The sequence below is a fragment of the Parambassis ranga genome, chromosome 5 (genome assembly GCF_900634625.1).
Source record: "Parambassis ranga chromosome 5, fParRan2.1, whole genome shotgun sequence".
Taxonomy (NCBI): domain Eukaryota; kingdom Metazoa; phylum Chordata; class Actinopteri; family Ambassidae; genus Parambassis; species Parambassis ranga.
The window spans coordinates 27,968,490-28,256,847 of NC_041026.1; the positions used below are offsets into that span (position 1 = coordinate 27,968,490).

Sequence of the window (288,358 nt, forward strand, 5' to 3'; positions counted from 1 at the left end):
CTCATTTACCAACCCCCTGAACCAATTCTGTTAAACTTCTGCGTATAAAAACAATATTCTCAAATATTTTACAACACACAACAATGTGCTGTCAGTGTAACACTGAACCAAAAAAACAAGTCATTGGAAAACACTCCATTCATCATAGTGTTTTACACTGAGCACATCAGTGTTCAGCTGGTTCTTATAAATGTCTATTCATATGATGGTTTGTGTTAGTCATTTGAAAACATAAACCCATTTTGAGAAGAAATACCATTGTTTAGAATGTAATGTTTCATTTTGCAGGGGTTTTGCCCATTGTGTGGATTTGTGTGTAGAGTTCTGAGAATTTGAGGCATGCTTTCAGAAAATGTGTGTAAACAATTGAGAAAAACTGTAATCACCTTGCACAAATAATCATTTAACCTTATTTACTACAGGTTAGCAAGCAGATTAAAGTATATTACACTCTGATTATATAGCAGTGTACTTTGATGCCATTGTAACATTGTGACACCCTGAGTCACCCCTTGTCAGCAGCTACACAAGCTGTGAAGCAGTCAGAACCATCATTACCTTTATCAGCAGTTTAAGCTGCAGTAGCTCAAATTGTCATTAATTTGGCCAAACAGGCCAAGCTTCACTCCCCACATGCATCATTGAGCTTTGGCCACCCATGACCCATGATGAAGATGATTTACACTGGACTCTCATTCAGCATACCTACCTAGCTTTGATCTGCTGTATTGTGAATGCTTTCAGTCTCTATCGTGTTACAGCTAAGTGTAAATACTACTTGGTTAGGTTTAAAAAAAATCATCTTTTTTTTTTCAATCATATTTTTAGTCTTGGCTAGTACAGTAATGACCGATGCCCCATCTACAATATAATTTGCTGTCTGTGAAGGAGTAGCTGCCATTACTCAGCATCTATCTTTAAAGTTCAGCTTCACAATGCCTCAGACCTGCATCTTGTGTACAATGGGTATATCGAAGCTTTTTCACCTAAGATGCTTCAGTAATCCGCAGAGCAAGATCAGTGGGCAGTATTTCCCTATATGGGCTTGTTATGTACAAACCCTTTCACACTTAATAATTTCACTTGGCAATTTAACCAGTAGCTGTTACAAAAAATATTATTTAGTGAAACTTTAAACCTTTGCTCAGATTACATTTTTACCTGTAAATGCCATCTCGTCTCTCATTTTCTGTAGTTGAATATATTTAGACTAACTTGCATATGCTTGTTTAGTAACATGTTTAGTTATACGAATGACATGGTTTTATTTAATTCATAAATTCTGCTCTTCAGCAAAGACAAACAGACTAACAACTCTGGGGCTGTTTTCATAAATCCTCCTACTACAAAGAGTGATGAAATCCTTAGAAATTTCTCAGAATTATGACATCTTATAAGAATTTTCTACTTACGGGTAATACTAGATCATAATAAAGATAAAAATATCTCAAAGAGATTTTAAGGTGAAAACTTGTCAGCAGCAGCAGCGAGGAGGATGTTTAAGAAGCTTAAGAGTTTATGAGGCGGAGGAGAAAATGCTGGAAACACAATATTCCTAAACACTGAATGACAGTGAGTTAATGAAACACTACAGATTAGATCGCACTGGGATAATGTATGGTCAATCTCATTACGGATGCACTCACATCTCCCACTCAGTACAGATGAAAGTGATTACAACACTAAGATGCTCTGCAGCTGGCTTATAAAAGAGCATTTGTGGACACTGTTGTTGGTTCTCATTTTCATTTCGTTAGAGTCTAGTATGAAAACATTTTTATTATAAATATAGTTTACAATAAACACAAATGTATATTGTTTTACTTTATATTGCAATAGCACAACTAACAACTCAATTAATTTGGTCTAATTTATAATCGCAGCAGTTTTCTGGGAATATTAATCACAATGTTCTAGGGAGGTTTATATTTTATAACTCTGCTGACGTCACTTAGCAGAAACTACATATCTTTCATAGTACAGCAGCAGTCAGACGGTGGAAGGATATCCACGGGCTTGACATTGCAGAGGAAATGAAAGAACACTGAGGCATTTCCTATGATCCCTTCTCATGTCCTGACGTCAGGATGAAGAGGCTATATTATTCAATCCCGGACCCACGCTCTTTGACGTCTGGTCACAGATGTGTAGCCTTGTCCAATGTAGCTGGTGTAATCTCTGGTGTTGCTTTAATCCCGCAGGTTCCCACGCCGCACCACAGGCCGGCTGCCTTGGCCCATCTGAACTACGGTGAACTTATAAGTCCAGGCCGCTGCTCTAGATTTAGGCACTTGCTGTCAGGGAGGGGATTATGGCAGCACCTACAGTCACAGTTACGTAATACTGTATCGCTGTAGTTATAATGCCAGGGCTAGCTCGGAAATTATATTTGCTGTGCGTTATATTTCACTTTGTGTTTATGCACAGTATGTGTGTGACGCAGAAAAGCACACCAGATGTTAGTCAGTATTGGTCCTATCAAGACTAAATAACAATACATATATTTAAATAAAGACTATTAAATAAATATATTTTATTTAAAAATATAAAATAAAGAAATATTTTTTCTTATTAGTGTTTACTTTCTATGAGGAATTACTAGTAATCATGTCTTGTCCTGCTCTTCTGTTTACTCTTCTGTTCAAACCTCCTCACTTCCTCCTGATTTTTTTTACATATACACACATCCACACACTAGCTTGTTATTATCAAGTATTCTATTATTTTGGCCTTTTTTCAGTGCACAGTTAACACACAGGGCCTCTGATCACTGTACATTTCCGTCTTTTATTAGTACACTAACCTGTTAATTTTAGCAGGGTAGTTGGTTGTTTGAACATAATGACATCCCACGACAACATTTAGCTGGCTAATCTGCATAGCGTATAGTGTATTATTTCTAATACACTATGCATTAGAAATAATGTAGGCTTCAAGTGAATGCTAATGTTTCTTAACCTTTGTGATTTTTGCTAAAATATCCACTTAATAGTAATGTTTTTGTTTACTGACTGTTTTACTGTCCCAGTGGGCAAATGGAAAAAAAAAAACCTTAAGTCAAATTCAAACCAATAGTCTACAGTATGCAACTCAGAGGAGCTGATGCAACTCAAAATGACAGTTCTCTGGCATTTGGGGCTTGACTGACAGGAGTGTGGTAGAGGCAAATCTTCAGCCAACTGTTCAAATATTGAAACAATACACATAGTCAAGCTGTCATGACTTCTGTCTTGGGATGTTTTTAAAGTTGCTGTAGTGAGAAAGGAGAGCAGATCTTTATGAGATTTATTCTATGGCTCTACCTGTGTCTGCTCCACCTTTCAGTAGCTGGTTTAAAATAGCAGTTTATGGTTTATGGTCTGTTTATGCCCACACATGTAACATAAAGTTAATAAATACACAGTATGATGTAGGATTAAAGCTACCACATCTTGAAATAATGTTATTTTCTCACATTGGGTTTACCTCATTGTATTCTGACCTCACTTTGTTCCTTAATTGCGACAGTGGGACACCTGTATTTATACACTGACCTTTACCTGCTTTTATCTCCTCTGATTGGACACAGTGTGGTTGCAATACTCCAATCTGCTAGGGCGGCCACAAGCTGAATAAAAGCGCTGCACGGGTAATGATCTCTGGACCCTGCTCTGAGGCCACTGTGCCTTTCCTCTCTGCTCCACTCTCTTTGCCGCAGGCCCTGTGTATACATCAGTGATAGAGAAATGTGTGTGTGTGTGTGTGTGTGTGTACATCAGTGATAGAGAAATGTGTGTGTGTGTGTGGCACATATACACAGAACCAGCTGCCCCCTGCCTGTGATTGATAATGTGCCTCATTATTTGTGCCATTTCATCTGAGGCTTCCAGGGAATGCTTCAAGCTGGGACTGTCTGTCTGGTTGGAATACCTGCTAATGATGTCCTCCCCCAAACCTTCTTATACCCTCCTAAAGCTGGGCAGCCGTACACCGGTCAGAGTGCGAGCAAGTGTAACCTTGGCTCGGAGACGTGGCGCATAAACACACACGTTCATTTGGACAGATCACTCACAGATCCAAAATGAGCACATTCACTAGGATCCCTTTAAAAAAACAGCAGTTTTCTCTGTATTATTCCACTTCTATTCCTCTGACTGTTCATATTTCTTCTAACTCTCACTCTTACAGAGGAATTATATCTGGCAAGCAGATTGAAATTTATGAATTGTCAATGTTTCACTATGGAAGAAGGGTACATGCACGTGTTTTTTAAAAATAGGTGCTGCACTAGCGATGATAATTCATATGATTTTAAAATCTCAACTTGCTGATCTCTACAGAATAATCCAGCGCTTATGTGTGCATGCAGAAAAAGACAACTCTGCAGTTTCTGCAGACTCCTCTGCAGGCAGAGTGTTGAAAAATGTCTCCATTTTAATCAATAGCTGTTTATTCATCATCCCAATTAAATCCGATGAAGTCTGCAAGCTTAGCATTCGGCCCTTCTCAAGTAAAATTAATGGGCTACTGTAACAAGCTAAATGTCTAAACTGATGTCTCATGAATGTCATAACACTTTGTTCTGTCCCTGCAGACCTAGATTTATGTAGGTTTTTTTTTTTTATTTTATAAAGTAATCTAATTACTGCTTGCAATCACCCAGAGACCATTTAAGGAAGACTTACAGAGAGTAGTATGTTCATACCTGGCTCATTACCTGTAGTTGTATATAGGTAGTATAAATACTGCATCTCATATATGTCTACCTAATACTTTAAAGTATTCAGTTACAGAATACAGGTTACATGTTCTAAAATGTCATTTGTAATGTATTCTGTTACATTACTCAATCTGAGTAACATATTCTGAATACTTGGATTACATTGAATTGCATTTGAAGTGATTGAATGCGGTGATCACCTCCTGCTTACTACAAATAACATGAAAAACCCATTCTCAATAGGAAAACGGTACATGAGGTCAATATTTCAGTCCTGAACTATTTCCAAAAACATGTGAATGTATTTCTCCAACCTTTACCTAACTCCTTACCCTGTTTTTAATGCCTAACCTTAACCAGTTGTTTTATGGCAAATTCAGCCATTCAGCTTTAATATCAGCCTTACTGATGTTATTTTTGGTGACTGATACAATTATAACTGCATTGTGCCTGCTTTAAAAGGAGGTTTTTACTGATATTAGAAAATGTCATCAGAAATAAATGTAATTAGACCGTTAATGTTTACACAGACTTTAACGTGGGTGTAGTCGGCCATCAGCATCACAATATTTGCAGCCTTTACTCACACATATTGTGTAAAGTTATCTATCGAGTTTACAGAAACAAACCCCTTGTTTAATGTGAGTCTGTGAGACAGTCTGTCTCACTCATTGACATAGCCTGTAAATAAAAGAGCACTTTTTTGCCACTAACATTTCAACTTGTCCACACACAGACACAACTTCAAAAGAAGGGGAAAAAAATACAATAAAACACATGAGCAGAGCCAAGTCAAGTTTCTGCACAGTGATGGAGTAGAGGTGCATCAGCATTCAAGCGTAGAGTCAGCAGGGTTCTGGCAGAAGGCAGGAAATAGGTGGAGGAAGTGAGGTCAGAGCTGCATCGTGGCTCTGGAAGGGGGTCTGAATGGCAGGAACAGAGGGGGAGATGGAGATAAAGGAACAGGAAGACGTTGCTTTGAAAATCCTGCCTGGACTTCTACTTGTGTCACCCACATGAACAGGCATGGGAGAGGGGGGTGAGGGTCTCAGAATGACATCAGACCCCTCATACATTATTAAACAGTCCTCTGGTTTCCAATAACAACACTATATTTACTGGAGGTCTTTCACAGCACTATAGGCCTCTAGGACACATAACCAAACACAGAAGGCAAATCCTGTGTGGTGGAACATTTTCAATGTTTGAATATGAGTACATGTATATCAATATCTAAGGAACTGTGTAGAAGATGTAGCCGTTTTAACACAGAATTGCACAGATTCAAAAGTAATAGGACACTTGGGAATGATAATAATGGCATAATTCTCTTGGCTGGCTTTTGTCTTCTTTAGAAAGGGTGCGCTTGGGTTTCACTACCAGGTCAAGCGGCTCAGCAGAATTATACAGTAGTTTCAGCATTGATCAGCGGTAATTTCAACATGACACCCTGGTGGTCACACAGATTTTTTTTTTTTTATTTTGGTTCATCTCTTTTTGCAAACTTTAACCTTTTGCCACAGATTTTATCCATCTGTTGTAGCAGTGCACACGTTTATTAACACTGAGTCTTGAAAGACTGATAATAAACTATATAAACTACTATAAACTATAAATGTTGCCTATATCCCTGTTAACACAAATATGGACAGAATAGTAGAGGTAGAGTAAGCTGAGGTAGATAGGTGTCCAACAGACTTCAAGCAGCACTAATCATGTAACACTTTAAGACATAATGGTTGGATTATATAAAAGTTTAGCTGTTGAAAATGTATATTAGGTTGTAAACATGTTATTGACTGACTCACTTTTGGAGACACCTTCAAGTGGCCACTAGAGGAACTGCAGTTTCTGCACTTCCACGTAAGCATCATGTGTCATTTTCAGAGATGCTCAGTGACACCTACATATTTTTAGTATTCAACAAATGTCACAAAAATGTCACATCATTGGTGTCTGCTCTGCAAGACGCCAAGAGTTACACTCTTCTGCGTGTAGGCAAACATGTTTCTGTGTCAGTGATAAAGAAGAGAGTTGATGAGCAGACTCCTCTGAGGATTTAACATGAGATGTAAACTGCTGGTAAGACTTCAGAAACAGGGAGCTGCCTATACCTTTGGACTGATGAAACAAAAATCAAGGTCTCATAGCAAGATGACAGGATGAAGAAAGTGTGAAAGGAAAAAAAAGACTCAACTGTCAAACATGGTGCTGCTGTTGATTTGGAAATATATGCTGTGTCTTATCAACCTTCTAACCAATCAAAAATGTGGGCAGTGTGTAGAAATAGCTGGATTGAAAAGCAGATAAAGCTTGAAGGGGTGGAGGCATCACTCCTCCTTGGATCAGTTGTAGTCCTACTTTCCTCTCTCATGTCCATAATTACACTCCTCTGAACAGCAATAAACAGGAAGCTGCTGATCATTTCTGCTGATCATCTAAGTGCTGTCAGATATCAAAGTTTCTTTGTTGTTATATTAGCTCCCAAATGTCCCAAGCTTATAGAGCTGTGGTTTAGACTTTGCTTTTGATAGGCGGTGGCAGAGGAAATGGAAGTGAGACCTTCATGACTGCAGTGACTGCCAACAAACATCTCAGGAGGGTTTGCTCTGCTGTTGTTGCCAAGTGGACCAATGATTGATCATGGTAGTAATTAGGAAACATTAACTCTACATCTTTTGAGTTTTGGTGTAGGAACATCTGTCTGTTTTTATTGTGCTGCAGCTTACATTCTCATAATGTAACCTATTCATGGCTCAGTCATCAGCTAATATGGACAATACACACAACTGTGTGATTGTAAGGTAAAGAACAAATTTATTTAGGAGACCTACTGTTGTCTAGTCAACTACAATACATAATCCAGTATACTGTTTTAATATTATATCAGTTAAATGCTTCATCTAATTTGTGTTGTGTGACGTGAAGGACAAATAAATCTCTTGAATCTTGATTCTGAATCTTATGTAAGAAGCAATTAATTGCCTGAAGAAAAGTTAAAAATGTGTTTTCTCTCTTCCACTAATGTACCGCTGTACCCACATAGTTGAAATAATGTTCATAAAAGTTGTTACTTAACTTTCATTTAACAACAGAAGGTGATAAAGAACTGTGTGTTACTACAAGGTGCTGGTGTGTCACATTAAGCATTTCGTGTGATTATACATCTATGAGGTATGAGCTATCATATCATCAGTCTGTCACAACAATGTGTATGCTATTGTTGAGTGGAGGGTATATCGACCGATCAGTCAACAAATAGATTTACTGAGGTTAATGTTACACATATAGAGCATTAAAAAGATGATAGCTAAGCTATTTCTGCTTGAAATGCCCATCCTGAACCTATGGAGCCTTACTTTGACAGGGATCCCCATTATAGTGAGTGTCAGCCTCTAAAGCTGACTTCATATTTGCTACTGAATTTACACAATATTTTCAAATTACAAGCTGGTAGCTTTATTAGCTTAGACCAGTACTTCTCAAATAGTGGGGCATCAGAGGCAGGGGGATCTACAGTATTAATGTCTTTATTCATGCTTGAACGATAAACAAGCCTTCAGTCACTAGGTAGCAGCAGTGCTCAAACTACTCAACAGGCTGCTTGTGCAAACCAATAGACTAGAAGAAGTACAAAGTTGCCCCTGTGTATATAGAGCATTATTAGAGCAAATAATTGAGAACCACTGGCTTAGACTGTCCATTTGTTTTGGATATTGCCCTGCAATCCCTTAAATGGCCACTTGAGGCTGTCTCCAAAATTGAGTCGATGAGCTGTGACTCAAGTTTATTGTGTACTTTCATGTATCTCAGAATACTGTCATCTGGCCCTTGAAGCGTATACTGCTGGCCCTGATTTTTACATTTGACATGCAGTCACATACTGATGGGCCAAAACATCATGGCCACCCCTGTCCGCTGTTGGTCCCATGCTGCCATAACATATCAAACCCACTGTGGCGTTGATTCTACAAGACCTCTGATACTGTGCTGTAGTATCAGAGACCAAGTTCCAGCACATTCCGTAGTGCCCTCCTGCCAGTTCATGTCATTGTGGACAAGTGCTCACCACAATTGATACCAGTCGACCTCCCCTCTTTCCATTCTGATTTGATTCTGAAAAAATATATCAGCATGCACTACACTGGTCTGTATATGTTAATTCTCAGTGTATGTATTGGACCACAGGTGGAATGGAAAGTATTGTCATGTGGCCCTAGCTAGCTGTGTGCACCGATGCAAGGGAGTATAATCCCTAGCTTTGAAAGCATCTATGCAAAATGCTGTTTAAGTGTTTACTTCAAGCAGCTAGCAAAGCTAACATCGGAGCTTGCTTATGGATCCTATCATACCCTAGAATAAAACCAGTTTTTGCTTGAAACCCTGTTGGTCCCTTTCACACAGGAGATTTTACCTCTCCAATCAAAGCTTTTTCTTTCTGGCTTCACTAAGGAGGATAAACATGTTGGAAGTCACATTTCAATTTGCCTTTCACTCTTCCCGCCATCTGCCTCTGGCTGAAAAGTCTGTCAGCTTTCTTTCCATCTGCACTGGCACACCAGCAGATCCTCTTTTTTTTCTAGCCAAATCTGATGTGGTGGCACACAAAAGTGAAAAAAGCAAAGCACAGATACTGCCAGACCCTCTTTCAGTGGTGGTCTCATTTGTTTCTGCTAATTATAATCATTTCTCCAAATGACTTATTGATGTGAGAATACTCCACTTCACCTCCTTCAAATAGTTTGTCTGAACTATTGTTCTTTCTAAATAGATTGAATTGATTACATAGTGGTGTTTCACTGATGGATTGAATTGGAATTTTCGTTGTAGCACAAGCATATGACATATGTCCAAACATTAGACAAATGCAGTATCCTTCTAACGGATGGTCCATTTACTTAATGGAATATTCCCACATGTATATGGATTGTGTATTGACTTCACCTCTGCTGAAGCGAATGCAGTAGCAAACCTGCTGCTGTGTGTTGACTTAAGTAAAGTGATCTTAGGAATGCACTCTGACACGTGTATAATGCCCGCTGAATATTCTCTCAGACGCTTCTCCTCTCAGATGAACATCTCTGTTGTGGATAATTGCCGCTGACACATGCAGTGGGAGGGAGACGTGAGCAACGTGATGCGCGGCAAACAAAATGTCAACAGCAGAATTGAGCGGCTGCAAAACATCACCACTTTCTGGTAACGTCACTGGCCTGCCTTTTTGTTTTTTTTCTTAAAAATAGACCCAGAAGATAATTGATGTCTCGTGCACATTCCTCACTGTGAAGCTGCTGCTGCCGCTACACTGACAGGCTGGTGTGTGGCTACGTCTGATGCTGTCATCTGTGGGCTGCAACGATGATAGATTTAGATCAGCCATCATCTCTTATAATCCATGTTCTTTAATGTAGCAGCCGTTAGCGGCGCGCGTCTTCTTTCTTTCATGTGGTTATGACTTCCCCGTGGTCACAGATGTAATGAGGAATAATATCTGTGCAGTATGCTGGCACATATTAAATACTCTCCTGAGGGCTTGAAGGCATTAGTGTTCACACCTCACAATATGCTGTGAAAAATCTGCCACCGGCTCTTATTATACCACAGAAAATTAAAATGCTATAGCCATTAATATCAGGCTTTTAATTGACTTATCACCTCTCAGTATGCAGTATTATAGCTTGTCCCTTAGTGTAGCTGGAGTGTACAGTATATTTATTATAAGGTGACAGATTTAGCTATTAAAAAGCAATTTTAATGTGCATTTAGGATTGTTGTATTGCCTGTGAAATGCTAATGCAGCAAAACAACATTTATATTCTTCTTTTTCCTCCATCAGATCAATTAGAGAATCAGGATCGTCATCATTGTTGCCAGTACTCAGTACAGTGTTGGCACCCAGTACCCTCCAGGCTCCGTTTCATGCTGCCATCATGCCCAACAAATCACAGACCAAACAAGAGAAGCCTTCCCTTCTTTTACAAATGCAGCTGATGGAACATCTGAACATCAGGCGTTTTTTGAATTTGCATGCCTTTAGCTAACACAGGCAGACAACTCCAAAATCACATAACAGTTTATTTATTATTATTTAAGAGGCCACCTGACATACAATTGTACATGTATTACAAATATAAATGTGCGTAAAAATATAACATCACCGTGATACAGATGGGTTCTTGAACACATCAGATTAACTTAATTACCATGAGCTGACATTTGCGCCATAATGGCAACAGTTAGCTAGTGGCAATACACACACCCATAGAAAACGCTGCTAGCTTAGTTATGGGCTGTCTTGTGTCACTGAACTGGAAAGATGAAAAGAAACAAGTAAGCCCATTACATACAAATGTATCACGCTATTCAATGACTGATATCAGTTACCAGTAGGACTCCTGTTGGATATATATATATATATATATATATATTCTATATGTTCTCCTGTCTGAACGAACAGTCAGTCACAGATGAGAGAACTACATGCTGCTTTCATGTTGCTGTGAACCTGTTTAAATGACCTTGTTATAAGCTTGGGAAAGTGTCAGATAAAAGTTGCAATTGACACTGTAAAGTTTGCACAGTCCTCATCAGCATGTGGTCCTTTGATTATAGAAGAAGAGAGGAAATTGTGAAGGTTAAAAATGAAAGACCTGAAATCACTGATTTGGTAGTCTGAGATCCCAGACTGTTCTCTCTCTCTCTCACACAGACTGCCTCAAACACAGATTCTATCAACACACAGACTCTTTTGAATGCCCGCTGATAGCCAGTCGACTGGCAATGGTGGCAAACACCTCACAGAACTGATTGACCACCTATAAGGAATCGTAATGGTGGTCAAAGGTGTTCATGGTCAGGAATCTGGCTTTAATTCAGGTTAATGGTACAAAATACCAGATACTACTGCTGCCTCAGAGCAAGAAGTGTCCCCGGTTCCTGGTTTAGGTCTGGCTCAGGCTATTCTGTGTGGAATTTGAACATTTTCCCATTTCCTTTGTTACCTTTTTTTTAAACTGCAATGTTATTGTCAGGCTCACCTGTGACGTGTGATGTAGTGCATTTTTCCATGATTTACCTACTGTTTGTGAAACAGTGAAGAAAAATGGCATGTCTATACATACATACATATACAAAGAAGTTGGCTGTGGGTGTTGTCATGGATACTCATTCAGAGCTAGTAGGTGAGCTGCAGGTGATGAATAGTATAAGTGGCTTTGTTCTCTTTACCTAATGACAATTACCTTCATGACAACTATACGTGGTGAAATATATATATTAACTTTTATAATGGCATTTACTTTGCTTGTGTTTGGATTTAAGCAAGAGCTAAGTCAAGATATGGACGTTGGATTTTACATCCTCATGCCACAGACAGCTACAGTCCTCTTTTACCACTTTGCTGCTGGGTTGAAGGAGCATCTTAAGCACTAGGGAGAGCAGTTATCCCCTCAGCACTCAGCCTTAAGGGAGAATAACTGATGACAGTCACTGTATTGTTTTACTCCAATAAACTGCTGTGCAGCTGGGGACTGCTGTTAGTCCAAGCGTCCCACCATGCAAAGCCTCAATGAATATCCCTCCAGAGGAAACATCAAGCACAGTGTGTACACTTACTATCGAGCGATAAGACACTTTCAAAAACTAACATATGAATTTGTGCTTCCAGGGAGTCATGGAGTGGTCACTGAGTGAGAGGCAAGGTTGCTAGTTCAGTACATAGATGTGCAGTGATGGTAACTTTTCTTCTTCTTTGTGCTGTGTATGTTTCAACCTTCAAACTTCAAAGTTGTCCTTGAAGTGGTTCTGCTGACCTTATATGTAGGGATGTCCCGATCTGATCGGTACCCGATTACGTGACGTTACCTCCCGATCAGGACTCAGATATATCTTTATTATTAGGGCTGTCAAAGTTAACGCCTTCTGTGCACGGTGGCTTTGTGTCTTGTAGTGTAGGGGTATGACAGTTGCCTTTGGTGTGAGAGGTCCTGGGTTCGAGACCTCAATGAGCCACTGCGTGTGTGAAATGTCCTAGCTTATGAAGGCTGAAGCGTTTAAAGTTGGCGGCAATGCGTTGTGGGCAGTTTGGCAAAGAAGCGCACATGTGGAAATCCACAGTTGATGCAACAGCGATGAACAGTCAGCGCGAAGCTCTCTGGACACACACACATTTTGCTTGCAATAAGAGGCAATATCATTTATATGGCGCAAAGGTGCAGGATTGCACAAATGACTGCAACGAGTGACTTGCTATTTGCCTTTAGGGTTTTTAGAACCCTAAAAGTATTGGATCAGGACTCGGTATCGGCAGATACTCAAAATCAAATGATTTGGGCAAAAAAACCTGACTCATAGAACCCGATCCTTCATTTTGAATGTTTGACAGATGTCAGGCTTACTCTGCCTCCAGGAAACATCCATATGCAAGTGCTAACTGTCTTGACATCGTCCACCTACACTTAAAATTGGTTGTCAAAATTCACTCTATGGCTGTGTGCCAATGTTAATTTTAACAAGAATTTTGCAGGATGTCTAGCTCTGATGTGTAGTCCAGGCAGCTCTTTATGAATGTGTGTGAGTGAGTGTGCGCACGGCGGCGGTGTGCCGCTGTGAGCCCGCTGGAGCGGTGTGTGTGTGTACGTACGGTGACAGTGAATGAACGTCACAGCCACCGGAGCAGACAGAGAACATTAATGTGTGTTTAGTTACAGTGCAGTTAAAAAATAAAGGCCCATTCTCTTCAGTAATAACGGCCCGTTATTAATGTACCGCCACCTTAATACCCGTGGAGTTAGGATCTCCGCTGTGTTTCCCGACCACGGTTAGGAAGCAAACAGGAGTGGTTAACAACAGGGTGGGGGCCTTCAGATGTCTGAGTGTTTCGTTCGGCTGGAAGGTAACAGGACTGTGTCCATAAATCCTCTCTCCACTTGTCAACATAACATACATAACTGGATGAGCTCTGCCACCAGACGGGAGGTCATCCAATCAGAAGGACATACTGAGAGTTTACATCTTAGTTAAGATGAGTAATTGGTTAAAGAGCAAAGCAATCACGGCAGAGAGGATGGTTGTAACCCAGATATTCCGGTCGGTGAGTGTCGTCTTTTTCATCATGTTTTTACTCGTCCGTTCACAATGAGCAGAGATTTCATTTTAATTTGTGTTGTCAGTGCTTCATAAATTTACATTCTCGTCACAAATTAGTCACAGAATAAAAGATAGTGAACGAAAAGTTTTCATTAAAGTTGTCGACAATATTAACACTGCTGTGTGCAAAGCTTTGGCTCATCTTGCTTAGGTAGTGCGCCCAGGGCTAACTGGACTTCTTATAACCTGTGTACTCCACTTTTCCACACTCACTTACCAAGCTGCAGTCTGTACACTGTAAACATACCAATGGAACCAAACTAATGGAACTAACAGCAGCTTCAGAGTGCGTTTACGTCACTTTAGTCTCAGCATTTGCTAGTTTATGATCACTATCCCTGCAGTTTGACTGATATGAGTTTAACTGAAATATTCCTTGCTTTGATAATGCCTCAATTACTTTAATATTTGTGGACTATAATGATTTCATATGTCCCTTTTTGTGATGTACAACACCCAGAAAACCCCAAAATGCCTGACAAATGTATGGGTCCAGATCCAGAGTAGCGAGTTACCCTCTAGGTCTGCGTCTAAAATAAGGTATCATTTAAAAAACTCTTGCCACTCTGACTTGAGCGTGTGCCTTACTTAAATTCAAATTCAATTTGCTCTTTCAGCCCTTGCTCAGGTAATATGCCAGAGAATCAATAGATATCCACTTGACAATAAATGTGTCCTCTTGTGTCCCCTTATGGAAGCTGCTGTCAAATCATTGACAATCTTTTTTGTGCACATTCCAACCCCTTCAAACTTTTATGCTAATTTGATGCTAATGTTTTTCCTATTCCACCTCTGTCTGTACTTCACATAGGGTAGCTGCTGCCAGGTTATTTGTGCTACAGCGATACTTACACAGAAATTTGGACTAAGAGGGGTCTATCAGGCGTGCAGGAGAGCACCTCAGGAGGACCGGGGCAGCGCAAGCTGTCCACTCTGTGAACATATTTGTCTGGCCCAGCTCGACCTACAGAGTTCAACCTGAGTGCAATCCCTCTCCATACACCTCGCCCTTACTTGCTACCTGACTTCGACACACACACACACACACACACCTGCTGGCAGGCTGCCCATATTACTGTTTGGTACTCTGCTCACAGGGGAAATGATACTATCTTCCAATAAGACTGTGGGTTCATTTTTATTCCATCATGTAGATAGCAAATTGAGGCCAGTGAGGGGCTAATATTGTGCATTACCTGTCATCAAATGCTCTATTTACATCTCCACAATATCAATCTTCTAACACTGGCAGTCATTGTCTTTCACAAGTAATTTAATTTCATGCTAATTTTATGAGTTAAATTAAAAAAACACAAAAGAACTAATCAGTTTTTGTGTAGTTAAGGATCTAGTGTGCCAGAATAAATATTGTGGAGTGTCAGTGAAGGATTCACATTATTGTTTTAGATGGCCTGTGACTATTGTTATTTTCTATTAATATTTTATGAAAGAAAGAAAAAAACTCTATATTGAGCATATGCGTGTTTGTGTATGGACTGCACTGTATGTGAGGTCTCTCTGGAAAGGAGATAAAAGAAATATGAAAAAAAATAAAAGCACGTGTTGTTTGCTTTGTGTGCTGTTTGTGCTCCCAACACATCATAGCATGAAAGTTACATTGCAGTGTGTGCTTCATAGAAACATGAAGGGACGTGCGCACTCAAACATTTTTCAAGATGGCTCGTAGTCTGATGTGTCAGATTGTTTTCAGTCATTAGTCATACAGACCATATAGCTAAAACCCTGTTTGTAGGCTCCTTCACCTTGGCCAAGTGCACCATCAAGAGCAATTAGTATAGCTGTTTATGAGTGGGAAGCCAGTGCGGGATTATGTCCTTTTAGATATACTATAAGCAGTTGAATAATGGCTGCTTTTAGGGTGCAGCAGCACATTTTGCTTTTTCTCTCACTTGAAGTGAAAACAAAGTCACTAAGTGGACAAAGTGCTTATCCAAGAAGTCGTGTGATACACAGAACTCACTTAAAGGGAAAGTCAAACAAATATGAAATAGTCAATGTAACCTGCAAACTCAGATTTAATCCATTTACCAATAGCACGACAGCATGAAAATGTTGACCTCTGACATAGGGGAGGCTAGCTTAGCTTTCGTTAGAACAATCCAGTTTGATTTAGATTCACAATAGTTTTAGATTTTAGCCCTTGTAGCCCAGATGTTCTGCAGTTTTCATGCACCATAAGGTAAAAATTGATTGAATATAAAGTATTTTAAATATTTGTGTCCCAATAGCAATCAGGCTAAGCTAGCTTTGTGAAATTGGTGCACAGTGTTGACAAAAAAAATGGCAAAGTAAGGACTAAATAGAAGAAAACTCAGAAAGGTTTTGCAACTGACTAGGTTTCTGGCCTTAGCCCTGCAAGTAGTTTAGCCATTAAGGTCTTAGCACTGCTTAGGTTATCATGTAAGATAAAGTAAGGCAGTGGTTCTTAATTATTTGCTGTCATGCCCACCCTCAGAGGACAAACAGCCTCTGACGCCCTTTTGGCACAGGGGGGCACCTTACTGAAGTAAGGTAAAAGGAGATAGTCCTTTGTTAGTCCCACAGTGGGGAAATCCACAGTGTAACAGCAGCAGGAAAGTGGAAGACCGTATTAAAAATAATACAGTAAGAAATCTAGTAGCAAAAACAGTACATAATATAAAAACTCGGGCTCACTGGGGTTAAAGTGACATTATTGCACATTGGGGACGGGCACTTTAACAACTTAACTCTGAGGAGTTAAACACTGTAATTGCTCAAAAAGACCAGCACTAGATATCCAAAGTGCATAAAACCTAGTAGAGCTGACAAGTCTAGTACCAGCAACCTCTGATAGCATCTAGCTGTCACACAAAGTAACTTTAAGCTGCAATACAACACAAAAAATGGATGAGTTATGCAAAATGTCACCTTTATAGTTGCTGCTTGGCCTCACATTTTCCAAATTGACAGTGTAAAGTAGCTAATTAGAGTACAGTTTTAACAGAAACGGGGTTGCAAGGGAGCAATAATGCCACAGCAAGACTTAACAAAAGGGGAATAATAGCCACGCTTTATCATTGCCATGTCTGGCACAGAACAAGTCCTCTAAGCTTTCTTTTGTAAAACTGGCTGCAATTAATGGCAGTATAAGTTTGTTTTAAAATGCCAAGAGAAGGCATTTGTTCCAAACATTCAGTACCCTGCCAAGTATTTTGAGTCACTGCTGTTGATTGTCACACACGTTTTATAAAACATTAATTGTTGAATTCATATAGCTTAGATTAGATGCTGCATTTCACAAGCCTGCATTGCATCTCAGTCTGAAACTGTCGCTTTGAATATTTCACATGGATATTATCCTATGTGTGTAGTTTCTGTAAAAGCACTGTGTATCTGTAGGCTGGCTTCAGTGTCATCACATTCCTGCTACTTAGATGCTGCCCTCACCACCCTGCTTGTCCTCTTTTGGCTGTGATGTATTGCTCAGAGTATAAAAGGTTAATTTCATTATACCCTGTTTGCTTATACACCAACAGATATAAGTGACACAATAACACACAGCAGAAAATGAAAACTTGGCTCAAAGTCTGCCTATTATACCAAGCCCAAAAAAGCCCCCCCCCCCCCGCCCCAAAGGGACCTACACAGGAAAAGGGCAAAAAGCACTTTAACCGAAATGAAATATGAGAGAAATCACATTTATCGGCTTTTCACACACTCTTTGAAGCTAAACTGCAGGAGCAAGAGACACACACTGAAAGGTATGTCCCACAATCACATGCTACATTTATAAAACATTCCTCATACACAAAAGCAATGATAGGAACACAAAAAACACACACACACATAATAAGAATGCAGTGAAAAGCTTTGAAATTGCAAGTTTTAAGAATTGTACAGGCATGAGTGTCCCTCTCAACCAGTGCATTGTGAGATGATTAAATTTAGTTGCAGTGGTTTTACTTGAGGTCATGTAATGAAAACCACTTATTGCCAGACTCATATCATTTAATTGGCTTGGCGGCAACCCCCCCCCCTCCCTTGCCGGTTCATTGCTGCATGCCTTGATTGTCTTACGCTGCTATCAGAGATTCTGCCCAGATTCTACATCTCTAACTTTTTTTTTTTTAAGTCTGAAATCAACAGAGAATAGTTTGTAGATAATATTTACCCAGATGTGTTTCTTGATGGAAGGTTAAGGCAGCATGGAGAAGAGCTTGAACAAGTGTGATGCATAATTTCCCCACAGCACTGTTCATCTGTGACTATTAAAACTTTATACTTGATTAGAAAACTCTGTGGGTCTAGAAAATGTTAATTATCCTAATCCCGGCTATGATTGGACTGACAGCTGCTGGAGCACAGTTGATTGTCAGGGAGGAACAGTTTCTATTATATACTGGTACTGCAGCGTTTTTACATTTGTGAGCTGGATGTACTGATTTGTGTTTTAGTTCAAAGCAGAAATAAATTCAACAAAGACCTCAGTGATAGTTTTGTCATTGTCCTAGAGTCTCTTTACTAATTTAAATGTTTTAATTGTGGCTATTGTTGGCAGTTAATTGTACTGCCAATACTAAATATCCATTCCTTTTTTAGCAAGCATTTTCTTCCTCATCTTTCTGGCTTTCTGGTAGTAGTAGCCCAGCAGCGCAGACCACGCTAGCCACAATTTTGTGTTGTCAGGCACTTACCAAGTGGCTAGATAGCAGTGGAGTGAATAGTAAGCATTTGTCAGATGGTTGCTAATGAATGACATTGTGACTCTCTGTGAGCTTTTCACATAAACTGAAGCAGCCTCTTAACCTGATGCATCATATGGTTTGTTCCATGTGGGAGGAAGCTGTGCTTTCAAAGTATTTGCAAGGAACCAGGCATTAGACTGATCACAAGCTGCCTCTAACCAATCAGATCAGATCAGATCAAAAAATTAAAGTCTTCTCAGATCTCTGAAAGCTAATAACTAAGACATCTACTTAAAAAATGCTGGAGGAAATGGAAAATGGAACATACAGATCTATGGTTAAGTGTCCTCCGATCGTGGGATCATATGGCTGTCAACGTCTAGGTTGGGAGATGGTGGTGGTGCAAGCAGCACTACGGAGCTTCTCTTCATGTTTGTGTCCTTCTAACATCACCACTCAACACTACAGAGTGTTTTTTTGTTGTTTCACCTACTCTTAGGTTTGGGATACACATTAATGGTTGATGTTAGCTGTTACAGATCATGGATTGTCTTAAAACCCCTCCCTTCTGCTGTCACCATTTTAGCTACCATGGCAACATTCCCTTCCTGTTGTTGTCCCTATAGACCATTGTTATACCCAAAACAGCCACAATGGCATTCTCACAAAATACTGATTGGTTTACACCAAACCATGGTTTGGCTTGCAAGCTCTTAATTTGTATCCTGGTATGATGAATTTGTGTGAGAAAAACATAAACCTAAGTAGCTTCTGGCCATAATGATAAAATGTCAGGCTTGTGTTTACATCTTTTTTTTTGCAGCCCCCAAATGACTAAAACAAATCACCTTATGCAGCTTTAAGATTAATGTATGTGTTGACCTTTAACTTGTCATGAGCTAATCTTTAGCATTAACATTCTGTTGCAGCACGAGCCGCATTATATGATTCAAAACACAGCAGACCTAAGCTGACAGTTGATTGATTAGGAGCTAACTTACTTTCACCATATTAAACCAGCTCTTTAATTTGCTTTCATGAAGAAGCATCACACTACAGCAACATGATTCTTTTTTTCAGTTCCAGTCTAGTGGGTGTTGTTAGTCACATCCTGTGCCTTCACGCCGTCTTACAGCAGGCCTTTTTCACGCTCTGTGTCTCTGGTTGAACAAAGAAAAGGGGCATGCAATGACCAGCAATCCATCATCACAGGATGATACAGCAGGAGAGCTGCTGTTTGTGACACAATTGTGATTACTTCACTGTTGGAGGCTGTCCCTATAACCAGGAAAATTGTTGTGACCAGTTGAGAATTTGCCAAGAATTGACTTCAAAAATAATCTTTTAAGTTTTTTTTCTAACATCTTTAAGAGGATTGGTTTAGATTATATTTGTCTTAGACACCACACTATGAAATGTCTGCCTCCAGCCTATTACAGTGCAGGTGGGTGAATGTATTTCCAGGTGATTGCAGCATTGAAAGTTGAAAATAAATCAGCCTTTGATGTTCAGTTCCTTTTAACTCAAGAAGTGAACACTCGCTATAATCAAGCATTTTGCTGGATGAAATCTCACAATGCTGATTGAGTCTCAGCTGCTTTTAAATTTCTCTGTATTTAAACAAGTGGAGTTTAAAAGGCTGGTGTCTGTAGTGGAGATCAGTATAGTGACGCTATAGACAGTTAATTAAATACATACAGTTAACAAAAGTATGGCTGACACCTTCTATATTCGGCCCACTCCTCAAACATCTCTCTGACCTGTGCTACAGTAACTTTTATTAGTTCCAGCTCCAACACGATCCACTCAGATTCAGTTTCCACTGTTTGAAAATAAAGAAGTAAATAAACACAAAAGTCCACACAGTGGCACAGAAACACTGTGGATGTGACACTTGCAGCTTATGGTGCCACAGTGCCACAGTGAATAAACCACATCACTGATCTTGCTTTAGTGATAGCCATGCTGATTATATTGAACGTTAGCAAGTATGCTAATATGTTTATTGTTTTAAGAAAAGTTACTAAGGCCCCATTCACACTGAAAAAAGGCAATCCAGCTAGAGTGGGATTGAATCTGGATACGCTCAGACCTATTTTCAAATCTGGCTATGACACACGTGTCCGCTCTCAATCCATCTTAACCTGGCTTCTTTTTTGTCCTCCAAACCGCTTGGTGGCACCACGTAAAATGACATACCCTTAAGTATGATGTCGCATTTGCGTTCAGACCTGAGCCAGATCCAGCTAAATCCACCTCCGAGAGGTGGAATGAAATCAATGCGGATATATCCGGATTCACGTTGTTCAGACTCAGAAAAAAACAAGATATATCTGGATACGGCCTGAATACTGCTAACAAAAACCCCTTATAAATACTGCAGCTTGAACTATGGACAGGTGGTGTCCACCTGCAGAAGTCCCATAAAAATGTGTAAAAACTTTTGCTGTCCAAAGGGGGAGACAAAGATTCTGCAGTGTAGCTTTAAGTTTGTGATAACTGCACAAGAGTCGAACTTAATGCTATTGTCAAACAGAACAAGTCAGTTTTGCAGTTTTAAGATCAGAACTGCACATGAGATGGAAAATGAAGTCCAGGTCTCCACATTAAAAGTTGCACACTTATCCACTTGCCCAGGGGCCAGTAACTTCGAAGGCTATTCGAGGCTATTTGAATGAATTTTAACATTCTGCATGTGCTTTTAGAATAATGGCTGTGGTCATTTTATACACTACTGTTGCCCAGATGCCCTGTGTACAGTGTGCCCACAGGCTTTATATGAATCACTCTTGGCTGGTTCCTTCTTCTCTGTGTACATACACATGTAAACATCAAAATGTATAGAATGACCTTTTGCTCTTGCAATATTATAAAATGTTGATCCCGTGTCACGAGACAAATAGGGTAAAAAAAAAAGCTATTAAACAACAGTGGCCTTTCCTGAAATAATGTATGGAAGGGTGGTCAGTTACTATGAGAAATCTGGATCAGGTCTGATTTGTGGTTGCAGAATGTTTTGTACATGCTTTTACTGCATATGCTGAATAACACGTTCACTGGTTTGTAATGTGTCAGCAGTGTTTTGTCTTTTTGTGTTTGCAGTCTGTTGCTCTTGTCACTCCTAACCTCAACAATTAAGGCTGGTTAAAAAGAGAGATGTGAGCTACGTAGCGCATATACCGACTCACGGCTTAATATTGTTGCTGCTGTCAGTGGCCGGCACTGATAACCTCACTTTAGCACATCACTTCTAATGTGGCTTGTTTGGTAACTGGAGGCCAAAATTCTAGAGTCTATCTTGCATCATTAACCGTGTTTTTATCAGGTGAGCCATCCCTGCAACTCTGCAGCAGACTATCTCATCTTCTCCGCTTGTCAGTTAGTTTAAAGGGAACGCTCATGTTTCCTCCATCCCTCTTGCCACCTCCACCACAACACTATGACCAGAGACTTCTACTCAGAGCTCTCCCTCTCTCTCTCCCTCCCTCCGCTGCAGCTTCCTTGTTTACGATCCACCATTGATTTTTCTTTTGACAAAGGACAGGTTAATCTTTTTGTTGGTCTCACACTGACAGCTTATGATTTCCTTTGGGCATGTCATCTTGTTTTCAATCAGTACTTGCTTACTTTGCTCCTTCGGATCCCTCCTCTCATTCGTCCCTGTGCTCACCGTGCCCGCTCTACATGTCATCTTGAAAACAGTAGTGATGAGCAGGAGAGCATCTGAAGTTCAGAAGTGCCTCATCAAATCAGCTTTGTACAGGCGGGGGTACCATTATGCCATTAGTTAAGGATTTGCTACGCCTCAGTGGCTCTGTCTGGGTGAAAAAAGAAAAAAAAAACAGCATGGATGAAGGTGTCAAAGCGATATCACCTCTGAAAGCGTGTGTTTCGCTCACCTCTGTGGAGTGGAATTCAATACAGCTGATAGATCACTCTCATTAGTTGGGTATTGAGCAGCCAGCAGCCAAAAAAGCTGACACTTTTTCTACCGAATGGAGAGTGAGGAAAGACAAGAGCCCTATTAGCGGGATGCTGTGGTTGATGAGAGACAACCTGGATATAATGAAGGAGTCTGTCAAACCAATTAAGGTTGACTGGGTACACTCTTCCGACTGGTCCAACACCAGCCAAATTGAAGTCCCTATCGTTTTTGTGGGTGAAGTTGATGGATGTCGCTCCTTGTGCGTTTTAGCGGTGCATTTTGAAGGGTGGGAGTTCTTGCCTTCCTTTTTCCTGTGAATTTAAAAGCTGAAAGTCTAGGACTTTCTTTGGGAGCTGCGTTGACCCACAGCCAGGCTAGCATCTGTCATTACACACATCAGCCAAAGTTATGGTACATATTGTGACGTTCATCTTGTAATTTCCTGTGTGTTTTAAGCTTCGGTTTACACAAGGATATACGGCTAAATCTCCTGCAATGAGACAAAAAAATGCTCTTTCATTTTATATCAAAAAAATCTTCTGAGCAAGATTAGGATTAGAGGAAACAGTGAAGCTGAGGGAAACGCGTTCCCCTGCACTGTTTTGGTTTGATGTAGACTAAAACAGCTATGAGGTATCAGAGGAATGTTTTGACAGTGGTGAGGAACACCTCACAGACAGTGTAGGCTGACTGTAAATGAGTGTTAGAAAATAAGACTCCACGTAAGAACGTATGCTGGATTTACCATGGTCGGCTCTCCCGCCTTGCCTGGCCGCTGGGATTTAGCTGTCCTAGACCTGCTGATCTGGAAAAGCAAAGGAGGCAGTTTCACTGCTTTAATTGGCATCTTAGCTTTGCACTGAAGTACCTACAGATATGTATGAGACAGTTATTTAGCCAGATGGAGTGCTGTGTTTTTCTTTTTTCGGCCTGCTCAGAAGTGCAGCATCATGCTTTTTAGTTCCAGATGTTGGCTTCTATCTTAAGGGGCAGAGTTGGCAGGCTTCAAAACAAATGGAAGCTATTTTTAAGGGTGTCTGTAAGAACTAGTTGAGTGTAGGAGGATGCACAAACAGAGACAGGAATTATGTTATTTTAACAGGTTATTTTACAATGCTTTCTAGACAAAACAGCTGAACGTGTTTGTGTGATTGTAATACGATGCGTTACAATCTATACATGCAAAAGCAATGAGAAATCCAAAAATTGGTTAAAAAAATGGATTCTTTTGTTCCAAGCGACACATCTTCGTAACATTATGACACCAAAAAATGTATTTTTCAAGCAAACAAATCAGGAGGAGATCGTCTGTCAGAGCAACACACTTTTGTGAATTAATGTTGGCAATATCTTTGCTAATTACTTTTTATGTGGCGCTAAAGCCGGGCATACACTGTGCATTTTTTGGTCCGATGTTTTTAGTCGTACAATTTTTTTTGGATCAGGCCGAATTTCAGCTTTGTCGTGCATCTTTAATCGCACAGTGTACTGGGGCTCACAGGAGGTAATTAACGCTGCACGAACAGCGATCGGATGATCAGTTGAATTTCTGACATTTGATATTTTTGTCGCCCCTTGTGAGAGTATCTCACAGTTTAAGCAGAAATTCGGCCCGAAGTCTGCGTTTTTTCCCCCACTGCCCATTCGTTTGCCGAACATGCTCAACATCACTGCGCCTACATGAAATTGTTTCAGATAATAACAAACATGGTGGCGCCCACAAGTCGTTGGACAGAAATGATGGAGGCTATGTTTGATGAGCTAAGGCAGCAACATGCAGCACAAATTGTGACTGACTTCAATTTTTTCTTTGAAACAGCAACAGCCCTGGGTTATACGTGTTTAATTTCCAGTTCAATGTGATCACCTGAGCACCTGAAGTCATGTGTAGTGTGAGAAGTGACATCGTGAGCTTTGACCTGACATTGCATGCATTTTATTGTTACTGTGTGAGTTGGTGTTAAACACAGACTTCCCCAAAATCACACAGTGTTGGAGGCTTAAAGCTACTAACTTTGTAAAGATACAAGGTGCAAATAAAACTTTGGATGCAGTTGAAAAATCCAAGATGGCACACCCAAAAACATGCATTCTTTAGAATGTGAATGATGACATGGATGAAATAGTGTTTAGTCTATGTTTGTTCAGTAGTGCTAACTCACTCTGATGGTTAAGGCTGCACAAAGTAATAGTATGCAAATAGCATCACACATCCTGGCACTGTGACAGGCTCAGTTTTCCTCACCTCTCCTCATTAGATATCTTTTACAGATCTGAGCACGAAAGTCCAAGAGGTGTCAGGTATGTGCTGCCCAAATCTCTCAACTATAATCAGCTGCTAAACATAATCTTTTCCTTCCTTTCCTTCCTTTTTGCACTGCCCTCAGTCACATGTCACCAAACTTTTCAGCTTTCTTCGGGCTATTTCTAACATTGTTTTCCTGCAGAGAGCAGTGAGATCTTTTCTGTGCTTCCTGCAGTGTCTTCTCTCTGATTCTCACTGAATTTCTGGTGCTGCCTGCCAGAAAGCCATTTCTTGTTTTGTGGTCACAATCTACTGATTTTGCACAGTTATGGGAATAACTTTTCCTTATACTTTCTAAAAGTTCATAACGGAATATACTGTCTCAGGCACACCTCTTTCTCCTGAAACTTTCCTGCATTGTAAGGCACGCTCAGACTCCCTCAGGGTCAGAGCATCCAGCACACACAGCCCACGCTGAAACTCATGGCAGCAGAATGATTCAGTTTCTGTTGGCATCAGTGAGCATTTTGAGCACCACCAGTTGTTGTTAGCAGCTCAGGTTCTGGATTCCTACCCACTGTGACCTCCAGTAAACCAGAGATTCATTGAGTTTAATCCTGCATTGTGTATTAACAATCAGGGTTTCCTGCAGAAACTCTGTTAGTCAAGGTGGTGGCGGGAGGGAGGGGTGGTTGCTGGTGTGTAACCAGGAGGTCCTATTTTCCTAAAGAACCAATACCTTGGTATATGTTAATATACAGTGGGTACAGAAAGTGTTCAGACCCTCTTATTTTCTCACTCTTTGTTATATTGCAGCCATTTGCTAAAATCATTTAAGTTCATATTTTTCCTCATTAATGTACACACAGCACCCCATATTGACAGAAAAACACAGAATGGTTGACATTTTTGCAGATGTATTAAAAAGAAAAAGTGAAATATGACATAGAGAGACAATATGAATTTGTTGTCAAGGTGGGGCCAACCTAACTTTAAAGCGCTACCCTGTTACAATGTTGCTAATGCTCTGTGTGTTTGTGTCTGCTGGCTTTGGTTGTTTTGGGGATCATGAAGTTTGCATCCAGTATTCCTTTGTCCATGTGTGGCTCAAAGCTTTCCTGTAAAATGACCTTCATCTACAATGAAACTGGCCGCTGCAGACAGTGACTGTACTAGCCGTCCCTTCCTGGTCCCAGGCAGCTCTTCATCAACTCTTCTCACTTTTAGTTTCCTCCTTCCACATGTGCCAAATTTCTCTACACTGTCTCATATGCATAAACTTGGTTCTGAACATCTGACATTAAGTCCTGGAATCCACAACACATGTTCTGAGCAGCAGCTCCAGGGTCCTCCAGCTAGGTAAATAAACGGGGAGCTATGGGAGCAAGGTTGGATGTAGGGAAAGGGCCATGTCTTTACACATACTAGCATTTTTCAGATGATACCAAGCTTCTACAAAATCTGCAACCTTTCCCTTTAAGTGTGCCACTAATAAACATTGAATTCCAGCTTCACATTAGCATGCTAAAAAGCCAATTGTATGGCAATATATTAATAAGTTTAGCATTATATTTTTTCCTAGGCTACTGTCTTTTCTTCTGATTTTTCACCTTCTAGTTGAATCGACCCGCAGAGCTTCATTTCTGCTTATTTTGCATTTATATCTACATTAGAAATGCATACATTTATGTAAATGTAGTGAATTGTACGTCAGGTACATTTACACCTGGATTTGATGGTGGTTTTGCTGTCTATGAATTAAACAGACAGATGTTACTGTCAGGAAACATGTCTAGCATAAATGTGGAAACAGAAGACTTAAAAATCCAGCTTAATCTGCAGAATGATCAGATTTTTAGAGTCTGTCAGACAAACCACACCGTAGCCTGTGGTGTAGGTGAAACCTCAAGTTGTAAGGGTGCTGCAGTGTTTGGAGACAAAAGGAAATGTCACAGAGGAGATGAATTGGAGCTTTCTCTGTGAGATACAAGAGTTAGACACTTTGAACTCTTTGTTCTTTCTAAGTCAATCACAGGCAACACAACAGTTTAATCAGTGATGGATGCCGTGTGAACAGTGGTAGTTATACACTGAATTACTCCCCAGGTGAGACCCCCCCACAAACCGTGTGTTTTTATAACAATATAAGTGAAAGAGAAAATTATATTTCACAATTCTATACACAGTGATATGATATAAAAAAAACACATTAAAACACATGCTAGATCCCAATGAATGAAATATTCCAGTGGAAAATCTAAATTCATTACATTGTGTTGTTAAAGTGTTTAATTTTTGCGTGCTCGTGCCACCCCCATGTGTCATGAAAAAATGTTGCCTTGAACAGCTGCCGGTTTCGCCAACAACCTCTACTGTGTGTGAAGCTTGCAGCTCTGATAGTAGATAGAAAAGGAAAAACCCAAAACAGGAAATATACCAGTTTGTCAACACAGTGTGCAGTATTACCACTGATTAGATGTTTGATTTATTATATACATATATATTTTTAAATACAATTATCTTGCACATTTTTTGTAGTTTTACTTTAAACTAGTATATTTTCAGTTAATGTTATATCTACAAAATGTCACAATACAAATACAAACTTCCATTGAACTTGTTTTGATCTGGCAACAGAGATGTACACATCTTCTAAGAATATTTGGTATTTATAAATGAGATATTTTAATATGGATGTCTCAACTGTGATTAACTTTATATTGATTGATTAATCAATATTCAATATTAAAATTAATAAATATTTGTCCTTCTAAATCCACTTTAATTAAACTTAAACCCCTCAGGAAAAAGTACAGCAACTGATGAATATTTTAATAAATAAAAAAATTTCACTTAATCAGAACTAAGAAAATCTTTGTTTGGTACTTTAACTAGACCTTAAAAGCAAATGCCTTTCTGTATTACTTGATGCGAATGTCCAGAACCATACAGAACACGCGGCCCAAACCGAAACACATGTACCGAACGGTTCGGATTTTTTTCCTGAACACACCACCCCTACTTTGCAGTGATTGGTTCAGAACCAGCTTTGTGATTGGCTGTAAGTGTATTCATGTGTCTATATTGCACACAGCCCTTTGGCATGTTACGATTCACTTCTTTCATTCAGACATCCTCTAAACGCATTCTCAAATTTGTTATTGCCTAGCTTCAATGATGCTTGCAGTGAGAACAGAGACACATTTTTAAAAAGTGCAAACACTAGTGGTGGTCATTCAAGCATCTTTGTGATTTTATACACAGCCAACAGAGACAGGAGCCGTCTGCTGAGAGGGCAAGTAAGCAGGTACAGAGAAACTCGAGTGAAAGAAGATTTGATCAGCCTATATAATAAAATGGGAAAGAATTACAGGCTGAATTGTTGACAGAGTAAAGTCTCTCTCTTTATCAGGTCAAGCATAAGCTCTCATGAGCTTATGTATGGGTGGGATATTGAAGCTTTGTAACAGCCTTCGGAGCAATAACAGAGGAGAAACAAATTACCTCAGCTCTAAATAGCAGCCCTGCTTTAGAGAAAAGATGGTGTGGGATAGTGAGGGAGGGGGGATGATGTGTGTGTGTGGTGGCTTATGGTAATCACCAGCAGCTCCTGGAATATGACTGTTACCTGCACTGTTCCACTTCACATCATACCAGACTGAAGTGTAGGTTTATATTCACTCTGCTGGCATTCACATAGCACTTCATCAGTTGGTCATAAAATGTACCTGCTCCACTGATGAGGTTTTAAATATACAGTAAGCTGGCACAGTGGTGGCTGTGCAGCTAGATGTGAATAAAATGTGTAATAAATGTGAATAAATTGTTTACAGATTTGATGGTATAAAGGATCTTCCTCTCTTCTAATCCTCTCTATAAGATTTGACAGTTTGAAAAATAGAGTAAAAAAAAATGAGAAGATGGATTCATTTTAAAAGCTTAGCACACACTCAGACAGGGTTGTGGTGTCAATATAAACATCAAGTCATCCCCATGGAGTCACGTTGATACAAGAGGCACTGTGCTCGAGCAGCTGCTGTGCCTAATAAAATACAGTATACAGGGACTTGATCAAAGCCACAATTTACCTAAGCCACTACCAAATTAAATGTAAATGTAGCCCTACGTGATTGGGCCAACTGACTGAACGTATTATTTTAATGAATCCACAGATGAGCCTGTCCTCACCAGCAGGATGGAAATATGTCCCATCAGAGCACCCAGTGTTTACATATGAGGTCAGGAAGATATTCATTGTAAAAGACAGGAATGAAATCTATAATTTTTTTCTCTCTTAATTTACATACTGATACACATCTGAACAAATTTCAGAATCAGAATCAGAATTCCTTTATTTATCCCCAAGGGGAAATTCTTTTTTTTGTTACAGACAAGAATAAAAATCAAAGGTGAAATTGAAATATAATATAAATATCTAAATACCTAGATAGCATTTAAATCCCTGAGTTGTATCTAAAGAAGAAGAAACACATTTACTATTGTATAAAAACCTTTACATAGTAAAGAGCATGGCAGAATGTACCAGTATGAATGTACAGTGTCTGAGTGACTGTTACATATCAGAGTTCAATAGTTTGATTGAGACAGGCAGAATGACTTCCTGTGTCTCTCAGTGGTGCATTGTGGGAGTCGGAGTCTGTTTTGTGAGCGAGCTCCTGTAGCTGGTCAGCACAGTGTGGAGCAGGTGAGAGGAACAGTCCAGTATGGTCTTTATTTTGGACAACATCCTCCCCTGACACACCTCTGTCAGAGAGTCCAGGTCCTCTCCCACAACATGGCCGGCCTTCCTGATGATTCTGTTGAGTCTGTTGATGTCCCTCACCCTCAGACTGCTTTCACAAGTGTTCCCTTTATTATGATGCCAAAATTATTCAGACATACCTTCTCGTAGTCATGATCCTGAGTTCTTTTTGTCATTGTTTTTTCCAGTTACTATCCTGTGTTAGTTTCCAGATGACTTTTGTGCTGTATTGTATTTTACTTTGGTGGTTTAAAACTTGTTTTCATGGATTGTTGGGTTATTTTTTGTTTTATTATGAAGGTCTCTGTTCCCTTGTATACCCGTGCGTGTTTTACTTCCTCCTGTGTTTCCCTCCTTGTCGATTGCCTGCCCCGCCCTAATGTGTCTCATTATCTCTCCTGCCCTTGTGCTATTGGTTTTTGTGTTTCCCTGCACTCCCTGCACTCCCTGCCAGATTGTCTTGTTACCTTGTGTGTTCATCTGTGTTCGTTCGTTGTCTCCAGTCATTATTTTCAGTTGAGAATTTTCATGGTTATCGCACCCCTGCCTGTGTTTGGATTTGTCTGCTGTTTTACCGTGCCCTGTTGGGCTGTCTCTCAGGTCTGGACTCCATTTAAAATAAATTTTAACTGTGAACAGTGCTTCTGTGCCTGCTGAATCCTCCTCACTTACATGCCTGACAGTTGTTGCAGAGGTATTCTCTATTTATTTTAAGTGTGTCATTTTCAAGCTGAGGCCTAAAAAAAGAGGCTGGGGCTTAAGGGATTCGTGTGTGTAAAAACAAGTGATATTTCTGATGGGTTATGTAGTACTTAAATAAAAGACAACAAGGGTCTCATTGGACATATGAACCCCAGTGTCCTGGAGCAGAGTTATACATGTAACTCTGTAAGATGCTGCATCTAAACACACTCAGTGCTGCGATTTCACACATAATGTCTCCACCTCCATTTCTTTCTGATACACTTCGCTTTGTGTTTTCATAGTCAGTTATGCTTTGTTTATGTACACTTTCAAACATTAGCACACACACACACACACACACACACACACACACACAAGTTTAGCTGCTATTGTTAACAGACATGACTGGTACTATTTTCACCCTGTGAGTCAGCCCATCTGTTTGTGTTTTGCCAAAGCATTACTGAGTTTTTTTGTATACATTTCATGTCATTCTATAGCACGACTGTGGTTGACAACAGTCTGAATTAATGTTTCCCTTTCTTAGTAATGGTCAGGCTGCAATGGGATACATTTTATAATGTACACCTAAAATGAGCTTCCCCTGTTTGAAAGACCAGCAGCTGCCACTGCACTGTACACACAGTCTCACAACCTTGCAGGTGGGATCAAATTGAAGGTCAGGTTTGACACAGCTAGAGTGATCCTGTGACAGGATGGTCTCTTATTCATTTCTTTTTTCATTCCCGTGCACTTCTTTCTTCTTCCAGTGATATCATGTTGGACTCAAATGATGACAAGTTGTGATTGGTCTGGGACTCACAGACTGACAGCAGTGACCAATGACTAAAAAACAAATGACTATGGGTTTGTACTCTGTAGCCTGCAGTGCCCACTGTTTCAGTATTTTCACTAGGCACACACTGGTATCCCCAGCACCTTATTGTTCTGCCATTACTCAGGAAGACTAATAGTTTCACATAGCATCATTTCTGTAATGCACTGTATGGAAATGAGGCTGCCTCTTATTCTTTCATTTTGCAGTTGACACCAAAGTCCCTTTCTCATTGCTTTCATGCAATGCTCTCCAAAACTCCTGCTGCCTCTTCATTGCAATTTAATGAGAGCCCGGAGTAACAAACTCTAATTTTGTTTGTTGCCTTTGTTGGGAAGGTAAAATGGCAGCACTCACTAATAATGCAGTGAGTATGACCTGCAGTCAAAACGCTTTAGTATTCTGAAAGTTTCAGTTTTTTTTTTGTTTTTACATGCTGAGGTTTACAAATGGATTTATATTATCTCGGACATTTCTGTAACAATAATATACAGTTCTATAACAATAATATACAGTAGGGCAACTTCACCACACTTTCTTTTGTTTGCAATAGACAGTAACATCCATGAAATTAAAGCTAACCAGATACTGTGATGGAACTTATTTCATGTGCCTTTTAGCCTTTTTGTCCTCTATCCTGATTACAATGACTTATCAGAGAGATGCAGACTGTGTTGTTTTTTTCAGCATGAATATATGTATTCAAACACAGTTGGAATACAGAAATCAGCTGGTTATTTAGTTTATCAGATCCTAGAGCAAGTTACAACAGCTGGTAAAGGTCAAAAAGGTCAGATATATATTCAGGTTTTATCGTTCTCTAGAAGGAGCTTGCTATCATGTATACACTCAGCCTTAGAGCGAGTCACCAGGGCATTTTATCATAGTGCATGACTCGTTTCCATGTTAGTGTACACACAATACCCTGATCTTTACTAAATGCAGGTAACATGACCTTTGCGCTCTTCATTAAAATAAACACTCGATATCAAAATAAGGAATCAATGAATGTGTCTTCTTTTCAACATTTTTATCCAAGAACATTATTTTTACCACTCACATTTATATTTTTTAATCACATTTCACATATGTGGAACGTAATAATGTGAATTTACAATAACAAAAAGTTATTCACTTACTTTTTTTTTAAATGAGCAGATCCTTTTTGCTTAGCTCATTATTTAAACATTTTGTTTTGACCTATTAAATTACTTAGTATGCTTTAACTCAGTAATATTTATATATACTATATTGCCAAAAGTGTTCACTCATCAATCCCAATAATTAATTTCAGGTGTTCCAATCACTTTCAGGGCCACAGGTGTATAAAATTAAGTATCTAGGCATGCAGACTGCTCATTCCACAGTCAACTGTCAGTTTTATTATTGCGTAATAAAGTGGAAGTGAATGGGAGTGACAGAAAATCAGTCATAAAGTGGTACGCCAGGTTAAATGACAGAGCATGGTCAGCAGATGTTGAGGCACATAGTGTGCAGAGATCGCCAACTTTCTGCAGAGTCAATCGCCACAGACCTCCAAACTTCATGTGACCTTCGGATTATCTCAAAATCAGTGCGTAGAGAGCTTCATTGAATAAGTTTCCATGGCCGAGGAGCTGCATCCAAGCCATATATAACCAAGTGAAATGCAAAGTGTCAGATGCAGTGGTGTAAAGCATGCCCCCACTGAACTCCACGGTAGTGGAGACGCGTTCTCTGGAGTGACGAATCATGCTTCTCCACCTGGCAATCTGATGGACGAGTCTGGGTTTGGCGGTTGCCAGGGGAACGGTACTAGTCTGACTGCATTGTGCCAAGTGTGAACTTTGGTGGAGGGGAGATTATTGTGTGGGGTTGTTTTTCAGGAACCGGGCTTGGCCCCTAGTTCTAGTGAAAGGAAGTCTGAATTCAGCATACCAAGAGATTTTGGACAATTCCAGGCTTCTAACTTTGTGGGAACAGTTTGGGGATGGAAAGCCTTCCCAGAAGAGTTGAAGCTGTTAGAGCTGCCGACGTCATAATAAACCCCATGGATTAAGAATGGGACTTTTGGCTATTAGTACTGTTAGGTTATAAAGTACTAATACTCTATACCAACATCATAGCATCCAACACTAACCTGATCGTATGGCCTTTTACTTGCAATTGCCTGGAAGAGCACTATAGTGAATAGAGCATCCTCAAAGAAAAATACATTGTCTCCCATGTCTCATCATCCGTGTGAGAAGCCAGCATGTTTGTGACAACACATCACTGGAGAAGTTTTATGTCCACACTACATTTTTTTGACCACAAAGGCTTTGTTTTACATTTAGCAGTTTTTTGCTCAGTCTTTTTGTGGTGATCATCACATCTATTTGTAGTCTTGTCCATCATCTGTCATGGCAGCTGGGTCTCCTGACAGATCTTTCTGTAATCTCCTCATCACACATCCTGTGTAGATGTGCAGGTGATTGTGCAGCCACAGGCCTTGTAAGGGTCTTCATCCACACTGTTGTATTCCTCAACTGAGTCCCACAGGATCCAGCTGCGTCATTTAGCAGGTGAGCCGGGCTGTCAGCAGGAGCTTTACCCTTAACCTCCCCTACCTCTTCTGGCCTCCTGCCATCTCCACCCCCCTCCTTGTCCCCCGGTGGGACAAGGATATGGGGTGGAGGTGAGAGCTGAACGAGGTGGTGTTGGCGGTGTGAAAACATCGGCCCACGCTGCTTTTGATGTGTTGCATCCAGTTTGAAACCGTTCCAGCTGTAATGTTGCTCCGCTGGGAGAAGTCCAGTGTTTTGTATGCTGACACTGCAGGAGTGTGCCAAGGTTAACTGGGCTTCAGGGGCCACTGGCTGTGTGGCTTCACGTGGTATGCACCAGCACACCCGAGAGAGGAAATCTCCCGGGGCTGCCAGGAATTATTACCGAGTTCAGCTCTGGATTGTTTCTGTTCTAATCAGGAACAACACACATTAGAGACTCATCATGTATACACTCTCACCATGAAGGAGAGATCCTCAGACTCCTGAACTGAAGACATTTGCATAATAATAAAGATTTTTTTAAGCTATAGCTCCAAAAGCTTTTTTTTTAAACATGCATGAAGTATGTAAACAAACAATTGTTTCCTTACCCAATAGAACAATTGTCAGGATGTATGTTAACAAGGGTAATTATGGGAAAATATTTATAAGCCTTATTCAAACCTTTTAAGATTCAAGAGTGATAGAAATGAACATAATTAACATAACAAGCAACATTTATATTTAATATCATGTGCACTGCTAATGCAAAATACCCATACCTAATGTATTGCAGATTTTTTTGCAAAATGTCTGCTGGGCATATTAACATTGTAAAGCATTTGTCTAAGATTAGGGAAGGTGTCCCTGCTTAAATATTCAAGTCTTGTGGAGCAGGAGACATTTTGGTTGTTTGCATGCACATCCTTCAATGCATTTTTTATTTCCAATGTTGATTCTTTTAATTATGTGTTTACATCCTTATTCTTTCCTCGGCACTTTGCTGCATTACTCTGTGGACCACTCTCTTTTTCCCTTTTTCTCATTTTCCTTTTTTTTTCTCTTGATTATAATTATTATTTGGTATTTTGATGCATTTTATGTGCAAACATTGTTCACCACCATGGTGAACTGTTTTGTTTCTTGCATAATATAATTTGTTGATCTTATTAGTCAGGTTTGCGTGTTAGAGAATGAGTGACTTTTCATCCCATTACCAAATTAAAATGTCTTTTCATTACAATCAATTTCCTAAGTCCATGCAGAGTATTCAAAACATTGCAGTGCCCCCAGTGGCCTCTGGGGGAAGTGAGTCAATCCCGTAGACCCCCCTGTTAAGAGAGCCAACCTGACTGCAGAAATAAATATGTTTACAGCCTGGTACACTCCTGTCAGGTGAGTGTACCAAAAAAAAATTTGCTTATTTATAGGCCTGACTAGTTTGAGTGACAGCTGGGTGCCCACTTGCAGTGCAAGCTTCTGGCTTCCTTGAAATGCATACCAGCATTCAGCTCCACTGGCACTCTACTTTGCCTTTTAGAGAACTGTGATGCTGTCAACATGGCGACAGTCAGAGCCTCCAGCATGGACTCAAAATGGCTCTTCAGAAATATATAGGCATTGTCACTGATGTGTCAGTGTATGGTATTACACCATCTAGCATGTTAAGATATCACCAAACACAAGTGTACCACAGTATGATAAATGGGATAAATACACACTGCACAAAGCTTTTTGGACATGGACAGTTTGCACACATCAATAAGAAATTTTTTTTGGTGATACTTCTCTGACTGAAATGAGTGTCATTTCAGTAGCCTCATGTGCCACATGCACTCCACTGAAGAGCCCAGCTGCTCCAGCACAAGCAGCATGGCAGTGGTGCAAAAAGCAGGAACACAGCTCCTGCCCAGCTCTCAGGGTTCTCTGATCTGCTTCTGTATTACATCCACTGACTTGGACTCCATCAGGTATGGGGGTGTCGAATTAGTGTGTGCTCATGCCTGTGATAGTATCCATTAACACTGTGCATTTAAAATGCTCATTTTTTGCTGGTAATTTCACACTAGCTGTAAGTTGACTAACTACAACTGTAAAATATTAAACTACACTATAAATTCCTAGATCACAAAATGTATCACTGATTGTAAATTACTCTTAGAGCTCTTTTTGTGCTTCAGCTGGAGTATTATTGACACAAACTCTCACATTCATGGATAGGGACAGAAAGGTACACCTCTGGTAATGTGCTTAAAAAGGAGCACTGTTAATGGCTTAGGATATGCCACATGCTGCTTTGTTCAGCCTTCGCCTTGCAGTATGTTAACCTATCCTTAAGGAATTACCAAGGCAGGCGGGCCCACATCCCTGATTATGCTTATGTGTTACAAGGCCTGTGTTTGTTTTTCCTTTCCTTGATCTCCTCCCAGCGGATAAGGAGATATAGGCCACTGTTGAAGTGGTTCGTTGAGCCTGTGGTGGTAACGATGGCAATGCACGGCGCAGCGGAGTGGCCCAGTTGAACACAAAGCCTTCCCAGATTCCTGCACACTCAATGCCATCATAGACTGCAGGGATTAATTGTGAGATTTCCTCCTTTTTTTTGCATGTGGGACCTGGCCAGTGAGCACTATGAATAATTAAGCGGTTGTATTTACTACTGGAGTTTATAAAGGTCTCTCCCAGTAGACTTCAGTGATGTGATGCTGATGAGAGAATGATAGAGGGGGGAGGGAGGGCTGAAGGGGTGGGGGTGCACCTCGGCAGAGCTCGAACTAAAGCAGCAAAGATTAATTGGATTCTGTCAACATGGTATTGTTGGCTTGTGTTTTCTTCACTCACATCAGCACTCACACTATTCTTTTTTTTAGAGAAAATAATGGTTCGAGCTTATCATATTAAGTGTATGACAGCTCTATAAAACTATCAGGCCGGATTTCCCTCTAAGACTGTTGTGCAAGAATAAAGGCTTGTTTATTTATACTTATGTATTTATTTATTTTTACCTGGCAGAAAAATCTCACAGTATAGACGGATATGTAAAATGATAGCTTGGCATATCCAATATCAGAGAGCTGTGCCCCTCTTTAGTTGAGTAATACCATAAGCAATGCTTAAAGCCTATCTAGCAAAAAAAAGGGAAAGATTTGGATTTCCGAATTACATAAAGCAAAACCGCTTAAACCTGATTTTTTTGAGTGGCACGGCACACAGCAGACTCTGCGTTACATAACCTGATGGAAGTGCACGCTATACTCATCCATCACGGGGAAATGAAGAGAAGGCCATGTGGGGTGTTTTTGTCCCTGAGATTTATGTCAACACACACACAAAAGTTCTCAAGCTCTGCAGATTAGCGCCGTGTGTTGCAGCCAGGCTCAGGCACCTCGGCTGATCCCTGAGGGGGAGATGGAGTGGCCTTGTGGTAGCCAGTAGAACTGTTTCCTCATCAGCTGACCTTGTTGTGCTATATGTTGATTAAGAAAGGGGAGCAGACAGTATTGTCTTCCTCACCAACGTCATTACCCCCCCTGAAAATGGACCATTACATGCCCTTTAGATGCTGTTCCTTGCATCATAGGAAACCTAAAATATCATAAATAAATAAATATTTTTAAGCACACAAAAGTTTGATCATACAATTGATCATAAGTAATTCCTCAGATTGTGACTTGGAAATTGTCGGTTTTAAAGCCAGGAAAAAATAGTAGCTGATGCAGTGCATCCTGACTGCACCGCATCTGCTGTTGATCGCTGCTGCACAAGTCAATGCATGTGGTCCCATTATACATTATACATACACCTGAGTATTAGTATACAAAAATCAGTGTCACAGTCTAAGCTAAGTTAGCTAACTTTAGCGCTTCTCACTTTTGTAAACAATCATCAGGTTTAGACACACAAGTTGCACCATTGTGGCAAAGTGCAATTGTGAATTGGCCGACACAGTAAGGCAACTTACTTGATGGCATGCATCACATCCATTGGATTTTAACAGAAAACTATTTCCATGTCCTTTACATCGAAGTCAGCATTTAGGAAAATAATTGGTACCCATTCACATTTACAATAAAGAGAGAAACGTCTTACGAATGCATAAACTTAAGCTCAAACATTAAGGACATGTTGTGTATTGGCTGCATATCTGAAAGCACAAGGAATGTTTCTATAATGCGTGTGTGTGGTGTTTCCAGCATATGCTCCCATTATTAACTCAATTAGTCCTTGAAACCTCTTTGGCTGCCTTCTGACGGTTTACAAGTTTTGTGAGTGTGTTTAGAGATTGGCATTATGTAAGCACAGAACCTGCACTCCAGTGATAACAGGAAGCTTATATAGCAGGCAGTGGGAAATCTCCATCCAGGACTTAACCTCCATGGATGAGAGAATATTACTGGCAGCTCCAGGTCACAGAAGAGCACAACCCACTTGTCCTGTAGGGCATGCTTATTCACATGGCTCTCTGCTATTAGATTTACATTTATGTTTTCCCATTACAAGCTGGATCATACTGCACTCACAATGCGTGTAACAGTTATATATATACACATATATATATATAATCTGGCAGTTGAGTTCATGCAAATGTAGTTTTATGCCTCTGTTATTGCTTATTTATTATGCTAAAACTGCATACAGTCTCTTCTTGTTTTGTTACAGCATTTGTCACCCTGTGTGCCTTTTGATTTGTTCCTGATTACTGCAGTGGTGTGAAAGTGGCTGTAATTTGGATGAGGAGTTAATTAAGATTTAGCTCTTTTGGTTCACACCATCCCAAGATGGCAATTTCTGATGTTTTTCATGCCATTTCAAAACAGGCTCATTCCTTTAAACTTTACAAGAATGATTATAAGAACTAAAACTGAAGAAATTAATTGATTAACAACTCATTTAGAATCCTTTAAAACAGGACATACAGCGCATGAAGTCAATGACAGGCAGTGTTTTGTTGGCGGAGAAGTAAATATATGGAATGAGATTTCAGATTTATTGTTTGTGAAAAGCATATGTCTTTTATCACTTACAGAGTGAGAGACCAAAACCACATTATACTATATAGACTGCTTGAAATGCTACATGTTAGTGAGAAATATGATAAAAGAGAAAAAGGGTTAGAGCACTGGTACAGTTGGAAATATTCATAAACCTACTGGAACAAAGGTTCTTAGAAGTGAATTAACACAGTTGTTATTAATCTACAACCTAATTTTTAGCAAAACAAACCATCCTTTGAGCTGGACAATTATCTGCACTCTGTTTTTCATTCTATAGTGCACCTCATCAATGCTAGCTTGCCCACTAAAAAGCAAAGTACTGTCTGAGTGTATAACAGTATTCATTATATGTGGTTTGATCTTGCAAATCCATTAGCTGACACGATCTGATCAGTTTGTGGTGCTGCTATGTTTGCTAGCAGGCAAAGCTTACCTGTTTGCTCATTAACATTATCACTATCAATATACAGAGTGGATATGATATTTACTTCACAAGTCAATGTGATCCACATAGATGGGAAGAGGTGATAATGGTCAAAAGCCAATGGCAGCCTCACAAGTACATAGTAAATTGTGATACATCCCTCAACAACAGAAGATTAAAGAAAGGCAAAATACTAGGATATGTGTTCACAGTGAGATGCCACTTATCATTACATTTATCTACAAGAATACAATAGGGTTTCAACATAACACAACAGAAGTACCTTGCATTGTAACAGGTATTTTAAAAGAAAACACAACATGATAGTACAGACAAGTAGTATCCTGCTATCTCCCTGTAAATCACAAAAAGAAGTAGAACCTCTCAGGGAGGTTTGCTAGAGTGTCAGTGCCTGTTGGAGATTCCTCTCCAAAATCATAATTTCCTCTGGGTTAAATCATCACTGCTATTCCTCAGACGTGGTCTGGTTCTTATCTCGAGCTAATCGCAACAATCTCTATAGTGCACATTTTTATGTCAGGCTTCACCATGCACCTCTTGAAGTTAATGCTCCCACAGCTGGAAGGTTTATGAGTTCATCAAGTCTAACTTCAACGTCCTTTAATTCAGCAGCTACCAGTGGCCAGTTCCCATTTGGGTCTCGGCTTTGCACCGACGCTGCTGCTTGCAGAGCTCTCCTGATAATAGCAGAACATGTTCTGTCTCCTGTGTGTGTGATTGTTAATGCTTGTGTGCCTTTCAGACACTGGGGGTGTTGTTGTTAAAGAGAGAAATAAATAGAAATAATATCAACTCACAGAGAATGACTTTGCAAGGACTCTATTTTCCCCAGGAAAGAACATGACACATTCCACTGTGAGAACTTGGGAAAGTTTATAAAAAGCACCTTGTAAGGTAACCATCCCTGGCATCATGTACATGCTGCATTTGGAGGTTATGATTGTACGGTACAGTAGGACCAGCCTCAGCCCAGTCAGCAAACCATGCCGGCATCAGTCCTGACTCGGGCGGTGTTTCAATGACAAGTGACTGCTTCTACCATTACTCAGCCAGCTGCAGTAATTAGACACAAAGAGGAGATGTATAGGTGGTGTATTTATGGACAGTCCTCCACTCTGACGGCCATGTCCTGCTCTACCTGCCCCTCTGCTCTGCATCCTTTTTGTCCAGTTAAGCATTGGTGGGTCTTCTCAAGGGATGCTGTGAGGTTTTGTGCAGCAGCACTCCAAACAAAGTGGACCATAACCTGAACATACACAAACTCAGCATATGATGTGGAGAATAGAGGATGAATTATTCACTGATGTCAGTGAATGTATCTTAGGCTTTGGGAAAATTTGTCTGTCCTTCATATGAAAGGTATCCTTGTTCTCAGTAGTACCTTAACACAATCTTGGTAGTAGTGAGGATATGGCTAAAATGCTAATTCTTAGCATATTAAACCCAAAGGACCCATTAATGGGGGCTTTTTCATGCACCCAAAAAATAAAAGCCATATAACACTGTACTAACCATGTAAAAAAGTAATCAAATTAAACAGGAGAAACTTTACTACAAGCACATATAAGCCATATTTACACACATCAAACATAACTTCAACACCATGCAAATCAATTATCACTCATCAAAATAAAACTCAGATCAAAGCGACCCACTTGCCACATGGTTATAACATAACCATGTGTAACAAAAAATTCTGTCTTTCTTCTGTAAATTTGCAATAATCAGTCATATTTGAAGGCAATAAATTCTTGGTTCAGATAGACCAACATGTCTGTGTTTATTCAAGACTAACAATATTATGACATTATTGACATTATTAGACATTTATTATGTTTGTGGAGGACTTTTTTTGGAGAATGTGGCAATGGTCGTTTAGCATAAAATGCATTTTCTTCCATGTGGCTGGTCATTGGTGAGTCTAGCACTAATATTACTACTACCTGTCAAATCTATTGGTTCTGACCTTTTGATAGAGGTGTCAATCACCCTAATCAACCCATCCATTGCGAAGTTATGAGCCTGCATATTTGTCGAGGTATTAGCTTAGCATTAGGTGGGCGTGGCCCACTGCTTTATACATCTGTTATAACCTATAGATGTGTAGTAATGTATGTATACAAGTAAAAACTGATGTAAATAGAAGTGATGAACACCAATAGTGACTTAAAAGTGAAATATATAGTTTGGTTTATTAAATTTTAAGACCTATTGTCTACATAGGTTGGACTAAACCCTCTGTAATTTTGTTTCCTTAATTAGAATAAAATAAAAAATTGGCAGAGATAATGTCCACAAGCTTAGCTACAGATTGAGATAACTAGATTGCAAAACACAAACACAAAAGTGTAAATTTTCAACGGACAAGGACATTTTTTATAATTTCTGCTTTGTGCCATCTTAATTTAAAAAGAGCCAGAGGCATACAAATTAATACTTACACAACTGTCAGGAGGTTGTGAGATGGAGGACACAAATGCAGACTTAGCCGGAGGTGAAAGCAAACTCAGTGTTTTATTACAGGCTAGGTTCGGTACACAGAAGTTCAGTCCGCGAGGCAGAGGTATCCAAAAGGGCACAGGCAAAAACCAGTGGTCAAAGTCCAAAGCAATGATCGGTACACAGGAGTTCAGTCCGCGAGGCAGAGGTAACACAAAGGGCAAGGCAAAAACAGTAGTCCGATCAAAACAGGTGATACACAGGAAAATCCAAAACTCACTTGAAAACTCACTGGGGAAATCACAAGAGTGGAAAGGCTACTTGGACGGCTGTGTCGCATGGAAGACTCACAAAACGAACTGGCAACAAGGGGCAGGAAACACACAGGCTTTATACACAGGAGGGCGGGAAGACAATTGAACACAGGTGAAGCACATTAGGGCGGAGCAGGTAATCACAGGAGGGGGAAGGGAGCACACATGAGGAAGGGGAAGTAAACAGAACTGAAACACAAGGGGAAGATCAAGTTTCAAAATAAAACAGGAAGTGACTAGTAAAACTAAAACTAATACAAACAGAAAATGAACTACAAAATAAAAGACCTGGCTGAAACCATGACAACAACTGTGCAAATCTCCTAGGTGTCCCCTTTATTATGACACCAAAAGTATCCAAATACACCTAGTGGTTGCTGAGATACACTCAATTCATTTTGGGCATGCCATTTTCAAGCTGATGCCTTAAAAATGGGCTTGGGGTGGAAGGGGTTTGTAAGTATTTTTGGCAGGGTGTGGAAATGATGAGTTTAATATCCACAGCAATTATTTACCATCCTTTTACCTAACAACCTAACATTTTTTGTTTATAACAATAGTTGAATAAACATCTCTTTAAATGGAGTTTTAGTCTTCGCTTTGTAAGGTGGAACTAAACAGTGTTAGGTTGAAATAAACACTGCTGCACTTTGGACAGCTTTGTATCTATTATGTGTAATTTGTCTGTTAAAATTTGCTATTTGCAATTGTGACACTTCAGATTTGATCTGCGAAGGTCATTGATGCTAACAACTTAGATAACGGAAAGTAATTTGAATCTGCTTCCTCTCGCCCGGTGCTTCCTTCCTGTCTGTATCGGTTCTCCGCAGCTTCTGCTGTCATCTCACATTACACTCCAGCCTGGTACATTCTGATCATGTCTCATCTCCCTCCTCCCCCTCCTTCTTCTTACCCTCCTCCTTCTCTTCTTCTTTCATTTCTCTACCTGGCACTGAGTTCTATGTGCTGATTCAGCCTGTTGTGATAATGCATATATGAGAGTTCACCGGCCCTGATTTGAAGGCATTAAAATGCTGCAGGCAGTGGACTGAAGTAATCTTTCTTACTGCCGAGCAGCGGTGTTCAGCTCAGTGGTAGTGAGCGTGCTGCCCTTTTCTGTACACAGAGCACCACGTTTCATGCTGCAACATGTCATTGCCTGTGCGATCACTTCATTCTGAATGAGAAGACAAAGCCTACATGAAACTGTATACATTGTGGACCACTTCAATGTGCCTCTCTCTTCTTATGTTTCAGGCGATACACATCATTGCCCATAGAAGTCTCTGAGATCCCTCTAAACCTTATTGCCCCTCCATGTAGGAGAAGTTACCCCTGTCGCAAATGGAAGTCTGCATCTTTTGGGTAAATTGAAGGTTTTTTTTTTGTTTTCAACCAATTCATCGGACCATTAGCCCATTTCCTGACAGTCTATCTCGTCATCATTCTTTTTATCAGACAAGAAAAACATCTAATGTTTGATCGTGCCATTTCCCATGATGCTGTTGAGTGTCTCTTTGTGTGTCAGTCTTTTCTTTATGCTCATGAAGACTGCTGCCGCTTACTGCGCACAGACTGGTAGGAGGCCTCCTCAGCCTCCCAAATCCACTCAGATAGAAAATGAACAACACCCTTTACCATTAAAGCTGTGAAGTTGAGGCTCAGTAGGGAAACAGACTACTTTTTGTGATAGAGAAGGCAAACATATCCCCCTTGTGGTCCCTCTTCCCTTTTGCAGCGGATATATCCAAAATAAGTGACAGGCCTCGCTGCTCTGCTGCAACTTTGTAGATTATCGCGAATGTTTGCATTAAGAGTCCTGCGGCGCCTACGGTAGCAGTATTGCCTCGCTGTCCGTTGAGGTCCTTCTTCTTCTTCTCTCTATTTTTACCCTGGAGTTCATTACAGCTGCTCTGCAAGGCCCTGAGAGCATCTCTGCAAATGAGGAGAGATGGGAAGAGATGAAAACCCTGAGTGTGTGGAGCACTGGGACATGGGCTTCAAAAGCTTCATGCCAATTTCAAAGGGTTTTTTTCATTCTAGACGGCGTGCTTCGCTGTATCTATTGAGCATCCAGCACTGAGCTAAAGAGTGATTGCAAAGGCAGGTCAGTGGGGTGGGGTGGGGGGGGTTGGTAGTAGGGGTGGGATTATAGACACCTCACCCTATGGTCTTGTAGATGGAAATACCGAAAGCTCTAATGAGTCATGTTTGCTCTCCATGTTTATTGATTCTAATTAGCTATGACGACGAAGAGAGTACAAAGAATGAGTGCTAAACACTTGTGATTACAGTGAGGTCTTGAGCTGTCCTGCTCCATTAGCAACTATTTGCCAAAGAACATGAAGAACAAGTGCACATCAATTACAATTGCCCAGGGAGCTGTACTCTAAATGAAGTTTGGGTCAAACTGGAACTTACAATAGGAGGTAGGTGTGTGGATTGGATAATGAATGCAATTATGTTAAACCCCTGAGAGGCCTGGAGGAAGTGACACATTGCTGCAAGTAAAATCACACTGTGAAGCAATATGCCGCCGTTCAGAAGCAGCCTTAGAAACAGATTATTGGGCGTGTATATATGTATACAAAATAACAGCATGAGATGTTTGGACGCTGATCTTGTGCAACATTATATTGCTTTTTACGACCTCTTTAAATGATATATTTTTTTTGTAATTTAAACTGAGATCACACAAAAGAACTGCTTTCATTTTGTCACATACATTTGAAAGTACGTTACTACCTCCTCTTCTATAATTGTCATATCAATGCCACCTGTTTATTGTATTGGTTTAGGAGTCTATGATAATGTTGTTACTGTGTGTGCAGATGGCATTTTTCTTTGTGACTGTTGAATCAAATATGTAAATATACATTTTAGGGCTGCTGTACTTTATTGATGGGATTTTCAGCTCTTTTAAGAGAAGAGGTTCTCATAGATCGGCTCACTCAAAAGAGCCGACTCTTTCGGCTCCGATGTGACACCTCAGATTTTTTTGTTGTTTAAATTAATGTATTATCAGAAATAATGTCAAATTACTTGTGAACTAAATTAGTAGTGTACAAAAAAATACATTTTAAAGTACAAAAACAACACTTCAATTGTCAATTTGACAGAAGAGACTATGTCTGAGTGTACGTAGCCTATATTACCTACCATACCATAAACATGCACAGTGCGTGGTGATGTATGGCATGGTTGTTCACCAGAAAAAGCAGCATGTTTACTTTTTCCGGCTTTACCAGGGCACGTTGTGGACTGTGGTGCTGAGCACCCGCACTGATGCTGAGCTTTTGGCACAGGGCCACTCACAACACAACATCTGGGGGAAAACACATGGCAGCACATTTCCACCAGAGAAGTGGGTCCTCGTCTCTTTGAATAACGGGCTCCGAACAGTGGACTGGTATCTCAGCTATGGCTCCGTCCTCTAAACTGTAGAAGTCGTCTTCTTAAGGACCAGGTCACTTGGTGTGCGAATATAGCCATCTTTATCTCTCTCTCTCTCTCTCTATCTATCTATCTTCTCTGCGCTGTCATGTAAGAACGTCACGTTCATAAACTTTATCGAGCGTCTCCAAAAGTAACTCATACACACTGTGTTCATACTAAGAAACTCTTGCAGTAGTTAACCGTAGCCCTGATGTCTCTTATCTTTATCTAAACTGTCTTCATTCAGCTAGATGTGAATGTAAGTGAGTGTTAAGTGCTGGTTAGAACCACATTTATCTGTGGATGAACTGTTTACAGGTGTACAGGTGTGCCCCTCCTCACTAAGTGGTCTCTCACACAAGCCAGGCTGTGTCTTAGCATATTGCCGAGCTTCTAAATCAGGACAAATCCTCACAGACTAACATGTTACAAGATGTTCATTTTTCACAGTGGTCTGCTGCTTCTTTTGATCTGCTGTTCTTTTTGGATGTTTTCCTTTTTCTTTTTTTAATGAAAGCTCAGTGAGGATAACTGCAGGCTTTCAAAGCCTGATGTACCTCTCAGTTGTCTTTGGCCTTTTGTGTTTGTCTAGTCGGTTTCTTCCCCGTGGTGTGAGGTCCAGATTACTTCCAGTTTGCGCTCCATCGGATAGTGTGAATCAGAGAGCAGCTAGTGATCTGTGTAAATGGCTTTTCAATAAACCTTAAATCCAGTTCATCTCCTTCCTTTCTACTGACTGCACTCTCCAGAAGTGAGAGAGTGTGATGTTGAAACTGATGCCACTTTGTCCCTCTTTAGGATTTGATCCAGCTGTTTTACAATGGAGCACGGTGGCAAACGTATGTGTTCATACTCTGCTGTCAAGTCTTTAAAAACATGGTACTTGTGGATTTATGTATAAAGTGGAGTGGAGTGCTTATATACACTCAACAAAAATATAAACGCAACACTTTTGTTTTTGCTCCCATGTTTCATGAGATGGACTTGAAGATCTAAACTTCATTCCAGATACACAATATTACCATTCCTCTCAAACATTGTTCACAAATCTGTCTAAATGTGTGATAGTGAGCACTTCTGCTTTGCTGAGATAATCCATCCCACCTCACAGGTGTGCCACATCAAGATGCTGATCTGACATCATGATTAGTGCACAGGTGTACCTCAAACTGCCCACAATAAAAGGCCACCCTGAAATGTGCAGTTTTGTCTCACAGCAAAATGGCACAGATGCCACAAGCATTGAGGGAGCGTGCAATTGGCATGCTGACAGCAGGAATGTCAACCAGATCTGTTGCTCGTGCATTGAATGTTCATTTCTCCACCATAAGCCGTCTCCAAAGGCGTTTCAGAGAATATGGCAGTACATCCAACCGGCCTCACAACCGCAGACCACGAGTAACCACACCAGCCCAGGACCTCCACATCCAGCAGGTTCACCTCCGAGATCGTCTGAGACCAGCCACTCAGACAGCTGCTGAAACAATTGGTTTGCATAACCAAACAGTTTCTGCACAAACTGTCAGAAACCGTCTCAGGGAAGCTCAACTGCATGCTCGTCGTCCTCATCGGGGTCTTAACCTGACTCCAGATCGTCGCCGTAACAGACTTGACACATTCGATGGCGTCTAGCACGTTGGAGAGGTGTTCTCTTCACGGATGAATCTCGGTTTACATTGTTCAGGGCAGATGGCAGACAGCGTGTGTGGCGTCGTGTGGGTGAGCGCTTTGCTGATGTCAATGTTGTGGATCGAGTGGCCCATGGTGGTGGTGGGGTCATGGTATGGGCAGGCATCTGTTATGGACGAAGAACACAGGTGCATTTTATTGATGGCATTTTGAATGCACAGAGATACCGTGATGAGATCCTGAGGCCCATTGTTGTGCCATACATCCATGAACATCACCTCATGTTTCAGCAAGATAATGCACGGCCCCATGTTGCAAGGATCTGTACACAATTCTTGGAAGCTGAAAATGTCCCAGTTCTTGCATGGCCAGCATACTCACCGGACATGTCACCCATTGAACATGTTTGGGATGTGCTTGACCGGCGTATACGACAGCGTGCACCAGTTCCCACTAATATCCAGCAACTTCGCACAGCCATTGAAGAGGAGTGGACCAACATTCCACAGGCCACAATAGACAATCTGATAAACTCTATGCGAAGAAGATGTGTTGCACTGCATGAGGCAAATGGTGGTCACACCAGATACTGACTGGTTCTGAGTCCCCAGACCGCCAATAAAGCAGAAACAAAATGCACATTTCAGGGTGGCCTTTTATTGTGGGCAGTTTAAGGTACACCTGTGCACTAATCATGATGTCGGATCAGCATCTTGATGTGGCACACCTGTGAGGTGGGATGGATTATCTCAGCAAAGCAGAAGTGCTCACTATCACACATTTAGACAGATTTGTGAACAATGTTTGAGAGGAATGGTAATATTGTGTATCTGGAATGAAGTTTAGATCTTCAAGTCCATCTCATGAAACATGGGAGCAAAAACAAAAGTGTTGCGTTTATATTTTTGTTGAGTGTAACTTGCAATCAAGTGCTTTATGTGGTTTGGTTTGCTTGTTTATTATTCATGGAGTTCTTGAAGTAGAGTCCCTAAGTAGCTGACAGTTGAATCATTGTCGTTTGCCCTTGGAGTGATTTAAGTTCCTAGGTTCAGGTCTTCCTTCTGTAGGCTACATTGTGGAGTTCCTCAGGGTTCTATGCTTGACTTGGTTGTGTTCACTTTTTTCTTGCTGCTATTGGGATAGCTTGCAAAATTAGTCATTACATAATGTCCTGAAATACATCAGCTGTGATCTCATTAACTTCAAACAGCATGTGACGAGGCGCCTGCCAGCTATAGTGGACAGCATGCCCTGCCCTTAAAGCCACAGTCACTCCTGGTTTATTATTTGTACAAGCTGCTTCTTCTAGTTCTGATATTAAATTTAAAATTCGACTCTTTGATTTCTGAACTTTGAATTTTTTTAAAGTATCTACTAGGGGTGGACGATATGGCAAAAATATCATATCACAACTTTTTAATGGTAAAAGCACGATCACGATTTTTTCATGATTTACATTGAGACTAATTTTGTTATGTGGACAAAAAACTCAGGATCCAATTGCTGGTCTCGAAGGGGCTCGGGTTTATTTGCAGAACAAAAAACAACCACTAGGGCGAAAGTATTTGAGGAAAACAAAAGTCTATGCTGGTGGAATCCTTGAAGGCGCTCTGGGGACTGCAGCGGGAGATTGGACGGGACCAAGGCTGAGGCTCGACATGAGCTGAAGAACTGACAAGGAAGTCAGGTAAGCGAGGTCCTTAAATAGGCGGGGAACTTAATGTCGATGAGAAACAGGTGAGACCAATCAGCCCAGTACTCCACCCAGAGGAAGCTGCAGCCCGGACAGAGCGCCTGAAAGAAAAAGCAAAGGGAAAACAAAGAAAAACCAGGAGGCCAAAAGAGGGTGCTCATGCGTCTCACCACAGTACCCCCCCCTTCAACGGACGCCTCCTGGCGGACCCCCGGGCTTGTCAGGGTGGAGACGGTGGAACTCCTGCACCAATGCAGGGCCATAGATGGCGGACCTGGGAACCCATGAGCGTTCTTCAGGTCCGTAACCCTCCCAATCCACCAGGTACTGTAAGCCCCTGCCCCGGCGGCGCACATCCAACAGTCTCCGGACCGTGTAGGTGGGAACACCATCGATGATGCGAGGAGGTGGAGGAGGGGGAACAGGCGGCTGCAGGGGGCTATGGTTGGTAGGTTTAATGTGAGAGACGTGGAACACAGGATGGATTCTCATGGATGAGGGAAGTGACAGTTTGACCGTAACAGGGTTAATGATCTTCAGGATCTTGAACGGGCCAATGAACCGGGGGGAAAGTTTACGAGACTCAGTTCGTAAAGGGATGTTCTTGGTGGACAGGAGGATGGACTGACCCTCCCGGTAGGAGGGAGTCGGCGCACGGTGTCAGCTGACCTCCGGTTCTGGTCGGTGGAACGAAGCAGAGCACTCCTGACCTGCTTCCAGATCCGGCGACAGCGCTGCAGGTGATGTTGCACCGAGGGGACGGCCAACTCCACCTCCTGGGCTGGGAAGAGGGGGGGCAGATAACCCAGTGAGGCCTCAAAGGGAGACAGCCCGGTAGCCGCACAGGACTGGGAATTGTGGGCGTATTCCACCCAGGGTAGGTGGGAACTCCAGGTCCCTTGGTTGGCGGCCACAACACAGCGCAGGGTCGATTCCAGGTGCTGGTTGGCCCGCTCCGTCTGACCGTTCGTCTGGGGATGGAAGCCCGACGACAGGCTGACGGAGGCCCCCAGTGCCTGGCAGAATGCCTTCCACACCCCAGAGGTGAACTGAGGACCTCTGTCCGAGACGATATCCGTGGGGATGCCATGGAGCCGGAAGACGTGAGTGACCAGAAGTTGAGCTGTCTCGAAGGCAGATGGAAGCTTGGGAAGTGGGACAAAATGTACGGATTTAGAAAAACGGTCTACAATGGTGAGGATGACTGTGTTACCATCGGACGGTGGGAGACCCGTAATGAAGTCCAGAGCAACGTGGGACCAGGGGCGACCGGGCACTGGGAGAGGATGGAGCTGGCCAGCCGGAGGGCGATGAGAGGACTTGCCATGGGAACAGGCAGAGCAGGCAGAAACGAATTCCTTCGTGTCCCGTTCCAAGGACGGCCACCAGAAATGGCGTCGAAGCAGGTTAACCGTGCGGCGGACTCCAGGGTGACAGGACCAGCGAGAAGAATGGGCCCATAGCAGGACTTGGGACCGCACTGCGGTGGGGACAAAGAGACAGTTAGGTGGGCCGTCACCTGGGTCTGGTTCCTGGTGCTGGGCCTCCCTGACGGTGGATTCAATCTCCCAGGTAAGAGAGCCAATAACCCTGGAGGCAGGTAGGATGGATTCCGTCCCAGGCGACACACCTGGTTCTTCATACAGACGGGAGAGAGCATCAGGTTTAACATTTCGACTACCAGGTCTGTAGGTGAGGGTAAAATCAAACCTGGTGAAGAACAACTGCCAACGAGCCTGGCGGGAGTTCAGTCTCTTGGCTCCCCTTATGAATTCGAGATTTTTGTGGTCAGTCCAGACCACAAAGGGTTGCTCGGCACCCTCCAGCCAATGTCTCCACTCCTCAAGGGCCAGCTTTACTGCAAGCAGCTCCCGGTTGCCCACGTCGTAATTGTGCTCTGCAGTGGTAAGGCGGCGAGAGAAAAAGGCACAGGGGTGAAGTTTGTCATCCACTGCAGAGCGCTGTGACAGGACTGCCCCCACCCCCGAATCGGACGCGTCTACTTCCACAATAAACTGTCTAGTGGGATCAGGCTGGATCAGGATAGGAGCTGAGGTAAAACGGGCCTTTAACTCACAAAAGGCCTCCTCTGCTGGAGGGGACCATACAAACGGTCTAAGAGTAGAGGTGAGCTGAGTCAAGGGGAGAGCTACACGACTATAATTGCGGATAAACCTTCTATAAAAGTTGGCAAATCCCAAAAACTGTTGAAGCTTACGGCGGGTAGTTGGTCTAGGCCACTCGACTACTGCCCTGATCTTTTCAGGATCTGCCTCAACCTGCCCCTCATGGATGATGAAGCCCAGGTAGCTAACAGATGGAGAATGGAACTCACATTTCTCCGCCTTAACGAAGAGTTTATTCTCTAACAGGCGCTGGAGAACTACTCTGACGTGTGCCACATGTTCCTGCAGAGAAGAAGAAAAGATCAAAATGTCGTCTAGATATACAAAGACGAATTGGTTAAGGAAATCCCGCAGGATGTCATTAACCAATGTTTGGAAGATGGCAGGGGCGTTGGTTAAACCGAAAGGCATAACAAGGTACTCGAAATGACCCAAAGGAGTGTTGAACGCTGTTTTCCACTCATCCCCCTCGCGGATCCGAACTAGATGGTAAGCATTACGAAGATCCAGCTTAGAGAACACCCGCGCCCCCTGAAGGAGTTCAAAAGCAGAGTTGATCAGGGGGAGAGGATATTTATTCCGCACCGTGATCTTATTTAAGCCACGGTAATCAATGCATGGCCGAAGGGAGCCGTCTTTCTTACCGACGAAGAAAAACCCGGCGGCAACGGGAGAGGAGGAAGGGCGAATAATGCCTGTGGCTAACGAGTCGTTAATGTATTGCTCCATTGATTTTCTCTCGGGGATGGACAGGTTATATAAACGGCTCGAAGGGAGTGGAGCTCCCGGGAGGAGATCAATGGAGCAATCATAAGGACGGTGAGGTGGCAAAGCTAAAGCTTTGGATTTGCTAAAAACCTCGCCTAGACCATGATATTCAGTGGGAACAGAGTCAAGATGAGGAGGTTCTGGGGTAGTTACCGTTTTAGTTGGGGCCGGTGCGTTAGCAGCGCGGAGACAGTTAGCGTGACAGAACGGACTCCAACTAAGGAGCTTGTGGTTGCGCCAATCAATGTGAGGGCTATGTAGCTCGAGCCAGGGATAGCCAAAAACTAGCTGCGCACTCGGAGAATCAATAACAAAGAAAGAAATCACTTCCCGGTGGTTACCGGAAGTGATAACCTCTAGTGGAAGGGTTTCGTGAGTTACCGTGGTGATGAGACGGCCATCCAGAGCGGTAGCGCGGACTGGCTCCCCTAGTGGCACGGAGGGGAGTTCGTGCTGCCGCAGGAGACTGGCATCAATAAAATTGCCGTCCGCCCCTGAGTCGATCAGCGAAACTACGGAGATAGAGAGAGAGTGAGGACACAGCACAACAGGAAGAGACATTCTAGGGTTAGAAGTATGCGTAACTTGGCCCACCCGTAGCCCTAGTCCTACTGATGGGCCCTGTCTTTTGGCCGAACCTGACGGGAAGACAAAGACTGATGGTCATCCCCACAATCTAAGCACCCTCCCTCCCTACGTCTATGGTCTTTTTCCGCAGGGGTAAGGCGAGTCCTGTCCAGCTGCATAGGCTCTGGTTGGTGTGTGTTCACAGCAGTAGGGGGCGCTGGTAGTGCACGTCCGATGTCAGCTGGAGGGCTGGAGGGACTACGGGGCTGAGGCCTGTACCTGGTTCTGGAAGAGGTCACAGGACCGATTTCTCTCATATGATTGTCCACTTGAATGGCCAGGGAAATGAGGGACCCGAGGGAAGATGGCTCCCCGCGGCGGGCAACCTCACGCCTGATGGTGTCTTTCAGGGATTTCAGAAAAACCCCTTTCAAGGCCGGCTCGTTCCAACCAGCCTCCAGCGCGAGGGTCCGGAAACGAACCGAGTATTCAGCCACAGAATCGGAACCTTGAGAGATAGAAAGCAGGCGCTGGGAGGCTTCCCCAGCCCGATTAGGGATATCGAAAACCTCCTTAAATCGGCAAAGAAAATCGTCTAAGGTACGACCTGTCCAAGATGCCGTTGCGTCCTCCGCTTGGGCCCATTCCAGAGCCCGGTCCCGGAGTAGACCCACCACGTAGAGGACCTTGGAGCGATCCGAGTCAAATGAAATGGGTTTGAGAGCGAAGACATTCCGGCACTGGAGGAGGAATCCCCGACACTTGTCCAGCGTTCCGTCGAAAGGCTCGGGGTCGACCACGTGATGTTCACGGGGAGTGCCGGGAAAGGAATGTGTCGACGCAGCTGTGGCAGGAGGGAGAAACTGTGCGGCAAATGCCTGGAATTGATTTCGGAGCTCATTTACTTGGCGGGACAAAACTTCTGTAGGCGATGAGGAAGATGAGGCCGCTGGATCCATAACTGGTCAGTTCTTCTGTTATGTGGACAAAAAACTCAGGATCCAATTGCTGGTCTCGAAGGGGCTCGGGTTTATTTGCAGAACAAAAAACAACCACTAGGGCGAAAGTATTTGAGGAAAACAAAAGTCTATGCTGGTGGAATCCTTGAAGGCGCTCTGGGGACTGCAGCGGGAGATTGGACGGGACCAAGGCTGAGGCTCGACATGAGCTGAAGAACTGACAAGGAAGTCAGGTAAGCGAGGTCCTTAAATAGGCGGGGAACTTAATGTCGATGAGAAACAGGTGAGACCAATCAGCCCAGTACTCCACCCAGAGGAAGCTGCAGCCCGGACAGAGCGCCTGAAAGAAAAAGCAAAGGGAAAACAAAGAAAAACCAGGAGGCCAAAAGAGGGTGCTCATGCGTCTCACCACAAATTTGAGAGTTTCTGATCAATGCAACCAAACTATTCCCAGTTTGTGCCATTTTGCCAGCACATGCCAAGTGCAATAGACATTTGACAAAAAGCCTACTCTCTTCTCAAAAAAATATTAATATAAAAGGCAAACACTCTGATAAACACTCTGATAAAGGGCTCCCTTGTTAGTTTATTCACTTCATTTGTTTGTTAAGGCAGCACTCTATTAGGTTTCAATTAACATAATAATTAAAATAACAATTACGGAGCAAAACATCAATGAAGAAAAACCCAGTTTCAAACAACTCCAAGTTTTTATTTCTGTTTTTCTTATATTTGTAAAGAATTATTCAACAGTCTTTTAAACAGAACTGAAGTTTGCCTCCTAAGGTAAAACACTAAATACATTATTGAAAAGGGTCAAATCAAAACGCAGACTTAACTGTTAAAGTGCAATGTGATTTAGAACACAAATGATCAAACTTTAATGGAATCATCATTTTTAAGGAAAAAGTGGACCTGCTGCTGTAATCTCTTTCACCATTTGCTAGTGTTCTCATATGGTGTATCTGTATTAAACGCCTGCGTTATAATTGCTTGTTTTGAGTGAATGTCATTAGCTGTTGCTAATGACCCCTTGTCATTTAGAGAAAAACCTAAAGCTTGTTACATACTTCACGAGAGCAGAGGAATCTGTTTGTGTTCCTGAGGTTGCAAGAACAAAGTTCGTTCTGCCTTGACAATTCATACTTATACATATACATACATATGGCTCTACGTCTCTCACACACACACAGAGGATTTGAAGACGCTTCACTAAACAACAGCAGGAAGAGCAGGACCAATACACTACCTCTACACTAACTTTCCCAACGTCACTGGAAAATCTACCTTGACATTCATAAACAAAATAAAATTATTTTAGATCAGAAAGATACAGAAACAAGTTTTAATTCAACTAACCAGTGATCGGGTCGCCGAGGCCCCCCACCTTCGACTGCCACCCGATCCTTTTTGCAGCGGCCCACCGGCTTCTCCGTAAGGGGCCCGTAAGAGGCCCGTAAGAGGCCCCACATCGCTCCTTCGGGCTGAGCCTGGCCGGTCACATTCAAGCCCCAACCCTGGTCCTGGCTACCATGTGCGGTTGTGCCATGCCGGGCAACATAATGAACCTTGTTGTTATTCTCATCATAAGGGGTTTTTGAACCGCCCTTGGTCTGACCCATCACCTAGAACCTTTTTGCCTTGAGAGACCTTGCTAGTTTCCCCTGGAAGAGCTAGAAGAAGTAAGAGGAAAGTCTGGGCATCTCTGCTTAGACTGCTGCCCCCACAATCCGGCCCCAGATAAGTGGTTAAAGATGAATGGGAAACTAACCCACATCTAATACCCAGGGTAATAAAACTAGACCTGCCCTCAATTGGTTAATACATAAAATGTGGTACTATTAATTCCTAACACCAGGATGTTACATCTATCATGTTAGAAACCAGATTTGGCACAGAGCACAGGTATTAGTGGAGTTGTGGGTGAGAATGTACAGGGGACGGTCTGATGCAGGAACGTGTGTAAAACTCTTCACACGGCTCTCAGCGCACATCGCACACACACAAACAGGTTTTGGAGACTTTTGGAGACGCTGAACAGCAGCAGAAGCAGCGGTTAAAAGAGGTTAACCATCATGTTTGACAGGAGCAGGACGATGTTTGGTATACTGTTTGGTATTTCATGGCTTTGCCTGTTTCCCCAAATATCTCCGCTTCATACATGTTCACCTGAACTGCTGCTTCTGCCGATGATTAGCAGCGAAACAGCATCAAAGCCTGTATGTGCGTGTGGCGCTGTGTGCGCTCCGTATGAGCAGTTCTGCACACTCGTTTCTCATGAAGTATGAAAAGTCCGGTCCAAACGGATCTTGTTCTTATTTCTGCCACCTCAGGAACACAAACAGATTTCTCTGTCCTCGTGGAGTATTTAACAAGCTTCTGTTACGTCACTCCGCCTCCTTCATCTAGTCTGCGTTCACTCGAAGCCACGCGTGAAGCTGAGTATAATTTAACTACCCCCCCCCCCCCCCCCAAATTATTTATAATTATTTTTAAAACGAAAAAAATGAGTGTTCTTTAATCGTAATTGTGGAAAGACCCTCAAGTAATCACGATACTACTGGATATTAAGTAATAACCCACAGCCCTGTAATGCTAATGTGTTTTTTTTTTACAATTCTCATGACCTGGAACAGGGCAATGCAGTTAACACATCATGCATGAGAAGAGAAAATACTGTCAAATACCGGAAACCGTTATAATAATATAAAAATACCGTGATCTAGAATTTTGGTCATACCACCCAGCTCTAATCCCCACGGATTTTTTGTGCATAACAACGTTTCCTCATGTGTTTATTGCACATTACTGGATACAGACCAACAAATGTAAACTGAAGAGATGCAACTGGGTCATTAAATTTAACACACGTGTATTTTTTTTTCCTTTTTCATTTTTTTTCATTCTGTGGCCCTCAGTCCAGTGTCGGGTTCATAAATTGGCCCTCAGATATCAACATTTGAGAACCCCTGGTGCAGAGGATGACTGGCATCGTCCACAATGGCCAGAAGTTAGAATTAGTGTTCTCCTCTCTGCCACTGTCACCGGGGAGTCAGCTTCATTCCAACTACAGAGCCGGCCCGCCTGATAAGTTTGTCCAGCCTGTTAGTACACCTTTTGTTCATATTACCCCCCAACAGACAACAGTATAAAAAAGTGCACTGGCCACTACAGACTGGAAGAACATCCACAGGAGTTTCCTGCAGATGTTGAAGGCTCCCAGTCTTCGCAGGAAGTACAGACGGCTCTGGCCCTTCTTGTACAGGTGATCTGTACAGCATGTCCAGTCCAGCTTCTGTACAGCATGTCCAGTCTAGCCACAAGCCGAGGTACTTGTAGTTGCCTACAATCTCCACCTCGTCGTCCCTGATGGTCACTGGGTGTGGTTGTGGGCTGGACTTCCTGAAGTCGATGACCAGCTCTTTAGTCTTTGAGGTGTTAAGCTGGAGATGGTTCATCTGACTCCAGGTGACAAAGTCGCTGACTACATTCCTGTACTCATCCTCTCCATCATCCCTGATACACCCCACGATGGTGTCATCTGCAAACTTCTGGATGTGACACAGTTCTGCGTAGCAGAAGTCTGAGGTGTAAAGGGTGAAGAGAAGGGGGGAACTCCAGTGCTGCTGATTACATTGTCTGATGTGGCGTCCTTTAGCCTGACGTACTGCGGTCTCTCCGTGAGGTAGTCAGCAATCCAGGACACCAAGTAGTGGTCCACTAACATCTCCCTCAGTTTGTCCAGTAGCAGCAGGGACTGGATGGTGTTGAAGGCATTTGAGAAATCCAAGAATAGGATTCTCTCTCTGCCCCTCCCATTGTCCAGATGTGCTTGAACATGGTGTAGGAGGTAGAGAATGGCGTCCTTCACACCCACACCTGCCCGATAGGCAAACTGTAGGGGGTCCTGAGCCTGATGCACTTGGGGCTTGTGGAGGTTGAGGATGAGATGCTCCATTGTCTTCATCAGCTGTGATGTGAGTGCCACCGGTCTGTCGTCGTTCAGCTCACGAGGGCAGTTTCTCTTTGGAACTGGAACAACACAGGATGTTTTCCACAGGGTAGGCACTCTCCCCAGCTGTAGACTGAGGTTGAAGACATGCTGGAGTGGTTCCCCCAGTTCAGCAGCACAGGTCCTCAGCAGCCGAGAGGGCACCCTGTGCCACCCTTGGGTGGAGCCTCCTCAGTTCTCTCCTCACCTGGTCTGCTGTGATGGATGGACGTTGAGATGGGGGGAGGGGTGATAGTTAGGGGGAGGGCTGCACAGGGGATGGAGTCAGGGGGGTCATACACTGCAGTGAGGAGGGGGTACATTGGGCTGGTCAAAGCGGTTGAAGAAGTTGTTCAGCCTGTTTGCTTCCTTGGAGAGATAACTGGGAGTAAATATTGCTGTGATATAAGCATTGTAAAAAAAGTGTTGCTGGCAGTTAGAGTCCCAGATGAATGTACAGTAATTCAGATGCTGTTGGTGTTAGAGCAGAGTTTGCAGGAGCCTTTGGATGATGCTGAAATCGAACGGAGGAGGGCCTCATGATATTTAATTCAGATTAAGTAATTTTGACATCATAGCAAAAAAGAAGTGACAAGGAAAACCCTTTTCTGAGTAAATGTCTACTGAGGACCTTTGTCCAGATGATCCTATTTCTACCACAGTCTCTACTCCTGCTCCTCTACTTCTGTGAGCTCATAGTCACATAACCAACTTTGAATGTAGTTGAACATATTTTACAATTAGCAACAGTCAAAATTTGACTGATAACTGGATTTGTGTTTGCTGTGAGACATTGCTTTTGACCTGCAATAAACTAACTGAGAACACGGGCTCCTACAGCAAGCCTAAAGACAGAGCTAGAGGCTAATGGACTGGCTGTAAACCCAACATCATGCACCAGGAGGACAGATAAATAAAAGGCATACCCATACACCCATATTCACTGTATCCTACCTGGCAGCTAGACAACAGCCAGTCAAAGTAACAGAGGTTGTATTTTTACCATGACATAAAATAAATAACCATTTGTAAGTCAATCAAAAGACTTACAATTAATAGTCTTGAAAGTCAATTAGAAAATAAGATATAATCAGCAGTTTTTATTCTGTTATTATCTTATTCCAGACAAAAACAAAACCTCTGTCAATGCTTAAGTCTAATTCAGTGCACGGACCGCCTGATGCAAGAAAATATTAATTTGCCTCTGGCTTATGCTGGTGTTATTTTCTGCATAGTTAGCGGCTGGTTTACGCAAACCACGATACCCTTGACAAATGGCTGCGCTGCCTTGCTTCTGAAGTGGAGTGGGAGTGACAGATGCGTGCATGCATGTGTGTGTGATCAGCATGCAGGCTGTGCCGCGGTAAAGTTAGCCTCACACTACACAGTCGACAGTGCCTTCATTTCATCTAGGCGCGCTTTGATGTCAGCTGGTTTACTGATGTATCCGTCCCCTCCCAAATCACAGCCCGACATCATTAAACTTGTCGCCGGCTTATGTTTCCATTCTGTATACTTTCTCTATCTCTGCTGCACCACTGGTGTTCGTCCATGCACAAAAAAAAAAACAAAAAAAAAAAACAACTTGTCATTACTGACTGACTGTACGGAAGTCATTCACAGTAACACTTGGGGATTTAGTTTCTACAGCCACAGATTGTGAATCTCTCACTGTCTCCACTCTGTCTCGGAAGCAGCTATTGTTTTGTTTGTAATTAAAATCATGTTCAATTTTCTGCATGGTGCCGTGGGTGAGGGGGGTGGTGATGGGGTTGCACATTGCTGTTTGCATCTGCGTGATTGTTTGGGATTGTGACGCAGCATTCGGTACTTTCACTTGGATAGGATTTATATAAATAATCACAATGCCCGTCGTTGGTGCTGGAGGAATATTTATAGATTTCCCTGAATACTCTGCCTCACATTCATTTTAATGCAAGCTGTTGGCAGAAATACATTCTTTTGGCCTTTACTGAACACAATCCTGCTAAATGCCAGTTACCTCATGTGTCTTTCCCACTGTTATTCTCCTGTTAGTGCCTACTCTGCTCCTAGACTTTGAGTCAGAACACTTTTCCTAGCTGGAGTGATGTAAGAATGAAAACTTTGAAGAAGCATTCCAGTCATATACCCTCACTAGCTCCAGAGAAAAAAAGAAGTTGGATCTTTAGATCACAACGACCAACTATTTTGTCTCCAGATCAAATGATTTAGAAAAAAAATAAATATTTCTAAAGTTCTATCCACCTATTTTCTGCTGCAGTATTGAGATTTAATAGAATTTTGTAAAAAAAAAATTGTCAGTTGGAATAGCATGGTTCCTACCTTCAGCCACAATGGGCCCGACCTCTAAGGCATACAGTAAGTCTTTGGCAGTTGAGTGCAGGATGAGAATCAGCAGCTCCAAATCTAAGGCCATGGTTCTTAGCTGGAAAAGGGTGGAATGCCCTTTTCTGGGTTGGGGTCAAGTTGTTTCCACCAGTGAAGGGGTATATGTATCTCAGGGTCTTCTTCAGAATTGAAGGAATAATAGAGCAGGAGATTGATATACGGATTGGCTCAGCATCCACTTTGGCCATTGTAGTAAATAAAGAGCTGAGCCAATTTTCTCTTAGAGACAGGGTGCGGAGCTTGGAGTAGAGCCACTGCTTCAGGGCAGCCAGTTGAAGTGGTTTGAGCACCTGGGGGAAACCCATAGGCACCTCCCAGGTGATGTGTTCTGGGCATGCCTGAATCGGAGGAGGCCCTAGAGGACGAACATGCTGAAGGGATTATATGTCTCAGCTGGCCTGGGAACACCTCCGTGTCCTCCTGGATGGGCTGGTGGAGGTGGCTGGGACTAGACCTCTGTGTTTCCCTACTGAGGCTGCTGCTCCCATGACCCAACCAAAGATAAGCTATAAGAAATTGAATGGATGTATGGGCAATGAAAGATATATGAAAAAGTTACTGCCATAAAATGGACACGACGCACCATGAAAAATGAGAATACTTATCTGTTTATCTGCTGTCACATTTTTTCCCCTTCTGGAATCAGATGAAGTAGTGAAATGTATTGTCTTATGGAGGTGAAAATGCAGCACAGGCTGGTGTTTGTTTTAGCCAAGCTTGGAACACCAGCTTTTAAGCAGGTTTCATTTTCCTGATATACTTCCCTGACACGAGACACAGCAGAGGAGCTAATCTACTAGGATTCCTGCTTGCTAAAGGGAACAGGGATCTATTCCACATTTCCAGCTTTTTAAACCAATCTTGCAAATGTACTTTGAAGGTGTAGCTGTCAAACAAAAAATGGTAGTAGGGCTGTCATGATTTAATAAGTGCATTCTTGAGTTATTTTTTCCCATGCCACCTTTCATTTCAGGTGATTGACAAGTTGATGATAAGACTGTTGGACTGTTGCTGTAAAAAAACAATGCACACAGAAAAAAATAACAGTTTAGTTTAAAAAAATAAGAGTTTTAAATAGGAATAATGGTTGACAGAAAAGGTATTAGCAGCAATAAAATATGTAATGTGACCCTGATAACACTCCTACTAGTATTGAATTATGGGAATTGTATTTATTATGTGCATGAGCTCATACAGTTGCAGTTTGCTGAAATATTCACCATTCTTCCACAGCCAGCACAAATGCTAAAATGTGCATCTTTAACTTGGATATAGTCACAGTATGTTACATCTGGCTAAGAATCAAATACCCCCCAATCCCTCATTCTCAATGTGCTTCTTCCTATAGCGTGAACTAATTTAAAATTCGGTGCCCACTAATGAAAGAATTCTTCTGACTCTGGCAGGGGAGATAATAAGTGTGAGATGTTCCAGGCATTAGGCATTCGTTGCATTGTATTCTTCTACCTCCTCCTTCCTACAGTAGAAAGTCCGAAAGTCAGAGAAACTAACAAACATCTTGATTTAATGGGGTTGTTTATATTTCTTCAGTTAATGATAGCCTGTCTGCTTATTTCTTCCTCAAATTATAGTCCTCCTCCTGCATGTGAGGAAGGTAGCAAACTATAGTGCTCTTTTCCCCTTGGGCTAAAGTCGCCAATGATGGGAGTGCAGGCAGCTAGGGAAGGAGCACTAATTCATCACTGTTAAAGGGTGGGTAATGGTACCGCGTCAGTGGCTGGGCTAGCACAGGCATGCTGCCTCAAAAAAAGGCAGTTAATTAACTTTCCATCAGCTGTGAGAGGATGCATGGGAGTGTGCAAGCTCTGCTTGGATGCAGCCTGCGGAGTGTGGATATGTGAGGTCCAATCCTCAAGCCTGCTGGGAGGTCCGACTCACCGGCAAGAACCACAGCTGGAGTTTCTGGAGGGACATATTTCCACTCTACCAGCTTAAGAGCTGGATCCTCACAGATAAATGCCTCACATTATTTACATAATGCTCCCTTCAGCTCCCCTCTGTGACCCACTCTCAGGCTCTAAAATATTTAATTTTGCAGAGAATGAAAGTGCTGTGTTTCCTTTTGTCTCATAACCAAACACCACAGGACTCTGCTTTACACATTCGGCTCTCAGCTTCGCTATTGTTATTGCACCATAATATATTTGACTGCAAGGATTGGCTTTTGTAGTATTTGTCTTCATGTGCAAGGCTGTAGATCTTAAATCACACGATCGTTGTATTTTCATTGTGGATAATTAGATTCTTCTGAAAAGGCAATGTCTTGTCTTTTTAATGAGAAATTATGAAACCATGTTTTTTGTAAGAGCTTTTATTTTATACCATAAACAGGCCTTTTATTCCTAATTTCCACTCAAGCCTTCGCACAACAAATTATTCCACCCACGTCATGACAGCTTTTATGTGTTTATGCTATTAATTGGCCATTGTCTGAGCTTTTATTTTGTGAGGTTACAGTGGTTTAAACCTTAAAAAAAATCCTACAACATCTTTTTAACAATATTCGTTACATAAACAAACATAAAAATGGTTCTTCCGTGTTGTGTGGTTCATTCTCTACAATATTGCGGGTTTCTGTTGATCACATTTAAAGCAGCAATTTGCCATTGAGTTGTGGTCCCTCTCTCTAGAATGTGGTTGCTATGGTTTCTGTTCAAACGCTGTGATATAGTAAGATCCCTTGCATTATAATTGAATGATTAATTTCATGATGTTTTACAAAATGGAAACTTTACCTGCAAATTTGATCTAATATCCCCTGAGGAATAACTAGAAACTGGCCCTGAGCTGATGTAACAACACCTGCCATCGCTTATGTGCTTTTTTTTCCTGTGGCACAAAATGAGTCTGAATTGTCCAAAATAATGAAAAATATGCATGAATTGCTGAACTAAATTTATTCCAGTGAGATTTGTTTTTAGCTTTTTGATGGCCTCTGCTTCCTCACACTTTTTTCTTGTCAGCCACCAGCATCAGAAAAGGCAGAAGAATCAAAGCCTGCTGGCAGCAAGCTGGCTTTATTAGTGTAGTTGGTGCTCATCTATGGCACAGTGGTGCAGCGCCACCTCACAGCAGGAAGGCTCTGGACGAATGTTCCTGGTTAGAATCTGGCATTATTCTTCCTGTGGCGTGCGTACCGTGTGTTTTCTCCCTTCCACTATTACTAAAACCCCTTTCAGACTGTTGAAAGTCAATCCAGTGGCATCAAATTCAGATTGCTTTTAAAGGTAGGGTAGGAGATTTCATTCTGATGCACTTTTTGTTAAATTAGTGTAACTTCTCTTTACAATCCGATAGCAACCAATTAGTTTGGCAGTTTCACTTTAAAACGAAGAATATTAATCATAGGAAGCTATAAAACGCTAAAAACATCAGCCAATCCTACAAGGCACACACTAAACAGCTTTAGGCGATCAGGCATAAACACTTATTTCTTCACATTCTGTTGATAATTTCAGTTGAATTGTTAAGTCCTCTGAACATTTTTTATCTCACAACAAACTACAAATTGCTACTATAAGATAATTGTGAAAGGTGAGATTTTTGTTCAGACAGCATAACCCACTCCAGTATGGACCATAATTGAATCGCAGACAAACAGTATCCTTTTAACTACTAAAATACATTAACCCTCACACATAAAACAACATTTCAGTAGCATTAACTTATGATACAATTATAACTATATAACAGTTATAAATCCAGTAAAAGTGGAATACTGCACATTGTACCACAGTACATGTAACAGCTGCTCTTAAGTCCCAAAACATCCTCAGCTCATCATTTGATGACATTTACATGCAGCATGTGATAGCAATGAAATCACTGGACATTATTGAGACACCATTTATAATACATTATCGAATGCTCAGCTGCCTTTCAAAGATATGTTTAGACTACTGTAAATTCAAATTTGCAAGGCCAGATGAACTTTAAATACCTTCCCCATTTTAGCCATTGTACTGTAGAACCTCCTGAAGAGAGGCGGCTTTTTATTGTTTATGTAAACTTGGTGTAGGCAACAAGTGGTTAGGTGCATAAGTGCGTAATTTGTTGATAACAGAGCTCTGCAAAATGTGTCAGTTTATGTCATTCTTCTTAGTAGGTAGTCTCAGGCTCCATCAGCTTCCATCTTCCAGTCCCATCACTTATGTCTATTTAACCAGACCACTCACAGGCAGCCTGGAGCTACTCCAGCATTGTCTTCTTCTTGTCATTGTTTTGCTGAAAGGTGAACTGTCACAACTGCCTCATGTCACTTCATTCTTTTCACAGACGTCTACAGGGGTTTGCTTAGAATTTTGTCCTGGCATGCAATATGCATACTGTGTATCTAAGATTAAAGATAATGTAAGCAGATACAAGATGTTTTTGCCACAATTTAGAGTGCCAAAGTAAAGGCACTGATATAGATTGGTCTCGGAATTTTACGTAAATGAAGAGACTACCAGGTTCCAGTTGAAACACATGTTGGATTTGAGGCAGGAGTCATTACCATGGTAACCAAGAAAAAAAAAACATGAGTTTTTCCTCAACCTAACCAGGGTGTCTAAAAAGAAGGGATCATAAATAGATGGGTGCACTTAGGGGTGGGCGATATGGCAAAAATTTTATATCGCGATTCTTTAATGATAAAATCATGATCTCGATTTTATCATGATTTGTTTTTACATTGACACTAATTTGCATGTTTCTGTGTAAATGACTTCAGGTAGCCTACTCTGTCACATCTCAAAAACTATCAGTAGATTTTAAAGGCAAACAACAACTCTGAACATGCACTCAGTATTAGTTTTAATAAACATGAACATTTAAATAACAATTACTGAACAAAATAAAGTTTTATTTCAAATAGGTTAAAAGAAGACTAATGTAATTCTGTAAAGTATTATTCAATTATTTAAACAGACTGAAGTGTGCCTCCTAAGGTTAAACAATAACAATAAATACAGTATTGAGACTTAAGTAACTCCTAAAGTTCAATGTGATTTAGAACAAATGATCAAACTTTAATGGGAATCATATCTAAGGAAAAACGGAGCTGCTGCTGTCAGCTCTGTCCACCGTTTACTAGTCCTCATATGGAGCCTCTTCATCAAATGCCTGCGTTATTGTTTTGGTGACGTCATTAGCTGTTGCCTCTGTCTGCATAGATGTACACACACGGACCTCCCACTGCACACACACACACACACACACACACACACACAGGTGTAGAAGAGCTGCTGACGGCACAACAGCAGCGAACCTGAATATAACGAGCTGGTAATGTTCAGAGAGGTGGGCGCGTACGTGCTTGTAGCATTTATTATACATTCTTATACATGCGGCCCTTCCACTGCGACACATGTCACGCGAACACACACACACACAGACACAGGCTGCTGCCGGCAGAAACAGCACCGAACATGAAGGTGGAGTTCGTTTTAGGGACCAGTTGCTCCGTTCTCTTTTCGTTTTCAGCCGTAGCTTCCTAACAGGGAGGCTGTCATTGGTTGGTCAGGTTCACATTAAGCGCACTGAGAGTTGGACGAGTGAAAAAAACTCATGCGTCTGCGCGAACATAGAACTGCAATTAATAGAAGGTGCTCTATGGACGATAAAACGATCTGTCCGTTCTGGTAGATCGCCGATACGTTCAAATCCTTCACGATCATTTATTTATTGTCAAATCGCACAGCCCTAGGTGCACTCAAAATTTGGAGTGGATGGTCCCTGACCAAGTGCCCATGTTTGATAGGATTTTGTCCCCATAGGTTATAATTTATGTGAGCAGGATCTTAGATTTACATGCCCCAGTAAGGAGTGATAGCCATCACTTTTACATTACAAGCATGCTCAAAGTAGATAAAAGTGAGCAGAGAGATTGCGTGTGTGTGGAATCTACAGCTATCTGTGTATTTATGTTTGTCATTTTGAGTGTTAGACTTTTGAGTGTTTACTTTTTTTAGACCTTTTTGTAACGGTCATTTGAGGGTTAAGACTTGGTCCACATGTTCATACTCCTCCTCATCCTCTCTCCTCGCTCTCACTATGTATGCAATCAATTGCATGTTTGGCTCTGCCAGATTTTTTTCACTCCTCTTGGGAGTTCACAGCGTTGAAATAGACTGTTTTGGGCCGGGGTTTGGCACCGCTGAGAGATGTGAGGGTGTTTGCAGAGTGAGTCGCACTGCTGGCCAGCAACAGCAGCAACGGCGACATTGATCCCCCTGCTTTGTCTTTATTAGAGCTCCCCCAGCCAGATGCCACAGAAAACTTCTCCACTTCAAAAAGAACACTGTGAAATCCAATGCCACAATGTGGTGCTTACCAGACTTTCAACACACACCCAGCTGGTGATACTGACACAATAAGTTCACCACCCACGTCGAAATAGTTGGTGTCAAAAAAAGCCACTTTTGAACATATTATATGAGTAAAGATTCCATTTAATGGAACATTTTCCAGCTTAATTCTGCGGTAAGCACATCTTTGATGATGATCTTTGATGTTTTTTACATGGCTGCAACACTAATAGCAGTTTTTGATGTTTAACATGAATATAATTATATTCCTTTTTGTAACTGAGTCTTTTCCATCACCAAAAATACACTCTAAAAACAAAACGAGGTTTACACACATTTTTGGGTTTGTCTCCACGGTAACTACAAATGGGGAATAATGAAAAATGGGGAAGAGAAATAGGCAACCTTTACTTTATAACTGTGTTTAATGTTGTGAAGGAGTCTGTTTCAACCCAATACTGGGTTAATTGGTAAAATCTTTTACTAAACTTAAGTGGTTTAATACCTAAACTTAACCATGAGTGGGGCAGTCCTAGAAAGATTTTCACCCTGCATGACCCTAAAAGTCCTTATTTACTCTACACCGATCCATTAGCTCATTGTAATGAGAGGATGTGGCTTAATCTGTCTTCTGATTGGTCGCCTTTCCAGGAACTGGCATGGGGCAGTATCCACACCTCATGAATGCAAGCAACCTCTGGTGTAACTTCAACACTTCAAGACTGTAAACACTGAAATTAATTAATTTTTTGTCTTTGACTAAAAAGTACATTACATTTAAATGTTCTTTTTTTACCCTTTAAAAAAAATAAGTAAAGACAGGGTAATGATAATTCTTGCATCATTTGTTATTACCACATTACCAGCTTTGTAAAACTCAAAATCTTGTTACAAAGTAATAGATCAAATCCCTTATATTGTGGTAAGATAAATGTTAAAGTTACCTATGCTGGAATTCTCTAAATAGTCAGTAAATAATCATCTAATTAATTTAGTAAAAATAACTAGATAAGAAGGCTTTATTTGATTTATAGAAGTTGGCTTGATACATACACACACACATATATATATATATATATACATATACATTTTCACTTTAAAACTAATTCAAATCAATTTTTTTAGCATAAATTAACTTATCAATTTTTACAGTTCACTATCTACCCTTTAACCTCATTCTGTGAGTTTTTGTGGCAGATGTGTTGTCTTGGCCATGTATTGATACCATGACCATCTGTTGTTTCCTTAGCGTGTAAAAATGCATCTGACAATATGTTGGTGCCCTTATAAAGTTACCTACAACAAGTTCTATAAGAGAAACTAAGGAACAATGTCACAAGCCAAGCACCATGGATTCATAGTTCTGAAAAAGTAAATGTTCTAAAATGCCTTCTTTTACTGTGCTGACAACAGGGAGGCAGCAGCAGCCAGATTGGCTTGTGTTCATGCCATAATTGATCTGCTTTTATTTATGTTTTAGTGAGTTTGGCAAACTTTTTGTTGGAGGTGTGTGTGTCTTGCAGAACACCCCAACCAAGCAACACTCTGAGGTTTAGGACTTTTCATTTCTCCAGCTGTCTGGAAACAGTTTGTAATTTGAGATTATGGACCATCTGGGAGTGGAGAGGGTGAAATGTAATCCCAGTGTATTTACTTACTCAGTTTCAGCACAGTGTTTGGAACAGAGCAGCATATTGGATTTTTCTGCAGGCGTGATGTGTTACTTTTTGTCGTGCTGGGACACAGCCAGTGATTGTCCATGAGTTGTAGGTGGTGCATGGTGTTGTAGATGTGCATTGACGTGGCATGTAAATTTTTTTCTCTTCCGTCAGCGCTCAATGAATCAGTGGTCAGTATGACATGTAGATGCAAGTCCTTTCTAATGTCATTCTCTGACTACATTGAACCTCTGCACCGATAAGAAGTGTTGTTCCCCTTTATGGCGGTCATTAGCTGCATCCCTGCTATATCTTTCCCATGAGATGGATTGGCTGCAGTTCAAGTGATTTTAAACTCTGCAAGTTTTGAAATTAATGAATGTGAATGAGGATGCTGTTATATTTGGAATAAAAACTGTCAGCTATATGCCCCTTTTAAAAAACACAAACAATAAAGCCAGGATAATTGCTTCCAGTGGGGCACCTACTTTTAAGTGACAACAGGTGCGAGCATCAACAGTGGCTGCTTCAATTTGAGACATTCATTAAGGTACGGCATGTCGCATTTCAACATCAACAAATCATTACCATGCTATTTGGACTCATTAGTTTAATTATTGTAAACAAGCAAGACAGCTTTTGTGTCATAGAGATGGGTTTATTATTATTATTTTTTTTTTCTTTTGTTTTTAACTTTCACTGTGGGCAATCAACGGCTTCTTTCACATGTTAACATTAGTTAATCTGCCCTGTTATTACTTGTGCTTAGATTAAATTAGATAACTTTATTGATGGCCAAAGTGGAAACTATTTGTCTGTCCGTGCACAGTGACACTACAGCGATGGCACAGAAATCTATACAACAGGACAGCAGTGTAACGAAGAGCTCATCCTGCCACCGAAAAAGCAGTTTTTGTTCTATATATGTAAGAATGACAGAATCAATGTAATTAAATTAAATAACAATAAATCAGAGACAGTAAAAAGTGGTGTCGGCTTGAGGTGACATTCAGAAAAAAAAAATAATTTACAAGAGAAACAAACTTCATGTTTTTTTTCATATTTAATCATAATATTTACAAGAAGAAAAAGCAATTTATCTCTTAATAAAATCACTTCATCTCATTTGCAAGGTGTGGATGAACCACAGCAGCTGACAAGCAGGTATAATCAAATATACACAGATTACTGGAACCATACTCAGATTAAACTCAGATTATTCAATACTGCTTATTTTACCCAACTTTTACTGGACATGCTATGTTCTGCACTGAACATTCTCAGGAATGGAATGAAATTCAAATGTATTTACAAATAATTTACAATGAGGCAGTAAAGGTTTTGAAAGGTTTTTTAGACTCAACTAACATGTGATTGAGGCTGTGCAGGTACTGGTGGAGTGCGCTCTGCAGGAAGGCGCCTGGGCTTAAGGAGTCTTGAGTCCTCTGGTGGTAGGTGGAGCTGGGGTGGCGGGTGTCTGTGAAGTCTGTGATTGGATGAATGAAAGACAGAGAAGAGGCGTTTGAGAACAGGGCTCGGTCTCATTGTTGAACTGCAGTAGACTAGCATGGGCATGTGGCATTGGTGGTGTATCATAATGCAATGAGGTTGATGCAGCAGCCTTACACGACAAAGAAGCAGTTTTTTATATGACATACATGCTGCAATCTGCAAATTTTAGTAAATATTTCCCTTCGTGACTAAGCTCACAGAAGATGACTGATTTCCTGTTGGCTTCCTGACCAGTGTAAATACTTTGCAGATGGAACAATTTAGTACCGTACAGTCAAAGAATTTATGCTGCAGCTGTTTTTTTTTTTAATTTAGGGGTCAACTAAACAATATTACTCCCTTATTTCATAATTTTACGTTTACATATAGTGTCTGTACAAAAGATTCCACATGAATATGTTTGCAGAGTATGCTGCTGTGTATAACTAATTTACCAGACCTTTTCCAATAATAATAATAATAATAATAATAATAATAATAATAATAATAATAATAATAATAATAATAATAATAATAATAATAAAAAATCATCTAATACAAAAGATAGAGATTTTATTTTCATCCATTTGAATTCATGTTCTTCCATTTATCTGGGGTTGGGTCATGGGGGTAACAGAGAAACCCAGACCACCCTCTCCCAGGCCACCTCCTCCAGATTAGTGATACCATGCTGCTTCCGGGCCTACTGAAAGACATATCTCTGTTACACCTCACTGAGGATGCATCCAAGGGGCATTCCAACCAGATGTCTGAATCACCTCACCTCCTAACAATTTGGAGGAGCAGCAACTCAACACACTTACAAAGCGTATTGTCACATATTCATATTGTCAGGGCTTCAACTCTGTGATAGAATCCATTTTGTTCTGTTAACAGAATAAACCACCAAAATCAAATAAGACCAGCTTCTCTCTGAATATGTCTAAAAGAAAGGAAAATGTCATATTATTAACCAACATCCCAGCCAATCAGATGTCACATCAGGTGACAGCCAGGAAATTTCCTTCATGCCCTGAGACTGTGCAGGTTACCATAACCTTTGTTGGCTTGACACCAAAGTAAAATTGGGAACAATTTAAGCAGAAATCAGTTTGACCTCTCCACATGGTTCTTTCTAAAAAGGTCACTTTCCAATAAACAATGGTTCAAAATCACTGAGCCATTCTTAAGTTTCCTCCGCTGTCCCCTTTCACCAACACTAACATAACCAGTTTCACTGTGTAAAGTATTTTAACTTGATGACTCAAGGTCACCCATGGTGAAGATAACATGATCCCTACATACAGCTGTACAAAGGGTGAATATAAAGTGTGGCCTAACTAGTCACTGGGGAGCTCCTGATTTAGAAAGATGCTTGCGTCTAAGCATTTGTGAAGGTTAAAATTTATCACTGGGAGGTCAGACTGCCCTGTCCCTTCCCTGTAGATGCACTTGAAACATCACAAAAAAAATACAAAAAGGGAACTGAGCATGCTCAGTGAAAAGATGTGGTGATTAAATCTGATGCATTAAAACTTGTTTGCTTTTTAATTCAGTAACTGAAACTGTAATTTAAATTTAATGGCATCTGAGGGTACCGATCTTTTCTAAATCTAGAGGGCTTGGTTGTTTTTCAGATAAAACAGTCCAAAAGCATTACAATGAGCTATTGATTGCTGTAATGTTGTAAAGTATGTGTGGGAATGCACAAAAGAATGATATTTGTTGAGTTGTAACCACAGCTTTGAGTTTTCACTAGAAAGTGCCTCTCATTTAGCCCATAAATGACTTGATACCCATATTAATACAGCCTTTACTGTATCATTAACATATCTATAATATCATATAGAAATGCTGCAGGACATGAATACAGTGGAGCTGGCTGTGCCCAGGTTTGAAATAGTGTCTTGTGGACTGGCAATTTTCTCTACATTAATCACCGCTTTCAGCCTAAGGCACAGTGGAGCTGCATTTATTACATACTGTAAGTTAAAGCGCAGCCTTTCTCCTCAGCAGCAGTAGCAGAGGAGCAATGTGGCAGTGCTGTATGAAAATGATGGAATGTGCCGCTCTCATGTTATCTGGCTCAATGTTTTACATTGACTTATTTGTGCCAGTTGTTACTACCTGCATGGTTGATTTTGTGCATTTTTGTTCATTTTGCTTAACACATAATATGTTTTTTATAAGCTGTAAGCATCAGTGCAAGAATGGAAGAATTATGATCTTGTCTCTGGAAATGAAATATTCATTTTTTTTTTTTTGCATTTATGTTTGCTGAGTTTTTTTTGCCACGGACATTAGCCATAAGCTAACTGGCAACAATATGCTAACTATAGAGATTGTTGTGGCAACTAAAACAGTGGTATACTTGCTATATTCAAAATTAAACCATTTTACAACACAAATTAACATATGCACATTCTGTAATTGTGACCCTCAGCCCACCCCAAAGTAGAGGTATTATTGTGGGGCGCAAGCAAAAACATAGTCCTCAAGCAGGAGCATGACTCCTTTCTCTGCCATCAGCCCTCCCCTTGTTACTTAACCTTTGCAAATTTGTTTTGCATACAGCTGCTGATCAATACTGACTTCTTGCACAGGTGGATGGCATCCATGCTAATTCTTCAACTCTGACACTCCCTTTATCCAGATGATGATGGCAAGATGCTGTCAGTGTCATTTAAAACAGAAGGTGAAAGGCTATGTACCAAATTCCCACAGTCTGTGTTTAAATTGAGGGGGTGCATCCTCTGAAGGATGGGGTCTAAGCAGTGCTTCATAGACCATGGGCACCAGTGGTTGTTAAAAAGGACAGCCTGGTCTTTAAAAAACTTCCTATGCTGCAAATTACAGTTGATAGTTTACTCTGCAGCTGCACAATGAATCCTGGGAAATGTTGGGTTGTGAAGGATCCACATGATGCATCCTTCATTCTTAGAAAAAAGAAGGGCTGCAAGTGCATCATTTTTAGATTTAGCACCTCAACTGGGACACAGCTATGTTAGCTTGTACCTTAAATGTTTCATGTCAGTTGGAACTCGTAATTTCAAGGAGACATGCAGAAGAATGGCAATGGAAAAGTTAATTTTCTGTATCTCTGCTCTCCCACAGCTGTACAATGGTTCTGTCCGATCCTACCTGGACTGGACTATGCAACCATGTAGGTTAGAATGCCGGTTATTGTTCCGCTCTGCTCCTGACTCTTAGCTGCTTTAAATGATTACGTGCCATGCTTCATGGAAGCTGCACTGCTGCATATCTGAATTTAGCATAAAAATGTCCATAGTAGGTGTTTGTCACCGTTTCCATTAATGCATGTCTTCTACCTAAACATTCAGACAGAGTGGAGCCATGCACATAATGGCAAGATGAGGAGGATATTTACTCCCCTCTCAGGAAGAAGTCAGCAGTGTGGAAATGTTTTGGCTTTCAGAGAAAAGCCAGGTTAACGTTGTACATGTACACAATGCTACTCAGGTTCACTTCACTGGTACACAAACACCTTACTCTGGGTACAAATATGAATATATATATATATATATATATATATATATATATATATATATATATATATATATATATATATGATCAAGGTTTGATATATGATCAAGGTTTGTCTGTGCAGTAATGTCTGAATGTGTGGGAAAGATATTAAATTATATTTTTCTGATATAATGGGACAATTACATTAACTGCAGGCATCACTTGTGCATCACTAGGCTAGCTGTGGCTCTGGTGTTAGAACGGCTGACCATAAACCATGAGGTTAGTGGTTTAATCCTCTACGGTGTGTCCTTGGGCAAGGTGCTTAACCCCCAGTGGTCGAGCCATTGGTGTGTGTTTATGTTGTGAAAAGGTGAATGTGCTTGAGTACCATTTAAACAATTTGACAGAAAGAATCAGGGAGAGATTTGATGGCTGAGGTGGAGCTGGTGTGGTGGAGGACTGAAGTATTTGTGCAAACAAAACAAAAAATAGCCTGATTGGTGCCGAGGGAGCATCCTGAAAGTAACAGCAGACACGAAGGTAAAATCAATGTGGATATGTTCATTAATTAATCTAGGGCTAATGATATTACCCATGCTGCTCTGCTGCCTGCCCTTTGTGACAAAAGGTTAGCCTCCACCTATTAAAGCACGTCATGCTTGGCTGGCTGCAGTGCTATGGAGTGGTACTGAAGCCATTGAGACCTGCAGGTGAAAAAAAAGGGGGTTTGAAATGCACGTCAGATTTCTGCAGATAACAGAGGGGGCATTTTAAAGATTTAATGTGACAAACATCTGATTTGCCTGTAGTCTACCTCCAAACCGCTACACTCTTTTGTAGTTTAGCTCCACACAACTCGATCATATCTGAGCTGCCACTGTTGCCTTTTGTCGAAAATAATTAGTGATGGGTTGTTTATCAGAGGAAGGGAATGGTGTTCCTGAAACAGCTCTGCTCCTAACCCTTACCCAGCACCTCTCTCCCTCTCTCTCTCTCTCTCTCACACACACATACACACGTCCCTCCTGCTGCGGAGTTCAGCACGAGCCTCCCCCTAATGACAAGGGCGTGAATTGCAGTGTGAAGGGCTGTTATTTTCTGACACAGGAGCAATTTAACACATCGTGGCACATTGTGAATTAAAGTAAAATTCTTTTTCTCCCTCTGAACAAGATTTAGAATATGAAATGCGACATTAGACCCAGCCGCTGCCAAAATGACCTTTTCCACACGACTGAACCACTGTATCCACCTCTGCCTCTGGGTATAATTTTTGTCTTCTGAGCGTTTAAAAAGTTTTGTACAAGGCCTCAGACCGTCGTTCTTTCCTCTCTGTTTCTGTGGTTATTTCACTTTTTGTCTCTTCTTTTACACCACACATAAAAAATAGAGGTAAAAAGAAACATTTTGCAATTGCTAAACATCACCTGGATGGAGTCCTGAATGTGTCAGTTCAGAAGTTATCAACAGAATGAGTGAAAAATTAAAGGAATGAATTAAACGTGAGAAATGTATTGTGCTGCAGAAATACTTGTTTAATGTGACTCTGTTGGGCAAGCGAAGCAATGTAGCATTTAGTATGACCTTAGATCTAGTATAGAAATCATCCAACAGACAACCTGTATGATAATCTGCTGATTGTTTGCTTGCTCCAGACACCACGCTGGTCTATGTAGGCACCATATAGAGCATAGAGAGCTGTCATGTAAATAGAGGTGAGGTGGGCAGTCACAGAAGCAAAAAGTCACAACCCACATGTCATTGAAAGTGGCTATTCCCATAAATATGCAATATTTTAATTTAGCCCATTTCAGCTTTCTTACAGAAAGTGCCCACAAAAAGTGACTTATCAATTAGACCAAAACCTTGTCTCTGTGTTTTTCTCTACTGTAGAGTTTGATATTCTAATATTAAGTTCTATGATAATCAACTCACTTTTGGAGCCAACCTTCAGAGGCCACAGAAGTAACTACAGGGCTTTTTTTGTCAGGCCTGGAAGTTGCTGATTGGTCATCCTGTGGAATAAATTGGACAATCTGGACTAGTGAGCCAATGTATCATCTAGTCTCTGCTTAATCAAACAACAGAGCTTGTATTAGATAAATCAGTGTTCTTGCCTAGTACAGAAATCGTCTAAAAACCAACCTGTGATAATCTGCTATATAAATGACATGGTGAAGTAGTGGATTGACCCCACTGTTTCCACTTGATATGAGCATGTAAAATTACTAGTTCAAAATTGAATTGCATGTTACACTTCTACACTGGTTTAATCACAAGCTTTTGTTACACATAACTACCTAAGAGGTCATAATCTGACAGTCACCTTCTCCCATAACAAGTTAAAATTAAAGAAGAGACAAAATAAGCTACCTGTGATATTGATAGTTAGCCCATAGCAGTTAGCACACATGGTTTTTACCACCATAGCAAGGAAAACACTGTCATAACAGGTTGACTGTTGCTCTGCCCTGACGACTTTATAGGTCCTCACATTCAAAACACACTCACAACTGCCAGTACTTGCTGACAGGATGCCGAGGGTCATGGCTTAAAGCTTGCTGAGATAGAGTTAGTGTGATCTCATGGAGGATCTGAGAGCTATTTAACAGAAACACTACTGTTCCCCATCTAGAGAAAAGCACTACAGCTTTATTACAAATTGGACCTTTAAGCGATTAGAATAGGATTTACCCATAGTATTGTACAATAGCAAATCTATTTCTCTGCATGTTATGCAACTTTTAGGCCCTGGAAGAAGGCAACTCGTCCCCTCGCTCCTTTCCTCTCTCTGTTGCTTACTCACCATAAAACTGCAATTTCCCTGTGGGATTAATAAAGTATTTCATCTATGTGCAGCCACTTAAATTGATGGCTGGATTTTACCCTGTGCTGCTTCACGATTCGAAGTCTCACACAAAGGACAGTCCGCTGCTCCTTCACCCTCAGGAGAGCCACCCGTTGAAGGAACAGTGCGTCCTCCTTCAGCCGTGTGCATTTAGCTGATGATGGGGAGGCTGAGAGACAGCTGGCGAGTAACTGGGAGGCAGCCAGTGAATCCTCCCGTAACAGTCACATGGAGCTCTGTTTATAAGCAGCCCTCAGGACAGAAGATCCTGGGGCTGACAGCAAGGAGGAACAATCCTATAAAGTGAAAAAGCATGAACACTCCCATATGAGATTTACCACTTGCTTCTGATGGGCTCCATGCTGAAAATATTAATGATCTGGATTACCAAACCCTTCTTAAAACAACACTTTGTTCGCAAACAAAAGACGTGGGAGAATTTCAGGGGAAGAGTAAACCAACAAGTGTCTTTATGTTTTGCCTTCAGGGCTTATGTCTTCATAAATGGAGTTAAGCAGCTGTTTGGCCTTATGTATGGATGTGAATATTGCAGCATGAGTGGGCGCTCCACTCGCCTGTCTGTGTGCAGAAGGCGTATGAAGGCGGCAGCCCTGCGTGGCATCTCCCCCTTAGATCTCAGGGAGAGGGGTGTTGATCTCGTTAAAGTGTGCCTCGCTGTGCCCTCGGGGAGGAGGGAAGGGGTTGTGCTGTGGTGTAATTGATAGATTGACGGTTTTCCCCTTTGGTGCCTAAAGGGAACCCACCCCCAATCTTTATGCACTAAGCAGTAAGCCTACACAGCCGTGCTCACACGCGGTAAGTAAGGCGCTGGAACTGCTGTACCTGGACCGATTCCAGTGAAATGAATGAAACAGATTTACAGAGCTGTGCTGCTCCTTTTATCAGTGTGATTGTGTGTGCACGTGCATATTGATCTGGACCTCTGCCACCACTCTGGAGGTTAGTTTCTGCCAAAGGGGGATAGTGGCCTAGCATGGCATCAGTCAAATTATCTGGTGCAGTTGTAATCAGCTAATCACTGACCCCCCCAATGTGCAGTGTCACATGTTTGCTGTACTCACTGTTCACAGGCGTCCCACTACGCACGCTTTTCTTCCAAGAATTTTGGGGTAATTTGGTTTATTAGCTCCAGATATGAATAAACAAAATTTCCTGGAATAATAAACTCACATTGCCTGGTCCAACTTTAATTTAATGCTGTGTGCAGATCAGCACTAAATCAAACTGCGTCTCTGGAAGGTGGTGTGTAAACATTTCCAATGTCCTTCCAGCCAGCTACAGATTTTGGCAATTGCCCTGCTGGAACAGGGTATATAATATGCAACTCTTATTCTTCCCTTTGTCAATACGAAGGGTTTGTTCATGTACAAAAGCCAGCATGGTAATGAGGCTGCAGGCCACAGTGAATAGAGCAGTAATGGATGTTTCTTGTGCTTTCTGACTACTGTTGGTTTACAGTCTGTCTCTCAGCGTTTTCTCCTCTCTCTGTCTAAACCTATTCATTTATTTGCAGCTACTTAACTGATATTCTCTGTTCACTCATATAATAAATAGTAATAAATAGTGATTCAAATTGGAAATTATGCCAGTTCCTAGTTTTACTGAAATGGCCCAGTAAAGTGCAGGATTAGATTTTGGAGTTGCATGTTTCTTAAAATGAATGTTATTATTTCATAATTGTGTCTATCTGGGGATGTCCCAAATCTCAAAGTGTTTTTGCATAAGCTGGTACAAGACTTTTTTTCTTCAATTTATTCTGAAAATGAGTTCATCTCATAGTTCCACTTCACCCTCAACTGGGGATGATATACAGTGAATGTTCTGCATCTTTCGTGACAACTAATTTCTGTGTTCCAATTCTGGGTGACCCCTTCTGCAGGTGAACCATAAACAATGCACACATTTATGAACACATTTTGACAACCCAGTTCCATAACAATGGAAAATAACCATTAGCAGACTCGCAGGGAGTGCAGGTGATTTTATGATGCACGTTTCTCTCAGGAAATGGCACGGCAACACAGACAAGCACGTTTTCTGCTGTAGAACTTTTTCTAACCATTTCCAGAAAAGGCTTTAGACTAAATCACAGTGGTAAAAAGGCCATCTGGAACACCATTGTTAAGGGGCAAACTGGGATAGAGAAAATTGCTTATTTGGCATCAAAATATGATGCAAAGAGTACAATTCATCTACACATTTGCAGAAACTCCTGCAAATACATTTGCATTAAGGCCACAATGAAAATAATGCCAAGAAGATTTGTGCATAAGCTGTAAATTTGGCCCTAAACATTTTCTTAAAGAAGCTTAAAACTATACTTAGAAACCCTAGCTTCGCTTTTTTCTTTGTTTAAGAATTAAAAAAAATATATATTTACATGTTCCAAAAGAGAGAGAGAGAGAGAGAGAGAGAACAATGTTTTCAACCTAACGATAATGTGGCTCCTAAGCCGCTTGGCACACTGACCCCCAAAGTGTCCCCAACGTCACAGAGCCATTTCCAAGTATTTCTGCCCGTTTATTTAGTTTAAATGACAGCTGTACAGAACATAGTAATGCTCCTACTTTATTTTCTCTCATCTCTTCTTCATAGCTATATAAATGTATTAAAAGACCTGAAGCTAATTTGAGAAAAACCTCAAACATTCTCAAATGTTGACTTTACTACACTGCTCAAAAAAATAAAGGGAACACTTAAAGAACACAATGTAACTCCAAGTCAATCACACGAGAGAAATCAGCCTGTCCAGTTAGGAAGCAACACTGATTGTGAATCAATTTCAGCTGCTGTTGTGCAAATGGAACAGACAACAGGTGGAAATGAGAGGCAATTATCAAGGAGAGGTTCTGCAGGCACATCAATCTGAGCTGTGGCAAGAAGGTTTGCTGTGTCTGTCAGCACAGTGTCCAGAGCATGGAGGAGATACCAGGAGACAGGCCAGTACACCAGGAGACGTGGAGGGGGCCGTAGGAGGGCAACAACCCAGCATCAGGACCGCTAGCTCCTCCTTTGAGCTGGAGGAGCACTGCCAGAGCCCTGCAACATGACCTCCAGCAGGCCACTGATGCTTCTGCTTCTGCTCAACTTGTCAGAAACTGACTCCATGAGGGTGGTATGAGGGCCCGACATCCACAAGTGGGGCTTGTGCTTACAGCCCAACACCGTGCAGGGTGATTGGCATTTGCCAGAGAACACCAATATTCACCATTGGTGCTCTTTGCTCTTTATGGATGAGAGCAGGTTCACACAGAGGTACCCTGAATGCCATTAGGTACCAGGATCCTCAGACCCATTGTGAGACCATATGCTGGTGCAGTGGGCCCTGGGTTCCTTCTAATGCATAACAATGCTAGGCCTCATGTGGCTGAAGTGTGTCAGCAGTTCCTGCATGATGAAGGCATTGATGCTATGGACTGGCCTGCCCGTTCCTCAGACCTGAATCCAATCCAGCACATCTGGGACATCATGTCTCATTCCATCCACCAACGCTACGTTGCACCACAGACTGTCCAGGAGCTGACTGATGCTTTAATCCAGGTCTGGGGGGAGATCCCTCAGGACAATATCCACCGCCTCATATGGAGGTCATAAAGGCATGTGGAGGCCGCACACACTACTGAGCCTCATTCTGAATCAGCCTGTAATGTGATTTCCCCTTTTTATTTTGGTTCCAAGTACAGACCTCCGTGGGATACTAATTTTGATCATTTTTTTTGATCTTATATTGTTCTCAACGTATTCCATGTAATGAATGAAGAATGAAGAAACGTTTCTTTCATTTAGATCTAGGATGTGTTATTTTAGTCTTCCCTATATTTTTTGAGCAGTGTATTAGTCTAAGTCATTAGTTTTAATCTTTTGAAACTCTGTGTCTCTTATAAGTTTCCCTCAGGTCACTTGTGGTATTGCAAAACTTTTTTTTAACTTTATCAAGCAGCCTGTTTTACATACAAGGCTATATATCATATACTGTGTTATTACAGTGTAAGAGCGCTGGAAAGATTCATCTTTCCCTATAAGAAAGCAGAGAAGATATGTGTGCTTATGGTAACCTCGGTGAATGGCCAGCACCCATACATTTCCCTTGTGTGAGCTTTGGTGTGTAACAACCTGCATCTACTTTCTAAGGTGAGGTGCCACAACACACCAACATAGGTCGCAGGCGAATTGCTGCGTAAATTACCCCCGTATCTCTAAAAGCTCAGAGCTTGCAGAATCCCGCTGTCTCCCCACAAACAAAATAAAAAATAAAGAGATGCAAACATAGGCGCGTTATCAGTGCGATTGTATTCAATGAAGATAAGGCAGACCACAGAAATCAACCGGGCATAAGGCCTCAGTGGCAGAAAGAAACAAAGAAAAAAAAAAATCGAACCACACAGGTGAGGACGCCGGCGCGCCTGGGATTGTCCGCCCTACAGTTCACGGTGACTTCCCCCAGGTGAAGGGGCCTCAGTCCGGTGTCCAGAGCAATGATCCACGTGAGAAAACGTCCTCGTGATCCCAGGTAAAATCCTGAGTTCGTGTTCCCGGTACCTCCAGCAGCAGGTCCTCGTTCAAACGCTCTCCTTCTGTTTCCCCCCACCGCGCCTGTCCAGCGCGTTCCTATATCATTTCCTCCCCCGTCCAGTCCATCCGGGGCAGGGCATTATAGTCAACACAGTTTACATAGTAAATAAAATAACAACAATAATAATAATAGTAATAATGGAAATAGCAAAACAAAATAAAACCCAGTGCTGGACCCAGCGACCTACACTGGCCGACTGATAATTATTTCCAGGCCCTAACAGCAGCAAACAGACCCAAACCCGCACTGCCTATGGACTCGGTAAGTGACTTAATGCAGTTCACTACAGGTGTGCTTCGGACTTGTGATGGAACAGAAGATCCAGAACATCCCTCCTTTTTAAAAGTCCTTCTACTCTATGTTTAAAGTCTTCCTGTCTGTTCTCTGTGCTCACTATTCCTGACATGGTCCACTGCTGCTAAACTCCTCAGACGCTTCTGTACAAGAACCCCTTTGTCTTTTAAACATTAGGTTGTGATCAAACATTGCTTGTATTTTTGTGAATATTATTTATCTCTGTGTACTGTGATTGGTTTGGAATACTTGCGGTTCATTAACTAGCATGCTGTTGTGTCTTTAGTTAGGTTAGGACCCAAACGCAGTCAGCACAGCACAGGGGTTATGCAAGGTGAGCTTTTAATAGCAAAAGCCCAAATCCAAAGCACGAAATCCCAAAACACAAATACTCTTTTACTAAAAGAGTCTAAAGGAACTAACAAACCAAACACAGGTAGTCCAAGAGAGGTCAGGGAACATGCAGGAGATCAGGGAGGTAGATAAACAAACAGACAAAGACAAAGGGAAACACAGGACATACGGAAGGAAATCACAGGTGAGACATATTAGAGTGGGGCAAGCAATCCTAAAAGAGGGAAAACACTAGGAAGTACACTCACAGGAACACAAGAGGAAACATGGACTTTCACAATAAAACAGGAAACACAGGTCACTACTAAACACATGACGAAGGTCAGGAAGTGAAAACAAACTATGGAATACAATTATCAAAACCAATCAGTAAAACGGAGGATTTAACAGATATCAGATCACAGAATCATGCAGCTTGAATCCTGGCATGTGTCGTGTAGCAAGGTATTAACAAGACACTGCTTGCCAAACACACCATCAAAATCTCATCAATTTAAAGGCTAATTCAATTTTCTTTGTGCGTAACATAGAGAAAGAAAAAGACAACGCCCCTGCAACCACAGTGCAGAATGAAAATATGAAATTCCACAGCAGGTATACAGTGGACGTCCTTGTAGAAGTTGCTTTCAATAATTAAAGAAACTATTACTGTTGTTGTTATTGTGGAGAAGGTGACTATTGCACTCTTGTGTTGCTTTGCAGTATCGTATCTCAGAAAAAAAACCTCAAACTTTATCCACAGCATCTTTTTTTAGTTCCTATACTAATATATAGTGTTACTGTGTTTGTCTGAGTTTAAATCATTTATGGAGTGCTGCTGGTGTATCTCGGCGGTGATCAGAAAATATGTTGAGATCAAAGTGTTTTACTGCTTTAAAAATAAACTCTGTGAACCTCCATGTGTCTTAAATATTATTCGCTGTATGTTCCTTACGGTATGTTTGCGTGTTTGTTGAAATGTCATCCACAACTACTTTGTAGGCTGTGCATCACAGAAGCTGCATGGGTGTGTGAGCACACACCACATTATGTTACAGCTTTGTAATGCAAATGTGTCCGCAGTTTGGCTATAAAATGAAATGTCTTTCAAATTCGTGATGAGGGTGATTTAAATCCATCAACACTCTTTTGGGAATATTTGATCAGTTGTAGCCATGGTAACAGAAGAGGAGAGTTTGAGAACTCAAGGATGGAGACAATGGAAAACAGTGAGACAATGAAGAAGAAGCTAAAGTTTTAACTGTGAATCGGTCCTTCTTGGACAGCAGACCAGGTATGATGGCAGAGCCTGAGGGGCAGCGGCTGCTCTGCAATTTTCAGTCTGCCATCCAAACTAAATGGATGTTCATTTCTTTTCTTTTTTTTTGGTCTGGATCCACCTAATAGTAACATTAAGTCTTGTGTCACGCTTGCAGCTGTAATTCTTTTAGACTTGTTCCTCTTTTCTGCACATATGCCTTACTTCCCATTTCCTTTAATCACTGCTGCTCTTACAGTTCTCTCTAAAACTGCTTTAGACACATTAAAAGCAGATACATATTCAAGATGTTTTAAGTGGATTCAATATCACAAACCACAGCTGTTAGATAGCAGAGTGTCAGTGTAGGATTTCAGAAGACTGTCCTCTGTGACAGCACCATTTATTGACATATCTTGATGACATAGAAGCAAAGCGAACCACAATTTTGTTTGCTATTTAATATGCTGATTCCATGGTTACAGAGCCACAAAAGCCTACACAGGAGGAGGTCTGGCTTGATGAATGGGTCCACAATTCTAAACTACTGTAAGATCACAGTTTGATAAAAGGATGTCTGACTGTTCGGTGTGTTTTTTTTTTGCGTGATTGCGTTTTTTTATGAAGCAACACACATAGCAACATATTACACTCCTTTAATTCAGACACGTAGCATTTATAGAGCAGCTCAACCCAACACATCATCAGGGTGTACCCTGACTCTTGTCCATTGACTGCTGTGATAGGCTCCAGCCCCCCTGTGACCCTGTAGCACAGGACAAAGTGAATAGACAGATGATGCCAATGGTCATTGACACTTATAGCCCTCGTTTGAGAGGACACCTGGTTTAATTCATGTCTGGTGCCATTTTGCTATTTCAAAGTTTTCATTTGTTGTTTCTCCCACTGATTTGGATTGCTTCCACTCTGTTTTGTTGGGTTACGGGCAAAAAAAAACATAATGGTTTGGGTTGGTTACTATGGTAACTTCCATCCCTTCTACAATATGATTCACTGCCTGCTGCTAAATGACTTCCACTGAAGTCAGTTTGACCTAGCATTAATGTTGAAAACCGGCAACTGACCTTCACCTTCATAGGTGATGTTCAGACTGCTATGCATTGTCACTTGTTTCAAGTCCAAATGTATGTTTATCAGTTGCCAGAGAACCACAAATGAAAAGCAGCGTCGCCAGAAATGTACTCTCAAATCTCTCACTCTCAAATCACTCTAGATCAACTCTGATTATCTTTAATGCATACATGACTGTGTATGAAGACAAAGACAAAAAAGAAGAGTCTTTGTAGAGGTACAAACTAGTAGAGAAGGTATCATGTCCACATATGCAGTATTTAGCAATCATTGCATGACATAATGCTTTTATTAATCCATAAACTTCTTAGAGTTATTAGGAAAATCATATTTCGCAGCTGTTATCCACACAGCAATAATTTATAGAAGTGGAGCAGAGGGTCTGAATTAAAAATACTTAGAGAAGGTGATGCATTTTGAATGCATTTGGAACTATGATGACTGCATTTTCACTGAAGACTTTTCAGTAAGACTGACCAGTCTTATCTCCAATATCTGTTAATTTAACATGGTCTCATATGTGAATTAAAATGAAGTGATTCCACAGCTTAGTGTGGAGTTCAGGCCTCAAAAAAAGAAAAAGAAAAGACCCTGTGGCAGACAGCTGGTTTTCATGTTCACTACAAATTACAGTAAAATGAAGAAGGAAAGTGATCAGTTCTGCTCTGATGCTGCTGCTCAAAGTGCCACATGCTCTCTTTATCTGCCTCCTTCTTCTTCTCTTCTCCATAGCCAACCCCTCATTTGCTCTACTTTTACAAGCTGAATGCAGAGGATGTTGGTGATAGATTTGAATAGAGCACTGAGTCATCCGCACAGAGAGGGCATAAAGTAGATCCATTCATCGCTAGGACTAAAAACTGGATTGCCACATCACTCTAATTCAATAACAACATGTGTAATCCTGTCGTGGATTTTAAAATGAAAGAGGGGGGAAAGTGTCAGCATTAAGATGTTGTCAGGCACCGCAGTGGTAAATAGAAATGCAGGATTGCAGCATACAAGACTTGGATCATCTTCTTTAAAAAATCTCTCTCTAAGTTCCTTTAACCAGTTTTTGACAGGCTGTAAGCCTGAGTGCAGTGGCAGCACTGTCAGGCTGAAGAGCTCTGTGTGTGTGTGTGTGTGTGTGAAGGCAATATCACATTACCACCCAGTGTCAGGAGAGGCTTGTATATCTCTAGCTTCTGGCTAAAGTGTAACCACAGTCAGTAGGCCCTGTGTCACATCTCGTGGGCACAACTGTGAGCATGTTCCAGTAGGAGTGGTACACTATAATATGTGAAACTTGTTATTATTCATATCATCTTTTTGTCTGTATTGAAACAGGGAAAATAAATATTTTAGCCTTATTCCAGACATCTGAATCACCACCAGATTTTTTTCAGTGCTCAGATTTAAAGTAGGTTAGGTGTTGGGCTCTGTTCTCCAAACTCTGCACACTGTTTGGTTAGCTAATTTTATGTTGGATTCCAGGGATTCAAGGAACTTTTATTGTTTCGGTTATGTGCACAGCCAGGCACCTGAGGCAAGAGACAACTTCCACAGCTGCTTCTCTGATGTGTAGGGGAGGAGGGCACCTGTCCCTCCCAAAGTCCACCACCATCTCCTTGGTGTTCTTCACATTAATGGAGAGGTTGTTCACTCTGCACCACTGCACCAGGTTTTCCACCTCCGTATTTTAACCCATCATTGTCAGTGATGTAGCGTCCCTCTACTGCTGTGTTGTCCGCGAACTTCGCAGCTGGGGTGTCTCACCGAGCAGTCGTATGTCAGCAGAGTGAACAGGAGGGGGCTCAGCACACAGCCCTGGGGCAAGCCAGGGCTAAGGATGATGGAGGAGGCGACAGTGTGGATCCTAACAGTCTGAGGTCTGTTGGTCAGGAAGTCCAGAACTTAGGGAGGAGAGCTTCTGTGGTCCATAGGATAATGGTATTGAAGGCTGAGGAGAAGTCCGGGAAGAGCAGATGGATGTAGGAGTGCCAGCTCTCCAGGTGGGTGAGGGCTGTGTGAACCACTGATGAGATGGCGTCATCCATGGAGCAGTTTTTTTTCTGTAGGCGTACTGGTGGGGGTCCACAGTGATGTCGATGGAGTCTTTGATGTGGGCCATGACCAGCCTCTCAAAGCACTTCATGACTACCGTGGATTCGGACTATTGGTTGATAGTCATTCAGGCATGTCATTGTAGAGCACTTTAGGTCAATGGTGGCAGTCTTTAAGTACGTGGGGACAGATGCCAGTGACAGTGAGGTGTTACAGTGAGAAAATAAACATGGATGAACATCTCCATAGCGGCTGAAGAGTGGATTGAGGCCCTGGCTGCTGCCATCTTGGCAGTGGATGAATCCACCAGATGTATCAGTTGAACACGGGTGAGCCAATGATGGCACTTATCTCACTTAAAGCGGCCATGCCTGCTATTGTTGCTGTAAATTCAAACTCCTCATGTTGGAAGAAGATAAAAAGGTAAATAGCTGCTATACATGTTCATCTTTGCTTCATTTAATGGTGGTCTAATGCAATTGACTTACTTTGGAAGCCACCCTCAAGTGGTCAGCGGAAGAACTGCAGTATTTGGTTTTTTTGTGTTGATCTTTTTGGTGGCGGACAAGTGACCTTTGAACTGCTTCATCTGTCACGTAGCTGTAACGGTTAATTATTTCCAGACAGCTTATATGATTTTAATTCAAATATATAGCCAGATATGTTCACTGGATTCTCTTCATCAACACAAGGTGGTGCTGTACTAACAGTAAGACAAGTCACGCCAGGCTTTGTTTTTCCATTATACTGTTTCAGTTAGAAGTCTTACCTTGAAGTCCTCTGTGGCTGCACTATGTCTTCAGTTTTGCAGGAGCTATTTAGAATAATTACTTGAGGTGGAGAAGAATGCAAAAGTTATGAAATTACCCAAAGATATGACACTGTTTATTGAGTTGTTTAGCAGTGCATAAAATTAATAATGAGTCAGAGGAGATTAATGGATCAATGGGTGTGTTTCTGTTTGAGAGGAGAGGAAGAAGCCAAAATGATTTTGTGTTCATTCTGAGCACACATCTATAGTAATGCTGAGAGGAACAAAGGAAGCAGTTTCTAATGTTCTGCATTCATTAACCTACTTTCAAATCACCGTTTTGATCCACGGTAGCTGAGATGTTATGCATACAGTGACCTCTTTTTGTTTGAGTAAAGGCTCAGCCCACATGGAAAGATGCTCACGTTTTCTTCAGATATCCCTTAAAAGGAAAAGATTTGAAGAAATGCATTCTCCCATTCTCCTTTCTCTTTATTCTTAATCTTCTCTTTCCATGAGAAGATGGACACTTAATAGAGATCTATTCATTCCTTGAAATTCACAGGAGTACATAAAGGAGTCCTTGCTTTTGTATATAAGTTAAACATTGACTGTAGATGTTACCTGCTAAAATGACAGTAGATGTTTACAGCATTGCTCTTGTAGGTAGAACTGGACTCATTGCATGATAGGAGCCATCCATATGTGGGATTTAATGAAACCTAACAATGCAGCTGTTAAGGGTGCAGGTTTGGTTTAATTTAACAAACGTGATTGCTCTGTTAATGCAGTTCCATCGGCTGATTGTGCTGCCGTGCTTCCCTTTTGTGTGGTGCACCCCAAAGAAGGGGCTTTCACACCTCAGTTTGGACAAGGTTTACTCTTGTCTGAATCACTTGATTAGTTTGTAAACTTGGTTGGTTCAGTTCACTTCTTTTCATAGAGATGAAAAGAAGAAAAGATGAAAATTCAAGCTTGACTTTGAAACATACATGAGCATCTTATGAATTACAAAGTTTGAAAATGAAACATGGTTGCCGCATGTTGTTGCACTGGAATTTCCAATGGGGATGAAATCAAAATAATGCATAAGGTGACATGCATTGATCTTACTGAACTGTAACATGTTCATTAGTCAGTTCAGAGTTTTTGGTCCTGTTTTAGTTCGGCAAGCATTTACAGGTCCACACCCATATAGTTCCCCAGATGATTCTTTGGGGGGTGGGAGAAATGAGCTGTGGGAGAAAAGAGATTATATAATGTGTATTCCTGATCAGCACTACCAGCAGGTGAAAACCATGGAGCAGGGATGTACCAAATCTCCATGAACTGTCATTGTCCAGGCTTACAGGGTCTGCTCCTAATTTTTGAGCATCACCTGAGGTACATTTAGAGGTTTTTAGAGTCTAGGCATTGATGCTAGATCTTCTTTGGTAGTGCACAAATTACAATATATTAAGCAGATGTGGTCATAATGTTTCGGCCTGTCAGTGTCTTGACAAATCCACAGCAGCCATGGCTAGTTACTGTTGCTAAGCAATGGTTTACCAATCCATGTTTGGTTGTGGGTTAAAGCAAAGAGGTCTATCAGTACTAGTCATGATATTAAATTTTATTATTGTATTGAAGTGTCTCCTTTTTTCATGCTCAACTGGCTGTGGGCATCATCACCGTAAAGGCCTTTTTTTGTCTGGGCTCCACCTCCAGTCTCTCACAGAAGTAGATGAAGGGGCAGGGAGCCAGCCCAGGTTCAAGGCCAGAGTGACAGCTAGACTGGGTTACCGTGGGAGCAGTGATGGTCCCCCATCTCTCACTTAAACTCCATGAATGCCAGAGGGCGGAAGCCAAGGCCAAATTGGATTAGTTCCTCTGAAGATGGAGTTTTCTTGCTGTTGACCTTGAAAATTGTTCAATTGTGATTTAATTTGGAGCTCATGCAATCTGTTGACTGATCACTGCGAACATGGCTACAAACACATTCCTGGTTTCTGTCCTTTTGTCGCAGCAGTAATGAATTTATCTCCCCTTCATCACGAGTTTACCCTGTGAATGTTATCCCACTCTAAAGCTGATTAACATTGATACTGTAAAATCTTAAACAACCAAATCTGATCGTCACAGCTTCAAATCATTTCCATGTGTAAAAGGTTCCCCTGTGATGTTGAGTGAGCTCTCTATAAACCTCCTGCTGTGAGAATCAGAGGGAAATATTCAGATATCCCCCCTGTGGAGTCACAGCCTCCATTCTTTTGACCCAGGTGATTGCTTTGCTCTTCGTTCACTTGGCTGAGACAGCTCCCTGTCATATTTTGCACGCAGTGGAATGAGACATAATTAACTGTAATGATAATGGTCGCCATTTGCTGTTTCGATTAGTGTCATTTTAATCATCATTACATTGTTGTCTGGCTGTGACGTGACATTAATAGAATGTGGTGATAGTGTGTACATAGCAAGGGCGATGGCTTGACAGGCCCAAAGGAGAGCAGCTTCCTGCCCGGCCTGCTGGTGATGGTGATGGGGCTATGTTGATTTAACTGACATGTTTCTGCTATCAGGTATGCTTCTTTTTAATGTTTTCCTTGTAATTAGCAAGTGTATGGCTTGTGGTTTCTGAGCCCAGCATACATTACTCTCCATGTTCATTTGATCTTTCACGCTTCACTGATGGAACACGGCTTCACTGGCAGCAATAATTTAATAAACCAGCAAATGCATTTCTCTCCATGCATTTTAAAGTGCATTTGAGGCAATAATTTACACATTAGGATGGGCATTTAGCACTTTGGTATTTAACATCCAGTAGTTATGACATCATCCTCATGTGACAACCTAAAAGCAACACCTGTTCAAACAGAAACTCTTTCAAATGGCAACTTCTGTAGCAAATTTAGCCTCACATCCAAAAGGTCTTTTCAGCTGTTTATCCAACATTTTTTTATGCATGAATGGCATATTTGGATGCTTTTCACAGACTACAGAAAAAAAAAGCAGACCGACCAGGAAGCCACCTCAGTGTTCCATCACACTTTTTCCACAAATGTAAATGTCTCTTTAAAAACACATTAACATGAATCCTACAAATTGTAGGGAACAGGTAGTATAAATTGACATGGTATGGTTATAATTGGTTTATTTATACAATATTTGTAGTACAGGGTCCATCTTCCATCTATTTAATTGTGGGTCCTTGGCTTTTAAAGCATTGATCCAAGCAGCTTCCAACTTCCAATAACTTCCAGGTCTGAGAAATGAAGTCTATGTAGAAGGTTTAATAACTGCAGTTCCCCTTATGACTTTTGGGGGTCTGGCCCAAAAGGGAGTAAATCCCCTACAGACCTCCATGTTAAAATGTCCTACTTTACAATACAAATGAACATGATTACAGGTTGGTGCAAAAACTGTACTAGGTACAATAAGTTGCCTCTATGTAAATAGATAAATAGTAGGACTATATTTTACATATTTATAGGTGTAAGTAAGAGGTGGGTAAGTACTCACAGACTGCCCACCCACCGCAGCTCCATATGGGCTCCACCTCTTTGCCTGTATCTGGAGTTTAGGTGGCCTGTGAAGCTGCCAACATGGGACGCTCAAAAACTAATGGGAGGGGTCATGGACTTTTTGTCAATTGTTTTATATGGTCTGTGGTTTAGACTCTAAAACTACCTGGTTAGGTTTATACAAAGATTGTGCTTTGGGTTGAGAGTCTTGACCTTTTCACAACATTAAACAGATTTTACAAGGCAATTCTTTTATACTATAAAGATGTTAAAGATGCGCACGTTGTTCTTTTCAGTCAATATCTTTTTTATTGCCTCATGAGAATGGGGCTGGATTTTCACTGAAGCTTTTTGCACTTGGATATGTTCCAGACTTTAACCAGCACGGCTGCTTTTGGGAGCCCAAATGTCTAACTCAGACGCACTGGACATTTACAGTCTTGGTAACCTGCTGGCTTACAATTACTAATCAGAGTAATGTCTGATTAAGCTGACATGTGTACACAGCAGGTAATAGCATGTCATTTAACTGCTTTATACATGTAGTGTATTCCTGATATACCTTTCTCTTCTGCTGCTGCATGTTCTGATGCGGTGCATACCCTCACCACACGCATCGAAACTGTAAGCTGTGTGTGGGAACAGCACAGTGTGTCAACAAAATGGCCACTTACAGAAATATATCTAATATTTCTACAAAGGTAAACATTTCTTGCCCCCTCTACTTTGAAATGTGATGTTTTTCAGCTGGAGGTTGAAAAAAGGTCTCATACTCTGATAGTCTCACTTGCCCCACAGCATCCTATCAAAATGAGTGCCAAAGGTCAGGTTGCAGACTGCTGTGGACAAAACAGAGAAATTCAATAAAGTATCAACCAAACTCTAAATGTGTAGAGTGATGGCAGCAGTGTCCAGATGAGGCCGTCTCCATGGCTAGAGACTGCAAATGAATTATTCAGGTGTGCCTTTGGCCTAATGTGAAGCATGATGAAAGTAGATTTTAGATTAACAGTGTGTCAGCACTGTCCTTTTGCTCAGGAGTAGAGGTCCAGCAAGACTGGACTGTGGGACAAACCACAATGAGTGAAAACACACTGCCCTCTGTTGGTCCAAACACTTCTACTGGCTCCACACTGTGACCACAAAAATGCACACACACACAAGGAGTGTGAAGCCTCACTTATTCATACCATGATTAAAATCATGTAGCTATTCACTCAGATGGTATCAGTGACAGAGGAGGGTCACCCCTGTGAAATTAATCATCCTATAAGTAAAGGCGAGGCATCTGTTGGCTTTGTAAAGTGTGGACATGCACACGATGAAAAGTCATCGTGCTGTCTGATGAAGTTAATAAAACATGTGCAAATGTGTGATCGTGCAAGGAGGAGACAGTATCGTTTTTTTTTTTTTTTTTAAATGAGCCAGTAAGTTAATGCTCTGACATCCCATTAAAAACTATTTGCTTAATCACATCTGTGAGCAGCCATAATGTTCTGGCTCATAACTGTGAATGGCCTGCCTATTTAGACAGCCTTTCATATTACATTATGGCCACCATACAAAAACCCTGCAAGCAGCGTATCACACACTACTGTGAGGGTCCTCATTTGAACCTGGCCGCAGACTCGGCTGAGGTAGGACAGCCTGAGAAGGGAGACAGTGACCTCAGAGATGGGACCAGCTTTAAAACTACTGTATACACATACACACACACACAGAATATTAGTGACACTCATTCACTGCTGTGCTTATTGCTGCCGCCTTAAATTGTTTAGCAAACCAGTTTGAATGTGGTCACACAGATCCTGTGCCCATATCACCTACCACTGAACAATCTGATGATTGCGTTGCCCTCTTCACAGCCTCTTTCACATTCTGCTTCTTGTGTTTTCCTGACTAACAGCAGGGTAGTACAGTAACTGGAGTGATGTGTTTTTGTGATGTTGTTGTGAGCCCCAGGCTTTTTTCTCTGGTTAGAAAAGAGCCTCTGTGATACTTCTGGGCCCTAATGCCTGCCGTTCAGCTGATCCACAGCCTCGCACAACAGCTTTCTCTCTCTGGCTGAGGAGATTGAAGACATGCCTCAATGTCCCACAGCTCTAATGCACCATATGCTGTGAGACTAACTTGGTCTGAAGTTCCTCCTGTTAGGAGCAGCACAAGATAGGTATTTTCGTGTGGCTCAGTATATCATTATTGTTTACTATACTGCCCGGAAGCAGACCATATTTGACAGTATCACAGGATACACATCCAGCAGCGCTCATCATAACCTCGTCTCCTCTCTATAAGCCTGTTACATAATAGACCATTTGGCACATTCTGCCCAAGGATTAGAAGCGATGAGAAATTCTCTCAGTAAGAGACAGAGGGACCAAGAGACATCTCTGAAATTTGCTGTTGGACGGTTCTCCTCTGAATCAAAGTTTAGACAGACACGTATGGACCCCACAGAAAGACAAATCTTTTACCAGACTATGTTGCTTACTTGATCAAATTTAGGGCTCAGGTTTGGTTTTTGGCTAATGTGCTGCCATAGAATGTAAACTGAGGCAGTAGAAGTGGATCTGCCATAGAAGGGATAGACATGGAATACTGACTCACTTTTGGAGCCGACTCAATTTTTGGAGATTGTAGATTAGGTGCTACCTTTCTTAAGTGGGTGATGTAGATTGTGTGTGCTAAGTGCTTAACTCCCACTCACAAGACTGGTGTTTACATCATTCAAGGACAAACAAAGCCTTTGTGGTTATTATTAAAAATGAGGAGATGCTGCAAACTGATGAAAAATCACCTCCACATCTCGCACTGGGATTTGTCACATGTGTTTCCACTGGAACAGTTCACCGAGGAGGCTGCCGAACCTGCAGCCATGGCTGTGATCTCTCCATTTTGTGTCTAAGTAGAATTTGGTTGAATGTCAGCAATTCTCCAGAGAGGGGAAGGAGAGCATCTTTGCTCGCACTCTTTGCTATTGTCATGACAACTGCTGTAAAGGCCTTGTCTGTGATTGATGTTTCAATGCTTCCTTCCACCTTGCCTCTTGTCATGTCAGAGAGGTTTCTGCACATTGTGTATTCCTGTGAGGAATGTGCGGCTGAGTGCGACAGCATGTGATACATGCAGAGCATATTCAGCAGTCATGTTATCTTCTGAGCGATAGTGCAACATTTTATATTGTTAAGTAATCCCCCCCCCCCCCCAACGCCGGTTCCCAGTCTTCTTTTATATCCCCATGGTTACACCCTACCCTCCCTCTCTCTGATTAGGTCATGCATCTTGTAGAAGGGTACACAACTTCTCCCTTGTGCTGCTTTTAGATAGAAAGTGTAGCTAAAATGCTAACCAAGTGGAAAAGCTTCTAGCAGAGAGATGTCAGTCCTCTATATGCAGCAACTTCGTAACTTGAAAGAGAAGAGGAAAACACACTGTTATGCTGAAGCTGTAGTATAATGTTTTATAACTGCCTTTATATACTGCCTTGATTGTCATTTTTACACTTGGTAAATCCTTTATGTTTACACAAAATGCTGATGAACAATTTTTCTTTTAACAACTTTGCAATGTAGTCTTGATGGTTAGGAACCAGCAGACATATGTTCACTTCCTGTTTGTGTCTTTTCCTTATTGTATTGATCATGTAACCCCTTTTTCAAGAGGAAAACAAAAGACATCATCATTGGTTACCAATTGTTAATTCCACATAAATTTTACATTTAGAACCTTGCCTCAAGCGTTTTAGGAAAGTGTGCATTATATTTTCCTAAATCTAACCAAGATCTTTGGTTGCATAAGCTGAAGCAAAACGTGAGTGAAAATTTAGCTTGGACACTAAACCTACTAAGTAGAATTAGCATAAGGTGAACTGTAGTGAGTGTTTTCGAAAATACTCAGGCACACAGGCACTAGGTTGAATAAAAAAACAGAACTGAAGACAGCCAGAGGTAAAATACGTGAGAGGAAAGTACATTCTGTCCTAGAAACTTTGGTAAAACTGTCAGAGAAGAAGGATGGTGACAAATCTCCTCAGAATCATTGACAATGGCTCTCATCATCTGCACTTCAGTCATATCCGAGACTTTCAGCACACCACAGGAGGTCTTTTCCTCTAGTGTCCATCAGTCTGTGAGACACCTCTTCTCTCTGTGGGGGGACAGCTGATGCATCAAGCACTGAAAGTAATATCAATATCATGTGCAGTATCACGATTTGAACTTCACTGCTATTGAATATCATGTGCAGTATCTCTTTTTTATATACACAGGTAATGTACGTATAATTAGGCCTGAATATTCCATTTGATTCCTGGTTGAGAGTTTTGAGCACGGTATACAAGAGCATACAAGAACAAGTATGTGTTGTATGTACAATGTTTGTATGAAAAGAACATTTGAATATATGAAAAATATATAGATGGATGAACCTTTGGTGATGTCACCCATATGTTTCTCGGGAGTGCTCTAATCTGCCTAAGTGGGATACTTGTGATCTGAGACAGCACTTATCTGCCATTACAGTGGTAATGGACCATGCATAATTCCTTATCGTTTTAAGATAAAAATATACATGTTTATTTCTGCTTTAAATTTGGACATTTTAATATAGAGATCTATAAGGACTGACACAGTTTTGAAGCCACCCTCAAGGGGCTATTTGAGGAACTGGCACTTCTGTGTTAGCTTCATTTTGTTGCCTCTTGCTGAATGAACCAGATTTTTAATAACTGTTATCCCAGTTGTTGTCAAAGCATCTTACTAAAAGTACAATTTATATGTAGGATTCACAGATTGGGAGAAAAACTGATATGTATGTACAGATGAATGTTCAAACAGAGAAGAAAACATTATACATGAATACATCTATGATTTCCCCTAATCAATCTCAATAACATATGCAGCAGTGATAAATAGAATAGAATAGAATAGAATAGAAATACTTTATTCATCTTAAGATGGGAAATTTCACTGTTGCAGCAGCCAAATACAGTCACTCAAGCATACCAAAAAAATAACAAATATACCTCAACTTAAATTAAACAGTATAAACATTATTTAAAGCAAGATAAAAAAATAAACACAGGTGCAATAAGCAAAAATGTGCAATTTGTAATGCAGGATTGCAGGTATAAATATAAGTCTAACTCAGATTGTGCAATTTGGTATGAAGATATGAAATGAGATGATATAATATACAAGAACAACAGTGTGCAATTTGAAAGTAAGAAAACCTTATGTGCTCAGTCATGTCACTGTGGAGGACTCATCAGCTCAAGATGAGAAGCATGAAAAGGATTTGATTCCCTGATGCCTTTTTCCCTTGGTGGACCTGCCCTCCACACAGCCAGTGGTTTCCATAGAGACCAGCCGACCAATCCCTTTTCCCTTATTTAGCACTGTAGTACAGTAATCCCTTGCATAGTCTGTTACATAGGTGTTTTAGGGCTAAGATAATGTCGGCTTGAAGTATATTAAGGAAAGTAGGTGTGACACATTTTTCCAGCAGTGTTTGGTGTATTTATCACATAAATGTTTACAAATATGACTTATATTTGTACATGTGTCTTCTGATTTAGTTTATGAACAGGAAATAGTGTACAGAAGAAGTATGCATGCCATTTTGCTGTGCAGCACATATATGCCTCCAAGCACTAATTGACCATACAGATACAATGAAGTAGACCTAATGGAAAATGCAGACTGTGTGTATGTGAATATAGATTTAGTATGTTAAATGCAGTAGAGAGGGTTTATGCTAATGAGATGTACAGTGTTGGTTACGTCATGAGACTATGATCAAGCTTGAATGAGCAGTACGCTAAATCAGTGTGTGTGTGTGTGTGTGTGTGTGGCAGAGAGAGAGAGAAAGAGAGAGAGGAGGTGGGAGCATTAACTGCATGCTTGCTGGTGTGTCTAAGCTTTTTTGCTCTCTTGTTCCCCCAGACCAGACTTGGATATCCCCAGCTCTGCCATGACTCACAGACGCCACCATCACTCGTGAGTATATGTAAATGTTGCATCTGTAAATATTGTGAGCTAATAAGTTTTCTTATTTCTTTGGTTTTGGGAAAAAAAGTGGACTTTTTTGTTTGTTTGCTGCTGTTGCTGTGTGTGTGTGTGTATTGGCAGTTAAACATCCAGAGATGCTACCGTAGGCTAAAACTGACTCCTTGCAGACTTTTCTGCTGCACCGACAGAAGTAAAGGTGGCTGGTGTTTGCGTAGCGCTGATGATGTCACACTAGCAGAGCTATTTTTAGAAAGGTGTCTGAAGAAAAGCTGGCTTTTGTTTTTTTTTCCTTTACCCCTACCAAGAATTATTTCTATTCTAAGCTTTCTGTCTGCCTGTTTGATCTCACTGTTATGGTCACTGGTTGTACACACAATCACAGATTTCTACAAGCTGCATGGAGATCACACTGATGTATTCTACTTCTCACATCTTACAGACACACAGAAAGTATTGATTAATGACTTCAGCTGCATTGGCTATGCTAATATTTATAATGGTAATTAATATTAATGAGGAATCTGAAAAATCTGGAATTATTCATGCATTCAGGACTTGCTATACTACAGCATTTATAATGTGGTTTACATCAGATTTGCATGATACATGTTGCATGTCAGTGATGGCTCAAATGTGGCATTTACTCAGCACAGAGGGGGAGTTTTGACCTCTTGTTAATCCCACTACCCGTCCGCCTCGTCTGTTAGTCCCAGGATGTTCATTAGTCTCTTTATTTTATCTGACATCCTGGGAGTCACATAAATGTCATATGTTCTGCTTCGCTGGTGCTGGATTGCATAAGAAACAAGAAGCCTCCATCTGTTCTCTAAGCAGGCAAGAGTTTTCCGTCACAGTGCAGCCCCCTCCTCCTCCCATCATCCTTTTCTCGGTCAGCTGCAAGGCCTAGGCTCGTTCATTGACCGCGATGGCAGATCATGTGACTCAACCAAGCTCAAGGTCGCTGGTGGGTCCAGTGACGCATGGCCGGATTTCCTAAAGTTCGTCAACACAGCTCATTATTCACTTGGTCGGCTGAGGAACAGGCAGCATGAGTTTTGTTTTTCAGGCCTGGTTTGTTGCCATCTGAGAATAATCTCAGAGACTTTTGTTTTAATTCATCAGCGCTCTTTGTCACTATAATCACATTTTAAAGTAAGGTAGTAATATTATGAAATAGTAAGTGGTCCAACTCTGTCTGTTTTTCCTTTTGATTAGCATCTTCTTCTGTGTCTGTTCATAAAGTCCCCTGATCATTTTTGAGTGCATCCCTGGCTTGTTGTGCAGTTATAAATAGTTTAATTCATCATGCAAACCATTTTACTCCTATCCATACTTGGCTTATGCTTGTTTGATATTTTAGAATGAAGCTGATCATATTATAAGGGTCCGATCTTCAAGCTCCACTTGACAGTGGTCGTCTTTTTATTCTTAATATTCAATTACAAAATGTATTATGACTGAATGACTGACCAGAAAACAAAAACTGACTTCCAGTTCACATTGATTGTTCGAGTGTCGTCATGTTTCCCCAGTTTTTAAAAAGTTTGTCAAATTGTGTGAGTGAAGCTGTGAATGTCTGTAATCAGCTTGTCATCCATTTTGCACTTGCGAGCAGATCAGTCCAGAACTAATCCAATCTGTAGTGACACAAGGAAGTGTGGAAATCAGATTGGGGAATTCCCTTCTCTCCTGACAAGCTCTGTTCAGTGTGTCCAAAAACTGGCTGTGTTTCTGCAGTAAATGTGAACGAGTATACTGCATTCTAACAGTACTGCAAGTGAAGCTGATGAAAGACAGAGAAACAGAGGCATAGAAGCAAAGCCGGAAATAAATTAGTTATAAAATGAGCAATAATTTATGAACTCTCTTTACACCAAACCATAATCAACACAATGAGACTTTGTTTAGTATACTAATAACATTCAATTTTCTCTCTAAAAACCAGTGGGAAAATGACTAAATTAATACCGCAGTCATTTCTATATTACCACACGGGGGCAGTAAACTGATGCAGAGGCACAGAATGCTGATGAAAGGCACATTGGAACAAGTACATAGCTTTCATTTGGTGTTTTATTTCTTTTATACTAAATCCAGCTACATTCACATTGTTATAATTTCCACCGATTAGCTGCCAGACATGAACTCAAACAGGCTAAAAGACACACTTACTTGCATAACAGCATGTGACAGGATTCTGCAACTGGTCCACCTAAATGTTGCTGTTTCAATATTATCAATGACCCTTCACTGGATTGAATAACCAACGTTAGTATTGATTAGTTCAGCTTTTAAATGGCACTGTGGATTGCTGCTAATATAAATGCTTTCACTAGCCACTGCACATGTGCATATTTGGTTAATGCTGACAAAATTGATATTTGGTTTGTCATCAGAGCATAGCAGTAATAATATAGCAACATGTTTCCAAACAAAGTGATGAAGCAATCAGCGAGCAGGGGGACTCTTCAGAGAAGAGCCTAACAATTAGATTCAAATAACTGTTAATTTATTGAGAAAGTGTGCTGTCACACGGTGAATGGCGTTGATGTGCTTGATATTGGCACTGTCATTTATCTTACTGTCTGACTTAAGTGTGCGTGCATGTACAGTAGCTCGGCCACATATATCACTCTGCATGACAGCAATATCAAATAAAGCAGTTCCAGCTGCAGGGCTGTCTTATAGATTGATTGACTGACTGCACTTTACTGGAGAAAAAAAATTCTTTGTCAGCATCTTCCCATGCAGCGAATAGCACAAGACCTTTGGGTATCAACATTGTTCCCCATCTGCTCTTATCACAAAGGTAAATCTATCCAGACATAGCTCCACACTTGTCTATAATGAATGGGTTTCTGAAATATTTAAGGAGCCCTCCTTAAACTTTAATGCCTGACTCACTGTGCACCTTTACATCTTGGGAGATGACTGTGGTGGTGTTAGACAGCCTTTGTGCGTTGTTTTAGGCTGTCTAGGAAAATGACTAAATCATGAGCTCAGTGTTAATGTAATCTTAAACACTGCTGTTCACCATTTTTCTATCCTCATTGTTGTTTTCATGATATAAACAAACAGCTCAAATTAGCCTCTGTGTGTGTATGTGTGTGTGTAATAAGCAACAGAGCTGTTGGCCATAGTGATATAATGCCACGGCAGCACATGGGGCACGGCTGTTTTTAGTAGGCTGTAGTAATTACAACTGAAAATTGTCAGATGGTACATAAAACTAGAGACACTCCAGCTAATTAGGAGTAACCTCATATAAGTGTTGTCATCGAGCGTAGAGGAGCCATAAATAGATCAGTCTTTTTATTCGCTCTCCTGCCACCACTGTTTGTGCTGAATTGATTTAATTGTAAAGTCTCTTTCATGGCAGCGCTGCAGAGAGTATTATAGATCAAAGAGTCTCAACTTTCCCATAAATGTGCATGGAGGCATATATAAAAAGGCAGCCCTGCCATGCTAAATACACAAGCACTTGTGTACCTGTGCAATGCACATCTCATAAAAACACAGTGATCAGCTCCGCAGTCAGCATGGAGCTCTCATTTATTGTCTATATTATCATTCAGGGCCAACAATGTTGCATTGTTGTCTATTGCTTTTGACAGAGCATGTGTGGTTCGCATGACAGCACATGAAGCATCATCACACTTCAATAGAAAATGCTCAACTCACTGTAACAATGGCTGCTAAAGCACCCTGAGGGTTTTGTATAGCTTGTACTCACTCAGGAGAAAAATAGCATGTTTCAATGTTTCTGTCCTTGAAAATGCAACATTTAAGTGTATGTCTCCAGCCGCAGCTCTATGTGTTCATGGGGGCAGGGATTTGTCCCTATGGTAGCACAGAATGGCGGAACACTTTGTTGTCCCCCGTCATATCTGCCCCTATGATTGGAGTATATTTTCCGTTAGCATATACATAAATCATTGTGGCATTCTTCATGAGGGTGTGTTGGTTTTATCCTATAATGTATTTTATAACCAATATTTACAGCAGCATTACGAGCCTGTGTGTGCACTGCTGGAGGCTGACAGTGCTTTTTATGCCCTTCTAGTAGACAGCACAGGCTACCATAACACTAAGAGCAATTAGGCATAATGTCAACAAATGCATTACAGGCAAAAAAATATTCAGCTACGTGCCATAGAATATAATGCAATACACAAGGCTCAAAACATTAATACTGTTTTCAAGCAAATTATACCTGAAAGCATTGACAGAGATACACACTGCACTGCTTATACCAGCTTAAAGTTAGAACAAAATTCACCATTCCACCTTCATGACTTTAACACAGAATAGCAAGACTAACGTAAAGTTTTTACTGGTAATTGAAAGTTTTTCTGTCACAGAATCAATGGCTTCAGTTTCCTAGTTTCTTTAGCTACCAATACACCACTTTCAAAACCATTCAAACCATATAATGAAAAAAAAAGATGCAGAAATGATGACAATCTATAGGTGAAGCTCTAAAATTGTCACTTTTTCTAACAATTTACAGAAATTTTCATCACAGTTATAATAAAATTGTGGGCTTTATTCTGTTCCCAAATTCCAAAGCTGGCATATTTTCCTTCACTGCGCATATTGGAAGCAGCTCTTATCTTCGCCTGTGTGTTTCTTATCTCTAAATGTTATGCACAGATTTGGCTGAATTTTGGCAGAAACACTGGCCTCTGCTTGATTAGATTTTGCAACTAATCTGGATCTTAGTCTTCCACCATGTGAAGATTATCAGTGATGCTGCTCTCAGGTCCTGACAAGTGGGACTGTCAAAGTTGGCTGTTCACCAAAGCTTTAAGTTTGCAATATCAGAAAGTGCATCATCTGTGTCAATAAACTTGTCTTTTTCCCTCAGGGTTAATAGAAAACTTTATAAATCCTGATTTCTAAAATGGTTCAGGTACTGAATAACATGAATAACAGTGCAGAATGCAATGATGGATGCCTACTGCACAACCAGGGTGTTTTGGGGAGGTTAAACTGATTCCAAGCCTTATCAATATTGGAAAGAAATAAATCTTGTACAGAAAAGATGAGAAAAATGATTTTATCAGTGTAGAAAATGTGTACTTGGATAGTTTGACACAAGAACTTGGCCATTCTAGTGGCTTTAGAGCAGTTTACTACCTGATTCTACATGCAAATCACTACATAGAAGTGGCACTGTAACTGAAGACATCATGCCAAAGAGGTGCTAGTGGACAAATGTGGAGTAGAGAGGCCACCTATAGGAATTGCATTACTGTCAGTAGTAATATGAGCGTCTGGATGTAAGTCAGCGGGATATGTTAGTAATGTGCTGGATGAGATGGAGGATACATTATGTCCCCACCACATTTACACTGTGCAGCCATGCATGATAGAGAGATTTTCTTTAGCATTCAATTGTTAGTTGCATTCCAGGAGACATCAGTGGCTTTTAGAAAGTATAAGGCATGTGGATGTTATTTCATGTAAGAGCATCAGAAAACAGTATATGAATAGAAACATACAGAGGCTCATAAGTCCTTTTTTTGAGAGTGCATAACCTAGATGAACACTGATTGACCATTACTCATCCAAGCAGATGAATATTGTGTCAACACTTTCATGAAAATGTCATTTTGATAAGTGATGTTGAACATTTACTAGATCAAAATCAGCCACATGATTGATTAACCAGCAGCGCCAGCACAGAGATGGCAGCCTTGCTGTCCCTTTAACCCCCTTACACTCTTTCAAAGAAATCCATGTTGTTAAAATAAACCTGGCCTTAATTAATCTTTTCTTACCCAATTCAAGCTCTTCACTCTGTGTGTGTGTATGTGTGTGTTTGTGCCAGATACAGTACAGTAGTGAACAGTGTGACTCCGCTGACATTTCGCTTCACCTTTCATCTTGTTTGTGGCACCGCCTAACACACTTGCCACTCATGAGTACTTCAAAGAGCGGATCAGAACACTGAGGCTGCCTGAGGCAATAAAAACACAGTGGAGGAGGCCAGAAGGTTACTGTAGCTCTCAATTTCATACTTCATTTTCAGCCACGTCATGCACAACAATAAAAAATATGTGATTCATACTGTGTATTACCCAGTGGTGATACATGAAGACTTTTCTATTACACAACTTTTATTTACTTATTTATTAAATTTAAGCTGTGTACTGGTTGTATCTTGTTCACTGTAATTCTAAGACAAAATACATAAAACTTGCATGGAAACATTTTTTTTTTACATCAGTATCACACATCAGTATATGTATAATAGCTCTTTATTGGCTCATGTGCTCTCTTACAGTATCATTTACACAGTCTGACACTGATGTTTAGCAGCATTGCCCCAGAATGTTGAAACACACTGACAAGTGTGACCACACCTCTGCTGGATGTGCTAACCCACCAGTGTTGGGTCTTAAGGGCAGCAATCCACTAGAGGGAGCACAGCTCTAAGGCTTTGTTAATGTTGACACAGATAAGCAGTGCCTGGGCTGACTGAGGAATGCCTCAGGGGGTGACTGGTGCTATCATGGTTGAAGTACATGAACAGTCAAGTGGGTACTGAGATCCCCAATTATTTCTTTTTTTTTATTTAACTCAAATTTGATCAGTTTCTGTATATCATGGGCTTTTTAGTAACTTGTTTATATATATATATTTAAAAAAATATATATTTTAATACAATAACTCATCCACTACAAAATATGATCTTTACTATGTCTATTTACTCCAACAAAAGTGACACAACAGGACCTACAGTAATACAATCAGTAAGTCGAATGATTATACCCTAAAGCTAAGGCTTCATTGACGTCAGGTCAGCGGGTGAATGCAGACTCACAAAAAATAAATACATTCATACAAATATAGTTTAAGGCTAGTTAATGTGTGCAGTCCATTTGTTACTCAATTGGCTTTGCCCTCTAAATAACTTTAAAATACACTAGATAAAGTCTGTGTGACAGCATCCTCCTTGAATAAACGTCCAGGATAAAGAGAGCATCACCCAGAGCTTTGTTGTAAGCTACTCTCCTCAGTCTGAAGGGTCTTCAGGAAGAGAGCTCAATCCTCACCGTGAGCCAGGGCCAAACCTTTGGCAGATAGCTATCAATCAGTGTCTGATGTGAGCCACGTGATAAGCGGCATATACAGGACCACTTTCCTCTCATCACTCCTTCTCAGACCTCAGCTGGCTCCTTTTGGCCTCACAATAGCTGCAATTACACAGGCGGAGGTCCCCTGGGTGGAGACGGGCTCATGGGGGCTGTTAGGGCAGAGCAGGAATGCCGCTGGCCGTCTTTATTGGTTTCTCTTGCTCCGGATAGTAGAGGTGATGATAACGCCAACGTCGGCCATTTATCAGTTACGGCTGACTCTTCAAGGAGAGCAGCATATTGTTAGTAGGGAATTAACACAGTGTCAGTGCACAGCAGGTGAGCAGGGAACAGAGCCCATATCTGACAGGGTGCACTATATGATGCTGGAGAGCGACGCATTTAATGAACTTCCTGTAGATGCAGGTCAGGGTTTAGGTGCTGCCCTCCAATAATGGCACCAATCTGTCTTCCTCACTCTCACACAGCTCTATGCTTATTAAACGTAGCACATCACATCACACCTTATCTTAGATCATATCATGCAAATTTTCTGACTCCCACCGCACTTCTCCCAGCCTGAGACCTGAATCTGATGAGAGAATGTAGGTCATTTGGTAAAGTTTCCATGAGGATAAACAAGATAATGGGATCTGTTCTGCCAACTGAATCAGCAGAACGGCGCGGCGGCTGGCAGAGGTTTGTTGTCTCAGCTGGTTTTCTTGAGGAAATACAAACCGCTGTGTTTTTCCAATAATCAGTTCCTGCTGGAGAGGGAAGAAAACATGTTCTACAAACAGTACATGAGGTATGGGAAGAATAACTGGAAAATGCTGAAGGTTAGAACCGATGAAACTTTTACAGTGAAAGCATTCTGGCTTTCCAACCATACCTTTCATCAGAAACTGAGACTTTGTTGAATATCTTCTCTTGTTATGGGAGATCTTAAAGCACTCATCAGCAACATCCTAATGACCGTTTCACTGGCCCAGCAGGAGATTGAATAAAACTTTATGGTCTGACTCCCTTTTAAGTTTTCTGGGCCTCATATGTGGTTATGTGGGATTATCACTTTCAGCTAATACAGTACTGAGGTTTGAGGGTTTTCATTCTGTGTGCAGCTCAGACTAACATCCCAGCTAACGCATCCAGTTTATGTTTTGTAGTGTTCAATGATACATTAGTAAACTGGGAACACCTGTATTAAAGAATAAGGGCCGACAGAAAGACCCTAAACTGTGGCAGTGACAGATTTAGCATCTCTGCAGTATAATATTACATTTCATTTCATCATATTACATATATGACGACAAAGGTTTGTAGTACTGTCATTGTGCCCTGATCTCCTCAGTCGGACACCAAAAAAATTATTGATTAATTCATTAATCGTTAGTTGAATTACCTTATCAATCGATTAACGATTAATTGATAAGCGGCGATTTTCTTGATTTCCTTCAGTTTCACTAAGATTAAAAGCTAAATATTGTTTACTGAAAAACTGCATGTCATATTCCTTAATGAGTGATTTATTGTACCATTGGCGATACAGTACAGACAATGACATTCATGTAGGCTAGTATAACAAAATCAATTTAATAGAATATGGCTCAGCTGTTGCATGTTAAACAAAAGGAACATAAAATAAATCCTGAATAGAAAGCTAAACAAAATATTATCTTTTATCAACCTAGTGGGCTATTTACAAGTAAAAACATTAGCAGGGCGTCCTTTAGAACAGTCACATTACGTTTTCAATGTGCGCTCTGTGTGTGTGTTTGGGCGGAGCTCCACTGCGCAGTACGGAAAGCAGCGGAGAAATTGCGCAAGCATGTAGAGACAGAATCGACACGCCGAGCAGAGGCTGCCACTCGTCGCAGCGTCTTCAAAAAAATCAAAAAATGAAAATACTACCGGGGCGATTAATTGACAACTAACTTAATTTAATCGATTAAATTCTTAGCGACAATTAATCTAAAGTCGATTAACTGTTTACATCCCTAATTCAGACCTATTTCCATATCTGGCTATTGCACACCTACGTCTGTGCTGAATCCGGCTCTGTCCGGTGTCTTTGATGTCCTCCAAACCGCTAGGTGTCGCATAATAAAATCTAGACTTCGTTCAGGCCACGGTAGGACTTGGTGCGCGCATATGGCCCGAATCCCACTGTAGCTGGATTGATTACACAAGTCTGAACAGGGTCTTATAGCACTGGTTAGTTCCTGAACTGCTGAAGGCACTGCTGTGCTTGAACCATGTTGATTCTCACGCCTAAGTCAGCTAAAGCCTGTGAATTAAAGCAAGCTCAGCTGGAGTGAAGGGCTCGTCCTTTCCCAGGTGCCAAATGGATTCTGCACTTATTACCATAATGCTTTCCTCCAGCTCATTTCACTCCAGTCCACCGCTGGGTGCAGAAGAAGCTGCACAGTGAAGCACATCTGACTTTATATCATTTACTACTGTTTTATGAGGTGTATTATAAAAATGTGTTATATAGACAAGATGTGTCAGAATAAAACATCATAATACATCAGGTGAAAAAGCTGCACTTTTCTCTGATGGGGCTTAAACAACAGGAACCAAGCAAAAGTAATTAAGAAAAATGATGGAACCTGATGTGGGATTTCCTTTGTCTTCACCCTGTAAAGAGGTGATCAAGCATGAGTGACGTCTCACTCCGCCTGCACACAGACCTCGGGCTCTAAAGAACCACATGATAAATAGTCTCCCATTGGGCTCCACCGTCTGCTCCATAATGCTCTGCCTGCCCTCCCCCCCACCATGCGGGACACCCCCCTCTGACTGTCTGTGACACAAAGGAAAGTGTTTACAGTGGTCCTTAATAAGGCGAGAGGAACATGTGTGGCCCAGGCCATAATCTGTCCTCTGGTGGTGATGAATGAATGAGTAAATGAAAAGGAAACGACATTTACTGCAACGTCCCCAACTAGTGCGTAAATTCAAATAGGCACTCAAGAATCGATACACTTTTTAATGACTATTTTTACTCATCACAAAGGACTGCATCACCCTTATATTTATTGTTAAAGTACAGGTTACTGTTGGACTAATCTTGAAATTCAAGCTAGATCATTCAACCTAATTTGATGAATATAACCAAAACAACTAAATCGATACATCAGTTTACACCGTTTATAGATGAAATTTCGGTGGCATAAGGAAATTACATCCATCTGACAATTTCTTATACTAGGATCATAAAAAAACATTTTTTTTGCAGCAAAAATCACATTTATATTTATGTGAATGAACAGAACTGAAGTTAACAATTCTACAGTTCACATTTCAATATTTCATGTGCACTTCCTAAAAGGCAGGGTTAGGGTTAGGGTTGTAATTATAAGAAAAGGAAAAGCAAAACAAACTGTTTTTACCTAAAATAAAATGCTTACCAAAAAAAGTAACTTTCTGCCCACAATCAACAAGATGGGTCCTTAGAACACCATTGTCCTCTGGCTCGTCTCCAGGCTCAGCACCCTCATGGACAAATATGTAAACTCCCATGACCGTTTCTGCCATTGACGATTTGGTCTGTAGATCGGTGTCCTTTTAAGTAATATACAATACATTATTTTTCTGTATCAAATGTGGGAAAAAAACAGATCCAAATCCACTATTAGCTGAAGATGAAGCCAGAAAATTAGCTTATAAAAAAACATCATTAATACACAATACAATACAAACAGCTGAGCTGCTTTGCTAAAATGTTGGTTGGTTGCCAGGACATTATATATATAATAATTTATTTATGTATTTGTTTATTTCTGTGGGTTTCTGATTAAGTGGTGTACATTCATGGAGACTTCTAAATATTAAAATAAATACATTAAAAAAGAACATTTCCAACAGACATGGTGGTCAAGCTCAGCAAAGAATGTAGATAGCAGAGGTACAGTTGTGCATGAACTCCTTATCATTCCAAAGAAAACAGTAAAAATGCACTTGTCACTGATCCATTAAAACATCACAAAACTATAAAATACAGGATTGTATTAAAATTAAAAAAGTATTGTGAGGGATTTTTCGGCAGTTTGATGATAGCATCCAAGCATCTTGTCCTTTCCAAATCACTTTTTTGTCAACATCCCAGAGATAATGTTGGTGCAACTAACCAATCAAGTGAATTTGATTAAAGTGAATTTGATTAAAGGCTATATTTTGAAAGTATTGAGTTTTTTCAGGATCTTGTTCTTCTGTCTCCCTGTGTCCACTTTGAAATTCTTGTAATTCTTTTAAATTTATGGAAGAGGTACTAAACTGCTGGAGAGCAGCATTAATATTCCTGTTGAGCTAAGCAGCCAGTATCCATTAACTGAAGGATTCTGGTTTTATATTGACTTTAATTACAGTTCATTTAACTACTTTTGATTTATTAGTACGGGCCCTGGTACTAACTGGTTCAGCCATGTTTTGGGTTTGGTGTTTTGGTCTGCAGCCTCTGTGTACTGTTTAGTACTGTAAACTTTATTTTCATGACTCACAGCCTTTTACAAAATGCTGTCTGTTCTCACTTCAAAGCTGCGTGCTGGGCCGAATAATTGGCGTACAGCTCGGCGCCGCTCACCCCCGCCCCCTTTCTGGAGCGGATGGAGGCCCGAGCTGAAAGCTGTAGCGGGCGGCGGCAGGTTTTAACATCTCTGCCAGAATGTTACTGACAGCTGAATCATCATGGCAGAGAGCGACAGCGCCCATCCAACAGTGATATCTGTATTAAACAGAGAGTGACCATGGCACTGGGAGAGAGGGAACTGATTCACACGTTTCAGCTGAATGAAGCCTTCTCTTTGATATTAAGCACTCTGCATAGGCAAGCGTTTTCCCCTCAGCGCCTCTCTGACAAGAATCCAAGAAAAGTTTGCCTTTGATAGTTTTCTCTTTTTTCATGTAAAACCTGTGTTATAAATACGTGATCATTGAACACTCGTGCAGGAGAACATATGTAATGATAAAGTATTGATGACCAGTGCTTCTATGTTCATCATTAATTCATTCATACAGCTGCACTCGTGCACCTCATGCAGTTTAATTTTGGTTTGCATGGATCATTGAATCGATGCATCAGGCAACAGTTTGAATTCATATTTTTAAACTTTCCTTGAATGCACTTTTGGAAGCTTGATAAGGTAAATGTTAAACATTAAAGATTTCCCCTAGGGGAAAATAAAGGAATTCTGATTCTGATTATTTTTCATCACAACACATTTCTACACTTTTCTACAGTAAAAGCTCTTTTCAAAAATTCTTTACTCCTCAGTGCAACTAGAATACCATGATGGGTTCCTGTGAAACCAGCAGTGAAGGGGTCAAAAAAATAATGTGAATTCCAGCTGATCTGCATTTTACAGTTGATGTCTTGACTGTGATGGCAGCAGAAAATGGTGATTGTGTAATGGGAACCAATTTCCTTGTAAAATGTGTTATGAATTTGTGTTTTAAGACGATCCTTACCAAACCCCTTATTCCGTTTTCAATGCCAAACCTTAACCAGTAGTTTTTATGCCAAATCCAATTGTGAATAAAAGCAAAACATACTGTACCATGGGTGAACACAAAAGCTTGCAGTGTCAGGGGGACTGCCGCATTGCATGTACCCCTACACTACCTGCTTACACTGACTTTTGCGACTATTGATCACATGATCGGATAAGGTTGGGCAATATAATTATATGTTCCAGTAAACATAAGCCTGATGTTGTACGTGGGGCAATACATCCATATGTTCCATTAGCCTAACCATGTGATGTATCTGGCAGGTGTATTATTGTACATTGGCACTTGATTAAATGTTGTCTAAATAGATTTCATTGTAATTGTGTTTCCATGGAGATGCAGACCTTTATATCACAGTGAAACAGGAGTGAAAAAATACCCAGGACTAATACTGATTTTGCATCATTATCCTATACAACAATGGGACAGTTTTAGAAATGGTTGGTCTCCTCCAACATTTAGATGTCAAACCTTGGTTCTCCTCACCCTGACTCTTACCCCATTTTTCTTCAACCAATCAGGAAGAGCCCCATCAAGGGTCCATCAGAGTCTTTAAATGCTGTGTTTAGGGTTGTCCTGGCAACCATCCCAGGCTTTATGTGCGCATGAAAGTGTGCAAGGTTGGCCCTCGTGGGTGCCGGGTTCGCCCCTCTGCGCACCATGTGCTGATGCTGATTAGCTCGTCTCTGCGCAGGCTGGGCTGGCAGAGACTGTGCAGCATCTGATAAAGCCTAATTGATACGGCCACCGAGGGAGGCCTTTGTGTGCTTTGTTGGCCCAGCGAGGCACAGCAGAGTCAGACCTTGTCAGTGTGCCTGCTTAGACAATAGGAGCAGCTGTAACTCAACTCTGAGAAGCAGCGATGATGGAGACAGGGACCTCCTCTGCTTATTGACTGACTCGGAGAGAAGGAGTAGGACAAGGCTTTGGATAACACAGGGATGAGTTGGAACAAACCTTTTTTTTTTGTTTGTTTGTTTTTGCTCAGCAACTCCAGCAGAAGACGACTGACATCTCTGTAAGTTAGAGCAGGACTGCTTAGCATTGACAAGGGCAGCAGAAGGATGCAGGTTCAGCCCCCTCCATGTGGCCCAGATACACACAGGCAGATGCTGAGATGGGACTCTATACCATGTGGGGTGTCAGTAGTGTTACCATGCAGTCTAAACAGTGCAGGGTTTGCTTTGTTCTTCTAAATGTGAGCCCTTCTTTTTAAGCAAGTATCTTTTTATTTTTTCTATGGACTGTGTGCAGAATAACGTTTTTAATCTAAGCCTTTGTAGCCGGTTGACACAATGTTGAAGTTTAAAGCTTTTTGTTTGGATTATTGGCAGTTCCTCTGTCTACAGCCTCTGCATGATTTCTATAAAAGGTAAGCTGCTATTTATAACTGCAATTATGAAACTTCATGTTTTTCCTAGTTTAGGAAGTGCTTGTTAAAATGCTTTTAAACACACAGCAAGACATTACATACATTTTGGCTTTCCTAGGTACACATGAACATAAAGTGTCCTTTTCCCAGCCACCACGCTCCAGCCTCCTGTGCTTGTTTTATGTTGAGAGGGGCTGAAATGGGGACAAAGGGCCCATGTGTCAGCGAGGTCATTTGGTCTGAATGTAAGTGCTATTGTTGTGGTTTGCCCTCGACAAGCTCCAGTCCATTGTGTGTGTGGTCCCACTCATAGTTATTGGCTCAGCAGCATGAGGTGACACGTGCTCTGGTGTCCACTGTGTTTTTCATACTAGTGGTGTAGAGTCCAGCCTCTTGAGATTGGATTATGTGGCTTTATTTTTGATAGATTGCACACACTGTCCATTCAGTTGACATAGTTACTCAGCTGTAAATAAAACTGATGATGTCATGAGTGTGGAAATCCTGAGTTGTAGTTTGGAGACAGAGACAGCTCGGTAATGATTCAGGTATTTTTTTCCTTTTCTTGTTTTGTTTTGTTTTTTTTTCAGCTTTTTATGACTAAATAATAAATCTTGGGGAAAAAACAGTGACTGATTCAATCAAATGTGGAATAAAAACAACATAAATATCAATCACAAAACAGCTGCAGTGCACTCTTATACTCCATTTGCCATCATCCTGCAATGCTGTGTACTGAAAGTGTTGTGTTGTCATTAGTCACACACCTAACTTCAGCATGTCCCTCTTCAGACATCACATTTTTTCTCTAAAACATGTGCAACATGTACATTGACATATACAGTTTTACATGGTTGCTAAGTGCTCTAGCTAGTGTCTTGAGCTGCAGATTATGATACGATTATGCTAAAGCTAGCAAGGGATACTGCTATGAGTGCTTACTATTGTGAATTAAACTGGTATTACAAGGATAATTGCTAAATAAATCAATAATTTTACAGTAAAATGCTGATAGAAAAAAGAAATGAAATTTACTGTATATATTCAGCAGGTTGGATGCAGTTCCCATGGAAACAAAAAAGCATCCATAACAACAATCAGTTCTAAAGTGCAGCATTCTCATTCAGACAACTGACCGAGTATTCATATGATAAGGCTTGCTAACATGCTAAAAAGCTAAAGTAAGCAGTTTTTCTTTGAAGAATACAATCATTTTCATGTGAGTAATGATAAATTTCCTAGCAAAACAATTACAAACATCAAGAGTTATTAATTTTCAGTACAATTTCAAGTGCTCCATTACATCAGATGTAAACCATTTAGCACAGGAAATCAAAATGGGTTTTTCAGTGTATGCTAATAAAGCCAAAATCTGTGGCACATTTTGCACAAAAGCTAATTTTAGCAGTTTTTTCCTGGCCTCTCACACACATGTCTGTGTAATGACAAAGACACCCATGGGGGTCAGCTGAAGTGAGCAAATGTCTGGTTCAGAATCAAGAGGGAGATACACTATGCAATGTAGAGCATCTCAGAGGATGATTTGTCACACACCTAAAGGCTATATAAATCCACCCTTCCCCCCATCCTGTCCTCCACACAGCCCTGTCTCTGAGGAGGGGTTAGATGAAAAAAAAATCATCCCCCCACTACACGCTTTAATGCTCCAGAGTTCTCATTTAAATACCAGTCAGTGATTGGATGGTGTAGACCCATTTCATTAAGCTCCAGGATGAGCCAAACTGTGTTGTTTTGGTGGAACTGGAAAATATGAATATGCTGTGGGGTTCTTAGTGCTCTTTTGGGAGCCAGTGTTTGGTTGTTTTTTGTATAATTGCAAAAAAAACATTTAAGATAATTTTGTAAAACCATGTTAGCACAGCCATGTTCAAGTCAAATGTGTGAAATTTCTCACAATTTTTGCAACTGCAACACATCTATAGCTTCCATTGCTTTTTTAATGGAGACATTGGTTGGTGTACGGCTAAAAGTTAATGATGACAGGTACCCATAATAGAGCCCTTAGGTGCTTCAACCACTGAGGGTGCAGGGCATCATATCTTTGATTTGTATAGGCCTGGACAACACTCCTGGTCAACTGTGGACACTTTAGTTTTGGATTTCCAGTGCATGCACATTTTGCTCACCATATGGTGGCAACATTCACATCACACTGACTGTTTGTAGTAACATCTCACTGTTTTCCTCTTGACTCTAGTAAATCAATGAGCACTCTGGCAATCAACCCCCCCATTGTTTATCTGCTAATGGGTTTTACCTGTGTGTTAATAGCTGTGGCGAACAGTAATGACTGTTGTGCTGATGGTGCATAAGCGGACACCTGTGATTGTGTCATTCTCAGAGTGGGAGTTAAGACAGTTAGGAGCTGTTGCGGGTCATTGGCCCTAATCAATATTTCCCAACGCAGTAATTCAGCAGTACCGGAGAGACCCATACACCTTCTCCATCCCCTTTATCATTCACACTCCATTTTGCTTCACATTTCCTTCCCTTCCACATTTTTTCAACCAAGTAGACTTGACCTGATCCCCACTGCGCCACTTTAAGGTCACCAAATTCTAACAGAATAACTGCACAATAAAAGTGACTACAAAGATTGAGGCTTTGCCCTTTTTCCTCAAGGATTCATCTGATTACAGTGTTTTTATCTGAATTTAACAGACAGAGCAACGGCCTTTAATATTTCACACTCATTGTGGACAACAGGGAGTAGTCTGCGCTAAATTCAGGACATCAAAGGGCTTTCTAAAGGCATGAAGCGGGTCCCTGGTCTTTCTCTGACTGATCCCACTGGAGCTCGGCCGAAATCTTTACAAATGCATGATGAATCACATATAAATCTCCAGCGGCTTTCAGGATTCACACCGACTCACCCAAATAATGGGAGTGACCTTAATTTGGGCTCGGACAGGACCACTTTATAACAAAGTGGAGAATGAGGTACAGCTGTAGTGGATGTAGTGAACTGTTTAATGTGCAATGTTGTGTGTGAAAGGCTGTGGCTTATTATGTGTGTGAACATGCATAGTATGGGGATATTGGTTGATTTTTTTATGCTGTACTTGCTGAGCTGATACACTATAGCAGCTTGTTCATCCATGCTGCAATACCCAGCAGTAGCAGCAGATACGGTTTGTAGCAACCAGTTTTGAAATCTGTCTATGATTTTCTTCGTGCCGTGAAATGGAAACATCAAAGTCTGAAGTCCCTGTCAAATTGATCTGCTCTGTGAATGTGTACCAGCCCAGGAGCTGCAGTCACTGTAATTCAGAGATATGTTGCCTCTGGCTATACTGACGCTTCCTTTGTTGATTAGGTTGTTTTAGGTATTAATTATATCTGTCATATTTCATGTACCGCTGCTCTATTTTCCTCACTCACTGGAATATTTAGGGCAAAAGGACACAACATAAATGTCACCGGGGGCTCAACTGCATTGATATCTGTGGTCTAACTAATAGCCACCCCTGCCATGAGAGCTCGGGTCAGAGACAGACAAAGACATGTTTGGCAGCTGCTCAGAGGAAGGCCACAGGGGCCAACAGGGAGTGAAAATACTTGGCTATTCTTAAACGTCTAAAATAACAAAGCCAAACTTTTCACATGCTCGCTGGCAGGATTTGCATTACGACATGTCAGCATATCTTTTATATACAGACAAAGTTTGTTTGGAACATTTGGGATGCCAAGCCATTACCACTTAATAGCAGGAAGTCTAGGGTACAAAAATAAACAAATAAACTGTAGCAGAGAGTAAATAATGTAAATAATAATAATAATAATAATAACTCAGATAATAGTGCTTTTCTTAATAATTTAATGGTCATTTAAAATCCCTCTCTATCATATTTTTACACGTTTTATTCTACTTTTCTGCTTCATAACTGGAACTGATGTACACCAATCAGCCTTCACATTCACACCACTGACAGATGAAGGGAGTTACACTGATTATCTGGTTACCATGGCACCTGTCAGTCATCAGGGGAGTAGTAGGCAACTGCGTGATAAATGTAGGGAGTGAAGTCTGGTCGATGTGGTCCGATCAAATAGACGAGCTGCTGGTTCTGATAGGAAGGTGTCGGAACACACAACATTTTGCTGTGTAGCTGCAGAGTGATCAGGGCAAAACACATATCAAGCCCCGAGTAGAGATGAGGGGCTATGTTAAGAAAGGGTTGTTCATTTACAAAACTTTATTTAGGAAAAAAAACACAAATTTAAAGTTGGCTTTTAGGCATACTGTATATTTTAGAATCTAATGCTTGAAAATTCTATTCTGAATATTGTGCTTTGACATGATAAAACTTAGTATATAGGTTTGTTTTTTTTTTTTTACCACACACCCTTTGTATTTCATGTGTCACCGGACTCTTACTTTACATTCCACCGTGCTGAGTCAGAGCATTGTCTTGATCCTGCCCGTGCTGTGATATTCCCCCGCACTTTTGTTCAGAGATACCTGATAAATGATGCATCAAGAGTCCAAAACTCACCATTCAGCTGCAGTGTATTTCACAACCCCCTCTGGGCTAGATACCATCTATAGAGAGTTTGTGACTTGATACGACAGGAGTGGTACAGTGAGAGCAAACAATACTCCAAAACCTCTGTATCTCCTATGCAGAGACGCAGAGATGATTTAGAGGGCTGGGGTGGGAATGCATGGCAGCAGTAAGTGATAGGCTGCTGTGGGAAGGGGCTTGCAGTCGGCCGGTGGAATGTGAGCACACGCTTGTGTTACACACTGCAAGCAAGAAGGGATTTTACTCCTTGTCTGGTCCACTTAGCAGCTGGCCTTAGTTGGTAATGCTGCATAAGTCTCTGCTCTGCTCAGACAACAACAGTGTACGTTTACAAAGGCACAGGGGGAAAAAAAGGGGGAAGAGCAGTGACTGAAGTAACCCAACCTCCAGGAGAGGGAGAATTAGTCATTTTTTCTAAGGAGCAAGCAAAGATTAGTACATGTTTTGTGGAGAGAGGAGTGGCATGGGTGGATGCTGGTAAGAACAGTGCTGCTCTTCTCATGCAGACTGTTTTCAGCTTGCAGTTGCCTCTAGATATTTGAGTCGCTCAAATGGTCAACGCTCAAGATCATAAGTTTTCTGCCTGATGATGTCAGGGGCATGTGGAATCTAATGTGGAAGTACTGCATTTCAGTGCGGACGATAAGGTAGGAGATCTTGTTACTACAAAGGTCTAAAGCATGCTGGCTGGCAAAGACATCAGGCTCAGACTGATCACTGAATGCTAACTGTTTTTATTACATTTGGACACCTGTGGATCCAGAGCCAGAGCTGGTATACAACATTTTTTTTTTCACATGGAATAGAGTTTGAAGCAACCAGACAAGTGGTTTTATGTATGCTTTAGACTTTAAACAAGATAAAAGTTATTGTTCTGAAATACAGATCATTTTAGGACTATGCAACAAGTTCTGATTCTCACTTGAGTTTTCCAAAAGTGCTCAATTTACAGTCATAGTAAAAAGAAGTTATCATAGATTCAGCAAATGTGTAGCATTTTTGCCTGATAAAGGGCTGGATGCAGTGAGCAGTTCCTACGCTTTTTGTGGCCTGTGACCGCTTGTCATTGGTTGCACATGTCTACGAGTTTGTCTGCTAGTTTTTCCAATACTGCTACTTAGAAGTTTGCAAATGAAAAGAAAACTCCTAGACCTCAACGTAAATCCACAGAAAATTGAGACCCAATGAAAGCTAGTGATGCCCAGCAGTCTGATGTCCACTCAGAGCTAATCAGTCATTGAACAGATTGACACAGATTTCTGTTCGGTCTGCATCACTAAAATGACACCTCACCCATTCTAATTATACTGAGTAAAATCTGAGCTCCGCTTGGGCACCATATGAGGTGTGGGTCAGAGAGGGTCCATAATGGTGGTCAAACTTTTTGTAGCGTCAACTATAGGTGTTCTGAAGAGTGGTTTTGAACATCTGTGTGTCTCTCCAGGTGTCTCAAACTTGAGCACATCGGTCTACCTAAATCCCTTTTAATCCAAATATGAGCAAAAGGGTTAGAATGTGAGACGACACTAACCTGTCACCGCAGCCATCATTCATAACTGTGTTATTATAAACAACTTTGTTCTGCTGTAAAGTTTTTAACATGGAGGGACTGACCCACTTTTGAAGCCACCCTCAAGTGGCCATGAGAGGAATTGCAGTTTGTGGCTTCAGTCCTTTGCCCTGGAGGGCAGGGTAAAGATCTCTGTGGAAAAGCCTGGCTTAAAACTATGGTTATTTAAGGTTTGTATTTGAGAGACAGAGATGATGCTACTAGGGATCAGAAAGCAGCACTCTTAACAGAATAACTGTATGTTTACAGTAGCGGACAGAATGACTTTTAAATGTGGCATATTGTAGACAGGAATTAGATTTACTGCTCTTCTTATTTCCATGTGAGTCCTGTGTCCTCCTGTGTCCTCCCTGTTGTTGTGAACAGTACACTAGGCCACGAGAGATGCTGCAGGGGACGGGTTAAAGCATTAATGGTTCCACACAGTGATTTCACTACAGCAAGGCTAAAATTAGTGGCCACTGTGGCTGGAGCAGCCTGAGTCAGCAGTAGCCAATCACCATTCATAAACTGCCATGGCCTGTAATTCTAGTCTCCGTGGGTCGGCCAGCCACAGATCGTGGAGTTCCTGCTTTAATACAGAAATGTTCCTCCCCGGACTCACTGTGACTTTTATTGAATTTCTTATCCCTGGCTTGTACAATGCATGCATGCTGTCTCATGTAACTTGGCCATCAGACATTTTCCGTCTGATGAAGTTACATAGTTTTTCCTCTTGGCACAGAGTCCCTTCTGTCTGCTCTGCTAAAAATGACCACACACTTACTCACACACTGAATGAAGACAAATGTGTAAGCATATTTAAAGAGCTAACTTAAATTAACCTCTCTATATTTGTGGTTTGATACAAACTTCATTCACTGATTTCCATACAAGTTATGAGCAAAAGTAAAATATATTTTCACATTATGAAGGTGTTTTCGGTGATAGTAAACATTAGCATGTATTATGTATGTGTTAATCTGACATGTTATTTTGCTCTTCTTAACCTGTATAGCCTCTCTAATTAAGTGTACACAGTATTTTATCAAACATTAGACGTATCTGGCAAACATGTTTTGGCTAGATATGTTACCATAAAAAATAGTTTATAGCATTTTATTTGCGTTTATGTCACTAATGGCATGCTGACTTGCTAAAGTAAGCAGTAACTTTACACAAACATTCTAATCTGAACAGATTTACCGGACTGGTTGTGAGGTTTATTGTTTATAATAATGTCCTTAGCAATTGTTTGTTATACATAACAGATTATTTCTTCATAAATAACTGACTGCAGAATGCAGTCGTTAAATAAATAAAAACCAATAGAGGTTAGAATCTGATTGGTGTAATACATTGTTATGCTCTGTGAGCGGTGCTACAAGAAACAGGGCTTTGGCTGGTTTTACACAGTTAAAGCTATTTGCAGTGTTATTGTTGAGCCTGACAGGCTGACCCTTTAATAGCACTCTGAGTGATGAGAGAACACGGCAGTGTCGTTTGTCTGCAGAAGATTCCTTTTTTTAGGGCCCGAGCACGAAACGTGCCCCCTAAATTGTGAAAATATTCACCACAACTGCTACAGACTTGAAACTTGGTACACTGATGTATCACCTTGTGACAAGACAAAAAGCCTCTTGGACGAAAATTCCACGACATACAGGAAGTCCACCATTTTGAAAAAAACATTCCATGTTCCAATTTGCACTCCCCACACTTTTGCAAACTCCTCCTAGGGGAATTGCTCGATCAGGCTGATCGGTGCACTTGCCCTTAAGGAGTTAGGAACTAAAAGATATCCAAACGGTAGCACTTCGTCATGCGGTCTGGCTGTGGTGCCGCCACAAAGATGACCCTTCGCCAATGCACAGGAAATTGATGTATTTGTGGCTGTATCTCCCACATACTTCATCCAATGTGGATGAAAAAAAATCAGGCATACTGAGCCTGTCATTCTGAACAGATATGCTAATGTGATGATACACTCATAGCGCCACCTACTGGCAGTATGAATGGTGTTCAGGCTGACTTTCCATGTTCCACACCTCGTATTTGAATGAACTCCCCCTAGAATGAGATCAGACTCCGCGTTTGACCTACAGACATGAAACTTTAATTTTCTTGTTTTTTTCATCCTTGTAAGGAGGACGGCTCCACTCTGTATGGGTTGTTGTCTTCTCCTGCAGAGCCGACAGACCAACAACACGGCCAACAGGAGCAGGAACAGGATTCCAGTAACAAGACCAACAGCAACAATGACAATTTAATGGCAACATAAATTGGTGCTGTCTCTTAAGTTCCTTAAAGACACTGTGACTTCATACACACAGCTGTAGTTCCCCTGGTGTTCATACTCAGCTACAGGAAAGCTGAAGGAGGCTGAGTTATTGACTGCTGGTTTGGTGTTGATAGTTTTGGAACCAGAGAAGAAGAGGGAGAAATGGCCACCAGAATAACTGGTGTTAATTAGGTGATGCTGGGTTTTGGCACTGAACACATGACACCAGCATCCTCACTGTGTCCACAGTTGTGTTCTCCAAATGCACGGTGTCGACAGCCAAGCAAGAAACTTTCATTTTCTGAACAGTCCACATCAAGCCAGATTTGTCCGACTCCTTCACCAAAGATGGCTGAATCAGGGGCATCTAGTGCTGTCCCACAGCCCAACTGGCTGCAGACCACCTGAGCATCATTCAAGTCCCAGTCATCATCACAGACTGTTCCCTAGGAGCCATTGTGGAAGATTTCAACTCTTCCAGAGCACCTAGTAGATCCAGATCCAGCTAATCTGATGTCACCTTCCAGAGCTGCAGCAGGTGGAGATGAGGTCAAGATAAGGCAGTCCAGTGTTGACAGCCAAGTAACATGGCTTATGCAGAACATTCCTGAAGACAGGAGTCATACCTCCATAACTCTTCTTCTCTACTCACATGCTAGTCCTGCTCTCCACTGACCCTGTTTTTTTTCTCCATGACTACATACCAGCCCCATCTGTGTGGGTGTGTGTGTGTGTGTGAGAGAGAGAGAGAGAGTAGTTTCCCCACAGTATTTACTGTCTGTAGAGAATTTTAAACCTGCTTTGCTGGAGCTGTTTTGTACTAAATTCTCTTTAAAGAGCCAGGCTTTACAGCAGAGCCTGGCCCAGGATCTGTTTGAACTCTAAGCATACTGTATTTTAGTTCAAAGGCTGTGTGCATGCAGGCCCTTTAAAAAAAGGTTCTGCAGTGAAACAGTAGCTGCCAGCAAACCTGATCTTGCTATTTCAGTGGCAAGCCAAGGGAGAGCAGGGTATTATTTATTTAACTCAGGGAGTCAGACCGGACTTGCAGCTGTCAGTACGAAGCGACCTACACCAAGGAATGTGTCTGGGGGTCCTCGTCCTGGGCTCCCCGGTCTCCCTAAGGAGAGAGAGTACAGCTTTCCTGCTCAAGGTAGTTCAACAACTGTTCCAACCCTGCACAGCTTTCAGGACCTACCAGCAAAAAGGTTGCACTTTTAAGTAATTTCTGCTGGAGTAATAGGGGGCCCTCTAACAGTCAGCTGTTTGCTGTGTGCTTTCTGAGAGCACCTCCCTCCCTACTGTAACCACTAAAGAGCAGCAGCAGTATCTCATAGAGAACTAATACACCTGAGGCAGAGCACAGAGACAAACACACTGAGCAGGGACGGCAGGAAGGAGAACACACGCACGGTGAGTGTGACCCTGATTCACTGGTGGTCAGCTGGAAAGCTTGTGCAATGAAAGATGGATATTATTAGACCTTTGCTGGCTCACACCGTAAAATGGCTTTTTTTATTTATGCTGAGAAAAGTGCATGCTGTGTTCTCTCATGCTCTGCACTGGCTGGGTGTCAGTCAACAAACTGGCATGTGTGTTCAATTGATTACTGGGTCACCTTAGCTGCCATTCCTCAGCAATTTTCACACTTTTGGTGTTTAGTGTGAAAGGAATCCTTTTTATCCTGACTGAAATTGTTAGACCTGGCCTTGTTATGTGTAAGCTCATTTATTGTGTGTGTGTGTGTGTGCGTGCATTTTGGCAAAGTCAAATGCTTCATCTGGTTTTGTCTGAAATTTCTTTGGAATTTAAGGAGGAAAGAACAAGCTCTGCAGAAGGTAGTGCTTAATGTTTGTTGTTTGTATGCCAGTAGTGTAATTATCCTAGCTGTTCCCATGTTGCAGTGTCTTATTTCCACTTGAAATATGATCCAAGTCTTCTCTCTGTGGACTCAGAGTAGGTGTGTTTGTGGTTTTGCTTTGTTTTTTCCTTTAAATTTGAATCCAGGTTAGACCTGTTTGCATTTAATGAATAAATAGATTTTTATTTAATTTATTTTATTTAATTATTTAATGATTGATAATTGTCACCTGATACTACATACTGACACTGTACTGCCAAAGAGGGACAAAATGGGAAAAAGGTGTAAGAAACTGAAATAACTGAAATAATTTAACGGTACATTTTTTGGTTTTTTTTATTTTTTATATTAGATGTATTAACTTTTCCTTTCCATTCTTTTCTCTGCTTTGTGTCCAAACAAGATATGATCACTGTATCAGCTGTTCGGCAATATCAGTAAATGTCAGTCTTGAGGCGTTCTTCTTCACCACGGTTTGTCTCAGCAAAATACATGGTGGTCCATGTACAAAATACCATAACAGTACATAGGCTGTACAAATGACAGACACAACAGATGAAGTGTTTGGATGATTAAACTCAAAAATCATGACAATGATCATAACAATTCATATTGGCATAGTACAGTTAATATTTAACATGTGTTCTACTTGTCTTGATGATAGTGTATTATAAATATTGACAGTAGAAGCATAGTTTTGCAGTGCAGCTTTTAACTGTAGTGGTTGTACATATAAACAGTCTGCCAATAACACATTTTAATCTAGCATTTGGTTACTGATACCAGTAATTTTTTTCTAAGAAAAGGACCAGTAAAAAGGAGGACAGCACATCAGACTGACTGGACTCATTTACACTCACATCGTATTTTGTTTTATTTTTTTTTATGTAAGATCTGTGAGGACACAATATCTCTTCATCGGCAGGACCAAAATATCTGTATCTGTCATATCAGAGGATTAAGCCATAATGTTTCTATTGAATAGAAACATCATTGCTGTGGGTGGAACAGTAATGGATTTGAATTGCTGAAATGATGAATAAATGTGTCCAATGTTATTGTACCTCAGGCCACTGCTGCATCCTGAATCCTTTTTTAATCAGGCGCTATCAGTGGTGAACCAGTCAATAATGGCCGGACAGTGAGTGGGGCAGTCAGGGACCACAGTGCCACCTGGGGTCCTCCTCTAGCTTTTATGCATTTCAATGAGGCCAAACTCATCTAACATTAATGGCCACAACGGCCCTGAGCCTGGATCACTCCATCTCAGCCGGCTAGGCTCTGACCCCGGGCTGTCAGCGGTCCAGGAGGGGCACGTCTGACCCAGCCCTGGCTGCCCTGTGAAGCCTGACTTCACCCTGACTCTGATAGAAAGCAAAGTGCCACCTGCTAATGGCAGTCTGACAGATTAGAGTCACAGCAGTGCTCTCGCAGGGCTTAAAATCTGAGCAAATGGCCATACTCGCCGTGACTTTTCTCCTTTAAAGAGCTTTTTTCAGCATGACAGCAGAGTCCACTATTGGACACTATATCTCCTCAGGAAGAGGTCCATCTCCACCTTTGTATACTCAAAAGAGGATTGCTAAGTTCCACCAAAAAGAAGAGACTACTCCTGTGTTTATGTCACAGCATGTACTTCCATAAATCATTCTTCTTGGATTAGTATGAAGTCAAGTGTAAGATGTGAGAAAAGAAAAGAAGCTTTCAACACAACACAATTCATTTCAGCAAAATGTCATTTTTCATTCAGAAGAAACCGAATTTCAAATATACAGAATGATTTGCATAAAGAAGGTTTGTTTTTCAGCTCTTCACCTGAGGAACAACTCAGTTAATATTACCAGAGTGTTGTTTATAATATGCAGCCCTGCAGCTAATCAATACGGAGCTAATGGTTCCTGGAATACCTCCTGCCTAATGCCTATGCCCTTTGGTGTTGCATTCTGGGAAACAAAATAGTAATCACTGGCATCCACTTTTTGTTGATATTGTTGCATATGGCAGGAGCAGATTACTGCATGTTGCTGACTGAGCGCTATATGTTTGGATTGCATGCTGTTGTTGCACGTATTTTGCCAATTAATTCAAATGTCTTTCCTAGAATGTGACTAATATACAGTGCAGTAATTAGAAACACTACTTCTTTATCAGCTGTTGCAAATTGCTGCAGAAATACTGGCAGTTATCCCCCGTTTGACCTCTTTAGTTCCTTTCTCCCCCCACTGCTCCACCTCCTTCTCCCTCCCCCAGATGTGATTGTCTTCCTCTCTGCCTCACCTCTTCTTCAGTTTTTATTATTCCTGGCTAAAGTCAGCAATCAATTAGTAGGAGAGAAGGCCCAATCAATTCCTGCTCATTTGCAATTCCTCCCTGTTAAACACTTTCCTTTAATACCAATGTCATAATTAATGTGAAGGAGATTGAGAGGAGGGAGAGGATGGAAGATGTGTGCGTGTGTGTGTGCATGTAATGTGTGTTACTGATCACATATTCGCTCCCTGCCTCATCGCCTGCTGCTCATCCAAACATCATATGTTTAGAGGACCATGTTAGCATACATTTGACTCATTTGCAGTGAGAGGCAGATATGTGTATGTAGTATAGACCCCAACCTTGTGAAAACAACCCATAGTATGAATATATCTCCTACTGGTGACAGGAAATATTTGCTAGCAATATTTTCACATGCTGCAGTAGACTGATGACCTTTCCAGGGTGTCAGGGTGTATAAGAAAACTGATGGATGGGTAGCTTTTCATGTTGTTAGCTTGAGATGCAAAAACAGCTTGTATAATATTTAACCCTCATGCATTGTTCGCAAACACTACCCTAATGTGTTGTTCGGGGACAAAAACGTCCCCTAACTTTAACGGTTTTAAAAATATATTAGATAAATATTTTTTTGAAATTTTTTTGCATAGACCTTTTAATTAACTTCAGTTCTAACTAGAAAAGCATTTCCTGAAGAAAATGCAAGTTTGATTGCCGCAGCTGAAGCATTGCTTTGAATGCTGATGTGAACGATTGCTCTGAATTGCTGGAGAATCTGCAATCTGAACTTAATTTGCTGAAACACAGTTAAGAATTTAGAAAGATGAAGCTCTTATCTGGAAAAGTAGAAAATGTTTTAATATTATGAAGATATGAAAGAGAAACAGCTGAAGACAAGAACAGTATGAAGTCACAACCTTAAAGAATAGCCTGTGAATATACCATATGAAAGGTCTGAGGGTGGAATAATACCATAAGACTATAAGAAGCTCAGGCTGTGTGATTTGAATGTGGAAAAGTAGTATACAGCTGAAGGATGATCAATATGACAGATATAATGCTTAAAGTCTGATAAAGACTACAAATATGGCCGCTTTGTATGCTTCTAGTGTGTCAGCATGTCACCATGGTAACAGCCCTGCCTGCCTGCCTGCCTGCCTGCATCCATGGCAACCGGAATGTTTATCAGCTGCCCCTAACTGCAGCTCTCTTTCCCCCTCCTAATGCATTTCCTATGTAAAACCACCCTCCGAACAACGTCTCATATTCTCCAAACCGAAGACTTTAGACAAAAAATAAGAACACCGTCAGAATCCCAAGAAGTTGCTCTACAACTGGTACGATTTTTATGTCTGGGATGTCGAAGATGTGGAGATGGCGGCGAGTTAGAAAATATGGCAGCTCTGCTTCTCTGTTTTTGGTTTTACATTATGTCTTAATGGAGGAATGACCGGCACTCTCCCCGAACAGCTCGATCTACAGGCAAAACTGTTTGGTGTTGAGTTTTAAGACCGACACCAACAGAACCCAGACCATTTTTCCTTCGAACTGGTGGCCAAATTATCCCTGTCAGATAAAAGGTGCAGACGTGACAGCAGGATAGAAACGCAGAAACTGGTTTAATTTTTTTCCCTCCCGCACTCTGAGCGATGACTCACCCACTCTAGCTCCCAACATTCCACGCAATACACACTAATGTTAAACTCAGAAGAGACCTCAAAAACCACTTCATCTTTAATCCCCTGGCATTTGAAGACGGAGCTGAACTTCCAAATTCTGAATACAACTTTTGAAGACCAAGACGTTGGAAGTATTTTAAGCCTCGAATGGTTTCTCTAACTTAATATTTGTAGGAGCAGTAGCATTTTGCAAAATGCATGGTTTGAAGGGCTCTCCCATTGACTCCAATGTTAATTTGAGGGTGGAAAATGTTTAATATTTTTAATATTATAATATTTGTAATTATTATTGAAGGTTTCCGGGAATGTCCTGCATGAGCTGAATCTTTTGATGTTTGAATGGTTTGAATCGGCCCATGCATTCTGAAGATATGCTGAGCCAAAAAACGTACGGAAGAATAATAATAATAATAATAACTAGAAAAGCATTTCCTGAAGAAAATGCAAGTTTGATTGCCGCAGCTGAAGCATTGCTTTGAACGCTGATGTGAACGATTGCTCTGAATTGCTGGAGAATCTGCAATCTGAACTTAATTTGCTGAAACACAGTTAAGAATTTAGAAAGATGAAGCTCTTATCTGGAAAAGTAGAAAATGTTTTAATATTATGAAGATATGAAAGAGAAACAGCTGAAGACAAGAACAGTATGAAGTCACGACCTTAAAGAATAGCCTGTGAATATACCATATGAAAGGTCTGAGGGTGGAATAATACCATAAGACTATAAGAAGCTCAGGCTGTGTGATTTGAATGTGGAAAAGTAGTATACAGCTGAAGGATGATCAATATGACAGATATAATGCTTAAAGTCTGATAAAGACTACAAATATGGCCGCTTTGTATGCTTCTAGTGTGTCAGCATGTCACCATGGTAACGGCCCTGCCTGCCTGCCTGCCTGCATCCATGGCAACCGGAATGTTTATCAGCTGCCCCTAACTGCAGCTCTCTTTCCCCCTCCTAATGCATTTCCTATGTAAAACCACCCTCCGAACAACGTCTCATATTCTCCAAACCGAAGACTTTAGACGAAAAATAAGAACACCGTCAGAATCCCAAGAAGTTGCTCTACAATTGGTACGATTTTTATGTCTGGGATGTCGAAGATGTGGAGATGGCGGCGAGTTAGAAAATATGGCAGCTCTGCTTCTCTGTTTTTGGTTTTACATTATGTCTTAATGGAGGAATGACCGGCACTCTCCCCGAACAGCTCGATCTACAGGCAAAACTGTTTGGTGTTGAGTTTTAAGACCGACACCAACAGAACCCAGACCATTTTTCCTTCGAACTGGTGGCCAAATTATCCCTGTCAGACAAAAGGTGCAGACGTGACAGCAGGATAGAAACGCAGAAACTGGTTTAATTTTTTTCCCTCCCGCACTCTGAGCGATGACTCACCCACTCTAGCTCCCAACATTCCACGCAATACACACTAATGTTAAACTCAGAAGAGACCTCAAAAACCACTTCATCTTTAATCCCCTATCATTTGAAGACGGAGCTGAACTTCCAAATTCTGAATACAACTTTTGAAGACCAAGACGTTGGAAGTATTTTAAGCCTCGAATGGTTTCTCTAACTTAATATTTGTAGGAGCAGTAGCATTTTGCAAAATGCATGGTTTGAAGGGCTCTCCCATTGACTCCAATGTTAATTTGAGGGTGGAAAATGTTTAATATTTTTAATATTATAATATTTGTAATTATTATTGAAGGTTTCCGGGAATGTCCTTAATGAGCTGAATCTTTTGATGTTTGAATGGTTTGAATCGGCCCATGCATTCTGAAGATATGCTGAGCCAAAAAACGTACGGAAGAATAATAATAATAATAATAATAATAATAATAAAGACGTAGAAGAACAAGAGTTTGATTGCTTTGCAGCAATCAAACTAATAACTAGAAAAGCATTTCCTGAAGAAAATGCAAGTTTGATTGCCGCAGCTGAAGCATTGCTTTGAATGCTGATGTGAACGATTGCTCTGAATTGCTGGAGAAACTGCAATCTGAACTTAATTTGCTGAAACACAGTTAAGAATTTAGAAAGATGAAGCTCTTATCTGGAAAAGTAGAAAATGTTTTAATATTATGAAGATATGAAAGAGAAACAGCTGAAGACAAGAACAGTATGAAGTCACGACCTGAAAGAATAGCCTGTGAATATACCATATGAAAGGTCTGAGGGTGGAATAATACCATAAGACTATAAGAAGCTCAGGCTGTGTGATTTGAATGTGGAAAAGTAGTATACAGCTGAAGGATGATCAATGTGACAGATATAATGCTTAAAGTCTGATAAAGACTACAAATATGGCTGCTTTGTATGCTTCTAGTGAGTCAGTCTGTCACCATGGTAACGGCCCTGCCTGCCTGCCTGCCTGCCTGCATCCATGGCAACCGGAATGTTTATGAGCTGCCCCTAACTGCAGCTCTCTTTCCCCCTCCTAATGCATTTCCTATGTAAAACCACCCTCCGAACAACGTCTCATATTCTCCAAACCGAAGACTTTAGACAAAAAATAAGAACACCGTCAGAATCCCAAGAAGTTGCTCTACAACTGGTACGATTTTTATGTCTGGGATGTCGAAGATGTGGAGATGGCGGCGAGTTAGAAAATATGGCAGCTCTGCTTCTCTGTTTTTGGTTTTACATTATGTCTTAATGGAGGAATGACCGGCACTCTCCCCGAACAGCTCGATCTACAGGCAAAACTGTTTGGTGTTGAGTTTTAAGACCGACACCAACAGAACCCAGACCATTTTTCCTTCGAACTGGTGGCCAAATTATCCCTGTCAGATAAAAGGTGCAGACGTGACAGCAGGATAGAAACGCAGAAACTGGTTTAATTTTTTTCCCTCCCGCACTCTGAGCGATGACTCACCCACTCTAGCTCCCAACATTCCACGCAATACACACTAATGTTAAACTCAGAAGAGACCTCAAAAACCACTTCATCTTTAATCCCCTGTCATTTGAAGACGGAGCTGAACTTCCAAATTCTGAATACAACTTTTGAAGACCAAGACGTTGGAAGTATTTTAAGCCTCGAATGGTTTCTCTAACTTAATATTTGTAGGAGCAGTAGCATTTTGCAAAATGCATGGTTTGAAGGGCTCTCCCATTGACTCCAATGTTAATTTGAGGGTGGAAAATGTTAAATATTTTTAATATTATAATATTTGTAATTATTATTGAAGGTTTCCGGGAATGTCCTTAATGAGCTGAATCTTTTGATGTTTGAATGGTTTGAATCGGCCCATGCATTCTGAAGATATGCTGAGCCAAAAAACGTACGGAAGAATAATAATAATAATAACTAGAAAAGCATTTCCTGAAGAAAATGCAAGTTTGATTGCCGCAGCTGAAGCATTGCTTTGAACGCTGATGTGAACGATTGCTCTGAATTGCTGGAGAATCTGCAATCTGAACTTAATTTGCTGAAACACAGTTAAGAATTTAGAAAGATGAAGCTCTTATCTGGAAAAGTAGAAAATGTTTTAATATTATGAAGATATGAAAGAGAAACAGCTGAAGACAAGAACAGTATGAAGTCACGACCTTAAAGAATAGCCTGTGAATATACCATATGGAAGGTCTGAGGGTGGAATAATACCATAAGACTATAAGAAGCTCAGGCTGTGTGATTTGAATGTGGAAAAGTAGTATACAGCTGAAGGATGATCAATATGACAGATATAATGCTTAAAGTCTGATAAAGACTACAAATATGGCCGCTTTGTATGCTTCTAGTGTGTCAGCATGTCACCATGGTAACAGCCCTGCCTGCCTGCCTGCCTGCCTGCATCCATGGCAACCGGAATGTTTATCAGCTGCCCCTAACTGCAGCTCTCTTTCCCCCTCCTAATGCATTTCCTATGTAAAACCACCCTCCGAACAACGTCTCATATTCTCCCAACCGAAGACTTTAGACAAAAAATAAGAACACCGTCAGAATCCCAAGAAGTTGCTCTACAACTGGTACGATTTTTATGTCTGGGATGTCGAAGATGTGGAGATGGCGGCGAGTTAGAAAATATGGCAGCTCTGCTTCTCTGTTTTTGGTTTTACATTATGTCTTAATGGAGGAATGACCGGCACTCTCCCCGAACAGCTCGATCTACAGGCAAAACTGTTTGGTGTTGAGTTTTAAGACCGACACCAACAGAACCTAGACCATTTTTCCTTCGAACTGGTGGCCAAATTATCCCTGTCAGATAAAAGGTGCAGACATGGTAGCAGGATAGAAACGCAGAAACTGGTTTAATTTTTTTCCCTCCCGCACTCTGAGCGATGACTCACCCACTCTAGCTCCCAACATTCCACGCAATACACACTAATGTTAAACTCAGAAGAGACCTCAAAAACCACTTCATCTTTAATCCCCTGTCATTTGAAGACGGAGCTGAACTTCCAAATTCTGAATACAACTTTTGAAGACCAAGACGTTGGAAGTATTTTAAGCCTCGAATGGTTTCTCTAACTTAATATTTGTAGGAGCAGTAGCATTTTGCAAAATGCATGGTTTGAAGGGCTCTCCCATTGACTCCAATGTTAATTTGAGGGTGGAAAATGTTTAATATTTTTAATATTATAATATTTGTAATTATTATTGAAGGTTTCCGGGAATGTCCTGCATGAGCTGAATCTTTTGATGTTTGAATGGTTTGAATCGGCCCATGCATTCTGAAGATATGCTGAGCCAAAAAACGTACGGAAGAATAATAATAAGAACTAGAAAAGCATTTCCTGAAGAAAATGCAAGTTTGATTGCCGCAGCTGAAGCTTTGCTTTGAACGCTGATGTGAACGATTGCTCTGAATTGCTGGAGAATCTGCAATCTGAACTTAATTTGCTGAAACACAGTTAAGAATTTAGAAAGATGAAGCTCTTATCTGGAAAAGTAGAAAATGTTTTAATATTATGAAGATATGAAAGAGAAACAGCTGAAGACAAGAACAGTATGAAGTCACGACCTTAAAGAATAGCCTGTGAATATACCATATGAAAGGTCTGAGGGTGGAATAATACCATAAGACTATAAGAAGCTCAGGCTGTGTGATTTGAATGTGGAAAAGTAGTATACAGCTGAAGGATGATCAATATGACAGATATAATGCTTAAAGTCTGATAAAGACTACAAATATGGCCGCTTTGTATGCTTCTAGTGTGTCAGCATGTCACCATGGTAACAGCCCTGCCTGCCTGCCTGCCTGCCTGCATCCATGGCAACCGGAATGTTTATCAGCTGCCCCTAACTGCAGCTCTCTTTCCCCCTCCTAATGCATTTCCTATGTAAAACCACCCTCCGAACAACGTCTCATATTCTCCAAACCGAAGACTTTAGACGAAAAATAAGAACACCGTCAGAATCCCAAGAAGTTGCTCTACAACTGGTACGATTTTTATGTCTGGGATGTCGAAGATGTGGAGATGGCGGCGAGTTAGAAAATATGGCAGCTCTGCTTCTCTGTTTTTGGTTTTACATTATGTCTTAATGGAGGAATGACCGGCACTCTCCCCGAACAGCTCGATCTACAGGCAAAACTGTTTGGTGTTGAGTTTTAAGACCGACACCAACAGAACCCAGACCATTTTTCCTTCGAACTGGTGGCCAAATTATCCCTGTCAGACAAAAGGTGCAGACGTGACAGCAGGATAGAAACGCAGAAACTGGTTTAATTTTTTTCCCTCCCGCACTCTGAGCGATGACTCACCCACTCTAGCTCCCAACATTCCACGCAATACACACTAATGTTAAACTCAGAAGAGACCTCAAAAACCACTTCATCTTTAATCCCCTATCATTTGAAGACGGAGCTGAACTTCCAAATTCTGAATACAACTTTTGAAGACCAAGACGTTGGAAGTATTTTAAGCCTCGAATGGTTTCTCTAACTTAATATTTGTAGGAGCAGTAGCATTTTGCAAAATGCATGGTTTGAAGGGCTCTCCCATTGACTCCAATGTTAATTTGAGGGTGGAAAATGTTTAATATTTTTAATATTATAATATTTGTAATTATTATTGAAGGTTTCCGGGAATGTCCTGCATGAGCTGAATCTTTTGATGTTTGAATGGTTTGAATCGGCCCATGCATTCTGAAGATATGCTGAGCCAAAAAACGTACGGAAGAATAATAATAATAATAATAAAGACGTAGAAGAACAAGAGTTTGATTGCCATGGCAATCAAACTAATAATAAAGACGTAGAATAACAATAGTTTGATTGCTTTGCAGCAATCAAACTAATAACTAGAAAAGCATTTCCTGAAGAAAATGCAAGTTTGATTGCCGCAGCTGAAGCATTGCTTTGAACGCTGATGTGAACGATTGCTCTGAATTGCTGGAGAATCTGCAATCTGAACTTAATTTGCTGAAACACAGTTAAGAATTTAGAAAGATGAAGCTCTTATCTGGAAAAGTAGAAAATGTTTTAATATTATGAAGATATGAAAGAGAAACAGCTGAAGACAAGAACAGTATGAAGTCACGACCTTAAAGAATAGCCTGTGAATATACCATATGAAAGGTCTGAGGGTGGAATAATACCATAAGACTATAAGAAGCTCAGGCTGTGTGATTTGAATGTGGAAAAGTAGTATACAGCTGAAGGATGATCAATATGACAGATATACTGCTTAAAGTCTGATAAAGACTACAAATATGGCCGCTTTGTATGCTTCTAGTGTGTCAGCATGTCACCATGGTAACAGCCCTGCCTGCCTGCCTGCATCCATGGCAACCGGAATGTTTATCAGCTGCCCCTAACTGCAGCTCTCTTTCCCCCTCCTAATGCATTTCCTATGTAAAACCACCCTCCGAACAACGTCTCATATTCTCCAAACCGAAGACTTTAGACAAAAAATAAGAACACCGTCAGAATCCCAAGAAGTTGCTCTACAACTGGTACGATTTTTATGTCTGGGATGTCGAAGATGTGGAGATGGCGGCGAGTTAGAAAATATGGCAGCTCTGCTTCTCTGTTTTTGGTTTTACATTATGTCTTAATGGAGGAATGACCGGCACTCTCCCCGAACAGCTCGATCTACAGGCAAAACTGTTTGGTGTTGAGTTTTAAGACCGACACCAACAGAACCCAGACCATTTTTCCTTCGAACTGGTGGCCAAATTATCCCTGTCAGATAAAAGGTGCAGACGTGACAGCAGGATAGAAACGCAGAAACTGGTTTAATTTTTTTCCCTCCCGCACTCTGAGCGATGACTCACCCACTCTAGCTCCCAACATTCCACGCAATACACACTAATGTTAAACTCAGAAGAGACCTCAAAAACCACTTCATCTTTAATCCCCTGGCATTTGAAGACGGAGCTGAACTTCCAAATTCTGAATACAACTTTTGAAGACCAAGACGTTGGAAGTATTTTAAGCCTCGAATGGTTTCTCTAACTTAATATTTGTAGGAGCAGTAGCATTTTGCAAAATGCATGGTTTGAAGGGCTCTCCCATTGACTCCAATGTTAATTTGAGGGTGGAAAATGTTAAATATTTTTAATATTATAATATTTGTAATTATTATTGAAGGTTTCCGGGAATGTCCTTAATGAGCTGAATCTTTTGATGTTTGAATGGTTTGAATCGGCCCATGCATTCTGAAGATATGCTGAGCCAAAAAACGTACGGAAGAATAATAATAATAACTAGAAAAGCATTTCCTGAAGAAAATGCAAGTTTGATTGCCGCAGCTGAAGCTTTGCTTTGAACGCTGATGTGAACGATTGCTCTGAATTGCTGGAGAATCTGCAATCTGAACTTAATTTGCTGAAACACAGTTAAGAATTTAGAAAGATGAAGCTCTTATCTGGAAAAGTAGAAAATGTTTTAATATTATGAAGATATGAAAGAGAAACAGCTGAAGACAAGAACAGTATGAAGTCACGACCTTAAAGAATAGCCTGTGAATATACCATATGAAAGGTCTGAGGGTGGAATAATACCATAAGACTATAAGAAGCTCAGGCTGTGTGATTTGAATGTGGAAAAGTAGTATACAGCTGAAGGATGATCAATATGACAGATATAATGCTTAAAGTCTGATAAAGACTACAAATATGGCTGCTTTGTATGCTTCTAGTGAGTCAGTCTGTCACCATGGTAACGGCCCTGCCTGCCTGCCTGCCTGCCTGTATCCATGGCAACCGGAATGTTTATCAGCTGCCCCTAACTGCAGCTCTCTTTCCCCCTCCTAATGCATTTCCTATGTAAAACCACCCTCCGAACAACGTCTCATATTCTCCAAACCGAAGACTTTAGACGAAAAATAAGAACACCGTCAGAATCCCAAGAAGTTGCTCTACAACTGGTACGATTTTTATGTCTGGGATGTCGAAGATGTGGAGATGGCGGCGAGTTAGAAAATATGGCAGCTCTGCTTCTCCGTTTTTGGTTTTACATTATGTCTTAATGGAGGAATGACCGGCACTCTCCCCGAACAGCTCGATCTACAGGCAAAACTGTTTGGTGTTGAGTTTTAAGACCGACACCAACAGAACCCAGACCATTTTTCCTTCGAACTGGTGGCCAAATTATCCCTGTCAGATAAAAGGTGCAGACGTGACAGCAGGATAGAAACGCAGAAACTGGTTTAATTTTTTTCCCTCCCGCACTCTGAGCGATGACTCACCCACTCTAGCTCCCAACATTCCACGCAATACACACTAATGTTAAACTCAGAAGAGACCTCAAAAACCACTTCATCTTTAATCCCCTGTTATTTGAAGACGGAGCTGAACTTCCAAATTCTGAATACAACTTTTGAAGACCAAGACGTTGGAAGTATTTTAAGCCTCGAATGGTTTCTCTAACTTAATATTTGTAGGAGCAGTAGCATTTTGCAAAATGCATGGTTTGAAGGGCTCTCCCATTGACTCCAATGTTAATTTGAGGGTGGAAAATGTTTAATATTTTTAATATTATAATATTTGTAATTATTATTGAAGGTTTCCGGGAATGTCCTGCATGAGCTGAATCTTTTGATGTTTGAATGGTTTGAATCGGCCCATGCATTCTGAAGATATGCTGAGCCAAAAAACGTACGGAAGAATAATAATAAGAATAATAAAGACGTAGAATAACAAGAGTTTGATTGCTTTGCAGCAATCAAACTAATAATAATAAAGACGTAGAAGAACAAGAGTTTGATTGCCATGGCAATCAAACTAATAAAGACGTAGAAGAACAAGAGTTTGATTGCCTAGCAACGGCAATCAAACTAATCAACAGTAGTGAAAAAATCATTTTCCCCCAGGATTTTAACCCTTTAATCACCAATTTTATGAGGGGTGGTGCTGAAAATTGAAAAAAAAAAACACAAAATGGCTCATTTTTAATAGAAAAGGTGAATGTGGACTGGATTCTTTTGAACCTTTATTACAGTCTTGGTCATGTCAAACATCAGTAAAAAAATTGACTTGATTGCATTATTAGTTTTTGCACAGCACTGGATTTTCTTTTTTTCTCCCTAATGTGTTGTTCGGGGACAAAAACGTCCCCTAACTTTAACGGTTTTAAAAATATATTAGATAAATATTTTTTTGAAATTTTTTTGCATAGACCTTTTAATTAACTTCAGTTCTAATCAACAGTAGTGAAAAAATCATTTTCCCCCAGGATTTTAACCCTTTAATCACCAATTTTATAAGGGGTGGTGCTGAAAATTGAAAAAAAAACACACAAAATGGCTCATTTTTAATAGAAAAGGTGAATGTGGACTGGATTCTTTTGAACCTTTATTACAGTCTTGGTCATGTCAAACATCAGTAAAAAAATTGACTTGATTGCATTATTAGTTTTTGCACAGCACTGGATTTTCTTTTTTTCTCCCTAATGTGTTGTTCGGGGACAAAAACGTCCCCTAACTTTAACGGTTTTAAAAATATATTAGATAAATATTTTTTTTAAATTTTTTTGCATAGACCTTTTAATTAACTTCAGTTCTAATCAACAGTAGTGAAAAAATCATTTTCCCCCAGGATTTTAACCCTTTAATCACCAATTTTATAAGGGGTGGTGCTGAAAATTGAAAAAAAAACACACAAAATGGCTCATTTTTAATAGAAAAGGTGAATGTGGACTGGATTCTTTTGAACCTTTATTACAGTCTTGGTCATGTCAAACATCAGTAAAAAAATTGACTTGATTGCATTATTAGTTTTTGCACAGCACTGGATTTTCTTTTTTTCTCCCTAATGTGTTGTTCGGGGACAAAAACGTCCCCTAACTTTAACGGTTTTAAAAATATATTAGATAAATATTTTTTTTAAATTTTTTTGCATAGACCTTTTAATTAACTTCAGTTCTAATCAACAGTAGTGAAAAAATCATTTTCCCCCAGGATTTTAACCCTTTAATCACCAATTTTATAAGGGGTGGTGCTGAAAATTGAAAAAAAAACACACAAAATGGCTCATTTTTAAGAGCAGAAAGCAACATGAAGAGAGGATTCACTTGTGCACAATCTCTGGAAATGATTGTGCAGCCTGGCTCTATGAAGGGCCAGGCTGTGAAGCTGTGAAGGCTGCACAAGTAGATCCGTCACTTGTTCACAAGCGAATCCTTCATTCGTTCACAAGTGAATCCTTCACTCATGCACAGGTGAATCCTCTCTTCATGCTGCTTGCTGCTCTTGTCACCATTAAATGACCAGGAGGATGCATGCAAGTCCACTAGTGTTTTTGTTTTGTTTAGTCTGAACCTCTCAGCATCAAAGGGCCCGGCACTTACTTTTAGGGCTGCAACAAATTTACTTTACTTTACTTTACTAAACTACTTTTAATACTAATTTTAGTAGGGGACTAAACTGTAGATTAGATTTGGTTAGTCAATGATTATTTATTATGTTATCAAGTTATCTATCTATGGTGTCTATTTAGTAACATGCACATGTACGTATGGTCGTGTGGAGCGCAACACACCATGGAAAAGGGGCACTTAGACCTCACTTAGACTAATTCAGTGATCTCAACTGAGACACTAACCTAAAAGTAAAGTCACTCTACTGGAGGACGTGTTTTCCGAAAGCTAAAAAAAAACAAAAAAACAGCTATTTTACCCATCCACAACTTCAGACGCCAGAACTCCTGGATGTTTTCATTTTACATGCTTATGCATTGCCGTTGTACGTCTGAATTAGGTACACTTCACTTACTTAGTAACTTTATTTTCCTGACTTTCCTTCCCTGACAGTGTGCAAATGGCTCTCTTCCTCTCTAACATACACACACAGTGTGTAGACACACAATTATGTGCTAAAATACTCCCTATAACTCCATATACTTAAGCCAGAAACTACAGTACATGAGCACAGGCCTGCAGGTAAAGGGTTAATATGGTAATTAAGTTGTTAACTGTAAAAATCACAAATGTTACCTCCTACCAACAGGGTAAACCACCAACAATCAAGAATGCATGATTATTTAGTGCCATGGCTGTGCAGTCAAAAAAAGTGTGTTTATAATGTAAGTCTATGGGACAAAATGGGAGAAAAAAAGAAAATCCAGTGCTGTGCAAAAACTAATAATGCAATAAAGTCAATTTTTTTACTGATGTTTGACATGACCAAGACTATAATAAAGGTTAAAAAGAATCCAGTCCACATTCACCTTTTCTATTAAAAATGAGCCATTTTGTGTGTTTTTTTTTTCAATTTTCAGCACCACCCCTTATAAAATTGGTGATTAAAGGGTTAAAATCCTGGGGGAAAATGATTTTTTCACTACTGTTGATTAGAACTGAAGTTAATTAAAAGGGCTATGCAAAAAAATTTCAAAAAAATATTTATCTAATATATTTTTAAAACCGTTAAAGTTAGGGGACGTTTTTGTCCCCGAACAACACATTAGGGGGTAAAATTTGCCCACAGTGTACCGTTGACCTATGAAAAATTTTAAAATCATATTAACAAAATTTATGTAAAATTAAGCTTATTGAGGAAAAATGATTCAATTTGTCCACATATTGACAAAGTTATGGCCAAAATAAACAGAAAAATTTCTCTCAGAGGACAAAAATGTCCCGAACAACGCATGAGGGTTAAGGTAAAATTGTAAATCTTTATTGCCATGGTCACAATAATAAGCCAATGCCTGTAAAAGTGCAGTTCCTAAAATGACCACTTGAGGGTGGCTCCAAAAATGAGTCACTACCCAGAGATCTGGTCCTCACATGGTGAACGCAATCTGAGGTCTTTGGAGTGACAGTGCGTATCTGACACCCACCTGTGGTTGTATGTGAATCATGCATGAGCTATGTGTTGTTGAGGAAACATGATATCCAAAACGATAGAGAGAGACTTCATAAAATGTTGTAAAAACAACTGTTTAACTCAAAGCTATTTTTCCTAAACCCAAGAGTAAAGACAGACATATTTAAGTGATTAAAAGCATTAACATGAAATAAAGGTGACTTTTTTTTTTTCACTAAAACTTCGTCATGAACCTTTTACTAAGTAAAAGTCTGGAGCAAGGTCCACTTTATTGTCCATATTTGGATTAACTGAGACTTTGGTGGAGCCCAGTGTTTGAAGGTTCATCTATATTTATTTTTAGTTTGGTTAAAATAAAAATACAATTTCTGTTCTGTATTCAGAGGACCAGCTCATTCATCCACCCTGAGCTCCTCCTTATGCAGGCTCTGGGCATCTGTAATGATGCAACATCACTTCCTCCTTCCCATGTATTTAATCTGACCACAGGATGGTGCGTCACAAGGAGGAAATTGGCTGGAATAGAAAAATCTGCTCTGGCTGAGATTACTGTCATTCTCTGGTTACAACAACAGTAGTTGCAAAAATTATTCCACAACAAAGACATAGAAAGACAGGTGATAGCTGCAAAGAATCATGAAAACATCTACACAGAGACACAAACTGACAGCTCAAAATAACTGCAAATGATGCTCCTGTTTTCTGTTATCTAAACAAGAGGAAGCTGGATGATAAGGCTCATATCATTATCTGGTCATAACACACCAGTATTATAACTAAGTTCATCAAATGATGATAACACAACAAATAAGCCACTAATTGTTAGAAAAGAATGCCTGACAAACTTAAATAGCTACACTGAGAGATGTCCTTTGTTATAGTGTATTCATGGCTGGTAGATGTACGGTATGTGTGTAGACTGTCCACAGCTGTATGGAATCATGTTTTATGAGCTGGTGGTGTGATTGGGGGGCAGGTGGTGGACCACGGGTAATTACTGGGCAGTGCTGCTGCTCAGTCAGTGGTCCCCACACAGCAGTCTGTCTTCTTCTCGTGTCCCTATAATGAAAAGCCTTTTAACATTTGATTAGCTTTTAATGCAACTCTGTGGGTGTGGTTTGGTTATGAGAGATGGTGAAAACCAGGCCCGTGAGAGGATTCCTTTTTCATTGCAATAGGCGAGTGATCCAGGTGGAGATAATTGCAGGAGGTCAATCACGTTTTCAGAAGTGTGCACGTTTGCATGTTTGCGCCGTTTTTATAGCTTCTTTTCTTCCCCGTTTCCATTTCTGCTCAAAGAGATGTCACTTTGATGAATTGTGCAGATAAAGTATCTGATGACACAGGAGAGACCAGGCCCATTAGAAATTCATAGCAGATTATCTACACAACTGCAAAGATAATGGACATCGGGGACATAATGGCTATCGTTGGCATTTTCCTCCAATTCCTGTGATGCCTTTCCTTTTATTTTAACACGTCTTTACCCCACTCATTTTCTCTTTCTCGTCTGATTTGAAAACAACAATTCCTTAAAGAGCTGCTAACAATCACTTTGTTCTGCTCCTGCTTTGTGCCGATAGCTTTCATCTGATTCCCTCTATCAAGTCACAGTGACAAGAGCTTCTTTGTAGAAATGAGCTCTCCTACTGTATCAATACAATTTCCCTTTGAAGACAGACTTTCCCCCATCTGAACAATTCATTGACTTTTTTATTCAAGTGATTTCTCAGTTTTTCACACTTTGACAACAATGTGTAAGTGACTCACTGCATTTTTCATACAAAGCAACACATTTTAAAGATGCGTAGCAGTGACGAACGCCACTGAAGTGGCCAACAGCTTTCTTGTTTTGTGTCACGCCTTGCTGAAAAGTGTCTTATGTTTGACTGGAACATCATTCTGTCAAGAAGTGAACGTCTGGTGGAGAGGCTTAGCTCAACCTGTGCATGATTTTGTAAACAAGCAGCAGCTGTCTGTATAAATGGCAGCTGAACAGATACTACAGTGGCTAAAGCTTAAACTATCGACTATCTTTACCATCCATGATTTTTTTTTCCATGTACCGTAGTTGGAACAACCACGCTTTTCTGTCTGGCGTCTCCTTGTGGTCAAATGAATATGGTGCATGTCTGGATGCATGGTAGCCAAGAAAATGGCAGAGAATCTTCTTGCCTCATAATCTTTACCGTAGAAATTGTTTTACTATCTAAACCTAACAAGTAGTTTTATTGCATATATAGAGGAAAGCAATGCTTCTATGTAGGACATGACCCATATGGCAGCCTTCGTACAGGTGTCTGTAGCATAACGAGGTAACCTGTGCTTTCCTGTCTTCATCATTTTTTAAACCCTTTAGTGACAGTGATAAGTCAACAAACATGTTTATATTATTTAGAGATGTCACAAGTACACTTTGCCAATTTGTTAATATTTCTTGAGTTGGTGACGCATATCGCAGAGAGGCTTCACTCTAGAGTGTGTGCTGTTTCAGGGGAACAGTGATATTCACATTGATGTTAGATGCAAGACCCCTATAATTGTGAAATTGTGAAAAGATCTATGAATGAATTAAACAATGTGACTGGTAATATGGCCATCAGGACTGTCATGCTGTATTCCCAATAAAAATGTGTGAGGGTGTAAATAGCTTCAAAGCGAAAAAGAAAATAAAGAAAAAGCCTCTTTAAGAACTTATAGCCCACATGCAGGATTCTTATTGTGACTAAACTCTACAAAATGCAGGAGCTGGTTGTAGTAAACCAGATTATCCATCAAGTGATGCATGCTGTCGAGCCCATAAGGTGGTATTCAGCAGGATGTGGCCAACATCGCTCCGCACAAAATGGTAAACAGTCATTAAACCCACCTCTGCATGTACACACAAACATCTGCCTGTCTGTTACCACGGTTACTCAGTGGACTATATCCAGCTCCTACTGTACTCATTCACGAGGGGAGGCGCTGTGCACCATGCTTCGCTGCTTCGTCATACCAAAACAAGTAGGCACCTCCCACTACAGCCAAAGAGGGCCTGCTGGGTAATACAGTGAGGGATGAACTCTGGATCTGGCTCTTTGCTCACCTATGAGAGCTTAAATGTTTTGACTGGAGAAGGCGGTCTTCTCCCCGCGGGCGCTTCCCATCCTGCCTTCACAGGCTTTGGGGAATTTTATTATAAGGGATGCTCCTCAGATTCTCATTGCTGCACATATCACACAGAGAAGTTCTTCTGTCAGCCAGTGATTACATCAGCTTGGTTTCTGCTGAGGTTTCTGAAGGCCACTATCAATGTCACCTTCTTTGTACTAGCAAACCTTGATTCGATAAGTGAATCAAGGCTTCTTGAGACATCTTGCAATAATTTTTTGTTGGAGCAAGGTTTTACATCGAGACACCTCAGTGTTGTGACAGGCTGTCAGGAGATGCAGCTGAAAGCTCTTCATGCTTTCTCACTCCAGCTCCTTCTATTAGTGGCGTTGAGGCCGATGGTACTGATGTGGTGTCTGAAGTAGTGCCAACACAACACCAAGCCTCTGGGCTGAGGGCGGCTCTAATGAGCTCCCCTGAGTGGTTAGCAGGCTGATGGAGATGGCCCATCCTCTCTCTCGCTCTCTCTCTCTCTCTTTCTCTCTCTCTCAGTGTGCCTTCCTCTAATTGGTTGGAGAAGAGAGACTTCAGAATTATAGTAGACAATGCTTTGGTCAAAAGTGAGTGAGAGGAGAGAGTAAAAAAAATCTATTTCTGCCTCATCTGAATGCATCTGAATGCAAGGCCCCTTCACCCCAATTATAATTTCTGGCACAGGCCTGAAGACCACATCAGCCGGTGTGTCCTACGCCTGAGGAGAAGGACATGTGTGAAGTGAGAGGAGTCAGGTGCTCTTTTGGATGAGCCAAATATCTGCTGCTTTTTTTATATGCTTTTGATCACACTGTCAGCTCTGAATATCAAAATGCTATTCAGCTTAAAAAAGGCATGATGGCTGGAATAATGACGCCCTCTGCTGGACAGTTAGTGGCATAGCAGGAGATGTACAAAACAAACAGTACACTGAAGTGGGAATTACAGTATTATTACTGTATAAATATGTAAACATGAAAATATGTCACTACTGCACTCTCTCCGGAAGATTTTTTTTATTTAATATTTTTATTCCAATAGCTTCATCTGTGTTTGTTAAGCCTGGTTTTACTTATATACTGCATATTGCATTAGAGAAAATAAAACAACATGTGTACAAAGAAGCAGGCTAATGCACAAACAAGACGAAGCAAACAAACAAATTAACTTAATGAAGACTTTAATTAAAAAGTCCATTCTGTTTGATTATGTTGATCATCTATGTGTATTAGTCGTTCCGTCCTTCACTTACATGGCCAAATTAAATGGCTGCTTGGGGACACAAATTAGCTTTTATGACCTTTTATTCCTGATATTAATTGTGTCCTTAAAAAAACATGAATAATGCACAAACAATGTAATTTACATCATTAAAAAAACACAAAGTTTCCTCCACTGATACCACTTCAAACTTGGATTTCTAAACAGCAGTTCCAAAGCGTAATTCAGGGTTGTTGCTTCTTTTTCTGTTGTATATAAACCTTATATTAACCTATATTACCCTAAATATTTTCCACCATTGTGGTTTATGTTAGATAATATTAAACAAATTATTATACTTAAATATAATCATGCTAGATTTTGATCCTCATTTCAATCAAGTCTTCACCCTGACACATTGTGTTTTATTGAGCATACTGTTACCACAATAGCCCTGTGATAGACAGGTGACCTGTCCAGGGTGTACCCAGCTGCTCGTCCATTGACAGCTCCAGTCTTACAGGACAAAGTAGGTTAAGAAAATGGATTATTGACTGGATGGAGGGGTGTGTTACCATCAATACCAAACACAGATTCAGAGAAGCAGATTGTCATCACAGACTGAACCCGCGGCTTTAGTCCTGATCAGTTCAAACACTCTGTGTCTGTTATGCCATTTCTCAGGGCTGTACCTCTGTTATATAACTCCGTCATCTGCCTGGCTCTCATTATTAAATCCTCTGTGCTGCTTTCACGGTGTCATAGCCAAAACATTTACTTGATCTTCTTATCTGTCTGTATTCTCTTGTTTCTAAAATGTTGACATTTTTGAGTGGTTCTTCACGCTGTGAGTCATGCATTCAGGGGTTTTATAAGTGGGCTGCGCGCAATGAATTTTCCTCGACCAGGCACAGTAACTATAAATCTATGTAAATGTCAGACATCAGATTGATTTAGCTCCCTATTATTTTCTCAATTAATCTTTCTCTTCTATAAATGCCTGCTATAATTTTCCAGAGCCCTGTAATGGACTGGAGACCTGTCCACAGTATAGTATACAATACCCTGTCTTTTGCCAAATAACAGGTGGCATGGACTCCAGCAAGGTTAAGGTTAAGCTACATTAAGAATGTTAAGGTTAAGATACAGAAGGCCAAAAGTTCCTGTTTGTGTCCATCTGCACAGCTTCACGCACTGTTTTGCGTTGCAACGTGTGAAATGCTGCTGCTGATCCCTGCGATGTCACAAGCTGTCCCTCTTTCAGAGGCTTATGGAGAAAAGGTGACAGGCTGCTTTATCCTCATTAGCATCATTACATTATGACGTGGCCTCCAGCTATTGTTGTCTTCTCTGTCTTCAGCCCTCCCTCCTTCCTCCACCTCTCTTGTTTTTCTGCTCCTCCCGTCTATGACTTAGCAGCAGTGGTAGCCAGACGAGGTGTGTTTTGGTTGAATTTGCAGCAGGAGAGACAAGGTTGTGCAAAAAAAAGAAAAAGAGGTCGAGGAAATGTCAGAGCCACTCACTGTTACATTGGCCTGCTTGAATGTGCTACACAAACAAGCACACAACTATTCTTAAGAAATGTGCTTAACCCCAGTCAGTGCAGGTCCTGTACAGGGTTAAAGTGATTGCTGCTGAAAGCGTTCTCCTGTTACCTACGGCAACGCCTTATTCATCATTACACACACAAAAAAAAACGGCTGTATTTCAGGTGACCTTTGAATATTACTCTCTTGTATTACTCACTTGTGTTACAGCATACAACTCCTCTTCCTCCTGCGGTTATAGAATTATACACTATTAGGATACAGATTAAAGGGTATGCACATCATCATCATCGACATTAATCCATCCATCCATCATCTGAACCCGCTTTGTCCTGCAGTGCAGGGTCACAGGGGGGCTGGAGCCTATCCCAGCTGAGAGGCGGGGTCCATCATCATCATAAAAGTGTTTAGTATTTAGCACAAATTAAGGATTACACAGGCTAGTTAAGGCTAATTTAGACTAACTCAAATCTAGATTATATCAGATTAATATAGTTTGGGCTAATTCAGGTTTGCTCAGTAACACCGAAATACTAACATAGAATTTTGGTGTTATAAATCTTGCTATAAAATTTAGTTTATATCAAATGAGACAATAGACATTAGTGTCTACTGTCTTTGTTTCCTGTGACTGCTGATTTAACGTGAATCTTTAATTATGCTTATTGCAATTAATAATAATAATAAGCAATTAATAATAATAATCTAATTCTAACCATCTAATTTAAGGTCTGTGACATTTATTTGTATAAAACAGCATCGCATTAATGTTCTACATGTCTAATTCTAATATGCCTGCAAGGAGCTTTTCAAATTAAAAGTCTCTTTTTCTTTTGTACTGTTTCTGGAGAAGAATCTGACAACACAATTCAATTTTTCACTAGTCCTCACCATGGCAGCCAGATAGACCAGCTTACCTTGATATATGGTGGGATAGATTCAATGAGTGAACAATGGAGCTCCATTGATGCACATTTGTAAACATGCATCATAGGGATACATCACATGTTTGTTGTCGGTCTTTGCAGTTGGGTTGAGGGAATTTTTTACTGCAGCTGTTGATAATCTAAAATAAGGTGCGAGGCTCCAGACTAATTTTGCCCTTGTGTGCTTGTCTAGTGACGTTAACCATGCAGCAAGTCTGAACTTGAGACATTAAGGTACACATTAAATCCTTTTTTTTCAAGTCTTCGACATTATAGGATGCATATTTATCACTCTTGAGTTAAATGGCAGCTTTTTTAGGTCTACACTTGTCATCATAAAATGACGCTTTTTCATTTGCAAGTCAAATTGCATCCATTATGATACAAGTGGGATTTATATGGTCAAAAAGCTGATTACTGATTGAGTAAGTTTTCGCTGTCTAGACTTGAGAATGAGGCAATCTGCCTTCGTTCAATGGTATTGTCACTTGTTTACACAAAGTACTTGCTGTGGAGGAAAAAAAAACACATTTTCTGCCTCAACACTGGTATTAACAGCTAAGGTGGATATTTTTGTACTACAGGAAATAGAAAGTCTTAAACCACAGTGATGTTTTTATAGCCAAAGCTAAACTTGAGCTAAACAGGGACGCCACCTGTCAGAGGGAGCCATTAGAGGGAAATCCCATTACCAGTAATCCTATAGGCCCAGTGGTAAGAGCGCAGTGGCTATAGTCTCCGCTCTCTAACCACACTGCCTTTGTTTGTCCCTCCTGGCACCGCTGACAGACGTGTGACAGTCACATCAGTCGTCGTGGTGACAGGCCCTGTGAGTGCCAACGTTAGAAAGGGGCACGACCCCTGGCAAACTTCCTCCCAGGTGCATAGAGAGGCTCGCTCAGGATATTAATGCCGCTCCATGCCAGCTGCAGTTTACAGTAAGTCTTATCCTTTCAGGTTCTGCTTTGCTTCACAAAGAATGCTTTTGTCTGCTCGCCTGTTGGTTTGACTTCCCTATATTGTCTGAGTCAGGGCTGCGTACTTAATCATCTCTTCTTTTTTAGCCAGTTTCGACAGTTTTAACAAAGTGCAGCATCAACCAAATTTTAAATGTTTGATATTGTGTGTGTGTGTGTGTGTGTCATCTCATATGCCGTCAACACATTTGATGGTGACCAGTATATAAAATTGTCAAGTCCCCCTATTTAATTTGACTTGATGATGGTGCAAGCAGTTTGATTTAGCACCAGTAGACTATTTCAGACTATTTTAACAATTTCACAAAATATGTAGGCACCATATACTATATATATCATTGTGGCACTACAAGAAGAGTTACAACCGTCCAATTCAGTGAATGTAGACAGAGATTTTTTGGGGGACACACAAAGTCCACATTTTTGGCGTCCTGTCCCTAGAAAACAGGGACATCTAGATTTTGCATTCTATAAATATTCATATTCCATTGTTTTAGTCATTCAGTATAATCAAACTTTTTTTACCATTACACATGCATTATTCACGTTGCCATACATATGCACTCAAAATAGCAGTTATACCTACAAAAATGTGCAGTTTAACACACACTGTACTCTGTTCACTGTACTGTTCTTTGGGGACATTTTAGTCTGGCCCATGGGACCAACAGTACCATCCTTATTCTTGGACGCTTTTTAGTTTCTGTAGCATCTTGTGTCAGATTATCAGCCAACAAACCCATTATGGAAACAAAAGAAGCTAAGAGTAAATCTTTTGTCGAAGGTACAATTGATTTTTGTCTCTTTGTGTTGCCCTAATTTAATAGTTTCCACCTTTGCAGACTTTCTTAATTCATTACTGCTAACGACAGTTAACTCCAAAATTTAAAATTATACAAAATACTGCTCAGAGGATGAAGTCAGGGAGGCCTGCAGTGAGTATGACTGATAGACTTCCTCATAACTTGTATAGACACTTCATAACGTTCATAGGAGAGACTCCAGCTAGATACCCACATAGAAGCAAGTTTGTCCTGCAGTTTCAGTCACATATGAGTAAATTTCAGGCACTAAGACTACTTTAGGTTAGGTCTAAGATAAGACCATCACTTCTACATTGTGCTAACAATATGAAATAAGATAACCTCTTCACTATTATTTTGGGTGTCGGGGTGGTGACCCCATCTAACATGTGATACGTTGCCTAAAATCAGTGACACATCTGTCTGTTCCTGACTAAGCCAGGTATATCAGACTACCCCACATGTTAATAACTGTTGTTATGAGTCTACCTCATGTGCTCTGTCAGAGTAAAACAAACCCTCTGAACAGCTCTGAAGAGTCCTTTGTGGTATCTGGCACCATGTGTTCAGTAGCACAACCTCTGTAATGTGTTAGAGTTGAATTAGACTGCTTCTTGCTGTTGCCGGTATCATGTATTACCCATCGGCTAGAAAGTCCTCACACTGTGCTGAATATGACACTGAAAACCTTCATCTGGACTTGTTTTGATCTTTCTATATACTATAACATATCCTGGAAACATCGTTGTTAAAAAGCTCAATTTTCTTTACTTAAATAGCTTTTGAATGGTTCCAATTTTCTGCTCAAATAAGACATTTAACATGTGAGAAGTCTATTTTCCGAAGTGTATATTTCTGCAAGCGTCTACTTAGTATTGGTATTCTGCTGTTGTATGTGCAGTCTTGTCACATTTGAGCCTGATCTTCTAGGTTTGTGCAGTAAAATCAATCCTGTGTTATTTGGTGGAGAGTAAACCCTATCTCAGAAGAGATGATTGATTTTTGTTTGTCACAGCCATAATTTACTCTCCTTTATATTCTCCACTTCACTGCCAAATAAGTCTGCACATTCTCCCTGCAATTTAACTCCAAGCAGCTCTCTGTATTAATTACCACACCTTCTCCCAGGGGTGAGGAGGAAAAACCAGTCTTTGAAATGACTCAGGGTCTCTCTCGGTACAGAGACAAAACCTTGACCTTGCAGCACTGGCATCGAGAGGCAAGGACTAGCCGGGGTGCTGCATCAGGCTGGACACACAACTCTGCTGAAAGGGAGGGGGGTTGGAGAGACAGAGAGAGTAAAAGAGAGAGGAAAGAGGGGAGGGGCCAAGAGAGAGAGGAGTGACAGAGAGGTGGGGGGGCTCAGACTACAGGAGGCGAGGGCCTGAGCTGTCTCTCTCTCTCTCTCTGTGATGCTGGAGAATGTGTAAAGATGGTCCCGTGCTTTCATCCTGCCAGTGTTGACTGTGTACCAGGTCGTCCGCTGTCTCTCTCTGCCGGTAGGGCTGCCGCCGTCACTCTTCCTCATTCTCACCTTCTTTATGTTGTATTTTATTTTGTTAGGAGCACTTTTACTTTTGCTGTGTGTGTGTGTGTGAGTGTGAGCTGTGTATATATACACTCTTGTTCACAGCTGCTGCCCAGGCAGGTGTCTGGCAGTGATGACTGCAGCATCTGCACTGGCATTGCCCAACGCCCCACCACACACAAACACACACACACCCTCACATATCCCATCTCTCTGCTGATGTCATGGCAGCTGATGCTGTTTGTGTGTTTGTGTTGGAGGACGCCCACAGCTCGTTGCAAACTATGGAGGTTTCAACTTCTCAGACAGAGCCTGGACTGTTGTTGTTGTTGTTGTTATTGTTGTCCTCTTCTCTCTCTCTCTCTCTCTCTCTCCCCTTCTCTCTCTCCTCCTCCCTTCCTCCTTTCACTTCATGCATAGGCTGTTGTGTCCTCCAAGCAGCTTTGCACACAAAGTGGTGGGCATTTATTGTTGTGTTTTTTTTTTACCCTTTAACTCTGCTGTGTCCTCTTTTGCTGAGCTGTGTGATGAATCCCTATTGATCCTTTAAACAGGAATAGTTCATTACATCAGGCTGCTCTCTGCTGACCTAGACAGCATTCAGCTCACAAAGTGGACGAGCTGCTGTGCCATGCTCCCCATTACTGCAAATGAGATGGAGGGTCACCAGCAGTCGCTCCTTATGCCTCCTATAGCATCGCTCCTCATCGTGCATATCTTAATACAGTTTAATAGGTTTTAGCAAAGCTCACGTTAATTCATCAATAATGAGTTTGGGGCTCCAGCCCATGGCGCAGGATTATGTGTGACTTGTGTAATCTTGGTGGATATAATTCCATCTCTGAGGCCTGATCTGTTTTTTTGGTTCTTGGTTTATGTCCTCAGGGGCAGGATTTTCAGGTTGGGTAGATTATGCAGCATTAAGCTGCTTGGTATCAGATAATTCTACAATGCTGAAATCCTCTGTGGTTATGAATTAAAATGGGCTGAGCTCCGCTGTTGTTTCATACTCACGAGAATCCTTGTGAATATACCTTTTAAAGGAGACATCGCTGCTGTCACAGAGCAGGGAAATGTGTTTCCTTGTCTGACATTTACGAAAACGTTTTCCTGCTCAAATCAGCCACAAAACAAAACTGCCGGTGCAAAAAAGTGCTCAGAGAGGATAACACAAATCCTTGCAGAAGGAGTCTTTTCCACCAGTGAAGTGTGTTGAAGCATTGAGGCTGTTTTTTAAATGCAAAATACATCAGCATGTGTTAAATAAATCATGGGTCCATCAGAGCAGTTTTCAAAGCAGGAGAAACAGAGGTAAAAATAAAAAAGGGGGGGGGGATCCAGGACGCTGTGACAGGCATCTGATGACTCATCTGGTGTTGTAATTCAAAGGCATTAGGTACAGGCCCGGACAGAGGCTTGCTCTGCCGGCCCCTCATTCATTACCTCAGCAAGGAGACTCCACTCCAAGATAATGATTCTGATAGGACTTCTAAGACTCTGAGTCATCATAGCTGCTGCGTGACATTGGTTTTCATCTTGAAATTGGAATTCTGGTGAACGAAATGTGAGTTTTATCCTCCTGGAATGATGTCCTCGCATTCACATACAGTAAGCTGAGCGTAGGTGGATAATCCAGATAACAGATTTGTTTGAGGCACTCGCCGGAGGCAAAACTTTGTAAAGAATGGCTGCTATGATCAGCCTTGGTTTGTGTGGCAAGTTTTCTTCTTGTTAAAATGGATATCTGGGGATATTCATATCATATAATACTGATGTGATTTGATTGAGTCAGTATTGACTTGTAGTGTTGTTCCATTATGGTCATCTTTTTCTTGACCAATTAGCATTCGTGATCATCAACTCTGTTGATGGTTACATTTTTAAAAAAACATAAAAAAGTATTTTCCATTTTCATTTCAACTTCAACATAGGATTGTCCCTGACAACCATTGTGTTTGTCATGCTTTGCATCTATACAGAGAGTATTGCATATATAATAATAATATATTATATAGCTCATGTGTGCTTAATGACTGGGATAGAAGTTCCCTTTGGTATTTGCCTTTTGGAGGTTCTGCCAAACATAGCCTCCTGGGTAGAGGCCCAGAGTCCAGCCCAGAACCAGCTGGAGGGACTGCAGCCCATAGCTGATCTGGAAGCAGCTGTGGATCCCCCAGAAGGAGCTGGAGGATGTTGATGGAGACAGAAAGGTCTGGGTTTCCTAACATGGCACCTGAAAAACAATGAGGATGTGTCAAGAGAGCCAAAATTGCTTACTCATCTATAGAGTGAATTTGAATGGTGATTTTTTTGAAAAAAAAAAAAAAAAAAAAGACAAACACAATCATCTGCCTCTCAAATGCCCAGTAATCAGATATATGATTCAGGCAGTGTGGAACATGGATTATAGGCAGTTTATGCATACCCAGCATGCCCCACTGGGTCTCTGGGATTGGTGTCAACATGTTGCCATAAGGCCCAGTAACATGTGGCAGAGAAAAGCTGCAGGGGATTATTTTGCCGGTGCTCGCTCCGTCTCTTCCAATTATTACCACAATTACTGTCAGCAGACATAACAGGCGTTCTGGAGTTTGCTGTACATTGTGAACGATGGTGTGTCATAGCGTTTTAGTTTCACTATTACACTGAGGCTGGAGTTAGTCAGCAAAGAAAGTAGACTAGAGGGTATTCTACATGTCAGTACAGGCTCTGGCTGCAGTAGTGGTTCAGAACATTAGGCTTCAATAAGCTGCTGACTTTCTTTGAAATCAGGCTTTTACTATAATTGTGAAATTTGAAAATCACCTGTATCATGTGTTGGACATGGGTTTGCAGACACTTGCTGCCATGCCTTTCTCTGTGAAGGAGATTATTTTGAAAGATTGTGGCTCCTGCTATTAGCTAGTAGCCCCTCTGGTTGTGTTACATATGCGCATGCACATAAAAATGTGCAACTTTTTTTATGAGATGTGATTAGCATCTTCCAGTGGGATGCATTTAATTTGATGCACAGAGTGCCTCTGTGTTTTCATGCACACACAAACTGAATGGAGCTTTCATAGTCGGCACCGTTTTCCTCACATCTTGCCAAGGAAAATGGAGACGCTCTGTGGAAAAGCTCGCTCTCCTCACATGATGCCTTGTGGAGGTTTCATCCTGCTTCATTTGTACACACAAATTAAATGAACAAGTGTTATTAAAGCCAATCTTTCAATAAGCCTTTAAAGTGAGGTTCTCATAAGGGATCAAGTCTCTGACAATAACTTCATCCCATGCTCAGCCTTTCACTTCATCTCTCATGCATTTCTAATGGGAAAATAAAGTATCAAAGGTGTGGAGAATTAGAATGAAGTTGTGTTTTTCCACTTGTGTTAAAGCCCCTCATTCGCTGCCAGATGGCTCATGGATTGTGGTCTGGCTGCTGTTTTTTTCACACATTCCTACTGAAAGGAGAACACTTCTACAGCAGAGGTTATTCAGCTTCTCAATGCTGGAGTGGGAAGAGCAAAGATGCACTAAGAAAGGCTGATTAGAATCAAATTAAGGGCAATGATGAGAGAATAACCGCTCATTTCCTGACTCCATATTGTCAGTTCTCATTCCGACAAGTTCAAAAGTACAACTTATTGCTGAAGTATGTTTTACACTACATAACAGATAGGTAGCGGATGTTGGCCACTCCAGATTGGCTCACATCTGCAGATTTAAGAACACTAAATCTGCTTGAAATGAGGAAAAAAGTGTTTCTAATTGCTTCAGCCTTCTGGCTCTGATTCTCCTTCAGTAATCTCCACTGGCACCTCAACAGCTTGAACAGCAATGATTAATATTTACAAGCTTTTAGCGGTCCAAGAATTTTTATTTGTTTCCCTAAACTGTGGGATATATATTGTTTGTGGATGGAGGGTGAGCTTTTGTTTTAACAGCTGATGGCATGCAAGGATTCCAGTAACTACTGATTTCTGTTGAAGAAGAAGAAGTTAATTTGTGAACTCACACACAAAAACTTATAGATACACTTACAGTTCAATAAGATGTTGTCAGTGAAGATATCTTTTGTGAAATAACAACCATATTTTTGCATAGATGTTGAATGTCTTCATACCAAAGATCCAAGATAGTCCATAATCTGACAAGATAAACATTAGGTGCAACATTGTGTGAGCAGATCACATGTGCAATTTGAAAGTTAAATGTACATATGAATTAGCTAGCCAAAATAAGTAAACATGTCCTGCTGAGGCCCTTTACAAATCTCCAACAAAGCCATTTTCACATCTGATTAGCTCAAAATCTGAGATTATAGTCACTTCTCTTATTAGACTAAATAAATTTAGGACCCACCACTACTCTTCCAAAGAGGCAGGGCAGATGAACTGAATAGATTTTGGTGGTCTACTTAACATGACCTTGTGTCCATAACTATTTGGCAAAAAATGATCAACATCACTGGAATGTCTTGAGGGAGTATTCGCAAATTTGGCACAAAAAATTCCTTTTTGACTAAACGATGATTACAATTTGGTGGTCAGCGTTCACTGTGACCTCCCCTTCGTTTCAAACTTTCAAAGTCAAAGTCCTTGGGACTTTCTTGAGGCAATATCTAGAAATTTGAAAGATCTAAAGAAAACATATAATCTAATAAAAGTGTGCATACACACAGCATCACATTCCAAGAATGTGAAATTCAGAGCCAGAGAATGGCAACATTATGGAGAGAGTTTAACAGGAATTTTTGTGTTTCTGATGTAAAGCTGTTTTGCATATGTGCGTGGCAGGTCCAAACCGGTGATAACCTTTTTCCATTTAAAGCAGATGTCTTGTTGTTTTAGTGTTACAGAATGCTTCAGGGAAGAGAGTCACATTAAGAAATCTCCACATTACATATGAACCAGCAGGTTCACACGTGGCAGACACTCAGAAGCTGCATTCATCCCCTCAGGAGACAGAAAAACATTTTGTCTTTGTGGGATTTTGTGCAGTGGGAAGCGACTGTTGCCTTCAGTCATAGGTCTATGCTGTAGTTATCAGTGCTTCCCAGCCCTCTTCCTTCACCTACCACTCCCCCAGCTCATGTTGACAAACGGGGACATGTGGTAATCACCTCGCTGAAAAGCTGTTGAAAAATGTTTGTGATGTGGCCCAGAACAGTAGTTTCTGGAAAGTGATGACTGGAGTGAAGCGCACGAATGTTCCTTCCTGTACTTTTTGATATATTGTACTATTCACCTCTCATCCTTAAAAACAATTACCAATCCTTCCTCTCTGTGACATCCATATTTTTTTTAGCTTAGGGAAATAACTTCTGCTGAGTGTCCAAATCATATTTCACTGAAATGGAAAGTTGCTGAGATCTTAGTGTTCTCCCCAGACATGAATGAAACTAATCCTTTCAGCTGTGCTGAGGTTGTATATTAGAGGTCCTTCAGGGTTACTTTGGATGAGATAGGTTAACACCTCAACTTTTACACATCTCATCATCTCATGTTCTTCCTCGGTAACCGGTGTGACTTGCATGTTTGAACACAACCATAGATTATCTGCTCATATTTGTCATGTTTGGGAGGTTTTGGCTGAGTTTTCCTGGCGTATCACAAATAAGTGGTGGAGCAGGAGGGTGCACATCAGTCAGGAGATTTGTAGAGGAAGTGCTGATAAAGGTTAACAGAGGTCACATCTGGAGACAAAGTGTTGAAGGTAAGAATGAAAATAGATCTTTTGGGGGCAGGAAGAGTCCACCGTGCCTCTTTTTTTAATCACAAGGTCTAAGTGCTAAGGATACATTAAAGCAAACTCTAAGCATTTTTAGTGGCCCCCATTTGACCTGTAACTTGAACAGATGAGACACACTGTTCAGTCCTCCTATTCAGCATGTGCTGTCTTGACTTTAAAGGACCATTGCTTGAACCAGTTTGTGCTGCACATCTTGACAGCTATGCCAGATGGAGCTAACATTCAGTCTAAACACAAATGCTGTGTGGGAGATGGCATTAGTTGTATGTGTGTTGACTTTATGTGTGTAATGGCATGTTGATGATGCCTCAGGGTGGAAGCTTGCAGAGAGATACTGTAAGAGTATGTGCTGAAATGCTTATTTAGTAATGTAGCTACAGATAAAAAAGTTGTGACAAAGTGACAAACAAACTTTGTTAGGTATAGGCTTCTCGTGTTTTCTGAGCCTTTATTGTGAAAGGATTGCATTTGACCTTGTGGGCCAACTGGATTGGACTGAGTTATCATAGTGATAATATTTTGATGGTTAGTATGAGGAAAAGGCATTTAAACACATGGGGAACTATTAAAAACATGCCCATAACTGTTTCCAAGAGTTTAAATCAAGGCAACTGGACTCAAGGATTGTTTTTTGAAGACTTTTCGCCACTCCTCCAAGTGGCTTCTTCAGTTCTGCTACTTTTCTGGTTGGGAATCTGGTTGGGAGTTTTATGTGTGAACTGCCAGTTCTTTCTCACAGGGTTTCTGATTGGTCCGAACCACTTGTGGTTCAGCCACAAGAACCATGCCAGACTGTTTTTTAGTTGTTTGTTATTTCACAAATATTTTATAGACTATTTCTTCCCCAGAATAGACATAAAGCTTTGTGCAAAACTTAGGCCCTAACAGGGACAAAATAGCATTTTGTTAGCAAGTGTAGCTTTCAGTTATGTAAGGGCCCTTTCTTCCTTGTAGCACAAATTGTGCTATTAATCTTTTGGTATCTCAGTGCTGGTCTGGCTGTTCAAGATGGCTAAATTAAGCAACTATCTGTCTATCTTTGGTTCTGAATTATTTGTGATTATTTTTAAAAACTCCAATCTGTCTCTAAACGGCTTCATGTGACTTCACGCTGAGCTATATATGTTACTTCCCTATTTAACTATAACTCAGTGGGTGCACTCCACTCCCACTCCTACTGAACTACTTCCCTATTTCTGTAAGTTCACCCGGGGTGTCAACTGACAGCAAGAAAAGGCAGCTCAGGGTGTCATGTGCTTCACTTTTAGGGTTATATGATAGCATGTTTTCCCCTAAATAATACAGCAGGCTATTTTGTGTCAGATGATTGACAGTCAAACTGATGTGATGACTAGAAGAGGGGAAAACACTGCATAGTGTTTCAGTTTTTATTAGGGAGCTATTGGAAGCCAAAAATAATCTCCCAATCAACCGGGCTAATCGAGTGTGTCACACCAGGCTGCCACTCCCTTCCCCTGACAGGCAGGCGCACACACACACCCGGCACAACACCGTCACACAACCTTTCTTCCATTTCAGCCTAGCAGCTCTCCTTGTCAGAGGTGAAAACTCCAGCAGGAAGGCAAGGTGGCAGAGGGGAGGAGGGAGGAGAGAGAAAAGCAGCCTTTATTGCAGATGCCAACATTAACAGCATGTGCAGACAGAGGTGCTGCCTGTCTGTCAATAACGTCACTGTGTGTGTGTGTTCTACACCAGAAAGGGGCAGGCCCGGAGCTGGCAGAGGCGGGGTGCTGCCTACTAGTCACTCTAACTAGAACAGCGTGTAGGAGAGGGGTCCTGCTGTCATCTGTCTAGGATTGTAACTTTCTGCTCAGGTTGTATTGTGACAGGTCTGGAGTCCGCTTTACCTTTGCGCTGTGAAGGTAGGTCTGTCTGAGTTCTGTAGTCTTCATTTTGTTTGTTTTGGCATCTTTGCTCTTGATATTGCTACATGTGCCTCTTAGAGAAACTCTGCCTAACACAATATGACATTTCATTTTCTTTGCCTTGGTTAGTTCCATTTCCTGTCCAGTCTGTGACATTATGGGGGGGGGGACTATCCTTTTAGGCATGAATCAGATGGGTTTCATCTTTTCCCCTTCTGTTAGATAATAGATACCTCCCTCCATTTTTCAGTGCTGTGCCTCACAGCAGATGATGTACAGCTGCTCCTCCTGAGCTCCCGAATCCTTTTTCCCTCGTCTGGATAAAACGTCCTTGAAAGCAGCAGGGGCAGCAGCCGGATCCATAGCCTGTCATGGTCACTCAGCTAGGATCTCGGGCTGCATAATTTAGGCCTGATGGTCCTCCTCAGAGCGGACAGTGGAGGGTGCTGCCCATCAGTCACTTTGGCAGGAGCGCTGCCCACTGTGTGCCAGCGATGAGCTATGGGTGGCAGACAATGGGATAAAAAGAGATAGAGGAGACATGAGGACCAGTAGGGGGGACAGAGTCAGTCTTCCTCACTTTTCTTCCTCTATTCACCTCTGGCCTAATCCGTCCATCAGACAGCAACATGGCGGAGAGCTTTCTGCACAATGTATTTCTCTGTTTTGACCAAATTGTTTGCAGACCGATCAATGTGAGTTAGAATAGAGGGACCATTTCTGCAGAAGTGAGTGGAACTTTCAGGAGAATGAAAACTTGGCATCGTTGACCATCTCTGCTCCACCTACAATTAAATCCAATTTCACACAAATAGCTGGATGCACCTGGTGCCAGGAACAAACTGTGTCACACACAGAGGTGATAACTGACCAGAATTCAGTCTGTTGACTTATTTTAGGGTGGATATTCGTGTAGCTCTTAGTAACTCTACCAGAAAACACACAAGAAAAAAAATCCCACAAAAAAAAACACTTTTATAAACTCTGGCAATTGTCACAAAAGCTGCAGCAGTGCAGTCTGTGTGGTGCTGGTCTTGGTTTGGATCAGTGGTTTACAACAGAGAGAACAGATTCATGTAGCCACAAAAAATCTAAGACTGTTGGTTTAACAGCTTCTTATACCTGGAAAGTTGAGAGCTGTAAAAAAAAGTATTCAACAGGTCCCAAATTAGTCATTTGGTCAATAATATCTGCCAGATATGACACATGGGTATGTTTAAGGTAACGGAACATATGGGTGTATTGCTAAACATCATTCAATCATGCGACCAATACAGCTGCAGTAGTCCACATTAGGAGGTGGATCAATAATTTTTGAAGTTGAAAAAACAAATTGTTGACAAATAGAAGGCTGCTATTATGTAGACATGAACTGATCACTGAAAGGAAAGACACAATTGAACCAGAGTGATGATGAATTTGTAGTTTCAGTGTCCTTTTGACATCCTTTTCATTTCCTCATGTTTTTGTTTCTCATCTTACACCCAACCTGCCGCCATTCTCAGACACAGACTGAGCACGCTCAGCTGGGCCGCTCTTCCCCAAATAGCAAAAATGTTTATGAATACTAATGAAGCAGCAGCTCGACCAGCAGCGCCTCGGGTCTACGTCAGTGCGAGGCTCTCATCTGTTTTCATTGCAAACTAAACATGTCAGGATCCGCCATGTGTCCTGTGTGAGGCACAGGCACGCCTGGACTACATGACAAGGTAATGAATGTTATCTAGATTACTTGCAAGACAGAATATCTGATTGCTCTGAAGTTTTTTTATATAATACAAATCTCACTTATTTAGAGTACCGGCTAACAGGCGATGATGCACGCTCACACAGCAGTGAAAAATGCTTCCTGTCTAGAACGATTTGATAGCATCAGTGTTTGCGTGGATTTGTTTGCACGCTGCATGAAAATAACAAACGCAGATATGAACTGGTGATAAAAGCTTAAACCTGCAAATACAGAAAGTAAAAGCAAATATCATGGAAGGATTTCTGTGCCAGTGACACTGATTGATTTTTGAGTCAGAGGAGACAGAGACACCTTGTTTACTCAGGATGAGATTAAATCTACCTGGATTACTTCTGAAATTTGATTCATTAAATCTTGCGTCTTTTTGTAGTTTGTTTTTGATGGATTCCTACTGTAAGATATCACTGGTGTTCAAATTATTTAATGTCTAAGAACATGGCTGCAAAAAAAAAAAAAACTACCAGAAACTACCACATATTTCAAAGAGAAGACAGGCTGTGTCATATTTACCACACAGATATTCCACTGCCTGGCTGATCAGTATTTACTTCTACTACAATGCTGATGTTAAATGGTGTTTGTTTGTCACTAGAGCTTATGGGCAGCGCAGGAACAGGATGGAGGAAGAGTTACGGCTGGAGGATTAACAGAGATAAGCTGAATAACTGCACTGTGGTCAGAGGAGCTACAAGAGCAGAGCATAAACAGCGAACAGATTCAGTGCCATATGGTCATCAACATAACATCATGTCATCTGACTCTGCAGCTTCCTGCCTTCATATTGCATTCATATATATGACTGCAATTAATGGGTGTGCCAATGTATTGATGCTTGCATATAGGAGGTATATAGAAAGGTGTGTGTGTGTTCTGCACAGGCCAGGAGTGGCATGCATGTGCATCATGACAGCCAGTTGTTAGTGAAGTTAATCCTCCCTCTCTCTCTCTCTCTCTCTGGAGGGAGGGAGGGAGGGAGGCTTGAGGCTGAGAGGGCAGGGCCGCCTCCCTCTGAAGGCCACACGTGGGTGGGTTGTGAACTCTGGGATTACAGGGCTGCACCGGTTGCCAAACAGCTTTGGAGTGGACAGCCAGATACCCGGTCTGCCCAACAGGGCTGGGCCAGGGCCTCGCTCGGTCTGGGGTGTGGGTAATGGAGCTGGAATTCAACCAAAACATGAGGCCAGTCACTCCCTGGATCTTTGTTTTTATGTCAAAATTAACTTATTCCCCAGTGTGTGTAAACAGGACATGATGCTTAGGAGATAATTATAAATGTGCTGGCACTTGTGAAAACATGCTGAAGCCTTTGCTCCAAGTTGGTAATGGAAAACAGCAATCCTAATGCGCTAAACTGTTGTTTATACTGTGTGCCTGTTTGTGTACATTTAGCTCTGGTTCATAATTAAAGTGAAGTAGATTGTTAAAAGAATCAGGTCAAAGATAATCTCATATTTCAAGCTAACACAAACACACTCTAAAACAACCCTAGAAACATTATTACAGCCTGAATCACATTTCACATTGAGAAACTGGCAAACGAATACATGACTTGTACCCAAAAAAACTAATGGAGGTGCACTTCCTGACATGACCTCCTAAGGGTGGTTTCAAAAACTCCACATAGGCATCCTATTTTACAGTAGAAAAACATGCTTATAGCCTGGTACAAAAAGCCGTTTTGGTTGGTTGAACCTCAGATTCATGAAGCTGAAAGTGTGTAATACTTTGCATTCATGCTTAGTGAATGATTTGATGCAACTTATCTTCACCTTGATCAAAGCACCCTGTTAAAACCGTCCCTCCTCAGCACCAATGCCTGGTGCGTCACGGTTAGCTCCTTGTGTTTCTAATCAGTGCCACTGTTGTTCTGGGCCTGCAGACCGTAGCATCTGGGGAGGTGTACGAGCAGACACATTTGTCTCCGGCTACCCCACCCACACAGTCTGCTCAATTTACTTACCAAGTCAAGCAGAAAATGCAGTGTCTGTCGATGACTCTATTTTTGTCCTTGCTGGATGAGAACTAGTCTCATGCAGTATGTGAAATGTATCACCACTGTGGGAGTGGCACGATGTCAACCAGGGTGTAGAAGGTGGTGAGCAGTGAAGGGAGGTGTGGACGTTGTAGAGAGGAAAGAAGAAGGGAGGGTCTTAACTGGTGGTTATAGTTGGAGCGGAGATGTGACACCCGCTGTCCAAACCGCTGAGGAGCTGGAACTGATGTAGGGATTAAAACAAGGACGACAGTCCCCCTGTCTCCACTTTGGAGTCTAGACAGAGTGTGACAGGTGAATCTGTAACACAAGCCCTTAAGAAATACGTCCAGTGTTGAGTTGTCTCACTGCATATTCACTTTGAAAGCACTCACTTTGAATTGTTTAGCTATTCTAGAAGGACAAGCTGTTTATTGAACTCCTTAGTGGCTTTTTAAGCTTATTGATACATAATAAGGCACATAACCATCAGTGCACAGAAACAGATACATGTAGTTTGACAGTGAGTGCAGAAATCCTATGAAAATCCACATCTTACCATATTCCTAGAGTACATAACTCCATAATACTCTTGGATATTCTTGTCACATGCAGACCAGTCTGGCTTCTTTAGGTGTTGTGATTCAGCACACGTACCTCAAAGGTCACAGGGGGAAACCTGAAGCAAACTGGTGTGCTGTGAAAAAACTGTCAGCAGTGGTATCATTTTATGAAGTCCCTTTTAATTGGAATGACAATGTTAGTTCGTTTATTGCAGCACAAAAGAGTGAGTAATAAAGCTTATGTTTAATAACAGCAGGTGCTTCTTACATGCACTGTGTGCCGTAATTTGTTGCTTCTGCAGGCTAACCAAGACAAACCTATGCAGTTGGTTGTTGCTGCACAGAATTGTTAACCAAGTGTAACAGTTAATAGCTAAAAGTAAGGTTGAGATAGCATGACGTATCGTTAGAGCCAGGTGTGGTGAGGTGTTGTGGTCTACTGAGGTTTTCGGCACTGATAAACTAATGCAAGAACCCATGCAGCCATTTGTATTTATACAAACCTGATTTTATCAGCTTGCCTTATGTTATGCTAAGCTAAGCACCTCTCGAGACCCTTGATACACACACACACACACAGCATTACACCTTGCTTTTGTAGTCTTTTCCTGCGGTCGCTCATCCTTGGCGTTTTAGAGGTCACCCAGTCTGATTTTTATTGTGAAGGAACAAACAGTCAGTCCATAAATGATTTTATAGCACTGTCAACGAGTCCAGCCTCGCCTTCAACTTGTGGCACAGTTTCAGACTCATCTGTGAGGTAAAAATACATCCAATCTCTTCGAACTACTGTACTGTCTGTCTAATCACTGTCAAGATAGAGAGGAGAGGGACAAAAATAACCCAAGGTCTGATCAAAGGCAGCTGTCTGAATCTATTCCTTTCTGCATTCAAATAGATTCAGTGAGTATTCTTCATGAGGGAATAAAGGGAACCAACTGGGTTTTCTAAGACTGTCTTGGTGCACTGGGCACAGTTGCACTTCCTTTAAGGGTCATGAATTCTTTCATCCATATTTGTCCTCTGGGTGATCTCTGCTGCACTGTACACCAACCTTTGCCATATGGGAGACATTTTGCTGCTTTTTATTAAAGTGTAATGGCTCATTCTGCATGAACTCCTGCTTTAATTTTACTTGTTACGTGATCCTGTGATTAGGATTGATTTCCACAGTTTCCTTGAGGCACATATGGGCAGATATATAAGCAGAGAATGCCCAAACCACCCCTATTAGCCATGCTTTACTCTGTACAGTGGCCTCACTTTGATAACAATCTTTGGTCCTCCTGATACATGTCTGTTGTTTGGGTAATGATGTCATTATATGGAAATGGAGAGAGGCCCCTTCTCCGCTGAGACAGGGGTGGGAATAGGAGTGGTGGTGGTGGGAATCACCCTAAAACATCAGCACAAAGATGGGAGGCGATGTGAGTCAAACCTTCCCTATTAACTTGACTGTTTGTTTAAAGGATGTTTTGGCCAAGCAGCTGTTGCTTGAACCGCGATGGGATCGTTTTTTGCACAGGCTTTTTTAGGCCTTTGATCAGCAGCAGTAGAGTGGTGATTATCAGACACTGCATATGTTCTCCATATGAAGCTGAAGGCTGACATCTGAGGACAGTTGTGCTGAGGTAAAGCTCACATTACTACAGCTGTACCTCCACAGCCACACCAGCTAAATATCCAGGGGTTTCCCCAGGCCTGACCCTCTTGATATTAATAAAGACTATTCAGTTTTTCTTTAACGTGTTTTGCTCCCTTCCTGTTTGAAACCCTTCCAGATCCATGGGACACCAGTGCTCCCGCTGCCACACGACCCAGTTTCCTCTGGAGGAATTCCCTCCCTCTTCCTGCAAACGCCCCTCCTCACAAGTCCCTGTCAGAACACAGCGCAAGCAGGCAGTGAATTCTACATTTAGCCCAGAGATGGAGGAGAAGTAGTGGTGTTAGGAAAAGGGATCTGGTTGGTGATGGGTCTGGTATAAGGGGTTCAAAGGGCAAAATGTGGTGTCTGCAGTGTGCCTCTGACAGAACTCAGTCCTTGCTGGAGCTATCAGGCAGCTGGTAAGTGCATGTAGGATTGTTTTAATAGTTGCTTGACATGCTTTTATTGTCTGATTTGGCTCTTGTGATACAGGTTTCTCTAATGGTGGTCCTTTAATCAGGGACAACCGCCAGGCTCAATTGAGAAAGCATTCATTAATGTCCAACAAAACTGCTGTTACTGCTTATTGGATGAATTGCCTTTAACGCAGTGGATTGTATGCCAGCTGCTGATGAAGGAGCTGTGTAAGTAGCTGATTTTCCCACTGAGTGCCAAGCAAGCGAACGCAGCTGAATGACATTTTACTGTTCTTCACCCGCTGCACTCTTAACTCATATTTAATCAACTTAAGCTTTCAGGAGTCACTCACTCATGGAAAACCATACAAAGACAGTCAGTGTGAAACAAAGACGCCCAGATGAGGCAGGGCTGTGCGAGTGTGTGAGTGACAGGTCAGAGTAATTAATTCATCAGCGCAGAGTGACACAGTGAGAGGAGCCTCTAGTTTCTTCTTCAAACTGGAGGCTCCTCTCACTGTGTCACTCTGCGCTGATGAACCCAGCATTGCAGGCAGGACGTCTCCAGGGGAGGTGCAGTCACCAGAGATGTCCTCGCATCACCTCTGCTGGATCTGTCACCGCAGCTAACACCACAAACATATCATTAAAGTTCTATCAGCCTGCAATTTATGCACTGTCATAGGATGCTGCGACGGTTTGTAGGCTCGCAATAGAAAAGGTGGCTGTAATGAAAAGCACTTTACAGTATGTGGTGACACGGTTGTAAACATTTGCTGGATTACACCCTCTGAATACCAGTAAGAGATAAAATAATGATCAAGACTGCGAAAACTGCTTGTTCTTGATTTCAATGTATCTATCTATTATAACAAAGTGATGTTACTCTAACACATCACCATATGAAACCTGGCATCAGACTTTGACATGAACTTTAGTCTGACAGACTTCAAGTAAAGAGCTTTATAGATGCAGCCAATCATTGTTTATGAGGTGGCTACCATGGTAATCGAGATCCATAGTGAGATTTCTTCTGCGTAATCTAACCCCTTATAGATAAAAGTGAAGAGTTTAAAAACAAAGTGTAAGAGAATAAAAGCAGCATCTCATTGATTTCTCTGGAAGGAAGTGATACCAGGCTCATCCAAAACTGATGCTGAAAGGGCTTCTGTGGTGTTGTAATGTGAGGTATAGTGTACCTGACTGTACCCCGTTAGATAAATTGTGAGTGTTGTGTAGCATTGTGTAGTTCAGGTGTGGGCAACTTTCACATTAATCTTCCTTATTGAGATATCCCAAGACATTTACACAAGTGATATTTAAACACATTCTCATACACAGCAAATGTTTGGCATTGATTATATGTCTGTCAGTGATAGGAGGCAGTGGTGGTGGAATTTGAGCCTAAGTTTAGTTATTACTCGATTACTTTCACATTATCGCACATTTGGTTTAGTTTAGCCTTTCAAATCCCTGGTTGTACCTTATGTGGCTTCTTAGGTTATTGTGATTGGAGAAGTACACATTCATACATTTCATCCATTTAAGTAGACATTGCATTGGCATTGGTTGGAGGTGTGTGCATGAGGCTGTGCTCAACACAAGAATGTACACACGAGGATACATGTACGTTTTGCATTAAAGTAAATTGAATTTCACCAATCGAGGAAAACAATATGCGTTAAAGTATGTGTATTTATGTCCTGCTTTATACATTTCATATTTATAGTAATGTAAATACTCTACTATGGCGTGTCTTGTTTAATGTCCCTTACATATCCCAACCCAACTAGCAGACATAAACATGCCTTCATCATGCTCTCATTCTGAATTCCTAAGGCCTGTACTCTTCGTTGGAGCTGAGCGCTTCTTCCATCTAAACAAATGGATAGCTCCAATTAAACATCCTCTGCTGGAGCAGACGTATTACAGCCACCCTTCAGTCTAATTAAAGGACTCTCTGGGTCTGATTAGATTAGTTCCCCTTAAAATTAAAAATGTGCATGTGCATAGAGGAGGATGAAGATGCAGAAAGGGTTTTTTTATATAATGAGCACTGAGTGTCCAGTTTGGAGAGAGAAAAGAGAGAGGACGTTTTCTCTAATGAGTGATGTTATCCCCTGACCAGAGGGGTTTCAGCAGGCCTCAATGTGACTTTGCTGAAAGGCAGCAAATCCTACAAAATAAACTATACTGCACAGTGTTTTACATGTGTTGGTATTGTCTGTCAGAGACAGCCAAATGACCTTTGCTTTTGACTTTTCATTTACCTTACCTGTCACTGCTGTGGCAAAAAAAAGAATCAAAAGTCATGCTTTCTTCTAAACTCATCATTTATTTATTTTTTATTTTGAGCACTAAGTCCTTTCAACACCCAAAATATCAGCTATTCTTTTTAATCCCAGAGGATCTTTTTTTCTTTTATTTTTAAACAAAATGTAAACACAGCAGTTCCTTGTTTTGGCAAGGTCAAATATTTTAAGACAACCAAGCTTTATAATTTATACACAGAGTAGTAAAATCGGCACTTCCTTAAATGGCCACTTGAGGGTGGCTCAAAAATGGAGTCTACCACCTCCATGTTTAAATGTCCAACATTGCATCAGAAATAAACATGTTTACAGCCTGGCATCATCTATTTTAATCAAGGCTTATATGATATATATGGTAGGTCAGTTCCATTGTGGAAGTGTAGTCCATCTCACATACAGCTTGAACCACAGTGGTTCTGTAACAACTACCTAGCCTGAAGCATTGCTGGACTGACTGCTGATATATCCTGCAGCTTTGCAAGAATCCCCCTGCTTGACCATGTATAGATTTTGTTATACTTTGACATTTTCCGCCTTTCTTCCTGACATCAAGTAGCAGCTGTTGTCAGCTTAAACTTTTAAGCAATTACACAAATAGTGCTGCAGTCATTCTTGTGATATAGGAAGTATTACCAGTTGATAACAGCTATTGTGCAGTTTCCAACTGATACTACTGTAACAGAAAGCCTTTTTTTCTTTACATGTCTTATTAATCAGCAGATATCGCTATCTTCCTCTCAGTCCAGCCCCTCCAAAACTCACCTTGGCATAGAGTGAGTCTAAGCTGGTTTAAATGCCAACCTCTGCCTCTCAGTGACAGGCATCATTAGTTTCCTGCTCTTAAGGCTCCTCTGGACATTGGACTTCCTTCCTATTAAAACATTTGTTTTAGCCTTTATTATCTAACCTTGTCACATTCTCCCACAGAGGTTTGAGTTTTGGACAAGGTTATGTGGTGATAGATGGTATCTTTAGATGTCCTTTTCTCAGCCTTTCTGCTTAATCCATCATATTGATGGCTAACAAAATGAAATGATATTGATTGTATGGTGTTGAAAAATAAATTTGCTTAAAGGTAGAAAAAGGTTTTCCCCCTTACATCGTGACTGAAAAGGTGAAGTTGAGGAAATGTCCTTGTTATTATTTTTAATCTGGCTCCATAACCATATAGTGTCACCTCACTGCTGGCTTTAGCCTGATGAATTGAGAGACTATCTGACTGATAGTCTGTGCTGTTGAAACAAGGTCAGATGGAGCACAGGAAACAATGGGCCAGCACTGAGCAATATGGATTTATAGTTTTCTGACAGTGGCATTGTAAACTACTGCAATGCTGCTCTGTGAAACCAGTCGATGAAGAAAGTTCAGCTGCTCAGTGATGTTTGCAGGCTGGCTCCTCTTGCCAGTGTAGACTCACTGGGGTCTTTTCACTTCACTTGTAACATCTCGTTGTTCTCATCCTGGAGTAGGAAAAGAATGGCTCAGATATTCACACATAGTCTTATATGTCTATATTTTTTATATGTCTGCCCATTTCAGACCCAAACCTGACGGCATTGTAGAACATGGACATGATATACATTTTCAGGCCTTGATAATGGTCCATAACATGATGCATATTGAGTATTACTGAGAAGAAAATATGACCATTCAAAGTCAATCATTTTACACAAAATGGTTGTCTGTCTCTCTGTGTCACCTGTGATAGACCTGTCCAGGGTGTCACATTTCACCAATTGACACCCAAAGCCATACTTATGCTATCAAGTTGCATAATGGGATATACTAGGAAGTCAAAATATGACAATATATATTCAGATGCCATCTTTGTACTCACATCAGCACTTTCCTCCCTGCTGAGCATGCTTGTTTGCTGATTCTAATGTATTTCATTAAAATGTCTATGTGCAGTGCAATATGCATTTAATCTGCTTATACTGGCACCCAGTTCTGCAAGAAAGAGGCTTAACTTCTTAAAATCAAAGCTCCCGTCACTTGAGAGGGACATCTTGTTATTTCACACTTTATTAAAAACATTCAGATCAGGTTGCTGTCTTTCTTTTTAGACAGCCAGCTTTGATTGTTTTTTTTTACAGTAGTAAAGCACAGCAGGGTAAGAGGTGTGGAGGAAGTGAACAGATCTGTGGTTGACATTTAGCTGTTTCAGTTGTTGCTTAACACTTAACCAATCACCTGTCTAGGTCACTGTTTGTTCTGCTGTGGCTGTGGGATTACAAAAGTATTGATCTTAATATTCAAAGCACGGCTTCACATGCTTTAATCAGTCCTGACATTGTGTCGCTTTGTTTGAGCGTGTGATAATGTGTGATTTGGGTGTTTCTGGGGCTTCATGCAGCTCTGAAATCCTCATTATTTATTCATAGGCTTTTCATTTTCTCTAAACAAGATGAGGAGCTTCAGCATGGCCGCTTAGGATGGCCTGAGGTAGATTCTGTATTGTACAAGGAGTGTGTAAAGATGACAGGCAGTGCTCAGACTGCTGCTAAAAAATCCCTCACTTGTATTTATACCTTGCCAGCAGTATCAAAGTTCACTTTTTCCATCTGTCACGTGCTCTTTGCTGACACACACACACACGCGCCTCTCAGGAAAATGACTCAGCAAACCCAAGTTAGCGTGATCTGTGTGTTTTCATGTTTTCAGTGTGGAAGGTGATGCTCCAGGCAGCGAGGTGGGTGCCTCTGTGGACCCCAGCAGTGGCTACAGTTGTGTCCCAGTGACCCACAGCGGCGGGCTCGTCCCCGATCACCTGGACAGCCAGCTCTACGGACACATCCTGCTGCCGGGTCACCCGCGGCCACGCCGGCCCAAGCTTCAACACTCTCAGTCCATCCTCCGCAAGCAGGCAGAGGAGGAGGCTATCAAGCGCTCCCGCTCACTGTCAGAGAGCTATGAGCTCTCATCTGACCTACAGGACAAGCAGGTGAGGGGAGGACACACAAACATCTATTCATTTGTGTTTTACTGGCTAGTTCTGTGTACCATAGTTGCTTAGAGGCACCTTGCTAAATTGATAGAGCTCCATCAACGAAGACACTTAAATTTGCTTTGTTGTTGTTAACAACTAAGCAGTTTGTGTGATACAAAGTGTTAATGGGAAGGTGGGATCTGTGCCAACATTTCTCATGAGATCTGAAAGATTCACACACAATCTTTTTTTCACAGATTTAGCAGAATAGCTGTGGGCCCTGGGCCAATTTATCCTAATGGTAGCAGTGAACATGACCTTAGATTGCTTCTGACGACACAACAAAGTTTGGCATCTAATGTTGACACGTCTTAGCAAGCAAGTATTGTGATGCTAAATATAGCTGGTTGCTGGATAATATCTCATCTCAAGTAAATGAAAAGACAGAATAAAATTTCAAATATGTATAAATGTTATACAAATGTAGTTATTCCTGCTCTACCATTTGTCGCAATGCATTGTTTTTCAATGTGAAGACTCAAAGAGGATCTTTGGTCAGAACCAGTCTTGTGAGGAAAGACATGCCACTAAAGCATGATTTTATGTATGATGACAACAACAAGTGGTTTTCTCTTTTGGTAGTTGTTTCTCTGATTGTTTCTCTCTGATATACATTTGTTGTTTACCTCTTTTTAGAGTTAGTTGTGTTTTCTATTCTGAAAGAGAAAAACATGTCCTATGAATAGATACATTTTTGTGAAAACAGTTGTTTTACTAACTTTGCCCTCTCCTTATCTAGCTACAGATAATAGGTTTGTGTGCTAAACTGAACTAAAACAGTTGTTCATTTTTATATAGATGCTACAAAGGAGAGGTTTTCATAGTTATTATACTGTGTAAGGACCTATTTATTTGAACTGATGTAAGATTAATTAGACTTGGTCCAAATGTACTATACTTACTTTAGCTATACTTCATTACAGGTGTATCTGCCCTGGATTTAAAAAGGTTCACGCTCCATACTGATGTCCACATTCACTTTATCATTTACAAAGACTATCTCTTTAGTGTGTATAACCAGAGGTAGATAAGTTTCGTTTGATCAGCATAAAGTCTGTCTCTCTGTAGTCTGTCTCTCTGTAGTCTGTCTCTCTTCTCTCCCGTCATCTCCCTCTCACCGCTTCTGGGTCATGTGGCTCATGTAAACTTAACTCATTACTAATTTGCAAAATAATTTTTACAAACCTAATTCAGCTATCTCACATGGTAAAGAGCAAACATATAACTATAAGTATAACATAAATAAAGCAACAACTACAATTTATGGCACTGTGTGGCGTTGTCATTGAGACACATAAACAAACGTCAGCATCAGCTACAACAGGTAAAATGCCAAATAATCTGACTGAATTCTCCATATGTACATACAGAACGAGAGTTACTCATATGAGTTATTTATTTTAGCCAAAAACAACAAGTCTTGTTTGGACATGTGATCATACAGCTGCATCTGAGTGGGAACGCATGACAGTAAGACATGTCATATTCCTTGTGGCAGGTTTGAGTCTGGCAGGTTGCCCTGCACACAGAGCAAAGAAATGTAATTAGTGTCATTTTATACCACAAGTCCAAAGGTGGAGATCTAGGGCATGATGTAAAAGGTAGTAGAAGGGAAAGTGCTCGACATGGAAAAACACATGTGTATAGACAAAAGTAACTGTGGTCAGCTGTGCATTACCAAATGCTGGTTAATTGCAATTTATATTCCCCATTGTGGGACAAATAAAAGCTTTCTTAATCTTAAAATTGTAGTTAAGGGAGTATTTACAGTATTCAGTGTTCTTTGTGTGGTTTCTTATAAGAGAAGAATGCCATTTTTCCTTTCTTTTCTACAGGTGGAGATGCTAGAGCGCAAATATGGTGGGCGTTTCATAACCCGGCATGCTGCCCGCACCATCCAGACAGCCTTCCGCCAATACCAGATGAACAAGAACTTTGAACGTCTTAGAAGTTCTATGTCTGAGAACCGTATGTCCAGAAGGATTGTCCTATCCAATATGAGAATGCAGTTTTCCTTCGAAGGACCTGAAAAAGTCCACAGCTCCTACTTCGAGGGAAAGCAAGTCTCGCTAACAGATGACGGCACCAAAATCGGAGCATTGGTGCAGTCAGAGCACAGCGGGGAGATGGGTGTTCAGGCCAAGACCCCAACCACACAGAGCGACTTCACAGACGCTATCACAGAACTAGAAGATGCCTTTTCCAGGCAGGTCAAATCTTTAGCTGAGTCCATAGATGATGCTCTAAACTGCCGCAGCCTACACGGTGATGACGGTCAATCAGACACAGGGAGAGGCCATCAGGACATGGAGAGGGAGGTCAGCCTCAAGGCAAAACCTTCCCACAGCACCTCAGAGCACCGTAAACTGGACGAGATGACGGCATCTTACAGCGATGTGACCCTTTACATTGACGAAGAGGAGTTATCGCCCCCACTGCCTCTATCTCAGTCTGTAGATCGGCCCTCCAGCACAGAACTGGATTTGCGGCAGCGTTCCCTCAACTCCTCCCAGGATTACTGGTCCTTGGTTCATAAAGATGAAAAGGGGGACACGGACACCAGCTGCCGCAGCACACCTTCTTTAGAATGCCAAGAGCAGCGCTTGCGGGTAGACCACCTACCCTTGCTGACAATAGAGCCTCCCAGCGACAGCTCAGTGGAGCTGAGCGATCGTTCTGACCGCAGCTCTTTGAAGAGACAGAACGCCTATGAACGGAGCCTCAGCAACCAGCAGAGCAGCCCCAAGCACATCAGCCATGGCCTGCCACCTCGAGGACCTTCCAGAGAAGATGACTCATCACGCCATCGGCCCAGACAATTGGAGGCGCACCTTGCCATCAATGGCACGGCGAACCGGCAGAGCAAGTCGGAGTCTGACTTCTCAGACGGAGACAATGACAGCATCAACAGCACATCCAACTCCAATGACACCATCAACTGCAGCTCTGAGTCCTCATCCAGGGACAGCCTGAGGGAGCAGACACTCAGCAAGCAGACTTACCACAAGGAAACCCGCAACAGCTGGGACTCGCCTGCATTTAGCAACGACATAATTCGCAAGAGACACTACCGCATCGGCCTGAACCTCTTCAACAAGTATGTGTACACACAACAAACAGAACCACACACAGCAGAACATTTTAGCCTCCAAATGTTCCCACACACATACCTAAAGAGAACAGAACAGGTGCTATAAATCAGATACAGTTAGACACCCAGTGAAACTCTTATGTTTGATTAAAATGGCAACTATCCATCTGTTCTACTTATGAACACAATGGGTCTGGGACTCCTTCTGCTTCACTTCAGTCAGAGCAGTTCATCTGAGCCTGGCTGATTCAGTTTAATCACAGATGACTGTGGCCTTGGTTTCTTTCAGCGCCGGCCATTAAGTTCCTTTTAATCATTTGTGATCAGCACAACAGAGAGAAGTAGCTCCCTTTTCTGCCTGCCTGCCTGCCTCTCTAAATCCTGTCCCTCATCTGACACATATTTGGTCAGGGGCAGAAGTGCAGTGGGATAATCACAGATTTGGTGCGTGTCCTCACTCTTTCCCTTTTTTGTCTCTTTACTTTTTCATGTGTCTCTAGGAAACCAGAAAAAGGCATCCAGTATCTGATCGAGCGAAACTTTGTTCCAGACACTCCGGTGGGTGTGGCTCACTTCCTGCTCCAGAGGAAAGGCTTGAGTAGGCAGATGATTGGCGAGTTCCTGGGCAACAGACAGAAACAGTTTAACCGGGATGTCCTTGAGTGAGTTTGCCATGCTTCTCATGTCTGTGTTTGAATGTGCAAAAGGATCATTCAGGCTTTTGATTTAACTTGCCACCTAAGCCAGTGCAGAGAATTGTAGTTTAATTTGTCTCCTAGGAACATAAATACAAATAATCATTTAGTTGCAAATCAGGTTGGCAGTTTGCAATCTGCCCTCATTCAAACAGTCTTTGGAGTTTCTGAGGACTACATAATGAGTCAAGTTAAATCAAGGAAATAAACAGAAATAGAGCCCACTCAGGAAATTGCTGTGATGCTCAGATAAACATACAGATCCTATTTATTCTCACCAGTCCTTTTTTAATAACCCAGGGAAGGAATCCTTTCCTTCTTTCAAAGTGCTTCTCTTTTTAATGCTGGACAGATGTATCTGAATCACACTTGAAGCACAGCAGCTTTATCAGAGCCCATTGAGATTCAGCAGAGGATATGGTCTGAAAAGGTCCACTGGTGTCAATTTGACAGGCATATCTAAAGGGCTCCTTGAGAAAATGTCTATAAATCCTGACATGTGAGGTATCAAGGTAGCTCTGGAGAGCTGAGTCACAATCCTCTATTCAGCAGGGAAAGCTCATGTCCTTTGATTTAAGAAATACTGTCAAGAAAACAAAGCAAAATATGTCTTTTAAAGTGGAAGTCCTGCATTAAAGCTGCACAAATCAATTACAGCTGGACAAGTTCTTATTGCAGCTTGCAAAGGGATCACCCACAGGGATCTATCATCTCAAAAGTTATAGGTATTTTTCAATTGCAGGAACGTGCAGCTGGAACTAATCAGCCAGTTTGAGCAATCGGTGTTAAGTCCTGCAAAGGCTGCTCAGAAGTACCTACCCAGCTGTAGATACTTTTGACCTGAAAGCCTTAAACAAAGTCTTTCTAGGGAGGTTCCTGAAGTGACCCATATCTGCAGTGGAAACACACCTTTTATCTTTTAGCATGGTTCAACTCATTGTTTTAGTTTTGTGGCTTCACCTGTTTTATTAAGCTGCTTGACCATAAAAAGTTGACAATAATCATAATACTTGAATATGAAATATTCAAGTAGTGTGTGTAGTGTGTAATATTGTGATTGTTGTCTTGTTTCACCAGCTGTGTGGTGGATGAAATGGACTTTTCAGCAATGGAACTGGATGAAGCACTCAGGAAATTTCAGGCACACATCAGAGTCCAAGGAGAAGCACAAAAAGTTGAGCGGCTAATAGAAGCCTTCAGGTAATAACCTAACACCACACATGACATGCTTTCACTTTCCAAACATGTCATGTAGTTCTCTGCATAAAAAAGGAGGACTACAGTTTTTGCAAATAGGGTCCTACATCAATGATTATATGACAGGGTGATCATTAAGGGGTTCATTGCCATGTCTCGTATTTACCACCCACACAGCATCTATGATAAATGTTGCTCCATTTCAAAATTGCCATTATCCTCTAAAACAGAGGTGACACCACAAAGTTGCCACCTTAATTTACCACTTTACAGCAGAGAATCAGCAGAGCAGTGCAAAGCCATTTAAAATCCATACTCTGTTCGACCAGATCGTTGCAGAAAATAATTTTGAGAAAATTAGTTGAAAAAGTTGAGGAAAACCTTCCCCGGGGCAGCTGAAGGATGTTGTTTGCGCCTCATTTACTTTGCCCAAACCTCCAGTAGAAAGGTGCTCTCATGCCCACAGAGGATTTGCTTCGATCAGCACTGAGCAAGGACATTTCAGCCTCAGTAAACACCACTGCCACTGTTTCACCGGGGGAGATAACAGTAACTGATCATCAGGCGCTCGCCTGCAACACAGAGCCCAGATATGATCACAAGTTCACTTTATGGTGACTGGAGAAATGTTCTGTCTGACGGCTGCAGGCTGTATTGACAGACTTCACTGGTGCCTGCTCATTGAAACTGGGGGCATTACTTTCACACACTTTTTTTCTTTTATGTTTATTCAAAACACTGCTTTGCAACATGTGTTGCTTTCTTTCAAACCTAAGTAATGCCATTGAAATTAAATAGTTAATATATTTTATTCACGAGTCCTGTCTAGGCTGTCATATTTTGGATGAACTGAGTGAGCTACGTAGCCTAGCTTGCTAATGTTGACTTTTTTCACAGCCAACGCTACTGCATCTGCAACCCCGGCGTGGTAAGACAGTTCAGGAACCCAGACACCATCTTCATCCTTGCTTTTGCCATCATCCTCCTCAACACAGACATGTACAGCCCCAACGTGAAGCCTGAGAGGAAGATGAAGCTGGAGGACTTTGTTAAAAACCTTCGAGGTACTTTGTTCTCACTCCCTGCACCACTTCCTGTCTACTGTCCCAAACACCAATATTGCCCTGAGATGTTACTGTCTTTCCTGCAGGATAAATATTCATCTCAAATTGAGTTTTGTGCATGCACTTTGCCTTGAGTAATAGGCATGTCAATGCATTTTTTTATGAGTCATGGCTAAGGAAGCTTTTGCTGTTGAAGCAAAGCACTTTTTTTAGTTGTCCTCAACAGATTTTGAGGGTATTAGTGGAATGCATTATGGCGTGACTAACTAATTTCTCTGCCTATTGGAGTGTCAGTAATAAACTACAGTATTGAGTGGAGGAGAAGTCTTCTCTGAGCTTTGAAGGACACTTCTGAGATATATGTGCGGCACAGTAGTATGTAAGGAAATTCAAGGGTTCATCGGCTCTCATAAATGTGTGAATTAATCATTAATCCGTCCCCCTTTTTTTCTGACAGGAGTGGATGATGGGGAGGACATCCCCAGAGAGATGCTGGTAGGGATATATGAGCGGATTCGCAAGCGAGAGCTTAAGACTAATGAAGACCACGTGTCCCAGGTTCAGAAAGTGGAAAAACTGATCGTTGGAAAAAAGCCGGTAAGTTTGCCCTCAAGCTCTGGAGTACACTACAGAGTGTGACCACTTTTATTTCACCTGCCATTCGAGAGCTGAATGGAGCAAGAGTATTCAAAACTGAATTACCTAATGTGACTGTAGGCCGCCACAGACAGCACTGGATTATTCATGGCCAATGAAAAAGCATTCCGTACCTAAACCCACTTTCTCCACTGTGACGCATCTATTCCTCTGAGCTGGGAACCTTCATGCTGAATGACTGTAATATGTCTTCTGGCCTGAGTGGCAGCCACAGAAAAGTGCTAGCTGACATGCTCTATAATAATAAAAAATGAAATAAACTGCCCGGCCCCCAGCGCTCTTTCATCAAACTGACTCTTTTCTTGACGATGTCATGATCATTGCAGTTGACACAAACTGGAATTAAAAAAAAAAACAGGCTGTGAAGGACACATGTATGTTTGCTCTTTGATCCATCAAAGTTGTTCCCTGACTTTAAACTGGCCCATATTTCATGTTGAATGTTACTTATAATGTCCCTTATATATCATAAATGTTGCCAGATGTGTTCACTGATCTCTGTAAAATGTCTCTCTTACTCCTTAGATTGGCTCTTTACATCATGGCCTCGGCTGTGTAAGTATTATTTTCAGTTACCTACATCTTAGCGTCCCCCAAGGCTTTATGGATCAGATGTTTGAAAGGACCATGACATCGACTCATATATGTTGCTGTATTGTGTGTGCAGGTGTTATCCTTACCCCACCGCAGGCTGGTCTGTTACTGCAGACTATTTGAAGTGCCCGACCCCAACAAACCACAGAAGTTGGGTCTGCACCAGAGGGAGATCTTCCTCTTCAATGACCTGCTAGTGGTACGGGTTAACATTAAGTCTTCGTGCACAGTGACCACACAACACACCACGAGTTGCGTGACCACAAGTCTAAACACTTATTTATTTATTTTGCAGGTTACAAAAATTTTCCAGAAGAAGAAGAACTCTGTAACGTACAGTTTTCGACAGTCTTTCTCACTTTACGGCATGCAAGTGCTGCTTTTTGAGAATCAGTGTAAGTGCCATTAGTATAAGTGGATGTCTCAAATTGTATAAGTACTAAGGCCTAGACTTCATCATTTCAGGACTTCCTCTGCATGTTGCTCCATGTCCAAAGCCCACAATTAAATGTTTTTCAGTTCAACTGCTTGGACAGAAACTACTAGAGTGGGGGTAGGAAGGAGGAATAGCTGCAGCCTGTTTTCCATTTTTTTTTCAGAGTAGCATCCATGTGTCTCCTTTTGGTGTCCTAAAAATGTAATGTGTCTTTTATATACCTCAAAGTTTACCTGGAAAGAAGTAGTAAGATTAGGTGTAACCATTTAGAGTCAAGCACCAGCCCACAGTTTTTCAAGACTGCTCAGAAGTTCCTAAAAAAATGACCCTAATAGAAGTCTGAATGAGAGAAAGTTTTATGCACAAAGGTGTGGGAGGTCCTAAATCAGCCCAAAGGTTCCTGCTACCCAACCTAATGTCTTTAAGATATTTAAGCCCTCTTATCTTAAATTGGAAGGGAACGTTCATACTACAACAACCTTGCAAGTAATGTAGTTGTTTGTGTCAATTTGTTTCATAGACTCCCTTAATTGTAGCTTTGCTTTGTAAACCTGTTTTGAAGTGTTTGTGTAATGTCCCTTAAGATTATCCCAATGGAGTCCGCCTGACCTCAGCCATTCCTGGAGCGGACATCAAAGTCCTCATCAACTTCAACGCACCCAACCCTCAGGACCGCAAAAAGTTCACTGACGATTTGCGAGAATCTATTGCAGAAGTCCAAGAGATGGAGAAGTATCGGATAGAATGTGAGTTTCCAGCCAGTTTCCCATCACAAATAGAGAAGTTTGGATTATTATTAATGATGGGAACTGTCCCCCTGTACAGCTGAGCTAGAAAAACAGAAGGGCGTGGTGAGGGCCAGCATGTCCCAGGTTTCAGGGTTAAAGAAGGACACGGGAAACGGCAACCTGAGCAGAGCCAGCCTCGATGACAGCTACGCCATCGGTGAAGGTCTGAAGAGGAGCGCCCTCAGCAGCTCCCTGCGTGATCTCTCAGATGCAGGTAAAGTCAGTGGTTGCCATGGTACCATAGTGTCTTACCCCTCTGCTAGGCAGAGTAGAGCACATACCCGAGCTGAATGCTGGCATGATACTATTTACTCCTGTTGGATGTTAATTGATTTGGATACTTGGAAGAAGCTGGGCAGTACTGATTTGTGTGGTCGCCACAGCAACTGACCTGCCATCTCAGGATGCAGAGATAGGCGTGTTTGCTAATGGGTCCAGGTGTAATTTACTAGTGGCTATCAACTAATAATCCTGCATCACCAGTGAGGGGTGGGGGCAGAGAGAGAGAGAGAAAGAGAGAGGAGGCAGTGCTATGTAGGTCGCTGCGATCAATTTGAGCGTCTTAGCGGTAAGAGGAATTAATGTTACGCCGCCGGTTTAGGCAGGGTGCAGAGAGGAGCCTGCGTGCTGCAGAGCCGCTCTGCACAAACACACTCAATGACCTCAACAGCAGGTTTGGACAAAGGAAGCAGCATCAAAATGAAGTGAGCTGCTTGTTTGTGATGTGTGTTTTATAAATAATTTGAAACCCATTCCAGCCCAAAAAGGCTAGACCATTGGGAGTGTATTTTCTATTAATGATGGTTCATTTTGAAACTTTAAAGGAAAACTTTTTTCATAATCCTAATGATGTCATAAATTATTTGGGTTATATTATTTTGGTTATGGTGGGTTCAATTTTCTATCTTAAACTTTTGTAGATAGTTGTTGGAGTTTTAAAGGCACTAGAAAGCAGATACTTTATAGGAAATGTAGGATCCTGTGTTTATGAGAGTTACAATTTATGATGTCCTGGCCTTTGATGCTTCAGTTTTATAGTCATTTTTTTAATCTGTCCCTTTGTAAACTTTCATGTTAGCAGTTGTAAAATATTAAATAGGTGTAGTGTCCCTTTAATGCAGCCAGATAACAGTGATGGGAATGTGTCCTGCCAGCAGTGCCTCAGGTTGCTGTGTAGACACCCAAAGAAATAAGAGGCTGACCTTGTTTTTAAAGCAGTGACCTGTGTCCTTCCTCAGTCCTCACTCGCCTCCCTAATATACAGAGAGTTGCTGCTAGCAAGCTAGCCACCTTAGTGTGATAGCATCCTCCCATAGCAGACAAAAGGGATATGTGCACCTCCACATTGTCTAATTTGTCATGTCACATGTCCTGGGCAGGCAAGCGTGGGAGACGCAGCAGTGCAGGATCACTAGACAGCAATATGGAAGTAAGTAGGACGCAACTGATGCTGAGCTGTCCTCCGACTTTATGTTGTTCACTGTGAACACTAGTCTCTGTTTTACTGTTTCTTTGCAGTGTTCTTTTCTGTTTTGGTGGTGTTTCTTTGTTGTGAGCACCTCGGTCGCCGTGCATGCATTGGGGCTGAATGGGAATGATGCTGTGCTTTATAACCCTTCATGCACACAGCATGACGCTACTGATAACACATTAGTGTTATGGCTGCCTTTGAGTTTTCTAAATTCTGCCCTTTTTATTACACAATCAGTGTGCTGCATGCTCACACAGTTAGAAGAGTTGAGCTCACACCACTTCCTTTCACCGACCCCTGATCCTTTTTTTTTTTACAGTACTCAACACACAGTACTCAACTGTGGTATGCTGTGTATTTATTCTGTAACTGTACTCTGGTATTTCTGTTTTAACTTTGCACCACTGATGGAAATACTGCTTTTTTCTTCTCTGCTACAGATAGAAACAACAAATACCCTGTAAATAGTTTTTAGTGTGATGTGCCCTCTTAGCCACAGTCAACCGACTGACACCATTTGTTGTTCATCAAAGTATAGCATGCTAGGAAGAAAAGAACGCCAGCATTTGTCTATGCAAAAATACTTAACTGAAGTTATATCAAAATGTTACACTTGATATGTATCATATGTTTAAGAGTAAACAGCTCAGACCAAAGATGGCCAACATTCATGTTTTCACTCTTCATTACTCTTTGCCCAAACATACCTCATCACCAAATAAGGCTAAGCTTCAGAGCTCCTATTTTATGACTCTCTCTGCACATAGAGTTAAGTCTGAACTTTATCTATTTTTCATTTTCCAGTACCAATGTTTGTTAATAAGCAGCTACAAACAACACTGTATAAATACAGCATACAGCGTGTCATCAGGCTTTGATGAAACGTTAATTTTTTTGCTTTTCTTTCAGTTTGTTCTTTTTTTTCCTGTCAGTTTAAAGTCTAATAACTTGATTGCATTACTGTTTACTGCACCATGAGGCCACCCCCTTGTAGCAGAAAGGTTCTGGCTGTGCTGTATTTGCATGTTTTTTTTCCCTGTGGATGTGGGGATGTCTCTGGGAGCTCCACGTACACTCCCGAACATACACACACACACACACACACACACACATATGTGTGTGAAAGTGGCTGTGTATGTATCTTTGCAAAGAGTTTGCAAGGCCTTGCTCTGTGCACAGAGCTCATTTTAAACCAGCTTGTTAGCTTTACAATTAATCAGTTTAGTCACACATGGTATGATATGATTTTTGGGAGCCTTTAATATACAGCCAGGGTTAAAGATGTATGCATCAAGAGATGCAACGTGAATAAGCGCACAATTGAAACCCTATCTGTACACAAATGAATTAAAAAAAGATAGCTATAGCTATTCTGGATTGTCATCCTTGATCAGTGTTCCTATTGCATGCTGTGCATGCCTTTGGAAGATCTGCTTCATTTCTTTTGTGTTGAGTGCTCTGTATTTATATATCAGTCTGTGTTGCTCTGCTTTGAGTCCTCATTTAAAAAAAGTATGATTTTTTTGTTTGTCTTGCTGAGTGGAAATCTAAAAACACAATGCCTGAACTAAGTCTGCCAACCTGAATACAGCTTCTCTCCATGCCTGGTGAAGAAGCCATGTGGAAGTTAAAGAGGAACACTGTAGCCTTGGAAACCAGATATACTAGACAGGAACAGTATCTGCAGTCAGAGAGAGTCTGAAGCTTTTTGTCTGCTGATGACGGCGTAGATACCTCAGGCCCTGACAGGCTCAGCAATCCGAGCCTGCAGATCATTTAGAGAGAGTGGACCATGAGATGTTAGCATGGATAGACAAACAAAGGCAGCCGACTGGAAAAGGATATGGAGACACTTTTTTTCCACAAGGCAACACAAGCAATCATAGGAGATTCTCCACAGCTGGAGCTGCTGCTGCGCACTGTTAGAATGTTTCTCTGCCCTTTGTTTCTGTGAGCTGACCGCCTTCTCTCTTACAGGGCTCCATCATTAGCAGTCCTCACATGCGCCGAAGACCCCCCTCCAGCAGAGACTGCCCGTCCCGCCACAGCGGCCAGTCCCTGCCCAACTCCTCCTCCCTGCTCGGATCTTTGTTCGGCACCAGGCGGGTCAAGTCCCCAAGCCCCACCCCTCAGCCAGGGCACCCCACCCTCATCTCCCACACCCCTCACCCAGCCAACCTGCACCACACGGCCCGCGTGGAGACGGACACGCCTGTCCCCATGCACCCGCACCACGCCCAGTTCTGCCACATGACCCAGAACCCCCCGCCTTATCATCACCACCACCACTACCACCCTCCGGCCCACCTACAGCACCCCCCTCACCAGTACCACCCTCCCCCGTCTCACGGGCAGCAGCAGCCCTACCCGCCTCACCCTCACACACAGCATGGCCACGGCAGCCACCCGGCACACTCCTCACACTCTGCTCATGGCCCGCACCACCACGGCCCTCCGCCACCACCCTCCCAGGGTCAAAGCAGCACCAAGCCCAAGCACAGCGGCATCAGCACAGTGGTGTGAGGACGCCGGCGCTCTGACTGACAGTTTTGTTTTTCCTCTGAGAGTGATAAGACGGTCGCACTGTGCATCGCTGGTCTGGTTATGTGAAGCCAGATGACATCCTGTGCCTGCCTGTTTTTTTTATTTTTGGGGGCAGTTTCTTCTCCTGTTATTTTATTTCACATCTGTCTGCTCGAGAGCAACAGACGAAAGAGCATGCACAAAGACCATAACTACTGTTTCTACTCAGTACATAAAGGAACAAATATCTCGCTTACTAGTGTTCTACAGAAGAAGTAAATAGTACTCTACAAAGTGGTTTATTCCAGTGAGAGGGTGGACTCAGCAGTTAGCTGTATTTGATGTAGCGGTAGCTCACTGTGATATCTCTGTTAGCAGTGATAAATGTGCCAATTATTGAAGCATTTACTGATTTAATCACAGAAATTGCTTTATGTATATTGTGCATAGTAAGTTTTGTAAAATAATAATATCAACTCTTATTATTAGAATTATTATTCTTACCGCTACATCAATTCAAACTTTCAGTATTATACTTGCACATAGGTGCGTACTTTCACTGTTAAGAAACCGATGAAGGCTTTCATTAGCTAGGCAGGAGTACTACTGTAAATGGTTGCCTTTGAGTTAGAACTCAGTTGAAGACTGTGCAGGTGCCGCCATGCCGCCGGCCCCGCCCCCTCACAGTCTCATCCACTGCACTTTTCTTCGGTTTCTTTGGGGGTCCCGCTCTGGAAAAAAAAAACAAAAAAACACACAAAACAAAAAACAAACAAAAAAAAAACAAAAAGGAAGCTACAGCGAGCAAACAGATTCCTCTGAATGTCCGCCCTTAAGTACAGGCTGCTAGCCCGCACTCCTTTTATTTTTTTAAACTATTTTTTTAGTAAACAATGTGTATCTTACCGCAAACCTCGGTAGGATTCTCCGTGTGCAGGATGAGGAAGAGGTTTGTTTTTTGTGTGTGACAGTGAAGAACAGCGACGTGATCTGTCCTGCTGTGGAAGCTCTCAGCTGGCTGAGTGTCACCGTGCGTTTACTCCCTGGAAAGTAGAATACAAAAAAAATCAATAATTATCATTCTGTGGTGGCAGCCTAGTGCTTCCATCACCACCAATGGCAGTTTTATATCAATCATCTTTCTGACATATTATGGGATGGCGTGCTTGTACAGTTGTATACCCCAAGCACTGCGTGTGTGTGTGTGGAGGCAGTGGGGCTGGTGGTGTGTTGGAGCATATTTTCTGTTGGATGTGACAGACACAGCACTTGTTCTATTTAGTCAATATCAATGGCAGAAGTTAGTCTGTATCTAAAGACTATGAGATGCTTTCTTTCTTTACTTGTGCAATATGTATTTGCTTTATTGTTTAAAAACAATCTGGTTTAGTTTTGTCCTTTGTTTGTCCCCCTCCCCTTCAGCATCCTTTGTCATTTATCCTCAGTGTTTTCAGTGAAGTGCAGGTATCCACATGGATTTGGAAGGACTGGACCCTTCACACTGATACAGAATGTAAAGTAATAACTGCATGTAACAGATATTTTTCAAACTATTGTGTATTCCCAAATATCAGTGTTAAAATGACTGGTAGAATAGTCCTGACTTAGCGCTAACTGAAGTCAGCTATCTATGTGTGTGTGTGTGTCACTCCAGACAATAACCAAATTTGTATGTTTTGCTGAACCACAAGAGCAAGTTATTTGCCAGCAAAAGAAAATTTGTGTGTCATCTGAAATGATAAATGAATATTTAAAATCTTCACCTTTTGTTAGTGGTTACTGTTTTCAAGTACATACTACTCAAAAAATGAGCCACTCTTAGTACAGGGTTCACTCTAACTAATCCAATAAATGCTAAACTAATGCTTTTTATATTAGTAAACTATCAATATGATAACTTTTGGGTTGACAAAATTTAAACTCTGTTTGCATTTATCATCAGCAGAAGTCTTAATATCCAGAAATTAAAGGAGCTTTGGGGACTTTCTGACCACTAGTAGCGCTGTGGAGCCATGTTTATATAAGTAGGCCTCCTGTTTAGTATACTCAGCAGGTACTAAAGGAAATTGCTGATGTTCTTTTCCACTCTAGTCATAAATAATAATTAATCTCTACTGTATCTCTTCGAAAAATTGTTAAAATAAAACAGAAAAATATATTAAAATATCACAAATTCCTTCTGTCATTGTGAATGGCATATTCACATAATATAATAATAAAAATTAATCACCTCCCTTCTCATTAGTTTCTGAAGAGCAGTTTGAAGATCAGTGATTGAATTGCTAGTGGTCGCCATATTGACAGCATCTGAGTCAATTTAACTCAACATATGAAGAGATGGAGCACAGATCTATAGATCTGTTGGAATTGGATCACTTCTGGAGCCACCACCAAGTGGCCACTCAAGGAATTGCACTTCTATGTGTCTTTATGTCTCAAAAGTTTGTTTGATGTGAAGATCTAATTGGCTCTGCACACGTTCTTTAAAACCTCCAAACAGAAACCTGTTAACCCAAATGTTGTCGCTACCGATGGTGTATTACTGAAGTATAAAGCATTTATTATCCCTTAATTACAACCTAAATACATATTTCCGTACTTCACATAGGTTATTCTAGAATCTAATATTTGTGGTCTGTGAAATGTACAGCTTCAAATCAGCGTAGTTGGAAGGTGCCAATGTTGCTCATTACATTTGGAATCAATATCAAATATATCGGGGACCAAATTGAATCAGTCTGCCACAACACATCACCAATTCTGTCTTCAGACCTGCAGCAGCAGCCAAGAAAAGGAAATCTTTAGTAGCCTGTTGATAATCAGCCACAACTTGCCCAGACTCCATGTGAGGTGCTTTGTTGCATGCCATTGATGCCTACCATTTCTTTTTTCTTTCTTTTTTTATCTGTTCGTCTATCAAGCAGTGTGCTTAACCTTCAACTTAGCTTCAATTTCTTTTCTGACCAACGCCTGCTAGTGTGTCTTTTTTTTTAATTTTTAAAGTTGTGTCATTCTTCTCCGGCATGCATTTCACCTCTTTTTCCCCACTGTACAGTAATAAAGAAATGGCAGCATCATGCTGAGTGTAAATAGCATCTGAGGAAATCTCATGGAATTTAATAAAGTGCAGAGGGAGGAGGAAATGTTTTAAAAAGTGTGTGCGGGTAGTAAAAGAATGAGAAACATTATGTAAATAGTCTGTAAATAATAATAATAATAATTATTATGATGATTATAACTACTCAGTGTCTGCAGTTACATTGAAGGTGCATTCCTGCTCCCCTCTGATCTTTACATAATCATCAAACTGCTTCTCTCTGTCTCTGACAGGAATCAATTATCATAGGATCTACAGCCAACTGTTACACACGGCTTCTGACTTATTTCCTGAGACGCTCCTGTTTTCTCACACTCACAGCCCACTTTTGAAGTCAAAGGGATGGGCGGAGTGCTCTTATTTTATTATGCATTCTGTTTCTAAATAGACGAAAACCCTTATTAATGTAAAACTAGTACTGTGACTATGTTGAGAACGCAAAATAAAACAATATACTGTAAAAACTGAACGTCTTCTTTGTCTCTATGTATTCAACAAATCAATGACAATCACACAGTAGTGCTAATAACTGTAAAATGTCTCCATGTAGGTTACACCACTCTACATTTATGTAATATGTCTAATGCACGTTTGTTTTTTGCTTGTCAAAAAAAAGCTGTCAACTGCTAACAATGCTAACAGGCTAAAATCATACCCCATAGGAGGTATTTTAATCAGCAGGTGTTAAGGAAAATAGTGACTCACATTTATTAAGTATATGTGTCAATAATCCTGAAGTGTTATTATTCAATTTTTTCATTTTTCATCACTGGGCACCGCCTGTTCCTAGTTTCAATCTCTCACAGTCACATACACATACCCCCCCCCCCACTAAATGGGTCCATAATCATCTTAAATTCTTAGCATCCCTCCCTTTAGTACCAGAAGTATCCCCATTGTTATCAAAAGTGGTCACTCAAATCTTCCAAAAAAGCTTTTACAACAGCCCATGCAGTAGTGCTGCATCAGCAGTTCTAGATTCTTGGGGCCACACTTGCCTTTAAAGTGGTCCTTGGAATGTTCTTATAGGTTTTTTTCTACCTCAGCTGTTTCTAAAATCATGCACAATTTAATATACACAAGATATGTGGTCCTACAAACTTGTACTAGCCTTTTAGTTGTTTTAGAAGTCTTTCCTGCCCATCAAAGACACTGAGACAGTTATTCCTAGAAGCTAATAGAACCAATTTTATACACTCAAGCGGTAGAGGTGTTAGAAAGTGGTCTTAAAGTCCATGGATCAAACAAACTGCACATTTGACGGCTAAACCATCACATTTGAAAGGTGTACTAAAGAAAGGGTGGTCCCAGAGTCCATCACCTTAAAAGTTCCCCCAATCACATTTTTATGTTGCCTTAAACTCATATTGCATTTGTTATATAGCAACCCTCATCTGTGTGAAACTCAGGTCATTAGAGGATTCTCTTCTTCTCTTTGAAACCCCCCACCAACATTTTGCAACAGTAGGTGTCCTGGAAATATATAGTCTCCCATGATGACCTCATTTGGGTTCATTAGAACAGGGTGAATATGTCGTATGACGACGACTTTGACCTTTATGTGCAAACTTGGTGGAGTTTCCCTTTAAAATCCCCACACTCCCTCAGACAATGCTAACATGACATCTGTGTCCTCAGCAGCTACACAGTCCTGCCCATAAGCAATGCACACATGTCCGCGATGTACTCCCTGTTCAGCTATCCAACAGCATATAACCCAGTGGGGACAGTATGGCAGCCTAAACAACATCCTCTGAAAGTTGCTACTAATGAAGGTCAGAGTCTTGCTCGAATCAGCGTGTCTTGGTTGGCTGCCTGACTGAGGCAGGTGGTCTGAGTGACAGTTTGCCCTGTTTGTCTGTCCGGCCCTTGAGGTTGGACCTAAAAATAGAGCTGAGCTTTGAGGGCCACATCCTCAGTGTCAGCAAGGCAACGTCATCATGCAGCAGGGAGGGAGCGGGAGAAACACAGAGCATCATTTCCTCTGCCAGCAAAGAATGCTTTGCATTATACAAGTATAGCAACATTCAGATACAATCAGCAGTTTGTTGAAAGTTTTATCTATTCTGTTTTCCTTTTGTTTAAAAAATACCTGTTGATATCAGACGTACCAATAAATTTTTTTTCTATAAGAAGTTTCTTTATTATTTTTTTAATGTAGTTTCCTAGTTTCTTCTTTGCACATAGCGCCATCCCCTGGACTCATTGCAGTATTGTTATGGTGTGTTGATGTGCTGTCGGAGATTTTACATCTACAACTTTGCACATATTCGAAGATTTCATTAATTAAAATATATTGTAGGCTTTTCAGACTCGAAACGTTAATCACATCAAATGTGCAAATAAACAATTCGTTTATTTTCCAAATAGAGTTCAGTTGATGTCATTTATTGTTTTGTATGTTTCTAGGACGTTTGGCAAAGCTTATACAGGTTTATGTACGTGTTACTGCGAAAGTAAAGTTTACGAGGAACCCTGAAGGCGTCCTTAACCTAGCAGTGGACGTCATCAAGTTGAGACGGAATCGGGTGAAAGGTTCACCTCGGCTGTGTTTATGAAAGCTGTAGTTCACCCATGGGTTATATGAAATAGGGATTTTACTGAAGAGAATGATGAACGTAAACAGATTAATTTCCCTTTCTAAAAGTTTTAGGACCGGGAAGCGGCTAGTTACCTCTAATGCGAGGCATGTCGGAAGAGAAGCGGTACTTCTTCAGCAACGGAGGAGCTTTAGAACTCATTCAAGAAACCTCGTTTATGCTAAAGATTTGTTCCTCGGTCAGGTAAACAAGGTAAGACCGCGGGCGTGCCAGTATAAATGTCGTAATTTGTTCCTTTTGAAGTTAGCTAGCGTTCTAGTTTGTCATTTCTTAAAAAATATCTAACGTTGTAGTTTGTCATGCCTTCAATATCCAGTTGTTTTATCACGCATGTAAGGTGGCGTTAACATGATTTGTGTTCCAAATGACCCTCTTGTCCTCCAGAATGAGGTCTTCCCTTATCCAGAAATTAGCAATGAAGAGCTGGAGGAGATCAGGCAGTTCGTGGCACCAGTGGAGAAATTCTTCTGTGAGGAAGGTGAGAGATGAGTTACTTGTCAATCATCATTCTCAAATTATCGCCTGTGTGGTGAATCAACTATATGTTTCTTTATCAGTTGACTCAGCGAAGATTGATCAAGAAGCCAAAATCCCTCCAGAGACTCTGAATGGGCTGAAGGAGCTGGGTCTGTTTGGAATCATGATTCCTGAGGAGTATGGTAAGATAACTGTGACCTGGATTGTCTGCGTGTGGCTTTATGTTTCTAAATCAGGTCGTACTAAACATGTTCTTCAGTCAGTAATGTGAAGAATGGTAGCTGAAGCATGAAACATCATCCAATCTAAACTAGAGTCAGTTATCAATCACAAGCTCTGTAGGCTATCTACCTACATATGTATTTATTACTTAATTCCATTTCCAAATATTAGGTATTTACAATATTATTTAACATATATCAAAGTCCCTGGCCAACAGTGAGAAACATTTGCAAGACAATAATGTAAAAAGCAGATGTTGTGATTTTTCTTCAAGTGTAAAGTTGGCCGCAGATGTATTTTGCATTATGGTTTTGTATCTGTATGTATTATTGTGTGATTTTAATGTAGTTATATCTGTAGTTGTGTTCTTATCACAAAAATGGATCATGTCTAATGCAATGAGCAAAACCGATGTTAGCCAATTTCTGTGTTTACAATCACGTCTCTGTATATTTCTATTTATACACATGAACATTTTTTTTTAATTCTAGGAGGTCTCGGATTGTCCAACACCATGTATGCCCGGCTGGCTGAGATCATCTCGTTAGATGGTTCGATAGCTGTAACACTGGCTGCACATCAAGCCATTGGACTCAAGGTAACATTAAAATAGTTGTGGATATTTTTGTTTTGCCTGTTATGTGGATACACTAAAGGAAAATGTCACCATGTGTCCAAAAAAAAGTTGTGCTAACAGCTGTGTGGGGTTTCAGGGGATTCTTATCGCAGGGAATGAAGCTCAGAAGCAGAAGTATCTGCCTAAACTAGCCTCAGGAGAACACATCGCAGCTTTCTGTTTGACAGAGCCTGGAAGGTAAACACACCGAATCCACAACTATGTCTCATTTGTAGTCTGCAGCTGTTCACTAGCAGACATTTTATGTAATGGACTAGAGCTCTCATACACTGTTTATGACCTGTGGCATTATCCTGTAATCAAACATGGCGATGTTTACCTTGTCACCTCCGTGTGGTCCCAAAAAATGTGTTCTTTATATTCAAATTCCAAATGTGATCTAAAGTCATACCTACACCTTTAAAACATACTTTGTAGTACGTTGTAGCATAAGTGGCTGGATGTGTGTGTTGTATAAGTTTGTCTGTGTGTAATAAAGCACGTGGCAAGTGTACCTCACCCTCGATGAATAAATAGTGCAGTCATAAGTTTACCTTTTCTGACCGGTCAGAGCACTCTTGGTTGAATGAGCTTTGCTTACAGTCAGTTTGATCGTTACAGTGGGAGCGACGCAGCCTCCATTCAGACCCGAGCCACCCTGTCTGAAGACGGGAAACATTACCTGATCAATGGCTCCAAGGTGAAAGAGAATCATATTTGTCCTTCTTCATTCACCCAGCTTTAGACCAAATAAACCTTTTGATTTGTGTCATCAGATTTGGATTTCAAACGGAGGCATGGCTGATATTATGACAGTGTTTGCCAGGACTGAGGTGGAGGTAGGCGGTGTGAAGAAAGACAAGATTTCTGCTTTTATCGTGGAGAGAGCATTTGGGGGCATCACTAGCGGCAAGCCCGAGGACAAACTGGGCATCAGGGGTTCCAATAGTAAGCCTCTCACCAAGACTGTGTTTGGAATAGAATTTTAAGTATTTTTTGGATGAAACATTATGTCTTTTTCAGCCTGTGAGGTGTCTTATGACAATGTCCGAGTGCCAGTAGAGAATGTAATAGGAGAAGTAGGAGGTGGATTCAAGGTGAGCTACATCTTCCACATTATTCAATGATGATTGAGAGGTTTTGTAAACATTTTTTTTTTTGCTGACAGATTGCCATGAACATCCTGAACTCGGGGAGATTCAGTATGGGCAGCTCCTCTGCTGGAATGATAAAAAAGCTGATAGGTAAAAACTCACCTTTTTCACAGAGAAGGAACTTCTTTCTTTATATTGACATTTTCTGTCTTGCTTTCTGCAGAATTGACATCCGAGTACGCTGCAACCAGAAAGCAGTTCAACAAAAGCCTGAGTGAATTTGGAATGATTCAGGTACAGTGAAGTTTTTTTTTTCTTTCAGTGGAACCACTCATCCTTCTCAGAAGTGACAAAAGCATTTTGTGTCACCTCAGGAGAAGTTTGCAATCATGGCTAAGAATGCCTATGTAATGGAGAGCATGGCGTACCTGACGGCAGGGATGATGGATCGACCAGGGCTTCCAGATTGTTCCCTAGAGGCTGCCATGGTCAAGGTTGGACAGCTTTTTCTCATTATTATTAAAAGGGTGTAGAAAAGGAATGGCTCATGTTATGCTTCTTTTGATCAGGTGTTCAGCTCAGAAGGAGGCTGGATTTGTGTCAGTGAGGCTCTTCAGGTCCTCGGAGGTCTGGGTTACACCAAGAACTACCCATTCGAGCGCTACGTCAGAGACTGTCGCATCCTGCCTATCTTTGAGGTACAATGATGGTTATCCAGTCATCAAAAGGGATATTAAATGTTCACATTCTCCAACTAATCTAATTTTGAGGTATGAGGTATAATGAATCCATGTAGAAGGTCTCAGAAAGTGGTTTGGCCTTGTGTTAATGGAACAAAAAGACATCCCCATGGAAACATATGCTGCTCTTATTCATTGAGCCATCACAGATCTGCACCATCGTCCCCCATACTATCAGAAGTGGGTGCATCAGGACTGTGTGTTGATGACAAGTCCAAGAGGACAGAGGAGAGGGACTACAAAGAACTACAAATTTTAGGTGTACCCCAAAAGGAAGGGCTGCATCCCTCCAAGGTAGTAAACCAATTGGATACATCAAGTGTATTCTTCACAGTGATCCACAGCGACCAAAACTATTTACATATTTGGATTTAGATTGATTCAGAAGGTTCTCTTGTGGTTTAAAATTTAAAATCCCTTTGTTTTTTAATTGTCCAGCAGGTGGCACAATTGACTTTGGAATCCAAGCTCTACAACTATACAGTTGGTGGGAAACAGTTTAGGTTTATGTATACTGAATGTTATCTCAAGATAACTTTACATAGTAAAGTCTCAACTATTAGTTTTGTCATCTGTATTTTTCTGACTTTTATAAATTTTGGATTTTCTCTGTACAGGGCAGCCTGGCCTCTTTGTTCATACCTGCTTTGTGTTCTTCCTGAGCAGCATGGACACACACAGTCAGTATAGTGAGTGTAAATCTAGGTCTGATATTTGTTTACAGGGAACCAATGAAATCCTGAGAATGTACATCGCTCTCACTGGAATGCAGTATGCTGGCAAAATCCTCACAGGGAAAGTGAAGTAAGAATATGATAAGATATAGATGGATTGGCTATTTTGTTATTGTTTTTTTCCCACAAAATTTAACACATCTCTACAACTCTGTGTGTGTGATATGAGTTGGTGTACAAGTGATTTACAGTCTGTTGGGAGCGATAGGATTTCTATATACTATTGAAAGATCATCTGAAATGTTGAAAACTATACTAAGACTGTCTTGCTTTATGGCCCTATTTAATTGTTTAAATTCCATTCTTGTGCCTCCAGAGAGATGAAGAAAGGAAACATAGGTGTAACTATGGCCATGGTCGGTAAGAAACTCAAGGCCTCATTCGGAGCTGTGGCAGACCTCGGCCTGACAGGCAAAGATGGCGTGGTACATCCCAGTTTGGAGGTAAACACTCACACTTAAGCCTCAGATCCGCTAGTTGTTTTCAATGCATTCTAAACTGTTTCTGCTGTTTTCAGGATAGTGCAAAGAAGTTAGAGGAGAATGTCAACTTCTTTGGATCCACTGTGGAGGGTCTGCTGTACAGATATGGAAAGGTACTGTTTGATTGATTCTTGAAAAACACAGCTGTGGGATTTTCCTCCTCAAATGTTTCCAATTCCTACAATAAAATCCCAATTTTTCTGCAATAGGAGAACATATGAGCAATTTGGTAATAAAAGGTAGTGTTTGTCAGACAGCTGCTCCTCCTTTTCTTCTGTGCTTTTGTAATCACGGCTCTCTCAAAGAAGCCTTTTGGAAACAGGTCAACTTTCCAAATCCTCGTTTCCTGTATCATTTGACTCTATTTTGATCCAGTCCATCAGAAGTGTTCTCGAAGGGCTTTCATCACACTGACTGGAATATTTGCTTTGGAGTTCAAACTGCTTACATCAAAGTTAAAAAGTTCTCTAATGGTCAACAGCTTGTGTAAGACTTGACACTTGAAATATTTTTGAGGAATTAGGACAAAACTGTTGCAGTGATGGACAGTGCCTCTGCTGGCAGAGTGGAGATAGTAGGAGGAAAAGTTGAGCGTTAGCAGTTGAGCTGAGCAATCTATTATAAGTAGTACACGAAGAAGTGTGCTGTTCTTTTCCTCATTAGTGAAGGATCCAACCATGGATTTATCACAGATTCATTGTGAGCCGCTGTTTTTTCCCCAATAGAATTAATTTGAAACTTTAAAAACTAAGGAGTACACTAATAAATCTGCAGCATCTGTTTAAGTAGATGCTAGGTGTGACATTGTGAAATTATGCATGTCTCACATCAGGGAGCTGCATCTTCAGAGAGCACTGAAAAGTCTGCTATTGGAGTGGAGTCCACTGTATTCTCTTTACAAATGCTACTGTCACTGTCACTGTAAAAGGATCTTTAGATATGCTAGGCCATATAGGGTCCACCAAAGATGGGCACCACCAAATATGACGCAAAACATCAGCTGCTACAAACATGCTAAATGCTACTAAAGATCCTCTATGGCCTGGTGTGTTTCTACTTCTCTAATTTGTTGATCTGATTCATTGAAGGTAGCTCTGACTGACAAATGATTCATCCAATCACCTGCAACAAACAGAGACGCCACAGGTTTTATATATTGTCTCAGTCATAGCAAATTCTGCTGTCTGTATGGTTTCCAAACACAGGAAGTAATTCATCACAACTTAAGAGCAACATCCAAACAGTTTTACCATCAAGCATCTTTACTGACACCATCTGATACATTGCTAATGAATGACAATAACTAGAAACTACAGCAAAGGCAGCTTTAACAATCACTAATGATTTGAAAATTGTCCTTTTTCAGACCATTGTGGATGAACAGCTAATCTTGAAGAGAGTAGCAGATGTGCTGATCAACCTCTACGCCATGACAGCTGTTCTGTCCCGGACCAGCCGCTCCATGAGCATCGGCCTCAGGAATAACAACCACGAGGTGTGTTCAATAAGTGCATTACAAGTGTGAAATTTGCTTTTAATTGATTTTTAAAAAAAGTAAGGGTCAAGTTTTGGCACACAGAGATAAGTAAAATCCTTAGCCCTTATAGACTGAGCAACACAACATGTTGACTGCAGCCAAGGGCGCAATCACCATATAATTCCTGTAACTCCCCTCTAAAATGGCTTTGCTTACTGCCCTGGTCTAGCAATTTTTTTAGGTTTCTAACATTAACTGAAGGTAAGTAGCCAACACAGGTCAACATTATCCCATTTTAAGGTTGGTCACGTAAAAGGAGAGACAAGTTTTCAATGCTAGTTTTCACTCAAGCAAAGAAACAATAGGACAGTTTAGCATTTCACCAGCTAAGCATTCAGATGTCACTAACACACAATGTAACAACACTCTACAGCATGGACAACAAGAAGTCAAAAGATGCCTGTTGAGATGACACATGTCCTACCATGCTACACCCTGCCTGTTCTTGTTAAACGTTTTCTGAATAAATAACAATAAATTGAAACTAAGAGGCTTAAAAAAAAAGAAAAAATACAACGCATGCTTGACAGTTTGTGAACCCTGCAGGATTTTCTATATTTCTGCATAAATTTGTCCCAAAAAAATCAGATGATTAAGTCCTCAAAGTACAAGAGAACCCATGCAAAGTAAAAGTGAAATATTTTACATGGCATGCAGCTGCAAGAGCGGCAAGTCTTTTTTGCAACAAATGACCCCTTATATAGTCTTTGTCATTACACACAACTGGGCCACTGTTCCATGTGACTTTTATTTTGGAATGTAATGAAGCAATATCACATGTGGCAACATGTCCCAATTAAAGTAACAAGCATTGATGTGGCTCTTTTTTCTTTTTTAAATAGAGTTGGCTGCTCCCGCCAATTACTAACTTTAACCACACATTGCCATAGTACCCCAGCATCTGATCCTCCTGTCACTTCGTCGCAACGTCTCAATTAAAATTAGTGAAATGATCAGATCACACATATTAATTTGTGTAATTAGATTAGGCCGCTGCATCTCACAACATGTTAAGTTTATTAGCAGCTAATTTTCTATTTTATGTGGACTTCACAAATCAGAGCTTAAAGCTCTGGTGGTCTGTGTTCATGGGAAATGATTTAGCTTTCATGAGAGCAGATGTAGGGCAGAGGACACAGGATGACATAATGTAAACACTCACTGTAGGACAGTCCTGTGTGTAATCAGAAACAGGGATGTAGAGCACAACTAAATCTCTACAGAACGACATTAAAGAAGCTGGTGAATGCTTTGTGTTATCCTCCTTTGTGTTGCAGATGAGCAGCCCTGTGCTACAGGCATAAATATCATGGTACATGCAGTCGTATTCCATTTCACTAGCTGTCAAGCTTTCCTCCAATGGATTATATGAATGTTTTTTTTCCAATGTGTTTCTAGGTTCTGATAAAGTCCTCTATACTGTTGCATTTTCCAGGTGCTGCTCGCAAACACATTCTGCACTGAGGCTTATTTCAAGAACAATTACTGGTTGGTTCAGTTGCAAAAAAGTAAGTACAACACAAAATAGTAATTGAGAACAGCCTTGTGCTTTTTGCTTCTTCTTTTTTTTTTTAAACAGCATCTCACTACAAAAGACTTGCATGTGTTGCGGAATTTCCCCACCAAAGCCCACATACCAACACTCAAACCTCCCGCTGCTTTTCATTTTCACACACTGCATGTTTTTTTTAATGGCCTATATGTAATCCAGAGTTAACCAATGATGCAGACAGATGAGAGTGTTGTGTTTTGTGCTTAACAAATGAAAAGCAGCTCGTTTTTGTAATTCCCCTCTCAATGCTTTCCAGACTCTCCTGAGAACATTGATGCCAACATCAAGAAGATCGCCAAGGAGGTCTTGGACAACAGAGCCTACATCTGCTCTCACCCTCTAGAAAGAACGTTTTGAGCTCTCCCCTGCAACCATAGTACTGACTCTAGTTCTCTAACGGAACAATATAGGCACGTCTTTAACATCCTAATGATTTGTCTTCACTTTTCTATTAGTGCTTACTTTGTTTGGCATTAAATTACCACACTGTATGTTTATAGTTAGTTTTATTAATTGCCATTCAGAAATAATACATGCTCCTCCTTTTGATGGCACAACATGAAGGTCTTTCCAAAGTGCTCTTTATTATTAGTGCTGCAGTGATCTGTTGCACGCACCTATAGAAGCTGGACAACCAATATCTTCGTGTTTCAAGTGAAGCTGCTCATCTGTCAGAGGCTGCAGAGCGGTGCGCTTATACAGAAATGATCCCTTCTTACCGAATCTCCTAATAAACATTATAGATAATGGAACAAACCATTTTTAAGATATTTTCTGTAACAAATATCGATTGTGGACCTTTTCCAAAATAAAACTTGAACTCACATGCTGGACGGAGTGTGTCTGGGAATGGCGGTTCTTTTGAGGCTGCTGACCATGCAGGAGCCTGGAGCAAAAGCCACACTCTTCTTTTCTTCACCCAAGTTCATTACAGACACTTGAGGAATAGGCTGCAACATAAAACACCTGTAAGTTCAAAGGTTATCACAGTCAAACAAAACCGTGGCATCAAAGGAGTAAACGGCCGTACACACACAATTTGCATGAGAAAAATATGGATGTTTCCTGACATCATAAAGGTCCTTCATTATGATTTTTACTTTACTTAAAATGGCTCATTAGTTGTTTTTGTTCAACTGATACAGCTGTACAGGCAACACTCTAGAAAGATTGTTATGCACCTTCAGCATCAGGCCTGGTTTTCTCAGTGAATACTTCTGCGGCTCATCTTTCAGAATGTCCTTGATTCTGTCTAAGCTTCTTCTCATGTGACACTTGAACTCGGGGAAGTTGTCAGGCCTGTTGGTGTTGCTGCCACCAGGAAGCGGCTTATTCAGCCAGCGATTGTACTGAGCTCTTGCTGCTTGGAGCTGCTCCTCCTGCAGAAGGTCCCCTGAAGATCAATAGCACACCCACTTAACTCTAACTGAAGAGTTTAAAGCACTGGTAAAGGTACCAGTTAGTTTGTACACCTCCAATATCAGTTTCTACTTGTTTAAATGTTTTCTCCAGTGTGATGTGGGAGTGTGTTACTGAGCAGCAATGGCTTTTACCAGGTTAAATATCCATCTGGAGCTTCAATCAAAACATTTAAAATATTTGGCCATCTGAACTGAGAAGAGCTTAAAGCTCAGACAGGAAAAATCCACTCATGGAGCATATTTAGACAGTAAAATTTAGTACACTGGAAGGTGCTAGTTACAGCCAAGTGTCTCATAGCATCACATTCTCAGGTTTTAGCAGTATGAACTCAATCAAATTGTTTCAGACCTCCCAAAACACCTTTATTATAATAATATTCATCAATTACAACTAGAGCTTTACTGCACTACACCAACCCATGCATCAGTAATGTACCATCACGCAGTTCCAATAAAGTCATTTGGTGCTTCATGATGTTTTTTTGTTTTAAGGATGGATCACAGACTTTTCATTAAAAATAGTTCCATGACGTAATTAGGTCAAGGAAGGAGAATGCATATTGAAAAATACAGTAAAGATGCTGTGAATGTTTAAAACCTTATTCGAGTGCCTTGTTGTGGTTTTTTTGTTAAGTGGCTCCATTTGCTGTTTATTTCTGTCTTAACAACCTCCTGGCATGCTGGGATACATCACACACACTGGACCCATTGCATCTGAAATGCTACTGGTAAGCAACTCATGTAACTATAGACTATATCTAAAGTATACATTTATGACTTAAGGATATCAGTATGTATGTAAACAGTGTTGGACATGTTTATTTATCTGTATGCCTTTTTTATATGCAGGATACAACAATGGAAAAGCCATCCAGCACCCATGCTCCACATATCATGCATTAAGTTACACTATGGCTTTGTGATTTGCAGTGCTTTGTGAATGCATTTATCACCAGTGATGGATTATTACTGGATTCCAGGATAATAGGGTAAATCTGCAAAGAAGCTGTCACACAAAATGTCCTATCACAGCGGTGGGTCAGACTAGCACATTATAATGTAAAAGGTGTTACACTAATGGCAGTTGTTGCAGCGTTTCTATAACAAGAACTTTCCCCAGGAAACAGGAACTTTTTGAGAAACATGGGCTACATTTGGAAACCTCATATATTTGGTGGCCAACAGAGCTTTACATACTGTAGCTTACAAAACACATCCAAAAAGAAAGCCCAGCAGGTTAAGAAAAGATATGTTTGCCACCATACATCTTTATATATTTTGCTTTTAGTACAAACTATCAAAAAATATGCACTTTTGAATACTATATATGCAGTCAAATTGGGACATACTAATACTAATACTATTTGTGCCTTGAACTTTGACCCCTTTGCTCCACATCCACAGCACCAAATGAGATTATTGGTGAGAAAATCCAAATTATGTGTTTGTCGGAGTCACACTTTATACTGCGATTTTATGTCATCTCTACTCCTTCAGTGACTCAGTCATGTGATGTATTCTCTGGTCTAGAGCCTCTAGTGTTTTTCTGTCATACAGACATCATGCAGCCTCAGCTCTTCTAAATGTGTTTCCACCAAACAGCAACCTCCAGGGACAAAGGTCAAAAACTGCAGTTCCCCTCCTAGCCCCTGGTGGTGTAGCTGCCTCCCAAAGTAAGTCAATTCACAGATGATTCCATGTTATAATGGTCATTTCTGGATACATAAGGAATCACAGGCCTTACCTGCCAGGTTATATGTGACAGGGGGCGTACTGAAGAATGAGGGCGGTTTTGCATAGAGCTGAAAGTCAGCTGACCGTCGATCCCAGGCCCATATGTCTCGTGAAAATCGAGTTTTCATTATGTTGGCATGTAGGATGTTCTCTCTCCATGGCTGTAAGCACAGTGAAGCGGTATCACTAACTACATACACACACACTATCATCAGATACCTCTGGAGATTAGGTGCATGCTTCAAAGAGACTGAAATCAATATCTCAGCTGGGATAATAAATAACTGTATCATCATAGCAACAGATGCTACAACAGACTTACATCATTAGTCATGTCACATTACACGCTATTCAATATCTCACCTATACATACGTTCTTATGATGACAGTAAGTAAACAGTTATAAAATTTGATCTCTGTGCTAAGATTCCTGGGAATGCCAATAAAGTATTCCTCTTCTTGAGAAACCCCACACTGCTTGAAGATGAAGAGTGACATCACCTTTCTCAGCTCCTCCACACGAGCTTCATCGGGTTGAATTGAGTACACTTTGTCCATACTTGTGATCCAAACAGGAAGTCTGGGGTCAGGTTTAGAAGTCACGTCTCCTGGTTCCACTGTTGCACTCTGGTAGTCCTGACAGAAGGTAAATCTCTGGCCAGGTGCCTGAGGGGGATACAGACAGCCATCATCTTCATCTGCTCTACTAGTTTAGCACTGGATATACTCGCTGTACTTTAGAGGAGTGATTCCCAACCACCGTGCCACAGCACATGTGCCGCTAAAGATCATCAGGTGTGCCGTGGGGAATTACTCACTCTGTCAGGCCACAAAGTCAATCACACCTTGTATGAAAGGTGACGTGTTTTGGTCTTTCAAAGATATATCAGAAGAATGCATCTTTAATTCCTAAATGTATCTGTAAAGTAGATGGCACAAACCTTTGCCATCTCTTTTTGGAGCAGCTCCCTGGTTTGCTCATTCGAGTTAAATGTCTGGATGCTGTAGTTGTGTGCTGGTTTGGCTTCGGAATCTTCTATCCTCAAAACTGCAATCTCTGCCTTCTGCAGCCGCTCACTTTCCTCTCTTACCTTTGCAATATTTTTCTGGAATACAATGAAACACATAAGTAACTGTAAATAAAATGAGGTTCAGAACAATACAGTAATTTAGGAACACAGACCTGAATGAAGTCCTTGGGTTGTAGGAGTATCTGCTGGTGTTTCCACCTCATATAGTCTGGGTTATGTGTGTGGAACGGTGGGTGTCTTCTCATGCTCACAGGCACCCTACATGTGTCGTCTTCGGGGCTCACTCTGACTTGTTGCTCTCCATGTTTAGGACTTGTGCCATATACCGTGCTCAGGCTGAGAATCATATCGGCCGTTGGCAGCATGTTGTTATTCACCACTTCTTTCAGCTGCCTTGCCTGACACAGCTGGCTTAACCTAAAAACAAAAAAGTTTGTTAGTTCACATAGTGGTAAGCACAAATAGTACACAACTTTTCTTGGAATTGTTTTACCTCAATATTTTAAAAATATACATATATATGTACCTATAAAAATATATGTGAATATATGTTGTGAAATGGCTAGATTTTGGGTGTATATTTTAATTAGTTTACTAATTTGTTGAATTTTAAACATATATTCTTTATGCACATATAAAGCAGGAAAAACATGTTGGTTGTCAAGGATAATATGCTGTTATATTGTTATATTAAAGGGTAAAATTATATTACCATTGTTATTGATGTTATAGTGCCATATTCTAGCAACTTGCTGTCCATACATCGGCTCAGCTGCTGCATGCAGTGTAGATATGCTAAGTTATAACCAGATCTTAGACTGTTTATATGGAAGGCTGATGAGTTGTTAAAGAATTTGTCAAATAAATGTTATTTTTATTACTTAAATAGATCTAAAACAGTGCAGTGGCTTACACTTTTATTAACATCTGTCAGTGCACTGATTCACAGCATTCGTCTTTGTTTTGGTTCACTGTGATCAACGCTGATTTCAGTCAGCAGCTGATTCCATGAAGATAATGCTTTGATGATGTTAGTGACTAGTTGATGGACACAGAGGAGCATTTAGCAGCTCCAGATGAATGTGTAATTCCTTTTATATACCTTGACAATGCCTGGAAGCAGGGTTGGGGGATCATGCCTCTAATGTAGATCGTAGGTGTTTTCATGATGCTCTCCAGTGACTGCCGTAGACAGATAGGACTCAGGCCGATATTTAATGAGTCATACATGCGTGTGAAGAAAGCCAGGTTTGAATTGTAGAGAACAATCACCTGCTCCTCCTTGCTCCCACTTATCCTGCAAAACATCACACAAACTACAGGAATCTCGCAAGAATCCAAACACTTTCAACAGACAGCACAGCTGAAAAATGTTAACACCGGCTGTGAGGGGAAAGACAGTGTTCATGGGCTTACTTCATAGGGACAGCCTCCCAGAGTCTCTTCACTGCTTTATGTTTCAGTCCCTCAAGAACAAAGATGTGCGTCCTCTGATCTAGCACGTGAAATCCTGTAACAAAATCCAGATCCTTGTTCTCATTCTGCATAGATTTGCTATATGATAGGTTTGTCTCTGTGTTTTCCGGAGAGCATGAGCCCAGATTGAAAGCTGCCGCATTGATGCTGAGGATCTCTGACCTCAGCTTGATCATCGCAGAGGAGTTGTTGTATCCAAAGAGGTAGATGATGCACCCAAAAGGACCATCAAAGGAATCGACTTCACATGTGTCTATATGAACCCTGAGAGGGCAAGCTATCTCCAATGTGACTTTGAGTTCAGAATTGGCATCATAGTAATGGCCTTGTAGCATGGGGGCAGTGTTAGCTGCTGTGTCTGCCGACTTCCTGCTCTGTGCACTGGACTCCCTGTCCAGCAGTGGAGGTGGAAGGCAACATTTAATTGGAAGGTGCATTTTAATACTGTTCCTCCCATTTAGCAGCTCTGAAACATTTAGGCATGCAATGCCATAATTATTAATGGCTGCTGTTTTCTGTTTTAACAGAGCTGCACTGCGCCGGAACTCAATACTTGACCAGGTACGAAATGTTGCTTGGGTCTTTGGCACTGCTTCCACCTTTCTGTCGCGGTCATGAACCTCTATCTCCAGAGGTGGACCTGAGAAAAACTCTGTAAGCTCTTGTGGGCTCATCAAGCCAATAAAGATCACGTTCACATCTCGGAAGTAGATGTTGGCACCATGCTTGTGATAGTTGGTCCGGTGTGCTATCAGATTCTGGCCATACTTATACTTATACTGGCAATAAACAGGCAAGCATTTTTCCTGTGAAAGGAATAAATCAAGTCATTACTTGCATTAAAGCTGAAATGTAATTACAAATGCTTAATGGTTTTTCATTGACAAAGCGAATGTACTAACACACACTGAGTACTCATCTATCTCAATTTATAGTTATCTATTAGGGATGGAAATCACACCTGTAGTACACTGAAGGGGACTGGAGACGAGGGCATTGAAGTAGCTGACAAAATTGTAATGACCAATGGGTTGAGTTGAGCACTAAGTTTGTCTGATAATAATGGTGTGTCCAATGAGATGTTGCACATGACCTCATATACACCAGCAGAATGTACTGGCATGCGTTGAATCACTGAAGTCTCGCCTGGAAGTGAAAGAGATATAGATGTTTCAATCAATGTTTTTAGCCTTGACATAACTCCAGAGGGGACTGTGTGCTCCAGCACTGGGGATAGATTTCAATGAAATTTGCCATACATGCTGGGTTCGAGTTTTTTTCCCAGACTTTTCTTCTAAACAAACATAAGTTTGACATCACCATGCTATGCATTCTGGCTGGTGTTAGCCTTTAGCACATAGCATTTTATTACAACAGGTTATACCATACATTGTTTTGGGCACACCTTCTCATTCAGTTGTTATTCTTCACTTTTATTATTTCCCACATTGTAGTAGATGAATGCTCATCACATCAAAACTATAAGGGAATATGTTTATTTTGTGTTATTTTAAATAGTAGGTAAAAGTGTTAAATAAACCAAAATATTTTTTATGTTTTAGATTCTCTGAAGTACCAGTTTGATGACAGCTTTGTACACTCTTGGCATCGGCCAAGAAACACAAGGAATAAACATTAGACCACCCCTACAGAGGTACCTGAGGGGGAAATTGTATGTATGTATTGTATGTATTTGTACTTAGAGCTGTACTTTGTATTTTGATCTTATGAGTCCAGATCTGAGATTTTTGGTTCCACCCACCATGTCCTTTCAGAAGCAAAAAAGGTGAGCAGAACGCCTTCAGGCTACACAAGGCCTTTTTGACCAAGGAGAGTGATGGAGAGCTGCATCACATGACCTGGCCTCCCTGATCACCTGACCTAAACCCAAATGAGTTGGTTTGGGATGAGTTTGAGCGCAGAGTGAAGGCAAAGCACCCAAAAGTCATGCCACAACTCCTTCAAGACTGTTGGAAGTCCATTCCAGGTAACGAGAGTTTATGTGTAAGCCTCTAATTGTGTCATAGTCTAAGAGCAGCGATGTAGGGAACACACTTTTAAAAATAATGTGTCAAGGAGATAGAGATACTTGTGGCAATTCTATTATCTTGTGCTATTAATTGTTCATTACATTTTACATCAATGTTTTTCTAGATTTATATGTATAGTGCAGATTTTACATCACAAAACTCCTGATAATTGTATCCACTGAACTTTGACCTAATTGGTTTATAGTACCTTATTTGAATAATTCTCTATCCCAAAATATTCCATACACGGGTTGAGGTATGGCCAAAACAATGATGTCTAAAGTTTTATAATTATGGTGGATTGGTTTTGGTCAGAAACTATTTAAATGATTAAAATACCCAAAATGAAAAATCAGCAAGTCCTGATATTTGATAAGCTCAAACCATAACATATTTTGACTTATTGTTGTAGTTGTATTTCATTCAATAAAGGGTCATTTCAAATCATAAAGGATTTCATAAACTTAAAACAAAAACATAGTATTTTCTGAATGTAGAATCAGTTGACTCACCTGCTACCAAACAAACCAGACTAATATCAACTGATGCAGTGCCAGTCTTTATGATTTCCTCAAGGCTATGAGCATCAGTGGTGGCTTTCTGAAAGCCTGTTTCCTGTTGTGGAGCTAAAAGTTATAAAAAAAAAAACATGGAAAGATATAAATGACATACTACTGATGAAAGTACTTAGTACTTTAAAGATAAAAATGATTAAAAAAAATACCTCTTTCTGAGCTGACACGTGAATGAATGTGAGCAGTCCTCTGCTTTTCAGATGTGTTCTTCTCACATAACTTTCTCAGTTCATTCACCATGGTCTCTATACCATCTTGGAATATTGAAACAATATTATTTATACAACGTGCTGCATATTTTGAACAAATCAAGTGGAATGTGTGTGTAGTTTTCTTTAAAGGCATTGATGCTCACCACAAGAAGACTGATCCTGTGGCAGTTTGAGTGATTTTAGTGTTTCGTGGTAGGCTAGGCTGCTCAGTTTATCCTTGCAGTTCCATATCTCAACCCTGATCTTGTGACTAAGCAGACTGATCACCAAGTCCCTGTTGACTCTAATGTTGTAATTCTGGGACCATCCAACCCACATCCGATCTTCTTCATGCCACATTCTTACAATCTGTTACAAATACCTTTATGTTAATAACTTCAGCATTGATGGCTTTATAGATGATATTGTAACTCTAAACCATGTAGCTGCTTTATTGTTCACTCAGGATGATCATAAATAGTTCATTAAATATACACCTACACAGGTCATCATGATTACCTTGCAATTATCTTCTATGAATACTTTTGCTGCTGGCCCAAACACTACTATGTCCACTTTGGCTGGCTCTACATCCTCTGGCAACAACTTATATTCAATATGATAGCAGCTCTTAGCTTTTTGAGCCTTAACTGAAGCCTCAGGAGCGTCAACTTCTTCCCCTGTGAAGAACAAATGTTTATGAATGACATCAAAGATGAAATCACACAAGGTCATTCTTCTCAGCTTCAGTTTCAAGAACTTATGTTGATGTATTGGACAGTAAATCTACCTTGTGGAAGGGCTAGAGTGATGTAAATCGTCCAGGATACGTAATAGGAGCTGTCATCTGTTGGTTCCATGATATCCTCTGCTGAAACTGACCTATTTTCCAATCCATGCTCCCTGGACAACACATCATCCTCAAGGACATCTCCCTGTTCTGTATCTGTATCTCCTCCATCACCACTGTCTGGATGTGAAATGCTCATCTCTGACATCTCAGCTTTGGCTGACAACGTAATTGTTTCCATGAAAACACTGTAAGAAATGGCAGCGAAAAAAACGTCATTTTTGTGCATCTAAAGCCATATACTTGGCCCCCGCTACAGTCACATGGACATAAACAAAGACAAAATCCCTTCACATTTGACTCTAAAATATACTCGTTAACACAGGAAGTGTATATTTATTATATTTTTCCAATTAACACACAATTTGACATATTATTTGTTAACTGAAAGTGTAATTAGACCTGCAACTAGATTGGTTATTAAAATCTTAACATATTTGAAGCTGATTATATGTTAAGAAATTTTGTTTTTCATTTCCTCACATTATTACATAACTTTCTGACTTTTTGAAAAACTTTTTTAACATTTATTTTATTTAAAATATTATTTTAAATCTTACAATTTAAAACTAACACTCCCTGTTAAATCAGTTATAAAGTAAAATGAGTTGGCTGACATTCTGAAACTGTAAGTCGGTAACAATGCAATTTATTTCCCCCTTTATTTTTCCTAGTTGTTTTTGTCCTCTTCAGTTTCTGCTGAAGTGATTTAAGCTAGCTTAGTTTAACGCTTGCAACGTTTTAAGACTAAAGACTTCACCACAGTACAGTTTTACGTCAGTTCGTCAAACGTACCTGTCTTCTTCTTATTTTACATGGAGTTTATTTTCCATAGCTGCAGACTATTTTTACTTTTTGCCACGTTGTAGTAAAGTGCTGAAGTAGGTCGGTCAGGACAGGCTGTCACACAAACTTATATGATTCATGAACGCAGCGCGTCGCCATAGCAACCACCGTACTACAGGAAGTGAGGTGTCGGAATCCTATACATGGGCCACAGGTAGGGTAGGCACATGTGTCCCTGAATGGCTATAAATAATTGTGTTCTCAACGACCTGTAGCACAATAGGCTACTCATAATTTATGGCACCTGTGTAACAGGTAAGCTGTCACACAGAGCATAGTTTAGCTGCGCTTAAACTGTTACATCATAATGTGTCTCTGTACGCATGCATTTATCTCCTCTCTAAAGTTATAGCAAGTATACCTGCTGCAGCACCCTCTGCCCTGCCCTGTGCGTTTTTACACACGCACATCGATAGTCATGAATTATGGCACAATCAGGATCGATTAGAATCTAATGTGTATTTTTCACTTCAGACAGGTGATGTCTGTTTATTTCTGTATAATCACAGTGGTCTTTGGGGACCCATTTGACCGCTGACTAGGTTGTCCGGGTTATCATTACACTGTGCGCAGCTGATAATAAATACTGAGTACATCTGTATTTGTTGTGATGTTGTGTTGAGTTGTGATGATTAAGCTCTGCCCATTGACTGACAGACGTGATCCTTGAAACTATTAAAAACGTACAGATGTGTGGTTGAGAATAGAGGATGTTGCATTGTTGACAATAGAAAAATGAAAGGTTTCATTTTACTTTCTTAATTCAATTTAGTTAAGCATTTCCTGTTTTATTTTGATAGTCACCCTCTCCTCTTGTTTCATGTTTCCTGACCTCCTCCGCCCCTCCTGCGTCTCCACCTGTTGTTGATTACCTGCCCCACCCTGATGTGCTACACTTGTGTCTCCTTGCCTCCCTGATCTTAGTGTTTTCACCATGACAGTTTTTAGTCTACAAATTGTTGATTTTCTTCTGTGTTTTTTTTCTAAATCATCTTTAGCATTTGAACAGGCTTAAGTCCAAGTTACTCCATATATGGGAAGAGAGGTGAGCTGAGTGGGGTGGGCAGTAAGAAGGAGACTCGTGATCTGAGCCAACACCAACCTGTCACTCAAGTGTGTGTGTTGTTGTTGTTTTAAACCAGCAACCTTTGCTGATCTGTCAAAAACTGCAGGTCTCCTGCCAGCCTCTGGGGGCTGTTTTCAAATGTGAGTCAATCACCATAGACCTCCATGCTAAAATGTCCAACTTTACAGCGGAACTAATGTTTACAGCCTGGTTCAAAACAAGTTTGAGGCTCTATGTTAGATGGGATGGATGGGCGGTAGTGTAAAGAGGCAGCCTGTGATAAACATGTGTATTTCTGTTGTAAAGTTATGATTGAACTCTTGTTATTGACAGCCCCTAGTGGCCTTGAGTGGAACTGCCTTTTTCCCCACTCGCATGATGGTTGATGTTTTTTCAGGTTTCACATCATCATGAGAGATGTTTCATAGAACAGTTACAGGTGCAGGACAATCCGTGCTATTTAAAAATACACACAATTACACACTTTGATTAAAAGGATACAGTAAACATAGAGAGGAACAAGTGGGCTATTGACTAAGGATAAGAATAGGTTCTGCCCATTCATAGGACGAGCTCAAGCACTGCATGAGTAGCAAACTAAAGTGAAAATTGTGCAGAAAGCCATGCAAACAGACCGTTACAATTCTTCAGTCCGCCTGGTTCTGCTGCACAGCCTATTAGTCTCTGGGGCATCTTACATCTTAACAAGGTCTAACCCAAGTGAATGACAAAAGTTTACACACCTGGTGGCAATTATATTCAGGCGAACCGTTATAGTATGTGTAGGTCTGTGTGGGACCCCTGGTTGTGGATTTTGGGGGCAGTGCTAAATTCAAATCTGCTCAGATTTAACGCACGCCTCGTTTCAGCTGCAGCAGTCTGCTCCTGCACAGAGCTGCACAACACCAGAGGAGACAAAGTTAACACTGCTCCGTTTGTGGAAATATGATGTTTTTCTGTAGAAATAATGGACGTAATAGACTCCATTGATCCATATAGCCGACCGGCGCGCAGGACGCAATGGATAGTAAGCACTCTGGCTTACCACTACGGACTAGACCGGGGAGTGGAGAATGAAATAATAGTTTTGGCAACAGGATTGGATCAATATCTGCAGGAGATATTCCATCATTTGGACTATCAAGGTGGAGGTAAAATTCCCGTAGAGGACTTTAACATCCTGTGTGAAGTTTTGGGACTGAACCAGGACACGGATGAAACAGAATGCGCCTGTGTTTTAGACAATCTACCCAGCGAGTTTACGTTCAGACACTTCCACGCGAAACTGTGCGGATACTTCAGCACCAAAGCAGGGTGTCACTATGAGAACGGCCGGATGCTGGTGGGCAAGGACAGCGAGCACATAGAGACTCAGATCCGACTGAGGAGCCCGCTGAAGCGGCGAGAAAAGCTGCTGTGTGTGGGGGTGAACGGCGGCAGTGGTTCCTCGCCCTCTCCAGAGGGACGGCACGCCTCCGGCTGCAGGCTCGGCTCCTGCACGAGGGAGTGCTACGAGGAGATCGTAGCCCTCGAGGAGGCGGAGGACCGAATAACCAAACTAGAGGATGAGAATGCAAGTTTGAGGGAGCTGATTGAGGACATGAGAGCTGCACTTCAGAGCAGTGATGCCCGCTGTTTGGCTCTCCAGGTGAGAGTTATAATTTAGTATCTTTAATTTTAATCATTTAAGGCAGGGGACTCATGTTCATGGTAATGATTACGTTTGCAGGATATCCAACCTGGCAACATGGACTGCTAAAGAGACCCCCCAAAAGCCTCCACTGGTTTTCACATTGATTAGTAACATATGTGTCATTTTCTCCTCTAAATAACATGCAATATTAACTAATTTTTCTGGCACTGTGCTGTGAATGGGCCCTTTAACAAATCAACACCATCTCAGACATCTCAATATTATTTCAGCTTAGGAGGCCTGGTTGCACAGGGCTTTAAGGAGCTTGTATAGGGATGATGGAAGGGTCCTTATTTAGACAGCGGGTAGATGGGAGGTCAGTGGTGGGGGGCTGTGCCAGGTTAATCCGGTCACAGTCTTCTGTGGTTACAATGTAAGCCCTTATAAACTGGTAAACTCAAGATAATCCATAAATTGTTCAGTAGATTGAAAAACTGCTTTTGCACCAACCTGGCAACCCAAAGTTTGTTCAACTCAGTGTTTTATAAACTTTAATTTAATGAAAAGCATTCATTACAACTTGTAAATAATACGTTTTGAAAGAGGGTTAAGAATGTAAATAATAGCTTAATGAATTGACTATTTTTTTAGCCAGGTTGGTGACAAACTCATTTAAAGATGCTGTAAAAACAAACAGTTAATTAATGCTTTAATTGATGGCTTATGAATTGCAAGTATTTTGGATAACTATAAATACAGACATAGCTATACTTCATTAATATTATTCAGAACATGGAGGTCTATGAGGATTGATTCAAAGTTGGAACCACCCTTAAGTGGCCACTGGAGGAACTGCAGTTTATGCAAGTCTATGTTGGCCTAATGTCTAAGCCCCAACGTTTAGTTTTTTTGGTAACTTATAAGTAATCTATTAATAAAGCCATTAGCTGAAACCATTAGTTAATTGTGCTTAGTGATATTTCAGGGAAGATCCAGATGAAGCCTCCTCAGCTCACTTGGTTCTTCTTCCCTTTCTGCAGGTGGGACTGTGGAAGAGCCACTCCAAACATAAATCTGAAGAAGGCTGCTTCGTTGCCCGCCAGAAACAAGCCGCCGAGAAAACCCTGACCAGCACCGACCTGAAGAGCTGCACTTACAGTGACCTGAAGAGTCTGCAGAGCATTATCCACGAGATAGAACTGCTGCGCAGCTCCAGGGAGGAGCAGGTGGAGGAAGCATTCCTGTGTAATCAGAGGCTGGAGCAAGAGCTGTGGAGCTCTAAAGAGGCTTTGGCTGCTTTGGAGGACTGCAACAGGGCTTTGAAGAGGGAGCAGGCGGGCATGAGGAGGAAGGTGGAGGAGGCCAGGCAAGCGCTGCTCAGTGGGCTGGGTAAAGTTAAGGAGCTGGAAGCTAAGGCTGGTCACGTGCCTGTGCTGCAGAGACACATCGCACAGCTGGAGTCTGAACTCCTCTACTACAGGTAAGAACACTGTTATGTTACAACACTTGTTACAGTCGTATTTATCCCTATTGCAAATAGGATTTTTTGCAATACAACAAGTGGCCACTGGGGTAAATGCTATCAGACAAGGAAAATCTTCATCAACTGCCTTTGTGACAGCTAAATTAGGGGCTGCGTGAGACAATATTTGCATATATTCTTTACTTTTCGGGTTGAGCTGGTTGGTCAAGCAGCAAAACAAGTGCCTGGTTGTTTGTCATGTCATGAGAATCAAGGGCGTTTTTTTGGCAGGTCAATGCATTAGAGGGGCCTTTGTGGCTAGAATCAACCATAATGAATTATAATTCCTATAACACAATAAAATGACTCTGTTTACCTCTGGTTTAATGCCTGGAAAACCTTACCATGCTATTTATGAAGACTTGATGTGGTTTTACTATTCCAATTTTCAGCCTTGTTGTGTTTTAGTTTACTGAATGGGCTTCGTGTGTGGCAGACTGGTTGTGCCTGAGCTCCGCTACTGTCGGGAACCATTCATTTTGGTGGAAGTAAGGGTGTAATTGGACTTTTAAAGTACAAAGCCCATTGGTTTAATGTTTATCTCTATGTCTGTTGTCGTGCTCCTACCATATAATCAGTGTCTGCAGGTCTGGTCTTTCCTAGATTGCAGATGTGTCTAAATGCTTGTAATGTCTACATTATGTTATTATGTCGAGTCAGCCAGACCCATGTGATCACTACTACTAGCCATGTAGGTGCCTCTAAAAACAGTTTAGGCTACCACAGTACCTTTCCTTTTACCCTAAATTCCACTAATCTATGCAGACTGCGTTCCAAAGTCTTTTCACTGCCCTTCTATTGATGCCCTAATGGCAAATAATTCAACACCACAAAGACGAGAGAGAGAGACCTCCATTGAGTGAGAACTTCAACAGTCCGACTGTTCTCATCAATCTCCGTTCCCTTCTTTCACCCCTCTTCCAAATGAACAATACCACACAGGCAACCCCCCGGTCCTAAGGATCTTAGCAACCAGACCCTGTGAATATCCCTGCTGAAAGCCCCCAGTGCTTGCACAGTCACATCCCAGCGCTGTCAGAGAGGGAGATGCCGGGTTAAGCATCAAGATGTGAGTGAGATGCAGACTTCGCTGTTTGGATCCAAAACTGGGTGACCCCAAAGTCAATAGAGTCTTTCAGCATCACTTGTCAGAGATCGTACAGATTTAGAGATGACAAGGAGTATGTTGAAATGATGGACCTTAACTTTGTCATTGCAGCTTAATCCTAAATTATTCTGCCAAGTTAATGAGATTACTTCAAATGCTGCTGATTTGGAGTCCTGTGGATTGATTACTTCCTGGCTTGTACATGCAGCCATGCAGCTCTGGAGAATCAGACATTTGCATTGTAAAGCACCAATAGAACAAAGCAAAGTTTACACATAAGCATGATATAATACTTTTCTGGGCATGTTAAACTTTTTATTAATATCAATGTGACAATGAGGAAAAAACTATCAGAAGAAAACACATCAAAATACTAAAAATTATGGTTAAATCTGTATTTTTCATTTGTCTTGTAGAAATAAGCAGCCTCAACATGTGTCAAATAATTCAATCATGAAAAATGATGCATCATTGCCATTTAAGTAACTTAATTGTTTGTTAGAGCTACTTTACTTTTATTGTCTTTGCATGGACCCACGTCTGCTTTTTCCTAGTCTTTCTGTTCCATATACTATGCCAAGCCAGCTTTGTAACTACATATTTACAGCATACTGTCATGATATTGGTAGGCTACTGATCTTCTTAATCTAATTTTTGGCATCAAGAAGATTTTTCCAGAAATGTTGGCCTCTTCCTGTAGCTACATGATTTGCATTTTGATTGACTTTTTTGTTAATGTACAGTTTTCTCATGTAGAAAATCCCCTGACTTTCCATCAGCATCCCAGCAGTCATTGAAAAAATATGGTCATTGGAATGAAACTTTAGGTGTGTGGGTGTTGTTGCGTAACATGTCTGTGATTGCTTTGGAGCAGAGGCTCAGAGTCGGACTCCTTCAACAGGAGGACAGGAAAGTGTCTCTGTGATTGTCTGAAAGTGTCGCTTTTAGTTTTGTTTTTTTCTCTTAGCTTGAGCCGCAGAAGGTAAAGGAACCTAAATCAGTCACTGTAGTGTATAGAGAGGCCTGTGAGCCAGAGGGATGAGACAATAGGAAGCACAGCAAGAGGAACAAAAAAGAGATGAGGGGGAGGAAAGCCTACCATCTGGAGGAAGAAGCAAACACTCAGCTGTTTGTTCATGAAATGACAGACGTGTTTTGCAAGGCTCACAAGAGAGGAATGGCTTCATTTATCTTTCACCTCCCAGACATTCATAGGCGAGTTGAAATCACTCATTAAAAGTGAACTTTGCCCTATAATATCTTCACCTTTTACTATGCCCTTGATTCCAGGTGTGTCAGTTTATAGTTAAAGAATTTCTAGAGAGCACCCCAGAGTACATGTGTCCTAAGTGTTTCAAGTTTAAAACTCACTTTTCATTTCAGCGGCACGACTGCAGGCTTCTTCTCTGCGTGCTTCTAACCCTTTGCCCCTCTGAAGGCAGGCCCCAGGGGAGGAATAATCTCCCGGCCTTTTCATGCTCACTGCGTGGTGCCTGGAGAGCGGAGAGAGAGAGAGAGAGGAGGGTCCGGCGGGCCATTTATCTGCCTCAGCACAAGAGCAGCAGCATTGTGTGGAGCAGGTGCTGCCACAGCATTCCTACCCTTTAAAATAATGTAGAAGGGGGACACACTTGAGGGACGTCTGGGACCTGTGGCATTATGCTGCTGCTGCTTTACTGTTTTTTCTTGAAGAGCTTTTTAAAAACCTGCCCCAAAGTGGGCTCTTTTTCAGATGCAGCTGCTGCTCCACATTCTCCCTGGCTCTCTTTCTCTGGTTTTTGGGGGTATGCTGACATCAGCAGAAATACATATCTTATAAACTTGTGCCACCCAGTTCTGTTGGATGTCTCTCCCCATTTATTTCCCTCTGCTTTTAATACCTTCGTTTGTTTGACTTTAGGGGTTTTCTTTGCACAGGAAAGCTGCCCTCTGTAAATGTTACAGGAGCCATCGCCTCAGCAAGTGCTAAACACATCCCTAAAGCAGCTTTATTTGTATCTCCGAGACCAGCGCGACCCCGAGAGGACTTGATTAATAACCGTCAGCTATCCAAACAAGACCCCCCCAACCCCTCCCCCCACCCACCCTCATCGTGCCGCAGGGCACTGACAGGCGGTGAACTTCCAAGTTCAAGCTCAGGTTTACAGCGTGCCCTCATTTTTTAAACCTCAGCAGAGAAAGGAGACTGTCATTGACGGATGACACCTGAAAAAGGAAACTGCTCTTGTGGGGAGTGGAGGAGCTGATGGGGAGGATGTGTGTTAACGGAAAGTTCACCTCAGCGCCGCACTGCCATAAACACAGGGAGGACTCTGGGTGTCCCAGCTCTAACAATAAACAGCTGGACTAGTCTTGAGAACGACCTTAAACATTTGCTAATAGAATACAGGATGCTATTAATTAGAAATGCCCTGACATAGCACAACAGAAATCTTCATGTGTAACCGTACTCCTGTGTGTGTGTTCCTCTGGGGATGTAGGGATAATTAGCTGCTACAAAATACATCCACTTGTATTAAAACCATAGTCCATTTTCAACTAATGTGAATGTAGACATGCTAATCTTGAATTTCCTTGTTTTGAGATTACTCCAAGAGATACAATTATTTTGGCTTTAGCAAGCACAATCTGATAAAAGACAGTGAAAGGAGATGTGAAAAGGATTAGCCTATTGTATGTGCAACATATCAGATCCTCTAATACTGTATTTCCTCTAAAACTCTAATGTCTGTTTCAGGTTTCCTGCAGATTTATACTGCTACATTGTGCTTTTTTTTCACTTAATGCATAGCATACATATTTCCTCAGTGGGTGAGGAAGGGACAAAATGCTAATGCTAGTTTTTTTTTAAATCAGCTCGGATTATTGTAGAGCATTCTACAAAATATATTTAACACGCAGACACATATATTCAGAGTTTTGTTGTCCCTATGTAGTTTAGTCTCTTAAGTTTTGTAAATTGACCTGTGCCTACATATAGACTGAGTGATATGCCATATACAGGTATATTTCAATGGAAAATATTAAGTCAGTTTAGTTCTGGATATACAGTAAAGTAAACTATTAATATAGATATTTTCAATATATGGACATGTACAAATTTTACAGTTGATTTTATGTATATCCATAGACTATACATGCCATGCCAATATATTACTATATAGTTAAATTATGCAAATTTACCTAAGGATATGTGTAAATCCCCCGATTTACACTGCTCAAATCATTAAAGGGAACACTAAAATAACACAATAAACAACAATTTCAATGAATGAAATATTCCAGTTAAAAATCTTCATTCATTACAGTAGAATATGTTGAGAACAAAATAACATAAAAATATAAATCAAAATTATTATTAAGGTCTGGATTTGGAACCATACTCAAAATAGGCTAATCTCCCAATCTTAATGTTCTCTGGCAAATACCAGTCACCCTGCACAGTGTTGGGCTGTAAGCACAAGCCCACTTGTGGACGTCGGGCCCTCATACCACCCTCATGGAGTCTGTTTCTGACAGTTTGAGCAGAAAAATGCATATTAGTGGCCTGCTGGAGGTCATGTTGCAGGGCTCTGGCAGTGCTCCTCCTGTACCTCCTTGCACAAAGGAGGACGTAGCGGTCCTGCTGCTGGGTTGTTGCCCTCCTGTGGCCCCCTCCGTGTCTCCTGGCGTCTCCTGGTATCTCCTCCATGCTCTGGACACTGTGCTAACAGACACAGCAAACCTTCTTGCCACAGCTCTCATTGATGAGCCATCCTGGATGAGCTGCACTATCTGAGCAACTTGTGTGGGTTGTAGACACCGCCTCAAGCTACCTCTGGGGGTGAGAGCACTGACAAAATGACAAAAGTGAGCAAAACATCAAACAGAAAGGATGAGAACAGAGAAATGGTCTGTGGTCAGTACCTGCAGAACCTCTCCTTTATAAGGGTTGTCTGATAACTGCCTCTCATTTCCACCTGTTGCCTGTTCCATTTGCACAACAGCAGCTGAAATTGATTCACAGTCAGTGTTGCTTCCTAACTGGACAGGCTGATTTCACAAAAGTGTGATTGACTTGGCGTTACATTGTGTTCTTTAAGTGTTCCCTTTATTTTCTTAGACGTGTATATCACAGATTAAATTTAAGTATAGGACAGCTGCATTCATATGCAGAAACACCTTGTCTCTAAGCAAAATAAGTAAATGATAGGTACTTTAATTTTAGCAGGTCAGGCCCATCATTGCTGGCACACTCTGAGAGCTATGATGCCTGTCCACCGACCAAATTTTGTCTGTCTGCTGCATCCCACAGTCTAACCACTATCCAGGACGCCTGCCTGGACTACTTTCAGGTGTCTCTGCTCATCCAGCTGGATTTTCCATACTCAGAACCACCAAGCACATGTGATGGAAAACAGTATAAATCTCATTAGAACTAGTTTTCATGTGTCAGCCGCGAGTTGTCTCTTAAACACAAAAGCCATTTTTTTAACCACTATGCATGTCAGAGGCCTGATTCTGTATTCACTGGACATCCAAGCCTCCTTCCTAGCACTGTCAATTAAAGTGCAATTAGTCACACCAAAGCCTGCATTTGAAAAAGCTCATTCCAGAGTCTCAGGGTCCCCATAGCAACGAGCAAAGTGTGTGTGTTCATATTGGTCTGACTGCAGTTACTGGTCCTGTGAACTCTTTTTTTTTCCACCACCATAACTTAAACAGGACTTTGATTAATTGCCTGAGATCAGGCTACAATTATTGACTTTTACTGATGTCAGTAATTTTACAAAGAAAGCTACACCGACACAGAGTATAATGGTGTCTTACAACATAATCTGCCTCGTGCCAACAGGATATACGCCCAGTGACTTTTTTCTGTTTTCTGTTTTTTTTTTTCAGTCAGGCTGCTGAAAATTGTTTCGAGATTTTCTCTCTCTCTCTCTCTCTCTCTCTCTCTTTCTTCGGCAAGACATCATCATCTGGAAACACTTACTCTGTGATTTATGAAGGCCCCCTATCGGATTTCCCCGAACACAAAGGAGCAGACAGCAGAAGAAACCTAGAAAATTCAAACCATTACAGGACGATTGATCTGCCCAGAGTGCAGCCTCAGGCCTTTTATCAGGAGTGTTTAAATGTAACGATGACGTTAGGGAAAATTTCAACTGAACGTATGTTCCTCTGCAGATAAAAAGACATGTCACCGAGATCTGCAAACTGTATGCAGCACTTAAATATTTTTCTTCCATCCGGTGTGCTTTTTGCTCACATCTTGCACTCTAATAGCACCGTTCTACCACTGACCCACTTTACTGTAAAAAATGCCTGACAGATACAATGTCTGGTTTCAATTACCCCTCCCAGATTTGGCATACAACATCACAGGCCTCTATAAAATTATCATGGCGGTTGTAGATGTGGCGTAATACACACTTGCGTTACATGATATGTTCTCTTTGATGTTAGCAATTGGTTCGGACTGAACGTCTCTCATCTGTGCACATTTGAAGAGCACTTTTAGCTCTTCTGGTCACTGTCAGTTTATGTATATTAGACATTCACAGCAACAGATAGGTTGCAAAAAAAACATACAGTCTGTGCTGAGCATGCAGTCTTTTTTCTTTCTTTTTTCAGATCCCAGGTGTCAAAACTACAAATCCCAAGCAGCGCCAGGGCAGAGCAACAGCAGAGTGTCAGCAGCAGGCCGGGACAGAGGTGCTGCCTGGACAGCCAGCATGACCGCTGCTCCCCGACAGGGCGTGCTGTGACGACCCCAGACAAGAGTAAGACATCTCTCTCAACAGGAAAGCATCTAGCTTTGTGATAATAATATTAATAATGACTATAATAATGGTGATTGTGCGTTGTGGTATACAGTGGAAGAGCAGCTGTTCCGGTCCGTGGAGGGCCAGGCAGCCTCGGATGAAGAGGAAGATAAGTGGACTGGAGATCAACGGAGGCAGGTGGACGAGGTGAAGAAGATCCTCACCAGGCTATCATGCTGTGGGGAAAGGTACAGCACATCCCAATTATCACTGTATTCTCAAATATACATATAATAACATGAAATTGATTTTTGACCTTATTAACCTCAGTGTTTTTAATGCACACAGCACATGTAAAGTAGCTGTAGTGAAATCTTTACATTGCAGCTTTTTTCTGCAGCACAACAATAGTTAGCTAGGATGTTAGTTAGAAAACATTATGGAGTTGTTTTTTTAGCTTATATGAGGAAAAATATTTATCTTTTGTTAATGAAAAAAAAGGTTGGTGAGTAGGAATGGTTAACTGAAACTGGAATAAGTTAAAAACTTTGGGTGCTAGTGACATTTCCTGTTGTTTAACCAATCTCTATTCAAGGTTCAAGACTCTTAAGTCAAAGGTGTCATATGTAAGATCACAGTGCAAAAATACTGTACAGCATTTTTTCAGCTTTCATAATGCACATATTTCAATCATTTCAAGTTTTTTTTGTGTTGGTCAAAGTTTAGACTTTTCCAGGCATTTTGCCTTCACACTTCAGTTTCAGGTTCACACCTACAGGAAAAAAAAATATCCAATGTGGCAGAATTCATAACAAGTACCATGCAATGTTGTCAGTGTCTAATCCAAAACACACTTGGAAACATCTAAAACTGATTATTTAGGTATTTAGTAAAATATATTAAACATGTCTGTCTATATTTAAAGAATGTAAATAAGGACTACACATGCAGAAAACTGTTGCCAGTGTGTTTATTGTTGCTCTGAAGTGACTTGCCTCAAGACATAATCTGCCCCTAACATTTATATAAATGCGATCCACTGTGTAATCTTTTGGCTTCTGACCTGATAATGTGTCGTTGACCAGGTGCGACGACAAGGCGTTCAAAAAGCTGATGTCTAATTTCGGGAGCTCCAGAAGCGAGGAGAGCTGCAGCGCCGTGTTGGAGCTCCTGGAGAGGGTGACCAGGTTGCATAAGCAGCTGGAGCAGAAGGAAAGGCAGGCGAAGATTGACATGGACCAGGTACAGACTACCACTGAACTCCATCACAACATGGTAATGAGTTCTGCTGTCTCCATTTACATGAAAATGTCCTCCCCGGACAATGTTCTGCCTCTTGCCATTCTGCGGCCAAGTGCACAGTGTTAAACTAGATTAGAGGGGACTGGCGAAGGTTGTTTTGAAAGTGGAGGGCTTCAAAGGCAAAACCACAGCTAATGGTATGATCCTGCAGCTTCCACCTAACCAAACCACCAGCAGCAGCTACAGAGCCTCCCTCAGCGTGAGTTTGTGTGTGGGTGGGTGTGTTTGCAGCTGTTTCTCACTGGAACCGACCACAAAAACACTCCCCCTCTTGTTGCCGCATGACACTTAGAAATATCATGAATTAAAGTTCTCCCATTACAGTCAAGAAGGCTTTTCACAACACAGGAAGACAGGCAGGCAGAGGGGGAACGTGATGTAATGTCTTCCCAGACCATCTCAGCGCTCCGACAGGAAAAGTTCAAACCAAACAAAGTCCTTACTGTTAGCCTTTGTTTATGTGCAGGATGTGTGGGGTGAGACCTTTGTCCTTCAACGCGCTATGATGTAAAGGTGCACTGCAGGGATTTCCAACATTTTTGGCAGGCACCTGAAAATGTAAAAATAACCCCTTACATTTGACATGCCATTTCACTTTGTGTATTTGTTTTGTAAAATATTTATATTATATTTACAGAAGTGACAAAAGTAGCAGTTCTTAAAAACCAATCAAATTCTAGGCACCTCAGTAATATATCTTGACACTATAGACTGTAAATAAAGATGGAGGACAAGTGCTTTTAAAGCTCAGCACCTACAGAGGTTGTTTCATTGGCTCATTGCTAGATATGTTTCATATATCTATATTTCATATGTATATATAAGGTACACCGAAGTGTCAGTTTAATATTTGTATTTTGTGAGCTATGCAACACAAAGGGTAAGGAACAGCAGAAGAGGGGATTCATTAACTGGAGTATGAACCAGAACAAATGTTTTCTGCGGGGTGCAGAACAACAGACAGCATGAGTGTTTTACCTACCACTCTTAACATGTAAATTTCACAACAAGAAAGACTTGATATTCTCAACAGTTAGGTGAAAAACTATGGGCAGTGTCAGCCGTCAGCTAAGCATATGTGCTATATACATAATCAACCACTGCCTGATTCCTGACCGCTATCCTTTAGTTTTAATTGCTGCATAACATGTGCATATTTCTTCCAGATGAAGGACTCCCTGATGCAAGAGCTGCAGCAGAAGGCCGAGGAGACGGAGCTGCTTCAGATTGAGCTGCAGATGCTGGAGACTGAGAGAGTTCGTCTGTCACTGGTGGAGGAGAAGCTCGTGGACATCCTGCAGCTCCTCCAGCAGCTCAGAGAGCTGGTTAGTCACCATTAGAGGATGTCTGAATGACAGAGGGGCTTTGTAGAGTCATTAAACGTGATTTTTTTTTTTTACAATTTGAAGGCCCAAACATAGTGTTTTGATTTAGTACAATGAACAATGTTGTAACCAAACAGCATATCAAGTCAAGCAAAATCCACCCACGCTACACTGGAATAGTTTTGCTGCTCTGTTAAGTGAAAGAAAAACAAAGCTAAAGCTTCCTCTATCCTAATGAACAGACAGCATTAAGACATAATCACATTTGTGATCAGTGTATAAAAGCGCAAATTTATATCACTCATATGTCAAAGTTTTTGTGGACACATTTTTGTGTGAGACACCTGAACATCTTTCTCTCTCTCTCTCTGGTTTTAGAACGTCTCGCGGAGGTCTCTCGGGAAAATCCTGCTCAGCACTTTGGAGTCGTGCAGCGACCCGCAGCACGGTTGGTAGATCTCAAACGTCCAATAAAATCAATACAAGTCTTGTGAAATGCAACAATAAAAGTTCACAGTCAGTTGAGACGGGGGAACCAAATGAACTTCTCATCAGGTCACACCAAACTCAACTCCCACTGAGGTCACATCTGCTCTGTTTTTACACAGGAAAAGCCCACATTCTGGAGGTGCTCAACGCTCTTTATCACGAGCTGGCTGCTTGCGAGATCCTGTCCACTGGAGGACCATTGGAAAGGACACAGAGTCAGCAGTCCCTCAACGCTCTCATCATTTCCTGCTAAACAACGCTGCCTCCTGCTGGGCCCTGAGTGCTTCAGCGGTTTTCTCAAGGACACTAAAAAAGTGATAAAAATCAAGCTGGTTGTGTATACAGTGTATTATATTGTACTCCTTCCATTATATATTTTTTTGTGAAGGGATGTTAGTCTAGAGTTATGGTAGCAGATTTTAATGACATATAAATTCTTGCCAACACATAGCAGAGCTTTTATTGCACAGACGTTTTCATTATACATTTTGTATTACCATTTTTTTTTCATCACAGTTTTCTTAATGTGAAAATCTTAATATAAGCTCAACTTCAAAGGCACACAGTGCTCTTCAACAGATACCTGCCAGTCTGTCCCCTTAGACCTCCATGTTAAAATGTCAAAGTTTAAAGGAGAAATAAACATGTGCCTGGTCTATCACTCTGTATCTTACTGTGCTTACTGTCATTGGATCAATAAAATTCACTGCGAATTTGTAAATACTAAAAGTAAATTTGTGTTCTTGTGTTTGTTCTGATGTCAAATTCCACCAAGAATATTATACTAGAATTAATTTAACCCTCAGGCGTCACTTTAAATTACTAACTACCCTTTTGTGTCATTAGGGACAAAAATGTCCACTTCCAAATAACTGCTATAAAAACTTAACCCTTACCTAATTTTTATGTTTAATTTGGCCATAACTTTGTCTATACGTGAGCAAATTGAATAATTTTTAGTGAGTAAGCTTAATTTTACATACATTTTGTCAATATGATTTTAAAATTAAATTTTAAAGGTTGTTTGGGACAAAAACGTCCTCTAAATTTAACTGTTTTAAAAATAGATTAGATAAATATTTTTTTTGCATAGACCTTTTAATTAACTTCAGTTCTGATCAAAAGTAGTAAAACAATCATTTTCCCCCAGGATTTTAACCCTTTAATCACCAATTTCATAAGCTGATAAATGGAAAAAAACACACAAAATGGCAAATTTTTAATTTTTAATTTAAAATTTTTTATGTGGACTGGATTTTTTTTAACCTTTATTACAGTCTTGGACATGTCAAACATTAGTAACAACATTGACTTTAATGCATTGTTAGTTTTTGCACAGCACTGGATTTTCATTTTTTCTCCCTTACGTGTTGTTCATGGACATTTTTGTATTTGTTTAGAAGCTAATAGGAGGACTGCTCACAGTCCTGTCTGACCTAGGTACCACGTAGTATTAAAGGCAAGGGTAGGAGTTCTTGAAAACCCACAGAACTGGCAGGCAGTTGAGGGCTCCACAGAACACACACCCACCCCACATCACTATAAATGTTTATTATTTACTGATTGACAGGTCAGAATTCAAATCCTGAGCCTGGAGCATCCCATCAGCTGCTGGAGCTCCATCTGAACCAAGTCTTACATCTGCCAGCAGAAGGGGACATGATTGTCAGGATTCCCTCCTCCCGTACAAACCCTGACAATGATGGAGAGACAAGACAGCTTCAAGAATTGGACATGTGCAAAGTTAGGGATGCACTGAAATAAGCTGTGTTCTGTTTATTTCTCAATGTCTGCAGCATTTGGCTGATGAGATAAGGTGTAATTTATTTGTTTTTATTTTTTTCCTCTGTTTTGGCATATTAGGCTACATGCCTTACATCCCCAAGAGCAGGACCAACAGACTCAGAGACTCCTTTGTCCCCCGATACATCAAACTTTACAATTCTGCTTTTGGCAGGAGGGGGAGAATGAGGGAGGAGTACAGCCCGCCTGATACAACACAGTGCAATAATTTATATGTTGCTTTTTAACTCACTCTGACTGTTGGTGTTGTAGTGCTGCTGGTACCCAAATTTCCCTGAGGGACCTTCCCAAAGGGATTAATAAAGTATATTCTATTCTATTCTATTCTATTCTATTTTAACCCGAGTGCTCCACCTAGTGGTTAAAGTATGCACACAACAATCAACTAAATAATATTCTTACTTAGGTGAATTGTGACATTACATACAATACTGTAAAAATATTTTTCTAGCAAACAAAGAATAATGTAAGTATAAACATAAATTTCTCCACAGGGCTGTTATTAATTAAGCACACAGTACTTTATACTGTATATTATTTCGATCTATCCAATTTTTACTACTACTGTATCTGTGCTGTTGCAATAACGCAATTTCCCCATTATGGGACAAATAAAGGTTTTCTTAATCTAAATCTAAATCTTGTATCAAGTTGTTTTAACGTTCCACTGCTCTGTTGATATGAGATACCGTAGCCAGGCAACCAACTCAAATCTCGTGAGACACCTTGAGGAAATGAAGTAAATAAAGGCAAAGTTTGCTGATTCTTTTAATGGCATAAAAAAGATTAAAAAAAAAAACTAGCAGAATAAATGCAAAAACATGAGTGATGTGTCAGAGATGGAAAAACGATGGCAATGAGAGAAGATGCGTACCAGTGACGTGTACGAGAAACAGTCTCATATTATCGCGGTATTTCCTGCGTTGCCTAGCGACGTGGCACTGATCATCAACATACGTCTTTACACGATCGCGTAAACTACTTTCTGGCTTTGGAAACTACATTTAATGCAAGCTGGGAGTATTCGTTGTTTGTGGTTATATTTAAGTTTATTTGAATATTTTAAAACCTAACAGCTTAAATGGCCGCTGTAGTTGCTCAGCCGCACTTCATTTTCGGTCTGCGGACAGGTGTGACAAGTAACTTGTGTTTCTGCGATGAGCACAACGTCGTATATCCCAGCGGAAACAGCTGCGTGTGCTACAACACCGTGCAAAGATCTCAGAGGTTTATTTCAGGTATTTGCTAACTGGTTTTACACTGTCAAGCAACACATGTATTCATTATATTTCTTTTAAGAGGTTTATGCTTTGCAACGTACGTGTTTACATCATGTAGGTCTGTATTTTGTCTATTTGTGTTGCGTCTTTAGGATCAGAGAAAGGTCAGAGTATGCGTGCTTTTTCCATGAGTGCCAACCAGCGTTACCTGGCGGTTTCAGAGTGTGGGGAGAGGGCCACTATCACAGTGTTTGACCTGCAGCACGAACAGGGCAGAAAGAGAAAAGTTCTGAGTGCAGGGGACACTCCTGTTCAGGAGTTTGTAAGCTTAGCTTTCTCCCCTGATTCCAAATACCTGATAGGACAAACAGGGGACCCAGAGTGGATGCTGATCTTCTGGCTGTGGGAAAAACACAAAATCCTAGCAACAGTGAAGACAACTAACTCAAACAATCCGGTTACCCAGGTGAGTTATCTTGGATCAGCTACAGTCCATTATATGTGCAGGCATGTTGTACCATTTGAATGATTTGCCACCAGGTCAGCTTCAACCCTTGCAACAACATGCAGCTTTGTGTGAGTGGAACTGGTGTGTTTAAGCTGTACCGCTACTTAGAGGGAGCCCTGAAACAGAACACCTTTGCAAAGGTGGAGTCCATCAACTTTCTTTGCCATGCCTGGATGTCAGAAGAGAGATTGATTGCCGGTACGGATACCGGCAGGCTGCTGGTGTTTGAGTCTGGAGACTTGCGGAGAGAGATCGACATGTCCGCTTTGCAGTATGACAGGTCAGACACAGTATCATACAATTTGTATGTTTTTCCACAGCTTGTGTATACATAATCACAGATCAATCATAGAGCGTTTCCACCTGCATGTCCTTTGCTTGGTACAGGTTATATCTTTGAAGGTTGTAGAGCTTTGCCCAGTTAGGAAGCCACTTAGTGTTAAAATAATGAAAATGGATTCAGAATGGTTATGGTGGTTAAGACAGCTACTTTACTCTCTTATGAATTTCTACCATTTCTACTACTAGGTTAAATTGTGATACAGTCTTTACAGACAACCACTCAGTTCATTAAAGCCATTACCTCTCTGCACAGGCCAGTAAAGATGAAGAGACCTAGAGAGTCTGATGTGGATCCAGGTCCATCTGTCCCTCGCATCACAGCCATCCTATCCTACACTAAGGGCTTTGCATGCTCTTTTGGTCCTGGCAAAGTCTGTCTGTTTGAAAAGATAAATGACACTTACAGAAAGACCAAGGAGCTACAGGTAAAAGTTCAAGCAAGCTTTAAATAAAATGTACTTATGACTTTGTGTACAGTGTGTATCTAATTGTACTGTGTCAGATCCCTCCAGATCCATACAGTAATGACTTGACCCCAGCAGAGTGCCAGGAGATTGACACCATGTGCATCAGCCCAGCAGAGGAGACTCTGGCTATCAGCACAGACAGAGGACAGATGTACAGCATCAGCCTGTTCGCTGTAGAAGCAAACAAGGTGCTGTAGAATATACATTGAGAATAGCACTGCAAGAGACACTCACTCCAAATTGTTTTTATCTGAGGTGCTCATGTTAGATTTTCTGTCTTGTTATTTTGTGTTTCTACGTGGACAAAAAAACCTTCAATTAATGCAGATGTTTTTCACCACAATACTCTCTTAACACCTGCATCCTCCACCAAAGTCCCTACAATATTCAATTTTTATTTGAGTAAAATTTTTACTTGTCGTAAACCTTGTTAGCTTTTCAGTGGTTGTGTTGCTGTGCTGGTGGGATCTACAGCACCAAACCTTTCACACACTGAGCAGCAGAGAGAAGAGGCAGAGGGAGCGCACCCTAATAGCTAAGCTAGTTGACCTTAAATAAACGCTGTGGTGTATTATGGTGATCCCTAAGAAACTGTACGATGTAGTGCACATGTATAATAGTATGGTCTAATTGAAAAAACTGCAGTACACCAATTTATATTGATTCATGAGCTAGGATACTTTTCTTTGCTGTGGTCTGTCAATTCATGTCAACATGTAGTTGGAGAATCACAACCGCTGGCTCTTCCTGTTAATGCAGTTTTCGCTCATCTTTTATACTCTATTAACACCACCTTGTCTGCCTTTCTCTCATGTAGGCAGCTTCCTGTTGACTTTAGATCATTAGATTGATATAAATTTTGTAACTCCATCCTTTAGGAGGAACAGCTACATTTTGAATTCCTGTCCCAGTCATTTCACTCCAGCTCCATCACTGGTTTGTCCATCTGCATTCACAAGCCCTTTATTGCCACCTGCTCTCTGGACCGCTCTGTACGCATCTGGAACTACGAGACAAAGTAAAAATTCACACACAAACTCCTTGGCAAATTGTCTGTTATGTGGTGTATTTACTTTATTTACACAGCTATTATCGGCCACTTTAAGGACGCACTGTTTCTTCTTTGGTGTTCACTGTTTATAGAGCATTAGAACTGTACAAGGAGTTCCAGGAAGAAGCATATAGTGTTGCTTTGCACCCCACTGGCTTCTTCATACTGGTGGGATTTTCAGACAAACTCAGGCTAATGAACCTGGTTATCGATGACATCCGTAGCTTCAAGGAGTTCACTGTGCGCGGCTGCAGAGAGGTATAATATACTGTTGATCATGTGTGCAGAAAATCCAAATGATTGTAAACTTATGCTCACCTCCTCACTCCACACCTTTAGTGTGCTTTCAGCCACGGTGGCCACATGTTTGCAGCTGTCAATGGAAACATCATCTGCATATACTCAGCCATCTCTTTTGAAAATATCCTCAATCTGAAAGGCCACAATGGAAAGGTAAGTTGGGCAGGGTGCTGTATTAGAGAACAGTTCTAAAGCAGTAGTTATTGTTGTTTTTCATTTTATCTGTATGTCTTTGTAGGTACGAGGCATTAAATGGAGCCTGGACGACAGCCGTCTGGTGTCATGTGGGATGGATGGTGCAGTGTATGAGTGGAACACACAGACTGGCAAACGGGAGTCAGAGTGTGTCCTCAAGGACTGCAGCTACACAGATGTTGCCTTCTCCTTAAACTGCAAAACCATTCTAGCTGTTGGATCAGACCTCACACTGAAGGAAATCCAAGATTGCCAGGTCAGTAGCTGTTAGTATGTTACTGTAACATTATATCTACAAAACCCACTTAATGTATTTGTGTCTGTCTTACCGCCTCTGCTGTTCCACAGGTCTTGAGGGAGGTCTCACCTGATGAGACAGCTCATACCACACTCGCAGTGTCACACTCTGGTAGAGTCATTTTCACCGGAACCACCAGTGGGATTATCAAGGCCATCAAATACCCGTTACCTATCCAGAACGAATGGATCAAGTATCAGGGTCACTGTGGCCCCATCACCAAGGTGAGGGAGGAAGAGGAACAAACAAGTAGACATTCTTTACAATAGATGTATTTTGAATACTGAAATTATCTTTTGTGAATACTTTGACCAAACCATGTGTGTCTTCAGATGGTGATCACATATGATGAACAGTTCCTGCTCACAGTGTCTGAGGATGGCTGCCTGTTGTTATGGAGGATTATCGATAAGGAAGGCAAAGAGTTAAAGTGCAACAGGATGATCATTCACACTGATGAGATTCTTGTTACCAAATCAGAACTGGATGAGAAGGTATGTGTGTGTGTGTGTGTGTGTTTGAGTGTGTTAGTGCATCTGCACCAGGCCCTTTCATTTGACTTACATATACAGTACCATATGTATACAAACACAAACTGACACCTCCACCCCACTATTTTAGATTTAAAAAACGTAACCATGGTCAGTTTGCTATGTGCAGACAAAAGAATTGTAGTCCATGTTGTACATATACATATGATATATATTTTTTGCATTAAGAAAATTACATTGAGCATTTATTGTTGCAGTGTCGTTGTAGATCATCCTGCTTATGGCAAGACCAATCTTCTTCAAATGAACAGTTGTCATTGCCCCTTTTAATCGTCACTGTACTCAGTGTACTCACTCCTTACTTCCTTCCTTCCTTCCTTTCTTACTCTCAATACTTCTTTTCTTTTGAACTGTCATGTTATACTAATGAAAGAATAACAGGTACATTACTTGTATCTGTGTTCAGAACCAGAACATGCTGGAGCTGAAAATGCGCCTGGAGGAGCTACAGATGGAGAATGAGTATCAGCTCCGCCTGAAGGACATGAACTACAAGGAGAAGATCAAGGAGCTTTCTGACAAGTCTTTTCAAGAAATTAAATCTCTGAAAAAGACACAACAGGTCTGCTGCTGGTCACTACTCCTATATATATTTCTTTATTACTGCCTTATTTACCCTCTATGTTAAATGAACTTTGTAAACTTAGGACCTCTGTCGGCTGCTCTTTTTGTAGGCCATGAAGACAGACATGGAAAAACGGGAACAAGACAACCTGGAGAATACTGCAGAGATGACTTCGAGGCACTCAAAAGAACTGAAGGATTTAGGTAAGAGAAGAACAGCATCTGTGTCGACTTTTTTTTTTACAAGGGAGTCACATCAGTTGCCTTTTTTTAATACACACAGAGCAACATTACAGCCAGAGGCTGATCGTGGAGCATGAGAAGTTCCTCGACCTTCAGCAGAACCATCAACAAATGCAGGAAGACTACAAGATGCAGCTTGAGTCTGCAGAGCAAAGCAAAAACCAGGCACTGGAGGGGCTGACACAGTTTTACGAGGCCAAGCTACAAGAGAAAACCCAGATTCTGACTCAGGTCAGTCACAAGTGAATGTAACCATTGAAACCACTATTTTTTTTCACTGTTTGATTTTGTGTTGCTGTTATTTTTTGTTCAGTGTCAGGAGGACACTCAGCGAGAGATCAGCGAGTTTAAAGAGATCATGAAGCAGGCAGAGGAGGACGAGGAGAAGAACATCCGTGGCATCCAACTGGAGTACGAGCATAAACTGCACAAGGAGAAAGAGATGAACACAAGTCTGAAGAAAAAAACTGGTGTCATGTCCCAAAAGGTAACCAAAGTTCCTGTTATATTCAGAGTTCTTTGAAAGAAAATTGATTTTTTTTTTCACTTCTCTCTCCCGGTTGTTTCTTCTCCCTCATTTGTGGATATTGTGGATGTGACCACAGTTCTACACTCTACAGAGTCAGATTGATGACAAGAACACTGACTTAAACAAGATGAAGCAGGAGCGGCAGAGCATGCTTGGGTTGATTCGCTCTCTGGAGAGTGACATAGAGGACCTAAAGAGGCAGATTGCTGGCCATGAAAAGACCGGCCAGGAAAAGGTGGCTGTGACCAGAGTTTATCTTTTACTGACAACCAGAGAACATTGTGTTACAGTCCAGTAAGGTTACTATGTATTTTTAATTGGATAGATGCGGTTCATTTAACATTTTAGTAGTAGGTAATATCCTTCCTTGCAACCACATTCACACAACTGCATGTGGTACTTCCACATACTCTCCTATATTAGTCCAAGTAATCACATATATCAGAGTTTTCCATTTCTGTGTTTTTAATGTTTAGAACATTTTAATAGAAGTAGTATGAACCTGCCATTCAATTTGAATTAAGTATGACATTTTTATTAGTTAGAGAAAACTAGGCCAAATGTGTGAACGCTTCTGTATATTGTTAGTCACATTAGAGATTAAGTGATTAAGTTAAGATTAAGTTACTGATTGTAAAATGCGCTATATAAATAAAATTGAATTGAATGTTCAATATTTTACCCCCCCAAACTTAACTTAGACCCAGATTCTTCAGCTAGAAACCTATAATCGTCGGAATCAAGGTCTAAAATTCATGTGTTCAGAACTTGTATTCCTTTTTAGAAACTCAAAAGGTTACTGGCACATCGAGTACTAAACAATTCGGCAGATACTAGGGTGCAAGACTAGAATATATTCTACAAGAGTTTGATTATGTGATTGTAGGCAGCAGAGCTTAAACTTGCATAGGTGCTGCTTAAGACTTCAGACTTAAAACTTGCACCCATTCATGTGCCCACAGGATAACACTATCTCTGGATTGAAGAAGAAGAACCAGGAACTGGAGAAGTTGAAGTTTGTTCTTGAGTTCCAGTTGAGTGAGTTAAAGAAGCAGATCGAGCCCCAACAGGATGACATAAAAGAGAAAAAGCAGTTGATACATAAGGTGTGTGCATTTGTCTAAAACGTGACATCATGTTATATCTATGTTGTTATAACTGTATCCATCTATCTGTCTGTGGTGGTGTCTTTTTTTCCTGTCTGACAGCTTGAAGAGAATCTTTTGAAAATGAACAAGAGCGACACTCAGATGAAGCTCACACTCTCGGACCTGAGGCTCAGACTGACAAACAGAGAAAAAGAGATGCACAAGGAGATGCAGAAAGTAAGCAAACATGCATCGCACGTTTTCCATACAAAATCCATCTGCAGTCTGAGGCTGCTAACACTTCATCTTTTCGTACAGTCATGAGATAAGACTTGAATCAATATAAATGTCTACTTTGACATCTTCTGTGTCATCAGGTAAAAGATTTGGAGACAGTTCTTCAGCAGCTCAAGTCAGACATCCATAACAGTGTCGGCTTTATCCAGGAGCCCAAAAAACTGAAGGACAGTATACAGAGAATTTACAGGCGGTATGTCACGCAGACTGATAGGGTGAGTGTGGCTGTGACTACTGTGTTAGATCTTCAAGAGGTGACTGGATCTAAGTGTGAACTGTTGGTGCTTTTTGTAAGGTGGAGAACAACACAGAAGATGAAGATATTCAGAAGGCATTTTGCCAACAACGTGATCACCTGGAGAAGATTGTGGAAAGTCTTAAGACGAGGCTGGCCAAATCTGCTGAGGAGCACGAGAAAGCATATGTGGAGATCATGAAGGTAAATAGTAACACAGGTCAAATGTGTATCTCATAGGTTCTACATGTAAAAAAAAAACTTCGGCCCACAAACTCCGGCTGTGAAGCACAATCAGCCTTCTGTTGCTTTTACTTACACTCCATATAAGGCAAAAAAAAATTCTAAGTTCTAAAATTGTTTGTGTCACTGTGGTAGTGCTGCCAACTAATTGCAGCCAGACAGCAACACCTCATAGATCAGGCATAGTTTTTTTCTAAATAAATGGCCAATAAAAGGATTGTGTTGCGTTGTCTTTGCATTAAGATCATTTTAATATAATGATACTGACCAGGCATGTGTGAGAAAGACATAAATGATGGTGTTAGAGAGGAAACTGTTGCTGCACATCAATCTGGAAAGACTTATAAAACCATTTCAAACTATTTGGAGTTCAACATTCTACAGTGAGAAAGATTATTCACAAGTGGAAACATTCAAGACAGCTGTCAGTCTTCACAGGAGTGAACAAAGAACAACACTTGTGGAACAATGTCCTATGGACAGATGAGACCAAAGTGGAGTTGTTTGGTCTTAATGATCACCACCATGTCTGCTGAAAACCAAACACAGCATTTCAGCCAAAACACCTCATACACACTGTCAAGCACGGTAGTGGAGGACTGATGATTTGGGCTTGACACCTTTCAGCCATTGAGCACAACACTTGTTATATTTGACTAATATTGGACCTACTACAGATCAGATTATTAGGTTTTTTACACACAAAAAAAATTTAATTAACCTTGATGGTGATGTTGGAGCAAAGTTTGGCTGAAAAGAACTGAGGATGACAAGAATGTAGGAAGGAAGAGGTTGTTTAAAAACTGATTAAAAGACATGATTGAGTTGGAGGTGGAAATAGGCTGATTGGCTCAGGGAAAACATGCAGGGAGATTATTGGACTCGTGTAGTGATTTTAAAATGAAAATAAGGGTAACAGAAACAGAATAATTCATGCACCAGGTATAGGTGAAGGAAACAGATCTTTGTCATTTCGAAACAGCAATCTAAACAATTTATCATTTTTCATACATTGGCAATAATCAACGTAAAGTACAATGAGACTTTGTGTAACTAAATCTGAACAGAATTGACTTGTTTATCTGTTTCTGCAGGAGAACGGGACTCTGATCGCTGAAATAAATGATCTGCGTAAGGAGCTGCAAGTGTTGAGGACTGAGGTCAAGGATTACAAAGCTCAGCTGTCCGTCTCAAAGAAGTCCAACAAGCCACGGCTCAACTCAAAGGAGCCAAAACATGAAGATGTCAACTGACCAGCAGGAGATCATGATGCACAATTTTAATTGTGCTAGAAAGTGAATTTCATGCAAAATGATTTTGTTGGTTAGAATAAAACACAGGGAAAACACGTTTAAAGTTCTCTTTATTTGAAAAAGTGTGTTGCTATTTATAGGAATTTATTTTACACGACAGCTGCTGGACCCAAATAACTGGCTGTCTAGAAAGCCATTATAAATTACAAGTCACTAAATAAGATTTGATTTGACCTCTAGTCTGCTGTGAACAGCTGTTTTAAATTGTGTTACAGCTGTGTTAAATAAATGCAATGAGTTTTTAACTTTTTATAAAATTATAAATGTGGATTCATACTTATCAATTGTTGAGATCCAAGTTTTATTAGTTACCGTACATATTAGTTAATATGATGAAGATGTGTCTTCTTGAAGTGAGATTTTAACATGTCAGGAGTAGTATAAAAGCTACTGTTAGCCTCAAGGGCAAAGATGTTTACTGTTGCTTGGCAACATCATCACCAGCACTGCTACTTGGCTATTGTGTCCTAACCTAATGGTAATCATGCAGGTCCTAAATATCAATATTAGATCTGTTAACACTAGGGAGGAATCAAGAATATATTGGAATAAATCTTTGTCATTCCAAAATATTTTGGGAGTTACTAAAGATGAGCAGAAATTACAGAATACACTTTAATTCATAAACAAATGTAATTTAATATACAAAGTTATTTTAAGACATAAAAGTAGAGTGTTAATCCAGAGGAAAGTGAAAATAACCACATTAGAATTTTGTGGACATCTTGTTTAGATTTAGTTTCAGCTCCATCATGCGCATCTCAATTCTCTTGTGCAGCTCATCCATTGAGGTTGACAGGGTGTCATACAGAGCCTGGACACATAGAAAATGACATGTTAGTGTCACACTGGATGCAGAAGCAGACATGTATCAGATAGGTGTGGGTGATTGTACCTGAGCTTTCTGTGTCTCCTTGCTGCAGACATCTCTCAGGCTCTTGATCTTGGCCTTCAGCTGCTGTGTTTCTCTGCTAATCTCTTGGATTTTGTCAGCCATCTCCTCACGTTTCTGGTGGATTTGGTTACACTGCCTAGAAAACAGTTGCAGTTCGGTTTTACTGTTTAAATATGTATAGTGTAGAAATTGTGTTTAGGAGTGCTGTGTAATGGTTAATACCCCAACACATCTTGAAAGTGCTGCTCCTTCATTTCTCTCAACTTCTGTCTGCTGATGTTTTGCTTGCACTCCTTATCCAGCTTTATGCCCAGAGCTCGCTTCAGCTGGCCTTCCTCAACACACAAGTTCTTCAGTTCCTTCTGCTTCTTCTCATACTGTGCCTTCAGCTCTTGTTGCTGTGTACACAAGCACACACACAATAATTGAATGCAGAGCTTATAAGAAGAAAGAGATATAAACAGAGAACCTGCTCCCTGCTTGCACCTCTTCCTGGCGCTGCTTAGCATTGTTCATGCTGCTCTCCAGGTCCTGCAGTAGGCTGTACATTAGCTGAATCTCTGCCTCAGTGTCATTCACACCCTGCACCATGTTCTGCAGCTCCACCGCATGCTCATCAGTTTCTTCCTGCAGACAAACACATTACACAGATTTCAACAGCTTTTGAAACCATACTTCTGACTATGTAAATGTTGTTTTCTGCTCACAATGTTACTCTTGATGATCTTGATGTTCTCTCTCATCTTCTCCATCTGACTTTTTAGCTCCTCCGGGGACTCCACGATTTGAGACTTGAGTTTGCCGATATCTTCCTTCAGGTGGCTGACATCCACCTTCACCTGAGCCTGGTGCACACACACATTTTCAGCAGAAGCCCTCACGTGTACAGAAATAAATAAAGCTGAAACACAGTCACATACTAGTTTCTGGGTCTTCTCTGCAATGTTGGCTTTCCACTCTGCAATACTGTTATTTTTGGCATTCTGTAAGAAAACAAAGGTTTCTGACTTTGACTGACAGCATGCATACCACAGAATCTCTTACTGTCCGGTTTTACATCACCACCTACCACTTCTTGGTATTCATGCATGGTCGTGGCCTGCAGCTCAGACAGTGCAGCTGCCAGCTCGTCTGCCTCAGCTTGCTGCTCTGGTGGGATGGTCCTGAATAAGGACAAGATACATCTGTACACATCTCACTGTGCAAAGGTTGCCACTTCTTCTAGTTACAAAACAGTTACAGCAGTATACTGTACCAACTGAAGTCAAACTTTAATCCAGAGCTTACGTCAGCATCTCAATCTTTTTCTCTGCTTCTATGTTTCCTCTGGTGTAAGCCTGCAGTCTGTCCATGTCTGCCCTCTGACAACAGACAATGTAACAGTTACTATTATGACACGGCTTAGGAAAAAATTAGCATGTAAGATAACACATATGAATTGCTGTTGCAACATGCATAACTAGATTAGATCTGCATCAGAGATGAAGATAATTCAGTGATGTAACATTGCAAGAATCGTAGGAAACAGCAATAACAGATATTAGTAGAATAACAATAGCATGGCTGTTTAAACCGATCATCTTTCACGATATACATATTCTTTAGTTTTATTTTACCACCACTTCCCTCAATTACCCAATGTAACATACAAATTTGGCCTGCTTCTCCAGGATCAATTCCATCCTCTCCTTCCTGAAGCGAAGAAAGTTCATGATGGCACTCAGGATAGTCAGAGTCCTCTGTTTTTCTGAGAAATAAGATAAAGTCCTAAATCATGTGGGCATTAAACAGTAATCCAAATCGCTTTAGCAAGACTGTGGAATCATTTTTGGCAAAAGTGATTTGACTTCAAGAAAAAGAATCAATAGAAATATGATGTAAAGATTATGAATTTTGATCAAGTAATCATACAAACATAAATCTAAAGAAGAAGAATCTTTTAAATAAAGGAAATCCACACTTACTTGGAGCTAGCAGGTCATTCAGTGAAAAATCATACACCAAGCACATAGGAAGGAACTGTAACCTAAAAATATCACACACCTTTAATGTACATGGAACAATACATAGCATAGTCTGTTATGGACTAAAATCATCATCATCACCAAAATAAACTCTGAACTTATTTTGAGTGGAACGCTTTTGATGCACACTGTGTTATGTCCAAGCAAAACTCACATGCGTGCATAGACGCTCATGATCCCAGTTGCCCCCTCGTGATAGGCTGGATACTGAATATTCTCCAAAAGAGGAACCTGTTAAAAATAAAAGGGGTTTGAGGTGCTATGGAACCATGAGACTGATGTTAAAAAAAGACCAGAAGCAACAAGGTCACAGATTTCCTCCAGTTATGCCAGAAGATGCATAGCAACACTGACTTGAGTGGAAGCAGGCAGTACTTACCATGGAGTGACACTCGGGTCTGAAACGATACAGGAGATGAAGCACTCTCATGTACAATGTCTGAACTGATTCTGGCTGTGAGAGATAATAAATCTTGTATTATTGGTCAGTGTGTTGTCTTAACAAAGAACTGCAGCTCAGATATTGTTCATCATGATGATGTGGTGATCATATCTGTCAAATTAGACTGTGAATTTGACATTATTGTGTTTTGTACTGTTGAAATTATATTTTATACATTTGGATCATACATTTAAAAAATCAAACTAAATACTTGATATGACCTAAAAATATTGTAACAAAAATATTAATACAAAACGTTAGACTACAGGCGTTTTTACTGATTATATCGTAATGTAAAGCTGGACTCTTGTCTGCATTATTTTTGTTGTTAAATAATGTAAACACGCTAGTTGTTGGTTCTTATTTACCCGTAAATGCACCATTAAATGTTAAAATAGCGATGTTTTGAGTGAGGTTTCGTAAAGTTGACGTCTTCCTACATAAGTGTCAATCTGTCCGAATTAAATATATTTGCATCAAACAACAATCGTAATGGGTGAAAGTATTTCTTCATCATAATAATACGGTACGTTACCTTTGGAACGGGGGTAAGGTCGCTCTTAGTAAAATGTTTAGCCTCTTGACCGGTGAGAATCTCAGTGCGATAAAAGTTCACTATTGCATCCATCGAACAGACGGGGAAGGTGTTTTCACACATTGTCAAAACTTCAGTGCCGATTAAAACCAGATAAAACACAAAAAACTGACTACGACGACAAGACAAAATTGGCGCCTAAAAGAACTTCCGTGTTTTTTTTAAGATAGCGCATCTGATTGGTCAATTTGTCCTTCTTCTTCTTCTGCTTAATGTGTCTGGTAACCAGCGTGGAGATGAAATATCGCCACCTACTATTTTGGAGTGTAGATTTATTTAAAGTAAAAGGTTTGTACAGAATCATTACTTGCAAATAAAAAAAACTAAATGCAACAAAATGTACAGTAATCGGTACATGCCAGTAGAGTAAACGGGGCACACAAATGCCACTTTTGTTACACAGATTTAATAAACACACTAAATTACATGTTTGCAGTATTTCTGAACATACTGCAAAGATACGAAAAGAAAAACGTTTTTAAGTTTTCAAGTCCAATCGAATGTCCAGTCCAGTCGCGAGTTTTGATTAAAAAACAGTTTGCTTCGTATACAAACAGGACCATTCGGCCTCCGAAGCAGGAGGGGGCGACAATGTACGGAACACCTCAAGTAAAGAGAGTAGAGAGCACGTGACATAATACGGAAGTTGCTGGTGTATCGACCATTGGTGTCGTATGATTATAAGGACTTGTTTGATTTTAAAATAAAGGTTTAATAAGTGCAATGACATTGGAAGGAGTTCTTGGGTTGAGAAGTTGCACGACGCCAAAGTCTGAGGAGTGAGCAAAATGGCGGCGAACTGGGCCGAGAAGATTTCTGCTTTCTCCCGCAGTCCGTCTCGCTTCCTCTCCGGGACAACTGCGGAGGCTTTCCTGGCAGAGTTGCTCCGTGAACTCCGAGATGACAGAGCCAGTTATAATATAAAGGTAATTATAAGTATGTATATAAATCATATAAAATCGTGTAATTTCTAAATGGAGTCTGGCATGGCCTCAACACAACCAATATTTTTCTGAACTTTCGTACCACTAAGAGACTAATTTCACCACTTTCACCACAAATGATTTCAATAATTTTGTGTGTGCACATGCACACTTAATATATCCCTTTAAAAAGTAAATTTGTTGTTTTTTGTTTTTACCTCTCTTAGGTGATTCTGTTGTCCCCACTATGTGAGCACCCATCCCTGCTGTGTTCCTCAGAGTCTGTGGGTGAGGAGACAGCTCTGGAGCTCATGTCAGTGTTCGCCCAGTGCCCTCCCAAGTCTGTCCAGTTTCGCTGTCACCTTCTTGTGGCCCTCACCTCTGTCCTCGTCTGCACCTCTTGTGTGAGTGGCCACTCCCGTGCATCTCAAGACTTTCTGGAGCTGCTTTTTCAGTTGGCTCAGGACACCAGCGACATCCATGGCGACATCTCCCTGCGTTCTCTCCGGTCCACGGCCTGCAGCTGCCTGAGAGAACTGGAAGCCTGCTGCCCTTGTCTTCTTTCCCAGCGCCTAGAGCTGTTGAGTGGGCTTCGGCAGCAAGAAACTTCCGGGCTTCACCAGGCTTATGCAGGGCTTCATGCTTTAGTGCTGAGAAATGCAGTATATCAGCTGACCCAGGAAACAGGAGCTGGAGCAGAACACCTTAAAGCTCTCCTGGGAGGCAACACATCAGTTGCATGGGAAGCAGACCAAGACTCAGGCCTGATGGGTATCAAGGTCTCAGCTATAATGCCCTCTCTGATCTCAGGATCAATGGGTACTGTGCCAACACTTCAGACTGGCCCTGACTGTAAGGAGTTGCGATCAGTCCTCTCCTCGCTGTTGGAAGAGTCCTATCTGCTCACTGCATTATGCCAGGCTGATCTTTTGCACAGACTGACAGAGGTGGTTGCCATGGTGCCTGGCATCCCTCCAGCCATATTAAGAACTCAGCTGCTGCGACTGCTGGGTACAAGTGAGGTGTGTGTTTTTAAAAACAATTTATTCACTCACATTTTAAAATGCATAACCCATCAACATATGTTCCTATTATTTCGTTTTTTTTAGGTTTGCCTTTTTCACACCACCCTGCTGATGAAGTGTGCATTCACAGACAGCCTGTTTAGCGCAGAAGACGAAGCCTTCATCCTCAAACGGCTTGTTGTTCTCTCCCAGCACCCGCTTCTGAGTACGCCGGAGAAGCTCTTCTATATGGACTGCATCCTGCACTTCCCAGAGAACCGGCCGATCAGCTGTGGCGACGGTGACGAGACGCTCCCTGTGCTGCTGACCATGCGGTTAGCGTCGGCCCTGGTGCCCACTGTGTTCAATGACAGCGCCACCCTGCTGTCGCGATTTAACCTGCTGTCTCTGGTCAACCTAGAGGAGGGAGAGGAGGGGGAAGGGGAGGAGAGGAGTGGCCTGGTCTACCTCTACGACCATCTCATCTCGCTGCTGCACATTGTGGAGAATGGAGGAAGCAGAGAGATTGTTGTCACCTTCTTCAGAGCGGCGTTCCTGTTTCTTTTTTACTTCTGCCATGTGGAGCTATACTGTGCCAGCCTCACTGAGAAGCTGTGTAAGCTTTACCTCCACCACACCCAGCTGGGGCCACATCTCATTACCCTGGCTGACAAGACGCATGACAGAATGAAAGAGTCTAAGTGGGCTGTGGGGCTCCTGCAAGCGCTACAGAACGTCATCACCAAGGCCCCGCTGGCCAAGCTCACCTTACAAGACCTCAGGTGGCACCTCAAAGTGCTAGCCCGTGTGGCTGAGGAAGGGGAAATCTCCCAGTGCAGCACCCTCAACTTCCTGTCCAGCATCATCATGCCGTCATCCTCCACTCTGTGTGTGAGTGGTGACTGGCGTCTAGGAAACAGCGTGCTGACCGTTTGCCGATGGCTCCTTGTCCATCCGAGTCTGGACTCGCTGCTCATCCCTCTGGCCGACGTCCTGCAACATCTTGCCTGTCGCTATGGAGACACAGACATACAGGACCATGCCCGCCTCTATTACACCCTCCTCACCACACTGTCTCGGGAGAAGCTGGCTGGGGTGTTGGCACAGGGTGCAATTGAGGGAGGTACTCGGGTGAAGAAGCGATCGCTGTCCTGTCTCATCACAGAGGGCGAGGGCCTGACAAGCATGCTAACTATTCACCAGACGGAAAAAGCAGTATTACAGCTGACTGAGGCAAACTCTGAGTTACAGAAAGAAATAAAAGAAGTGGAATTTAACTCTCAAGGCCCAGACGAGGTAAACGCAACACTGGAAGCCTACAGAGCTCAGTTCAGTGACCCGAGCTTTGCTTCAGAAATCACCTTAAAATACCTGCTGTCTCATGTCAAGGATCATGATTCCTGCTTTGATCAGCTCTTCAGTATTCGCCTTCACTTCAGGCTCAGTGACAATCACTATGAAGACCTGCATGACATCAGCGTCCACTGTCTCTTCAGAGATAGGCCGTCACCCACAGTGCAGCTAAATCTGAAGCCCAGGCGGCCTTACCCCACCACCCTCCATGCCAGTGCCATATTCACCACCCAGGACGGGCAGTCATGGCACACCGCTCTGCCCGACATCCACGTGGCATTCCAGCAGGTCTTCATGCCTCTGCCTGCACCCCCAACCTGGGGACAATGCAGCCGCCTGAGAGTGTTTGAGGGATTATGGGACAAAATCTGCTCTGAGGATAGGGACAGCATTACCAGTCTTTTCTGCTGCCAAGTGAAGGAGGCAGCTCTGAATGCATTAGTGGAAAAACACTTCCTCCCCTACCTCGTATCAGACCTGTCCAACACAGATGAGTTCAAAGTCCTTTTCTTCCTCCCGCCACAGTCTCACATGTTGTTGAAGATCAGGTCGGAGGAGGACGCTGTTCACTTCAACATCGCCACAGATGACTGGGAGCTGCTGCCTCACCTAAGTTCTTACTTGCTGACAATCACATCTTCACAGGACGAAGATCGCTTATCTGCTTGATTTTATTCAGACTTTTAATAATCAATTAAAAAATAATCAGACACATGATTTAAAAATAAAGCTATTGCTCTTTAATCATTCTAGCATAAAATTAATGAGAAAATTGTAATTTATTGACAAAAAAAATCACTGTTGAAATCTTTATAAATAAAAGACAAAATAAAAGATATCACTGATAGATGGCTCAGAGGATGGTGTATTACATAAAAATGTACATCCTGCAGGACATGCTTAATGTACCCTGTGAAGTTTTGACTGCTACCTCAACAGTTACTTTTCAGAAACACTGAATGTAAACAATTTGTTGTGTATTCAAGGACATTCCATGAGCCACATGATGTTGGTCCAGCTAAACCTGATTCTTAAGCAAAGCATTGAAACTGAAAGTTTGTAAAGGTTTCCATAGTCCCACCTTGCCATTTTTTAATTTAGAAAAGCACTGAATTAAAGCAATAGATGTGTAGTAATGCATTATGCACTTCAGACAGACTGTTTGATATCAACATATCCAGTTAATGTATGGATTTCGGATATTTGTTAAGACTGCAGGCAGTCTCTGTCACGTCTCCTTTATAAAATCCCAGTCTTTTTTTGTCCCAGTTCAGTCCCGTTACAGATGTCCTTTATTCAGAGAGGCCTTTAAAGTTGGGTCCTGTACAAGGTGGTAAGGCAGTCTGCTGGCTGAGGAGTTTGTCCATGATGGCCATCTCTGCATCTTTCTTCGGCACCTCTTCCACAGGGGTCCAAGACATGTCGTGTTGAAGTTTGAACGCACCGAGGAACGGATGAGGGCAGCTCTGGCCCCATTCCTTCAGAGAAGGAAAGAAAATGAAAGGTAAGCCATGACGACACAGTGTTTTTTGTGTAAATGTCTCGATTGATCCATTGAAACACACATTTGTGTATAGTTCTATAACAGACATACACAAATAACACTTATCGTTAGAAGTAAACTGTTTTGCTTTGTAACCGCGAAGGTTCGCTTGTTCTTGCGTAACTTACAGGAGGCTTTTTGGAGACTGAAATTTGGAAATTTTGGTACTGACACTGCATGGCATACCAAAAATTCCATAACCAGTGAAAACCTGTTTGTGTTTCCAAAGCACACATAGCTGTATTATACCTAGTCATATCCTGCAAAAACTGCCACCTAGCAATTCATCTGCTCCTGCCTAGGTTACATGAACTTTGAACATAAACATTCAGGCTTTCGATGACACATTAGGCTGTGTTACACGTGTTATTTTGGTGTTGGAATGCAGAGGATCTGTTAGATATTGAAATAGTGACTCCTCCCATTCATGTAGGGATGACGTACTGAACAAGCTAGTAAAATATTTAGCTTGAGAAACACCAACCTTGGGAGAGATGATTGAAAAGTATTTCTGCCCAGATGGCCGCTCATAGAGGTAATACATGTTTCCTGGTTTTTTCACAATGTTACATGCAGCATGGTGGAGGTCAGTGTCTCGCTTTGCCTCTTCCAACACCTAGAGGAGAGAAGAAAGTACAATGTAAAAACTGGATGTACATCTACAGTCTGAATTAGGATAAGATGACTCTGAATATTCTATCCTAGGCAAACTGCCATTCGTACCTTTTTCGCCTGTTCCTGCAGATACCTGATCTGATCAGCGATGACTGTCAGTTTGTTGCAAGCATTGGCTCTTATAAAATCATCTCCCTAAAAGAAAAACGCCCTTTTTTCAGAATATTTATCTTACCAACAAAAACAAACAAACAAACCTCCAGTACACACCTTCTGTACTTGTGCTGCCAGGGCCACAAGGTCCATGGGGTCTCCGACTCTGTTGGTCTGGTAGGAGCTGACCAGTTCCACACCACTGGGAGCGCTGCTGCTCTCAACCAGCGTCACTGCAAAACACACACACGTCATATTATATCACAGTTACAGTATGGACTTAAAGCTGCCTGGTGTCAAAGCTTCTACAACAACTACAGTCATCTTTATTTTTACAATACTCTTACAGCTATGTAATGGCGTACAGTCACAAAAGCCTTATAAAAATTATTCTAAAGTAAAGTCAACACATATGGCATACAGCCGAACAAGCCATTTAAATGTAGAATTCGAGTGAATGCTTATTTACAGTATTGTTATCCATTAAAGAGAAGCAGCTACAGTTCTTGTTATTCAAATATAACTTTCATAACAGTGACAATGACTTTAGTCGGATAACATTAAAGACTTCGTGGACAAACATGAAGTTTACACTAAATAAACCGGGTAAATTTGTTACCTGTGGTGGCTCTGTCGGGTTGGTTGGGTAGACTGACAGTCCTGTCCATGTTGTCTTCTCTCGGGCTGTACAACAAACCCTTTTCTCAACTATTTTCTAGTCGCTCTGTGGTCTGTAGATTGTTTAACCTGCCGCTGGTTTTGTAACCAACAAACGTTTAACTAAAAATACCGGAGGCTTCACGGGGTCCTTAATCTCCGCCCCGTTTCGCCTCAAACTGTAGTCCAAATTTTGTGCCTGAGTAGAATACAATTAAAAATATATATGCTTTGGAGTTTGGATATGATTATTGACGGTATTTTTCTTGCAATCCCTTACTGCTGTTGATACAAATGTAAAAACGTCTACATTTTGTATATTATATTCCTTGACAATTATGTTTATGTTTTCAGGCCCGCCAACAAGGCCCGCCCAGCTCCACACCAGAACCTTTACAAGAAGAGAGATTCCACCATGAAAGTTGCTTATATTACGTACTAAAATATAATGACACATTAAAAGAGCTGTTATAATGGTTGCTTCTCTTACTGTAACATTACGTGTAATTTTGCCTAGGTAAACGTTATATGTCACCTAAAACCTTCTTTTTTGTATATTGCTGTATATTTTTTATTGACTACCTACCGACCACTGTTTCCCCATAATCCATTGCGTGCAGACCATAGATTCTGTGGTGTAGTGTTATAAAAGTTTTTGTTCTGTTGTCATTTCTACTCCCATTATAATTGTTTGTATCTTACTTTTCTGACCAAGTAAATGGGACTAGATAAATATCTAACATAATTATTTTACATAACTATGTAATAATATATAAATAATAACTATTTATTAAATAGGCCTAAATGTTTGCTATTTTGTAATGTTATCATGGGAAACGTTCACTTTCCTTTTTACATAGAACAACTATTCAATCAACTTATATCAGAGACAAATCCAATCATGTACTCATTTTTTTTTCTTGTTTTGTTTTGTCTTTTTTTGTTCAAGTTGTTTAGGTTTATGATTCTTATATGATAAATCCAGCTGATCGTATAATAGCTGGTGTGTTTGGGATGGATGATGCAGTGGTGGGGGAGTTACCGGGGTCTCCACTTTTCAAACCACACCTCCAGAAAACTTGCTGCTGGAAAGAGGTAGTAGCTTTTCTCTCTCTACCGGCTCCTCGGTCTCAGGTCCAGGCTCCTGCAGAGCCCTGACATTTTACCATCATGGAGCTCCGTCACGCGATAATATTCCTGTGCCTTATTGTGCCGCTGTGCACGTCGGACTCTAATCTGAGCACTCCCTTGGAGCCCTATGATTTTCTCTTCGACACGGCGGTAGAGGCTTACTATAAGGGGGACTGGCTGTCGGTCATCCTGAACATGGAGAAGGCGCTCAGGAACAAAGCTATGGTCCGCAATGTGAAGGTTGAGTGTCGGATTAGGTGCGCCAACCAGTCCGCTTTCGGCGAACCTTTAACCGGTTTGGGAGTTCCCATCCCTGGGGCTGGCTCTGTGGAGGACCTGGGCTTCTTCCAGAAAATCCTGAAGCGGGCCGACTGTGTGAACTCCTGCGAAACTGAGAAACTTGGTTCACAAACTTTGCATCAAGTCAGTGAAGAAGTGGAGCTGGAGTTCAAGAAAAGGACCCCCTATAATTACCTACAGGTCGCCTACTTTAAGGTATGTGATGTAACTGTGCTGTTAATCTCTGCAGCTGTGCAGTAAATGCACCAATCTGCGGTGATGTATTTATAAACATGCAGGATCAACAAACAACCAAGTAAAAATTTTTGTCTCATTCATAGCTGATGTGTAGCTGAATACTGTAAATGCCCCAACCCCCCAAAAACTCAAAAGACAGCCATGCCACGTCTTAAGGTGGAGTCAGCTACTGTGGAGTCTGACGTTAGGACGTACAATTTGAGGAGTCTGTGGTTAAAGGCCCCGAAGTGCTGCGTTCAAGTGCTCCTGCTGGAGTGCCTCAAATAAGACCTGTTTATATATAGAGTTTTAGATTTTAACATTTTAACCAGCTGCAGTTTTCTTACATTGTTATAGTATGGGAAACAGTGGAACCTCAAGGCATCATGACAAAAGCTGCTTCATGATTGTAATCTGTGCATGTGGAAGAATTGAGACACTATCTCTGTTCTGTAACAATTCCTTTGATGACTGTCTACATAAATAGTGCCGGGATGGTTACTTTTAAAAAGACAGTGTCTCTTTCTTCTTCACTTTTACATCAATAAATCAATAACTAATGGTTTCACTTATTTTAATACTCATTCACCATGTTAGCAATTTTCAGCTTGTAGTTTTTTGTTTTTTAACACTACGACTACGACTACGACTACTTCATTGTGTGGAATGCCTACCCAAGAGGTTAATTGCCAACTATAGTACTATGATATTCAAGGTAAAAAGATGGACAGCGTGGTTTTACCTCCAGTCATTGTACAAAAGTGGGGCCAAAATATCTTGGTTATAGGCACTGCCATGTTGGAAAAAGACCATCTTGGAACTAGAGTCTTTGCAGTAGAGGTCAAGAGGTGAAGCTGTACGGTTGCTGATTGCCCAAGCAATCCCCGTAGAGCCAGCAGCTTGGTTGCTTCATTGGCCACTCCGTTTTCAGCCAACAATAACTAGTTATACAAAGGTATTAAGATGAGCATTTATAGCCAGTTATGCGACCACTAAGTGAACAAAAAACGTTTTTAGCTGCTTTTACGTAGGGGCGTGTACTAACACTGTTTGTAAGCCACATTTGTAACCCCACAGGAGAATCTGAAGTGTTTCCATGTCATGTACATTGGCAGAGGATAAAATTAACAGCTCTGTGGTTTTTCAGATCAATAAGCTGAACAAGGCAGTGGCAGCTGCCAACACGTTCTTCCTGGCCAACCCGGATCACATGGAGATGAGACAGAACCTGGAGTACTACAAAATGATGGCAGAAGTACAGGAGGAGGACTTCAAAGACTTGGAGGCCAGACCACATATGGTGAGTACAAACTTCTCTGTGATTAGTTCTGTTGGATTTCTTTTTTAATAATCTATTAATCTATTTTAATATCATAACCCGACTCTAGAGGCTTACTTATCATAGTAGCTTGGTACAAACAAATCTTAGCACTTCACTCTCTCTCCTTACAGGCAGAGTTTCTTCTGGGAAAGAGCTACTACAGCGACGACTCATTTGGCCTGGCTGCTGAGCACTTCGAAGTGGCCGTAGATGAGTACTTCACTGCTGATAAGGAGTGTAGAGCTCTCTGTGAGGGAGCCTACAACTACGATGGGTACAACTACATGGAGTACAGCGCAGACCTGTTTCAGACCATGACTGGTGAGACTGAACATCCATCGTTTGCAGGAATGACTAATTTGAAGCTTGGTACAAATACTATAACAGTTGTGTGTGATTGTGTGTGTCAGACCACTACATTCAGGTGCTGAACTGTAAGCAGCACTGCTCTGTGGAGCTGGCCTCTACCGCAGGCAGAAGCAAGCCCTTTGAGGACTTCCTGGCCTCTCAGTTCAACTATTTACAATTCTCCTACTACAACAGTAAGTCTCTCAGTTCATTTATAGTTTTTTTTTTCTCATATCAAGCATCTACCCAACCATCTCATATGTTTTGTCTGTAGTGCAACCTCTTAAATGACTAACATACAAGCCTAGCAAGCATTTACATAACAATCAATCAAAATTCAGCACTGAAACAAGAGAAAAGTGGAGAGTAGTTTACCATAAATTGTCGCATGTGTCAAACCTGGTTAACCAAAAAGTGTTAATACATATTATTTAGGTTTCCTCTTTGACAACATTCGGTGAAAGCATCGTATAATAATAATCCAGGATAATTCCATTGTAGGCTGCTTAAACAGGCACCACAGGATCTGGGATGGCACCCACCTGTAAAGATATAGATAGTATGACAATATATAGAAATAAAATAAAATACATAAAGTTGTCATGACCAAGGGGATTATTTATTGAGTAAACATCCTACTGTAAATTTATACATTTTACCTCACTAATGTAGATATCCCTCAAGTGGCCACTGAAAGAACTGCAGTTTTTGCATTAGCTGCCCCTAGTTTGAGCAAATGCATGCTTGAATGCACCACCACAGCCAGTTCGAATGTATGTCCTATGTTCTCCATACCAGCAGGTGGCAGTAGTCTATATTTGTCGTACTAAGGGTGAACTGAAAATATACATGCAGTGATTGCCAGCTATTTTGTCTGGCCCAAGACACTAACAGATGGCCAATGTTGTCACATGATAATGATAAAACGTTGTGTAAAATTAGTGAAATTGCCCATAAAGAGATAAAAACTGTGGAAAACAATTTTTAAAAGCAGCCAATTAAGTAATATCATTGCACCTTTTTTCTTTTCTCTCTAGGTGAGAAGTATGAAAAAGCCATAGAGTGCACTAGGACCTACCTACTGTTCCACCCCGACGATGAAGTGATGACACAAAACCTGAATTATTATTCTGTCGTGCTGGGCGAGGACAAGGCAAAGACCATATCAGCCAGACAGGTACAGTGACGCGGTGTTTTCATGCAGAGCACCTCACCTGGAGCAAAGTTATCTTTGTCTGTGTGTAATCTTAATCCATAATGTTCAGCAGTAAAAAATGGCCTCCATTAGCACTCAGATGTTCTCAAGGGCACAGAAGACATTAAAAACAGCTCTAACGGTAATCTAAAGCTCATAAACTTTAGCTGATTTTTAAAGAAGCACTTAGTAAGATTATTGCTGCCCCAGGCGCTGAATGTCTTTATAATACACTATTTATAGTGGGATATTAGGCTTATCCATCAATGCTAATGACTAAGTGATTATTTCCGGAGGTAAAGATTTCTACCTGCACTTACCGATTTAGAAGTGTTCCAAATGTGTAGGTGTGCTTTGAGAAGTGGAGGTAATAATAAATCAGACCACCTTTATGGTCACCGATATTGACCACACCTATCAGCCCATACTGCTGCCAATATGATCATCCACTCCTTGTTTCAGTAGGAGTACAGTGCTGATCATTGAATGGTCTGTACTTATATAGCACTTTTCTACCTACTCATGTACTCAAGGTGCTTCATACTACTTCACATTTAACCCTTTTGCGCACACAAGTACTCACACATTCACACACCAGTGGTGCAACCACTGGGAACACCAACTTTCCAGTTATGGGACAACCACTCTACCACCTGAGCCACACCCACTTTATCAACATGTTCTGTCATCATGCATCATTAGGTCACTGGTAAGCAGGTAAATGGTCTTTTCTTACCTGCAGTACAAACACAAAGAATAACTGCACTTTGCTGCAATGACATGTGGCTACAGTCCACATATAGAGATCACAGATCGGCTCATATAGTACATTGGAGTTGACACTGGAAATATTTGCATTATAGAGCCCGAGGTGCAAAATGTTTGAATCAGCCAGTTTGGAGTTTTTACTTAAAACATACATACATTTTATCTGGCTAGCTACCTTGCTATATTCAACAATGTAACTAGCAACTTACCATCATCATTTCTGAGATTCTGAGAGTGTGCCACCATATCTAAATTACCTCAAGGATATTTTTTGCATTACAGTTTTATCAAAATCAAGTTTTCAGATTGACACATATTTGTCAAGATGTACATGGATACTAGTGTTATCTGTGACAGGCCTTTAAAATTGTTTCTGTGCCATCTACAGCTCAGGATGCAACATGCACCTGTCAGATGTTTAGATTAGAGTGGAAGAGTCACTTAAACCGTCTTGTCTCTAACTTACTCAAGGGGCTGTTTCAGTTTGACTAAAACATAATAAAAAGTCTTTAATGGGTGTAATGGTTATTAGCTTTTAGTCTTTATATGATGGTCTTTGGAGCTTTGTTACCAGCTGTACTGAATTGTAACCCCCAGGTGGTGAAACAGTACATCCAGCAGTCCATACTGGAGAAAGAGCTTCTCTACTTTGGATATGAAGCCTTTGGAATCACCTTTGTAGATCCAGTGAGTGAATGATCTATTTTTTTGTTATATTTGATAAAAAGATTCATATATAATTTGCCTTTTTGTTAAGGACACGTGGACTCCTGAAGACGTCATGCCTAAGAAACTCAGAGAAAAACAGAAGTAAGGGCATGCACATCTCTGAACGGTGGAGTATTAATCTACTAATAAAGTGACATTTTGGAGTTAATCTGTCCCCTCTGTGTGTGTGTGTGTGTCAGGGCCAACAAAGAGACTGCAGCCAGGATCACAGAAGAGATCGAAAACCTAATGAAGGAGATTGAGACTCTGGTTGAAGAGAAGAAGAAGGATTCTTCTGATATGACCAACATCATATTGCCTCAGGAAGGTAAATATGGGATACAACCATTTTTTAGTAAACCAAACAAGGGTGCTTTGCTATTATCCTTTAAATCATGGCTGTGTCCTGTAGATGGCATTGTGGCATTTGATGACATTAAGGTGACCATGACATCAAAAGAGTTGAACGGCTCCCAGCGTGTCCTGCTGGATGGGGTGATTAGCGATGATGAGTGCAGAGAGCTGCACCGCCTCTCTAATGTGAGTCTTTTACACATGGCTAGTTTTTTCCATTGTGTGAGTCGGTTGGACGTGTCGGTGGGTTGATGTTGTGTGTATTTTACAGGCAGCTGCTCTGAAAGGCGACGGCTACCGAGGGAGACCATCACCGCACTCACCCAGTGAGATGTTCCAAGGAGTTACCGTCCTGAAGGCTCTCAAGGTCAGTAGCACCAAATATGATATTAAATGTACACCTTCTTTTTTTAGATAGAGGAGCTGGCATCATCACCATCTCAATCATGAAGTAACAGATCCTTTTCTGCGGTTTCGTCATTCTAAGAACACAAAGAAAATGGAAGAACAGCTTATTCTGACTTACTGCTGATATAAAGACTGATTGACCCAAGTAAAATCTCCAATGAACCCACCAGTGGGTCCTGATTCAGTCTTTTCATGTCATCCATCTTTATATTCATGCTATGATCCATAGCTTTTAAACATTAAACCTGAAGCATTTAGTCAAACAAGACAAAACAGCCCCCTACACACTTTTTACACTATATTCCAAGACGTTGCCTCGCACTGTTTTCATCCTTGAGCCAGCTGTTAACTTGTGTTTCCTCCACCCACAGCTCGGACAGGAGGGGAAAGTTCCGCTGAAGAGCGCTCAACTCTTCTACGACCTCAGTGAGAAAGTGAGGAAGGTGCTGGAGTCCTACTTCCAACTGAACACCACGCTCTACTTCTCCTATTCCCACCTGGTCTGCCGCTCTGCCATCGATGGTAAGAACCAGTGTGTAAAATGCCGGTCTGTCTGTCTGTCAATAATGTTACAAAGTTCAAGCTTTTCATTTTTATTTCTTACCACTAGGGGGTAGTAGCACACAAAACATTAATTTGCATGGTTGGTGTTGGGTGACATGTTGATAAACAATTGTAAGACAATGTAGCTACACATTGGACATTAGTCAGGTAGGATTAGCATAGGTTGATGGTGTAAGCTAGTAGCATTTGTGTATGGTGTCATTGCTTATTTTTCATGGTCTTCTCCACATCTTGAGTAACACAATGCTAAATGCTAACTGCTAACGTGTGTCGATGCCGTTTGCAGCTCCTTTACCTGACATCAAAAACACAATGGTGGACTGAAAAAGTGTTTTTATGGTCAAAATGTTCTACTTGTCTCTGCATGCTGTTTGTTCAGAAAAGCAGGAGGATCGCAAAGACCTGAGTCACCCTATTCATGTGGACAACTGTCATCTGGTGTCTGAACTCAATGAGTGTATAAAGGAACCTCCTGCATACACACACAGAGACTATAGGTGAGGTCACCGACACGCACACACACACACACACACAGAAATACACTGACCAGCTCCCACCTAATGCTGTGATGTCTCTCCTGCAGCGCCATTCTTTATCTAAATGACGACTTTGAAGGAGGAGAGTTCATTTTTACTAAGCTGGATGCCAAAACAGTCACGGTAAAATTTCTTTAAAGTGTTCTCTCTGTCATCTGGTTTAAACATTTACACTTTACTGGATTTGTGTCCTATTTCCATCTGTGGAAAGATGAAAAGGACACACATGTCCGTGGAACTCTTCATAGCTGTGTGCCCTGTGTGTTCACTGTTTGCACGCTTTCCAGGATTTCCTTGATCCGGTGTGTGTATGACAGCAAGGTATTTTAAACTGTTTTTCTCCAGGCTGAGGTGCATCCTAAGTGCGGCCGTGTGGTCGGGTTCGGAGCAGGGAAGGAAAACCCTCACGGGGTCAAAGCCGTCACCAAGGGTCAGAGGTGTGCTGTGGCACTGTGGTTCACACTGGATCCTGCTCATGAAGAAAAGGTATGGATGACCTTTATAGGCTAATGTCAGTATACATATATACATATACAGTCATGTTCAAAAGTTAAATAATAATTGAAGCCAAAACTAACAAAACAAACATGTGTTCAATACTAAGTACCCCCCCCCCCCCTTGATTCAATAGCTTGTAGACAGCAGTAATAGCTTGAGGTGTGTACACGTGCTGATGATCAATTCATCAAGGACTGGTGATCAGCAGCACCGGCTGCAGCTCACGTTCCTATATTTCTACTATCAGAGGATATTTTTATTATGTTTTTACAAAAAAACAACATAAAAATCAAATGGGTGGGGCTAACTTTTGCAGCAATCTAAATTCATATTTAACATAATATACACAACCTTGCTCATAGAAATGTGTAAGTATGTAAGTATGTTCAAATTGTGCATACATGAAAGATAAAAGTGGACTATTGATGTTTTTTGGAGCTCAATAAATATTTTGTGTATTTTTTTTCTTGTTCTATCAGGAGAGAATCCAGGCTCAGGATATGCTGAAGATGTTTTCTACCCCTGTGAATGCAGAGTTTATCAAAAGAGAGCCCATTGAGCCTCAGGCGTCTCCACCTGAAGCTCCTCCACAGGCCGACCGGCAGCCAGCAGATACAAAACAAGACGTCAAAGCAGCAGAAAAGAAGCCGGACGCACCGCAAGACAACAAACCAGCCAAAGACGCAGCAGAGAAGAAACCAGTGAGCCAAGCTAAAACTACTAAAACCAAAACGGCACCCAAAGCCAAAGCTGGGGACCAAACAAAGGCAAAGGCGGCACCCAAAGCTAAACCTGCCGCTAAAAAAGATGCAAAACAGACAGATAAATCACAAGCCAAGAAGGGTGATAGAAAGGACACAAAACCCGCCGCAAAAAAGACTGCAAAAGATACCACTAAGAAGGCTTCGTCCACGGCGGCCACAGACTCCCAGAGCAGCAAGGACGAGCTGTGACCGAACTCTGACTGCTTCTGTGACCTTTCTACTGTGTTTTTTTAGTCCTTCTCTCTGGGTGGGTGAATGAAATCATTACAGTTTTTTGTATTGTTGCTGACAAATTTGTTACTGTAGCCATCTTTTTTTGGCACTGACTAAAAATCATCTCACTTTTGAAATTTCTTATAAATTTCTGAGGTGGGATAACATTAAAAGTGATGTTTCTAAGTTTTGCAGAGTCTTCATTGAATGATATTGATGGCAGAATAAAATGGCTGCCACTGCTTTTTCTCTGCACAGAGCCTGTTACGGTCTGTTAAAAATCACCAAAATGTGCTGCCATGCAGTCAAAATCAAGTCATTCTGATTTTTGCACAGCTTTAAATTATTTATTGTTTTTGGAAATGTTGGACAACAAAGGTGTTTTGTGAACAAGGGCAAGGACTTGGGAAAACTTGGCGTGTTTGGCAACAGAGCAGCATTGATCCTATCCAGACATTATTTTTACCCAGCTGGTGACCAACAAGGTGTGGGTGCACCATCTGAGGAACGGCACACCTTAGAGCAACAAGTGGTACAATTTAACAAGTAAAAACCTGTGTATTTGGCAAATCGCTTTGTCACACTCACCCATGTGAGGATGAACCCCACAATTATTGTCAAGTTTGTAAATAGAAAGCATATTGAAGCAAGTTTAGAAACTTAAACTGGGGTTTACATAAGAATAAGATTAAGATTAGGAATTACTTTATTAATCCCTGTGGGGAAATTAAGTTGTATTGTCAAGGAACAATGAATACAATAAACACAGCAAAAACTCTTATATACACAAAAATGTGTACTTAACAAAGAAAAATGCAGAAATTGCTTTGGAACAGCCAGATCCTCAGAAGAAAAAAAAATCAAGCTACCTAGAGCAGGAATGTGAAAAGTGTTTAACCGGTTAGCGGCAGTGCCAGAACAAGCTGAAGTGATCGCGATAAGAAATCTGAGACACCTGGATCACTACAAATGACTGTTTCATTTAATGGCCTTTTTTAAGATTTACACTACCGTTCAAAAGTTTGGGGTCACTTGGAAATGTGTTTTTTTTAAAGTAATCAGACATACAGTCTAGACATTGTTAATGTGGTAAATGACTATTCTAGTTAGAAAAGGCTGATTTTAATGGAATATATTCAAAGGTATACAGAGGCCCTTTTCCAGCAACCATCACTCCTGTGTTCTAATGGTACATTGTGTTAGCTAATCGTTTTAAAAAGGCTGATGATTAGAAAACTCCTGTGAAAGTATGTTAGCACGGCTAAACTGTTATGCTGATCAGAGAAGCTATAGAACTGGCCTGGTGACCCCAAACTTTAGAACAGTAGTGTAAATACACACAACATAGCAACTATGATGATGTGATGTGAAAGTGATGTGAATCCATAGATTCATGTTCTTGATCAAATCAATGACTCTTCCAGATATTATACTGATAAACAACTTAATGACGGTGTTGAACTTGATAAGACATTTAAATGCATAAATTATTTTTTTCAATAAAATCACAGATTATTTGGACACATTGAAAAGTAGATTTGTGTTAATAACTTTGACATGGATTGAAAAAGAGAAAGAGGCTGATTTGAATATTAAGGGCAATATTAAAAAGTAGACCAGTTGAATGTGTGACATCTGTAATTCATGATTTAATGGAAAGTGTTGCTGTGGAACTAGAATTAGAAAAAAAGCAGAACTGACCAGGTAAAGGAGGAGAAGAAGAGCTAGACAGAAAAGAGAGAGAGAGAGAGAGAGAGTGGCACAAAACTACGAGGACAGCAAACACAGTTTATGACATGAATCACTAAAAACCAGTATTCAGAGCCTTTGCTGTGACACTCATATATTGAACTCAGGTGCGTCCATTTCTTCTGATCATCCTTCAGATGGTTCAGATGGTGGAAAGACACACACCTGTCTGTATAAGACCTTACAGCTCACAGTGCATGTTAGAGCCAATGAGGATCATGAGGTCAAAGGAACTGCTCAGAGACACAACTGTGGCACAGATCTGGCCAAGGTTACAAAACAATTTCTGCTGCACTTAAGGTTCCTAAGAGCACAGTGGCCTTATTTTAGTTATTGTGTAGAGGTGTGGGAAAATATGTGTGTCAGTAATATAACAACATTGTTTTTACTACAGAAAAGCCACAAGAGCCATTTGAATTATTCACAAAGCTGGATTTAGAGACCATGCAAATGCATTATTTATTAAGTCAGAGTTATTAAAATTAACAGACTTTAAAGCTAAAAACCAAGATCTACCAGAAAGTATAAAAAAGCTGTTTGTGTTTAATTCTGAGGATGAAAAAGTGTTTTTTTCGTTGTCTATGTAATTCTCAACACAATCATTTAAAGGGTTCAGATATTTTCCAGTTTATAAAATAGTTAATAGTGGGACAAATTAGACAATATGAATTCATCTGGGTGTTCAATTGTAGTAATTTGTGGTTTATATACATTATACTATTGTGCATTTCCATGAAAGGAACAAACAAAATGAACGAGTCATATCATGCAGTTCTCCAAGCAGACACTGGGTGGCAGTGTAGGAGCAGTCACAGCTGTTCATTATGTGGTAAAGCCTGCTGTTGTGCTGTGATTTGTGTTAAACCTATAACATTTAGTCTGCACATTTCAAAGCTTTCTCTCACACATATGACTGCTTCTTTGGATGCTGTGGTTCTTATTAACAACCCACTTTGACAAAAACAACACATTTCAGATTTCAGGTGAGTTTAGAGAAACTTTGAAACTCATAAGTCAATTTAGCTTTAAGGATGCAACTTTTAAATAAAATGCACGTCAATAATGCATCTTCAGATATGAAAAATAACAGTTATTGCATCTAACATACTCGTGTCTAATTAGACTTTTATGCCACATGATACTTTGAGCATTTCTTCTGATGATTTTCCTGTTTTCTACTGAATTGACTGACCCAAACAATATTTTTGAAATATATTTACCTATAATATTAAAGAAAAATTATATAAATGTATCTAAATCAGCAGTAACTGTGACGTATTTTCATTTAGATCAGGTTACATTGAGTTACACTGCATATCAGATAAACCCCAACCCTGACCTTCACTTCTTCAGTGTTCACCATTTTGATGGTGATGACATCATTGCTGATCCAAGATGCCAACTTCTACAAAGAAAATAAATATCTAATTCATCAGCTCTATCCAAAGATAGGAAACCCCTGCTAACTTTTTGAAGCTTCCACTATGATAATTAAAGGGGTTAATGCTAAAATGTCATTAATTGCCATCTGTTGCATACAAAAGTGGAACCAAAGTTTAGAAACTCAGTAAATGATCTAAGTAGATTTATTGGTAGTTTTCCAAGTCAGTTCCTGTCTGAGCTGAAATCGATTTGGAGCTGTTTGATTGGTGGACGAGCCACAGGTGTGTGGGAGGCAGGTAGGAGACTTGATTATGATGATTCTCAGGTGTGCCATGCACACAAAGTACACAGGGCCATTGTGTTACTGTCTGAATGTAGAGTGAGAATCATTAAACCCTGTCATGCCATGTGCTCAATATTTATTGAGGAGGACTGACACAGGGAGAGGAAGATAACAGATGCTTCAGGGACAGGAGGTCTCACTCTGACCTTATTTTCTAAGGACACAACAAAATAAATATCAAAACCTGCATTTTCCTTTAATGGCCTCTAGGGGCTGCCTATACAAAAGTCAACATTCTATGATTTTTAATTAGAGTAGTAGAGTCTTAGTCCTTTTCAGGCAACAAATCACAATGTGAAGGCAGGTAATGTAAGCATGGTAGCCATGACCCAAACCATGATGTCATTTTCTACAAGTAACCAAGCAGTTTTTATACCCAAGAAGAGTGAAAGTGTTACAAGACAGTGGATAAACAGGAAGTCAAAGTGAAACTTTAGTGTCACCAGACAGACAACTGAAAGTCTGATGCAGCCGTGACCTCACCACCCTTTCTCTTTTCTTATTAGAGACTTGGTAGAAGTGTGTAGATGACCTTTCATGGATGAGAACAATGTCTACCAGTGTGTCACCTTACACTGACCTTGTGTCCAACACGTAACAGGATGTGACATTATTGGCTAGTTGCTAACTCCCTCAATGCTAATACGATGAGAGCCAATAGAAACAACCATAACTACAAAGACATGGTGCAGATAGCGAAACAGTTAGCTCAAGCTTTGCTATAAAGTTGCAGGCTCATTATTACAAGACGTCAGTATGTTTTCACACTAATGGAACTAAGTTGTTTGTCCAGAGAAAAAGCTATTTAGAGACATATATTTATTATTTATTTCACAATTACCCCATGTTGGGGATCACAGCATGAATTATCATCTCTATCTCAGCTTGTCTAGATGATCTTATCAAACAGAATTTAAGCTACATGCTGCTCCTTTTCATGCCAGCACTGAGAGGCCATATGGACACACACACACACACACACACACACACACAAATAATACACATAAAATGAATATAGTAGCTGTTGGGTCAGTCTGCTTCACTGTGGTCCAGTTCATAGTGTGATAAATGTGAAGGGCAGATGGAAACTCCTACTGCACAGAATACATCAACAGGATCCCTCAGCCCTGCTGCAGTGTGTGTGTGTGTGTTTGTGGTACTGTCAGTGCTTTCTTTGTATCTTCTTACTCTTGTTCATTTGAAAGAGGGAGACACAGGCCACTTTGTTAGTCTGTGTATTTGTGTCCTATGGATTTGACCATTGTTTTTTCAAAAGAGAGTGGGAGAGAGAAGAAAGGGGGAGGGGTCGGAGGTTCAGAGTACAGTAGACAACAGAGTCCGGGGTTGGCACAGCTGTCTCTGACTGTTCTCCCTACAGCCGCGCTGCTGCTACTATACATTTGCATGTGTGTCTTTAATTTTTTTTTTTACTCTTTAAAAAGTGTCTGTCTGCCAGTGTTGCCATGGCAATGTGTTGGGCCTGGAGACTGTGGTGACGGGGTTAGGGTCATGCGCCGCGGGGCGCGGAGCTGAGATTAACTGTGACTGTGACTCTGGAGAGAGGAGAATAAAACAGCAGGCTATCAGGGACTGACACGACCTCCGTCTCTCCGCTCCCCCAGGCTGTGGGCGCCACATCCAAAGGAAAGGTTCCATAGTCCAACGATTTGGCTGCAACTTTTAGATCTCACTTATCTCTACAAAACCTTGTTCAGCGCTCTGGGAGAAATGCGTGCATGTGTGTTCTGTAGTTCTTTTATGTACAAACGCAGAGGCTGGGCTTTTTTAAACAGAATTGTTTTAGCCCTAAAGTAACTCACTTTCAATGGGGAACCTGAGAAGAAACCCATATAATCATCAAACAGGCTCACTCTTTGAGGTGTTACAGTACGAGACAAGGTCAAACTGTATCTGTCAGTTCCATTGCTGCTGCTGGTTCGGCCTCTTGTCTAAAACCAATCTTGTGTTAGTGGGACAGAAGGGTCCATTGTTGTGGTGGCTGTTCTGACGGATGCCTGGCCGATGACTTCAGCTCTGCCATGAACTGTCTCCTTATTGTTCTATAGGACGGAGATCTCAGCCGTGCCGGTCTGGGCAAGGGACCACAGCTGAGAGGGATCTATAGAATGGGACTGCAACCCTGTGACAGGAGAAATGTGCTTTTTTTAAAAACTAATGATAGGCTACAAAGGGTTCCCGCAATCCACACAACCACTGGTTACTGCTGTTTAAATGCCATACTGAAGTGCCATCTGTTGGGCTTTCTTGATTTCAAAAAGAAGCTACTAAACTTATTCTACACATCTAAAGGAAGATCAGAAGGGATTTAGATTGTTTGGATACTAGCAGTAGGTGATTCAATGCACCAAATACCTTTTTGTGGCCTTTGAAAGTTGGCTTCTGTCATGTCAAAAGGCTTGTGATACATAGGGATGTCATGTCACATGACCCACTATTATCATGTGGCATGGAAATCACTCCTTATGAAAGCCATCTGTTAATAACTGTGTGGGATATGGAAAATATTGTCTATAGTTGAAGCCCGTCTTTGTTGCCTTGTTTCTGTTATACAGAGGAGGTTCAGAAGGAGTTGGTTTTAACACATCTAATAAAACCTGTTGTCCAGATGATCAGACCCTCTCTGGTAGTCTCAACAAAAATGAATTTTTGCCAATAGGCTGATATTTTTTCCAAATTTTTGCATAACCATCATCATACATTGCCGCCTGTAGCTAAACCAGACAACGCACACATGGTCATGTGACACGAAAATGGTTTGGAGTAAAAAATCCAAATGTTATTTTTAAGTTACTCCAAAGGGTATATCATTTGCTTTGAAGCAAAAAAAAACATTTAAAAAGAAACCACAATTTTACATTAGCCCAGTATAAAAATGTAATTTAAATCAATGACACAGTGGTTGCACTTTTTTCAGTGAAGCATGGCCAACAATTTAGACATTTAATCATGATTCCTAACTGCAGAAAAAATAGCAACCAATCTGGCATTCATTCCCTCATCATAGTTTCATGATAGATAGCAATAGCAGGTTTCTATGGCAGCAGGAGAAGCAAGCTATGATAAACAGGAAGTCTGTCTCTTTCAACAACTGCTAATGTAATGTAATGTATGCTGATGGTAATCAGAGGGAGAGAGAGGTGGAAGATTACTGACTGCATGATTTTGATGGGTGTTATTTAGTCAGCTTGTGGTGTTTTAAAGGGGCAGTTTGAGTGCATGGTGAGATCTGATTAACATTATGTGCCTGTTTGTTTAGCACTGTGTGGATAGTCCTGAATAAAACCACGGCTAATGACATTTTTATCAGCCCTCAAAATGCACTTCGTGGAAATAATGACTTTTAATGAATTCCATGCTCTCCACATTATTGCACGTAGCCCAAGTGTGTGTGTGTGTGTGTGAAGAGTTTATTTGCCCAGTAGTGTATGAAATGTTAGTCTGTGTGGAGGCATTAAGGGGGCTGAACACCACACTGACATATAACTACTTTTTCCTACCTGCACCTTCCTCTCCAGCTCTGAGCCCGAGGGCAGCTGGCGAACACCCACAAGCCCCAGGGGAGGGAACAGTGATTCTCGAAGGCTCTTTTGTCCGGCCAAATGAAGACGTCTCCTCCACCGGTTGTTATGGTGAAGGCAGGCCGGCCAACACTTGGCTCACTGCCATCCACTTTAGGGAGACAGATGGGAGAATAAAGATGGTGGGAGGGAGAGGAAAGGAGAGATGAAAGTCCAGCAGAGAGTATCATGGGGTCAGACCAGATCCACCCCAGTTACCTGTAACATACGTGACTGAGGGGTGTTTAAGTTTGTGGGAAAGACAGCAAAATGGGGAAGCGAAAGAGACGGAGGGGGGTGGGAGGGTTCTTCCTCACGAGACAGCAGGTACATGACACATTTTTGGAATAGCAGCCATTAAAAAGGTGCTAAAGAGTGTGAGAAAGGTTATGTAGACACTAGTAGCTAAATAGTGAGCTAACTGCTTCTAGCCAGTGTTAACACCTTGTCACCGGTGAAGTGTTAGGTTAAAATGAGAATTTAAAGAAGATAAATTTGGTAAACTTTATTAGGTTATAGTGGCCTAATTTAGCCATTTCCATTTGAGTGTTATTAATGAGTCATTTAGACACTTCGAATGCATCTACCTCGGTTATTCTAACCTGTTAGTGGTTAGCATAACAGTTTTAGCAACTACACAGTCATATCACTGCAGTTCTGGAGACTGGGTATCAACACATCAGATCTTGTACACAAGTCTGGTAAACTCCTGTTTAATTTCACATTTTGTATATAATTCAATTCTGTAGGAAGTTCCTGCAATGTACACATAGAACATCAGTGCTCCTCCTGTTCCTCCTTGCACAAAGGAGGAGGTAGCGGTCCTGCTGCTGGGTTGTTGCCCTCCTATGACCCCCTCCATGTCTCCTGGTGTACTGGCCTGTCTCCTGGTATCTCCTGGTATCTCCTCCATGCTCTGGACACTGTGCTGACAGACACAGCAAACCTTCTTGCCACAGCTCTCATTGATGAGCCATCCTAGATGAGCTGCACTACCTGAGCAACTTGTGTGGGTTGTAGACACCGCCTCATGCTACCTCTGGGGGTGAGAGCACTGACAAAATGCAAAAGTGATCAAACATCAGGCAGAAAGGATGAGAACAGAGAAATGGTCTGTGGTCAGCACCTGCAGAACCTCTCCTTTATAGGGGTTGTCTGATAACTGCCTCTCATTTCCACCTGTTGTCTGTTCCATTTGCACAACAGCAGCTGAATTGATTCACAATCAGTGTTGATCCTAACTGGACAGGCTGACTTCACAGAAGTGTGACTGACGTAGAGTTACATTGTGTTCTTTAAGTGTTCCCTTTACTTTTTTTGAGCAGTGTATTAATCTGGTCAAACGTTTTGGATTGATTACATTTTTCGCCCAGCAGCATTCGTTTTTCAAATCTCATCTTCTCTTTTGCAAGCTAAGAAATGTAAAACTCGATGATGTTTTTTTTCCCTTTAACATAACATATATTTGTTGAATCCAGTCCACAACCATCTCACCAAAGTGTGTTTACATGCAGCACACAGTCCCCTATGGGAACATGTGGGGGATGGGGGTGGGGTGCTGCTTTCAGGCAGGTGGCACATATTTAAATATGAGTAAAGGAATTCGACCTACTTCTCTTGTGTTGGGAAAATGAGGGAGTACAAGAAACAAAGTGACAAGAGCCACAAATACTAATTTTCAGTTACATTTTTTGTTACATTTTCTGCTACACAGTGGATCCACAGAGCGGAACATGTACTTTGGGTTTTAAACTTATTAGCCTGTCACAGATTTTTATGAGTTATGACTAAAGTTAAGTAAAGCCAGTGAGTTTCATTATTTTTAATGAAACGTTATTCTACTTAACATGCACTGTGTACATTACTGCCTTATTTTACAGAATGCTAAATTAACCCATACAATGACGACTTTTAGCAGACATCCTGTAGTAAGTATGCAAGTTGTGGTGTTATGAGTTCTGACTAGGGACGCGACCACACACAATCACCTCATGAGATGAGACTACACAATAATAGGCTCACGAGAACGAGATATCATGATATTTTAGTCTTTATCATACAACCTTGATTTTATTAGAAGTTGGGCAGTGTTAATATTTATAACTGTCACCTGAAAGTACCATGTTATGGTGTTAAAATATTAGACAAACAACATGATAAAAGATGAAAAAAGATATCTACAGTACAGCAACACATTTGTTTTTTGCCATTTATTAATAATTTAAACCATGCAGGACTTATGGATGCTCTCTCACCCAGGCGCACGTTCGGGTACCAAAATGTGGCACCATTTATATATAATTTGATTTAATGTGAACTGAAACTATGGCACTGTTTTCTTATAGTGTTTGTGTATTGTTTGCATCTGTCACCATTTATTGTTTCCACATGGAAACAATTTAAAAATGCTTTCCAAATCTAAAGATTTAGTGCTCATTTATAAGGCGGGGGCCCCAGTCACTGCAAACCTTATTTGGGGAGTTAGGTCATTGACCCCTGGCCATGCTGGATTCTCTATTTACACCTCCACTACTCTTTCAAACAATCACTCATTGTGTTGTCTTTGAAAGAGCATCCCTGACCTGTTGAGCTGGCTCCCCTTTAGTGTAGCATGTGGTTGTTGTGTGTTTTTTTTTTGTGGTCAAGAATTTTCACCAATATAACCTTCAGCCTGTTGTGGCCTCTGTGCTGTGAGTCCACTTTGCGAGTGTTTTAGTAGTCCTTTCACAGCCAATATGAAAAGCAGAGAGAGAAAGCACTCCACTTTTACAAAGCACTTATCTACACTCATGTTAGATGTAGCTTATTTGATACAAAAAAAGAAAAACACTGGAGGTAAAATAACAGCAGTGTGCCTGTGAAAAAATGTGGGCAGAATATGACGGAGAGTGGAATAGGAGGTCGAAGGGGATAAGGGTCGGAGAGGGCCCGCTGAGTGTTTGGTTAAAGCCAGATGGCAGGAGAATGGTGTCTGTAGCCTCTGGTTCGTGCGCTGGGAGGAATGCTCATCTTTTCATTGCTCTTTCTCGGCGAGCTGAAGCTCAGAGGACTGCGGTACAACAGTGGATTAAGACCCACATTCCCTTTTTAATCTCTCTATAGTCACCCTCAGCTGTTCGCCCTCAGGCCTCTGCTCCCCTACCTCCCACTGCCTGTCTGTTGACGTTGGCCTTGACCACAGACACGCACACACACACACACTGTCACCCCACAGCTCAGGTGACTTTATCACATACAGTGACCGAGGAGCAGGTGGTGCTGTCACACAGCTTTGACAGGGCCTAAATCAGGTTTTGGATGCTCAGCCATCAGGTTCAGTTTGATATTAGCATAGGGCAGAGAATATTATTGTTATATTTTCTGGGTCAAAATGTGAACCAATAAAAACAGTAAAATCATTCATTACTTTTGTCACCACAGTTTTTCCTAAGATCTGACAGTGCGCTGCAAGGCCATCATCCATCAATGAACACAAGAAATAGTGACTGTCTGCATATGTATGTGTATGTATGTAAGGTATGACTATGGTATGACACCTGGGTAATATATGGCCTTCAGACTGGTCAGGCCCAAAGCATGCTCCTAAAAATCAATGCAAGACAGCTCTGTTACAGTATTATTTTATTTTATGTATTATTACGAGATTTGTTATTCGTTAAAAGGCCACCACCAATGCCAAACATTGCAGTTCCTCAAATGACCACTTGAGTCTGGCTCCAAAAGACAATCAATCAATTGGGTAAACTTCTTACTTGAACAATGAAAAAAGACAATTTCACACAAGGGGTGAAGTTTTTTCCTTTTCTTTTATATTTTTCACATCCTATACACACTTTTATGTAAACTTTCCAAGCAACATCATCAACAAACCCACTTCTTTGCTGTAAGTTTTCTGGATAATTTCCAACTCATTAGTTCAGTCACATTACACAGATTTATATAGTGGATAATGTGTGTATTTAATGTGTGCTCTTGATACAGATCCTGCCAGACTAAGACTGGCAGACTTACAGCCTAACAAAATATGCAAAACATGCATACATACATATACATACATATATTTTCTCCAGAATATATGTTATATTTAATCTGAAAGAACACATATCTGGATCACACTCAGTTATATTTATATGAATGAAACATATTATTGTATTGCCTGATAGGGCAATGTCTGTCTAAGGAGACAGGGAGGTACGGGCCACACTGAGGAAGTTTTCTTTTTTTTGTAGTTTGACCTACACATCAAAAACATCCGGTCTATGTTAGGCATTAAAAAGCAGTGAAAGGTGTTACATGAGGATCATGCTTTGTCTTTCATAATATGGTTTGCAATTCATAACATTAAACACATTTTGCAAGAAAAACCGTTCACTTCAGAGGTCGCCATTTTCAGCTAACAGTCTCAGCCCCCATAAACATCTGGAGATGCAGCCCTGAAATATGCACACGGTTGGTTTTAAAGGACTGAAACATTAACCTTATATTGGCTGCCATCTTGCCTGCTTAATGAAGCATTTTCCTGCATACATATTTTCAAACATACATATCACCCTGGTATAGTACGTTAATTAATGTGCATACATGGTTCATGCACCTGCACGTGGCTGCTGACTGGCTGACAGGAAGTGGGACAAACAGAATAGACACAGATGTATATGGGGGTTTTCTTCATGTTACCAAATAATGGATTACTCATTTGTGAAACTTCTGGTGACAGAAAAAATAAGGGATACAACAAGATTGGCGGACTAGGTATAGGGATTATACCTTCAATTGTCTAATAGTCAATCAAAAATTCCAATTAGTGAGTTTGCTGTAAAAGTCGTTTGACTTCCTTAGACTAAAGTCGAGCTCCACCATTCATCAGACTTTACATCCCCCAGATGGGCCTATTCCAGGGTTCAGAGGCCCCACTCCAGACTAGGAGGAGTTTTGTTTTCCAGAGCCCTACAATACAGTTCCTTCCGGCTCCAGATAAATGTGCTCTAATAAGAGCAGCCCTCCCCTCCACCACCACCACTACTAAAAGGTTTCCTGCTCTCCTCCCTACGCTTTTTTTCACTATCCTTCCCATCCCAGGTTTTCTTCAAGGGGCCAGATCAGCAAAGTGCTTACAGGAATTCAAGGAACCGGATAGACATGCAGGTGCAAGAGATTTGGTTCCAGCAATGGTATGGTACAGGAGGAGGTGGAGGAGGAGGAGGAGAGGGACTAGGCGAGTAATAAGCTGCCAGGAGGCGGAGGGCAGGAAGGGGAAGACGGAAAAAGACAAAGAAGTGAGGAAGTGTAGGCTGGCTAATTTATGTTGAGGATAAAGAGCAGGAGAATAATATGGATCATTAAGATTCAGGCTCAGGTCAGTCAGTAACCCTGATGTTCATTACAGGATTTTAGATCACCCTTCATCATACTGACATCTGTGACAGTGGATTGACATATATTCTATCTAATTAACCACTACATGGCCCCAGGGTGCCTATTCAGTGTGGACAATTGTGAGTTCAAAATTCAAAAAAAGAGAACAGGAGCAGACCTCATTTAAAGATTTGTTTCTCCACTTCCTGCACACATAATTTTACGTACCATTTTATTAAATTCATTTAGACACATAAATCAAAGCAGGATATATTTTTATAATTATAAGTATATATTCTTCCATTATATCTGCCCTTTCCTCTTGGTTAAAGTTTGGAACCAATAAATGCTCCACTGATTTGAAATTTGCACTGACATGCCATCACGGCAGCAAAATGGAAATCTTTTAAAGTGGTAAATGTTTTCGATTTGTGCTTTAAAGGTAGGGTAGGAGATTTCATTCTGATGCACTTTTTGTTAAATTAGTGTAACTTGTCTTTACAATCTGATAGCAACCAATTAGTTAGGCAGTTTCACATTAAAATGAAGAGTATTAATCATCTGTGGAAGCTATAAAATGCTAAAAACATCAGCCAATCCTCCGGGTGGACCCTGCGTGGAGTATTGGCTGGTTGGCACTCTCTTCCTGCTCTGCGATACATGCATGATGGCCGAAGTCACAGACCGCAGCCCGTCCTCAGGTAATGCGTGTCCATGTGATTAGGAGGCATGGCATTGGGGTGAGCTCCGAGAGATCTCTCGAAATCTGGCTGACTCTCACTGAGTTTTCAAAATCTCCTACCCTACCTTTAATACAAACCATGATCTTTACCTAACCCCTTACCCTGATTTAAGACCATGACCTACCACTTTATCATTCAATGATTGAGTAATGTGTTGAGTGATGTCCAATGTTTTACTGCATGCTGAATATAATTAAAAGCTATTACAAATTATTAAATTATTATTTTATAAAATTCACATCCACTGTTGCAACACTAGAGACCTCTGACTTAACTTCAAAACTGAATGGTTTTGTTGAACTGCCTTTGTTAAACCATACAGTGCATTGTGTTGGTGTTTTTTCAAACTCCTATACAGCATGATGATTGAATAGCCCTTGACTAGACACATTTTCACAGATCAGATGAGATATTGACATATTGAACGAGATTCATTATATTATATAATAAACATATAATGAACAACATCACTGCATTGTAGTTCCCTCCCTGCTGGGGTCAAACTGTTGCTGTCTGTATGTAGTGAGTGAAGGTCATGAAGGACAAGAAAAGAAAGAGAAGAGGCCTGCTATGGCTAATTAGGGTAAGGGGGGGGGGCACACAGAGGCAACTGGAAAGGGGCTGATGTGATGAACGAAGAGAGTGGTAGATGATGATGAAGGGGGTAAGAGGGAGGGGAGTGGTGGTAATAGGACCAGGTCCTTCCTTGCACTGGAGGGACGTGGGGTAATGGAGGATGGCTCTCTCTGCAGATGTAGAGTCCATAGACCGGATCGGCAGAGTGTCCCTATGACCTGACGTTTCCACAAGAATAAATGTATTTTTTATGAATGCGGACAGATGTCTGAGCGGGTCTAACACAGGGCTACTTAATCAGTCACGCGGAAAGAGTGTTCAATCACTTTTGAGTCCTTCCACCTTGATTCTAGTTACAGTAGGTCTGGTGGTGGAAACCCCCGGGAGGTCTTGTGTCGTTGGGAACTCTCGCCTCTTGTTAGCCACTACATGGATACGGTCTTTGATCAGCTCAGCTGACTCTTAAGCTCAGCTTAGGGCGGCAGGGGTCTGGAAAATATGGGGAGAGGGAGAGAGGTGAGGGAAGGAGTGGATGATGGCACCCAATGAACCATGTGTCCTCTAGGGAGGGGTTAGAGGGAAGGAAGAGGACTGATGGGGGACAAGAAGGGTCTTCTTTCCCCAGAAAATCACACAATTCATGGCCACCATCAGCACAAGCTGCTGACCCAACAGCTGAACTGAAGCCAGGCATGAAAGCGACGTCGAGCACTGTGAGTTTAGGAAACAGTGGGATGAAAAGAATTCGTAGAATGTGCTGCCTCCGTATGTCATTAGTTGTTCAAGACTTCATGGAAAGTGCCCCCATCAAGCTCTCACAGCACAGTAGCTCTAAGAACAAACATCAAAATGACATAATCAAAGCAATTAGGGCACCAGTCAACAACAGTAACCTGACTGTTTTTCTCAGTGTTGTGTCTTTGTGTGTCGCAGCACTTGATGCCGGCGTGCCCATTCAGCTCCATAATGAGCAGAGCCAACAGTCTTTACAGGCACACTTGAGCTTGACCAGAGGAGCTCTCCTCTGGGCTACAAACATACATTATTCATTCCTGTGCTCGGTTAGCGTCCATTCAGACACCACCTTCTCACATGGGTGGAAAAACATGAACAGAATAAGTCTTGGCGTACTCTAATTATAGTTTAGTGGAGAGCACAGCAAGGTTTCTGACTCATGTTAAAGCTCCCATCCCAGGTGATATCTGTGTCTTCCAGACTGCAAACAAATTTCCTTCATGTGACATCAAAGAGCTTCACGTGTTTCTTCAAATACATTAATCCACAACCTGCTCGCTCAGTTATATAATTCTCTTGTTTACATATCCACATGTCTTACAGTAACCACGGCAACAACAGCTAATCTGAGAGGCTCCTGATGTCTTAATTGTGTGTGTATGAGTAATAGACTGTGCTAACGTGATTTGTAGGTTTCCGGTTTGGGATATCAAAGACCTGAGAGGAGTTAAAGGGTGTTTCCATGGTACTTATGGTGTTAGAGCCCAGACTGATAGTGAAGGGATGTAGGAATGATGTCACACAAGGTCATAAACTTGCAACTCAGCAACTGGAGTCAGCAGCCTATAGGCCTAACTTCTAACCCTTGGTGTAAGCTTTATTGAACATGAAGGTTTAATCTTAAAAGTAAAGAGAGTCTCATACACAGAAACTGGAATCTAGTTCCAAGAGCACTGCCTAATAACTAAAGGCCTACAACTCTACTTCTGGAAGCTATTGAAAACCTGCACAAATGTAAAGCGTTCTGAATCACATGATACTGTGAGATCTTTAAAATGTATTGCTGCTTGCTCCAGTTTCCTTGCACATAACCATAGATGTGCATGTTAGGTGGAGACTCTAAGATCCCATTCAGACCCCTGCTTAATCCAGCTCAATCCTGCATTTTTGCTGTCCTCCAAACTGCTAGGTGTCGCCTCCTAAAATTCAGACCCTGTTCCTCTGTGGTTCATGTCAAAGCCATGTTGGGTGTACGATAATTTGTCTTAGTCTGCTAAGCCATGGGCTGTTTTTGTTGTTTTTTTTACATGTAAAATATGTGCCGTGGCTCAATGAAGGTTCGGAAACACTGGACTAGGTGACAAATTAATGTTAAAATTAACTTAACAAAGAAAAGTGGGGAGATTTCTCACAAAGAAACAGTATATAAGCGTTTACTTCTGCAGTTAAAATAGGTGTTTAACAACCTGTTAAAATCCACCAGAATGCAGGGAATGGCCTGTTAGTTCTTGCAGTTGTAAAACACCTATAGTGAAACAATCACATGTGTTTCATCAATTTGAATGCTATGAAATTGCCCTTGTTCTGCTCAATGAGATGTATTAGAGGGTAGGGACAAACCACTGATATGGTCATTAAGTAAAACTTTCTGCTTGCTTTAGCAAATCATGGTATCGTGACAGGAGGGGTGATTAAAACACACAATAATTTTAAGAAAAACAACTTATTTTTATCTATTGGTACAGTATGGTCTGAGCCTGCAGGCAGAGCTTGTCACACTGCTGACTTCAGTTTTTTACTTGTCCCGCCATACCTCCACCAATAGCAGTGTGTTGTTATGATTCAAAACCAGAAGGACCAGCAAAAGCTTTGTTGAACCCCCACCACACCTCTCCCCTCTACATCTTCCAAACCCAGCACTTGTTTTGGCTCTCTTTCATCTCTCCTCGCCTCTCAGGCTCAGCTGACCTCCGCGCTCTGACCACAACTCACCCCTATATGTCAAGGCCCTCATTAGACACCGCAAACCTGAACACACAACATTCATGGTCACACAAATGCCCTATGAGAATAACGTGGACAGGGGGAGGTGTTGGGATGATGCAAAAACAAGGAATGGTTTGACCTCCATGTATGGTTCGTTCGATATGTGCGCAGTGAAGGGTTTTCAAAGACATGCTTGAGGCTGGATAAGTGAGGTCACATGCATGTTCACATGTTCCAGTGGTTGAACTTGAAGTTCAAGTTTGAAATGGTAGGAGTGGTTAAAGACTGAGATAAATCAAGAGAAAGACAAGTTGTTTTTTTTTTTTAATATAAAAGCAGAAGAATGTAAGTCCACTAAAAATACGTGTGAGAACACAGGCAAGAACATGCTTGTTGTGTAGACAGGCTGTGAGTGAGAGTGTGCGGTGCAGGGTGGGGGTGAGACATGTCTCTTATAGATGTGAGAAAACGGCCGTGTCTCTCAGAGCGAGTGTGTAAACAGTCTAATTGGCGGAATAGAATTATTGGGTTAGTCTGAAGTGAATTGAAGCTAATTTAATGAGGGCGGCGCAGCTGTGGGAAAACAGGTTCTCTTCGCTCTCTGCAGACACAAAAGGGCTGGAGTGTGTCTGCGTTCGCAGCTCGTGAGGATGTACAGTTGGGTGAACTCTCACTCTCTCTCTCTCTCTCTCTTTCGTTCTTCATTTGTCAGGGTTGCCATGGAGATGGGGTAGGCTTGCCATAATTTCCAGAGTGCCTGTCTGGATGTGACACGTCCTTTTCAGCCACTGCATTGTTTAGATGCTGATTTACGTGTGTTTGTTGCACTTTACCAGCGCCTCCAGATGGGGGTGGCAGACTTTTAAAGGATCAGTGCATCCTCAACCTGATAAAACAGCACCTGAAAATTTGTTTATACCTCGGTTGAGGGAATCTTGTAAGAAGAGTGTTTCATTATGACTTAGTTACAGTACATCTTATGCTTTTTGAAACAAGAAAAAGCCCCTGTCCTTCCCCCCTTCCCCATCTCCAGTCAGCCCATCCTTCTCCCCCTCCCAATAGGGCGTTCCTCCAACACAGCAAAGTCCAATCACAGGGCAGCCCTTTTTCTCCATCCCTTCATGGTCAGCCTGTTGTGTTTTTTTTTCTTCTACACCCTCATTGAGCCACTCAAGCAGATGGAAAAATTGTAGTGGGGGAAAAGTAAGTAAGCAGCAGCAGGCGGAGAGTGAGAGTTGGAAGAAGCCATGCAGAGAGTGAGGCAGCCCAGCAACGATGCTTGATGAACTGAACCACTGACTGAGGAACCAAAGGAATCAGACAAACAGAAGGAGGGGGGAAGACATCAACTCATCGTCCCATCTGACGGGCCAGGACACGGAGAAGAGTTAGACACAAGGAGACATATTCTACAATTCTACAAATGTTAATTAAAGCAGGGAGGCAGAAAGAGATGCTCAGAGGGACCAGATAGTGAAGAGAAAAGTGAAACAACCCACAAAGACTTGGTCAAAGAAAGGGGTGACAGTTTGGACAAAGAAGTTGTTGCAAGTCAAGCAAAGACAGACTCTGTGTGTGTAAGAGAGAGACAGAGAGGCAGGTCAGACAGAAAGCAGAGAGACACAGATAGACGACGATGGCCAATTCAGGTCTCCAGCTGTTGGGTTACTTTCTGGCGTTGGGCGGCTGGATCGGCATCATCTCCACTACCGCCTTGCCTCAGTGGAAGCAGTCATCATACGCAGGCGATGCCATCATCACAGCTGTGGGTCTGTACGAAGGGCTGTGGATGAGCTGCGCCTCCCAGAGCACGGGACAGGTGCAGTGCAAGATCTTTGACTCCATGCTCTCGCTGGACAGTGAGTACGAACAACACGATGATACCTGTCTCTGTTTTCATGAAATGTGTGTTCATTCTGCGAGTGTCCTCGTAAGAAACCTGTAATCACAATTCTTCTTTCTGAATGCTTTTATTTTGACACAACCAGCCACATAAACAGAAGGAAAATAAGCACTAAAAAAACACTGTCTGGGATCCATTAGGCCACTTAAAATGTTGCTGTTTGCGTCTTTAATAAGTCCATCTATTAAAACTACAAAACGCCATGACACATAATGTGTGAGGGAGGAAAGGGGAGGGTGAGGAATGTGGGGTTTAGACATAAATTAGCTCAGAATATGAGTCTCCTGTCATCTCCAATCTGTAAGCAGGACCCACTGACTCATAATTAATGGTACACAGATTATATGAATCCATCCATCTACTGTCTGCTTCAATCATCCCATTAGAGATGCTAATGAAAGGCTACGTGGGCTTGATCTATAAGCATTTTCATGAAACTTTTTTGTGTGCGTTTTCTTTGTGGTTTCTGTGGCACGCTTCATTTTAGAGCAACAAATGAGGCACTTTTGGGTGTCTCGGTGAGTTATTATACCAACAGCACGTCTGTGCTACGGGGTGTCCGAGCTGATCTCCCATCTCCTTTGGTTGGTCGCTGGAGTAAGAACGGAGTATTGTCCTGGCACATGAATAGGGGCTGTTAGGAGAAGAAAAGGCCAGTGTTGAAGCACAGAACAGAGATATTCCCAGAATGCGTTCTGTCGTCCCCACACGCGCGCATTGTTCCATTAACACACCCTATAGTGGGTCCAGATTCAAACACTACAAGAAGACTTCACAACTCCTTGTTTAATCACAGGATCACTCAGGTGGCCCAATCAAACTAACACATGTGATCGGGTTTATGCTGCAGAAACAGGGCTCAGGAGGACTCATCACAGCAGGAGCAGCATGTGATGGTGGGCATAATTGTTCACCAGACTGTGCTGTGATCTGCTGATGTGGCAAACGTAGTGGAAAGTTGCTGCTCCAGAAGAAGATGTATCAGACTGCTGTTTGTCAGAGGAGGAGAGTGTGGTGCTGAAAGGACAGCTCTTAGCATCCAGGAACATCTGACGTGAAGACACCATTCACCTGTCAATGATCAAGGATTCATGGTGGTGACATAAACTGTAGTCTTCCTACTAAATGCTATTCGATTAAAGGCCAAACGTCCAAACAATAGATAACTTTTTTGTTTGATGTAGTTGGATTTCATGTGGTTGACATACCTTGGATCCAGGAGGCAGGTCTGCTGGATCAGTGAACCACTTAATGTCCGATAATCCAATATAATCCAGTCCATCTTCTATGTTACCTAAAATATTAAAAATATGGTCATGTAAATTTATTGAAAACTTTATCAAAGCTCAATTAAGCAGCACATTTATTAGGACCTATTTTTAGCTGTGGATTAATACACATTTGTTACAGTACTGCAGGATGGTGCATATAGACTGTAGAATGTAGGCCAAATACAATACAGTAGAGTACCTCAGTCACCCCCTTTAGGTAGACCCCGTGTGGCTGTGGACAGTGTTGCAGACAAAAATATGTAATTAGAAAGAATATAGACCTGAATATCATATAATTTCATATAACTTGACATCATCACGTACCGCCTGACTCGTAGTGGTTTCATAGTCGTTTGTAGTGGTTTTCACGCCTTTGATGCTTTTTCCCTCATGCTGGAACAGCAATGTGCCAGTGTGATGCCATGGTTGTGTTGATGATATAATTGTGTACAGGTTGTAGTCCACTATACATTTTTTAACATATATGCAACACACCATTGTTCATATTTTTCCACAATTAAGGTCCCATGGGGTCCACTGAAAAAGGTGTGACTTAGATGCTCTGTTGTGGCACAATATGAACAAGATATATCAGGACCAAGTCATTTGCTTGTTTTATTTAAGTGCTAGCCAAAGAACTAGTGGTGTGGACACACAGGGACCAATAGTTGCAGCTGTTTCAGTCCCCTAATGCACATTTCTAATTAGCTCATTTGTTGACTTCAACAGTTTCATTTCAATCACGTATAATGATTGGGACACCGTCCTGTATACCTAGAAGGGAAGTTGGTCGAGTGAATTTTCAGTTTGTGCTAAATTAAGTTTGTGCTGTGAGTTGGAAAATAGTGTTAGAGTTATGCAACCAGTGGGCTAACAGATACTACGTACTAAACAGCTTTAGTGACCTCACAATGGGATCTTACAGTGCCTACACACACACACACACACGCAAGCGCACACACTCATTGAAAGCTTGTGGCTGGCACTGCCAAGCCCTTGGCAGTGGGTGACCCGGGCCTACCGCTCCCCCTCTTTTTCACCCCTGAAGGCCCCTGTCACCGGTCAGAGTGCTGTCGTTTAGCTTTAACCCTCCTCAGGCCTTCAGAAGAAAAGAGAGAAGCCATCAAATAAAAAGAAAATCAAACCTCTCTCTGTTGAAGCTACTCCATCAAAAGGAGCTATGGAGCCATAAATCAGACTTCAAAGATGGCTCCATCCTCTTTCCCTTCCATCTTAAGTGTCCTCAGATCAGCATCTGAAATGCTGCACCATGAATGATGGTGTGTGTATTGCTGTCACAATGACAAACGATGGCTTTTTGAAGTGAGTTTTTTATTGTGTGCTAGAAGAGCAATACATGTATTTTTCTCAACATTGAGACAGTACTTTTTGTTTGCCTGTTTGTGTTTTTGTTGCAATTTCATTATCTCTATCTATTAATTACCACATTTGTCCCTGTTTGTCAGATATCAAAATCAGAATTTGCATGTTTTCCACAGCACTGCTTCTCCTCTCCTGCAGTAAATAAGGCATGTTGCTCTCGCGTTCACAGGTTTTTTTTTACTTGCTGCGGTTGAGGCAGTAATGTCTGATTGCCGTGGCGACGGCCCTGTGGAAACAATCTTGCTTTGTGACAAAGCCACACTAATCCCACTGTGTGAGACATGTAAAGCAGGACCTCCTACAGCCACCCTGTCCCCACAGAGAGACAGAGAGAGAGAGTTTTATCTGTATCTGTTCCACCTACAGTCAGTGTGTGTTGGCCAATATTGCACACTTGTACATGTGTGTGTAAGTATGTTCCTCCCACTAAGTTATGTGTGCGCTGAGGCCTGTGTGGGCAGCACATTGGATTTTTGAGACAGCGAAGCCACAGTGGAATGATGTGGAGAAGGTTTGGAGGATCATTTAAGGTCCCACAGATTGACTGAAATAATCACCTCTGGAAAGCAGGACAGTTGGTGGACTTTCCCTAATGAGCTAATGCATGTGGTGTCCCATCAATCCTGCGCTGAATGTCTCCCATAATTATCACTTTTATGTGCAGAAATGTTTGTGTTTTTATTACATATTTTCATTCTTTTCCTCTTCTTTAACTAGTCCACATCCAGACATGCCGGGCCCTCATGGTGGTGTCAGTGCTGCTGGGCTTTATTGGCATCATCGTCAGTGTGGTGGGCATGAAGTGCACTAAGGTGGGAGATAACAACCCGGCCACCAAGACCCGCATCGCTGTGACCGGAGGAGCACTTTTCCTGCTTGCAGGTGGGATTTCTACAGAATCTCTAACAATCACTTCATTCAGCAAGAGTGGTCTGGTGTTTTCCAACACTCTGTAGGGTCATTAGAACCATCACTGTAAACAGGAAGTGGTCATTTTAGAGGCATTAGCAGCTGACCTCAATCATAAACAAAAAAACCACAGAGGGAAACTGAGCAAACAAGGATTCATTTGTATGTTACTGTAGCAACAGTTCAGTCGATGTTTGCAGGCTTAATTGCTGGTTTTGTGCCTCCACAGGTCTATGCACACTGGTGTCTGTGTCCTGGTATGCCACTCAGGTGTCCTATCAGTTCTTTAACCCAAATACGCCGCCCAACGCCAGGTATGCACATCGCCATTCCTGTTTAAAACATGACTTGATTGGTTATGCACACTGAAAGAGGCTAACGTAGCATAGCCTCATGCTGACAGACTAGCAGGAATTAAGGGGCCAATGCGATACCACCTGAGATCAAATGTAGGTAAAACTCTTGAAACAGCTTGTTATAACTACTAAAATTCATCGCTACAACTTGCTATGGCCGCTTTCTTTTGTTAGTCAACAGCTGTTGAATAGAACTGATGTAAATGGTGATTTTTACTGTATTTAGCCAATTGAAAGAGCTAACAGTTGTTAGCAATTTCTAATTAGGGCTGTAAATATTGCTATGTTCTGTTGCTTATTGTTTCAAATTACAGCTAATGAAATGGCTAACATTAATAGTCAAAAGTTGCTGATAATGACTAATTAATAGTAGCCAATACATTCTTTGAATGCTAAATTTAATTAATAACCCTGTGCTCACACCAAGAGCGACGAAAGCTGTAAATCGCTGGAAGTCATTCACTTTCTATGGGCAAGAGCGACTAAAGCGACGAAAGCTACAAAACTTTGAGTGACTAAAAAAAGTTGAAGACAGAACTTTATGCAAATTAGCTCTGATGCGTTTCAGTTGTAAAACACTGACAACCAATTGAAATGTAGACGTTCTACACTTTTGTATACCTCAGGGAACATACTCGGAAACTTTGATTCTGACTTTAGTTTAGTCAAAGTATCGCTGCCGTCGCTGGGCTTTTTATAGCAGCGATTTTACAACTTTAGTTGCTTTTGGTCCACATTAGCTAATACAAGTAGCTGATGATTAGTAGCATCGGTAGTAACTGCACTTACCTTTTGCTAATAGTTCCAAATTAGGATTAGAACAAACAAATAAAATTATTGGCTAACATTACAGTTGCTAAGTACGGCTAATAAATATGACGAGCTACATTTTATAATAGTTGCAAGCCAATATGGTACAAAATTTGGCATTTTATTGTTGATTGGTATGACCATTAGGAGGTTGTTTAGAGTCAGAGATTTTATTTATTTATTTAATAACCAATTCTGTTTTCATTATATTCATATTCACATATATGGTAGATTGTAAGAATATGTAATCACATTTTTTGTGTACACAATGTACTGCACGCATATGTATACATTTACTATATCACGTTCTCCAACCATTTCGTTTCTTGTCTTCTGTGTACAGGTACGAGTTCGGCTCAGCCCTGTTTGTGGGCTGGGCGGCGGCCAGTCTGACGGTCCTGGGCGGCTCCTTGCTGTGCTGCTCCTGCTCCAAAGAGGACATGCGAGGGCAGCAATATTACCGCCAATCACAGCCTTCCACAGCCAGGGAGTACGTGTAAACCCCACCCCTACCCCTTCAAGCAGTCACCCAAACAGAGAGCAGAGGACACGCTTGGCACCACCCACACCCCCTTTTCCCCTTCCACTTCATAAATTATTCCCACTAAAACAAAACAACAGAAAAGACTATCACACATACACACATACAATCACATACAGAATAACAGTACTGCACACAAGCACATTATCTACATGTAGGATGTATTTTCTGCACCTTCATGTCAATCATCCAGCTCACTTGTATTGTATTGTGAATGGAAACCCTCTCATGTGCCTTAATGTCATTATTTAATGTACCTGCAGATATAGAGAGAAACTCATTAAAGCATTCATGGAACAGAAGTTAAATGGTACATCACATCAGACTCCCACAGTGGGTGCTGCAAATCTTGTTGAACGTCTACTAGCAATGTCCTATGCTTCCTGGTTGGATCTGCGTTGGTTGTTTTGCTTCCATATTGCCTTGTGTATTCACACTCCACTGGTGCAGTAGGGGCGTGTAAAGGGAGAAGCCCTAACCATTGTGCAAAAGAGCATTTTTCACATCTTTTTACCTTATTAGTGATATTATTTCCAAATGTTAGTTCCTAGAAAGCAAAGTAGTTCCAGGCAAAGAACTTCTAAATGCTTTATTTATATTTATTTCCTCTTGGTTCTTTAAGTAGTCAAATGTCAGTATGATGAGTACAGAAAACACTGGGTTCAGTTTAGTATATCCACAAACAGTAGCTCTGCAGCTATGGCGTGAACAGGTGTGTTCACTGCCCCCTTGTATATTTCTGTTTTACACTGACACACTCTGAACTGCAGGAGTGGAGGTGAATTGTTAGGTAAAGGTGTGTGTTTAGCTTGAAATGAATGCTGATGGTTACCGTTAGACTCACACTAAGACAAAGTGGGGCCTCTCATCACATCGTCACACTCCATTAACTAACACCATCATTCCACATTCATACATCATCATTCATCATCTCATCATCTCATGTATTACAGAATCAGTGTCTAAGCTATTCCGCAGATGTCTGACACTGGGAATCGTGACACAGTATGTAAGCTAACAGAATGGCTAAACATTTTAAATAACTCACAGACTAACTGCAGCTATCCCCATATCAGAGCCTGTTAAACTCCACTACAGAGCTAAATTGGCTCTTGAGTCCCTCCTCCATGTTCCCTCATCGCTTTGCCCTCATTTGTGTTTCTAAAAGAGCTGGTCTGTCACTGTTCTTGATAATAAAGCCATTAACATTTCTCAGAATAGGTCCCAGTCGTTCCTCACTCATACGGCCTCTCTTTTGTTTGTAGTGGGGGGGGGGGGTGTCTGTGTATAAGTCTATAGGAAATTCCTTTTGCCCTTTAAGAGGGATGTCAAGCATCACTGGTCTGTCAGTAGCAGTGCTTTAAATAGTAACTGCTCAACAACAACAAGTATAGAAAAACTACCTGTAAAAAGCTTCATCCAAAGATCATCAAGTCAAAAAATAAAAAATAAAAAATAAAATAAAACTATTGACCGTAGTTAAATATGACAGCTTAGCATAGAAAAAGCAATACCTAATAAAAATAAGCTAATGAATGAGAAATCCTAACCATTTTACTTGGTTACAAACTTTAGGCTGTATGCTAACCTGGGTCTAGCAGAGCATAGCACAATGAAGACAGTGGGAAATAATTAGCTAGGTAGTTAATTCTACAAAGGTAAATGAAGAAGAGAGAATCTTCTCTGGTAGAAAAATGGACAGAGGTCGGCTAGCTATTTACCCTAAGTAGCCTATTAATATATCTATGCTATCTATGGAATTGTAGCAAGAATGCAAAAAAAGGTTATTTACAAACATTTACGCAGCTGTTGGAATGGCATGTTTTACAGCCAGAAAAATCAGACTTCCTGTATTTTCTAGTGAGGCCTAATCCTTATTTGAAATGTATAATAATTTTGTAGCCAGCTGACATGTAGCATCACCTCCATGCTTGTTTTTTTTCTAACATCTCAATAATCTCATTGGCTTTTTAACACCATGGGAATCTGAGAGGTCTTGATGTGTCTTCTGTAGAGAGGTGAAGTTCAAATCCTTCCAGTGGACCCCATATGACCTTATTTTGACAAAAATGTGTCAATGGCGATGGACATTTCAGTTTGATTGCTAAAAAAGAGTGTAGTGCATGGGCTAAAAGCGCAAAACATGTCAACCAGCTCTACAAGATGTTAGCTTTGACCTTACACAACCTTTTGTTGTGTTGTTTTTCTAGTTACATAATGTAATGTAACCACCGTACAAATTTCTATCAAAATGCAAGTACAGAGTGGTCCACTGGAGAGGACCGGTCTTTGCCCCCTCTATTTCCCCTTCTGTCGTCTTGTCCTGCTCTTCTCTGACTGTCTTCTTCTCTCCTCTAATTCAGGGCAGAGTTGTTGAGTGAAACTAGTTTCCCTGACTGATCAGCCCCAGCCTTATAATCGAGGACTGTCCGACTGTCAAACCACTGTCTTCCCCCCTCTGTGTTTCCTGTCTTTAACCCCAAATTTGGACCTCTTGTAGTCAATGATTCCCCTTTTTTATTACATCATCTGCACCCCATTGATTTAAATGGGAACCCAGATCAACTTCTTCTCCCATATCCCCCCCCCCCCCCACTGTCTGAGCCTTTGTTGTAAATACGAAGGAATCATGATCAAACTTTTTCTTTAAAAGAAATGAGGTGTCAAACTTTACTCCACCTCATAAATCCCTTTCCCACCCACCTCTTTTTTTGTCCAATTTTTTTGGCTTAAAGTTAATAATTTAAACCCCCTGCCGCTGGGGGTTAGTTGCGCTGATTTTTATGATTTGACTTATATCCTATGACCTCTGGGTGTTACTTTAATGTGTCTTTTGGGTTTTTATTTAGTTGGCTGTGACTGTACATTGACTGAAACGTGTCTTTTTTTCCCTTTTGAATTGCAGACCAAATGTTAAAAGTACCCCACCAGAGAAAAGGGAGCAGTACTTGTAGTTTGGGAGAGTCTTCTGGGCCTTACCATGGTTTAGATTCTTGTCGACAGGCAAAACCCTCTCACTGAGGAATTCAAAACAGACAAAGAGTTTATGAACGGCAACTTTTTTTTTGTTTTGTTTTGTTTTTTTTTTGGTTTTTTTTTTTTGGGGGGGGGGGGGGGGGGGGGGGGTCTTTGCCTTGTCTGCATTGTTGACTTTGGGAGAGACAGTCATTCAGGGTATGTTTAACATGTTAAAAAAAGCCCAGGTGTATATACCACCTATTCTTTACTACATATATATATATAATGTTTTAATACAGTGCCTTATAACACATGTTTGTGCACACTACATGGAACCCCCTATGAGGGATGTCCACACTTCCTCTTGCCAGCAGTTCTGTATGCCTTTTTTTTCTATTGTTCCGAAAATGAATGTGAAGCTACTCTCTCTATGTTACCACTTTATGAAACAACAACATGATAGATCCTCTGCATACAGCCTTATGCCACTGTCTATGCCTGTGTTTCCAATTAGCCTGGACCGAGGATATATACATTCATTTTAAGTGCCAATATGATTTTTTTTTGTGTGAATGACAGAGTCATTGTATTATTGACTCTAAAAGGATGTACTGTACCGTGTGCTGTCTCCTGTACTAAGGAACACCAGTTTGCTGAGTGTTTAAATGCCTGCATTTATTTACCATGCCATTCCTTTTCTCTAATATTTACTTCCTCCACGTTGTGTATCATCTCATTTACAGTATATCCCCATGTCTGTTTCTTTTAGACTGAAGTAAACAGAGACATTAAAAAAAATGGACTCGGCTATGACTCAATGCTTTACAAACTAACTTTTCACTCTTGCCTGACTTTCCGCCCAGTCCCTCCCTCCTCATAACCCCCCCACTTCCTTTCCACCTCAAATCCTTCTTTGCACCCTGTTGTTCAATAATTGCAGACGTGGAATTCCACTTCTGCTCCACTGGACTGTGTGGCACATTTTTGCAGAGGTAGACTCGCAAACTTGCTCACCGCTGCTAAGACTGGCAATAAAACTAGAACGATGTTGAGTTGAACTAGAAATCATCTTGTTAAATTGTGATCTTTGCCTCAGCTGCTCAAAAAGTTGACAGGTTCACATTGTTACACACATTACTGACACTACAATCTTTTTCTGTTATAAATGTTCCTTCTAAAGATAAAGAACACGTGTTTTTCTATCCATATTTTGAGGTAATATGAGCGTTAAGCAGGTTATAACTGTATAGTTTTATTTTAACTGTGTAAGTAAATCATCTGCAATATAATTGCTGTTCCTGCACTGCATGGTCTGATCATCAATCAACAACCAGATTGCTCACTGTAGACTGTATATAACAATGTCTGCATGGGACCACTAGGCTGTTTAGAGTCTCTGTGAGAGGCTTGACCATCACTACATTGGCAGTGTCAGAGTGCCTAACCCCACTGTTCAGTCAAAGAGAGGGAGCACTGGTGGTCAGAATTTTAAGGCTTAATATAACTAAAACAAGGTGTTACATAAAAAGTCACCCGTTTTGTACTACAGTGTAAACATGTTTATTTCTGCTGTGAATTTGGACATTTTTAACATGGAACTCTATGAGAATTGTTCACTGCATGGGCTCAATCTCACAGGTTAACTCATCCCCTAAGCCCATCTTTGTCATATTTGTCCACAACATACACTACTGTTCAAAAGTTTGGGGTCAAATGTCTGTTTTTTTCCAATGAAGATAACATTAAAGTAATCAGACATACAGTCTAGATACTGTTAATTGGTAAATGACTATGCACCCATCCTTATCCTGCACAAGAAAATGGTGCCTGACGGAGTCTAAGAGGTAAAAATTAAAATACTGTTAGTATTTTTATGCTCATCCAGATGTCAGTATTGTTCCTGTAAATGAGACTGGATGACAAAAATGTTGATTTTATTACAAATGTTCTATACCAACCATTATATAAAATAAAGGCCAAAAAAAATCACAGTTTGTCACATCTGTCTGTGGAAGCAGTGCTGCACTTTAACCAACCAATTATACTCTGCGTGTATTTGTGACCAGATTTCCTAAAAAGGATGGATTTCCTTCTCTTTTCCTTTCATTTTCTCTGTTTCCATGCACATGTTGTCTTTAGAGTCTTCTTTTTGTCTCCTGATTGATGTGTTAAGTGCAAGATTTCATTAACAATATTGCTGTGAAGGCAAGTGAACTTGGAGAATGGAGAGAAATGGGAGTCACATATAATAATAAAAAAAAAAAAAACTTTGTGTAAATCATCTTGAGACATTCATCCCTGTCCATACTTACTATGTAAGACATGGTTATAATCATCATAACAAGAAACAAGGAAAGCAACATACACAACCACATCATGTGGCAAAAGTCAACACAAACCATATGTGCAAGTATCAGGCTGGTGAGATACAAGAGTCTGCAGAATGCCTGATAGCACAGAGCATTGCCCTTCAAAACAACAAATGAGTTTAAATGCAAAAAAGAAGAGCAAAGCCAGGCTCGCCGAATGACTGTAAGCTTGTATACACACCTATAACCCGGCAGTTTGGGGGAGAAAAAAAATACACACTGAAGACAGCAGTGGTGAGAGCAGAGCATGGACGTGAAATCTCACATGGGCCTGACATCTACGGACTCGCTACCAATGACTATACAGTCTGTGTGCACCACTCACACCATTTAAAGCTATCATGTAAAAAAACACATCCATTCCACAAAAACAATGAGTTATAGCACGTTCATAAACCAAACAGATGCATCAGTGTGCGTCTTTCTTTTACATATAAATATTTACTGACCTATTTATCTATTTACTGTAAGTGCAGATGTTGACAACAGCAGTGGTTACCATTGAACCCCATGAACCGGTTGCAGCAGAAACCGAATCATTATAGTAAACACAGGAATGTGTTTTCCCCACTTCTTGCTTTCTACATGATGGATGATATCTCACACATGAGTTTTAATTTGGGATTTGCACATTGTGGTAACTGAGGAATGTAAAAATTGAAACTAACTCTATTATTGCTACAACATCATTACATGTACATGGTTACTGTGCCATTCACACTGATTATGAGAAAAAAGAACCTTTGTGAACACCCCTTAAACTGCGATACCAGCTGTGATTCTCTCCCTCTCTGGGACTTTTGATGTGAATCCCTCTGCTTGCTAGCCTGACTGGACCACAGCTCTTTTAACTTTTGTTATAATTCTACCTTACAGTGACATCTTACTTATTTTATGATACACATATTTTAATTTTAATAGGGAGAACTGCACATCTTTTATTTCAACTTTTAACCTGGGATGCCCCCTGAGACTGTAAAATAATTGGTAGTGTTAAAAACTGAAGTTCCCCCACATGGCCACTGGGGGATGCCCACAAATCTATCAAGTTGTCCAGGTTTACAGCAAAAATAAGGTTTACATCCTTGTACTAAAAAAAAGATCTTGTATCTCTCTTTCCTTTCATAACACTGCAATTCCCCCAGTGGCCACTTGAGGCTGGCCCTAAAAGTGAACCAATCCCCATAAACCTCCAATAAAACTTTACAGCAGGAATAACAATGCCATGGTCTTTTATTTTGTAGTTCATTTTCTGTTTGTATTAGTTTTAGTTTTACTAGTCACTTCCTGTTTTATTTTGAAACTTGAGCTTCCCCTTGATCTTCCACTGACCTGGATGACTGAGAATCTTCATCAACATCTTCCCCTTGTGTTTCAGTTCTGTTTACTTCCCCTTCCTCATGTGTGCTCCCTTCCCCCTCCTGCGATTACCTGCTCCGCCCTAATGTGCTTCACCTGTGTCCAATTGTCTTCCCGCCCTCCTGTGTATAAAGCCTGTGTGTTCCTTCCCCTTGTTGCCAGTTCGTTTTGTGAGTCTTCCATGCAACACAGCCGTCCAAGTAGCCTTTCCGCTCTTGTGAGTTTCCCTACGTGTTTTGGAGTAAGTTTTGAATTCTTGTGATTTTTTTCCATCGTGTTTTCAAGTAAGTTTTGGATGCTCTTGTGTGTGACTTGGATTGGATTTGACTACTGCTTTTTGCCTTTGCCTTTTTGGATACCTCTGCCTCATGGACTGAACTCCTGTGTACCGAACCTTGCTTGAATTAAACACTGAGTTTGCCTTCACCTCCGGCTAAGTCTGCATTTGTGTCCGCCATCTTACAATCCCCTGACATGAAGAACTGGCCAGTTAGCAGCCAGGTCAGGGGATCGCACTACCAGTGTCATTTGTGGACAACCTTAAATAGTTCGAACCCCAGGAACAAGTACCTCCAAGTCATTGCTGAAACTAGGGACCTTTAGATCTGCAGTCTAACGCTCTCCCAATTGAGCTATTTCGACACAAATGAGAAAAGATAAGCTAGTATTCACAGCAGCTGAGGTATAGAGACCAGAGAGAGGCATCCTCAGCTGGCCTTTTTCTTTAAATTGCAGGTAATATTAGCCAACTCTATTATGCCTGTTATTTTGGAGTGCATCAAGTTAATGACAGAATCTAGAATAGAATAGAATAGAATATACTTTATTAATCCCTTTGGGAAGGTCCCTCAGGGAAATTTGGGTACCAGCAGCAATACAACACTGACAGTCGGAGCAAGAGTTAAAAAGAATAAAATAGAATATAGTACAGTAAAAAATAAAGATAAGAGGAATTAGGTACAAACATTGCACACCAGCATAGATGGTAATGTGATATAGTGCAGTAAATGTAAGGAATTATTTTATTTTATTATTATTTTATTATTTACACATATCTAATTTAATAAAGTTGATCTGAATCTTAATATCAGTCTTAACACTAAGTAGCAACCTCTGTTTTAGAAATTAAGCCAAAAACTGCAGTTCCCTAAATGGTCACTTGAGGACGGCTCTAAAAGTGAGTCAGTCCTCACAGACCTCCATGTTAACAAGTCCGACACTGCAGCAGAAATAAACATATTTCCAGCATGGTCCAAATTCTGTTTTAGTCTCTAGAGAATTGGGGTTCATTTTATTGACAGGTGGGTAATAAAACGTCCACAGTAAGCTTTATAACCCCTCTTCATACAGCAGTTTATCTTTTACAGTTTATTGTTTATTTATTATTTTATTTATTTTTTTTATTAGATACAGATTTTTATGACCTTGAAAATGCATCATACTTGTTTTTCTGAACTCCACTAACACAACAACAAATATCTCCTTTTCCCATCTTTCCTATCTTAAAAATATCTCCTATCTGCTAAATGCTATGCTACGTCCACCAGCCAGGTGCTAACTCTGTCTGAGTGCCATTTGTTGCAGAGCAGGTTGTGAGCAGACTTTGTATAAGCTTTTAGCTATAAACAGTTATCTACTGCAGCTGGAGCAATAACATGTCATGCGAAAACACATTTTGCCTGTAATTTTAGTATCTTATACTAAAATATGATATTAAATACTAAAATTACACACATACTTTAGCCATTCTATACTGAAATGTCATGCCTATAAGCCTGTATTATGTTTTGAACATCCAAAAAACAAGATTAATTTGTTTAATAGTGTTAAAATGATAATGGTGTTATATTAATATTAGCTTATTGACAGCCACAAGCAAATATTGATGTTTGTTTTACATGAAATGAGGTTATGTGTTAAGATGAGACACACACTAAATAAGATATTTGACAAAAACTGAATAAGTAGTTGACATGAGCATGTTATATGTGCATCTAATGTCAGGCCTTTCACACTACACGCACACCTGAGACACACAGTATGCCAAACCTATCCACAGATATGACTCAGAGGTTCAGCATTACAGCTGCTGCCGCCTGGAGTGACGTATATCTTTTAACTTAACTGTGGTGAGATGTGTTTGAACCGGAGAATGATGAGAATCTGAAGTAGCTGTCCACTGTGCGGAAACCACAAAACCAACCAAACTGCTTCTGACTGGATCTGATTAAAGTTGTTTTTTTGAAAGCTGTTGGAGCTGAAGTACAGGCCTCCACACAGACAGAGGGCACCGGAGACCTGCTGCAGTGTGACACACCACATTCATGAACTGTATGAACTGCACTGCAGCTGGACTAATGCAGTTATCATCATGATCTGTTTGGTATTGCTATTCAAGCTTTGTGTTTGATGCCTTTTGAGATGTGTGTGTGTGTGTGTGTGTGTAAAGACCTGTCATTGCCCAACAGCTCTGGTGATAAATCCCACTCTGGCCTCTGTTAATAGGCCATTAATTGTTTCTCTTGAAACTATATAGTTTTATATATATGCCTATCATTTATTACATAGTGGAATACGTTGAGAACAAAATAACATAAAAATGATCAATGTAAATCAAAGTTATTATCCCATGGATGATTTAGAACCATACTCAAAATAAAAGTGGAAAATCACATTACAGGCTGATCCAACTTAGGTGGAAGTTCCTCAAGACAAGTCAGAATGAGGCTCAGTAGTGTGTGTGGCCTCCACGTGCCTGTATGACCTCCCTACAACACCTGGGCATGCTCCTGATGAGGCGGCAGATGCCCTCCTGAGGGATCTCCTCCCAGACCGGGATTAAAGCATCAGTCAGCTCCTGGACAGTCTGTGGTTTCAACGTGGCATTGGTGGATGGAACGAGACATGATATCCCAGATGTGTTTGATTGGATTCAGGTCAGGGGAACAGGCAGGTCAGTCCATAGCATCAATGCCTTCATCATGCAGGAACTGCTGACACACTTCAGCCACATGAGGCCTAGCATTGTCACCATCTGAAGGAACCCAGGGCCCACTGCACCAGCATATGGTCTTACAATGGGTCTGAGGATCTCATCCTGGTACCTAATGGCAGTCAGGGTACCTCTGGCTAGCACATGGAGGGCTGTGCGGCCCCTTCAAAGAAATGCCTCCCCACACCATTACGGACCCACCACCAAACCGGGCATGCTGGAGGATGTTGCAGGCAGCAACGGTGTTGTGCTGTAAAAAGATGCTGTAAATGTATCACATTTACCTGCAAAAATAATGGCAAAAGACCGCGAGAAGCAGTATCCAAGCATTCTGCACGGCAGTGGATTTAAGATTTTTTTGCACACCAAGCAAAATGGAGGTGAGGTTCCAGGCGAGACAGTTCACTGTGACACAGGCTGTTGCATCGTTAGTGATGGTGTTGTGTTTTCTCGCTTGCATGCCAATCTGCCTTTGTGTGTGTGTGTGTGCGAGTGTGCATGCAAGCAATGGAGAAAATGGGTATAGACATGTCAAATTTCATTATTAATCACAACAAATCTTGCGACACTCTTTGTTCCTGCAAATTCACCACAACAAGCATCTAAAAACACTGCAACTTTCATCATCATTGTAAGACAAAGACATGCAGACATCTTTAGATCACTTGGCTGCTGTATCTTTGCACAATTGAAAAATATTAAGAAAATATTATGAAATTATTAAGTAAAACAAGATGGCCACAGGTGGGACAGGTGTAGTCACAGCTCTCATACACCTTGTGTGTTGATCTCAGACAGGAAACGTTTTTAATCCAGGCATAACAAAGAAGCAGAAGTGGGAGGTCTTTCAATCATTTTCTCATAGTGTGTGATACAGAGAGTCACCACAAGTGTACTTTGTAGTTGTAATTTATAGGTCTCCATCTACTGATTCAAGATTCAATCATATAACTAACCACTCCCAACATGTTTAGAGTCCAATCCCATCCATTATCCGCCCTCAGTCTGTCCACTGGTGTCCCACAAGGATCAAATTTTAGCCCCTTGATTGTCTTCACTCTACATTAATGGCCTCCCATCTGTATGTAAATGACACTGTACTCTGTGTTCATGAGTGAATATTGGATTAGCTGACACTCACTGGTGACAGCTGAAGGAAGAAAAAGGACATAAGACTGATAGAAATGTGGTCTTGTTGAATTAGTAAGTGAGAAATTGTTTGCTTGTTTTTAAAAAAAAGTTCAAAAAGTTGAAGTGAGGCACTTTGACATTCTTGAAGACGTTTCACTGCTCCTTGGATAACTCTTCCTCACCCCTCTCCTTTGGAGAAAAATGTCTTCCACTTGTCAATTTTAATAAATAGATGGTGATTCCTGTGCCGATATTTTTTACCAACCAAACATTGTGCCTTCATCAAGCACACAAATGTTGCAAGAAGAGGTTTAGGGCCCTCCGTTATGTACAAGGCAAGGCAAGGCAAGCTTTATTTATATAGCACCATTCATACACAAGGCAATTCAGAGTGCTTTACATAAGATGAAATCACAGAATAAAAACATATTAAAACATTAAATTAAGAAGGAAATTAAAATCATAAAAAAAAAAATCATAAAATCATAAAAACATCAAATAAAATCAGGATGATTAAATGAGAAGTGCAGTCAAGAAATTAGGAGAATGCTGCAGTAAACAAATGAGTTTTCAGGCCTGACTTAAATGAAGTGACTGTCTGAGCAGACCTCAGGTGTTCAGGAAGGCTGTTCCACAGGTGAGGGGCAGAGTAACTGAATCCTGCTTCACTCTGTCTGGTTCTGACCCTGGGTACACACAGTAGGCCTGTCCATGATGATCTCAAGCATCTGGATGGTTCATAGGGAACCAATAAGTCCAGGATGTATTTTGGTCCAAGACCATTCAGTGCTTTGTAGACCAGGAGTAAAGTTTTGAAATGGATCCTTTGACTCACAGGAAGCCAGTGCAGTGATTTGAGGACCGGTGTGATGTGGTCCATTTTCCTGGTGTTACTCAGAACTCTAGCAGCAGCATTTTGGACCAGCTGCAGCTGCCTGACTGATTTTTTGCTAAGACCTGTGAGGACGCCGTTACAATAATCTAGCCTACTGAAAATAAATGCATGAATAAGTTTTTCTGTGTCTTGTTTGGACAGAAAGCCCTTGATCCTAGCAATGTTTTTCAGGTGGTAATAGGCAGACTTAGTAATGGCTTTTACATGGGTGGTAAAATACAGGTCTGAGTCGAGTATTACACCAAGATTTCTGGCTTGGTTTGTGACCTTCAGTGACATGGAGTCAAGGTAAGCACTGATCTTAGCTCTTTCATTTTTGGGGCCAAAAACAATCATCTCTGTTTTGTCAGCATTGAGCTGGAGAAAGTTCTGGCTCATCCACTCATTGATTTGTTGAGTACACTTACTTAGTGAGTGTAAGGGACAGTTAAACACTGATATTTATATTATTGAAAATGACAGACCGGTTGTCAGCAGGCACCTTCAAACCTGCACTTTACATGTGTCTGCCTTGCTCAGCTTAGTGTTTGTCAGCAGTGCTGCCTAGCGGTCACTCTCCACACTCTGCATAGGATTAGCAGTGACTGCAGATCTCAGTGAGCATTGACGCATGTTCTACCCTCCAACAGTCCTTTCCAGCAGCAGTGATTAGCAGCAGCAGGCTGGTCACTGCTATCAGCAGCACCAGAATTCCTCCTGTCCTCCGCTCATCTCGTCCTCCAGTCAGCTGGTGGCAAACATAAATAAATGAATAAACTTCCCAATCAAAATAGACGTTGGAAACCAGAAAAAGGGGACATTGTAACTTCTGTTTTTATATTTTACTCCAAATGAATAATTGATTCTATTGAGTCAATATGTTTAGATCTTACCATTTTTAGACCAACATAACAATAAATAAATAAAATCCTTTGCATTTCGCTCTAAGATTTCTTCACCTGGATGACTTTAGAGAGCTCTGAAACAGCAGACCTTCATATTGTGAAATAAAACAGACACACAAATCAGAACTGCCATATAATGTCTAAGATTAGCTGTGTTGCAGCTAATTAAGGAGAGCTTAAAGTTAAGTTTGATCAATATACTTTCATAAATATAATGATATAGCTATGGATAGTTATCTTATTGTTAGCATAGAGACTACAAAAGGGCACAAATCTAGGAAGTCAGTGTCTTAACACCTTAGATAATAAATGTAAATAAAGATTTTTACTAAGCCAGCTTTAGCTGCATATGTAGCTATACTGTAGAAACATAAGTTGTAATCTGTTCACCTAATTAACAGCATGAAGTGAAAAATACTTTTCATAATATATGATCTTATGTGCACTTGCTTCACTATAACATTAAATGCCTTGTATTTATTTATAAAGGTATATGGTTTCTTTAATGTAAAATTGTAAAAAAACTAAACAATAAAATCTAATAAAATCCAACATTGTGTGTTTTTACTAATTTTCATTTTACAAACCTCAATAAATCAGTGTGGACAAAGATCAGAAGTCCCCCAATAATTTTGGTATTACACAAAAATGTAGTATATGGAAATATATTTCTTGCAATGAACATTTAAGGCACTGTTATCAAAGAGACTACATTATCTTTTAATGAGCCTCTACAGTTGAAAAAGATTTCTTTCTGTCTTGGAACAGCACTTCCTTAAATATGGTGGTTTTAAAAAAAAACATTATTGTAATCTCACAGCTGTCATAAGGATAATGAACAGTGCTGTGAAACCGCTTTAAAAAACACCACTTAGAAAATGGTGCAGATGTGAGAACTGATTCTCAAAGTCTTCATCTACCAAAAACAGTACAAAGTGTCATCCAAAAGAAGCTTCAGAGTGTGTTTAAAAGTCTGCCCTTGATTGTTCACAAAATGAAATAGCGTGCGGGCTAGTGTCAGTGAGGTTTGGCAAAGGGCTAAAATTAAGAATCTAAACACATTAACCACACATGACCTTCAGAAGCGCACTCTGACTCTCCTCTCTGTTTATCCTTTGTGAAGTTCCACATGCTCCTCGTCTAGAGAAAATCTGCCTCAGACATTTTCTGCCATTTAAGACTGCTCAGATGCGGCAAGGAGATATTTGTGTTGAGATGACAAGATGAAAAGGGAAACATTTAAATGCATCAGAGAGGGGGAGAGGAGACAAAGGAGGCAGACGGAGGGACAGACAGAGCCGTATTGAGATGTTGGGATGGATTGCTGTGTGCCAGCTGAGCTGCAGTGGACAGCCTGTAGAGGGCAGTGTTTGTCTTCCTTACAGTGCTGCACCTCTTTGAATATTTAAGTTGTTGGCATTAAAAAAAAGAGCTCTTCTCCATAATTACTTTCAGTGATGTATACTGAATCCAGAAAGCTCTCTGCATATTAATAATAGGTCTCACAATAATTAAAAAATTATTTTTGGACGCACAAAGATTAGTTCAGGCCTTCTAAATACGTAAGATAGTATGTGCTTTAATAAAAACAGAGGGATTTGGGGAGCCAGACTTTCAGCTGGGGTGGTCATTAGTAATGGAGTTGGCCTCACAGTTATCCAGCTGTGTGTGTGTGTGTTTATTCTTTAACACAGTGTGTGTTTCTCTATCATTCAGCATGTATTATTCCAGGTCTCACTCCATCCCAGTCCTCTCTCTGCACTCCCTACTTCCATCTTCTAACAATATGGCTCAAAGCCTCATAATCACCTATTGATTCTTTATCATCATTAGCACTGTTAGCGCTGCACATGAGGCCTGATCTGAGTGGGGCACTGAGGCAGAGCTGCACGGGACCATCGCTTTGATTCGAACAAGGTCAGAGGAATCGATCCTCCTTTGAACGGAGTCTTGCTCGGAGAAACAGCCGTTTCCACAGACAGAGCTCTCAGTCTGGAGCTCCTTTTGGTGTCATGACCACACAAGGAAATTCCTCGAGCTCAACGAGTTCCCCTGATTCCAGGTCTACTATGATCAGCAGCTTATTGTGTTTACATTAACGCTCAATGGGAATGAATGCTGTACAGACTTCAGCAAACAGATCAGTAAAATAGTATTTTAGTAGTTAAGGAGGAGAGCTATCATGTAATAAATGATATTTCTAGCTTTGTTCAATTGCCCAGATAATAAATACACAACAGACACATTCCAATACATCAAATAGCCATGTAATGTAGCCTATGGTTTCGCACACACCACAACAAGAACCGTCCACTTATTTTATAAAGGTGGATGGCTCCAACCAAGTACCTCATGGAAAAGAGGTGGAGCACAAGTGCCTGTCCTGCCTGTCAGTTAAAGTGAGGCCCTCAGCCCTCCCGAAAGAGAACATTTTGTGTTATTGGGCATGAAACAGTTAATTCAAAATAACATGAGACTAGGCTGATATACACTAGACACTAATATTTTTGAATTATAATTCTATAATTGAGTTCACCTGTAATTTTACAATCATCCACTGTTCATATAGTGCTTACCCATCTTTTCCATTGCTTGCAAGATTTTTGTTAAACCACGAAGGGCCCGATTCACACACAAACTCCTCCTTACACTTAATGTCTGCGACTTGACCTGAGAAACAATATGGATGTGCTGTTTATTATTGATATGGGACTTTGGAGGCAGAGAGAGCTCTTGGTTCATGGTGTCTAGAGTTAAAGAAATAATATCATATTCTTGAAATTCTGTCTAAACAGTAGATGCTTTTCTCAGTGTTACTTGCCATTATAAGTTAACATATCTTCAATTATACAACTCGTGGTGCAAAATATCACTGAAGGCACAATTTGTAGATTAGAGTAAAACAGACTTGTTCAAGTTGATGAACCTGGCTTGGCAAAGTAAGCAGATCAGAAGTGACACAGTATGTTAAAACAAATGTCCAAGGTCGGTCACTTTTTTGGGGTCCCCAAGAAACATTTCTATTGATTTTGGTTGTGGCAGTGCCCCTGCCTCAACAATCCACCGAGTGTTGGTAAAACAGTCCATCTCACCCCAAAAAAGATTCTCTGCCTGCTGAGAAGAGAAAAAAGTCAAATATTTAAGCATCCTGTTACCAGCCCCATGGACCCCGGATTCCACACCAGAGGTAGAACAAAATAATAATAAAAAAGACTCAACTTTCATCATCAACTGAGAAAGAAATTAGGAGAATTCAGACAAGCATAAAGTAGAAGTCCTTCAAACTTCCCCAGTGCAAACAGTGATGTGTCACTGTTGCTCATGCTGCGTTGCCACGGGCACCATCACAAATAAAGCCATCTCTGCATCTGTTCTGTTGTCTTGCTGAATCTTTGAAGTCTTTCCATTGAGAGATACAAGCAGTGATAATTCCTTGCTTGTTTTGTTTCCTCATCATACCTCTGTTCCTGCTCTGAGATTTTTTCTTCTTCTTGAGATCTAATTCTTTTTCTAGATGGCTGAAGGCAGAATTGTGCTGCCATGCTACGCTGCACCTATGCAATCCAAAACAGCCTGCGGATTTGGGAATAATTATCTAAATTTGCCTCCACTTGTCGAGCTGGACCGACGCAGTGGAGCTCTCTCTCTCTCGCGCTCTCTTACTTTTCCACCTAAAACAACAATATTTTCTCATGAAACACTTACCTGCTGCCAAACCCTGAGCTGAGCTTCTGCTATGAAGCTGGCTGAACTCAGGATGGCTTTTCATTTCTTTCTTCAGGTTAGCTGTAGCGTTAGCTCCAAACTCAGAGGACTCCATCATTATATTAAGTGATTACATCCAGCTGCAATCACCAGCATTAAATGTTGGCACTGCGTCCGATATGCATACACACTCTAACCCAGATATGCAGTCGAACCCGCAATAAGATTGTGTGTGTGTTTGGGAGATCTCCACAGCTGCACGCCCAGCAGCTGACAGCTGTGAGTGTCAGGTGATATGTGCCCGCGTGTGCATGATAAGCTGCAAGTGATTATCATTGTTGTTGTATCATAGTTTATCACACAGCAGGAGAACAGTTACACTCACCTGACTGTGTTTTCCATGCAAGCTTCATCATTCTGATAACACACACACACACACACACACACTAAGGCGCAAAACTTAATCTAATCGGTGTGTTTTCTCTCTGCTGCAATAATATAGCGGCCTAATTGGCTCTGACAACTTAGCCAACTCAATTCCAGCCAGACTAGTCCAGAATGCCTCTCTATGTCTCTAATTAGGTCCAATCAGCCGGAGTGATATTTATCGATTCACCTCGTCCCTCTCTCTCTCTCTCTCTCTCTCTCACACACACACACACACACTGTCTCCTTCACCAGCCTCCTTTCACTCCTTCTTCCTGCGCTTCTTCACTCTGAGAAGAGCATTCCTCATCTCTTTGCTAATTTTAGTATGAGTAAAATAATGATTGATGCAGGTGCCTATTTTTTCCCTTTAAAGCTTTTTAAACAGACCCACCACCACCACCACCCGCCCAAAAAGAAAGGAAGCAAGAAGCTAATTAGCATGTGAGGACGAGGCCTTATCGAGTTATTATCAGTTGGCCTGGCCCACAGCTTTAAACAACATATTAGATATCTTAATCGTTCATTCTGACAGGGGCGTCAGGGACAAACTTTCTCATTTTCCCAACCAATTGACGTGCTCTATTTTCCCCCCTCTGGTTCTTTAACTTACAATTTTTTTTATTCCTTATTTTTTTTACCTCACACACACACACACAGCTGCTAGCTACGTGCAAGGAATGTTACATCCTTTAATTCATCTAAACAACCTTTTAGCCTCGCTGCGAATGTAATGCTACGTTTGAGAGTCTGAGCAAAGTCGCAGCATGTGTCATTTCGGGGAGTATTGACGCGTCGGCCTTACTGCCGAAGATGTGACTGCAATGACATTGGAGCTGCTGATTGTTTCTCTAAGTCGGTGATGGGACAATGGGCAGATACAGACAAAGACAAAATAGGAAGGAGAGTGATTAACTGCCTATAGAGAGTGTCAGAAAGCAGCACAGTGTATGGATCTGTGATGTTTTTTAATGTTTGACAGTCAACCAGGTGCTGATCAGAAGTCCTCAAATACATTGAGATTTTACATATTATATGAAGAGTTTTGTTCAGATTATAACTCCTAAATGTGAAAGATATGCACTATGAAAACTGAAAAATGAAAACATTGTTTTTACATGTTTTTCTTTATCACAAAACAACCAAATAACAAATAATTTTGTTTTTTTGTTTTTTTGCACACCATAAAAATAACCCTGTATTTAATAACTTGTAGGCTAATTAGACTGAAAAATAAGGCAGCCTCTCCCTGAAGCACCAGTGCTGGGTAAGACTTGTTCTGCAGGCTAAATCCATTACACTACATCATTCTTCTGCAGCAGCCAACCCTGACTTTGAACTGGCTGGTGGGTATGTTCAGCTCTTTGGTGATATCCAGGATGACGGCTCAGGTTATGGGCAGCCCCTCATTTTTTCCCCTGCTAAATACTGACAAACTTAGTAGTAGTTTTTCTTTGACTATTAACATGTTAGCATTCATCCTCCATATACCACACTACTGGGCTGTTTGATGAGTCCACTACATTTATCATCATGACCTCAAAGTTTGCATCATAACCTCTCCTCAGTTGCTGGTTGTAGTAAACAACTACTCATATTTGCAAACTAGTAGTAAACTACTTTACAGGGGTGGGTTGCTTCAGTCCTGAGGGGCACTTATTTGACACTTTGTTGTTTAAGGTATTATTGACATGTCAAATCTAAACCATTAACATAAGATGACTCAATATTATATATTATTCTTAGAAATACATCTGAAGAATTAACAATGACGTATAATCAAATGTTATGGTTATATGTTATGGTTTGGTTCATTTTCCCCAGTTGAGTTTGTTTTAATTTTGACATCATATTTGGTGGAGGACGAATCATAATAAAAGTAAAGTGTACCTGTCTTTGTCAGCATATTCTGCCAACCTGTCCACAGTGTACCATGCTTCTTGCACATTGACAGCCGGGATAGGCTCCAGCACCCCCATGGCCCTGTACATGATGACACGTTTAGACAGTGGAAGGATGGATGGCTTGATGTTTCTGTCAGTAAGACACAGAATAAATGTTGTCGTACACACATTCAATGTGTAACTATGCAACTAGTTGTAACTTGGTAGCTACCTCTGGAAATACTAATGTAGCAGATAAAAGAAAAAGAATCATCATAATGATGACTGATTAATCCATATTTTTATGTAACCTAATGTAGTCCAAATGACTGTAGTAGAAAGAAGCTGAATCACACCTTAATCCAGCAGCACTTAGTCTTTCCAGCAGGTGTGCGTGTGAAGGTGTGCATGTGAAGCCTGTTGGTGTATTTAGTTCTACAGTCCACCATTCATTTGATTTAGTCCTCTGGCTTACTTCCTTGTTACGACTGACAAAGGGAGAGACCCAAAAGCCCTACACACAGACAGTGTTCACAGTTCAAAGAGTTTACTCTGTATATTATTAGACGACAGTACACTGGGGGATCAGGCAAAGGCAGTAATCAAAAAACAGGCAGAGTCAATTATTATAAGGGCACAGGCAGTCAAAAACCAGGAAACAACGAATGTCATGAACTAGTAATCTTGAGGGAGGAGACAACTGAACACG

The 288,358-nt window shown here is 41.0% G+C and overlaps 9 protein-coding genes across 19 annotated transcripts; 7 read left to right on the top strand and 2 right to left on the bottom strand.

Annotated features, from left to right (window-relative positions):
- The first annotated feature begins 42,947 nt into the window (after nucleotides 1-42,947).
- On the top strand, nucleotides 42,948-177,944 carry iqsec1b (IQ motif and Sec7 domain ArfGEF 1b). 6 transcript variants are annotated; one of them, XM_028405257.1, is made up of 16 exons: nucleotides 152,681-152,988; nucleotides 154,497-154,700; nucleotides 155,334-155,920; nucleotides 164,314-164,593; nucleotides 166,474-167,735; nucleotides 168,230-168,391; nucleotides 169,502-169,624; nucleotides 170,519-170,685; nucleotides 171,143-171,282; nucleotides 171,868-171,897; nucleotides 172,010-172,135; nucleotides 172,232-172,331; nucleotides 172,957-173,118; nucleotides 173,198-173,374; nucleotides 174,540-174,589; nucleotides 176,609-177,944. In XM_028405257.1, the coding sequence occupies exons 3-16, from the start codon at nucleotides 155,892-155,894 to the stop codon at nucleotides 177,152-177,154; spliced, it is 3,354 nt and encodes a 1,117-aa protein (XP_028261058.1). In that variant the 5' UTR covers nucleotides 152,681-152,988; nucleotides 154,497-154,700; nucleotides 155,334-155,891; the 3' UTR covers nucleotides 177,155-177,944. The 6 variants fall into 6 exon arrangements, with proteins under 6 accessions (XP_028261061.1, XP_028261056.1, XP_028261062.1 ...); XM_028405255.1 differs by lacking the exons at nucleotides 152,681-152,988; nucleotides 154,497-154,700; nucleotides 155,334-155,920 and adding exons at nucleotides 42,950-43,028; nucleotides 94,830-94,883; XM_028405258.1 differs by lacking the exon at nucleotides 155,334-155,920.
- A 4,811-nt stretch (nucleotides 177,945-182,755) lies between these two features.
- Nucleotides 182,756-191,138, top strand: acad9 (acyl-CoA dehydrogenase family, member 9). The gene is made up of 18 exons (XM_028406835.1): nucleotides 182,756-183,043; nucleotides 183,236-183,329; nucleotides 183,409-183,510; nucleotides 184,042-184,148; nucleotides 184,264-184,364; nucleotides 184,788-184,866; nucleotides 184,943-185,114; nucleotides 185,190-185,263; nucleotides 185,335-185,410; nucleotides 185,484-185,554; nucleotides 185,635-185,754; nucleotides 185,830-185,958; nucleotides 186,725-186,804; nucleotides 187,051-187,177; nucleotides 187,252-187,329; nucleotides 188,583-188,711; nucleotides 190,189-190,261; nucleotides 190,562-191,138. The coding sequence occupies exons 1-18, from the start codon at nucleotides 182,861-182,863 to the stop codon at nucleotides 190,660-190,662; spliced, it is 1,896 nt and encodes a 631-aa protein (XP_028262636.1). The 5' UTR covers nucleotides 182,756-182,860; the 3' UTR covers nucleotides 190,663-191,138.
- Nucleotides 191,139-202,434: 11,296 nt separating this feature from the next.
- efcc1 (EF-hand and coiled-coil domain containing 1) lies at nucleotides 202,435-215,254 on the top strand. Of its 2 annotated transcripts, none has more exons than XM_028406671.1 (8): nucleotides 202,435-203,173; nucleotides 204,199-204,638; nucleotides 211,405-211,553; nucleotides 211,648-211,783; nucleotides 212,621-212,810; nucleotides 214,004-214,162; nucleotides 214,541-214,610; nucleotides 214,771-215,254. In XM_028406671.1, the coding sequence occupies exons 1-8, from the start codon at nucleotides 202,493-202,495 to the stop codon at nucleotides 214,902-214,904; spliced, it is 1,959 nt and encodes a 652-aa protein (XP_028262472.1). In that variant the 5' UTR covers nucleotides 202,435-202,492; the 3' UTR covers nucleotides 214,905-215,254. The 2 variants fall into 2 exon arrangements, with proteins under 2 accessions (XP_028262472.1, XP_028262473.1); XM_028406672.1 differs by having other exon boundaries at nucleotides 212,621-212,777.
- Nucleotides 215,255-217,426: 2,172 nt separating this feature from the next.
- cfap57 (cilia and flagella associated protein 57) lies at nucleotides 217,427-225,915 on the top strand. Its single transcript, XM_028406642.1, has 21 exons — nucleotides 217,427-217,692; nucleotides 217,827-218,140; nucleotides 218,215-218,462; nucleotides 218,778-218,949; nucleotides 219,027-219,179; nucleotides 219,870-220,009; nucleotides 220,135-220,300; nucleotides 220,382-220,495; nucleotides 220,581-220,793; nucleotides 220,886-221,059; nucleotides 221,168-221,329; nucleotides 221,793-221,948; nucleotides 222,061-222,154; nucleotides 222,234-222,424; nucleotides 222,507-222,680; nucleotides 222,799-222,957; nucleotides 223,685-223,828; nucleotides 223,931-224,047; nucleotides 224,188-224,322; nucleotides 224,403-224,546; nucleotides 225,680-225,915. The coding sequence occupies exons 1-21, from the start codon at nucleotides 217,536-217,538 to the stop codon at nucleotides 225,836-225,838; spliced, it is 3,486 nt and encodes a 1,161-aa protein (XP_028262443.1). The 5' UTR covers nucleotides 217,427-217,535; the 3' UTR covers nucleotides 225,839-225,915.
- Nucleotides 225,916-226,499: 584 nt separating this feature from the next.
- On the bottom strand, nucleotides 226,500-230,002 carry nuf2 (UF2 component of NDC80 kinetochore complex). Its single transcript, XM_028406486.1, has 13 exons — nucleotides 229,795-230,002; nucleotides 229,197-229,271; nucleotides 228,972-229,048; nucleotides 228,758-228,819; nucleotides 228,443-228,540; nucleotides 228,081-228,154; nucleotides 227,863-227,956; nucleotides 227,714-227,776; nucleotides 227,501-227,638; nucleotides 227,280-227,420; nucleotides 227,016-227,191; nucleotides 226,794-226,929; nucleotides 226,500-226,712 (listed from the first exon to the last, which is right to left on the bottom strand). The coding sequence occupies exons 1-13, from the start codon at nucleotides 229,915-229,917 to the stop codon at nucleotides 226,605-226,607; spliced, it is 1,365 nt and encodes a 454-aa protein (XP_028262287.1). The 5' UTR covers nucleotides 229,918-230,002; the 3' UTR covers nucleotides 226,500-226,604.
- A 487-nt stretch (nucleotides 230,003-230,489) lies between these two features.
- ap5b1 (adaptor related protein complex 5 subunit beta 1) lies at nucleotides 230,490-233,981 on the top strand. The gene is made up of 3 exons (XM_028407027.1): nucleotides 230,490-230,780; nucleotides 231,005-231,799; nucleotides 231,887-233,981. The coding sequence occupies exons 1-3, from the start codon at nucleotides 230,643-230,645 to the stop codon at nucleotides 233,801-233,803; spliced, it is 2,850 nt and encodes a 949-aa protein (XP_028262828.1). The 5' UTR covers nucleotides 230,490-230,642; the 3' UTR covers nucleotides 233,804-233,981.
- On the bottom strand, nucleotides 233,852-236,234 carry c5h1orf50 (chromosome 5 C1orf50 homolog). Its single transcript, XM_028407028.1, has 5 exons — nucleotides 236,065-236,234; nucleotides 235,563-235,678; nucleotides 235,401-235,487; nucleotides 235,162-235,293; nucleotides 233,852-234,612 (listed from the first exon to the last, which is right to left on the bottom strand). The coding sequence occupies exons 1-5, from the start codon at nucleotides 236,111-236,113 to the stop codon at nucleotides 234,427-234,429; spliced, it is 570 nt and encodes a 189-aa protein (XP_028262829.1). The 5' UTR covers nucleotides 236,114-236,234; the 3' UTR covers nucleotides 233,852-234,426.
- A 944-nt stretch (nucleotides 236,235-237,178) lies between these two features.
- On the top strand, nucleotides 237,179-245,612 carry p3h1 (prolyl 3-hydroxylase 1). Of its 2 annotated transcripts, XM_028406174.1 has the most exons (15): nucleotides 237,179-237,728; nucleotides 238,897-239,049; nucleotides 239,202-239,391; nucleotides 239,481-239,612; nucleotides 240,456-240,595; nucleotides 241,979-242,068; nucleotides 242,139-242,191; nucleotides 242,290-242,417; nucleotides 242,502-242,629; nucleotides 242,715-242,810; nucleotides 243,223-243,373; nucleotides 243,795-243,912; nucleotides 243,999-244,074; nucleotides 244,297-244,437; nucleotides 244,929-245,612. In XM_028406174.1, the coding sequence occupies exons 1-15, from the start codon at nucleotides 237,273-237,275 to the stop codon at nucleotides 245,400-245,402; spliced, it is 2,526 nt and encodes an 841-aa protein (XP_028261975.1). In that variant the 5' UTR covers nucleotides 237,179-237,272; the 3' UTR covers nucleotides 245,403-245,612. The 2 variants fall into 2 exon arrangements, with proteins under 2 accessions (XP_028261975.1, XP_028261973.1); XM_028406172.1 differs by having other exon boundaries at nucleotides 242,290-242,629.
- A 17,385-nt stretch (nucleotides 245,613-262,997) lies between these two features.
- cldn19 (claudin 19) lies at nucleotides 262,998-272,123 on the top strand. 4 transcript variants are annotated; one of them, XM_028407213.1, is made up of 6 exons: nucleotides 262,998-263,733; nucleotides 267,149-267,313; nucleotides 267,570-267,654; nucleotides 268,850-268,996; nucleotides 270,001-270,052; nucleotides 271,953-272,069. In XM_028407213.1, exons 1-5 carry the CDS (start codon nucleotides 263,511-263,513, stop codon nucleotides 270,011-270,013), a joined length of 633 nt encoding a protein of 210 aa, XP_028263014.1. In that variant the 5' UTR covers nucleotides 262,998-263,510; the 3' UTR covers nucleotides 270,014-270,052; nucleotides 271,953-272,069. The 4 variants fall into 4 exon arrangements, with proteins under 4 accessions (XP_028263014.1, XP_028263015.1, XP_028263013.1 ...); XM_028407214.1 differs by having other exon boundaries at nucleotides 270,001-270,056; nucleotides 271,953-272,050; XM_028407212.1 differs by lacking the exon at nucleotides 270,001-270,052 and having other exon boundaries at nucleotides 271,411-272,094.
- Nucleotides 272,124-288,358: the final 16,235 nt, after the last annotated feature.

Excerpts from the sequence above, each read along its gene's own strand:
- iqsec1b (XM_028405256.1), top strand. The coding sequence starts at position 159,279 with ATGTGGTGTCTGCAGTGTGCCTCTGACAGAACTCAGTCCTTGCTGGAG. Across the intron at positions 164,594-166,473 it reads CTGACCTACAGGACAAGCAG|GTGGAGATGCTAGAGCGCAA; the intron begins GTGAGGGGAGGA and ends TCTTTTCTACAG. Across the intron at positions 171,283-171,867 it reads TGATCGTTGGAAAAAAGCCG|ATTGGCTCTTTACATCATGG; the intron begins GTAAGTTTGCCC and ends CTTACTCCTTAG.
- acad9 (XM_028406835.1), top strand. The coding sequence starts at position 182,861 with ATGATGAACGTAAACAGATTAATTTCCCTTTCTAAAAGTTTTAGGACC. Across the intron at positions 184,149-184,263 it reads ATCAAGCCATTGGACTCAAG|GGGATTCTTATCGCAGGGAA; the intron begins GTAACATTAAAA and ends GTGGGGTTTCAG. Across the intron at positions 185,115-185,189 it reads GGGCATCAGGGGTTCCAATA|CCTGTGAGGTGTCTTATGAC; the intron begins GTAAGCCTCTCA and ends TGTCTTTTTCAG.
- efcc1 (XM_028406671.1), top strand. The coding sequence starts at position 202,493 with ATGGACGTAATAGACTCCATTGATCCATATAGCCGACCGGCGCGCAGG. Across the intron at positions 212,811-214,003 it reads CTGAACTCCATCACAACATG|ATGAAGGACTCCCTGATGCA; the intron begins GTAATGAGTTCT and ends TATTTCTTCCAG. Across the intron at positions 214,611-214,770 it reads GTGCAGCGACCCGCAGCACG|GAAAAGCCCACATTCTGGAG; the intron begins GTTGGTAGATCT and ends GTTTTTACACAG.
- cfap57 (XM_028406642.1), top strand. The coding sequence starts at position 217,536 with ATGGCCGCTGTAGTTGCTCAGCCGCACTTCATTTTCGGTCTGCGGACA. Across the intron at positions 218,141-218,214 it reads CAAACAATCCGGTTACCCAG|GTCAGCTTCAACCCTTGCAA; the intron begins GTGAGTTATCTT and ends ATTTGCCACCAG. Across the intron at positions 224,547-225,679 it reads CATATGTGGAGATCATGAAG|GAGAACGGGACTCTGATCGC; the intron begins GTAAATAGTAAC and ends CTGTTTCTGCAG.
- nuf2 (XM_028406486.1), bottom strand. The coding sequence starts at position 229,917 with ATGTGTGAAAACACCTTCCCCGTCTGTTCGATGGATGCAATAGTGAAC. Across the intron at positions 227,957-228,080 it reads AAAAAGATTGAGATGCTGAC|GACCATCCCACCAGAGCAGC; the intron begins GTAAGCTCTGGA and ends GTCCTTATTCAG. Across the intron at positions 226,930-227,015 it reads CACTTTCAAGATGTGTTGGG|GCAGTGTAACCAAATCCACC; the intron begins GTATTAACCATT and ends ACTGTTTTCTAG.
- ap5b1 (XM_028407027.1), top strand. The coding sequence starts at position 230,643 with ATGGCGGCGAACTGGGCCGAGAAGATTTCTGCTTTCTCCCGCAGTCCG. Across the intron at positions 230,781-231,004 it reads GAGCCAGTTATAATATAAAG|GTGATTCTGTTGTCCCCACT; the intron begins GTAATTATAAGT and ends TACCTCTCTTAG. Across the intron at positions 231,800-231,886 it reads GACTGCTGGGTACAAGTGAG|GTTTGCCTTTTTCACACCAC; the intron begins GTGTGTGTTTTT and ends CGTTTTTTTTAG.
- c5h1orf50 (XM_028407028.1), bottom strand. The coding sequence starts at position 236,113 with ATGGACAGGACTGTCAGTCTACCCAACCAACCCGACAGAGCCACCACA. Across the intron at positions 235,488-235,562 it reads TGGCAGCACAAGTACAGAAG|GGAGATGATTTTATAAGAGC; the intron begins GTGTGTACTGGA and ends TTTTTCTTTTAG. Across the intron at positions 235,294-235,400 it reads TGCAGGAACAGGCGAAAAAG|GTGTTGGAAGAGGCAAAGCG; the intron begins GTACGAATGGCA and ends TCTCTCCTCTAG.
- p3h1 (XM_028406172.1), top strand. The coding sequence starts at position 237,273 with ATGGAGCTCCGTCACGCGATAATATTCCTGTGCCTTATTGTGCCGCTG. Across the intron at positions 237,729-238,896 it reads TACAGGTCGCCTACTTTAAG|ATCAATAAGCTGAACAAGGC; the intron begins GTATGTGATGTA and ends GTGGTTTTTCAG. Across the intron at positions 242,069-242,138 it reads GAATCACCTTTGTAGATCCA|GACACGTGGACTCCTGAAGA; the intron begins GTGAGTGAATGA and ends CTTTTTGTTAAG.
- cldn19 (XM_028407211.1), top strand. The coding sequence starts at position 263,511 with ATGGCCAATTCAGGTCTCCAGCTGTTGGGTTACTTTCTGGCGTTGGGC. Across the intron at positions 267,314-267,569 it reads AGCACTTTTCCTGCTTGCAG|GTCTATGCACACTGGTGTCT; the intron begins GTGGGATTTCTA and ends GTGCCTCCACAG. Across the intron at positions 267,655-268,849 it reads AATACGCCGCCCAACGCCAG|GTACGAGTTCGGCTCAGCCC; the intron begins GTATGCACATCG and ends TTCTGTGTACAG.